The 276,274-nt window shown below is 46.4% G+C and overlaps 22 protein-coding genes across 40 annotated transcripts; 9 read left to right on the top strand and 13 right to left on the bottom strand.

Annotated features, from left to right (window-relative positions):
• The first annotated feature begins 7,092 nt into the window (after positions 1-7,092).
• On the top strand, positions 7,093-17,371 carry LOC131261167 (F-box only protein 11). 6 transcript variants are annotated; one of them, XM_058263102.1, is made up of 8 exons: positions 7,425-7,594; positions 7,754-8,035; positions 8,702-9,558; positions 12,510-14,876; positions 14,949-15,193; positions 15,290-15,470; positions 15,668-16,742; positions 16,815-17,371. In XM_058263102.1, exons 3-8 carry the CDS (start codon positions 9,468-9,470, stop codon positions 16,942-16,944), a joined length of 4,089 nt encoding a protein of 1,362 aa, XP_058119085.1. In that variant the 5' UTR covers positions 7,425-7,594; positions 7,754-8,035; positions 8,702-9,467; the 3' UTR covers positions 16,945-17,371. The 6 variants fall into 6 exon arrangements, with proteins under 6 accessions (XP_058119088.1, XP_058119087.1, XP_058119084.1 ...); XM_058263105.1 differs by lacking the exons at positions 7,425-7,594; positions 7,754-8,035 and adding an exon at positions 7,093-7,261; XM_058263104.1 differs by lacking the exons at positions 7,425-7,594; positions 7,754-8,035 and adding an exon at positions 7,093-7,270.
• Positions 17,372-23,347: 5,976 nt separating this feature from the next.
• On the bottom strand, positions 23,348-25,899 carry LOC131272327 (adipocyte plasma membrane-associated protein Hemomucin-like). Its single transcript, XM_058274065.1, has 2 exons — positions 25,440-25,899; positions 23,348-24,465 (listed from the first exon to the last, which is right to left on the bottom strand). The coding sequence occupies exons 1-2, from the start codon at positions 25,750-25,752 to the stop codon at positions 23,435-23,437; spliced, it is 1,344 nt and encodes a 447-aa protein (XP_058130048.1). The 5' UTR covers positions 25,753-25,899; the 3' UTR covers positions 23,348-23,434.
• A 2,293-nt stretch (positions 25,900-28,192) lies between these two features.
• Positions 28,193-31,077, top strand: LOC131272009 (endoplasmic reticulum metallopeptidase 1-like). Its single transcript, XM_058273615.1, is given in 3 exon segments — positions 28,193-29,623; positions 29,705-30,062; positions 30,065-31,077. Coding segments are annotated over 3 exon segments (2,622 nt in total). The 3' UTR covers positions 30,898-31,077.
• A 69-nt stretch (positions 31,078-31,146) lies between these two features.
• Positions 31,147-39,008, bottom strand: LOC131272042 (catenin alpha). 5 transcript variants are annotated; one of them, XM_058273658.1, is made up of 10 exons: positions 38,394-39,008; positions 37,334-38,232; positions 36,231-37,067; positions 35,454-35,526; positions 35,217-35,284; positions 34,959-35,140; positions 34,652-34,898; positions 34,367-34,483; positions 33,982-33,987; positions 31,147-33,214 (listed from the first exon to the last, which is right to left on the bottom strand). In XM_058273658.1, the coding sequence occupies exons 1-10, from the start codon at positions 38,545-38,547 to the stop codon at positions 33,050-33,052; spliced, it is 2,748 nt and encodes a 915-aa protein (XP_058129641.1). In that variant the 5' UTR covers positions 38,548-39,008; the 3' UTR covers positions 31,147-33,049. The 5 variants fall into 5 exon arrangements, with proteins under 5 accessions (XP_058129641.1, XP_058129637.1, XP_058129638.1 ...); XM_058273654.1 differs by lacking the exons at positions 33,982-33,987; positions 35,454-35,526 and adding an exon at positions 35,896-35,962; XM_058273655.1 differs by lacking the exons at positions 33,982-33,987; positions 35,454-35,526 and adding an exon at positions 35,896-35,962 and having other exon boundaries at positions 34,658-34,898.
• A 567-nt stretch (positions 39,009-39,575) lies between these two features.
• Positions 39,576-64,605, top strand: LOC131259654 (Y+L amino acid transporter 2). The gene is made up of 8 exons (XM_058261193.1): positions 39,576-39,613; positions 40,269-40,418; positions 56,828-56,872; positions 61,753-62,329; positions 62,473-62,823; positions 62,974-63,142; positions 63,428-63,628; positions 63,751-64,605. Exons 4-8 carry the CDS (start codon positions 61,857-61,859, stop codon positions 64,144-64,146), a joined length of 1,590 nt encoding a protein of 529 aa, XP_058117176.1. The 5' UTR covers positions 39,576-39,613; positions 40,269-40,418; positions 56,828-56,872; positions 61,753-61,856; the 3' UTR covers positions 64,147-64,605.
• Positions 64,606-99,132: 34,527 nt separating this feature from the next.
• LOC131259656 (protein roadkill) lies at positions 99,133-167,318 on the top strand. 5 transcript variants are annotated; one of them, XM_058261199.1, is made up of 8 exons: positions 142,494-142,578; positions 144,385-144,793; positions 144,920-145,073; positions 164,778-164,899; positions 166,093-166,372; positions 166,450-166,627; positions 166,704-167,025; positions 167,174-167,318. In XM_058261199.1, the coding sequence occupies exons 2-8, from the start codon at positions 144,750-144,752 to the stop codon at positions 167,316-167,318; spliced, it is 1,245 nt and encodes a 414-aa protein (XP_058117182.1). In that variant the 5' UTR covers positions 142,494-142,578; positions 144,385-144,749. The 5 variants fall into 5 exon arrangements, with proteins under 5 accessions (XP_058117183.1, XP_058117182.1, XP_058117179.1 ...); XM_058261196.1 differs by having other exon boundaries at positions 167,171-167,318; XM_058261198.1 differs by lacking the exon at positions 142,494-142,578 and adding an exon at positions 142,907-142,932 and having other exon boundaries at positions 167,171-167,318.
• A 6-nt stretch (positions 167,319-167,324) lies between these two features.
• On the top strand, positions 167,325-169,985 carry LOC131259655 (uncharacterized protein DDB_G0271670-like). Its single transcript, XM_058261195.1, has one exon. The coding sequence runs from the start codon at positions 167,325-167,327 to the stop codon at positions 168,663-168,665; it is 1,341 nt and encodes a 446-aa protein (XP_058117178.1). The 3' UTR covers positions 168,666-169,985.
• Positions 169,986-173,209: 3,224 nt separating this feature from the next.
• LOC131272046 (LIM and senescent cell antigen-like-containing domain protein 1) lies at positions 173,210-178,680 on the bottom strand. 2 transcript variants are annotated; one of them, XM_058273662.1, is made up of 6 exons: positions 178,343-178,680; positions 175,150-175,266; positions 174,708-175,013; positions 174,380-174,638; positions 174,164-174,305; positions 173,210-174,097 (listed from the first exon to the last, which is right to left on the bottom strand). In XM_058273662.1, exons 2-6 carry the CDS (start codon positions 175,251-175,253, stop codon positions 173,898-173,900), a joined length of 1,011 nt encoding a protein of 336 aa, XP_058129645.1. In that variant the 5' UTR covers positions 175,254-175,266; positions 178,343-178,680; the 3' UTR covers positions 173,210-173,897. The 2 variants fall into 2 exon arrangements, with proteins under 2 accessions (XP_058129645.1, XP_058129644.1); XM_058273661.1 differs by lacking the exon at positions 178,343-178,680 and adding an exon at positions 175,845-175,978.
• A 56-nt stretch (positions 178,681-178,736) lies between these two features.
• Positions 178,737-180,718, bottom strand: LOC131272047 (ATPase H(+)-transporting accessory protein 2). The gene is made up of 4 exons (XM_058273664.1): positions 180,592-180,718; positions 180,161-180,384; positions 179,574-180,089; positions 178,737-179,498 (listed from the first exon to the last, which is right to left on the bottom strand). Exons 1-4 carry the CDS (start codon positions 180,632-180,634, stop codon positions 179,310-179,312), a joined length of 972 nt encoding a protein of 323 aa, XP_058129647.1. The 5' UTR covers positions 180,635-180,718; the 3' UTR covers positions 178,737-179,309.
• Positions 180,719-182,262: 1,544 nt separating this feature from the next.
• Positions 182,263-197,746, bottom strand: LOC131260700 (protein RUFY3). 3 transcript variants are annotated; one of them, XM_058262496.1, is made up of 9 exons: positions 197,417-197,746; positions 197,090-197,318; positions 186,529-186,962; positions 186,212-186,462; positions 185,881-186,139; positions 185,671-185,811; positions 184,586-184,683; positions 182,988-183,204; positions 182,263-182,911 (listed from the first exon to the last, which is right to left on the bottom strand). In XM_058262496.1, the coding sequence occupies exons 2-9, from the start codon at positions 197,280-197,282 to the stop codon at positions 182,498-182,500; spliced, it is 2,007 nt and encodes a 668-aa protein (XP_058118479.1). In that variant the 5' UTR covers positions 197,283-197,318; positions 197,417-197,746; the 3' UTR covers positions 182,263-182,497. The 3 variants fall into 3 exon arrangements, with proteins under 3 accessions (XP_058118479.1, XP_058118478.1, XP_058118480.1); XM_058262495.1 differs by lacking the exons at positions 197,090-197,318; positions 197,417-197,746 and adding exons at positions 190,059-190,671; positions 191,664-191,802; XM_058262497.1 differs by having other exon boundaries at positions 197,090-197,746.
• Positions 193,712-196,973, top strand: LOC131259798 (endoplasmic reticulum metallopeptidase 1-like). The gene is made up of 4 exons (XM_058261388.1): positions 193,712-195,139; positions 195,642-196,169; positions 196,238-196,452; positions 196,520-196,973. The coding sequence occupies exons 1-4, from the start codon at positions 193,712-193,714 to the stop codon at positions 196,971-196,973; spliced, it is 2,625 nt and encodes an 874-aa protein (XP_058117371.1).
• A 537-nt stretch (positions 197,747-198,283) lies between the features above and the next one.
• LOC131261509 (CUE domain-containing protein 2) lies at positions 198,284-200,344 on the top strand. The gene is made up of 6 exons (XM_058263563.1): positions 198,284-198,432; positions 198,525-198,702; positions 198,783-198,930; positions 199,008-199,221; positions 199,283-199,452; positions 199,528-200,344. The coding sequence occupies exons 2-6, from the start codon at positions 198,537-198,539 to the stop codon at positions 199,718-199,720; spliced, it is 891 nt and encodes a 296-aa protein (XP_058119546.1). The 5' UTR covers positions 198,284-198,432; positions 198,525-198,536; the 3' UTR covers positions 199,721-200,344.
• A 2-nt stretch (positions 200,345-200,346) lies between these two features.
• LOC131261507 (V-type proton ATPase 116 kDa subunit a 1-like) lies at positions 200,347-204,091 on the bottom strand. Its single transcript, XM_058263562.1, has 7 exons — positions 204,010-204,091; positions 203,506-203,677; positions 202,910-203,434; positions 201,315-202,691; positions 201,033-201,225; positions 200,791-200,962; positions 200,347-200,721 (listed from the first exon to the last, which is right to left on the bottom strand). Exons 2-7 carry the CDS (start codon positions 203,620-203,622, stop codon positions 200,625-200,627), a joined length of 2,481 nt encoding a protein of 826 aa, XP_058119545.1. The 5' UTR covers positions 203,623-203,677; positions 204,010-204,091; the 3' UTR covers positions 200,347-200,624.
• A 1,694-nt stretch (positions 204,092-205,785) lies between these two features.
• LOC131271115 (V-type proton ATPase 116 kDa subunit a 1-like) lies at positions 205,786-209,415 on the bottom strand. Of its 3 annotated transcripts, none has more exons than XM_058272506.1 (7): positions 209,299-209,415; positions 208,874-209,215; positions 208,636-208,842; positions 207,814-207,896; positions 206,293-207,752; positions 206,040-206,211; positions 205,786-205,965 (listed from the first exon to the last, which is right to left on the bottom strand). In XM_058272506.1, exons 1-7 carry the CDS (start codon positions 209,413-209,415, stop codon positions 205,872-205,874), a joined length of 2,475 nt encoding a protein of 824 aa, XP_058128489.1. In that variant the 3' UTR covers positions 205,786-205,871. The 3 variants fall into 3 exon arrangements, with proteins under 3 accessions (XP_058128489.1, XP_058128493.1, XP_058128500.1); XM_058272510.1 differs by having other exon boundaries at positions 208,636-208,824; positions 208,877-209,215; XM_058272517.1 differs by having other exon boundaries at positions 208,919-209,215.
• A 1,214-nt stretch (positions 209,416-210,629) lies between these two features.
• LOC131258442 (methylthioribose-1-phosphate isomerase) lies at positions 210,630-212,327 on the bottom strand. The gene is made up of 5 exons (XM_058259762.1): positions 212,113-212,327; positions 211,816-212,051; positions 211,612-211,761; positions 211,497-211,549; positions 210,630-211,430 (listed from the first exon to the last, which is right to left on the bottom strand). The coding sequence occupies exons 1-5, from the start codon at positions 212,242-212,244 to the stop codon at positions 210,946-210,948; spliced, it is 1,056 nt and encodes a 351-aa protein (XP_058115745.1). The 5' UTR covers positions 212,245-212,327; the 3' UTR covers positions 210,630-210,945.
• A 2,395-nt stretch (positions 212,328-214,722) lies between these two features.
• LOC131258486 (uncharacterized) lies at positions 214,723-222,963 on the top strand. The gene is made up of 9 exons (XM_058259812.1): positions 214,723-214,797; positions 214,979-215,369; positions 215,598-215,787; positions 217,311-217,371; positions 218,758-218,887; positions 219,073-219,752; positions 219,975-220,271; positions 220,471-220,661; positions 220,759-222,963. The coding sequence occupies exons 1-9, from the start codon at positions 214,773-214,775 to the stop codon at positions 222,772-222,774; spliced, it is 3,981 nt and encodes a 1,326-aa protein (XP_058115795.1). The 5' UTR covers positions 214,723-214,772; the 3' UTR covers positions 222,775-222,963.
• Positions 222,964-232,650: 9,687 nt separating this feature from the next.
• LOC131271998 (cadherin-23) lies at positions 232,651-239,175 on the top strand. Its single transcript, XM_058273603.1, has 13 exons — positions 232,651-233,379; positions 233,473-233,608; positions 233,672-233,871; positions 233,934-235,598; positions 235,701-236,294; positions 236,358-236,515; positions 236,585-236,984; positions 237,049-237,531; positions 237,599-237,841; positions 237,906-238,228; positions 238,302-238,500; positions 238,565-238,760; positions 238,826-239,175. The coding sequence occupies exons 1-13, from the start codon at positions 232,651-232,653 to the stop codon at positions 239,173-239,175; spliced, it is 5,676 nt and encodes a 1,891-aa protein (XP_058129586.1).
• Positions 239,176-241,934: 2,759 nt separating this feature from the next.
• On the bottom strand, positions 241,935-254,124 carry LOC131271989 (tachykinin-like peptides receptor 99D). Its single transcript, XM_058273592.1, has 9 exons — positions 253,943-254,124; positions 249,257-249,417; positions 248,957-249,131; positions 244,857-245,057; positions 244,608-244,758; positions 243,520-243,716; positions 243,242-243,384; positions 243,010-243,081; positions 241,935-242,050 (listed from the first exon to the last, which is right to left on the bottom strand). The coding sequence occupies exons 1-9, from the start codon at positions 254,122-254,124 to the stop codon at positions 241,935-241,937; spliced, it is 1,398 nt and encodes a 465-aa protein (XP_058129575.1).
• A 13,926-nt stretch (positions 254,125-268,050) lies between these two features.
• Positions 268,051-269,962, bottom strand: LOC131259403 (homeobox protein goosecoid). The gene is made up of 3 exons (XM_058260884.1): positions 269,590-269,962; positions 268,731-269,017; positions 268,051-268,287 (listed from the first exon to the last, which is right to left on the bottom strand). Exons 1-3 carry the CDS (start codon positions 269,960-269,962, stop codon positions 268,051-268,053), a joined length of 897 nt encoding a protein of 298 aa, XP_058116867.1.
• Positions 269,963-270,510: 548 nt separating this feature from the next.
• LOC131259333 (uncharacterized) lies at positions 270,511-272,894 on the bottom strand. Its single transcript, XM_058260799.1, has 3 exons — positions 272,823-272,894; positions 271,595-272,203; positions 270,511-271,233 (listed from the first exon to the last, which is right to left on the bottom strand). The coding sequence occupies exons 1-3, from the start codon at positions 272,892-272,894 to the stop codon at positions 270,511-270,513; spliced, it is 1,404 nt and encodes a 467-aa protein (XP_058116782.1).
• A 1,003-nt stretch (positions 272,895-273,897) lies between these two features.
• LOC131272871 (small ribosomal subunit protein uS14) lies at positions 273,898-274,745 on the bottom strand. The gene is made up of 3 exons (XM_058274743.1): positions 274,603-274,745; positions 274,322-274,421; positions 273,898-274,036 (listed from the first exon to the last, which is right to left on the bottom strand). Exons 1-3 carry the CDS (start codon positions 274,662-274,664, stop codon positions 274,028-274,030), a joined length of 171 nt encoding a protein of 56 aa, XP_058130726.1. The 5' UTR covers positions 274,665-274,745; the 3' UTR covers positions 273,898-274,027.
• Positions 274,746-275,317: 572 nt separating this feature from the next.
• Positions 275,318-275,931, bottom strand: LOC131271978 (uncharacterized). Its single transcript, XM_058273579.1, has 2 exons — positions 275,920-275,931; positions 275,318-275,851 (listed from the first exon to the last, which is right to left on the bottom strand). Exons 1-2 carry the CDS (start codon positions 275,929-275,931, stop codon positions 275,318-275,320), a joined length of 546 nt encoding a protein of 181 aa, XP_058129562.1.
• Between the last annotated feature and the right edge of the window lie 343 nt (positions 275,932-276,274).

Genomic DNA, 276,274 nt, shown 5'->3' with positions numbered 1-276,274 from the left:
CGTAAATGGTGAAGCGAATCGAGAATCGTTGGATATGTAATATGAAACCAGCGCGAATGGTGGATATGAAATGAATATGACTAAAATGTAGATACAGTTAAACGAAAAGCTAATCATCAGTGTAAACCGTGAGAAAAGCAAAGCCAACAATGATGTAGAAAAAGGATCAGGACCGCAATGAACTACAAATTTCGGTAACTTTGTACTACATTTACCGTTAACACTTGCAATTCGATGCATTTTAAAACCCATCATTCCCATTACGGGACTGGCGCAGGGGAGATCGTATGCTGGGAGGATTGATCCTTAACTGATCGATTGCAAAGATCGCAATGATCGCAAAGAGAAAAAAACCGAAATCTCAACGTTATAAAAGCCCTGTGCTCGCGAGATGATGAAACAAAAGTGTTGCGCAAAGAAAAAGTAAAAAATGACCACGATGCTGGCAAGGTTGTGCAATAATTATCTTCCGCCTTGTGGCTATCGGTCCTAAATTACCCTTTCCCCCCCTTCTCTTAGTGCGGTGCGCTAATGTTAATTTATAAATCAAAACCGCTATTGATCTCGAATATATAAATAGTTATATATATACATTATTATACACACATTCTTTTTTTTTTAATGTGTATAATGATTTTGTTTTTGACGTCCCTGATATCTTTATTTCCTTCGATCATTTTCACAAGTCGAAGGACATTTGGATTGTAGCAGGAGTGAAACAAAAACAAAGAGCGTACGCCAACCATGACTTTTCCGCAACAGTCACTAGGTAAGGCCGCTTCGGTTTCATCATTCTCGTACACACGCGGTGCACACGTGAACGCGTGTCGAACAAAAGGGGCACATACGAGAATCTTAAAGCGAGGAAACATGAACATTCGCTAGACACAACATCGTTAAGCTGAATGTGCGGTCGCTTACAAGTAAAAGAAGTGACCGAAAGATGAAATTACAGGTATTCGAAGAAGTAGTAGCGAGTGAGGTGATAAAGCAAAAGCAACAAACAAAACAACAAAACGACATGCTAGGAAAAGAAGTATTTTTTATCTGATAAATATTATTAGTTTACGAGGAACAAAAACAAAACGAAACAACAAGTGTTACAGTAAAGGAGGAGTAGTAGACGAAAGGAGTTGAAGAAAGTAAAAAAATGTGATTAAATTTATTTAAAAAGAATAGTACAGAGAGAAAGCGATGAATCGAAACAAATGAAGCAAAGACGTGAAACAGTAGAAAAAGAGCGAATGCTGTGGCAAGGATGATTGAAACAAGAGACGTTGAACACAAGGTGTTATAGACGTGAATCGGATAGGGTTCGAAAGGATTGGGGTACGGCAGTTGTTGTGGCCGTTACCTACGTAGCCAGGATGAGAACAAGAGTATTGCACAGGTAAACGTGTTTTTCCCCCACCTCACACTCGGCATCCTGTTTTGGCTCGTTGTGGAATGGTGGTGAGGGGATCTGGATATCTCTGGATAAAACCAAGAAGATTGGATGGTGGAAAATTGATCCTTTTTACGCACAAGAGATCGGTTGACTCTTCCCTCCAACCAGGATTTGGGCGCACGCTTTGAGACAACCATTAACAGAGCTAGTGCATTCAAGCATTTTGCAATATGGGTGTGAAGGCATATTTGATTTTTCTAGCCTTCATTCTCTTTGTCGTTGCATTTCAGTTGATTAACATACACTTTTTTATTTATTACCCTTATATGTTACAACTGAAAATTAACGACTAGTTATGTATGCTTTGTTTTTTTATCTTATAAGGTGCAAAGGTCTATTGCACCTTCATCATTGAGTTGTTGAGCCCTTTCCAATTAAAAACAGAAAGTGAAGCAAATTCTGGACTGGTAAAAGAGGTACTGAATGCTAGAGAGGACAACACGCATGCAATTGGCACATAAAAAAACACATGGAACCGCAGCAAAAGAGGACCATGCTATCACGTTCCACGCACACTCATAGTATCACCCTGAACGGAAAAGCGGAAACCAACCCTCGTGGGGGCGACGCATACAACATCACCACCCCCGCCTTCTCGAAGACGACCCCCCGAGCAAAAGGATGGAATGCGGTGTTGCACCTCATTCCATCCCACACACACACACACACCAACAACCGCACAGACATTTTTCCATCTACCGTTAATTTTTGCTTCATTTCTTTTGGTATTGTTAAAATGATGCACATTAATTATGTTGAATAATTTTATAAATCCCACCTCTTGGAACGCCGTCTTATAGGCTTCCATGTTCTTTATTTTTGTAAATTGTTTTCCCATACCCTGCGTCGTCGACGTATGCCGCTCTCAGGTCTGTGTTTGGATTTTCATACGACCCGGCAAAAACGACGAACGATTTTAAACGAATTAAATTATTTATTGCAAAATATCTCCCCTTAAACGATAATTCATCCTTTTTCCTATTTCCTTCCCGCCCCCTAGATCCCTCTCATTTCCTGCCCAAAAGCAAGCGCCTTTCCCTACCATCATCCTTCCTCACAGGCGTCTCCATACACCTAGCGAAGTGAAACACTTGCAAAAGCGAAGCAAACAAAGATGTGATGCGATGTCATCAAGTAAAGAGAAATAGAGTGTGCCCGTGTGCCAACGCGTGTATGTGTTGTGAACAAAAAAGTGTAAAGAATCAGGAAGAGTAAAACGAAAGCGAATGTGTAAGGATAAAAGTTAGAGGCACCTAAAGGCTTGATCCACAGAGCGAGTGCGAGTTTTGAAGCCTTAGCAAGACGAGTAAAAACTGTTTAAAAAGTTTAATCAGAGGCCCGTCTGGGACAAACGAAAGCGGTAGCTGATGTAAAACAGACACCAAGAGCGCAATAGCTAAGAGGAAACCTTAACTGTAGGTTCACGAGATCGAGGTTTTGGCACAGGAAAAGCGCGCAGTCGAGCGAAAAGAAATGGAAGAGAAGCTAAAACAGTGGAACAGGCATAAACAACACACATACACCGTTTGTCGTAATTCTCGTTCGTTTCATCGTAGTAATTTCTTCTTTATTGTATATTTTTCTTCTATATATACTTTAATTTATATTTTAGTTATACTTTAAGGAAAACAGTCCTTTATCACGCTTTTCCACATTTTTATAAAGTTGCAATTGGAACGACTCGTTTGTGCAATCGTGTTCTACTTTCCTTAACTCTAGTCCTTTTTGACACTCGCAAAACGTTCGTAGAACTGTTGTTCGGTGATCGAAAGGGATTTCTCCATATATACATACACACCGCAATCCTTTTCTCCCCATATCCTCGTTTTGCTATAATTATCCTTTCACTTTTTAGTTGTTAAGAAATCAATCGTAGAATTTTAAGTATACGGTGGGGACCTGCGCGTGCTGCGATATTTCACTGCAACTTCACTGGCGGAAGTGCAAGCATAAAACCCATAGAAGAATTCCCAGTCACTCAAAACTCTACACCCATTGCATCGTCCCGATCTTTCTATCCCGACCGAGACTGAAGCATGACGCGATATCGTCCTCGAAAAAAAAACAAGCAAACCAGCAAACTACTAGAGTTAACAGACAGATAACAGATCAAAACACGCCTAAAAATTTCCAACTATAGTGTAATTGAAACTATTTTTAAACCTAACCCGTAAGGGCATAAGAAGATGATTGTGAATCGGTTGATTAAATTGGTTTAAGAACTTTATAATATGTTTTTTGTCCTTTGATAGTACACCCAACACAGATATCTTCTCTGCACATCGCATACATTCTAAATGCTTAGACAAGTCCCCCGCAACCCCCATCACTTCCTGTCTAAACTCCAAATCCTGCTCTTATGATAGAAAACACAGAATAGTATCCACTCGAAGGATCCATAATAAAACTACAGGATATATATATACTGAAAGGAAGATGGAAAAGCAAATGCACAGTTTAAAAGAAATATCCATTCGGTGAAAGGCCAATAAGTAAAGCGCGGTAGTAGGATGTTGTCACCAAATAAGAGTAGAAAGGGAAAACAAACTAAACGAACAGCCGAATTAAGGACAAAGACTAGCGAGTTGCAAATCAGCATTGCGTCGTCGAGAAATGCCGGAAGGCGGCGGCGGCGAGAGATTGTCCATCGATTTTGTGTATAATTTTATTCTATTCTAAGACGAGATCAGTTTGTTAAGATCCAAATCGACAAATGAGAAAATCAAGGTGGGGCGAAGGGAGGTGATGACTGTAGAGTGAAATAAGAAATGAACATAGTAAAGCTTGTAAAAGGCTGCAAGTAAGGAGCAGTTTTTGAATGAATGTATGTGAAACATTGTTTAAGGAATGAGGGAGGAAAACATGCAATTATAAGCAACATTTCGAGGTGTGGCAAGTGAACGAAAAAAAGAGTGAACCAAGCCATGCGAGAAGTGAAGAAAAAAATAAAATCATTGATTTATTTATAAAAAAAGTATCTTTTGAATTTTGTTTCGATTTTCACACATCAAGGAATTTTGTAACATGTGTGTCCGAAAAAAAAGTAATTTTAATTGTTATAAATGTTCGCAAAAAATATTAAATCGGTAAGTTTGTTCTGTTTGTAAATCGCATAAGAACGAAGGAAAGCATTGGTTTATTTGGTCGGATCGTGTTTTTCTTTCATTGTTAATATTTTAATCGCTCTTTTTCTGTTATCATTCGATAGATAACCCAGCTCACTATTAAATTATTCGGCGAAATAATGCTTTCCTACTCAACTTTGGCTACGGGCCTCGGCAACCATGCTTTCTCTTGTTCTTAAACATAGTTGCTAGGTACGGAGTAAGCTAGAGACAATTTAGAAAAAAAGTAAATTGTATCGCTAGTTGAATTAAATGAAATTTTCATTGATAAGATTGATGTTTTAACAAAAATGAAATATCATCAAAAAATAACCTCCATTTCGAAAACAAAACAAATGAAATCTCTTTAACTGAAGTTTTTAATTTGACAGTTGAAGACCAAATGTATAAGCATTGAGATAATTCAATGAAAATTGTTTATCTTCAATCCCACTTCCTAGCCAATAGTTAAAACTTCGGCTTTTTCTTTGTGATAACGCAGGAAAAATTGTGGGCATTCGAATATTCATTAAAATTTCCATTGATTTGTGCTATTTTTGGTTTTCATCAGTGCTGCCTGTTTCTTCTGCTATCCGTCGTACGTACGAAGTCGAATTCGAAGGCAACCCTTACCATCAAGGTTACTAAACACTAGACAGGTTGCGACAGAGCAGTTTTGCTCGGAACCATTTTGGATATCTTGTTTACAATTTGTCTGTCAAAATAACGGTGGTGTTGTGGTTTGCAGGAACGATGGAGATTATTTAGTTGCTCGCATGAAAATGCTTCTCTTTTAATCTTCTTTTGGTTTACTTGGACCATGGCCGTATAGGTTGTAATAAGCGTAAGATGTGAGAAACAACATTGCTCTAAATCGTAGAATCGGAGGAAGGACCCAATGTGTACAATGAGTTGATCTTGATTCATTTGTACGTCCCCAGTAAAAACCGTTTACGAAGTTGATCGAGGATTTAGCCCGGCTACAGGCACACCGGTACTCAATTGCAAACTACGATAGGGAAAATCAGGAACGCGTTTGCAATGTTGAACGATGGTAAGTTCGGCCTCATGACGGACATGCTCCATAGTAAACTCTCTCTACACCTGCCTTTGTGAATTGATACTCATGAAGTAGCTTATATGAGACGGTGTTCTAGATCAGTTACATGTGGCCTCTTCCCGCGACATGGATAGCCAGATAATTCGTAAAGGAAATTATCGATGGCAAAAAAAAAAGAGTCGATCAACCTTCAGATTAATGATAGCACAAAGCTGCGTGAGAAAGGTCGTACGCTAATGCCCCATTTAAAGACGTGCAGCAAAATAAAGGTAAAATGAAGCAACGGAGCTATTGGCGGAGTTTAGAAAAATGGGAAAATATCTGTATTCGTCGGTGATACGGCAATGAGCACTATACATTAACATTCTAGTCATTCACAACATTCACAGTCATTCTCAGACTAAGACATGGTTTTTGTTGTTACTACCGTAACAAACGGAACAATCTTGTAGAAGATGAAATTATTAGTATGAACCAACAAATTTAAATCAACTCAAAGATAGTGTTCAATAGATTTCGAGTTCTCTTAACACCTGCTCTCGTGGAACTGTGAATCTGTCCCTCCGCTAACTTTAATAATCTGGTTAAAGCCTTCTTTGATTGAAAATAGTATTATTGAAAAAAATCTTCGTTATTCCAATCCGACCGTAAACAAACCATTCCAACTTGTTTGTCAAATTTTTCTTTCATTTTTTTATCTCCAACCGGTAAAAATGTTCTATTTGTCGCAACCTGTCTAGTGTTAAGTAATCTTGCTTATACTCTTATTAGACAAGGAATGTATCTGTCATATTTTTCCAGAAGTTATCTGCCAAACGCTCTGGACAGATACATTCCTTCCTCAAAATCGGAATCAGGCATGACCGGTTCCGATTTTCTTTCGACTGGCATTTATATGTCAAAGTGGCGATTTGTTTACTTTTTGCTTTGTTGTTTGCAACGGATTTTGTTCGTTACTCTAGGATGAACAATACGCTAAATTCAAACATGAAAAGATCAAATAACTGCTAAACCCATTTTGTGGAACTTTGCGTTATTACACGAGCAGTCATCATTTATATGTCAAACGCCCTGCCAGAGCCTACTTTGACAGTAAAAGGATGGAAAAATATGACAGATACATTCCTTGTCTAATAAGGGTATTACCATACAAAAAACAATCGAAAATGTATGAAAAACAGGTTCTGTAATTGTAATCGTTCGTTAGACAACTGCCATAGACAACTGACAACAAGCAAAGGTAAAAAAGTCATAATTTATAATTTGGCGAGTCCTTTGTACTTTTTACTTTATGCATTCATGTCTAAGAACTTAAATGCATAACTATGTCGGTAAAATTAGGAGAATTTTACTCCTAAAATGATTACTGTACAAAGGTGTACAGGATTCAACGGTTCGCTTTGAAATGCAACTGTCAAAATGACCTGCAACTGTCAAACTAGCCTTTGGGATCTACCTTGGCTCACAGGCAGTGAAAATCTTTTGTGTTTGACTGCTTTCTGCCGAGAAGGAGTTGGCCGTGTGCGAAAAGTCTGTGAAAAATTATGCAATTTGCATCACGATTTTCGCACCGATCGCAGGCATAGAGTGCGGCAACGGGTGCCCGAAGATGTCGTGCGTGTGATTGCGATATCGTACGTGCTAGCGACGGTAATTTCCGTGCGTAAAATCAGTCGCAAACAGTGGTAGGATTTTTTTGTGTGTGTGGTATGTGTCTGGTGTTGGTAGAGTTGTTGCGGGTAGAAGGTAGGCTAGGTAGGCAGCGAGTATGCGCGGCGAGTTGTTAAAGAGTGTACAGGGTGAGGAAGTGAAACGGAAGGACACGGGCACGACCGGTGGGCCGAGCGAGAGCGAGCGATACGCAAAGAAACAAAAACGAGAAAGCATTCCATCGAGGGCTGCGTGAGCGAACGAGAAGTACACTCGAATGCTGGTGTTTTTGGAAAGGCACAACGGCACACAAGAACGGGGCAGCTTGCGCGAGTGAGTGAGTCGGAAAGGACAGATGTTCCCGTGCGCGCAACTGAGACACCTTTTTTGAACGAAAAGCATAGTAGCAAGAAAAGGAGTCTCCCAAGCGCATCGGCCGTCGGAACGGCAAGCTAAACTATTTCCCTTTTTATTACAACACTGCTGGCGTAGTGGTGCCGTGCGCCTTTGTGAGTGCGTGCGTGTGCGTATGCTTGTTTCTCCACGGAACACACGGGACAAAAATCCGTTCGCTTGCCAAAGGCCCAGTAAATGGTTGGTTTCGGTACTACGCTGCAAACCTTCCCGTTTTCGATTTTTGTGTTGTCGCAGTCGGCAGAAACAACCGAAGTTAGCTCGGTGAAAATGGGACTGTGAAGCAACCCAGTGCACTACGACCCGGAGCTGATGGAGCCCCAGGAGCACAAGCAACCGAAACCAGGAATGAACGGCACGGTACGGGTCAATGGTAGCGCGGAAGGAGAGAGAAGAAGAGGAAACAAAAAACAATAACTGCACATTCCTCTCGTGCTACTGCTAGCAGCAACAAACATCGTCGTGAGAATCAAGGATCAGCGGTGGTAGAAGCAGAGCGAGATGTTTTAAATATCAAAAAAATGGCCGCATCGCAGCAAACATTGTCGCTGCAAACGTCATCGCCGCTCAGTATGTTGAGAAGCCACAGTCTTCTTTGTTTGGCAAGGTGGTGAACGAACGCCTAAAGATTGTGCCGAAAACCCTCATTTTCAACCAAAGCCACCGTTCGTAAATCTCGCATCGGCCTTCTTTCTCTGCGAGCTCCAACAGTGTCATCATCGCAAACGGTGTGTACCCGAAGTACAAAGGATTGAATGGAAAGGTGTTTGCGTGAAAGGACATTTTCCCACTGTGGTGTATCTATTGTGTGAAAAGCTGTTTGTTTTCTTTTTCCCTTCGCGGGGCACGGACACGGTTTTGCTCCCGGTGGGACACACGAACACTGAAACGCTCGGGACTGCATCATCCGTGCGCGGAGTGGTAGACAGTGGTATATCCTTGCCCCGGTTCTGGCACATTTATCCTAGTCCAGTGTAAAGTTCGATCTGTTCAACGCTTTCTCTGTTGGTTGCGGTTTGTTTTCAGGTTTCCCGACTGTGTCAGTCCCCCTTGTCGAGGAGAGAGAGAGAGAGCATAACTGGGCCAAAAGATTGAGGAAGCTGCCTTAGTCCGGGAACACTACCCAACCCGGTGGAAAATGGTTTCCACCGCTGGAGCAACCATGCTATCGACCCTTCTTTGCAGTGCAAAAAGTAGTCAGATGAACCATCCCAACTAAGGTGATTCCGACACGGCGGTCATATATGTGTTTTTTGTGAGTGTGTCCTCTTACGTATGCCCTGGATTAGATGAGGATGGTGTCTCCAGTCGCTGCCGATCTGCCACTTGACAGTTCTCGCACAACCTAAACAGCATCAAAAGCAGCTAAAGGAAAAAAAACATACGCACATCCTTTGAAAACCGTTGACTGATTGTATCAAGGATCATATCGAGTGCTTCACCGGCACCAGAACCATCTCCCGAACGATATTGATTACGAAGTCCAACGGGAAGCTACTGGACCCCAAGGAATTCCCCAGAAAAATATACTGCACCGGACTTCGATTGCAGCATTAGAAGAATTGTAGGAAAGAAGGACAACTTTGGCTGATTCCGTGTTCCTAACGCATGCGGAATGCATAACAGATAGTGCAGTTTCGAAGAAACTTAATCCAACGAAGTCGGAGGGGGCCCGCTGTTGCTGTGGAGCTGATAACAGAAAAGAAGAGAATATTTTCGTCCCTTCCGGGTCTGCTTGTACGCCAGCGGTTGAATTTGGTGCCCCAAAGGAGTCAACAAACTACACAAGAAAATGCCCAGCGCTTCCTTCACGTCGTCTCGATCGTACGTCAGGCGGTCCCGGCGGAAGGGCAATCGAATTCCGCTGCCATCGAGAACATCCGGTAAGTAGCATTTTTTCCACGGCACGACAACCGGTTTGCAATCTGAATGAGCGATGCACGAATCCTGCCGATAGTCTTTATTATGCTTAACCATATGGCCAAAAATGATATGTTCTCTTTGTATTTCTACATGGCGTGCAACAAAGTAGCCGCCGAAGGAACTCAGAACGCATTGTCGTATGATGCTGTGCGAAGCTGGGCGCTTGAAAAACACAATGTTGATCCACATTTTATAACGAGCGCTCTTACTTTCTCTTGCATTTTTATTCCTTTCCGTCTGTTTCTGTCTCTATCCACTCGTTCAGTTCCAGCCCGAGTCTGCTCTCGGCTGGTGCTGTGTTGGTTCCCACTTCCGCAAAAATACCATCGCGGATTGCTGCCGCGGTCCATGTGAATTGCTTGCAATCCGCCGTCGTGGGCCAACAATTGTTTTATTTTCCTGTGCGTTTTTGTGTGTATGTGTATGTGTGGGTCTGTATGTATTTCCTTCTTTTCCAGTTCACCAACTATGTTGCCTTTTGTAATTATACTTTGGGCGGTGCTGCTTTATACTGCTTTTTTGCTAGCAACAGCACCCTGTTTGCAACTTTTCACTTTCCTTTTTCCCCCCTGGTCTTTTCCCTTGCCACACTTTGGATTAAAATTATTTTCCTCTACGACGGGTGGCAAGGAAATCTCGGGGGGAGCTCGGACCGAGATGAGATAACTTGATAGCTCCGAAAGGAGAGTGATTAAAATGTGCAAGGATATTGCAAGGATTGGACGCACAATCGTTTCTTTGCTTCCTTCTGCAAGAAATGTGAGAGTATTAGATTCACTGACCTGAAAGGTAAACAAATATAACTACAAAAAATGCACCATCAATAATATCCTTTATATATTCTTTTCCTTATGACGGTGAAGTCCCGTTTACCTGCGCCATGCAGGATCCGTCCTTTTTTTTCTATGGGAGCAATTTCGACCATCCGGGATAAAAGAAAGTCTGGTAATCGGGTTTTTTCTCAGCCATTATGCCTAGTTTTCGGGAAAATTTATTCAAATCATATAAGGTTGACGTGGCACTGCATTTTGTACTTTTATCAGGCCCAGAAGAAATCTCGTGGTTTTCTGATTATTGCACTTACCATTCTGGCATACCTTAAATTTGGATTACGGCTTTGGGTTTTAAATTCAATTAATCCTTTGTGCACAAACGATGCTCTAAGGAATAACGAAAGTGTATTTAATATCCATTTTGTGATGTTGTTTATGTTTTATCTGGAGTATTCTTTAAAATATAAAAGTATAATCATATTTACTTGATACAAAACTTCTCTGTATGACAGATATGATCTCATTTTTTTAAGTGTTGCTCCATTTAATATGAATATTATAGCCTGTTTTCCCCACACGTTTTCTTAAATATTACTTTTATTATTCCACCAACCGAGATTTATTTAATAGCTGACAACACCTCAAGGGCGTGAAGCGTGCCAGAGTGGGATGAAGGAAAGTACTAGTTTAAAAATATAGTTGCAGTGAAGAGGAATGAATTTATTTATATTCCCCCACCCAATACGGCAATAAGGTATGGCAAGGAATGGAATGTGTAACTCTTTTTGTTTGTAAAGTTGTCGAATTTTGCAAACCTCAAAAACAAGCTTGTTGATCAGCAGATAAATCATGCGTTATAAGAAAAAGGGCTACAGTGGATAAGGTTTATGTTAATTCGTGCCCGGAAACAGATGTATAATATATCTTGGTTTAATTACAAGTTTCCGCAAGGATAATTGCTGACAACAGCCAAGCGTGTTAGCGTTGTATGTATACGCTGACACAAAGGATTTGATCTGTTACTTTCTCGTTTCTCTGTACTGCGCGATAGTTCGTACCGCAGTCCGGAAACATTCCAGTGGAAAACAGAAAAAGGAAGGAAAACCAAAAAGGAGTACAATTTTGGCTGCCTCAATTTTTCCTGCATTGTTCGAAAAAGCGATCACCACCGCTTGGTTTGGGGGAAGGTGTCATTCGGTTCGACTGGCGCTTCCTCGAGGTGCATGCCCTTTCAGCAGACACTACGTACGGCTTGGGTGGTGCGTTGTAATTTCATTATTAATAGTTTCCGGACGGGGGCCTCGGGGTTTCGGAACACGCGGACTATCGTCGTTTCCCTTTTTCCATTTCCCCACGGCAAGTTCCGCGTCACTCGTGTTGTCTGTTCAATTCGAGGGGGAGGTGGCCCTTTTCCTCACTGGTATGTGTGTGATTGTGTGTGTGTGTGTGGGCGTGTGTGTATACGAAGAAGATCAAGAAGGACATCTTCATCTTCGAAGGGGAAACGCATTGCTGTGTAGTACCGAGTTTTGCTCCCGAAATAAATCCGTCTCGAGTTCGGTCTCTCCCGATCGTTCCGAGGGTAAATCGTTCCCGGACAGTGGGGGTTTCTCGTGTTCGGCTCGTCAGCAAAAACGTAGTTGAAACATATTCCGCCCGGCGGTACTGGCGCGGTGCGTTGCCGTTGTTGCATGTGCATCCTGCTAGGGAAGCACGCAAGATGATCACTTTCCTCCTTCGTTTTCCTTCGGCTGCAGTTACTTTGTAAGATCGCATGCTAGAGGGTGTTCCAAATTGAATGTCGATGACGGAGGGAAGATTTTTGCTTACAAAACATAATATCATTGATCAATTTTTTTTAATAATTTTGTATAAATAGCACCTTCAACAATGTAGGGTTCCATATTATACATTAATTTAAAATATTTTTATAATTTGTTTCCACATTCGTTTCCAAGCAATTGCATTCTTGATATGTTCAGTGATTATGAAAGTAACGCTCGTGGAAATAATAAAAATGAAATCTACATTTCATAAGAATGAAGTTAAACTTCATGATCACCTTGTGTTCCGTATTCCATATGAAAAACATAGATCACTAATATATTGCCTTGCGTCACTGTTTTCCCTCTCCACAGCACTCTGCGAACCACCGGGACAAAACATTCCAGCACCAAATGTCGGCGCAGCCCTATCTTCGAGTGGTGGCAGCGGAGGAGGAGGAGGAGGAGCGGGAGGCCCAGCTGTAACAGCTGCAGCACCTCCGGCAGCCGGGACGGGTCCCGCGACAACCGTCGTCAACACTACGCTCAACTCGAGCGCTGGTGCCACAAACAGCAGTAGTACCGGTTCGCCCGGTTCATCCAACTCTAACGCTCCCTCTACATCCACATCGTCCTCCGGCTCATCGTCCTCAGCATCGTCGTCTTCGTCGACGTCCTCAGCGCTTGGTTCCTCCTCGTCGACAACCCTTACCACTGGCTCCGGAACGTCTTCGATGGTCGGCGGCGCCGGTTCATCTTCTGGCCTACTGTCGTCCCCGCCACTGTCACATCTGAACTTTAGCAGCGGGTACACCGGTGTGACAGCAACCAACACCGGTGCCGGCAGTTCCGCCACGGGTGCGCCATCCTCCTCGACCACCACCACCTCTTCACAGTGTCTCTCTGCGATATCGGCATCACTGTACGCGCTCGGCGGAACCGGTGCAAGTAGCAGCACTTCCTCTTCATCCACCGGAACATCTTTCGGTGCCGGTGGTGCATCTTCCACTTCCGGATCTTCCTCCTCCGCGACGGCGGGACCCTCCGGATTTGGGCTGGGTGGTCCAGTTTCCTCGGTCACGCTTTCGGAGGTGAAACAGAGCTCCAACTCGCCATACGATCTGCGCAAGAAATCGCCCCTTACGGCGCACGATTCCGCGACCGGTGGATCGTGGCTCGCGGGGGACGCACGACCCGCCACAACGACTTCAACATCCTCCAGCTCCAGCGTTGCCAGTAATTCAACGGGAGGAGGAGGAGGAGGTTCCTCGTCGAGCGTCGGTGGTGTGTCATCCTCATCTTCTTCGACTGCTTCCGCGTCGTCCACTGCGACGCTCTCGACGTCCGCTGGTTCGGGCTCCTCGACCGGAGGAATGATGGGTCTCGGCTGTGGTCCACCGTCCTCCTCATCCTCCTCCTCCGCTTCTTCCTCGTCCGGTGGTGGAAACTGTGGTGCCACGGCGGGAGGAAGTAGCAGCAACGGTGGCAACAGTTTACTCCATCACCACCACCATCATCATCAATCATCGCACCAGTATCAATCGTCCGTTGGCTACGATCCGAATGCGGCCGCCTACATGCTTCCGGCCCGCAAGCGTCCCCGACGCACCTACTCGTCCAGCACCGAAGCGGGCACTTCGATGGCTGCAGCCACCATGCCCCAACAACCGACGGCAGCCGCCGCCGCCCTTCTGGCGGCAACTGGGGCCGCCTCCTCCTCGGCAGCCTCCTCTTCCGTCGCTTGTCGGCCGGCCGCGACTGCCGCCGTCGTATCGCTCACCTCCCCGGCCACTCCATCGCCACCCATGGCTGCGGCCTGCGCTGCGGCCGTCGCGGTTGCGGGCACCATGTGTATGCAATCGGCCGCCCACTACCTGCAGTACGAGATGCCGGACGAGGTGCTGTTGACGATCTTCTCCTACCTGTACGAGCAGGACCTCTGTCGGGTAGGGCTCGTCTGCAAGCGCTTCCAGACGATCGCGAACGACAAGGAGCTGTGGAAGCGGCTCTATCAGAACGTGTACGAATACGATCTACCGCTGTTCAACCCGGAACCGTGCCGGTTCGCGTTCGTCAAGCCGGACGAGTCGGAGTACGCCAACCCGTGGAAGGAAAGCTTCCGGCAGCTGTACCGGGGCATTCACGTGCGGCCCGGCTACCAGGATCGTCGGTACCAAGGGCGCACGCTGGCCTACTTCAACACGGTGCAGGCTGCGCTCGATTATGCGGACGAGAAAAACTCGGCCAACAGCAGCGCTGTGGCGGCGATATCCGGTGCCACGGGTAACAACAATGGGAATGCGGGGAACGGTGCGAGTGGGAACGGACTTAACAGCAATAGCGTCAGCGCCAACGCCAACAACGGTGGAGAAGATACCGGCGGAGGAGGTGGTGGTGGTGGTGGCGGTGCTGGAAACGGCGCGGATGTCGTACTCGCCGGAGGTAGCTTAATTTTCCTGCACAGCGGTACATACCGGGGCGAGTTCCTGGTGATCGATTCCGATGTTGCACTGATCGGAGCGGCCCCGGGAAACGTGGCCGAATCGATCATACTGGAGCGAGAGTCCGAGTCGACGGTAATGTTCGTCGAGGGGGCGAAGCATGCGTACGTGGGACACATGACGCTCAAGTTTTCACCGGACGTGACGTCGACGGTCCCGCACCATAAACACTACTGCCTAGAGGTGAGCGAAAACTGCAGCCCCACGGTTGATCATTGCATCATCAGGAGTACGTCTGTCGGTAAGTCAAAACATTGACGAAGATGTTTGTGCTTTAGTGCGAAGCCTTCATCATATCCCCTCTTGTTTACAGTCGGTGCGGCCGTTTGTGTAAGTGGCGTTGGTGCCAACCCGCTGATCAAGTACTGCGACATCAGCGACTGCGAGAACGTGGGACTGTACGTAACGGACTACGCGCAGGGTACGTACGAGCACAACGAGATCAGCCGGAACGCGCTGGCCGGCATTTGGGTGAAGAACTACGCTAGTCCAATCATGCGCGAAAATCACATCCACCACGGGCGTGACGTGGGCATCTTTACATTCGACAATGGCATGGTGAGTGTACAGAGAATGGGCTAATTCCTTGTCTCCCTGCGTGATAGCCTGTTACTTGAATAACCCATTGCTTTTCTTTCCGCTGCCACACTGTAGGGATATTTTGAGAAAAATGACATCCACAACAACCGAATAGCGGGCTTCGAGGTAAAGGCGGGTGCAAATCCGACCGTCGTAAAGTGTGAGATACACCATGGTCAAACGGGCGGCATCTATGTGCACGAGAATGGACTCGGGCAGTTTATAGAGAACAAAATTCATTCCAATAATTTTGCGGGTAAGTAAAGTCTAAGCGTCAGTAGAAATATTCAATGGACGCGGTAGTTTATTCAGAAGAATGTCAAGTTCTGGAAGGCTCTTTACGCGGGACTAAACATCTTCAAAGCATCTGAATAATAGTCTACGAGATGAAATATCACCCTTTTGAATTGGATAGTTCGAAATCCTGACCTACTTTGTTTGCCTTCTTTGTAGGTGTGTGGATTACATCGAATAGCAATCCCACAATCAGAAAGAACGAAATCTACAACGGCCACCAGGGAGGCGTATATATTTTCGGCGAGGGCCGCGGCCTCATCGAGCACAACAACATCTACGGCAATGCGCTGGCCGGCATCCAGATTCGCACGACAAGTGACCCGATCGTGCGGCACAACAAAATCCATCACGGTCAGCACGGTGGCATCTACGTGCACGAGAAGGGTCAGGGTTTGATCGAGGAGAACGAGGTGTACGCGAACACGCTGGCCGGTGTGTGGATTACGACCGGCAGTACGCCCGTTCTACGGCGGAATCGGATTCACTCGGGTAAGCAGGTCGGTGTGTACTTCTACGACAACGGTCACGGCAAGCTGGAGGACAACGACATCTTCAATCATCTGTACTCGGGCGTGCAGATACGAACCGGGAGCAATCCGGTGATCCGAGGTAACAAGATCTGGGGCGGTCAGAACGGTGGTGTGCTGGTGTACAACGGTGGGCTGGGGTTGCTCGAGCAGAATGAAATCTTCGACAACGCGATGGCGGGCGTGTGGATCAAGACGGACTCGAATCCGACGCTGCGAAGGAATAAGATCTACGACGGGCGTGATGGTGGTATCTGTATTTTCAATGGTGGCAAGGGTATCCTGGAGGAGAACGACATCTTCCGGAACACGCAGGCCGGCGTGCTCATCTCGACCCAAAGCCATCCGGTGCTGAAGCGGAATCGGATCTTCGACGGCTTGGCGGCTGGTGTCGAGATTACGAACAATGCGACCGCGACGCTCGAGTACAATCAAATCTTTAATAACAAGTTCGGAGGGTTGTGTCTCGCCAGCGGCGTCCAGCCGATCGTCGGCGGCAATAAGATCTTCAACAATCAGGACGAGGTGGAGAAGGCTGTCTCGGGCGGTCAGTGCCTGTACAAGATCTCGTCGTACACCTCCTTCCCGATGCACGATTTCTACCGCTGCCATACGTGCAATACCACCGACCGGAATGCCATCTGTGTGAATTGCATCAAAACGTGCCACTCCGGTCACGACGTGGAGTTCATCCGACATGATAGGTTTGTTAAAGCGCAGCACCGCGCCCTCCGAATCCTTGGCAGGCTTATCTCAATTCTACGTTCTCCTTTCAGATTCTTCTGCGATTGTGGTGCCGGTACGCTCACCAACCAGTGTCAGCTGCAGGGCGAACCGACGCAGGACACCGACACGCTGTACGACTCGGCGGCTCCAATGGAATCGCACACCCTGATGGTGAACTAGGATAAATAATCGCCGCATCCTTACATTTAGGCTCGTTAAGTTGTGTTGTTTTTTATGTTATAAATTTTCGTGGCCATGTCATGAGAGTACGAGAACGTAGAAGAACGCCGCCTGCCGCGCGCGTGATTCCACGGATTATACACACGGAACTGGTAACTTAATATTGCGGCAATCAATGCAATTAGTTTTCATTGTCGAAACCAGAAACTTCGTCAAACAAACAAGCACGCCAACCTTCTCTTGGTGGTGCAAGCGGGGAAGGGTAATGGAAACAAGACGGATATCTATGTAGGTTGAAAAGGGCAGAGGGAAGGCCATGCGGAAGGCGATAGTATTTTTACCTTGTAAGATGTAGTAATTTCAAAAGAAAATTAGAAGAACTATCCACTATCCCCCCCTCTATCCCAGGGGCCCTCTCGCGAGTGTATATGTGAGTGTGTGTGTGTCAGTGATGATGTTCGCGTGCGTGCTAATATCATGTATTTGTGCTTGTGGCCATTTTCATCGAGAGTGCGTAAATGCAATTGATGTTTAGAAAACCCTGGTTCGCGTAGAGTTCTTAAGTTAAGTCTAAGTAACCGTCTTCTAAAGTACACAGATACACACACACACATAAACACATTGTCATCGTGGCAGTTTTTAAAATCATGGCCCACTTGTCTTTACATCGTAAGCTTGTTTCTTGCGCTTGCTTGTCAGTGTAAGTGTTCGTGTGTGTATCTGGACCTGCGATTATCGTTGGTAATACCACGCGTGTTATTTGCAGTGCGATGCATACCCCAAGAATCTGTTATAGAAGCATGCATTATACTTGCATTGTTTTGCATCGTTTATGTCCTTTTGTTTCTGGCGATGAAAATGTCCCGTTCAAACACGCAGCAGAACTCAAAATGCTCCACAAGACCCCGCCATCCTTGCTGGTGGGGAAACATGTTCGAAGTGTTAACACTTTGCCGTCCGGTAACACCTTTTTCTTCTTCTTCTTCTTCTTGGGGTAAACGACCTTGTTGGTTGGCGTACCCGTTCAGGACTTACGAGACTTTTACCCTATGTGTACGTGGATAGTCAGTCCTCTCGTACAGGGGAGGATCCGGTCTTGGTTGGGATCCGAACCCACGCCATCGAGGTAGTGAGCCTCGGCACTCATGGGCCGATTTTCTAACCGGCGCTACCGGAATGGAATGTAAACAAACTTCACAGGGTGCGTGGGTATACACATACCGACCAACCCCGGACTCGTACAAACGCGCCGGTCGTTAAGTGTTATGACACCACGAATTTTGCGGACATCAAAGTGTTATCACGCAACAGATGTCTTGATGGCTGCGAAAGCACCAAAATGATATTAACTCCACTGGATTGGGCTTCATTTCTCCCAGCGTAGAACTAATGTGGGCCCAATATGTGCAGAAACACAAAAAAACATTTCCTCCAGAAGAACGTTTAACACAAGCCGAGCACTGATGTGAATAATTTTCGTCAGCAAATACAATATTGGCAGCTCCGCCTCATACAAAGCCTGATCGTGGTGATAAATTATACTTGAGTATCAAATCCTGGTACCCATTTTCTGATCACTGAAAGTGTTCATTGATCCTTGATGTGTGCGCATTTTCTTCTGAAATGATTCTATTCCCTTTTGTGAATTTTTTTTGACAAGAGAATCTCTGTGTTAATTTTCTTTACATTTATGTATGCATTTATTCATGCCTCTTAAACTATACGCCTTTCCTAAGCTAGTTTGATATATTTAAAAAAAACTGGACAATAGGTTTTAGTTTTGAGCATTCAAGTGCCAACTGGTTTGGGTTCAAAGTATGCTCAATAGCTAAGCCAACAATAAGCCCTCTTCGTGCAAAAATTCAGCATGATATATTGCTTTATTTTGTGGAGGTTCCTTTAGCAACCATCAACGATTCCTGGGACTTTGGCATAAGATTATTTTGTCCTGCTACGTTTTGGTTGTATAGTCCTTTGGGGAATGGAATCATGAGCTTTGTTAAGCCATTTATTTAAATATTAATTTCTTTTATTTTGCTACATACTCGGTTCCTTTCGTAGATAAATGCGCCACACATATGTCGCCGTGTCACAACATAACTTCAAATTTAATTCTCATAGTACAAACAACTTCAACAAAAACCCGGAACACACCAGGGCCCACCTTGGGGGTTTTAAAAAGTATATGGTGTGGGAACAAGGACGTGCGGGGCGGAATAGAGTGGCACTGGAAAACGGAGTGAAAAAAAAATTATCTGCGTCCCAGTGCATTTATCTGTGTTACTACAGGATCTATCGAATGATTCGTGATGTATTTCTTTTATTATTATTATTATTATTATTTTCTTATTATGTTACTAATCGCTTCGTTTTTCATGTTCCAAGTCCCCCCCCCCTGGCCACGCTGACCCCATCGATTGTCCCTTCCGTTTCTGTAGCCTTCCTCTCTGCTCTCGTACAAGCAATTTGCAAAAACAAAAATATATACAAAACACGAACGCAGGTCTGTTAAGTTAAGGCACCTGCAACTAAATAGAACGCTATTACTAATTGTGCAGGAAAAAGTAGACCGTAAGTCAATCTGCTCGGAAAACGGATGGTATTGAGGTTTTTCTTTTATCACTGTGTTATCATGATTTTACTTTAGGGATCTTTTATCATTTAGTCAAAAAAAAAGAAAAAAAAATACAAAAAAAACTCCAAGGTAGAATAAAACACTAAACTAAAAAAAATGAGAGATTTGTACGCCGAATATACGTGCGATAAGAAAAAGTAGGGTATGGGAGATACAAAAAAAAAACTTGCAGCAAGTCGGAACGAGGTATTGGATGTGCGTTGTATTTTAAGCGATAGTGCGAAGTGTTTTCGGTAGTGTATTTAAAACAGAAATTCCATTCGTTTAGCTTTAGTGTGCGATTTTCCGACCGGTCGCGGGGGGGGGGGGGGGGGGGGGGGGGGAGTGCCATCGGGGCACGCGTCCTCCCGCCTCGGGTGGGCTGATAAGAGTTAAATGATCTAACAAAACATGTAAATTATTATCATGCGTTTTTTAAATTAAATTTATAATTTAGTTTAGTTTAGTTTAGTTTAGCATCTCTCACATGCGCAACAGTCTGTTTAGAAAGGAATTATATTATTTATAGGGTTCGAATTCACATCGCTGTAACTTTATTCTGCCCCGTATCATGTATGATGTACGTATATAGTAGGTTTTTAAGGAAATGGAAACCATTCTTCCCACACACGTGGTGATCCACGTGCTCCGTCTCTCTACCGGTTGCCCCCCTTTTCTTCTCCTGCCAGCAGTATGAAAACGCACCAATCGGGAAGAATGTTTGTGTGAGTGTGCGTGCGTGTGTGTGTTTGTGTGGGTGAAGAAATGTTTTTGAAAACACTAAAAGATAAATGCTTATCAATTCATTTTTTTTTATATATGTGTACAACAACAAAAAACTGTGTTTTGTGTTTTAATTTAAACATTTTTATTTATTTTTTAATGATCTTCTTCTTGGCGTAACGACCTCTTGGTCATGCCTGCCCGTTTAAGGGCTTACGAGACTTGTTTCCCTGTTGTACGTGGATAGTCAGTCCTCTCGTACAGGGGAGGGTCTGGTCTCGGTTGGGATTCGAACCCACGAACCCATTTTTTAATGATATATTACGTTTATTTTTTGTTTGTTTCATTTTATTATTTTTGTATGCAGGCTTATCTCGGCCGAGGTGGGTATTTATCTGGAAGAGAAAAGGAATCGCTTAGAATAGCACTTGCACTGAAAGAAAATCATCATCACGATCAATGCTCCGAAGCACACTGGGGGCTGCGTAAGCAAGCAGTATTAGTAGTAACGTACGTATGTAGCAAACAATTCGAAGCTGCAAACATCTGAAAACCCCGACCTATGCGCAGTATACACGTATTAAATTATATGGGCTGACCGGCATGAGGCAAGGCACAACTAATAAGCAATTCTTTAAATCGGACTCATTCGATATAAAACTTAAAACAAACAAGGACGTATAAAAAGTCTAGTGTGTAAGTCTGCGATAGATTGGATGGAAGAAGTCCGCGAAAGTAAATACGCACCCGGAAATGTATACTCTTAGCGAACTGCTGAAAAAATAAGGATATGTGAATGGATAGAATGAAAAAAGTAACGGAAGGCAACGGAACACGATTTCATCACTTTCGGGAGTTAAACTAAAATAAGCCTATAAAGCAAAGCCATCAGAGCAGGCCTTAACGGACAAGGAGCATGCAGTTTTAGCACAAGGAAAGTGAAATAGGTTGGCTCAGTATGAGGAGCAGAAACATCTATCCTCCCATTTCGCTTTCTTCGAGAGATCGTTCGTTTCAAACACGTTGCAAAAAGATGTGTAATTTTAACTGACTACCGATCGCTTAGAAGAGTTGCTTAAAGATGAGTGTGTCTAGAAAGAGGAACGAAGAAAAATTATGATTCATTCAAGCACAAGAAATTGTGTGTGTGCTCAACTGCATGTTACACACATTAAAAAAAAAGTATAATAACACAAATTATTTATAGCATAAATGTTCTTTACCCGACGTAACCCAAAAATGGGGCGGTGGTTCATGTGTGTAGTGCAAAAAACACCCCTAAGAAAAAAATCAAATGAATTTACTTGTGAACTTTAGTAAATATTTTCATTTTTGGACCGGTTTGGAAAGCATTGAGTTATAGCGGCAATAGGAAATGTTTCACTTTATTTTGCTAGCTGGGGAATATTGTTTTTACCTTATTATGCGTTGTGCACATCTTGACTGAACCTAAACATTTGCATTTACGGTGAATAAGTATTACAGTTTTCTAATCCTTCTGCAATCGCACACGCTTCGGACGAAAACTCCGCCAAGTTGCGCCTCACGGCCCCGAAGTGTTCAGTTTGCAGAGTAACCAACACAATCAAATCTTAGCGGGAAAGCTAGTTTTACCATTTTGTACATAAAGACACGCTCGGGCAGTGTAACCCCTTTTCCTTTTCGGCCGCAAATGTTCGAGAACGAATTCAAGTCCTTTTGAGAGCAGCAACGGATGCACACCACAAATATTTAAAATGATAGCACTACAATTACTCTCCACTGTGTAGTAGCGGAAGACGGTTCGTAGTAAAAAAGGAAAACAGCAAAGTATTAAGTAAATGATGCAAACATTGGTCCACGCCGTCGAAATTGTCGTTCGAACTATGATTATTATTGTACCATTCTAATTATCCTCACTGTAAATGTATATGTGTTTGATTGATCGATCAAGTAACTAGGAAGCAGAGGAATAAAGGTGAAGGAAACAAATAAATTAACACGAAACTAGTACTAACTTGATTACGCATACTATTGACATTACTCAAAAAGCAAAGAATTGAACTCGTTTGAAAACCTTAAAGTAAAGTAAAAAAAAAAAGAAACTAATAATCAATCAATGAAGTCAAGTAGTAGAGATTGTATAGTGATGTGGTGATAAGAAAAAAAAGGAAGCAGATGACACATTATCGTTAAGAAACCAAACAGACGAATGAACCGTTTGCAAAAGCACACAATTCAAGTGATCGATGAGATTGAAAATTATATATCGAAAGAGCAATGCGAAAGTATTGCTAGCATAAATCAAGGGATCGGGAAACGATTGGAAACAACAAATAATTATTGGGAAAAACTATATTTCGATTGGAACGACATTGATTGGAAAAAGGAGAAAAAAAAACAACCGTTAAACCAAAAAGGAAGAAACATATTAGAAAAAGGGATACTTATAGTTACAAATCGTGCTATTTCATAAAAGTTATCCTCCGAATGAGACACTAACAATAATTTCTTATAAACAAAAAGGAAAGGAAGATGTAAGATCATGCGGAAATTTACCACTAACGCTAGTAAACTAAATAAGCGAGAACCGAGATAAAAAAAGAATACAATCTTTGAAGCGAGCGCAGAACAAGAAAACAACAAAAGTAGTTAAGCTTAACGAATAACAACAATTTAGCTAACGATATCGTACGATGATGGAAACGAAAACCTGGTCATGGTGAACCAAAACAAAATTGGAAATTGAGAAGACGTATGTGCGACGAGTGGAAGTTAGTATATGACAGACGACACATGATATGAATTTGAATTTGAGAAATTAGTCAAAAATGAAACATGAAGTGGACAATTTTCATTATGTGTGTGTGTGTGAACAAACAAGTGGCAACAACTAAGTGAAAAATCAACAAGTTCGAGTAAAAATAAAACTTAACAAGATGAGTGCGATAAGAAAAAGAGAAACAAGTGAACAACCTAATCGACACAGTAGAAAACATGGGATGGGAGAGAAGGATTCGAGGTCAACAAACTGATATTTATAAACTAAAAAAAGGAAAAATGGAGAAAAAAAAACAACTAAATAAATGTAAATTGTAGTTTTTGGAGTTTTATTTACTGAATCTTCTCACACGCTCATATTCGAGGAACAGTTCCTTTGCCAGGAGTGTTTTCCTACAACTCCTCCCGGGCCAACGTTGCCGGTGGTTTCTGTTCTGTCTTTGTCACCTTGGCCGGCTGTCCCTTTAGTGCGGCCAGCGTTTCCGGAGTTAATCGTACGCGTCCCAACCATCGGTTGACGGGCGATCCGAGCAGCAGATGATCCTTACCCTGGCGAACCGCCTGTGAGATGACGTGGCTGGACTTGTCGTCGTTGTGCAGGGCGAACACGATGTTGCCCTCCCAATCGATACGCAACACGGTACCCCGGTCCGGGAAGAGGCTGACCAGCCCTCCGAGGTGTCCAATGTGGTGCGTTGCCCACAGTGCGTAATCATTGCCGGCCAGATCGTACAGGAACCGGAAGGGTGCCTCGACCAGCACGAACAGTCGCACGATCAGTCGCCGAAGGTTCGGGAAGGGCGCGAGAATACCCACGAACGAGGGGTTGGCATCGTCGGAGGCAATCACCAGCGAGGCCCAGAAACCGGTGGCGTCCCCATTCAGATTGTCCACTGCACCGGGCAGGCCATCGATGAACACGTCGTGCGTTCCCGCCAGCGGTCCCTTCAGATGGTACCGTCGGATCAGCTGGCCACCCAGTTCCCCAACCAGCACGAAGCTTTCGTCCGGGCTGAGCACAACACCGTTGGCACCGTACACTTCGTCGATGAGCACACGGTTACGGCCGGTGGCACGGGAGTAGTGCAGCAGCCGACCGGACGGGTTGCACAGTAGCGCCTGGATCGCGTCCTCGAAGATAAAATCAGACGCCGTGTCGGACCAGTAGAAATCACCGTTCTTTGCAACCGCGACGGCGTTCGGGAGGTTTGGTTTACGGGTTGCCGGTGATTGTTTGCCATCCGTTCGACTCGTGCCATCCTCGACGATGGCGTCCGTTTTCGAGACAAGCAGCTTCCGCTCGCCGGTTTTGATGTGCACCTGCCAGATGCCGAGGTACGGGTCGGCCACGATCAGGTTGTTGCCCTTGGTATCGAAGTCAATGCCCAGTGGTCGCCCACAGAGCCGCTCGGAGTAAGTGCCAACTGGGGAAAGGGAGCAAATAAATGTATAAAAAGGGTGTCACTGCTTTGTATAGTGATTTTAACAATTTAAAAAAAAATTAATCTCAAGAGTATTTGTGAATGTTTCATATGTGAATTACGTTCGGGATGGTTTTAAAATATCGCAAAAATAAATCATCCTCAATTCGCTTGGTGCTTCACAAAAACAGATGGCAATGATGGGAGTGTGTTGCGAATTCTGCGGGAAGTGGAAACGAAACCAGAGCTCGTCAAGTTATAAATCCGACTGAGTATGGTCTACCGAAATATAATTGAACAGTAGTGAAGCGAATTGGTAACGTAGATGTATTGAACGTCCTTAAACCCAAAACCTTCGGAAGATCTCTGTAACACAAGAGAGATCGACATTAGCAATGCGATACGTAGCATGAACATGGAAGCTGAACACAGGCAGCTGCAATTGTTTTAGAAACGTTAAAGAAAACAGTTTGTAGCTTAAAATTTTAAATTAAAACATCGACTGTACGTTCTTTAAGTGCATGTGCTTTTGTTTGTGTTCTTAAACCAGTAATGAAGCATAAAGAAAAACTGAAATTCTGAATTTGTTTTCGGATAAAACATTCGGTTCAAATCGTTTTCCATTAAGCAGTTAGATCGTCCCCACAGTTAGAAGCTTGTCCGGTCCAGGTTAACGTAATTTACGAAGTCGTTATTACAATGATGAGGTAGGCATAATTTGGTTCGGCACAAAAAAAAGTGATGTAATGTGATCGCCATTGTTCATAACTCATACATGCACAAGATAGTTTTGGGTATTCGAAGAGAAGTCTACCGACAGGTTTTTCTCTCTTCCGCCGGAAAATAATATTCATTTTTTGTTCCAGTTCAAACACATCCCATTAGTAATCCGTTGCCAACCCCTGAGTAAATGCAAGCATGTCCAAAACAGTTGAAGTGCACCGGTTCCGGTTACTTGGCGTCGCTACCAGACTTACCACACTCGGGTCCCAGCTTGGCCACGGTGCGCACCGCGCCCAGCTCGTCCAGTTCCAGAATCTTTCCACCGTAAACCGTGACGTAGGTGAGATTACCCCGCACCAGCACACCCTCCGGCTGCAGCAGGCCACCCTCGTGCAACCGTTCGGCACCGTTGAGCAGCTGGTTCGGGGCCAGCACACCCGTCAGTGGGCGCACCGGTGGGATGCTGATCGGCCTGAACGGAAACACGGTCCGCGGGGGCAATCCCGGCAGGACGGCGATCAGCAGCAGCACCAGGGCGGTCTTCACAAGCTTTCCCCTGAAACCCATCACCCCCACTGGCTCGGCAGTTCCGTTGGTTGGTAAACACTTATGAACACAGTCCGATCACGAATCACGTCAGTACTCTCAGTCCGATAGACAATTGCGTTTCACGTCGCGAACTCGGTTTTATTCCAATCTTCACGCACGTCCGGCGGAAGGTGTGCGTACGCACGGTTCGAAAGCACAAAGCGTTCTACTTCGGACGGAATGTAATTATTATTTTTAAACCGTTTCCAGCTGCACTACGAACGGTGTGTGTGCGTCTGTCTGTGACTGTGAGGAGCACGCAGATGATTGTCGGTATCGGTTGTCGGATTTATTTCGAACGGATTACATCACCCCCGGAATCGCGGGGTGGTTGTGTACGGATAAATAATCGAACCGCACAAACCGGACAGAAATCGAACACACACTTGACCGTGCGCGAGGCGCGAGAAACGCAAATGGAAGTGGCACCGCTAGAATGACCTCTGTTGAGGTCTCTTTTCCTTCGCTAGCACTCCACGATCAACGATCAACGCACAGGCAACGCGGTACGTAATGGAGTTTCTTACATCGTTCCAACCGACAAAGCAACCCACCCCGTTTGAGGTAGATCAAACAACCCCTCCGTCTTGATCATCCAAGGAAGCGGTGGAAATGGAAGATCAACTGGAGAGAGAGTGTGCGTGCGAGTGTTTCCGCTAAAGGGATTCCATGTTGCATGCGTAGGCCGGAGAATGATGAAGAACGGTAGGGAGCCTCCGTAACGGCCGTTAATGCCTGCGTGACGATGGCCTGCGCTCTTGCCTTTTCTTATGTTTCGTGTTCTGGAGGGGATTGAAGATGACTTGCCGTGCCAAGTACCGGTTTTTTATACTCCATACCAAATATGCCCAATGGGACTCAAGTGCATCGATGTCTGCTTGGATTGGAGGAGTTTTTAAAGCTCCGCTAGACGCTTCATTCGAATCAACAGCTTTCAGCAGGAGCGGTACAGATTTACATGCTCGGATTTTGTTTTCTATTTTGGTTATAGTATAGAAAAAAAATGTAAAAGAATATTGGTTATAGTATACAAAAATGTAATATAGTCACATGTATTGGTACTAGAGGCAATGTAAGTGATAAGTAGTTTGTCCGCATTTTTCAGGTCATTTACGGATTGATTTTATCTGTGCTAAGGTGCTCGTTAGGAAGATAAAGAAAGATAAGCTAGGCGCTGTCATTCGTAATTGGAATAATAAAATAAAATGAAATGATAAACGTTTCCGGAAACGAGCCCCAGGGAGCAGCTGATTTTCTGGCACACTTATTGCGTCAGATAATGGTGTAGCGTTTACCTCCACCATACATTAGGCAAGTACTCGTTACGATGTCTTCAGCAGAACCGATCTGATTTTGGCAAGTCATTCTAATCCATTTGTTGCTTTGGTTAAATCCTCAATGTTCATCTATGATGAAAAACTTCTAGCAAATAGCAGAGCTGCTCTCGAGACGGATAGTCTTTCATAAGCAGTAGTTCGAACGTTTTGAACGAATCGAAAAACACGTGTTGAAAAAAATGTATTAATATTACATCAACATACACAATGAAAATGAATTGGCAAATGAAGTACTAGTGTATGTCAAAGACTGAACTGAATAATCGAATCGAATTTGAAGATAAATTTCTGATTGTCAGGCCCAGGCCGGTAAAATGAACCCGCCCTGTGGTTCTCAATACGTAAAGAATCTAATTAAATGTATCTCCATACCACAGCTAAAATGTATTCCAAACTTATTGTTAATTAACAAACACTAGTCGAAATCATGTGACTCAATCGAACGTAGTACTGAAGGTTTCTATCTTTTGTGGTCTAGATAATTGATTTGCTTCCCCTTCTAATCATAACTTTTTTGCTAATATCGTGTACAAATAGTAAATTAATTTATAATAATGCGGATTTTGTGAAACATGTTTCTTTTACATCGTATAAGGACTCCGTAGTACCTACATAAATAAGTTGAAAAAAATTAAATTGTATAAAATAAAAAGAAATCGAATGTAGCAGTTTTCAGGCAACGTGATTTGTTTGAATTTTGCGCGCTTGATCTTTGGACTCACTACGTTCCTTTGGGAACAGTTCCGATTTCTCAAAAGACCCACTATGAAAAGGTGCAGCAAGAACCCCCCCCTTCACGAAGAAATATTGGTAAACAAACTGCTGAGGCAAGCAGGAATATCAACATTAATCCAAGAAAGCAAGGCACCAATCCAGGGTACAGTGAATCTGAATGTATAGTTCATGTTGAAATCGATTATGGAGGACGTCTTGATGATTCAGCAAGAACCCTCCCCCTTCACGAAGAAATATTGGTAAACAAACTGCTGAGACAAGCAGGAATATCAACATTAATCCAAGAAAGCAAGGCACCAAACCAGTGTCCAGTGAATCTGAATGTATAGTGCATGTTATAATCGATTATGGAGGACGTCTTGATGATACAGGAACGCCGGACGAAAACCAAGGAAAACTACGATTCCAACATTCACCGGCTGCCCTGGTACGCCGGCTGGTTGCTGATCGCACTCGTGGCCGTTTGCAGTACCGTTAGCTACCAGACGCTCCTGCAACTTCCACCCGCGCTCAGCGAGGCCGACCTTGGCCAACACCCGTTCGCGTTCATCGGTGCCCGGGCCTGGGAAAGTCTCCGCCGGCTGGAAGCCCTTGGCCCACGGCCTACTGGGTCGCGGGCAAACGAGGTGTTGGCCGTGCAGGTGCTCGAGCAAGAGTTTTCCCTTATCAACGCGTCACGGCACACCGGGCAAGTGGTGCTTTACGACAAGCAGGTCGTTTCCGGTGCATTCGTACGCTGGGGTGCAAGCGTCTACCGGAGGGTGCAGAATTTGGTCGTGAAAATCGTCGGCGAAGACGGCGATCAGCATGCGTTGCTGTTGAACTGCCACTTTGACTCCGTACCCACCAGCCCTGGGGCGAGTGACGATGGAGGACAATGCGCGATGATGCTCGAACTGCTGCATGTTCTTTCCCGGGAACCAAGGAGACCCCGTCACTCGATCGTGTTCCTGTTTAATGGGGCCGAGGAAACGCCACTGCAAGCGTCCCACGGTTTCATCACGAACCACCGGTGGGCCGGGAATATTCGGGCGTTCATTAACCTCGAATCGGCCGGTTCGGGCGGGAAGGAATTTCTGTTCCAAAGCGGTCCTCAGCATCCGTGGTTGATCGAGGCGTACTCCCAGGCCGTTCGGCGACCGTTCGGGCAGGCGCTTGGGGAAGAGATTTTCCAGCTCGGTGTTATTCCGTCCGATACGGACTTTGGTATCTTTCGCGACTATGGCCACATTCCGGGGCTAGATTTTGCCCACATCTTCAACGGGTATCGCTACCACACGCAGTACGATTCGATCGAGTACCTTTCGCCGGCCGTGCTGCAGCGTACCGGTGACAACATGCTGGCGCTCGTACGTGTCCTGGCAAATGGGCACCACCTCGGGAACAGTGCAGCCCGTGCCGTAGGAAACACCGTTTTCTTTGACTTCCTAGGACTCTTCTTCGTGACGTATTCGGCCACCGAAGGTTCGGTATTCAATGTGATTGTATCAATCGGTGGGTTGGTCATTGGCTGTTGGAGCGTGCTGGCCGTCGTCGGATGGCGACACTTTCGTTTTGTAGCGTATGAAGTAGGCCACGGATTTGTGGCTACTTTGATCGGCTCGTTTGTTGCAGCGTTGGTAAATTTGGTCATCGTTCATCTGCTCGATCGTGTTCTGGATCGATCAATGGCGTGGTTTTCATCATCCTGGCTTGCTATCGGTCTGTACTGTATCCCGGCGATGGCCGTGCTGTTCATTTTCCATCGATTGCTCCATCCGCTGTGCAGACAAGCTAAGGTCTGTACTCGCACTAGTACAATATATTTTCAATTTTGCTCATGATGACTTATTTATCCACTATTTATGGGTTTCTTGCAGACGGTCCTATCTCTTACGCTGACGGTGCAAGCAAGCATAACGGGAGTGTTCCTTTTCTGGGCCATAATAACCGTTGGTGCCACTGTTGCGGGTTTCCGGTCCCCCTACGTCATTGCGATCCTTCTCACGCTTTCCTTATTCGGTACGTCGATCGTGGCGCTGTTGAAGCTGCAATCCTTCCCCACGGGCTATTGGTTGATCGTCTACCTGATCGTCCACACTTTGGCCCTTCTCTGGACGACGCAGTTTTATCATCTTACCATCAGCATGTTCATCCCAATCGCAGGTCGCGCACGTTCCGACGTAAATGGCGACCTGCGAATCGCACTCCTGGCAACAATTTGGACCGTTCTTGCCACTTGGTTCCGTTGATAAACTTGCTGAGAAAACCGTGCTACACGATCGGATTGCTTGCAGTGCTGTTTGTTGTTACATTTGTGCTGGCCACGGCGACGTCGATCGGGTTCCCGTATCGTGCCCCCGGTCCCGACCAAGCTCCCAAGGTTCAGCGCATCCATGTGCAGCACATCCGGCGTCGGTTCTTTGAACCCAATAGCACCGAAAGCGTGCGGCGAACTGATGCCGGATATATTTTTAACCTCTTGGATCGTCACAGTGAGCGAACGATACGGCAGGTATTGGCAACTCAACCGGACAGCGCGCCGTTAAAAACGACGTCCTTACCAGACTGCACGACCGAACTGTCCTGCGGTCTGCCTTGGGTGGCATTTAACAATCCCTCACTTTGGTCACCCCAAACGGACTCAAACCGACCGAACACACCGGAACCGGTACAGCTTTCCCTCGACTCCCGGGACGATGGAAATTTGACGATCCTGCTGTCAGGAAATTACGAGACGAATGTTCTTCTTCGCCCCCGACCGAACGTGACGCTCGCTGGATGGAATCTCACGCCGGGTTATCCATCGCCGGTAGGATTCGATCGTCACTTGACGTACCGTATTCGCATTAACCATGGACTTCCCTCCGACGAACCGTTCAAATTAGTACTGAAGCTGCAAACCAACGCACCCGTTGACGCCTATTTGTCACTGGTGGACATTAGCGTGACGACGAACTTCTGCGAATATCAGGAGCACTTTACCAAACGGTTTGCGACATTGGTCAGGTCGTTTCCCGACTGGACGGCCGCCGTGCCTTGCGTGGCTGTGGTAGACTTTTACAGATTTTGAAGTAAATTTAAGGATACTTCAGGTATGTAAACGTTGGGGTTTTCATTCGAATATATAAACTTTATGTTTTAGCTTGGACAGACCAAAAACGACATTAAAAATTTACCATACATTTAAGTACATTAAACGACTGTTTTCGCGAGCAAGACTGAATGTTGTGGAAGGCACAGTGAAAAACATTGAATCTCGACTATCTTCTGATAAAGCGTTTAAAATATAAAATAAACACAACATGAAACTGAATTAATTGCATCTACCAGTTTATTCAACTTCGATTGATTTTTCCCACAATACATTATAAACGTTTCCGCCGCTAGTTATCTTTTTAAACGTATCGACTAACACACACTCCTAGTAGCTGCGTTGCGGCGTGTCATGTACTTTTTTGTTTGTTTAATTAAGAGTGCTTTACTTCCAAACGGGGTGAGAAATTCCTCTATAGTTGGTTTGCTGCTCCCATGCATAAAGTGTTTCCATCTAAAAAGCTCAAATAGAAGTGGATAGATTTAAAATAATTTCGCAAACGAAACAGAGAAACGGGGAAAGGGAGCTGCTTCTTGATTTGTGCCTCACGTATCGTCCGCGGAGGACATTAACGAAAGGGTTTACTCTATGGAGGTCTTTCCTGTCTCTCGCCATTATCAACTGTTGAACACTTTCGTTTTTCTTCTTTCCTTGCGGCGTTAAAATCTTCTCTGGCCCACAATTCGGCCCACGTTTATTTAATGTGTGTATATATATATTATTACGTTTATGGTACGTTAGATGAATGTGTGTGTATATATATATATGGAAACTCTAGATCACTAAATCCCTAAACAACTACATTACAGTGAAGTCGGAGTGTAGATTAAATTGCGCTGAGGTGGCATGGTGTGTGAAGGGGGTGGTGGTGTAGTGGAAAGGATGGGAGGGCGATTTCCCGTTTTAATTCCGGAAGTGGAACTATTCGACAGCATCCCTACCCGCCTTCCTAGCACCCCACCTTTCCGTGGGTCTCCTTTTCAGGAAGCATAAGGAGTATAATTTCCAGTAAAATTATCCATCAACATCAGATTCAACACTTGTTCTGTTTTTTTTTTTGTAAGTCTCGTTCGGAATTCGTTAATAATTCGATGAGTACTATTTATATTATTCGGTAATAGTACACTATACCACTTCTCTGTTTATCAGCTTGAGCGTTTAGTTTGAGTTTTTCGATTCGATTCCAGTTATAAATCTTTCCTGTTTTCATTTTTAGTTTGGCTACTGCACACTCTATTTTCCTATATAAAATTGCGTTCTCCTCCCCCTTAACTCCATCATTTTCCAAACGGTATGGGTATTTTCTGCCCTAATTTAATAACTCATTTTTGGCCATTCACTTGCGCCCGACGCAACACAACACACCACGACAATCTTTTCGGGGTTTTTTTTTTCTAACCCACCCCCGTTTTCCCTGTGTGCAGATTCTATCATATATCATTTATGCATAGTTTTATAAAGGAGAAGAACAAAAAAATGGAAAAATGCAAAATACTGATAAAATACACATACTCTCCATATACTCTCCTATCACCAACAATAAAACGCATTGAAAGTGCTTCTTTCCCCTTTTTCCGGTGCAGTAACAATTAAAACATATGAAACGGACTATTGAACGCGTGTGTGTGTGTTGAGAACTAAATGGTAAAATTTAGCGGGCAATAAATAAAATTATGTAAAGATGCATCATGAATGTTTTAGAGGAAGCCAACGTCTCAAAATGTTGCCATGTTAAAGTCCGTTTCTCTAGAGAGTATCCGTGGTTTACACCACGCTTTTCGTTGAACAAAGTTTGATTAAGCATTCGTTTTAGGACCTTCCTTTTTAAATTAATTTTCAATCCCCTCAATGACACCGCAGCAGTATTCAAACATCCTTTTGACCAGTACAACTTTTCCTATCCAACTCTTTGTTCAAATCAGTGCGACCCTCCGTGAGCCGCTTCGTCATTTCTTTATGTTTGAGGATTTTTACTTTTAATTCGCTTATGTATAAAAAAGTAACTCTTCTCTCTTTGTCTTTTACGTGTTTTGTTTTGCTCGTAGTTTTTTTTTTATAATTGGAAATAAGTTAAAAAGTGACAGACCAAGCCTAACGGGCGCATCGAATGATTGGGGGTTGACCCCAATTAGACGGCATCCGTGGGGCTCTGAAACTCCGACAGTGCATGCACGGGATTCTGTGTCTTCTTCTGGGACGCTCGGCGAACCTTGGCGCGTACCTCTTCCGGTTTTTCCGGTCGCACCAGTGGCTTCTTTTCTGGTGCTTTCATCTTCCACACGACGATCGGTGACTGCGGGGAGTGGGGGGGAAGAATGCAAGGAAACGTTAATAAACATTTTTAATTTAAAACAAAGCGAGCCTCAGGAGAAAAACTATGAAGAACTATAACCACGGCTAAAATGATTACGAGAAAATGGTAGCAGATATGTTATTAGTATTGCTAGAAAAAGGAAAGAAAAGGGATGAAATGTTGGCTAATACGAATGATTAACGAGCTATATACACTAAGGCGGAAAGGATGTGTCATTCGTTTGTGTTTTGTGTCCGATCGTACTTCAGCTTCAACAATCAATAGAATATTTAAATGTATTTGAACAAATTCAAAACAATTTGTAGATGTGTTTTAAGAGTGCCCGAAGATTGTTTAATTGTTCGTGTTCCACTTTATAAGCGTGTTTTTTTTTGTGTTCTAGAAAGAGTCTATCTTTTTACAGGAAACAAAATACACTTGAAGAAATAGTGCAGATTCGATAAAAAAAATTAATGATGAATAAGAAAAAGTATTATCAAATATAAATGGCAAACCAGAGTATGAGCAACCAAAATCATGTAGAACAGTGAAGAAAATAACGATCATGATATGAAAGAGTAACATTGGCATGTCACAGAGAACTTTGTACATCATAAAATGGACCATTCTTCCGCCGGTTTTGGACATGGGTTCATGTAAGGTGTCGTCCAAGACGCAGAAGAGGTCCAAGGCAAATCAGAGAAAGAAAGAGTTTAACCGAACAATACGCTACAACACGAACGAACGCATTATGGTAGGGCACTTACGTAGTTCTGGTTGGGAAGACGCAAATGTTTGCACAGATAGAAACATCGCACCGAAGGACACATAATGCGTAGGGGTTATTTTTGGTTATTTTTCATAATATTAGCACGATGTTAGGTACAGGGGCAGGTTTGAAGGTAAAGAAGAGGGTGGGTTGAAGTGTGGGTTTTTTTTGGTTTCGGTGGAAGAACGATAAGAAAAGAGATTGTAGAAGAAAAAGTACAGGAAGAGAGAAATATGTGTTAATCGTGGGCGCTTTACAACTTGTCTACATTTAACGCTCATGTTAGCAGCTACAGTTATCGTGGGAACGACGAAATTCAATGGACTTATGTTGACAAAAACCGAGCCAATTCTCCAAACTCCATCCTTGAACCGTATACTTACCGAAACCGTGCCCTGTCGCGTGTACTTTGTCGACGCGACGTACGAGTACTTGACCGTGTAGACGACGGCGTTCATCAGATTCTTGGCCGCTTGAATCAGCGATGTCGCACTGTCCAGCTGTAAAGAGAACGTGGTGGTAGTGGGGAGGGGCAGCGGCAGCGTGGCACACGAAAAATATCCCAACACACACACACACACACGCGTAAAACGCCGAGCAATAAAAAAAAGAGAGGTCAAGGGTAGATTAGATCGTTCAACTAAAGAAAAATCGGAACATAATTTCACCATTACCCCTGACACGATCAGTTCACCACTTATGTTCTGCACGTCCGCCTTGACCTTGGAGGTGATTTGAATCTGATGGCAGTACAGGGCAATCCGCTGGAGGTACGCCAGCAGGTCCTTCTTGGTCGAGCTCTCCGGGCACTGGTCGGCGATCTCGCGTGTCAGCTTGTCCAGCTTCGTGCCGGCTTCGGAGATTTTCTTCGCCGCGTTAATGACGTCCATCGTCGTCTTCAGGGGGCCTCGTCCACTACAAAACGCGAGAAGGTAATCAATAATGGCCACCGGTTGACAACTAGAGTTAACCTACCGAGTAAAGTCCGTCATCTCCATCATGATCATGCACATGTGCTTAGCGAGATAGATGATATCGTTGCCGGTATCGTCCCACTTGGCCACCTCCGAGTCGAATGTAAGTTTCTCCCGACGGAACAGTTCCACCTGTTGCATGATCTTCTGTTTGTCCTCTTCGTTCATCTTTCGCATCGCTTCCTGTAGAGTGGAAGGTAGAAAGGGTAAGTACAAAGTGAACATCTCAAATACTGGTGAGAAAAGAAGTAGAACTTACTCTAGCGGTTGTAATGCCACTAATTTCAGGATACTCATCAATGGTTTGATCTCCGGTGTGTGCGCTTGCTGGAGGGTGGTGGAAGAATTTAAAATTAGCACCCATATACTACTTTATAGGTTCAAATTTCAAAACAAAATTCCCCATTTTAGTCATGCACTAGGTGTAAATAAAATCAAACTAATTCCTACAACATGAAAAACGTTAGGAAAACCTGCAAACGATTCCGATTCTTACATCTACTGCGCGTCTCGATGGTCATGTCCTCGACCGGCTCGAATTCCGTATCTGTATCCAGCTCGTCCGAACTCTGAAGCACATGTTTCATGCACAAACAAAGGCACACACACACACAAACACATGGTTGATGGACATAACACAACATTCACAGGATGGGATGAGACGATGCATTTGGCGGGTGGGAACGTACGATGTCGGGATAATATGTGGAAAACAAAAAAATACACGATTGAGTTAAATTATAACTGATTGATATAAAGGAGAGGTTTAATTTTGGAGGTAAGGGAAAATGATGCGAGAATGCTTTTCAATGGGAAACATGTAAACAAACGAACATAGCAGAACAAATTGGACTTCACATAACAATAAGTTACCACAAAAAATCTATCAAGTACCATTAGGTACTCTTATCCCCACATTTTAAGGACACTTTGCTTACATTTGCTTCTAGTTTCAAGTGTGTACTGCTCGTCCTCAATGTCTTCTGGATCCAAATCTTCTTCGTCCTTTTGGGGAATGTAAAACACATGGAAAATATTTGGAATATAATCTGATAGTTGGAAACGTTTTCCGTTTTTAAATATTTTTTAGAAGAGAAAAAGGCGCTTAAGAATGTTTTCGTTATTCGTTGTTTGTAAGCATTTATCATTCTTCTTTGGGATGTTTTGTTTGAAGGTATTTATCGTATTGAAATATCTAGCGATAAACATTAAAAATGGGAAAATGGGAGTGTGGGAAAAAAAGGAATGTTTTGCTGAACCTAAAGGCACTTACCCTATTCATCAGCACGGCACGACGAATCTCCCGCACACCATCGTACACGAGCCGCGAAGCGTCGATAAAATCGTTCTCGTCAACGTCCTTCGGTGAGTTCGAGGAGAGAGCATCCACCGCCACATCGACGCGCTGGGCAAACTTGGACATCACCTGCTCCCGGAGCACCTTGACCGCTTCCAGTACACGCTTGGTGTAAATGCACGGTTCGTAATTGTCCATCTCCGCCTCGACCACGTTGCAAACACGTGCCGATCGGCCCTGTATCGCGCCGGCAGTGTTGCGCAAGTCGAGCGCATCACCTTCCTGGAGCGCCAGCACACACTTGTTCACGTCCTCCAGGATGTGGTTCTCCGACACGGCCAGGAAGTCATCGATCGTCGTAATGTCGTCGACGGCTTCGGTCAGGATGCGCACCTGGTTCTCCCACGCCTGCCGATACGCTTCCATGTTCTCCTGGGCCACCTTGGAGTTGGGCCGTGCAGCGAGGATGAGGGCCGCGTTGATCACCTGCGGGCAGAGCGTCTCGATCTGATCGGCTGCGTAGCGTACCATCTTTACGCCGTCCTCATTGTTCGACATGCTGCACACAAGGTTTGCCACTTCGACCAACTTTTCTGCGTGCTTCGTAAAGATGTCGGCACGCTCGCGGACCACCTTTTCGTTGCCACTGCGGGCCGCTTCGATCAGATCCAGCAGTGGCATGTTTGTCTCCAGGAATGAATCCGACACGTGGTCGACAACGGCTTTGCGCAGCTGTCGGCGAAGATCTTTTGTTTTGCGATACATGTGGCCGATCGCGCGCTCCAACTCCGGGGTGCGATCCTTCGTTCCCATCTGCACAAAGATGAAACAATATTGAGGTAATTTGAAAAGTGTTTTAAATCAATATCAAATGAATCCAGGGCATGTGTTAGTGGGGCAGTACAAACATGTTCAGGGGCTACAATGTAAATATTTACTTCTTCAAGTTAGTTTGCCAGTCGATTTAAATGATTCATGCTATTTTATTTATTTTCCTATGAACGACCATACTGTAAGGTCAGTGCCAATGATTCATGCTTGCCGCAACGTGATTTAATAAAATTATTGTGAATACTTACGTTCGACATGTACTCGGAAAGTAGATCTTGCAGCGCCTGTCGCACCGCATTACACTCCCCGACAATTCGTTCACGGCGCTCGTCACGCGTGCAATCTGCATCTGCCATGAGGGCCGCCGCGCTGATGATACTCTCCAATCGCTCCTCCAGGGATGGGCGCGAGCGGACCTCATTGTAAGCCCTCGGGTCCATGATGATGCCCTCGTCAAAATCGTCCAGAGCTGCGGCAAGCTCCCCAGCACCAACATACACATCCTGTGGTTGGGAAGATTTGCCCTGCGCCACATCGCTGATCGTGTTGACTGCCTCACACACCTGCTTCAGAATGTGATCACGGTTCACCTTGGCCAGATCGAGCTCCGGATGGCGCACGTACACCTTCGACGCCGTCAGCAGCATGGTCGAGTGCTTCTTCAGCACGGCCCGAGCTGCGGCCAGATCGTCACGCAGCTGCGGATCCTTTAACTCTTGCTGACGCTTCGCAGCCTGCTTGATCAGCTCGTTCGCGTTTCGTCCAAACTGACGCATATTATTCATCAGCTCATCCTGCGAGGACGCATTCCGCAGCTTGTCCAAATCGTCCTCGACGACGTGCAGCGATTTGAGCAGCAAATGCACGTCGACCATGTCGGCCAGAATGAGCAGCCGGGTGACGGCCGACAGAAGATTCCGGGCGGCACGCACCATGTTGCCCCGCTTGAGCGAACTGCACGGATCCTCGGAAAATTCGCGGGCCGCAATGCTCATCGCCGACCCGGTCTTCCGGACCTCCTCCACGGCCGAAAGCATCTCCTGCGTGATGTCGGGATTCTCGTACGCGATCTGTTCGCCTCGTTCGATGAAGATGTCGGTCGCTTTCTCGACCGCCGCGACCAGTGCACTTGCGCGTTTCGATTTGCCTGCAAATAAAGCGATGGGAAATGTTTTAAAAGCCCATTCGGAGGGTTACAAAACCAAACCAGGGTTGAGGGTGTAGGGAGATGCCCGAATCGATCTACCCGGAAGGGGATTTCCGCACGAATGCACTCGAATCACCCCTCTTGTGGCAAGCGAAAAATACCTTTCTTCTTTTTGCTCGGTCCCTTCGTGCTGACGAGGGTGGTCACCTGAAGCACCAACGGCTCCAGCGTTTTCTCCACCGACATCGTACGAATCTCGAGATTTTTCGGATCCCACTTCAGGGCTACCTGCCCGAAGTTCGATAGCGTTTCCATCGCGATTGGAAGCGCCGCCTTTATCGGTCAATACTCGACGCCTCTTCTGATGCACTAACCACTGCTGCACTTTTCTGTATCTCTTCACGGGTGGGTTGAGTCTTTTGTTTGCTTCGGTGGCTTCCGCGTACGGAACGCAGCAGAATTCACATCGAATTAGTCACACAAAGTTCAGTACGTTTTGTGTCGCCCCCTTTAGCGTTTTACACACACATGCGCATCACCACGGTTGTTTCTTTTTTCCAGAGTACACATACATGCACAAGATGACCACTGGAGAACCAACTTTTCTATTGCGTTTTCTCGGGCAAATAATGCTTGCAAATGAAAACTAATGCAATTTTCAAGATCTATACGCTTTCGTTTACAAACTGCACACACTGATTGATATCAACGGGAGTGTTTGCATACATAAAATAACCACTTTTCTGTCCAGTTCTATCGGACTTAGGTGTGACGTTTCGCGTGCGATTCAGTACTGAGGTGCACTAGTTTATCAGGTGGGTTCGTCTCGAACAAATTGCATTGATTTCATCAGCTAAATAAAGCAAATTTTTGAAAATCGATCCTGATTAGTTTCTACGTTTACTGCTTTACGATTGTTGTCTTTTCGTAAGTAAAATGGTTCATTATAATGAAATCAAAACGACTTGTTCGGGATAAACCCACCTGATATGTTGATCCATCTTGGACTAGCATCCGTTTACACAAGCTAGCTGTGTACTTCGTTCAAACTACTTTTACGTTTATAAAATAAAGCTCTTCCATTTGAATTTGCACTGCGAACGCCGTGATGAATATTTTTCTACGGTTATCGGTTTCGTTTGTATTTTGTTGCACGTTAGTTAGCGAAGAAAATAAAAAAAGATAGATCTTTCCAAACCGCTGCAAATGAGCAATCAAACCCTGCGGGAACGTTCTACCTTACAGCAGCTGCCAAAGTTGTTGAGATTTTTGTAGGTCTGTCAAGCGGCGCCTGCAAAAAATCTGGGCCGCCTGAAAAAACGGCTCGGACACAAAAGAGACCTCATTTTTCGTGCATAATTCCTTCGTCATCGTGGCGGAGGTCCTTTTTGTTTGTTTTTTCAAGATGTTCTAAGAAAATTATCTGTCCAAATACACCAGGAACGGTGTTGTGTCGGTGCGGTGCGGTTTTTCTTTTTCGTTTGTGTGGTGTGTGGCAACCTTCGAAACGTTTGCGAAATCGAGCTCGAGAGCGCCGGTCAGAGAAATTGGCAAAGAAAACTATTTTTCTAATTTGTGTTCCCAGCGGAAACTACGCATTACTCACTCCTTCAAGTTCACTGCTCGTGTGTAGAGAAAATCGATTTTGAAATGTACGCCTACGAGCATCCCACGGCGCGTGTTGTCAAAGTGCATTTACCATGCTGAACTGCAACCGTGTATAGGCGGGGAGCATCGATTCCGTTGAAACATCACAGAATTCAAGCAAACTCGTCCCCGTTGGTCCGGTTTATGCGTGCGTATGTGCATGCCGGGGTGCGTCGAAGAAGGACCGAAACACGCTTCTGCTGTATTCCTTGGTCAGATGCGCACGAGAGCAGTTTAGTGCAAGAAGACGAGCCCGGCCGGCGATCCTGTAGGTGGTGCAAGTTTCTGTGGTTCCTGTATTGCTGACTCGACCAACAGTCTGGCCGCTGGACGCGCGTCAGTAGTTTTTCCCGGCTACACCCAAGCACATGTTAATTGGCGGTAGTTAGTTTGTTTCCATCGTGTTTTCAAAATTACATGCTCATTAAAGGGTCCCGAGGTTTGTTTCGTGGAAAATGTTGTAATCCGAAGGGGTTGTTTGCAGAGGAAATCATCCATACCTGCTAGTAACGAAGACCAAAGAGCACGAAGAAAACCAGGTAAGTGCTAACTAAACCAAAGGTTGCTATTCTAAGTTGTAATTATTTCTTTAAGGATGAGAACACATGCCAGTGCGTCTGGAATGTCGAACGTACGCGGTAAAGCGCACCATTTCATGTGCCTTGAAGCGGAGCGCACTCCCATCTTCCTTCACTCCCATCTGCTTTAAATGGACGACGGGAACACGATGGAAGAATTAAACCAGGAAACGGGTCGAGGGCGAACGCGCACCCCGGACATACAAATGCCGGCATTCTCTGCGCAAACATCGTCTGAAACGGGTGAATGAAACGTGATAAGCTCTGACACGTTGAAGCCACTGTAGGAAGTGAGACGTGCGCGATGGGGCATCCCATCGATAATAGCTACTGACCCGATCCGTCAAGGATTAGCGAAACCATATCACCAGCCCCTGTGGGTTGAAGAACGGTCGTGACATGCTGGTGCTACTGCGAAAACCTAACCTCACTACGCTCCAATGGATGGACATCGTGGTGTTGTGTGTCAATCCCACGAGCGGCGACAGAGAGAATATTGTCAGTCCTACCGGTCATGCGCCAACAGTCACGCTAGAGATGTAGCGCCCAGCGTACGGTTTTGTGCATGGTCTCACTGTATCGACATGCGGCCATCATCCGTTCTGATGCAATGTTTCTGTGTGTTGCTTGAGACACCGTTGTTTTGCCTCTAACAACTGTTTGTCTAATCTTTGAAGATATTTTTTACGAAGAAGCGTAAGGTGTCATGTAAAATCACTAGAATGCCTGATTAGAATTCTAGTAAAGTTGCGAATTCCATCATGCAACATTTCATAGGGATTTTTAGTTCCATCTATTTCTACTAAAAGCCATCATGGTAGACGTCACAAGGTGATTACTTCGATTAGTAATCTTCTGTTTCCAATGGATGATTAATGCTTCCTCCACATTGCGGTGGTGAAGCGGTATCAAATTGTTTGTGCTGACCTTATGTTACAATTAAAACACGGTAGCAAACTGGTTCGGCTGAAAATGCAATGCAATGCAAAGGCGATAAAAACAAGTGTAATAAAAACACTAAGTAGTTGTTGGGAAACATGCATTCTACCACACAAGTGCGTACTACAGGTTTCAGGTTTGCATGCACCGGAATTCCAGACCGGTTTTGGCTAGCATCAGGGGGTCGTTTCTCGTTTGAAATAATCCTTTGTGCGGGAAGATGCTTTGCAAAGATGCCCTACAGTTTTTTTGATGAAGTTGCTTGCAACCATGATTGTAATGTATTGCTTTTATTTTTAGAATCATAAATTCAGAATTTATTCCTGTTTTTATTTTAATTCCTTTGTGCAATCAGCTCACCACTGTAGCTTTTGAAATATGGTTTGGAAACATTTGCTTTGCTGATTTGTTTCCCGTGGAAAACTGGAAACATATACACCTGCACCGGTGGTACTAAACGTTGGTTTGCCTTCGAAAGTACCTACCAGTTAGTCAGGAAAAACAAACGAAGAAAAAAATTCATTTAGGTTCGATTTAGATTGCTGAGGTTTGCAGACACATGGACACATTCCCTTGGTACTGAAGTAAAAAAACACGTATCATCGATTGCATGTGTCACTCGATAAATTTCATGATTATAAAGACAGACCCTACCAATATGAAGCCAACGGGGTAGCAGGCGGTGGTCTTGACTTCCATTTTCTAAAATTGGGTCAGTCAGACCTCCACCGCCACGGCATCCCTGGAATGGGTGGAATTCTGAAATCCCCCAACATTTTTCCATATTAATCCACGCTCGAAACAGGTCACTCGAAGCTGGTCAAGCTTACGATCTAAACGCTTGTAACCGTTACAACAGATTAGTACTCCTCCGCTTCCTCTGTCAACTTTTCTATCCGTTACATGGCACCGTTGTTCGATTGACGGACACGTTTGACACGACGGGGTCACCGTCATCAACAGTTGCTCCACATTTCCATCATTCTTCGCAAAGGTTCGTTCTTTGGTGAGCGAACGTTGAGAAAGCATATAATGGTAATGAAATAATAATCAAGTTTTGCTACTTTTTGTACACCGTCTTTTTTAACGTTCCCCTCTGTGCTAAAGGGTATTATTTGATTGGGACTGATGACACGTGGTGCAGCGTGTATTTTAGAATAATATTCAGGGAAAAGATGAGAAGCAAGTGCAGAGGCAATCGACGCTTTCCGGAGCCAGTATGGTTGCGCTCTACCACGTCTTAGAGAAGCGGTATAATTATAGATTAAATTCAAGTTATGTTCTCAGCATAATTAGTCTGTGTTGCCGCACGAAAGATATCGCTAATTTGGTGAATCGGATGTCTCGGATGGACTATTTTTAGAACTAGAATTATAGCTAACTAAGAACCAGAGATTAGATAAGATTATTTTCTGGCATAATATGTTGAGGAAAATTTAAATTTTAGTTATTCCTGAATATGGTGTTTAGGAAGGTGTCTTCCTTTAATTTTTATTCGAATGTTAACAAAATAGTCGTGGAAAACCTTCGTGTTATTATCAGTTGCAAGATTGTTTGGGACATGTCTATAATGAACTAGTATCGCGAAATGTAAAGTTCTTTTTTTATTATTTCTCCAACTTTTACTCACATATTCCATGGCAAAGGACCTTGAGCGTTTCGAGTAGCTACCCGAAAACCCGATGGTCGACCTTCGGAGGATAGTGCTTGAGCGTTTCTATAGGTGCACATCTCAACGAGAACGCTCGTTCCAGAACGACCCCGCGCGAGAAATTGGGTCAAAAACTAAACAAGCAGCGCCAAGAAGCTCTACAAGGGCGGCGTCTCCCGGCGGAATAGCGATGTTTATGTATGTACGTAGCCGCTACGCCACTAATGATTGCTCTGGTATAAGCGCGCGGTCAGTAAGAACTTGGGACGATGTATGCCATCACGCGTCCTACATTTTGTTGCCGTGTTTTGCGTAGAGCTGCCACTTGAAACATAAAACCAGGATATATTCACCGCTGGCTCATCCGTCAATGAGTGGCAATATGTGACATTTCCGTTGGTTCCAATCTTGGTGCTTGGAACTACATTTCTACTATGTTCTAGAGGGTGTCAAAGGATCGTTGTCATTAGTTTCAGGCAGTTTGACCTAATAAGATGGAGCGGCGGAGTGGCTTATAAGTCTCTATATCCCCCATGTATATGAGGGAGAATGATGTTATTACAATTTGGAAAAGATTTGAAAAGAAAACAAGGTGAGTCACGATTGCGTTCAATGTTGCGCAATGTTTATTGAACCGAATGACAACGGTAGAAAATCAGCATCTTGTGTATATTTATGTACTCCAGATGTGCCAGCATTAGTAAGTAGCGTTAGTCCCCATCGTGTACCGATGCAGGAAATGGTACCACGCCATGGGCCCAGCTGGTAGTACTACAGACGGTCTTAAATCTCGCCGCTCAAAACCCAATTGTACCCACGCGGTGGCCACGAACGAAGAGGGAAGTATGTTGCATATTTCGATCAATCAATGTTGCAACATCGGGCACCCCCCGATGCAATGCGCGGTAGCCAGAGCAAGTGGTGCAGCGTTGTGCTAGCGCCCCCGGAGTGACGTAAAGTTAGTTGGTCTTGTTTTTATTTCGGTGCTGGCTACTGGCTGGCGCGAAAAAGATCAGGGCCTTTAATAGTAGGGCCTTTTTTTTGAGACTCCCGTACAGTGTGGTAGGTACCGTGGCACGTACAAGCATTATTGCATCAACAGCTGCTTGTTGTTGGCCGGTCGGCTTGTTGTAGATGTTTCGAAATCGACCTAAAATCGAGATCAAATCTTGGTGCATCTGGGCGGACCGTGGGGCCAATGGGTGGTGTGGTCGGTCAGTAAGTATGCAGGCTTCTGTTCGGTAGTAAGACGACGCCCGCAACGTGCCACCTACGCGCTGGGTAGGCTTCCGAAATACCGAGCATTGGGGCTTACAGAGGTTATCGGATATTGAAATCCTTGATTTAAATTCTTTTTGTTGTAAGCGAAAATGCTTGGATGAATGAGGCAAATTAGGACTAAAGTACAATTCCAGGCAAATAATTTAATTTGACTAATTTTAATTACCTTTCTCAGGTGGCCTGTGCATAATCCTGTATTGATTTTCCGCCTTGAAGTCAAGTCTTCGATTTCTTACGGTAGCCAAACACCAGATGCCAGATTCGAAACGGGGGCGGCAAAGAAAAGTACAGATTGAATTATTGTGCCACCGATAGCTTAATATTGCAGTTTGCGAGCAAATAGTACCCTACCCGCCGTTCACAGACAATGCCACTTTAGCAGACAGGCGAATTGCAACTGCACTCTCGGTGTCGGTTGGAGTTACAGTTTACCTATCTGACCAGAACACACACCCACCTGGGGGCCTTTTCCAATTGGCCTCATTTGATCGCGAGTGATTTTCTTCCTCCTCCGTCGCCGATTCGGGAGCCCTTTTGGATGCGAGTCGAAGGCGGCCAGCCGGGTTGACTGTTGGAAAACGTTCAACGAAAAAACCCCCGGCACATGGTGGTGAATGTATCTTGGTCCTGATTTCACCGCCCCTTCTAGAATTTCCCGAATGGTTTTTTGTTGCCTTTTCCAAGAATTGATTTGCCATTTGCCGGTCAATTGGTGTAACTACGTCGCAGCGGAGATCATGCACCCCCCCATTTGTTTGCTGGGTACATTCGGTGCCCTAAAACCCGGCTGATCGTTTCTCGAGATTCGGTTCGTCGGTTGGGCCAGTTGTGTTGTGCGCCCATTTTAGGGTTCGTCAATCAGGGCAGCATCTACGACGCCGATCACGATTACGATCTTGAAAGGTTTTGCATTGGCGAACCTAAGGTGTGGACTGACTTTTGCTTGTATCTCAATTTCGATCAAACATTTCATGACTCGCGAAAGGTCTCACATGAGCAAGCTTGTGCACGAAAGTGGACTGATTGATCCGATTTTGTGGTGTGGCTAAATGTCATTAGAGTTGCGTCCATTTCTAGGTGCATTCTTTGGGTGAAATCATTATGCAATATGTGAGATTGTGCGACTGCCAAATGTAAGATAAATCCAGTTGGATGCTGTAACTGTTATAGCAATTTTGCTGTAAAATGTAAGATTCAAAATAATATCAACGGTAACAACATTACCGCATTCGTATCGCTTCCACTTGCATTCAAATTATAATATCCTTTGCGGAAAAAGTCGTTGGAAGTGAATTTCATTTCAAAGACAGCCACATTGCTTCATGCTACTCAACCGACATGCTGGTAAAAGCATCATGTTACATCAGATTAACGTTTTCCCGAGTGACTTCCCACTGCACTCCGGCGGGGTCGCTTATGAAAAGCAAGGAATGCTCACGGAAATGGAAACGCTTTGTGTACGCGCGACGGTGGCATTTTCCCTCCGGGGGACGTTCGCCCTTTGTTGTGCGGGTGAAAAACAAATTACGTACGCTGACTCATTAAAAGTCGTGTGCTCGGTCGTTTCTCTTGCATTTTGCGCCACATTTGCGTCGGCCCCGTGGGGATGGCTTGTACGTTTCGGACGTCAGAGCACTCGTCAGTTGCAGCAAACGCCAACTGCTCGCGGAGTTGGTTGACGCCACCGTGGTGTGTCTGGCCTGGAAGGGCGATTATTGTCGTCATGAAGCTGGATGACGCACCCGGGATTGGAGTGATGTATCCTTTTTCCTGTTTTTAGTCATCGAGCCCACCTATTTTGAATGCAGTAGACAGTCTGTTGCCTTTGTTTGCAACGGTTAATAATAACATTAAGTAGGGTAACTATACCAATAGTGGTGCACTTAGTAATGTATCTAACAATATGATGTAATTTATAAATGTTACGAACACAGTATTTTACATATTTTTACCAATATTGATCAAAACACTACTTTTCTTCTGGAAAACATCTAGTTTCACCATAAACCATTAAAAATACAAGAAAAATGCATTATTGCATAGACCTCTCATAAACCAATGCATTTTGCAGTGATCATTTTGCAGTGATCATATTGCAGAGCCTTAAGGAAATCATGGCATACCTGATAAATTCTTAAGAAACCCAGCATATTAGTACAACCTGTTTGGAAAATATTAATTTTGGAGCCTTAATTTATTACGGAATGAGAAGGATTTTTACACAACACAAACACTCCGCAGAAGATCAAAGAACATTTCATAGTAGAACCAACATCTTCATTGTTTTTATTTCGTCGTAGAGCTAGAATTTTATTCCACTATATTGTATTTATTTCGTCATAGAGCTAGAATATTATTCCGCTATATTGTATTTATTTCGTCGTAGAGCTAGAATGTTATTCGACTACATCCACTATTGGTACTAGCACCACTATAGGAGCACTTACCCTACTAATACTTATTTTTGGCTAAATTTACTTTACGTAGAGAAGGTTTAGAAAATTTAATAGATTTTCCCCATTACTACTTTTTAATATATTCATTACCAAGATCCAATTTTATGCTTTTTTTAAATTGTGTTTCCCTAATTATGTATGTTTCTCATTCGATTTTTTTTCCAAAACTCATTTGTTTGTTGTCATATAAATTTACAAATTAATTTAATCGGTTTTTCTTCTTTTTCATTTCCCCGCTTAACAACTCGCCCCACAGTAGGTAAATTCCAATTCGTGGGTATTTGTCAAAAATTGTGCCAGCGGAGGTCATATGCAGCTTCTGTTTGTTTTGTTACGCGAGAGAAACGCAAACAGAGCGCGATGTATGCCGTCGACGTAAACTTTTTCGGCCACTAAGGGAGGGAAAGGATGGTTCCACCTGTTACGAGACTTGGGGCAAACCCAAGTAAAAAAAAACCAAAATGGTTCCCCTTCGCACCCAATCATCCGATGTCGGTTAATTAAGAGTTGGTGCCACTACTGCTACCGTCACTTCGTTGGCGAGTAATTTGATAGTGAAACTGTCAAATCGATTGGCCTCTCTGCGTAAGGTTACCCTTTTCCTCTGTCCCACCTGTTGCTACCTCTTTCCCAACTTGCGTAGCATAAGGATGCCTTCGTGAGACGTTCTCTTTCCGTCTTCCCTGCCAAACACTTGAGTTTGTGTGGTTTTTTTGGGGGGATGGCAGGAAGGACAAGATACCGAAAAAACATTCCCTCACCCCAATTACTAGGCCAGCCTCTGTCTGGTGTTTCGGTTCTCGACCCACCCTCCCCTCTCCCCCTACTATTTCCATACTTAAACTTAAAATTTTGGACACTCACTTCAGGCGCGACATAATTTAGCAATGACCCGCTGACGACGACCGCCACGACGACAGCGGCGTCCATGGTTAGTTAAATGGAGCTCGCGTGCCACGAAGCCCCTCTCTTTCTCCTCCTCCTCCCCAACCACCACCATCTGCTTCCCCAGTGACACCGGCTACAGCAACCTGTCGGAAACGAAGGCGATCGGTCAGTACCTCGGCGAACGCGACGAAAAATGTCAGAAGCCGCTGATGGCGACCGGCTGCTGCCGTTGCTGCCATTGAGGATGGAGACTAGGTCAATGATTTTTTAATTCAACCGTTCCTATTCGTTCTTCTCCACTCTCCGGTCGGCCTGTTTCTTTCTTTCCATCTTCTATTTTGGTTTCTTTTTATTGTGTTTTACTGATGCGGATGGTCTCATCTGTCTGGCGGCTAAATAGAAGTGATATGTCCAAGCGCTACGGATTCGTGTCATTGGCGTTACGAAAAGTTGAAGGAAAGGCGCGTGTAACGCATATCCATTTGACCCTGTGTGTTATATCGGACACGTGCGAGGGAGCGCTGCAGATTCCGGTATGTTCAGACCGAATCGATGTTGATCTCATCAAGGAAAAATATTTATTATTTACAAACACTCAAACAAAAGGGCAATAAATAACACTCCTTTCCAATGGCAGAGGTGGGTTTTGATCGGGTCAAAGTTTGAGACAAAGTAGTTTCACATCTTGCTCGATTTCTTTTCGTTCGTATTTTTTTAAACGATGAATAATATACGTTCGTCGGCTTGCAAAAAAAATAGATAAAACGGGCCAACCTCCCAGCGTGATCATTAATCTTCAACACCGTCCCAGCCTCGTAAGATGCTGCTCAAAAGCCCGTGAATCATGCAACACGAACGACCCCACCGTTGGGGTCCTTTTCTGGAGATGAACGCGTGTGCGAATCTGGCGACAAGTCAAAAGTGTGACACACGGGGTCGTAAAAGTTGATGGTTTGATGCGCGATTTTCAAGCGGTGGTTTAAAGATTTGGGCTCGATTTAAAACATGGCTACCACTTTTTTTTCCACTCTCCCTATCTTACCCAGCCGTTTATGATAATTAGCGTTCGTAATGGGTACCTTTTTTGGGTAACGACATGCTTCTGTGGGTGGTCCACTTTACGATCGGTGATCGCATGATAATCGGGACAATAACCGGTGCATGCAGTTACTCCAGATTCGGCATGGTGGATAAATGCAGTTGTTTGAGTTCGGTTTTTCCTGCCTTCGGCGTAAAGGTAATTTTTTTACGCGCCGGAACCGATAATCGTTAATTGGAACAATGTCATTAACCGTGACTTTTCGTCGTTTAAAGAGGTTGTTAAATCGACACAATCTACACAAAATTTGTTACTTCTTGGCGATAAATTTTGAATGGAAAGTAGATTTTATCAGTTTATTTAAAATGGAATCTAGTTCATTTTAATAGCTTCCTCCCGAGGTGACTCCTTAAAGGAGGACTCTCAACCGTAGTGGTTGAATTTTGATTGATATCGGTGCCTCTTCAAATGACCTTTCCCTTTCTGCGACGCATTTTGCTTTAAGGAACTTAAGCATGATCTGCAGCATCATCTCGGCCCTGGCCTGGAGTGTAGCACCTTGCTTTCAATCGGTCGTGTGTCACGGAACATGAACCAACAACCCGGCCTTTCCGGCCAAGCAGTGGTTCGACCGTCGTCGTGGTTCGTTGACCAGGGCCGTCTTCGGAAGCCGGAAAAGAACTTCGAAACTGTCACGTCAAGATCACACGTCATCAGCGCCGATGCTAAAACACCTTGAGAAACGGCATCGGAATCGGAACGAGCGAGACCCGCCTGTGCCACCGCCTACCACCAATGTCTCGTGCTTCCACACGGACACAAAACCATGAGTCTTAAAAAGCAACGAGTTCTTTACACTCCAACGCGACGGCCCACCTCAGAGGGATTTTTCAACTTCCGAACCGGTAGCAAAAGTCAATTGACAGCATCGGGGTGATATGGTTACAGCGTGTCCACTCCAGCCTGTCCCTCCCGCCGCCCGTTTACCTCTAATCTGTTGCAGATGGGTATGCGTTAAATATTCATTCCCTGCTCCCGCAAGCATCAATTATCGAAGCGACAAGAACAGAGATGTGGGTGAAGAAGAGAGTGTTCGCATGGATCAATAATTTATGGCCCGACATCGTGCCTGAATCTGGGATTATTTAGGTCAAGGCTTTTTTCGCGACCAAGCGTTTGTGGCTGCCATCCATCTGTTGTGCGCTATTAGAAGCATCCTTGGTAAACACATTTTGTATAAGATCATCCGCTTGAACAATGTGTATCACAATGTTGTCGAAAATTCATCCCCCAAAATCGATTTTAACTCAGTTTTCCTTTCTCTCCGCAGCTCGGTCGGAATGAATCTTCTGACCCAGTTTCCCTGGCAGTAACCCTTCACACTTTTGGGGTGAACGATAAACCAGTTTTTTTGTTGAGATTTGGGTTGAAGATTTCCGTCTATTCCGTCAAGTTAATATTTGGTTTGTAAATTGCTTGTTTTGTATGAATATATCTAGAATATCATGTTCTATTCATGCGTGGGCCTTATTACCATTTTAAAGTGAAGTAGATAAATATGCGGGTGAATATTTTACAAACACAACAACTAAGTTCTGCCTTCCATTCTTCAAATGACAAAACAAAATTGCCAAAAAAACGCAGAGATAAGTTCATCGATATTTGAACCCTAGAACCACCGTGTGTGTGTGTGTGTGCTTTCCCTTCGCGACGTTGTTGCGTGCGATACGATCGTTAACTCTACGGCAAGTTCGTCCTTGCGCGCCTTTTTCTCATTGCCCTAGTCACGGACTACCTCGAGGCCTCCTCCTGCCTGCGTCTGCCCCCTTCCCGCCGAGAAACACGCGCGCGCACGCCGCCCCGGTCCACCAAAACCGTGCTCCGCGCCCGGATACAGGTCAAGGTTTATCCGAGTGGACCGTAAATTGGTTGACATGCTAATGGTTGTTGCGTACGGCCGGGGAGCGCACGTGCTGCCCGATGTGCCGATTGTGTGTGTGTCAATGTTTATCATGTAACGTCGCTTCCTGTTTGAGTTGTGCTATTTTCCAGAGATGTTGTTTTCATAATTTATCTCTAGGAATTATGGTAAATAATATTAGAACTTGATGAACTTAATGTTGTTTTTTGGATACGGATAATCTGGAACTTAATTTTAAGTTTACCAAAAGGTTACAGAGATAAATCGAACCCCAACATACATATGGCATATTTCTCCACCACGCAAACTATTTCAGGCTGCCGCTGGCCGGCATTCCAACTCCGTTCGCCTTCAGCGTCACATTGAGCACACGCGGTGAAATCCTTGATCTGATGGAACCGCCGCAAAGTGGAACATATCGTACGACCCGAGCTCTGGTGTGTATGCATATGCAAACAATCAAATACATTTCCCATCGGTTGGCGCGCCTCCAAAACCACCCCCACAGTACCACGGCTCTCGTATGCCTTTGCTTGCGGTTGATGTGAGCTGTCCGCGTTCTTCCATCCATCTGGAACTGGTGCTACCCACTGCCACCGGTCGAAGTTAGTTCAACGGATTTTCATATGAGTGACGCCTTTGAGTGGAGCATGGTTCTAGCATCTGTGCACAACCGGATTCTAATGCGTTCGAAGGCCCCCTTGGCTGTCGTCTCGTTCCGCCACGGTGTTGTGTCCCACTGTGGGTAGGTTCATGGTTCGTTGAATCCACCTTCACGCCAGAAGCTCCGGTCTCTCTCCGGTGTGTTTTAGCAAAAACATGCTGGCTTTTATTACTCCGATACGATCAATACTGTGGTTGCATTATACCGGAGGGTATTCCTCTGTAATTTCTCGTGTCATAGAAGACGACGTCCATGCCAATCATAGCTCGTTACAGTTGCAGTACAACGCCTTGACATTTATGTCGAAACACAAACATGTACCCGGTAGCCGCCATTTCTCCGGGACTAATCTCACTCTCTGCCATCCGATTTGCACGGGTCACGAGAGATGAAAACGTTGTTTACCATCATGCCATGTTTAGCCCGTCCAAGAGTACCGGTAAAGTATTCACGAAAGAATGAGATAAGCACAGTACTAATACTGTGAAATTTCTTTCTCCACATCTATGTGTGCAGCTCCAGAAAGAAGTGGGGGTTCTCGTGAAAAATTCCTTCCCTCCACGAAACCCCCCCAAGGCGGGGAGGAAAATCCGCAAGTTAGTTGCATGACTTGACTCGAGCCGTTTTGGGTGCGGACTGAAGGAAAATCCTTCAGAAAAGTTCCACCCGGGTGTCCTTCCGTTCGGGGCACGCTTGCTCCACGGTTAGTACATAACAGGTCCCATGGTTGTGCCGAAACACAGTACATAGATGGTTGGGGTGTACCACCTTGTATTAACCGTGATGTTGGAAGCGAGGGATTCGTTGGGAGTTAGTAAGGAGAGAAATGGGTAACCTTCTGGTGAGGGGTTTGTTGCTTCAGCTCGGCGGAGCATAAACCAACGGTGGACGCACTGGTGGAGGCGCTTTTCAATTACTGCTCGTAGAACTGTGTGCAGCGGCCCTTATTTCCAGGTCAGGAGGATTTGTGGAACCTCAATCCTGACCGCTGAAGAAGGACGAAGAAAATAAGTCCAAATGAATGGCGGACTCGACTCGGTACGAATGCAGTCCCTCCGGAGAGTCACTCCGGGTATTTGCTCGAAGGTTGGAGCTCTCTTGATTGAAGTTCCTGGAACCTTCGGCTCGCACTGAATTCCCTCCCCCCTAGAGATGGGAGAGGACTCCTCGTGTTCCTCGTGGTGGTCGATGGGAAATAACAATTGCGGTGCACGAACCCTACTACCGTGACCGTGCTGGACTCCGCAAGCGACATGATGATGGCATTTTCAAATGACTATATAGTTCAGGGCTGCACCGGTAAGGTTTCCTCCGGTGTTCACCGTTGGCCGTTCGGTTGTATTTACGCGGACCAACACGAGTGGCGAGTGGACTAGGGGGTGGGGAGGAAAAAAGACCACCAGGTCGAGGTCATCTCCTCCAATGCTTAGAATGATGAGTGGAGGTGTTGCGGTGCGGACACACCGGGGAGAGGGGTATGCAAACGCGTGCGCTCGTGTGGCATCACCGGCCGGGCGGTATCGACACGTCCATCGAACTACCGTCGACCGGCGGGCCGTTACTTTTATTACCGCCAACTAGAGAGTAATGCACCTCGGGCTGGGTTTGGGTGGCTGGCGCGGGGAGGGGGGGTCTGACGTGTGCGCCCTCGCGAGGTGTCGGAGAACATTGTGTTAGGGCCGTAGGAGAATGGAACGCGCTTGGGGCCCTTGATGGATGCCCTTCGCGGCGGCGGCGGTGTGTTTGTGTACACAAACACAAAGTTTACCATTGGGAGGTTAAGGTGAACTATTGGTTTTAGCTCTCCTCGTGCCCCGTTGGGTACACCGTTCCCCAACTCCACTGCAGGTGTTGGCATGTGGACGTTGGCCAACGCAATTCGCCACCTTCCGTCCAGGTGGAGTGTGGAAGCATATTAGCATGAACTAATCTACATACTTTACCGGGTTTACCCTCGAGTACCTCGAGGTGGTGGTACGTGTTTGTATCGTTTGTCGCACGATTGCCATTTCGTTCAATAAGGTGACCTTGAGGAGCAGCTCTCGTCTTCTCTCTCTCTCTCTCTCTCTCTATTACCCGATAACGTGTCGTTGAGTACTCTTGTTGAAGAAAGTACTCGAGACACGTGTCATCGTAATCTCGCGACACGATATACCCTTGTATCTTGATAGGATTCTATGGTTGATACCTTTTGTGAGCTTTTGTTTTTCATCATTTCCCTCGCTGGTCGTTTTTCATGGTGGAGACATTTTGAACGGCAGCGGCACCAGATGTGCGAAATTTCCGCCGAAATCGGTTGTTGGAATATGGGATATCTGTCGGTACCGCGGAATCCGCCTCGGCGGTAAAATAAACATCCAGTCCTATTCGTTCTGCCATTATGAGGTTCTGGGAAATGTTTACCGAATTGCTCTGCGTTGGAAAAACGAGTTGGGAAATATCTGGCACGTGTGTATGATTGGTATGAGGGGAGTTTTTGGCTATGTGAGGTTCGTAAGAGTGCCTACAGTATTACCATCGTGCATCGAGGCAAATTATGGAAAGTGAGTTTTTATCAAAGGACCTGACCTAGAATGATGCCACGTGTGGAAAATACATAATAAATAGCATTATGGGTTTTCCATTCCTAGAACATCCTAATTTTGGCTATTTACAAGTTTCCGTATGTCAATTACTTTCTCATTTTCTTGGGATTCTGTGTTTGTTTTCCAGGTGTTTATACTCATGGCATTGTAAAAAGCACACATTTAAATCTTATATAAGTAAATTTAACTGAGGTTCACTATGTTTGAACAGCATTTATGGGAGCTTCCTCTTGTCACTGTCCAAGAGGTGGTACAACAGGTTTGGTGTAATTTTATCAAAAATGTAAATTCGTATATCTCGCAGAACTGACCTCTGAAACTCTGCCCCCCCCCCCCCCCCCCCCCCCCGAAGCTGGACTTGAACGCGCTTTCACTGGCGGCGAAGGGCCCACCATCGAGTGCACCGTTTCGTAATTAATCATTTCCGTGCGAATGGACCCCGAAATGATGGAAATAGCTTCATCCGCGTGGCAAGAGCCAACTGGACAAGAGCCGCAGCGCTGTCGGAGTTCTCGACCGAGCGAGCGCACTCTTCGTGCGCTTTTCGAGGCTTTGGACCTCGGACTCGGAATGGACAGTTAACTGAAAGTTTCCTGCCCTCGCCCTCAGTCGTCAGAACCGTGACACACATCTGTGCCAGTGTTGTCGCTCAGATTCGACCGTAACGAACACAAACTGACTCCGAAGGTCGTGTCCGTCGTGGTGTGTGGGGGTTGGGGTGCGCCTCCCATTGCTTGCCGGTGTCAACCGCATGAAAGTGTCCGCGGCCATGCTGATGAAAGCCGCCAGTTGGATGTGTATGTGTGTGTGTTTTCTTTTTGTTTTTTTCGGGTGGCTTACGTTTGGGCGTTAGGGTAGCTGAACAGAGCAGGTACCAGTGCTCGGCCTGGCTCCATAAAACTCCACGTTGAAAGCGCGTTCCTGATCGGCTGATAGCATCCCACCCAACTCCATCTCCCCAAAAGGGCAAGTTTTATCTCTCCGAGGAAGGAGGTGGTACGGTGCGATGAGCTCTCCACAAAGCCCGCTGCATCTGCATTTGACGGGTCGATTTGGGTCGTCACAACGCCGACAGCAGAGTGGCTACCCACATCCCCCTCCCGTGTTCATGCCGCCCGGTCTACCTCCAACACGGCAATGTCACTCACGGGGAACGAGGCTGACGTAAATCCGTTCCGTCGTGGCTACGGATGGATGGTCCTCCATCTGGCCGGTGTCTGCAAAGACCACAGGCTTCCAAACAGCCACACACTGACAGGGCGTTGAGTTTCCTGGTAGTTCCGGGCAGTGAACCAAACCGCAACGAGAGCCCTGCGTCGTCCTGGCTGTGCTTTACATTTTAATTATCTCCTCTGATCCTATCACACGGACTTTGATGATGCTATGCAGTAAGCAAATGCTTGTGACATACTCGCAGTAGCTGTAGAACGTAAAGACCTGTCTGGGTTTGAAAGTTTACCCAGATATCTGGAAATGTCATATCAATTCTCAGTAGTGGAATGTCCGCTCGGAAACAGCGAAACATTGCGGATCATTTTCACAGTAGAGCATCAACATGATTTTAATGGCTGAATTCCGTAACTCTAAAATCCAATAGTTCCAGTATTTGTAGAAACCTGTAGTACACTAATGTTTTGAAATGTATGGAGTGATTAGATAAGATAACTGATAATTCTGAGCAATAACAGAAGTCTTCATGCATAAAACATTAGAGAGTCTAGAGGGTTCAGTAGTTCCAGTTGAAGTTCACCATCTGGTATCGAATGTATGGCGTTTCTCACCGGCACGTGTCCTGGAAATATCTTCCTGATATTCCACCTCACAAAGCATACCTGTATCTGTAAGCTTTCATACCTTCCCGGAAACTCAATCTTCCTGTTGTTACGCTGTCGATACTTCTCCGCCCTCTCGTGTCGTGTCATCGTTATTGCAAACGAATGATTGTGGACTTTCTGGCAAGCGTAACTACCGTCCGTCCAACACATCTTCGTTCGCTGAATTGACACACGCTTACTTAGTAGTCAATCCTATCTGTCTATCCAAACAGGGTTGCGCGTCTAAGGGGAGATCCACTTGCGTACACCCCAGAAACGTGGTTCGCTCGACGGTGCATTTGTCCCTTATTGAAGCAACAATTTCAAGTGCTCTTTTGCCCTCCCCGGAGATGCATCTGGGATTGCATTAAAATAGCAAACTATCCGTGGTGGAACTCTTGCCTTCCGTGTTCACCTTTCGTCTCAGAACTCTCCGCCCAATGGCGATACCGACACGCGGCGGAACCGTTGTGATGGATATCGGAACAGCTGCTCATCGTTTGTTTTTGTCCCTCCCCGGAGCCGGCCGATCGAATGGGATCGGGTGGAACTCTGTCCCAGAGTTACGTTCGCAAGGTCATTACCGACGACACCGGGCGCCCATTACACTGTAACAAACTGCGCCGTTGTAACATTGTATCGTGGCAGTTTTATCAGAATGCAATGCCACAAGCACATGCACTCTATCTAATGCCTCCTCGTGGGGAGGAGTCTGGCCCGCGTGGTGTGTGAACTGCTCTCGAGTGCTCATGAGTGTTCCGGTCCAGATTGCTCGAATTTGCACAAATGACGCGGTCGAGTGTGCTTGGTTGGGCTGCATATTTACAGTTTGGTCGGTAAATGTCCCACCCAGTACTCACTTCTGAAACCGGTATGTCCGTAATTTTCTCTTCCATTAGGTACGCGATGATGCAATAGAGAAACACACAGCTGGAAATCATTTGCATTTGCCCAGTGTTCAAGTTTGAGATTTGCAAATGATGTAGAAAAGTGTTTATTATTAACAGATTTTAGATTGATTATGTTTGACTTTATTAAAGAGTTATTAGAACCTCTTCTTTTTCACATTTCCTAACTTAAAATATACAGAGACATTATTTTACTTTAACATTTGTTCTGTTTCCTTCCGCAGATACCGAAGATCAACTGGTAGCAGCCACACACAGAGTTGTTGCAGGTAAATGAGAGTGCACTCTAAGTTTTAACTACTTTTGGCGTCCTTTACCTAGTGCCAACTTGCTTAGTTCTTGTATTGGTAAGCAAGATAAATGACCGATTGAACGATCGCCCGGAAAATGACGATTTCATGATAGTTTTCCAGCTGTCGTGTGCGAACGTGTCTACCGGTGGTGCGGCCTTACCGGTAGGTGGGGGCCGCTTGCAATCTTGGCCCGCCGAGTCGTTAGCCGTGGCACTTGAAACGTGCCATATTGCCTGTCATAATTCAAATGATCGAAAGCCGACGACGAGGTTGCGGAGCATGTGCGGATGAATGCGGAGACCAGTCCGCCCCCACCACCCGGACACCTTGGTCCCATTTGACGTTTTCTTTCCGTGCCAAGACAATTGACAAGACCCTGGAGGTTGTCGCGCACAATAGTAGAATGTTCAAAGTTTATGCTATCATGCTAAACTTGAACTGAGGGAAACAAGACAAGACTCAAATGTTGTTTTATAGACGTAGTAATGTTCAATCGTCACTCATCAATCGAAACGGAAACAACATGTCTCTCGTTTGGGTTTTTTTTCTCATAATCCTTAAATTGTTAACTATCGTTTGACAATTTCTTCTTCAACTCATGTTCATGTAAATTGTGTGTTATGGTTTTATATGATTGTTTTGAGTTGTTTCCCTAAAATGTATAGTTTTTCTTTTTGTTCATTTTAATTTTGTTACACAGACAGTTACTTCGTTTTTTTGTTTCATACGGAGAGTCCTAAAGAATTTTTTAAATTTTGATTTGAGTCCGAATGAAATTAAGCGATACTTCATTGGGTGATCCAAATAAAAATGTTTAAGATCTTTACTCACACTTCCTCGTTGCCTCAAGCATTGACTAATTTATCACAATATTTCCCCACTTGAACCGTGTTTTTTGCTGCCTGCCCGGTTGGTTTATGTAACATTATCGGTGTCCCGTGGCGCACCGGAACAAATGGCTCCAATTTGTCCGCCAGCCGGGGCCGATTTCGATAATCCATTTTCAAAATCCCCGAGTGCCGAACTAAGAGAAAGAGAGAGAGATAGAGAGGAAGTGTTGGCTTTTAATTGCCATTCGTTTAACTTGGGTGGGGCACTTTCGGATAGTTTGCACGTGCTTATTATCGGTTTTCTCGTGCACCGAAACATGAGAAAGTGATGAAAAATATTGTCCAGATTGAATTGTACCGTGCGCCAAAGGCCCGAGAAAGGTGACTGGGAGAAACTGATTTATGCATTTATATCACCTCCCACTCAACCTCGATGGAGGAAAACCGATTTTCCCTTTGCCTGATGTTGTGTTGCGCCGAAAGCGAGATAGCTATAATGTTAAACATTGGCACATTCGACCGCATGACAAACGATGGTGGTCGTCGCCATTTCGTGCCCGGCGTAAGTAATGACCAGCCGGGAAAACGGCAGGAGAAAGGTGGCGTTCGCAAGGGTGAGATATGGCGGGTCCAACCCAGCGTGTGCCATTCGTCGCTAAAATGTGTGGCGGCGGCTTCCCGCTGCGCTCGCTGGTATTCCGATAAATCTCACTTACAGGAGCATTATAAATGCATGCAAATAAAATCAATGATAATGACTTCAGCAATTAAGTCAGCAATAAATAACTGCATCGTTGACACAGGGAAAAGGGAGGACGGTGAGGCCTCTGCCGGGATTCGATCGATTCGCTGTTCGGTGGAGAAAGGACATCCCGGTTTCGGTGCGTTCGTAGGACGAAGTGTAGCGCTAGGACTTCGGTGAAGCAAAATGCGTTAAATTATTGAGGGGAACGCTCTTTGGAATCACTCGTACGCCTTGTGGGAAGATGCACCGAGTCTAAGTGCGTTGTGGAATAATTTGGAAGGATCTCATCCAGGGTTTGCATCGAGGAATTCGAGCGTTCGGTTGGCGGGTTGGTTCTAGATTTATGTACAATTCGACACTCGGTTTTACCGCTCGTTTGCAATGCAAAGTATCATCGCCAGGCTATCGTGTCTTCGTTCGCCCTATCGCAGGTGCCGGAGGGAGAAAGTTTGGTGGTGCAAATCCGCGCCAAGGAGCGATGGCGTATAATCTCCCCGAAAGCCGTTCGGTTACGCTTAGCGATAAATCAATTAATTGCCGAGGCCCTAGAATGGTGCCAGAACGTCCGCTCTTATGCCTCGCATATTGGATTGGAGGCGGACGACCATGAAGTTATTCCTGTTGCAATCAAGCTTAGGTTACAGAGTAGTTCCGTCTATTTACCCGCTTTCCCTGCTGTTTTAGTTACAAATGATGGTGTGTTTATTTCCACTTGGTGTTTCGTGATGTCCGTGAATCAAGTCAAGGACCAGGTGTTGAGAGGATGCTGCTTCTCATTATCCAGGGATCTAGACTCCCGGCATTCCGCTCGTAAGAGAGAGCGAGGGGATAGAAGAATTTAAAAAAACCTCACCCGCGGGAGCAATGGGGGCCAGATTTGTAAGTGATTTCAAAAAAGGGGTCACGGAGAAAGCCTTGTCCTATTTTCGTGCTTCTGTCGTAGTTCTCAAGCACGTTGCTCGCGTTGGGGGTTCACGTATCGTGGTTCACGTCAAAACGGGTGGATAACCGGTAGCGAAGTTCTGAAAAAAAAACCACAGAATGATAACGGCATTTTTATCAAATGTTCAACCAAATATGTACCACATTTGGTCTTTATCAAATATTTTGTACAGTCCAAGTAAGAGGAACAGTTCTACATGGAGGAATGAACTTTTAAAAACCACCAACGAATTGTGCCTCATGTGACGTTCCGGTTCATTTATTTATAGACGTATTTGTTGTTGTTCTCGACACGTTCTAAATTAATCAATTGCGGTTGAGTGGTAGAGTTCCCACAAGAAGTGTAGGGGGACATTGTCCAACAGTCCCCAAAGGAATTAATTGACTCACTTGCGCTTTCGGAAGATGGTCAGAACTTGTTTTTTCTCTTTTTATCGAGTCCAAAACATTTTAACGAATCGTGGGATTCCATCGTTTGCCCTTATCAAAGGGAGTCATAGTGGACAAAAATTGTTCGGTAGTTTCTATCGGTTCCAGAAGTTTCTACTGATCCTCCGGGAGTTGGTGTTGAAAGAAGTTCCCATTCCCCAGTTAGTTGATGCAGTTTGTGGTTAACCGTTGACGCAACCATACGGCAACCCGTTTGGGGTGGGTGTCGTTTTTCGTTGTGTAACTTAGAAAGTGTTACAAGTAAGATAGTTCTCGCGATCACCGATCGCTTATCTCAGTTGTTCACCGTATCTGAAGCATACCAATCAATGGTTTCTAAATCTGGAAAGCGGCGCTGGTACGCAAAGTGGTCACGATCCACGCTGACTAATCGCGATCGCAACGAGAACCCACTTCAGCCTCTCGTAAGCGCGTCAAGCACTCCACTCCACTCTGGGACTTGCGCACGAGCTCCATCGTTAGCCACTGGGTGATAACCAAATTATCAGCTCGCTTGCCAAATTAGGCGGCAAATAGAAAATTGTGTACGATTCAACGAGAGGCGACCACAACCATTCTTTCCCGCATGGGAGGTCGCCATCGTATCATCTCCGGGCGGGAGTATGTTTGCCTAGAGTCGTCGTAAAGTGTTTTGTGTTTTTTGTTGGAATTCCGTCGCGATTTCGCCAATGTCTTTCGCCGGTAGTGTTTGTACGAAGGGTTGTGTCGACAAAAACGTACCGGTCATATTATCGCCAACGGGCGTGCGTAACGCTTCCGGATGAGACAGAGGTTCCCTGAGGTTCCCTCCTCCTCCTCCACCGGTGGAGAAGCAGCTCGTCCCTGACCGACTGACGAGTGTTTTTTCGGGCAGGGAAGGATTTTCCCGTCCGTCGATTAAACAGAAATCGGGCGGAAAGACAAACATCGTTGTGTTGCACTTTCGATTAACACCGTTAATGGCAAAGCTCAACACAACTCGGGTGTCTAGAGGGCGCCTACGGCGAGTGACACCGGTCCTTAGTGTGTCGCTGCAGTGCAACCTGTGTGTACGGTGGTACAATACGTTCCTTCATTTTTGGTGACTGTCTTCTTCGTCGACATCTTCTTAGTGTTTTCTGCGTCGGTAGCTACCAAAAAACCCGAAAAAAAGTACGTCTTGAGCAGAGGTTTTTGTATGGCATTTAATTTCGTGGTCACTTGTAGTCTTGTCAGTAGCCGGAACACGTGCTGATAAGACCGGGGCAGTGCAAGGACACACAGTTTTCTGCCCGCGGCTGGTGACAGAACAGAAGAGCTCTGTTCGCGGTTCACCGGCAAAGGTTGAGGGCACCGTCTCCCGTTCGGCATCGATTCAACGTTGGCACGCGCATACTACGTACACTCCCATTTCGCCGTCGTGTCGTGTGTGTGTGTGTCTGTTGGCCGTAAACAGGCAGCTGTCATCTAATTGTACGGCGTCTGGAGATAGTCAATTGGTGCGTTCGAGACGGAAGGAAGTCTTTAGTTCGTTTAACCTTTAGCCAAAGCACATCATGGGTATTAGGTTACGGTAGTAGTGTATTTTGGAGTTCTTCCAATTCATTTTTAAACCGTTAAACCTTCAGGTGAATATCGTAGTGGAAGGCAATTTGAATGAAGTGAATGTTTGTGATACCCCGACTGATACGCTTGCTCCCAAAAGGGGTCGATCATACCCATCCATTAAGGGTTTCATAGCGGAAGCGATCCCTAACCTAATTGTTCATGAACTTTACGGCAAAAACCCATTTGAAATTGGATGTCGCTATTTTTGAAAGAAGTATAAACACCCGCTTTCAAAAGTAGATCGTGTACGGTTGGTTGTGTTTACCACTTTTTATTTTTAATTATTTTCTTTTCCATTCCAACACCATCCCTCCTACCGAAAGAATCCCATCCACTGTAAACGAAAAGTCCAGATAGGTGTGTCCGTCTGTGTGTTTGTTGGTAGCAATCCTCCACTCCCGAGTTCCCCGACCCCTCACAGTACACGATGCCGTTGAAGCAACGAAACGCAGTTCTAGAGCTGCATTCACCGACGGAGGACCAACTGGTATCGCCCGGGAGTGGTTCGGTGGTGACCGAGTTCGGCTCGATCACTGAGGATGGCGCGGTGGTGGCGCCAAGGGGTGACGACGGTGAAGCTGGACCGCCGCGAACCGATCCGGATAAGGTGAAGATGAAGAAGTCGCTCGGGCTGCTCGAGGGTGTTGCCATCATCCTCGGTATCATTCTGGGCTCGGGGATCTTCATCTCACCGAAGGGTGTCCTGCAGGAGGTCGGCTCGGTGGGGACGTCGCTCGTGATCTGGGTCCTGTGTGGCGTGCTTTCGATGATCGGTGCCCTCTGCTACGCCGAGCTGGGAACGGCAATTCCCAAGTCTGGCGGTGACTATGCGTACATCTACGAGGCTTACGGGCCGCTGCCGGCGTTTCTCTACCTCTGGGATGCGACGGTGATCTTTGTGTAAGTGTGCGCGGATGATGTCGTCCACCAACTCTCGACGTTGTGCTAACCATGTTATTCCCTGTTCTTCTTCCGATGTTTTTGGGGGATTTGACATGCCGGTTGGGGCGTTCCTTCGGTTGGTCCGTAATGTAATGGTGCAGTCCGAGTACGAACGCGATCATGAGCCTCACGTTCGCGAGCTACGTGTTTCAGCCGCTGTTTGCCGCCGGCTGCTCCGTACCGACGATCGGGCTACAGCTCTTTGCCGCCGTCACCATCTGCGCCCTGACGTACATCAACGCGTACGATGTGCGTGTCACGACCAAGATGCAGAACGTGTTCATGTTCACCAAGATCGGCGCACTGGTGCTGGTGATTGTGGTCGGCGTCGTGTGGATGGCGGTGGCCGAGGGCGGCATGGACAACTTCGAGAACGCGTTCGACGGCACCGAAACCGATCCGGGCAAGATTTCGGTCGCATTCTACTCCGGTATCTTTTCGTACGCCGGCTGGTGAGTGTTACCTGTGTCCTCGCGAACTCCCGCAAGCTGCTGCATTCGCTTCTTCCTTGCCACTGCGTTGTACTGACCACTTGTCTCTCTTTCTCTCTCCCTCTCTTCTCATCTCTCTGCGTGCCCCCATAAACCATGTACACACCACAGGAACTACCTCAACTTTATGACCGAGGAATTGCGCGATCCGTACAAGAACCTTCCGAGGGCGATTTACATTTCGCTGCCCCTGGTGACGGCCATCTACGTGCTGGCCAATATGGCGTACGTGGCCGTCCTGACGCCACAGGCAATTTTGGCCTCCGATGCTATCGCCGTGGTAAGTTTTGTTTTGCATTTTGTTTTCTATAATTTTTTTTTTCTACCATATTTGTCAACTCTTGTTTTTTGTGATTTTGCTTCCTGCAAAACACGGCAGTTTGAATTAATGCATGCCTCGGAGAAGAGCCGGGACATTCCGGGATTTGCGGGATGGCCCGAGCTTCTTCAGCTTCACGGATAGATGGCGCCACAAGCATGTTTTGATTTGATCGATCTTTTTTTTTCATTCTCTCTTCCCTCTCCTTCGCTGTGCTCGGTGGTGTTTTCCGGCGTGTTCTTGTAGACGTTCGCCCAGCGCGCCATGGGTGTCGGTTCGTTCCTGATGCCCATCCTGGTCGCCATTGCCGCGTTTGGAGGGCTCTCGGTGCACATTATGACCTCGTCGCGCATGTGCTTCGTGGGCGCCCGTAACGGCCACATGCCCGAGATACTGTCCCATATCAATGTGAACCGCTTCACGCCGATGCCGTCGCTGGTGTTTCTGGTGAGCAGAACGTTCGTGGAGACCGCTTCTCCGGACATTCGGTCCTACGTCGTGCGCAACCCGTTGGCTTATCAATACCGTGTTTCGGCGGTTTTCTTTCTCCTCAAACCCTGTCATTGCAGTGCATATTGTCGCTGTTGTATCTGTTTATCAGCGACGTGTACGTGCTGATCACCTACAGCAGTATCGTGGAGTCGTTCTTCATCATGCTCTCGGTCAGTGCCGTCCTGTACTTCCGGTACACCCGGCCCGACATCCACCGGCCGATCCGGGTGCCGCTCTGGGTTCCGGTAGTGTTCGTCATCATCTGCGCCTTCTTGCTGGTCGTGCCATGCTACGTAGCGCCGTACGAGGTCGGTATGGGCGTCGCACTGACGCTGGCCGGCATCCCGTTCTACTACATTGGCGTCGCGTGGCAGAACAAACCGAAGGCGTTCACCGACTGGCTGGCGCGGGTCACGCAGTTCTGCCAGAAAATGTTCATGACCGCCAAGGAGGAGGTGGATGTGGATGAGTAGAGAAAGGGACAGATAGATCACCGGCGAGCGGCAGCCAGACTGTTGAAACGATCGACAATAGCGGGTTTCACGATTTTCACCTACATCATGACATTCTTTTAGTCTGTTTTCGTTTCGTCCTTTTGATTATGTTAACGTCGTAAAGGTTGTGTCCTCGAGAAAGTAATCTTAAATTGTAATGTAGTTCGGTTTCAAATCAACTCTTGCTTTTAGAATATCCTCCGAGATCTGGTTGAGTTACTTATAGAAATAGGTAGTACTTTTTAATTATTCTAAGGCTATATAATACTTTTACAAATGGACCTTTGGTTCTCGGATTCATCATCCCTCTGGAGCTCTCAGATTTTGTCAATCTCTCGTACCAGAAGCTCAACTAACAATCTCTTTTCAAGAACATTGCGAACGACAATAAACAGAATCATATTGAGCAACCTCTCTGAACGCAATAGAATGCATTTTGTGTAATTTTCCAATTTATAATTTTATTTTTATATGATTTCTACACAGATTTATTTACTGGGTTCTCGAAAAATGTGTGATCTTTTTTATATCTCAAATACAATACTGGTTGCTTCTTTGACTTCATCTTATTATTTAAGTTTATTATTTTCTACAATTTATTATTTTTCTATTGTAACACTTTTTCACGACTATTTAGAAGAAAATCAAACCTGGTAATACCCTAAACCACAAATTGTTTTGAACAATATATCTCTCAGTACTTTGGTTTATCAATTACTTAAAAAAAATTTCTATTCGTGAATATATTATGTTCACTAACGCAATACAAACGTACTAGTAAGAATTTCACTCCGTTTACTATCAAACACACATACCTATTGTGTGCTTTTTTGCCATGCCATGCCAAAACCATGAGAAATCGAATATACGAATTTAGTGAAGAGTTTATTATTGCTACTTATGATTCTCAGTACTTAGATTCTGCGTTTAATAACTCAGCCAGCCGAACTGTGCGGGTGGTAATTTAAAATCCATGATAAGACAAAGTAAGGTGTGCAGCTGGATAGTAGTTAAGTTAGTGTAACGTTTCGTTTGTTTTCAATGTGTTTCTGTTCCCTTGCGGTTTTTTTTAAATTTTTGTCGATCTACTTTCGCATTCATTAGTGAGGGACAATGTGAACAGGGCATCGGAATAATCTCACTTCGCCGAAAAAAAAAACAGCAATGCAAATTAGTGACCGAAGGAAACAAGAATGAGCAATTGGAAATAAATAGTATGCTAAGCATTTATCAAGACTTAAAAGGAGCCAAAATTGAGCGGAAAAGATATGTGACGGCCGGGCGAAGCAAGATTGGCCGTAACGTAGCGCGTTTTGACATCATTACGTTGCACTGAAATAAAGTACAGTAATAATTAAGGAAAGTACAATTGCATCAAGTTGGTTTTTTTTTCGTCACATTTAAGGTCACACTGATAATTCCTTCCCCCAAGATCCTGATTGCAGCCGTATGATTACGCGTCCCAAAAACGTGTTCGGGCGTTCAATTTCCGTTGAAAATGACAATCGACACACTCGCATCAGTTGGACGCGATGAGTTCGATCGATTACGAAAGTTACATCGCGCCCCCGGGCCGTGGCCGGCCAGTCCCGTCTCCTGGTTGCGCCGTCCTTCTTCTTGACATGGTCTATTAAAAGAACCTACGGGGTGTGTATGTGTGTGTCTCAGTTCACGATGCTTTTATGCTTGGTTTGGGGCCCTTCCAGTTCCTTAAACTCACGACACACGCGAATGGGTGGTGGGCGCGGGGTCGAGTCGACGAAAACGTTGCACCGTCGGTTGTTGGGTGTTGTGTTTTTCTTCTTCCTCCTACTCCTTCGCCTGCGTTGGACCTCGCTTCGCCTACTTCCTTGCCCTCCCTCCCGTGTGGTCGCCATGAAATTAACTCAACATTATGTATTGCATATCCGGCCATGATCCACATTGCCGATGGACGGTCTCTCAGTAGGTCAAACCGTTTTGAAAATACAATACAATATTTACGTTTTCTTTTCGGGGGGAGGACGGACTCTCTTGCTCGGTATCATTCTCTCCATCTTTTTTGACATACAAACACACAATAACATTCTTTCTCTCTCGCGTCTCTCTCCGGTCGGTCCTTTCCCTTTTGACTTTATGAAATCCGACCGGGAACCTTCCTGCCGAGCGATGATGAGGTTAAACTGGAACGTTTAGTGTTTTCGGGTGCGACTTAAGGGTGAAGTAACGATTGCATTGAGGAGCATTTCCTGTTTAGTCGCATTTTTTACCTATTTCAACAGTTCGTACAACAACAAAATAATTCTTCATTTAAGTCAACATTGTCACTAAACCGTTCAAGTTAACTCCACCACGCTGCACAACAACGCGCCCCAATGAGTCATCCTTGATCCATCGGCCCAATTATCTCATACCGTGAGGGTGCATACTTATGAGGCGGTAATATGGTTCCACGGCCACCCTAAGAATCATCGACCGCGAACCGACCGTAACTGCCAGCAAATGTCAAACGCTACACTAACGTACAAACTCGGACAAATTATCGAGCATTTGTTCTCAACGATTGACCGAAGGGCTTTAGCTAATTGTATCATGCTCTTTGGAACGACGATAATTATGGGTTCGATTGTTTTTGACGATTTTGTTGCTACGTTGTTTGTTACGTTTCTACTTCTTATTTCGATTTTGAGGACAGAGTGGAACATTGTTATGACAACAAGATAACCTCTTATTTATTTTATGTGCATATCACGAAAAATTTGCCAAGAACACTGAGTCACACATTCGGTATGGGTCAATTTGCTGTTTATGATTACATTTCTAACTAGGGCTCCTAGTTATAGCTACACCAATTGGATTCAAATGTCACGAAGGCGGTGGCCCTTAATTCCGTTGAAAACAGACTTCGTTTTCCGCTGGGTAGCGATTCTCGAATTCCATCCCGGCGGCCACCAATTGGTTCACTCTCATTGCAGACCACGAGGCCAGTGGTCGTGTACGGCTACTAAATGTCTTGTTTTGTCGAACACCGCTGGTGACGGAAGAAAAATAAAACCACAGCGAACCCGGGGGGCGCGGGAACACAAGAGAACTGTTGCATTTAACCCTTGTTTTTATTGCAAAGCATTCTTCAGCATGATCGTTTGCATCGCGACAATGTACCCCAAGTGGAGGCGAAAGAGGGTGGGTGTAGGTTGGGTGTCATTAAGCGAAAGAAGGAGAAGCAGCAGGCGTTTTAATAAGGTAATCTTTTAAGCGCAGGCAAGTCATTAACGAATCAAAGACTGCACGACATCGCGCGGGTGGCAATGATCTCCTTTTTTTGCGATCGTTGACTTCTTCACGTTACCCTGACTTTTGCACCATTGAGTATATCTGAGGTGTTTTCCTATAGGAGTTTTATGAGAATTAAGAGACGCACGGGTTTTAATCGACGCGTGTTTGAAGGTTGAGGGTGTTAATCGTTCTTTCGGATCCGGAAGAGTATACACAACAGTATAAAGCCTTCGATATCTATTCGTGTTGAAACACAAATGAAGTACTTAAAAGTTAATGGATGCAGGTTTTTATCTTTTATAGAAAAACTCTTCTCCAAGATTAACTGATGAGTTGACCTGAAAGAACACTTCCGGCTTCGTTCAACCGTCCTTGCACCTATGCTACCATCAATGTAACGTTCCGACGGTGTATGGAAAGCGTCACTTTATCTGTGGCTGTCGCAATGGAGCCGCTTCACCCGTCCAAGGAGGACTTGGACGGCGCGACCCTGGAAGCGATGGATATCACGCTTGCTCAGCATATGCGCACCAGCACCGCATGTTGCCGCAAAACATATCGGTGCCCTTCCTTCCCCGCTCGCCCCGCCCCGCCAGTGTCGTCGTTCAAAGGGAAATCGGGAGAAAAGAAAATGAGCAAAACAAAAAAAATATAAACGGCGAGGAAGTCCCAAACACCCGCGACGGATTGTCATGGCACGCACGAGAAGCAGTGGAGGGTTTTGGGGGGCAGTGGGGTGGGTGGCAAGAGAGGCTGGAAAATGAAACCAGGCCCAACCGTCGGCCCAGCGAGTCTCTCCGGGGCGACACAAGGGCACAAGAGAAAAAGATGGTCTCAAGGTGTGTGCTATATAAGGCGACCTACTTTTAACTATGCGTTGACGATTCTCGATCGCCTCGGTGAGCCATGAGGGAGGGGGGAGGGGAATTGGGGTGGGTTCTTCCAGTGAAGGTTTCTCGGAGTCGGAGGAGGAGGAGGAGAGAAGTGAGACGAGTGGCCGAAGGGAACGAGCCATGGCCCTTCGGAAGGGTGTAGCTGTGGGAACCCACGATGTGTGCGCAATGGTTTGTTGCAAAAGAGGCATCGAAGATCGAAAACCGAACGTCGAAAAGGGCGTAAAGGGTCGGGCTCGGGTTGATTGAGGTTCAATGAGGACAACTTTAGGGTGGGTATGAAAAACAAATACTTATTAAAAATGGCTGAACAAACAAATCAGTGTTTCTATACTGAGTATTCGTTCAAAGAGTTGGTAAGGTAAATTAATAACTAAATAAATAAAATAAGCTTCAAAGATCTTCAAGAAGATCGCGAAGAAGTGAAACAAACATCAGATTAATGCCGGGTGGATGGTTAATGAGCTTGCTCTTAGTTACTACACAAGAGAAAGAGAGAGCGAGAGAGAGAGACTATCAAAGCCTTTCTTTCCAAACCGTTTCCAAACGAGGCTCTTGTCAATCCCTCGGTTTACGGATAAAGCCTACGGCGGTCGGTAGCCACCGCCATTTTGGGTCACTGTAGATTGACACAAACAATTGAGCAGCAGCACCTCCCAAGGTTTCCTCCCTAATTATCTATTCAAGACACTTCAGCGCACCTCCTCCCCCCCCCCCCCCCCCCGGGCCTAGTTGCGATCACATCGAGATCGCACGTAGCTCAGTTTTTTCGCCTCAGATTCCCCAACTCTTCTCCAGCCCAGAGGAGGGAACTGAAGATGCTGTCACCGCAATTGCGCGATGGGCACGAAAAGGGTGTTGCAGCCGTGTTGTGTGTGCCACCTGCGTTGACCCTTGAACGCGGGACGGAAGACAACAAGACAGTCGATCGTGCCAGGGTACAGAAGCTGAGCGTTGGCGCGACCCTTTGGCTGAGATATTGGTTGTAAGGGAGACCTGTCCTCCAAAATGTTCCAAGGGGCAGCAATTACTGGGGGCCGTAAAGTGAGTGATCTCATCACCTGTAAGAGATACGGCGCAAGATGATGGCCGTTGTGAAGTAGATAGGATAAAAGAAGGGTGTTTATGTCTTTCAAGCTGGGATATCTGAGATGGTTAGGTATTAAACTAAGGATTTCTTTATGCTCTGCTGAGGATGATGGACTAATGGGTTTTAAAGCTAGGAGTTTGGGATACACATATGCAGAGTCAAATGTTTACTAACACCGATTCCTCACGAATGAAGGGACTGTCTATCTTTGGACGTGTGACAATAAGTTAAGCCCTTTATAGTCAAACAAACTGAAGACGGTATTTATATTGAAGAAGAAGGAAAATTGAATGTATTATTTAATCTTTTTTCTAATTTTTGCTTTCATGGTGAAAGAATAAAATTTACGCTTCTTTATGCTATCACTAAGTTATTTTCTACTCTATTTTTTCATTCTTGTTTGTTCTAATGTATTTTATTTGAAATGTTAGTTTGAAATTTAAAGTTTTGTTACACTCCAATTTGGTTGTCACTCTTTCTTAATAATCTGTCGTTGGGTTTCGATGCAAATTATTACTTAAATATGTTTTCTATCTTCTGTTACTGACATTGCGTCCATCTTGTTTCGTTTGTTTCTTTAATGTTCTTGTTTTTCAATAGTGTTTAACGAAAAATTAATAGTCATTCACGACTTTTAACCTTTTTGGTAATTTTCCTCTTTATTGTTCTCTCTTCGTTTTCATATTCGCCATGGGACACATTCTAATCCACCAAAAAACTGCTGGGTGGCAAAGGTTTCCGTTTCGCGGGTTTCGCCAAATGGTGCACGCGCAAGAAACGGAACACGCACTTTTTTTGTGTGTGCCTGTCTCGGTTTCGGGGTCGTTGCCGGTGGCCGGTCTCCGAATTGGGGTCGTTCCATCATGCGTTTCTCTTTTTCGCCAGCCCTGTGTCCCCGTCTACGCACGCTGTTCTGTTTTATTTTTCTACGAGGGCCAACCACGTGCGGGCACGTTCCGGTGGACGGAAGGAAAAATCGTCCCACCGGCGTCCCTGGCGTCTCTGTTTTAGTGTTTTATTTTCCGTCCTCTTCCGTACGCACACCGGCGGCCGCGTGTTCCGATTGTGATTGTCCGACAGTGCGCGGGTCATGGAGGAGCTGGAAATTGTGCGTGCGCCCGTAACAATGGGCTGGCGTTCGGCAAATCGGCGAAATCGCCACGACCGACGATGGGGAAGGCCGGGGGATTAGTTTATGCTACTGTGCGCGGGTTTTTATGTTACGAATGCATAACTAATGACCGTCGGCGGGGCCGGCCGCGTGGGGTTGGCGTTCTGCAACGCTGATTTCGAACGCCAAATTGGACGCTCTCCGCGGAGTGCGGAGACGTTCCTGCGGTGGCAACCGTCTTGCTACAATGCTACACTAACGCATCAACTGCTCATCTGTGTCGCCACAGCATGTGACGAAATGTGGTGGAGTGGCCAAACTCACCGACACCATCACCGAAACCAACCCGAGACCCCCGCACGTACCTTTGCCTTCCTTCGCTTCGAGGGGCCAGGTCGCGGAATCAGACCGGCATCGGTTTTTTCATTACTCTGCTCTCCGACCCCGCCTCCTTTCACTACTATCCCCGGCCGCCCGGTCCTCCTGCCTGCCGTCTTTCACTCGTGGTCCCATTAGCATCCGATTGTGTTTAGCTTTTAATTCGTTTATCGCATCAAACGAGGTTATGCTGCCTTTTTCCACCACCCCGGCGAGGTGACGGTTTCGCCTACGACTTTTTCGCTTCGCGGTTTCCTTTTCGAACAATGGATATTTGAACTTTGGGTTTGGCTGGCGAAGGACGCGAGGGCGGGCGTTCCGGCGAGCGGATCCGGCACCGGGAATAAATGTAAACGAAGCAACGGCAATTTCTTTGATGGGCGTCTTGAAAGTGGATTGGTGTGTTTGCTGCAGCAAATAACGACCGTTTTATATTGCTTAACTTCGTTCGGCCGTCCCCGCACGCCCTCGGTAAAAGTGGCTTTTTTGCTCGAGTTTCTCCACCGAAGCTAAAAGATGCGCTCTTGCGGACATGCGAGACTAACGCTTTGAGAGTTAGTAATTGTTGTGCTTGACGATGAGGTCTTAGCAAATCCAAAGGCCTTAATTAACAGATGTTTTAATCAATTAAGAACTATAATAATAAATCAATGCCAGACCAACCGAATTCCAAAGTCCGATGGTTAGATCAATGTACTTGCAATCTTCTCATTGAATTATGTATTGCTTAAGGCTTGCAGAAAGCCGTAGTCAGTGAGAATGAATTCTATGTCATAAAGCATAGTTGATCAAAGGTTTCAAAAACAAAATAATGTCATATACAGTTTTGACCGCGTTTTTACCTCTAATAAGAAGAAAAATTAAGTCACATCAGTTCAGAATTCAGTTCAGTTGAACATGTTGACTGCCATGGCTATCATTAGTTCTCAAAAGTTTTTGTCCCAGAAAATAAATAAAAACTATAGTAATATTTATTACAAATTCTTTGGGAAGCTAATTCTTTAGCTTTCAAAAACCGTCGGTTTAATAAATGTTATAAACAAATTTTACTAAAAACGATTGTATCAAAAAATGTGTTCCAAAAACGCTTAGCAGTCAACGCATCTTGACAAGCCTGTTGCATCATCTCTGGACCTTGTTATTCTCTCATTAAAGTATAAACATTTCTTGTTTTATCGAGAACATAGGCCCTCCGGATTGAATAAAAATTCCGAAAATTGACTGTAACAGGTGTTATTCTTACTCTCTTTTACACGTTCATAAGCGATACCATGGTCATAATAAGGGTGACTCATTGAAACCCCGACTTGTATCAACACACCTTCAAGTGAATGAAACACACATTTATCCTTCATAACGAGGAGGTCGTCGCCTGTTTTCCGTTGGTTTCGCATCCCGAAATACACACGCTGATAATTGTTTGAACAGCTTCCTCCGGCGGGCGAAGTGTTTGAATCGCCAGGGAGAACCGAACATGATGGCGATGACGATGCTGATGTCATGCCCCATTGCTGCCACCCTCCATTTTAAAGTGATAATGATGGACGCAGATTTCGCGTGGTCTAGTTGCGGCGGTGGTCACAAATGTGCCTTTGTGTTTGTACTTCTTTTGGTGGGGCGATTTGCAGAAGACCCCTTAGACACACCCTCTTTCTCTTCAGTCGGCTTAGTTCAGACGAAGCGAAAGCAATTTTTCAACTGACGTTTGTTTGAACATTTATACGCCGGCGGCAATCGTGAAAGTACGATATGCGAAAAGTGTAAATAAATAAACCAATTTGTACGATATTGCCGAGTGGTTCAATTGGGATTGAGTTTCGGAGGTCATCAACTTTCTCGTAGATGGAATTTCGACTTTAGATTTTACATTGTACCTGTTAAGAATATCGGAAAGTCTTAGCATTTTGGAAGGTATTTGTTGGTTTAAAAGATGTTTGTTTCTGTAAAGCTCGTAGCAGAGGCTTTTAGAATACAACATTGTGCAATCTTTCCTATTGAGTAAGTTTACCTTGAACTTAATTTTAAAATCGTATTAATTCACCGTAAAAGGACAACACTCAAGAGCAGCAAAAAGGAGCACAATGTGGGAACAACTAGTCCGTGAATGGTAAAGAACTAGTTCTCCCTTGTTTATTTTCGTTTCTTATCATTCTTTACTTTATTTTTCAACCTCATGTTGCAAACAGGCTATTATTGGTAATTTTAACTTTTCAACTTTCATCACTGTATGAAAATGAATAATATAAAAAATTATAACAAGATTATGTTATTCTTTTGACAAATTGTTTTCTTTCCCTTTATTAGGTTCGACAATGTTTCTTAAATATGTAATTTCCTTGCTTTGTTTTTTAATATTTGTACAGTCCTACATCCTTACTACATACAAGAATTTTTCCTACATGGAAAACCCCTGCGAAGGTTTCCTTTTAATGTTGCTGATGACGATGGGTGTGGACAGGGCCCGGAACGCCCGTGTTTGGAAAGCCGCCTGTCAAAGCATCAACATCATCAACTGGAACGGACAAGGAAGCGAAACCTCAATTCACAACCCAACACTTGCTGCCACCCTTTCATCCTCCTCGTTTCCCTTATCCCACCATGGTGGGCCTGTGACCGGTGGCCATTGTCGTTCGATCGCCAAGGGTGTCGGCCAGGGCGCAAAAGTGTGCCATGTTTGGTGAATAAATTATGTTCCGAAACAAACCTGGCCGCGCACACCGGAAGAAACGAAACGAAACCCGAGGGAAATGTAAAACAGTTACGAACAAAAACAAAAAAAAAACAACAACTCGTGACACACTCTCGCGTCTTCGGCGTCGTCTCGGTCTCGGTCTCGAACCATGTGCTTACAGCACGCGCTTTTTTTTCCTCCTGCGTACCAATTAACCGCACCTTACCGGTTTTTTTGTTGTGCTTCTCTCGCGTGCAATTTGGTGTTGGTCTTTTGGCGCCTTTGGCTTTCGTCGTGTGTTGACAAACGATGGCCGTGTACTTCCCGTTTCCGATTTTCACCTTTTCTCCGTTTATGCTGCAGCCAAAAACTGGTGCGACACGAAGTGGACGGTTTAAGAGACCGCAAACCCCGCTGGTTAGATGTTTCTCTCTTCTCGTTGCCGCATTGTCGATTTCTAATTACTCATTGTTGGTGGCGATTTTCTTCGGCATCATTCTAATCGACAGCGTTCTACTTTCCGAACAGTTAGTACCGCGCATTGTGCTGGAGCCTCCAGTTCCAGCCGATCGATATGGAGATGTCAAGGTGCATTCGAGTTCTCGCGATTCGAAAGTCCACCGTCACCGTTCCAAGGGACTTTCGGCTTGAGGCGTCGTTCGAAGGTACTATTACCGCCGTGCCCGGTTTGTTGCTGTTGGCGGTGTTTACCTTAATTTCGAGGTTAGGTGCACGCCAAAAGTGGCCCCGCCGGTAATTACCGCCCAAGCTTACGTCGGGCCTGCGCATGCACTTGAGGGGGTGAAAGAAGGGGAGGGCGGCGGCGAGAGGATGGTTTGCACTTCGCGCAATTATGCTTCACGCCTTCGCCACGGATTGTGACGGCTCTGGGCCCCCCACACACACACGTCGTTCAAGATCGACACGCTGTCGTCTCCACGCGCGCTCTGGTCCATTACGTCGATTGTGCGAAATATGTATTGCGAGGCAATGCCGATAGTTGCGTTCGGGGTGATGAAGTTGGCTCGGAAAAACGTGCGCCTTGTGTTGGAAATCTTCTTTGTATTTGCTCACACGTCGCCGAGTGTGCATATTTGCCGAGTGTGTAACCGTGAGTGTTGATGTTTGCTTTTCTAAGCTTAATTGCCATGTTTTCGCAAACGGTTTACAACTGCTTATTTGTTTCGTTTCACCCTTTTCACCTCTGAATATTTTTAAAAATCGCGGGTTTTTTAATTATTAGATTTTTTTTTTAATTTACCAAACAAACCTTGCAACTATAAACAACATTTTTCAATAATTTAATTGTTCAGATATTATATTACAAATTTTACCTTTTTTGTGACCTTTATGTAGTGGCTGCTATTTATGTTTTCATCAAATATTATTCGCGACGAACGAACGGCTTCTTCGGCTTTTTCGCTTAAGAAGCATCCATCCACAATTAGTTGTACTAATGCGACTGTAATAACGCCGTCATAAGTATCCATTTCGCTTTAATGGAGACCCTCCAGCGATGCCGGGAGCTGGGAGCGAAAATGTCAAGAACGGGATGAAGATGCTGGGAAAGAGTCATCAACGAGACAAACCACTCGCTGGATTATCTCCTCGGGGTTAATATTTCATTTAGTTTATCTCAAGAAATGGTTTAATTTTGTTTAGTACTGTAGAACTTTAATAAGTTAGGCCTTGGATAAAGGCATTTTAAAATATCGCACGACTAATTTTGTTATTAACCTTTAACCATTGTCCTGTTTCGGCCCCGTTGTTCATCCTTATCGTTTTCTTTGCGATTAGTCACCGGACAGTTTGAAACCGTGCCAAGAAGCTGCATTCTTACCAGCCAGTTTTTTGCCCACACGAAAAACCAACAACTTAAAACACGCAGCGCATAAGACGAGCAGATGGACGAACTCCGTTCGATTGGCTGCTAATTGAATGAGCCGAGCGACGGAGCATGATGGTGGTGTCATGTCAGCGGTTTGTCATAAAACGTGTTCTAAATACCTCACGGTTATGGTTTGACCCCGACAGATTTTGCTGTTGGCTTGCTCCCAAGGGTTCGCGTTTGCCGAGGATCGTCGGAGAAGAAGTTGGGGGGGAAGAATTAAAGAAAATCATCAGCAGAAAAAGAACACTTACAGCATAATGCGCATGATTTTTCACACCATCACCAATATGCAGCGTTGGGAGAAATTCAGTGTAAGAAATGTTTGAACAGAGTGTTGATCCAGTGGCTCGAATTTCATTTCAATTTTATGCTATGAAAAGAACATTGTGACTTGAGAGGCATAAAGAAGGATGTTTATGTTTGATGACACGGTGGCAGTAATAATTTCTTCCAAATTGAACATGTGCATATAGAATTGATGTTGTGCTGGAGAAAATAAATTATGGGAGAATAATAAAGATTAGAAACGTTACCATACGAGAATCACATCAAACAGATTAAGATTCTTGCCCCAACCACCAACAGTGTAGTGTTGGAAATAAAATAAATCAACCGATATAAAAATGGGTTAGAACATGTAACTGCTTGAAGTTTATTGCAAACACGAAATGGTCTCGGAGTGGTATGCGAAATTTTATTTAACCAGCGCAATTCAATATTTATTCGAGTGAGCACTTAACGCCAACCAGCAGGCTCCCCCTCCGAGGCGAACCCCGGCAAAGGGGCTCGCGAGCAGTGGAATTGCAAAAATGTCACTGCCTTAGCCCTCGGGCGGCTAAGTAGCAGCTGGGTAGTTTTATTACCTCCCCCCGAGCCGACCCTGCTCTCACGCCAGCTGGCAGGAGGCAGAAAAACGCATAAAACAAAGTCGCATGCAAGCGGCACACTCGGGCGGCTGAAGAGAGGCCCATTGGGGTTAATCGAACCCGACAGCAATAATGTTGCCGAACGCGCGGCGCACGGTGGCACTCGCCGATACGATGATGGTGGCCATAAAGTGCACTTTAACGACTCGATGCAGCGCAGTCGGTGCCATTTTCCATATGAGTCGTCAGCCCGCACCCGGGCCACCAGCCTAGCCTAGCTTCTTTGGGTCTGAGGCGCCAGTTCCACCGGATGAAACAGTTGAACTGGAGGGAATGTGCGGCGCCAGGCGTAAAGATTGTGGGAGAGCGAACTCACCCTCGTGGGTGTGCGATGTTTGATGCACCGCTTGTAACGCATGTGCGGCTGCGAGACATATTGAGATCAAGGAAATAAGTGACCGTCTTGGGTCCTCCGGTTTTCCTCGAGAGTCTGTGTCCATCTATGGAGCTCCAGCGTTCGCTATGTTTCGTTTTAAAGGCTACCGAAAAGGTCGCGCCCTCAAGCTTAAGTATCACATTTAAATTAGGCTACAAACCGCGTAGCCTAACTGCTTTTGACGAAAAGTCTCTGTTCTTCCTTTAAAGTCTCTGTTCTTCTTGTTGATCAATCATTTTCCATTCGGTGATTGGATTCATATTTCGCCATAATGCCTCCAAATGCTGAAAAGTAGGTGAGAAACCGATTCGCTGTGTCAACTTCCTAGCAACACTCCATTTCCTGTTGGACCAATTTCTAATCCTAACCTCGCCGACTAAAGCCACAGGAAATCCTCGTTTATCATCCACGGTCTGTCATCGTTCGCGAATGGAAAATGGGTCCGGCCCCACAGTACACCACCTTCAAAATGTACCGTTTAATACCATTCCAAACTGTTTCGGGGGAGGGAGTCAGCGTATTAAGTGGCTTATTTACCACAAACCGAGAGATTAATGTCTTCGTCAAATTCGATTCCGACTGTGCGATCGCCCTCGTTGGCACTTGGCGACCACCGGATCTTGGCCGTCAAATAATGCAATCCGTTCCATTGGTTTAGAAAAAAAGCAAATTGGGGTGTGTGTGTGTGTGTCGACTACGCACAACTAGACGGATTATTCAATGTCTCATCAATGCTATCCCGGGCGATAGAGAGAGAGACTGCCTCCTGAGCTCCACATCGGATAACTGGGTCAAATCTGCGAGCCGATGGTTGGCATCCCCAAACGTTAGAATCGCTCTTCACCGGTTTCTTTAGGTTTAGCGGGACTACGGAGAGACGACAGTGGAGGGTGCCGTCGCGCGGTCTGTCGCCTGGTATTGGTGTCGGATTCAACTCAGCGCCTGTCAAATATTTGCTTATTCATACAGCCGGGGGTCACGTACCGAACGGGTTTCGTAGACCCAACCTTTTTGAAGACCTGGTTGAAATTCAAACCTCGAGAAAACTTAAGTCACACTACAAAGCATGAAAAAGCAGGCAGGCAAACAATGGCAAGGTCCTCTGGTGGGGGTTTTTATCTTAAACAACAGACAGTTTCACCCTGCCCAGATGCCATCCTAATTTATGTGCGTCGTTTTTTTTATTTATGTAGGCTATCCCTAGTTGACACTAGGCTAACTGGTGTGGTCCGAATAGCAATTATAAAAATAACTGTATTGAGTGGTTTTCTCATATGGTAGGGTAGCGTAAACTTGAAAAACGTCAATGTCATTCACCCAATTAAAGCAAACTATCCCAAATCTCCTGTGCATGGTGGCTTGCAGTGATCAGTTTCCGTTCTGTGGCTCCTTTTGGCACAAATTGCCGTATCAGTTTGGTCACGTTCGATTTGGGAACCATGTACTAACTACATCATGTTGGCAACTAAGAGCAGCACCCAAGAAACAACAGTGTTTGAAAAAATGTATCTATAACATACCATGGGTCAGTCAAGATGCAAAACAGAAATTATTCGCAGTTCATTCATAAAAATTACTCGATTTTTAACTCAATAAATTCACCGCCATCTTTTTAACTATCAGAAAATACTAGTGTTGTGCTTAATGAATCTGATCGCGAGATTCATTCATATGAATCTTTCACCTAAGATTCATTCAGATGGATTCATGAATCTTTGCGGATTCGCATCTTCAAAGTTTAATGAATCTTTCGAAATCTTAATGAATCTTCATGAATCTTTCATGGATCTGTCACGAATCTTCCCGATTCCCTCATTGGCGTGGATAATGTGACCCAAAAAAAGGGGTCCCTCAACCCATATTTGGCTGGTGACTTTTCATCAGTTAGTCTGTCTTCAGGATTTATGAATATCTCATGAGGAAAGATTCATGAATCCCTTATAAGGCAGAGATTCACTCAGATTCATGAATCTGAATCAGATTTACACAACTCTAGAAAATACTATTACGACATTAAAAATCTGAAATTGTTAGTGCAGCAAAAAATTTATCCAAATATTTCTTTAGTTCATTCATACATTAAAAAATGTATAATTCAGTATTTTTTACTCTACCGATGCATTTTTCTCCACTTTACTCTACATATAGCGAGATCGTTCTCTTCTATAGCCTTATCTCGTTTCCTATAAATCGTTCATATGTGGAACTGGGGTTCTAGAGAGTCGTAAACATTTTGTTTAATTAATGCATTTTCTGAATTTCTAGTGGTTATAAAATGTAATATATTACCTTTGACCCATTCCGCGATGTAAATCACTCTAGTGTAGCCATCCCCCAACTGTCCGCTCGTATTATCATTCTTATCTTCCTTTTGCTTACGCATACGATCGATCGATTTCACCGGCAAAGTGTAAATAGGGAGCTCGGAGGATGACCGCTTTATATGGTCAGGTTTTCCCTGTCACTGTTGGGGTTGGCGTGAGGGCCCCCCCCTTGATGTACCAGCTGCTGTTTGATGTTCCATGATGCACGAAACGAGCGGCTCCATCGACGACGGTTGGTTATGTCATGGGGTGCCGAGCGGTTCAATATGACGGATTGAGCTCGTCGAGTCCAAACAGAGTTTGGTGGAAAGAGCTGTGAATGGTGAGCATCTCCCTCCAACTCACGCGCTTTACAAAACCATCCCGACAGTGGTTGGACCGGCGCATAAAATGTAGGACAAGTTGGCGGCAACCGAACCCAGCTGGGGACTCCGTCCCAGCTGCTGATCGAACATCACATCCGAGGGGCTTCACTGAGAGTGTCTCTCCGTTTCTTTCTCTGCTGATCCGATCCGTCGTCCTGATACCTAATCTCGGCTTGGGGGTCCAACTGCTGACCGATATTTGGGTCCACGTTCCACGGTTACGCTTCGGCCGGTACAGGTTGTAGTCGCGCTGTGTCAGCTGATCGACTTAAAGGGGTGTCCCAAGTAGGGAAGAAATTAGCCATCAGGTGTGAAACGGCGTAATCCACCGCAATCTGGCGGATCTCTAGCGCTTGCTGTCGCTGTCGCTGAATGGTCGGTTGTGTCGACGAGACGGTTACATGACGCGCCGGTTGCAGCAACTGTCGCACACAGCGGCGGTATGCGTGGCGGCCCGCCCCACGGGGAGACCCGACGCGGTTTTTTGGGCTGCCGTTCGTTTCGGCCACTTGCTTCGGCTGCACGCCGCAAGAAACGGCTATTCGATTCGCTGATGAATGGGGTGATGGAGTGCGACCGAGCGTTAGACACGGTCGTATTTGGGGTGTCTGAGTTATATATCTGTCAAAATGGAATAATCAAACAAAAGCCGGGGCACGGGAGGAGGCGCATGGCGAAACCCGGCCGCCAGTGTGACCTGCATTCGTAAATCGTTCGGCACGGCAGCGTAGTGTCGTGTCAATTCTCCTCGGCTGATAATTGTATAACGGAGGTCGATATCAGCCGCTGCACGACTGTAAAGGGCTTAGGTTAAGTCCTACAAACTGTGCCGTGTTCATGGTTCGCGGCTTACCTTCTCGATTTGCTAACGTGTCGAGAATGTCATGTCTCGGAGTAGTGGGTATCTCTGGTAGAGCAAATCGAAACGGTTTGAACGAGAAGTTGATCTTACACCAAACTCTCTCCTCCGAATGTTGCAGTTAGAAGTTTTCAAATTCTTGAGTTCCGCATGCTTCGAAATTATCACAAAAAAGTGGATAAGGATTTCTTCTTAAACCTTATCTACCTTTATAAATTTCATTCCAATTGTATTCGGGGCTTAACCACTTCCGGAAGTTTGTCAAGGTTTTGGTTATGATTACTTGTGATTAGGATCTTAGAACAAAATCTCTGTGTCTAAAGCTACTGATCAATTTTGGAAGTTTACTGAAATGATCCTCTAAACTCAATGAATGAATGTCTGACAGGGTTATGTCGCAATGCCATGATAAACGTCCTAGAAGCATGTTGCCTCGGTTGAACCTCATTACCAGATAATCGTGAATAACCACGATGCATAAAAGTGATGACACAGAACTTCCCACTTGAGTCGCGCACACATTTCGTGACTTCTGGCACACTTGGGTCGGTGTTGCATTCGCCGTCGTGCGTCGTCATCGCCATCGCGTACGCAATCCGCATTGGGAGAGCCTCATAACCTCAAAATCTCAATAAGTAGCAACGGCGCGAGAGCAAGCGAAAAAAAAGCGAAACATCTTAAATAACCACTTGCAAACCCATCGCACCAACGATACTACTCTCGCCGTCGCCGACGAAGTAATTCGAAGCGAAAGCCGCCCGACCCGCCAGACTCTTGCAATCCGCGGAAGGCGACGGGCATTAAAGGTTAGGCAGCACCGGCAGAAGAAGGCATCGGCTCGGTAGCCAGCGAGTCGCTGGGATGGGAAAAAGAATCCATGCAAAACATAAATAAACTGAAATAGTGTTTACGTTGTAGGGATGAAGGGGAAGGGGGAATACATTCCGCGCCCATGTCCTCCTCATTTGGGGGTAGTTTTCGGTTTATAAAATGCAGTGAAATCGCGCCGCGTCGACATCGCCGGACGCGTTATGAGGACGCGCTGTGCGATCGAAAGTTCGTCGAAAATGTCGAAACGGAAACTGGCGCAGCGCAGAAACGAGTGCGCTCACACGCGGTTTGGCGCTACTGGCGGGTACCAGCCCCCACTGGCGTGTACTATAAGTGACTGAGCAAGTAACCTGAGTAAGACAACAATCGAGAGAGATGGAGAGAGACCGAGTGAGATATTGCAAGAAGCCAAGTGGGTCTGCTTAAGAAAAAATCTGCGATCACCATCTTACTCTCCTTTTTGTCGATGCTCCATCCCGTTCACGCGCACCTTCTGGTTCGGGCCCCGTCTCTGTAGGGCACGGTCGGTCTCCGGTTCGTCTGGCGGTGGCCTAGATCAAGCCCCGCCACTAAGACGGTCGCCGGCGCGCGCGCGCGCGCGCACTCTCTTCTCGCGCCTGATTCATGAGTCGCGTCGTCGCCCGAACCGGGTGTCGATCTGGTTCACCCTTCGACGATTGGTCCGATTACGGGCGTCCAGAGTCCACGGAATCTTTGGGACTGATGCTGGGACGTCGGAAGAACGCAGGAACGCGGACCTGTTTCGTCTGAAGGGAGCCGGAGCTGCTACTACCGAACGCCCGATTGCACCTACAAGGGCGCCGACCGGTCGGGATGGCCTTTTAAAGATGGCATTTCACCCCGCTCCCCAAACCACCCTTCCTGCCCCCTCCGCGAGAGAGGTGAACGTTGTAGGAGACCTGCTTACAAATCTGGAACACAACGCCGCGATCCATTGCGTTCCCTCGCGGACCGAACGGGTGAGATTTCGTTGGCGCGCGGGAAAAACGGTCGACGGGCAACCCAACGAACCTTCCATCGGCCTCCATCGATCCCTCCCGACCCGTATTCCGACCGCCCCTCCCGCTTCCTTCGCTCGGGGTGGAATGTTAAGTCGACTGCACTCGAAAGAGGTCAAATGTAAAATTAGAATTCGTTCCCCGCGGGCAGGTCGGACGTCGAGCGATAACCGGTGATTGCGGGGATTGTCGGTGAATGTTTGTGTGTGTGTGTATGTGCGCGCTCGCGCCAAGGGCCGAAACTGGGTTGGGAGGGCGACGCCCGGATGTTGGCAGGAATCAATTTGGCCCGTTCTGCTATCGCTTTGGGGGAGCAAACTTCTTCCTCCCGTCGCGTTTGATTGAGGACAACTTGTGCAGCGACGGGAGAGTGATGGGAGGGGAGGTGGGGGAGGGAGGAAGTAGTGTAGAGGCCAGACTCGGTGGCAGGCGATCTGCAAACGGGAAACTTTCACAGAACCAACGCAGAACCGCACAAAAGGCAGTCATGATCCACTTCAGATGTTTCTTCCCATTTCAAGTTGGTTTGGGAAAATCCTCGACGGCTTTTATTTAATTTACCTTGTTGGTTAGCTTCAATGTTAAGGAAGTAACTTCGTTTCTTAAAATAATTTATTTCATTTTCGTTCATGTTTTATTTGAAGAGTAAATTCAGTGTCATAGTTTTAAATTTCTTTAGATACTGTAATACTTAAAAGTTTACTTTTGATTCTTTTTTTTCTAATAGAATAATAATTTAGATTCGGTTTGACCTATAGTTTTGTGTTAATTTTGCCTGCTTTATTAAATTGTTTGTTTATTTTATTCGTTACTTTTGAGGTTTGGTATTGTCTAAATAAAAATCATGACAAAAAAAAAATTGAAACAAGTTTCAATTGATTGCCGTTTTTCGTCAAATGTTTTTTAAGAAGACAAACTTCCGGGGCAGACCACACTCTGTGTGGCTGAAGTGAAAATGGGATTTGTGATTCATTTTCTTCTCCTCCTCTTCCGATCGTGCTTTCAATCAGGTTTGGGAAGCGAACGTCAGGGTTGACGTGTGGGTAGTGACCGGCTCATTGCTCATTGCTCAAGCGGCTTCGTTCACTTTCTTCCCGTCGCGTGCCGGCTCCACGATGCGTATGTAAATTTATGAAAATGATCACTAATGGTGGCACCGTCTTAATCTGGCTACCATCGTGCGTGTGTGTGCGTGTGTGTGTGTTGGTGGGGGCCAAGTAGAAAGCCTCTCCCGTAAGCAGGTCACGTCTAGCAGGGCCGGGTGCAATTTATCAAATCGTTTGTAAATTTTCGCCGTTGAAACCCAGAGCGTAGGAACGACCGATAAATTATGGGGCATGACGATGACGGTAACGCCGACGACGCCAGGGAGATTTTGTGGCCGCGTGCCGTTTCGTTCGCTGCCCTACGGGGATCGGTTTGCGAATTGTACCGACTGCATGGTTGCTTTTGCAATTCTTGTTTTTTGCCATTTTGTTAAATTAAGTAAGATATGCAATGGTAATTTTACGGTTTATTACATTAACTTCATATATTAATTGAAGAAAGAACGGGAACAAACAATTTGGCACACTACCCAAAATTTACATAAACATTAGCGTAAAACCCAATCAATGATGGCATACATTAAGTCCTTTCCTGTTATCTCAATAAGCGACCACTTTTTCACTTTTCTTATCACTTTCACTTAATAAAACCATGTAGAATTAATCAAAAACCTAGCTTCGCGCTTTTCTACCGTTTAGCATCATTTGGTGGCCTTTTTTTCTAGGTTAAACAAACCACTCAGAAATGAACCCGTGCCTCACATGACCCCATTGGCCTATATTTTGCGTTCGTGTTCTGTTTAATCACGCCCGCACGATCGGCAAATGTTATGGCTGCGAATTTTGGCCGGCATCCGTTCAGCTAATCCGGAAGCTTTTCCACCCAAGTGGCCCCATCGACTGGTTCGGACGGGGTGGATTAGTGTCGTAAAACTGCCATCGTTTCTTATAATTGGCCTGTGGAAATCGCTTCATCAGTTCCTGAAGGACAGCTTGGTTTCATGAATATCTGGGCGCGTGATGTTTTGTGGAAAAACTGAAAGCTGACCTTCGCGAGAAATCAGATACAAATGGAGGTAATCCTTGCGTTCATCCCTCGTTTCGAAGTTTAAAAAAAAAAATAGAAGAAGAAATGAGGTCGTGGCCGATAATCTTTCGCCAGTGCAAAGAACCTTTCCACGAACAGAATGGATGCAATGTCCTCGAGCCGGCCGGAAAGCAACGATGGGAACGAAGGACTTTTAAGGCGCGGAGGAGCAACATCGAAATGGGGAAAAAAAACCCACATCAGATGTGAAGTCCATTCTGCTTTCGAAGTTGCTGCCGCCACAACCGATAAGTAAAGTGGTTCGTAACGACTTCTCCAAGGCGTTCGGTTCGCAAGTGCACAAGCAAGCCCTTCAGGCAGTCAATTATAGGGCTCGGTCACCATCGCCGACGGACTTGTCGATGACGAATTGGCGGAACTCTTGAGGACGAACCGCGTGGTCGTTCGCCAAATTGCCTGGGAATCATCGAGAGCTCCGCATTGCATTGGGAAATCCTCGTTCGTCCTCGAAGGCTGCCCATTCGATTCCGCTGGCTGTGGGTTCATAGCGTGTGGGTTCGTCGGAGGCCCGGATTCTCTTCTTCTGCGAGACTTTGCGGATCGAATTTTGGACCGAGGGTGAGTGTATGCCAGCGCAGTGTGGATTCTGTGTCCTCATTCCTGTCCAGCACCCGTCGGGCACCCAATCATACACACACACGTAAGGCTCCGGGCACGCCGGCGTGGACGTGGCCCTGATCCGAATAAGGGAGGCTACACAGCCTCCGTTTTTACGTTTTTGCTTTTCTTCCCGTCCGTCTGCACAGATTTCTCCGCCGCTTCCCTAGGCCTTGCGGCTTGTGATACGCCGCGTATGCCAATGTTTGCCGACACACCGGTTCGTTTTTGTTTTCGGACCGCGAATTTATCCTCAACCTAGATTATGCGGACAGCAGCGGGGGCCGGCCCCTACGACAAAGAAAGGCCCGAGCGCGCGACAGAAGGTTTTCAGGAGGGCAAAACAAAAAACTGGGCCACCCTGTTCGCGGTAGCATCCTTTATTGGGTGAACTTCTGTCAGCTTAGGCTTGACAACTTGAGGGACCGAACCCCGGAGCGCAACGGTGGGCTTAAATCTGCCAAAGTTTTAATGGACACGTTTTCGGCGAGGCGCTTTATTTATGATCCTCGATGTACACGGCTTTCGGGCGAAGTGCGTGACATGAACTGCATAAATAAGTGGATCGATTTTTGTGAAGAATAAAAGTTAACTACTTTGTTCAATCTTGCTGATGTGTTGATTATGTTTCGTTAAAAAATAAAACAAACTAAAGAATATCGCCTTATTGATGATTTAAACCTGTTTTACTTTAGATTAAAACATTTCGCCTGGATTTTACTCTATAGGACAATTTATTTATGTGTCTTTTAACTTACAAGAGTGTTAAGTAACTCGGGTTCCGATTCATGAATCTCTAAATAAGAGATTTTTTGAAGGCTTTGAGTATGAGTTCTTTTATTAAAAATTTAATTAGAGATACATAAAGATCCATAAACGCTATTTGTTACTTGTCCTCAAAGTAGCATGAATCAATCCGATTGAATCTTGCTTGAAAGATTCACTTGAATCAATCTCCCCAAAAGATCCATCAGGCACATCTCTAATTTCATAACATTTGACCATTTGATTTCCCATAGTGTTCCGCCTTAGTATTTCCACGGATAAATATTCTATTCAAAAGGCATAGTTCTTACAGAATTCATTAGAGTAAAACATTAGTATCAGTTTAGACTGGTGAAAACTAGAGCAGTTCTTAGCTCCCTCCCATAAACGTGTGTCCATTTTCGGCGGTACATTGCGTTCGTGCGTCCGCCATAAAACCGAGCGGACAAAACGCTTTCAACACGCTCCACCAATTTAGCCTGTGGCTGAAGCATTGATGTTCGCTTTTATTGAATAACCCCCTTTGCTTGGTACGCGGCGCTGCTTTTTGCTCTGCCTCGATTCCACCTCGTTCACGATTGTAAAAAAAATCAGCAAGCGCCAACTTGCATGCACTCTTACGCTTGTTTGTCAATTTCTTCCTTCGCCTCGAAATTGCAGTTAATGAATGAAGGAAATGGTCCGCTCTCGACGCGGTGCTGGGGTTTCGCGATGCGGCACTTTCGAGCGGTTGCAGTTGAAGTTTTTCTTTGAGCCTGTTTTGTTTTGTGCTTTTGGAATAAATGCAAGCCGGCCGCGATCGTCCGAAAGTTATGCCGGTGGCGCACCAGCTGATCTCGATTTCGATATGTGCACCGAAGTCGAAGTCGCCAATTGGTGCGTGGCCGATCGGCGACCGATCAACAGTGCGATTGGAGTGATAAGTTTGTGGAGCTTCAAGTGAAGACCTAAAAAATATTCATCGATCAAAGATCGGTAAAAATGAGATGTTGATGCAAAGCTGTTTTCTGTTTCGCCATTGGTTTGACAGTTAGGTCGAAACGTGTAAACTTGTTCTGTGTGGGAGATCTCCGTAACAATATCTTAAATAATTGGAAAATTGGTCATCGGAAAATCTGGCTCACAGTGTTTCAGTTGTGTCCCAGCACCTTGCGGATATCGTAGATAAAAAATGTCTCGAGTAGTCTAAAGTGCTCCACGGTGCGAAATCATAGTAGCTGGTATTCGTTGTAGTTCAATTGAGTAATCTAAGCAGTCCTAGATTTTGATGATAAATTTGGTTATGAACCGTGCGGAACTATTTAACTTATTTTCTGATGATACTATTAATCGAAAACTGGGAATAGTGACAAATTTGCGCGAAACTATAATAAAACGTGCTCCACCTGAACTTCCACAAACTTTTCAATCCACTCAGCGGCCAAACTAATCTTGATCTGTTTACCGGCTCACTACCACGATCAGCACAGCCTACCGAACGACACTAAACGTGCCGTGAACGCAATGCAATCAGCGCTGCTGCAGCTGCACCACCTCACCTCGTGTGCATCTTCTTCGTCCTCTAGTGCCGCTTCCTTGCGCATTATGCTGCGTGCCAACGATCATGAACGCTTGCCTGCTTGCCTGACTGCTGTGTGCCTCCGTGTGTTAATTCGCCGGCGGTTGATTGCGAACACGGTTGCCTTTACCGTGCACACGCCCCTGGTCCCTGGTGGTGGTGGTGGTGATGGTGTTGGTTGGGGCTGCATTTTGCGGTCATTGCCTAGGCAGCGATTAATTCGACGTTATTGGATTATTAGGCTTCGGCGTCGATCTACTTGATCGCCAGCTGGCTCGCTGCTTGTGCAGTTGATAGCGCTATCCAAGACCAATTCCGAAAGCTAGCACACGCCATGTAACTAATTTGTGTTTTCTATTCCATTTTCTACTTTCAGGTAGGTGAGAGCCTCGTCTCCGGGTGTCGTCGTCTTGATCGTTGTGAAATGGTCAAGCGACAATCCGCACAGTGTGATGTAGGCATGCTTTCCCAACTGTTCAATAATTTAAGGGTAATTATAGACCAAGCAATTTTCACTTTGAAATTTAATATTTCATACGTTATCATTAGCTGCAAATTTGTGGACGATTTAGACATCAGAACTCAAATGCCGTTTTTGAGAAATAGCTGCATAGTCTGGTATATAACTTGTCAATAATTATAATCCATTTATCAAACACATATAGATTTGATAGGAAAATGTCTTCCGGTATTTAAGACCCTTGCACATGGTCAATCCATTAGTCCCCGTTTATGGTTATGTTGCTAACAACCCCTCGCATGAAAGTCGTCCTAATCGGTAGAAGGGCATCAAATCCTTCATTTCCGTCACCTGCAGGGCAAACCCATCAAACTCCTTCCCACGAGCGGCAGGAAAAGCAGCAGCAAAATGAGTTTTCCGACGTAACTCACACACGTCCGCCCTGAAGCCAGTACTCTGTCAACACCATGTGCGAAGGTGCAATTCTATTCCATCTTTCTCACTCCTCGGGAATGTCAAATCCAAAGCTCGGTAACCAACCAAAAACCCCACGGCATGTCCGTCTCTGGCAGACTGTAGTCACAAAAAGCAGGTACGGAAGTATGCACATAACCACTTTTTTTGTGTGTGTTTCCTTCCCCCAGGCACGTGTTTGACTGACGACACTGCTCGTCACGTTGCATGCTGCTACCGAATGGCAGACGATACTTTTGCCACCCGAACGATGCACCTATCAGAGCGCTGCTTTGGTCATTCGGTAATCATTTCACACTCCCGTCCGGGATCCGTATCGTCCTTTGGCCGGACACCGAATAATTTCGCCTCGCTTCGGTGAACTTTTCCAGCGCTAGCGAAGTGGAGATAATTTCTAGCAAGGGTTCAGGTTGAATCACCAACGCATCAACTCTAGGTACCGGGTTGGTCGGTCTATAGCAACATTCCAAACGGTGCCTTCCACGAGTGATGAAACATTTGGACTTATCGCAGAAATAAAATCGTGACTTCCTCTAGCAAGGGAGACCACTTTGTTAGATCCTGTTAGATCCTAACAGAAACGTTTTAAGTCTTCCTTTAAAATATCATTTATGACATACTATAAATTTGATGAAATTCTAAAACTAGTGTGAGTATAAACACGTACAGTTATCCCGCATTTTCATTTTGTCTCTACTGTTGAACAAATCGTCTACCTCTGACCGTGACTCTTATGTATCCACTTCCACAGGAGTCTGAGTTCCAAGGTTCCTTCCATCTACCACTGCCTCCTATAGCCACCGGCCATCGTTTGCACGTCGTACATAGTATGCTCGTTATACTTTGAGCAAAACCTGCCATCATGGTCGTTGCGAAAAGAACTTGAAGTCCAGGACACTGTGTGTTTTCAAACTACTTTGGTGTGTATTGCTCCCCTTGGGGGTATTTTTTTCCCCCTCGGTCGGAAGAACTCTCTACAAGAAGACCGAACTTTGTTACCGCAGCTGGCTTGGCTGCTAATATTCTGCAGCTCTTGGACGACGGAGCACACCGAGGTTCCAGCTAGCTCTGGATGGCAAGAATGGGCACCGGATTGATGGGAACATGGACCGGTGACGTTCCATTCCCGGGTAAATAGAGCGGAAATGAAACTACTCGGCGTTATCGTTTCGTTCTTTCGGGAGGTCGGGAGTATTTCCAGTTTCCCTTCCTCTAACTACCTTGTGTTGGTAGGGGTTTTTTTGCCTTATCCAACATTCAAATGTCTTTTATGGGGTAGGTTTTTTTTCCCCCCAACCTCCACTAGCCAATGCTTGAACCCATGGATCCAAGCTTTCATGGGGGGTAGGATTCTACCGAAGTCTAGCTCTGCCAGCACTGGATAAAGTTCCAGAAGGAAAGATTCAAGTGGAACCTGGAATATAACGTTGCCAAAGGATAGGAAGCAAGCGAGCGTACGGTCGGGACCTTCTCTATTCTGTGAAGCTGGACGGAAAGGACGTCCAATAGCTGACTAGCAACGAACACATCGTACATAAAGTCGGATGGAAACCGTCCTCTAAGGTACTTCTCGTTAAAGGAGAGAACTGGTACGACGAGACGGACCTTTGTATTCGAAGCTATACATAAGGGTATGTATTTTTCCGAACCCATAAAACCGTACTGAAACCATTTCGCATCAGAGTGAAAGAGTGGGACGCTTCGGACGCTACCGAAGGAAAAACTTTATCAGAATCTTGCCATACAGCAGATCCTAACAAGCTGCAGCACGTGACTCATCTCGCTGCCGGTCCGATATTTGCTAACAGGAAGTGACCTTTCCCGTGGAGCTTCCATTTTGGGGGAGATTTTTGAGCACAGCAAACTTTGGCTGCATCTGGCAGGTGCATTCTTTGATGCAATTTTTCTTTCGAACCCATTGTGTGTTCGGGTCAAATCAAACACTTGCACCAGCACCAACACCAGCTGAGCGAGAGATTGGAAAACCAGTTCAAACGTATTTTCGCCGGGGTCGCAGCACGGAACGTGGGCGCTATCGAGGGGAGGCGGGGTGCATCGAGCTGCATTGTCTTTAGTTGCAGAGCGTGAAATGTAGGGCGGGCCAGAAATATTGGCTAAAGACGGTTCGTGTTGAGGAAAAACAAAAGCAGAAAACGCGAAACCACGCGCACATTCAAAATGTAACTGCCGGCGGAAATGCAACGCGTTACTGAAACCCGGGCGGAAAACTCGGAAAAAGCGAACAAAGTAAACAATGAACAAGACTTCGTAAAGGAACTTCGTTGACGTTGAGCGGTTGAAGTAAAGGGTTTGGTGCGTTTATCAGTGTTGAGGAAGGTATGGGACGTGCCCTTTCTCCGTTGGAGCTCGAAGAACTCGATTATTAACAAAAGTCGGTAAGCGGGTAGAGTTCCAGGTGAAAGGTAATATGACGATCATCTTGTAAGGAGTAACAATTAGAGGATGATAGATGATAGCATTTAAAAATAAACTGGCATAATAAAATGCCTAACTTCTTCATATGAGAATGATAAATATCGCTTTCTACTCATTTATTTCTTCTTTGGTATAAAGGATTATAGAATGTATCATAGTTGTTTGTCATTTTTTTTAAATCGTTAAAACATCCAATGAATTTTCCACAGATTAATTTTTATCTACAAACGAAATAAAATCATAAGGACCTCTAAAAAATTCCAACCCTTGTCTGGAAAGGAAAATATTCTACTTTCCCTATCGTTCTGGTTTCCATCTATGCCACCACGTCTATGTTTGGATCGTGGCTTGAGCTTTTCCTAGCACATGAAACACGCACACACCTTCAAGCATGGTTTACTTTCACGCAACTGGAAAACTGTCTTCAATGTGGTCCGACAGCCAAATTGGATGTGTTTCTTCGGTTCGGTTTTGCTTTTTTTTATTTTGTACGAAACACTCCAACATGGGGCACAAGAAATTCCTTCTTAACTTGCCCACTCCTCTCAACATGTGGTTTATTTCTTGCCCAAACATTGCAAGCATAAACTATGCGTTCAAGTGGTTCGCCACCGTTGCCTTTCCTAGGAGGGCCCGTTCGGCTGCGGCTTGGCGGAAACTAGGTGTTGGACCCCCTTTTTTATGCTTTGTTTTATCTGCCCCATTGGGTGGTGGCGGTTTCTACACTTGTGTACGTGTGTGTGTGGTTATGGTTTTTTTTTGCCACAATATTTAATCCACCCCGGGCCGGGGCAAGCAACCGTGTTGTTGTTGCGCCAATGTGAACTACTTGTGTCGCGGCTGCTGTAGTGGTTTGGTGGTCTCGTGGCTGTGGTAGTAGGTCATGATGCAGCTCCGGCGTGTTTGCCACCTTCCGTCGCCAGTTGCTCCCACGGATGGCCCAATTAAGCGTGGCGTGCGTTATTAATTATTTCGTCACTAACGAGCGCAAGTTTCGTTTAACAGGAAAGAGGTGCGGATAATGGATTAAAATGGATGCACTGCTGCTTAATCACGTCGTGGGCGAGAACGGAGTGAACGAGCGTGACAGTGTTTTATTTTCTACATTTTCTGGTGCCAGAGAACACTCCCAGTTTTTTTCCGTTCGTCGTGAAGGTCCGTTGGACCACTTTTTGCTTATGGTTTTATGTTAAAAGTATGTCACTGACCCGGTGAAGTGGCTTGGATCTAGTATGTACTAGAAAGGAGCATTAATTTAATGTTTATGCGGTATCGAAAGGCACTTTCAGAGCAGAAGGTATCAGGAGTCACAAAATGATCACCTTCGGAAAAGACTCGAACTGAATCCTTTATAAATGGAAAATACATAGAACCTTCCCACAACCTCGCTGGTGAAAACTGCACCCATAATCATGACGGGGGAATACATAAGCGGAACATTTTCTTCCTCAGATTAACCGTTCTCATCCACTGGCCATGATCACGTGCACAAAAGCTTCATGGACGGCACGGAAAAGTAATTGGAAAATTACTACCGACCATAATGATGAACCGTACCGTGCCAAGGACATTGCTCAAGACGGCTTCCTCTTCCTTTCCCTGCGCTGGTGTGAAGCGATTAAACGAACCATCATGGGAACCACCACCATCCGGTTGAATGAAGGCAGTCCAGCAGACGGAACAGTTTTAACCAACTCACTGACGGCTGAGAGAAGAACGGAAAAGTAAAACGACCGCAACCTGTGGCACTGAGACAGGATGCGGAGTTGGTGTTACTTGATCATACCACGGTTCGGCAAACCAACTCGTCGCTTTTGTAGGACGATCTATATTTAGCCGGGAACCTTTGGGTCTACATTCGGAAAGTTCTTCCGTCATTGGTTTGCAAGTCCCTTTTCTTCCCATTGCTTTGCTTGTGTTGTGGTTACTGTTGCAATTGTCGTGGTCCTTCTTAGCACCAAAAGAGAAACCTACATACCGCAACACTTTGACTGACATCTCCCGAGCAGCTCAAGAGGAAGTTTGTGGTTACGAAGGTTCAAGCGCGTCCGTTTTGGGGTTTGAGTTTTTGTTTAAATCGAAATTTAAGATTTTCGGTCGCTTTTCTTACACTCGGAAGATATCAGGTTTCCGGAACAGATACCGTTACTTGCGTTTGCACGCGTTTGCATGATGGGAAAACCTCGAATAGTAAAGCTTGAAACAAGCTTCTACTATTCATTCATCGTTGCGAATGCAATCTGTTAGATGCAAATATTATTTTTTAGGCAAACGTTTGTCTTTATATTTGTAGCAATTTTCTATTCACGATATCCATTTAACTTTTCAAATATCGTCTAAAGGTTCTAAGGGCGGTGAGCAATAAATTCATCGCTTCCAACAAGCAAATGAAACATTCAAAACTATCATACTCCCACTTTCCTCCGGAAAACGGAAGAAAGGAAGCGACGAAAGCGAAACATCGTCACGTTGTCGTGCCGCTTCCAACGACGTATAAAATATGTACCTACAAACAGCATGATCCTTTGCAAGTGCAAAGACACGCCACCGGGCTCAGACGGGGTTATATGGTGCTGGTTCTTAATTTAATACGACACTGCCTCGACTGCCGAGGAGGCGATTCGAAGCACATAAATTTATGCTCACCCTCCTCCTCCCTACACTCTTGCCAGTGCTTTCCCTTCCAGTGGAGTTTTCTTACGTACGGGAAAGAATAAAAAGGGATACGAACACTGGTGTTATACGGTGGATACGAAGGAAGGAAACATTATTTTGCACGAGATGATGCTTCATCGGTCGACGTGGTTTGCATCTGAAAAGAGATTATTTCTGCTGCGTGTGCACGATGTACATGATCAACTTTTTCCTCCTGGTTCCACTTGCTCCTCATGTAGGGTAAATATGTGTATCGGAAAAAGGCACTTTCACACGCTTACCACGGTTTAAACACACCGAAAGATATGTCCTGTGTCGTGGAAGAAGTGCGAAGATGTGTTGCAAAATTTATGTTTGCAGTGCTTCTTAAGCCATGACCCTTATTATGATCCTTATAATTTTTTTAAAATTACAATAATGTACTCGTTGTTAGAATTATTGTACTATATTAATTTAAACACAGAAATCGTAAGTGAAAGAATACTGAAAGCTTAAGAAATCTATTATTTTTTCCGATTTCAAAATGAGAAGCACTGAAGGATATCTTTTCCAGTGTTAATACGAACCTATCCAGAAAAATAATCTCTTTTGTTGGAAAAGATTACGTGCTAATGGGAATTTATTCCTTCATGCATGTGTACCAAAAGCCCTATTTGTGCATACTATTAATGCACAATATTGATTTAATATTTCTTCATCCATTTTTACCAATTAAAAAATCAATCATTTAATTCCCACGGAAGGCAATTAACTGGGCGTTGAACATCGCCACCATGGAAAGTCGCTCCAGCGCCAGTTTGAACCCGTTTGACAATGTGTGCCCATTTCCGCGCCTTCTGTCACACACACACACCCGTTCGCAGCGGAAGCTCCCTTTCCCTCCCGGTCGGAGGAAAATTGGGAAAGGGAAAATGTGTGTCGAGTTCTTTCTCGCCCGTCGTCCCATCCGCATCACATTCGCGGGCATTAATCTATACGGTCGTCACCTCCACCATCACCATCGCCACACATAAGAGGACGCGGGCTGGTTTGAGGTGACCCTTCTTTGGTAAACTCTTTCTTTTTAAGCCGCCACCCTCATTTCAGCCGCGAGAAGACCTCATTTATCGTGTGCGCCCATTTTCTTTCGTACGAGATTTCTTTTCCACGCCAAGATTTCTCTCCACGGACACTTACACATACCCGCCTGCTGGTAAAGCTTGCGGTGTGTCGTCGGTGTAGCTCTATCTTTGCTTTTTTACTTTTATTTGACGTCTTTTTTCTTCTTCTTGCGAACGTTCAAGTGATTTGGGCGCGTGTGGAGAAAATGAAAATATGGAGATAGTGACACCTGGAGTTCTGTTTTGGTTGTGCTGCGTTTATTTGTTTTTTGTTTCGAAAACGAAAAGTCGCGTACATAAGTGTGGTCCGCATTAATGCACTCAACTTTCTTATGCACTTCGGCGAGCCATCTGCTCCACTCAACAACCTCCAAAAAATGCATATTTCTTACCATAAATTGAAATTGGTGTAGGACTTATCTTGCGTTTTGGACTTGGAGATCAACTTATAATACAATTTATAAAACAAATCGTTTGGAAATGTAAATTCAACAAACACTTAACACCTATCCTCCTTTCATAATAAACGTTGATTATGCTTTGTTTATGTTAATTATGTGATTTTTGTGAACACCACGGCTGAACTTTTTCAATCGACCCAAATTGGTTCACCTCTAATATCAATCGAAACATTTCTCACCGCGTAGGTGAGAGTGAAATGAGCGAAACGAGATGCTGCAGCGCTTTCACGAAATGATCTAGTTTGCTGATAACCTTGAGCGGTGGAAAGGATCCGGGAAATTGAATGGTTCGAACGAGCGCAAAGAGTGAAAATTGATCACAACTTTCCACGACGGCTCTCCAGCTCCGGTCCAGCGGTGAAGAAGTGAAGCCAGAAGGAAGGAGTCAATCCGTAATGGAAATGGATACACTGCGTGCCCCTTTTCGGCTCATTTCACTGGCGGCCCTCTCGGCAGGCAGTGAAAGAATAATTGCGCACCGTGCGATCTTGTCGATCGACTTTCCTCGTGCGCGAGAGAGCGAGATTGTGGCGAAACGTAAAATCATATTCGACGATGGTGGGGTGCGGAATGATGCTGAATTAAACGCCGCTTAGTGGCTGCAGCCCGTTTCACCATCACGCGCTTTAAATCGCCTATGCATGAGGTGGAATTTTCACTCACCTTTCTCTCTCACTGAATTCGTCATGGGGGGTGGTTTGGAGCAAAAAGGGGGCGGGAGAAAAAAACAATGATATTCTTAGCCCACCGATCGATCGATGGATCATTCGAATCGGGAGCAACTCTTCTCTGGCCGCTGCGTCGAGAGAAAACGGGGAAAGCGTCGACGAAAAGGCAGCTGACAAGCGGGACGGTGTTGCCATGGCAGCATCCTTCTGAGGCTTGTGAACACATGGCGGGGGGCCCCGTGAGCGTTCACTTCGGAGCGGATGAGATGTGAGCGAGATTGCGTGAGAGCGAGCGGGCGAGCGAGTGAGCGAGTGAGACGGATTTTGTGTGTGTTGGGGCGCTTGTGCGCGCGTGTCATCGGACAAGGTGGCCGTCAGTCGCCATTCGCTGCATGTACGGTAAAGAGGTGTGTGCTCGCAACCATTGTGACCGCGCGCGCTAGATTCACGTTTTTCGTGTCGCTATTTCCTTCCATAACAATAGCATTTGAGCGCCGCGTGGTTCGTGTGGCATTTTCCCCGTGGATCCCGTTTTTCCATCCCTCCCCCAGGGGGTATCCTTCACTGTCAAGGATCGTTGGTACAGTGTCTTGCCGTTTTTCCCGTCCACCACCGACTTCATCCCGTTCGTCCCTCAACCGATCGAAGGAGGTTTGGCATACTTCAAGGTTTTTTTTTTTGGGGTGCCATCGTAATTCTGTTCCGATTTCCTTCGCCGTTTCGTCGATTCGGTGCCAAAGTGCATTTTCCCTCCCTTTGCATCCGTCGATGACATTCGTGGTGTTTCGAAATCGATTTCCATTGGTGCATTTGTGTGTTCCCTTCGTGTTATTATTGTTGTTGTACGTGTACGTGTGTCTGTCTGTGACTGGAAGAAAGCAAACCCTACCCGCGTGTAGTGTGTAGGCACACTGTTTCCATCCATTTCCAGCTGGTACGGTGCGGCCTCAAGGCTTACCACTCTCCCTTGGAACCGTCCAAGGTTCGTACGTACACACGTGTGCCCTCCGAGCGTAGCGCAGGGAAACGGGGTCGGTCGTATTGTCGTCCATTGCCGGGCGCCGAAACCGAAGCCCGAACGTGCCTTGTGCACACCACCGTGTATTATATACTAACCTTGACTCGCTCTACTCGACGGCAGCGACGTCGACGGTGGCTGGTCGATTACTATAGTGAAGTATACTGGCGTGCCCTTTACGGCCCCGTGCCATTCGCTGGCTAGAGTGTACACTAGATTCTTTTTACTTGAGCCACGCGGCGCGCGGGTGTGTGTGTGTGTGTGTGTAGTTGCGCGAGCGTGCAATCGTGTCAAGTGCGCGTGAACGATCGATTGTGAACGCCATCTCGGATCCCCTTGTACTGTTGCAGCCAAAAAACAACGTGTACTATTTGCGGCTCCAGATTGCTTTGCGAGCACAGGTATGGAGATTGTGCAATGGCGACCATATCTGACAGAAAGTTAACACCACGTCCACACACCCTTAACAAATTGTAACGCAACTGGTAACTGATAACGGATTATCAGGTCGGTGTGAGAATTTCGAAACGAGCGCTTTTTGATGCAAAGGAGTCAGGACACCCACACTGAGTGAAGCTGTGAGCGGCCTCAAATTAAGGTTTGGCCATTTGATCTCCATCGTGTGGTTGTTGCACAATCGAGGCCAACATTAGTGTGTTCCCCCAACGTGTGCTCGTAATTAACATTGCACATCGCGTAGAGATCCGCCATCGCAGTGAACGATCTTCAATTTACTTACCTTTCACGAATTTAGGTGTACGAGAGCGAGAGGGTGAAGCCTCACCGTCTCTCACCATTTTTATCTGCAATCTTTCAATATGTTCTCATTCCATTCCACAAAATCTAGATCAGTCGCTTCGGAAGAGTGTGGCATCGTCCTTTGACATCGTATGTGCGTGCGTGTGTGCGTCGTTACGTGTGGTTTTCCGTCGTAGTCGTCCTCCTCCGTGTGCACTTAGCGAACAAGTGTCTTCGCTGTGTTTATACTGCGCGGTTGAGATGCCCATCGTGCGTCAGCTGTGAAGTACATGCGCATTCGATTTTGTATGTATTGTGTGTAGGGAAGGGGTTTGCGAGGCGGTCAGGAGTTGTGACCTCTCGCTTCCACTGAGCGTGTGAAGCAATAGTCATGTGTTTGTTGTGAAGCGAGTATTTGTAGCGTGTTGTTAGTTCCTTTCCCATCAAAATCAACAATAGCGTTTGGAATTGCTTTCGGAAGGGAAAGTGAAGTCTCCAATGAAGACTAGTGCAGAAGGGTGTCCGTCTGCGAAGTAGGAGGGAAGGTGGTTGTACAACAAAAAATTCGAGCCGTTCACCATCATTTTGGCTGAACGAGACTTCACCTGACTTGAAGCCGATCAATAGCTGCTGTGAATTTTGTTCATCCATCGAAAAAAGTGCTACCCAACGTAGTTTCAAATTAGAACCAACTAGCAAAAGCTGGCAAACGGAAGTCCTTGAAGGAAATGGGTGTTGGTGTTGTGAAAAACTAACTCACATCCCCCGCTCTTCGACCCCTTGCATTCCCGTTTGATCTGGATTCAATTTACGAGCCACGAGGAAAGCTCTCACCGGTGATATCGAACCGGGAGAAGTAGAGAGCGCTGCCGAAAGACGTGTGAAAGTCATCTGGGAAGGTGGGAAAATTGCCCAAACGGAAAAGAAAACCGTGAACCACACCGAAACCCGAAAAAGGTTACGCGAGGAAAGCAAAACAGAGGCAAAGAGTTATGTGAAAGTGAAGCAACTCTCAAATAAAAAGGCAGCTGCTGAGAAGCGAAAGGCAAAGGCCAGCCCTTCGTAGAGAAGAGAGTGTTGCAAGTGTGCTGTCACTTTGTGTAAGAGAGAGTGGTTGTGTGTGTGTCTATTGCCACGCACGTGTGGCTTAAAGAAAAAGAAGAAGAGAAGGGAGAGAAAGCTAGCTGAGAAGCCAAACAGCTCACAAGGAGAGAAACAAGCTTAGTGAAATCACGGAAAAGAAGTGAAAAAGAGAAAGAAACCCCGAGCGTTGAGCGCTTAACAGAGAGAGAGAGGGAGAGCAAAAGGAAAGTTGGTGAAAATAGAAACGAGAAAATTGCATTCCCCGCCCTTTGCTGCAGCATGCATCCGCATTGTTTGTTGTTGTGGGTGTGAAGCAAAATAACAAAACACAAGCCTAATCAAAATATCAACAATTGCGATAGTGAAAATTGGCCGCGGTGGTGTTTGCAGCGTGTGATCGACGTGCGGAGATAACTGTCGGAAAGTAAATTAAACGTGGAAAATTATTTTCACCTCCATCGACACTTTTCCGATGTTGTGGCACAAACACCGTTGCTCGGTCTTCGTCGTTGTCGCCGTTGCGTTTGTGAAGCGAAAGGTGGATTAAAAATTGCGATTTAAAGTGCGTCCAGGGGGTTCACGGCGACATCGCGCGAAAGTGGTTCGCTTCCGTGTTTGGCCGGAAAGTTTGCTTCCGTTCACCCCCTCACCCCCGTCCCATCCCCGGGGTCGGTGTCCAAAAAAAAAAGGTTGTTCGATCGAGATCACCCCGCGAAGGGTAAATCAATCAGCTCCGGTTCGAAAGCAGCCTCACGAAAGTGACCGTTCAAGTGGCCGTGTGGTGGTGACGAAGGTTGTGCAGTAGGGGGAGGGGTATCCATTTCCCTCCGATTTTTTTTCTTTTGGCACGGCGTACCAACAAAATCATTCACCGTGGATACCTTAGCATTGCCACTCGGTGGACTTTCTCATGTTAGGATGGCTCTGGCTAGGTAAGTTTTCGTTTCTGTTTTATTTATCCATTTAAAAGTAGAGTTTATCAGTCCTCGCGATGTCTACATTGCTTGATTAAAAAAAAAGGGGTCAGGGAAGAACTATTATGAAACGTAATAAGAAAGCGTCAGATGCAGTCGAACCAGATTGTTTTGAACTCATTTTTATCCTTATCAAAATACGACCGATTTAAATATGATCAGAACTTTCCCACACCATGTCAGATAGCCTCTTTTTCCTTGCCTTTGACCGCGACCTATCACCACCTCCGCTGCATCTCTCTGTTTGTTTTGCTTGAAATTACGTCTCCATAGTATTTTTGGACCATTCTTATCGCCTCCACCGCAAGAGTTCCATGAGCTGTCACGCTAGTGGTTGACCATATGACGTTGGTTTGTGGTGTTATCGTTCCGATAGTGGGACCTATTTTTTTTTCTTCTATTTTGCGTAACACAACAAAAACAAATGGTATGTCGTTGACATGATCCTATGAAACTCCACTGCTGGAAATTGATACGATCACCAGCCCATATATCTCCTTCAAGTCTCAGATGTTTTCCCTGGTGAATTCCTAATCCGACCATTAGTCAGGCAGACAATCAAGTATGCAACCGAAGCCAATGGAACACATTGCACCGGCAGCCTTGAGCATCTCGGGCGAAACAAAACCGGAACGACCCCTCAAACTCCCAGACGGTGCTGTCAGTGTCTTGTGTCTGGGAGGAGGGGGGACGCTAAAGGGGAGGAATTTTTAATCTAAGAAGAAAAATACCCCCGCAAACAAGCATTTGTTAATTCGACGAATGGCAAATGAAGATGCATATTTATGAATTCGTCCTCGAAACGACCGCCAACTCGCTGGTGTGGTGTTCTGGAATGCACTTTGACCGAATGGCATTTTGTGCATACCCCGCTCCGTCCTGTTGTCCGCCCGCGGCATTGCTTTCCATTCTGTCCGATTGTGAAAGCAAACAGTAAAAGTGAAACTGCACCCGGTACAAACTGGCTCGCCGGGCTCCATTTGAGGATGCAAAAATCTGAGACTGGTGAATTATCCGATCCAGCTATTTGCAAAGTTTCATTACACAGGGTGAATTGCCGCCGGGAGGAATCTCTTGCCGGAGGAAAAACGATGAGGAAGATCGAATTCCATTATTCATTAACCTGAAACAACTGCAATGCAACCCCGGAGTAGGGGGAGAGGAGAGTGAATTTGTATTCATGAATATTTACCCTAACCCCAACAAAACGTCAATGAGATTGCGGAACCAGATAAGGGTTCAGATAATGAATATGTTTTAGCGACTTCTGTGGAGCGTGCATTTATTTTATGTCGGGGAGATTTCACATTTGAAAATACATTTACAATTCTTCATAATACTAAGCAATAATCCGGATCTCTCTGGGCTGCACAGAACTAACAGTTTCTTAACGATTCTTCTTTGATTCAAACCCGGAACTGTGTGGAGGAAGACATGAGCATTCTCTAGAATAATTTCTTTATTTTTAGCACATTTGAATATAAGCAAATTCAACCAGAACTTTAAAAAAACCGTTAAAAAAGTAGAGAACTGTACCGTATGGATAATTATTTACCTAATCTTAAGTGTCATAAAATTTACGCTCATGAAACTTTTCTCATTGCCTTGGTAAGTGGCGTTTATAGATGGTGGTTTGAGGTTACAATTAATTTTACAAACGTTAACAATTAACGATAAGTGAAAGTTGAAATCGTTTAAATCGCCATTAAGAAGTGCATTTGTCCGCACGGTGGGCAGCACAATTATTTTTCGCAGGTTTGACAAACCCCCGTAGTTATACCTTTAAGTTATCAATCAATGTCGAGTTGAGTGATTGATATATGTAATTACCATTTGATCCGATTGATATTATTAAAATTCAAATGCCTCTTTTTTCATTTTTGTGTTTTACAATTATCTGTTTTCAGTTCAGTTCAGTTGTTGGTAACCAGAACCTAAAAGATGTTTTTATTTCTTCTATCGGAGGCAAAAAGAATTGTATGAAAACCTTATCGATAATGTATTCACAGCAGCACGCTTTCGCTGCCTCCCGCGGTATTGGACCTGTCGCCAAAAGATGACGTCAAATCATTGGCAAAGCGTTTAAACATACATTGACCACATCACCTGCCGTTGTGGCGTTGGTATCGATGGCCTCGAGGGGATGATGCTCACGGTTGGCGATGATGATGATGATGGTGATGGTGATGGTGGTGATGGTCGAGCAAACTCTCGAACCAGTGGCGCGTTGCCTTCGAGGCTGGCCAGCCAGGGGAAAGTGATGGGGCCCCCGGGGCTGGGCCCAATTGACCATGGACTTATTTCCTCGTTACAACTGCTGCCACTTCCACTTCCTCCCCTACCCCGCCGGTGGAGCGCCATCTGCGCCGGTGACACACTTTAGCCGGCATGACGGGGTCAATCCGACGGCGGCGGCGGTGGCGGGCGGGGGAAGGCTTTCGATCTGGTTTCGGAGCCGTCGGAGCGGCCGGTTTGTGGTCCGCGAACTCGGTTTTCAATCCCACTCGCACCTCCCTTTCCCTCGCTCACCGAACACTCCGAGGCGTCGGGGCAATATTAATAGTTCTTTTTTCCGCTGCGACCTCTTTTCCTTGCTCTCCTGTTGTTTGCTGGGTTTTCCTAGGCACTCGTTGGTTTCATTCTTTCACCCGTTGTTTCGCCTCCGCCGAGCTGCGTGTTAGTGTTTTTTTTGTTTTTCTTTGTACTAATTCACCGCCCGATGCCCTTTGCTTTCCACCAGCCGCCGTTGGCGTCATTTGTGAGGGGGCAGCATAATTAATTACCGACCAGCAAAGCAAAAAGCATACCCTCTCACTTTGCACCAAACAAACGGGCCGAAGTGGTCGGTCTGATTCATTTAAATTACCTGCCCTCCTACAACGCCGTGGCTTCCTCAATTTGTAGTTGGAGGTTCTTTCCTCGTTCAGCCGAATGCTCCATCATTATGACATTTATTTTAGTTTACTTCTTCCCCAGCCTTTTGGCGCCCTTCGACTCGAAGCACGTGTGAATGAAATGATTAAGACTTTTTTTGTCGATCCGATTCCTAAGAGAATTGCTATGCAAAATCGTAGAACAAAAGTGCCATTGATACCATTTGTAACATGATTCGATCGTAATTTATACACACGTTTGTTGATTTTAATTTTTTACTCGACTTCATCAGGGTGTTCGATTTGTGATTTGTTTTTTACGCCTTCCACTGTTACATTTGCTTTGGAAGAGAAAAAACTGGTCGTATCGAGCCGTTCACAATTTGATTCACGTCAATTTAGCACTTTTTTTGTATAGATCTGTCAAAGTCGAATGCTTGGATCTTTAACGTTATTCGGATCATTCGAGTGTTGATTGGCTTAATTGAGTTAATTTTGATACGCCACGATGTTGTGGTAATGTGTAATATAAAACACTTAAAGTGTTGGAAATAATCGATTGTTGTGTGCGTGTAGAAAAGTTAAAGTTGAGAACTTTTTGATATTTGAAACCGATTGCTTCAAAAAAATAAAACCGAAAAAACAACTCCCACATCAGACATTCTTACCGATCGATCGAAGATCATAAAGAATGTCAAACCGAGCGTCATACTTCTTTTTCGAGAACGAATAGGAAGAAACCGCTAAGGTTTCCTCACCATATTTGACCTTTGAAATGAACTTCCTTCAACGTTTGCATGGTTAAGGCGACAACATTTGGCGTTGAACTGAGTGGCGGAGCATGTGCCTTCGATTGCGGATGGTTTCACGACCACATTGGCAAAATAAGAAAAAAACCGAACCACTCGAAAACCACAGAACACTGTCGGTTGTGCCGCGCGAACCCGTCGCTTAGAAGACGATGACGCTTTGCGGTTTTGCTTACGTTAGAATCGACCTTGAAACTTATTGACAGATTACGTTAGTAGCTTCCCGTGAGACCGGTCGGCCGAAGGTGGCGTCGGTGGGGTGGCAGGCCAGAACGATGGAGCAGATTGTCGATGGGCGGAAGCGAGTCGCTTATATAGCGGTAGAATGTCATCCGTTGTCAAGCGTCCGTCCGAAGGTCAGTGGGTTTTGAGGCGATTTCTAAATGGCGTCAATTCTATTACGGTGTGGTCTGCGTCCATAAGCTTTGGGTTGTACTTCCTTGTAGGAGTTGGCCGGGAATGTAAGACACATGAGTATCAATTTTCTGTCAATTGCGTGTTGCTGTTATCATGTTCATCCTCAGGAAAATAAAAACCGTTTGGTGTCGGTATCTAACTCCCTAACTCCCGGACCAGGTTCGGAACGTCGGATGAGCAGTTCTCGGCTCTTACATAAACAATCACGTGTACGCGAGCACCGAGGCGGCACAACAACCCGCGCCAGCCCCAAAGTAAACAGCGCGTTTGTCGGTTGCTGTGCCTAGTAGAAGCGCTTCCGTCCGGAGTTCACCAGTTGCCAGATACCAGATACTGTTGGGTAATTCCGCCGTTCGGCTTCCCCGTGGCATGTTCAACAGCGTATGGCGGCGTACACGGGCTGTTTATTTTTTTCGCAAATTTTCTACTGATAACACATTTCCGTATCGGTCTGTTTAACTGGTAAACAGTTGGACACTTTGTTAAGTTCTAGCCTTTTGAAAATACGCCCGAGTGGTTATGTGTCATCACGCGGATGTCATCGGCTCTCGAGCGGATTTTTCGGGCTTGGGGTGAGTGACTTCCTTCTTCGGGTTTCAAGGTGAAACCGTCTACGTAGGAGGATACATTAAGATTGTTTTAAATTGATATTTTTCTGCGGTTCCCATTTTGCTCCCATGGCCTGCTTGTTAATCGTAAATCTTCCGCCTCCGTTTTGGCGGCGATGACATGTGCATGACACTGTAGTCCACTTAGCATGAACTCATCACCCCGACTAAATCATCTCTCCAAGCCAGCCAACCGTCAAGGTTACTAAGCCGACTTTAGGTGATCAAGATCGTCCTTTCCAAGCGGGCGTGCACTTTTAACGTCTACGGCGAAGGTTGCACAATCGTGCAACAATTTGCCACACGAGGTGCCAACCATATGGTTGCAATAAATCGACGACCTGTGCGCGACCTACAACACAATTATTATCAACCGCTCGCAGTGGTGGTGGGAGAGAGAGATTGCAAATTATCTGCAACTCTATGCACGAATGTGCACTGCGCCCTCAATTAGCTGTCGAACAAAGAAAGCAGGGATCTTGCTAATCATTACCATCTTCATCGCTTTATCAAAGTGTGTCGTTTAGTAAACTCTTCCTTCATGTTTTTGTTTGTCATCACACGAACCGAGTAGTCACTCCTTTCAGGTCCATCTAATCTTTTCCTCAAGCATGCAATTTTTACTTCTACGGATTTTCAATTGCAGTGAAACCTGTCAATAACTATAACGTGTTTATGGAAAGTAGACTCTAATTCTTTTCAGAACTTAAGTACTTTCAAGTACTTATGGTATCTAGTGTATATTTTCAGAAACTCTAATGGAGTTATGCGTGTTTTTATCACATTAAATAAACCTTTTTCAGACTAAGATAGATTTGAGTTATACTGAGTTCCTCTACTCGCGAAAGCATCTGACATCTTGGCAGACTCAGATGTACTAAGTTTCTCTGGTATAACTGTCCAAGAGAAGACTGTCCCAAAAAGCTGCCACCTCCACCACTAGCGGAGCAGTTCGGTACTGCTAAAATCTAGAGATTTTGTACGCGCAACCACGTCGATTTCCGAAAGTCCAACGGTGCGTTGCCTCGTCCGTCATGGAAAAGCCTGCCATGAACGCTAGACGTGAACTTTCACAACAACCCAGCCTCGGTGCGGGCCGCTTGACGCTTCAACACACGACGCTGGTGGTGGGATGACCTCGTTTTCGCGAGACCTCCTTCGCGACTCGATAAGAAACCGATCATCAGCATCACCCAGTCACCGGTCATCGGTCGTCTTGTCCACCTATCCTCGGCCGGTCGGCGAAGGTGAAAAGAAGAAAATACTTTCCAAGAAACGAAACCGAGGGTCGTCGCTTGGGTTTGTGAAAATAACCATCTTCTGTACCGTGAGGTTATGGTACGCTTCTTCTTGCCTTCCTTCGCCCGCGCTAAAGGATGCACATTTTCGATGCGCCCGCAAAAGAGAGCGGACGCATCGTAGCAGCTGCCGTGGAACCGACGCTTCAGGGCGAGCCTCTTGACTGACCGCCGCCTGTCGTCGCTTGGTTGCAGCTGTCTCTGCCCAATTGCTTCACCCCAAACAGCGGGTTCGAAAGGGTGGTTACCACAATATTCCGGCGGCGACCTCCTTTTGCGTTCGCGCACGCACACTCTCACTCTCGGTGCTGGCCCCAACGAACTCCTATGCGACCGGAGACCAGCTCCACGCTCGTTCCATCCCTTTCCCGCCCGGCGTCTTAATCCATGTCGCTCTTGCTTCTTCAGCTGCCGGCCTTAAAATTGGGGGGCTCTTAAAAACCGAAACTCGTGGGCAAAGATTAACGCAACGCCAGACAAGATGTACCGAGCCAGACAGGCCTCTCCCGCCCGGTGTGTTGCTGCGCCTATGTTGCGTTTGCATAGTGCCTTTTTGCTTTACGGTTGCTGCCGTTTGCTGCTTCTGTTTGTGGTTGGTTTTTTATTGTTGTTGTAGCCAGACACTCATTCCGTACGCAAGCTTTCATTTAACAACGTTTCGTCGGTGCTCCAGAAAAACGTGACCGGAGAAATCGAAACATCTGCCCCCCAAAGAGGCGACGGTTTCTTTCCTTTCTGTCTATATCGACAACTATTGCTGATCGTCTCGTCATCCGTTTTTATAGACAATACAATGAAGTATTCCATTTCTTTTTTAATTCCTTTGCAAGAACCTCAAAGTATTACATTGTTTCAAACAATCGGTAAATTTCTTGTAAACATCATCTCTTGGGAAATTTTTAATAAACTTTTCACCAAGCTTCATGCTATAGATTGTCTTTTCAACCTACTACCTTGTCACGTTGACTACCAAGCGGTTTTACCACACATTTTTAGTACAAACTTACCTTGTCAAAGAATTAATAAAACATATTACTATCATTTTTATGTTCCATTTTCATTTATTTATGGGTCAAAAACTTTTTAGAACTGAATTTTGCTGTCACCCACTTTTGGGTGACATGGCCGTCAACGTGTTAAGAAGAGTCATCTCAACAAACGTTACGCACCAGACTCGATGATTGTTCGGTAATGCTCCGTCGGTTGGAAAATGTCTTCAATTTTTCATTCCCATTACCCTTTTTTCGTTTTCATCGTACTGAAGGCGATGTCACGCGTCCCGTGAACGATAGTTTCCACAAAGAAGACAGTGCGCATACTTTTTGCAAGAGATTTGAAGCAAATGGAAAAACATTAGTAAATCGTTACGAATTGCTTGCGTAGAAATGGACAATAGAGTACATCATTAGTCAAAAGGCTGTCTCACAACGAGTTTGAAATGTTTCTCTACTGAAACAGACAGTTTGGGCCACATTTATTTTTAGTTACTTATTCAAAAACAATTCTTATCATTTATTTCATAAAAAATATTTATCAAAAATGATTGTACTAAAAGTTGTTCTAAAAACTCTTGGCAGTCAAAGTGTTGATAAATATTATAACCAATGTTTTACAAACATTATTGTACTAAAAGTGTACTAAAAGAGCATGACAGTCAGCGATACCAGCTTTTTAAAAAATCGTTGCATTTAATTTAACACGTTGCGTACCGCGTCACCCAAATATGGGTGACAGCAGTTTTAGTACAAACAAGTTTTTGACCCATAAATAAATGAAAATGCAACATAAAAATTATTTTAATATTTTATATAAATTTTTGGGAAGCTAAGTTTTTGCTTGGCCTTCGAAAACAATCGGTTTAACAAATATTATAAACTAATTGTAATTTGAAAAAATGTACTAAAAATTGTGCTAAAACGCTTGGTACGCAACGTGTTAAAATAAAACTCCTCTGTCGACGCAACATGACAAAACAATGCGCCCCCGTCCTTTTCCCTTGTGCAACATAAATTTATAAATATTAACCCCAATAACGCAACAGTTGGCGTGGAACCCCTTCTGCACTTTACCAGTGCGGTTGCAATCGGCGCTTGGGTTCATTTTCACTACGGTTTCATTTTCTTTTCGAAGCCGAGAATCGACCCCGCGCTCAACCAGTCCGGATCTCTAGGACTCGAACCAGTGTCGAACCGATTTGACCTACTCCGTAAGGTGTGAACATTGAAAATCTAATCGTTACATGCACGCTTTAGTATCTCCCTGTATCTGAAAATTGAATGGTTATAACACAAAACGAATGTGTTTCTGTACGTACTACAAGTGAAGTACTTCTTGGGGGTTCTGTACTAAAAGTGACTGAAATCTTCTCGACACGATCGTCGTATTTGTGATTCTGGTACAGTTGGTATTAAAAACGCAGCATAATTCGCCTTCACAATGCGATCGTGGTCACCCTTCCATTTTTCCACCCCTCTCCCACCTGCACGACGCCCTCTTGCATCCCCCCCACAAAGTATGTATTGGTTTCGTTCGCGGTTCGCTTTAATGCTCTCTCGCGCCCCGCAAAGTATGTCAATGAAAAAGCGCCGCGCGCGTGACAGCGTTCCCTTGCCACCCTTTCCTTCCTACTCGGCACAGCTCGCCCTCCACCCCACAGTTTTCATGTCACCCCCACCTGGGAAGGTACCATGTGCTTATGTGCAACGCTGGTGTCCCAACACACACCCACATGTGCTTCGTGGGGGGTGAGTTGTGTGAGTAGAATTGTGTGACGATCACTTGTGTTTGTGCGCGATTGTACCACACGCACATTGTGATCTTTCTCACGTTCACTTTCTCACCGCTCACGGCTCACGGTGACGTTCGGTGTGGTTCGGTGATTTCTCATCAATTTGTCTCACTTTTCTCTCTCTCCTTTCTCATTCGCTTCTCTTTAGCTCCCCCGTTTGATTTTCCCTCGGAGGCTGCTAGCCCCTCCCCCTGCCAACTTTCCATCCCTTTCCCCTTGCGTGGAATGTTGTTGATCTTCTCCGCAACCCCCCACCACCCCACCCACCTTTCATCCGATCACGTTGTTCGCGTGTTTGGAGGGCGTAAAAATGGGTGCACGTGTAGCTCCCCCTACCCTTTCCGTAATAAGATCAACACCAATAAGATCTCCCTTCCTTCCCCTGTTATTTTCTACTAACCCTTTTTCGCAACCAATGACGCGATCCGATCCGTTTCGTTTACGTGCACACTTTGACCCGCATTGGCGAGGCGAAGAAAATGTCAACGAGAAAGTACGGAAAATGCGTTGCCTTCGTCAGCTCCTCTCCGCATTGTGTTGGCAGATTTTTTTTTTTGTAATGAAATGGCCACGTTCCACGAACCGTGCCTGTCTTGATTAAAATCGGTTCGCTTGCCGTTTCGAAAATTCAGGCTAAGTGGTTCGTCCAATCAGACGGGAAGAAGAATGCAAAACAGGGTCAACCGTCTTGGGTTGTTTCCGAGGGGGCAGCTCGAATTGGATTCCCTGTTCGAGTAGAAGGAGGAGGAGAACGAGGAGCAGAGGGACAAATAGAACTCGGTAGCAGTGGATTTATTATAGCTTTAAATCGAGCTCGTCATGTAAAAGGCCCGGGAAGGGTAGTTCGGAGCGAGAAGCGAAGAAAGGTTCTAACGACGGGAGGTGATGATCTCATCCCCATTTCGCTTTAAACAGGGGCAGTCAGCTCCGATGTCGATATGGGTTTCGGTCAAACACTTGACGGTTGTTTAATGGCGTAATTCGAACGTTTGCGGTTTGTTGTACACAAATCCTTCACCGGTGGAATGATTGTTAAACAATTGCCCCAAATTCCCTACGGTGAATCTTTAAACGACTCACAAACGGATCAACTATCGTTTTCCATTCAAATGGTTCATATTTAGCAAGCCCGTTTTTTGCGACCAACACAACTTTAAACCAGGAAGCTTGAGTAAGAATGCAATTAGCGCAAACTAACGCGGACCAACCTTTAAGAGCCCCTGCAAGTGGGCTCGTAGGAAAATGTTGTTTTTTGAAAGTTGTTTTTCGAACTCATTTAGTGAGGCGCGTTTTTTAAAGAACTGCCCTCGTTTCTCACTCGGCGTTCCAGCCATGCCAGTGTTTGTTTGAGTGTTTTCAAAATCAAAAACAATCAATACTCCGGGTGAAAAGATTACTGTAACTTTTACTTTCCGTCACACCAAAGGAACGGGATGGAAAACATTTCCCGCACGTGGTGCGCCTGATGTCTTTGTTTGTGCTTTGCATGGAGCAAAACAAAGAAAGAAAAATAAACCCTCGCCGTCGAGGAATCAGGGCTAGTTGGAATCGAAATCCAGGTTAAGTTCGGGCTCGGCGGCCAACGCTGTTTCCTAAACTGTGCCCATTTTGCGCTCGGTGCGCTCGGAAAAAGCTTGAGTCATTCCATTTTCCACACACCTTCTCGCAGCCCCCGGATGGGGTGGGAAAATGCGTACGATTTGTGCTTGCGATTGAGCGGCCCGCAACCGACGTCAAGCTAGGCGAACGAATCGCGTCCTAAACGGGGCCACACTATCCAAAACATTCAACCTCCGCAAACAGGGTCACCAGCACCGGTGGACCGTTGGAATAAAAAGTCAGCTGGGGAGAGAGCAAACAACGAAACACACAAACATTGCCGTGGATTTAGACCGATCTGTTTCCTTTTGCTTAACGCGGAAGCGAAGAAACAAAGCAATAGAAGCAACTGAGAGTAAAATGCAATTGGAAAAATCATCATTGAATCATTGAAAAGCTTCCGGCGTGGTTTAGAAAACTTGTATAAATGACAAACTTTACTTGCCATAGTTTTGACACCTCAGTTGTTACACTCGTAATGATATATTAATAGAGTAAAAAAGTTGAATATAATAATATAAATAAACAAATAATTAGAAAATATGCTACAATCTTGCAACGAAATGAAGCAAAATCCGGCAAAATATAAACCAGAAAGAAAAGTATGTTAACCACGCTTTTTATATTGGTTTTTCGTTGAAGTCACTCTTATCATATATGGTTTGTGTTTTAGGAATTTAAGTAAAATATTTTTTGGTGATGTTTTAACATATGTTTGTTCAACTTCTGCCATGTAAATACACGTGTAATTTATCTTGCAAGCGCGTTCGTTCATACAGGCTGTACTTACACCAACCGATGGACCCACGCACGTAAAACATTCGGAGCGGAAACGTGACTGCAAATGGCGAGGTGTTGAGTTTCAATCCTCCGGAAAACCTTGGACAGATTAAAAATAGGTACCAGTTAAACAACTACCGACCCGATTACCGGTGGCCTTCCATCGCTCTCTCCATGGCATACGGACATACACACATACACAGCATGGAGATTTTCCGCATCGTTGAATCTCCCCCGTTTGATCTCCTCCGGAGTCCGGATTAGTAATGGCGATTATAATGATACCTGGTAGTACCGCCTGCGCCCCCGTGTTCCTCCTTCCTCTCCAACATTGTTCGCTGAGGTAACGAAAAACGTAAAATGAGGTTTTATTTGTAATGAACTAATCGAAAAAGAACCGTTTTTTTATAGTATGAAACTTGTTCTAACCGACCAAGCCGCCAGTAGCTCGGAACGGTAGCGGGTCGTAACATTTAATAAAGAAGAGAAAGGGAAAGGAAAACCACTCAGAGGCCAAGAGTCAGAGGCATAATAGGAAGGAATAAGTACGTTTTTGTAGTACTCGACCGTTGCAAGCTCCGCACAAGGACGAGGGATGTTCAGGTTGGGTGAACGGGTTTGGTTGTACTATAACACCTCATCTAATCTACCCAGTCCATAAGGTCACACCTCGATTGCTTCCTGCTCTCTTTCAACCAACTGGTTGGGCAAGAGCACCCCCTCAACCTGCCTTCTACCGCGAGAACAACACGCGCTGAAGGTCATTCTCATTTATCTCGGTACACTAATCGACGACGACCGCCATCCAGGGACCGTTAGTTGGTTGAAGCGATAAGCAGGTTTAGAACATGGACCGAGCGTGTGAGTAACATGGCATCCTATGCAGATTGCCTCTCAAATATACACCTTCTGTTCGATGTAGGCTGTAATTCCGAGATCATAGGCCGCTCGCTTGCCTTTCACTCGATCTCATCAAACACAACACCGTCGATTTGTACTAAACTTTAAAACTCGAAGAGGAACGATGGAGCTTCAACCGATACTGATTAGATCTGACCTTTGGGCATTCGACGATGGAGAGTTTACTATATAAATTAAAATCGAGAATGATTTGCAACTCTAATGAGCAGTTGCTCACTTCATCTGTGCTTGTCTGATTCTTCTGATGTAAATTAAATATCCACATCAATATTCGTTCTCGGCGCATGACGCTTGCAGTTGGAGTTTTTGTTGTATTTCTTCGTCATATTAGGTGTGTTAGAGGAAACGATTTCCGTCGATAAAAGTACCTCATACCTTGCTTTCCTGTCGTTATTGATGATTTTGAAAGCGTTCACCGACGAACTGCTTTTCGAATTGCTTTGTACTAAACTTTTGATCGTCCAAAATCGCGAGCACTGTTTCAAGTGTATCACATCCGCTTTCCAACCATTTTACTCGATTTAATGCACTTTATTCGCGCCATCTTCGTTATTTATTATCTTACGGAAGCACTTTTCCTTCGGGCGTTTTCCTCGCGTCGTCCCTTTTTCTGTCTCTCGCTAAATGTACAATGTTGATCCTACTACCAACAAACAGCACCAAAGAGGAAGCGAGAGAGAGCATAACGGCAAGACAAAACAAACGCCATCTTTGCCATCACCGCCATTCCGGTGGTTTAGAAGATGGCTGCAAAAATTTCGATTTTCTCCAGTTAACCTCGACTTTTCCTATCGATACCATTTCCGCACGACGGTGGAACAAACAAGAAAGCACTCCAGGGGGTGCTCTTACCGCACGCATAAACCATCAAACCGCGCGACGAAAACCTGGGCCGTGGAAAACCATACCATTCGCGAAAGATAAGCCCGGCGAAGAAAACGAAGCCTCAAGGCAACATCTCTCCTCCGAAGGGTCGAGATATCGAAACGCCACAAACAGGCGCACGTGGCGCAACCACTTTCCATGGATGGATCCCATCCATCAGCCTCGCATTTTCCGGGTGAATTTTCCCCACTGGAGACATTTTGACAACGGGCTTGTTCCTCCACAGTTTTCCACCATTCGATGAATTGTTTTTCCTTGCATCCCATCTTAATACCTTGCTGCGTCAGCGAACCTTACCGGGGGTTTCCTTTCCCTGTACTCGACTCTTTGGAATCTCTTTTAAGCGTCGCAACGGAACAGTGGCAAGTGTTGTCTGTTGTCGAAATGCGTGAATAAGATGGAGCACACCATCACTGGGACGTGTCACCATCTCGATCGATGCAGGGGAAGGAAACCGAAAGTGACAGATCGATTAATGTCTGTAAAAGCTAATCGGAATATTCGTAAATGGAGCGTTCAATGTTGTGTTCGTGAAATAAGCGGCTTTGGTGGATCCTTTGTATATCGTTTTATAAATAAGGGAAGGACATGATGACGTCTTTTTGGAGAAGTTTTAATTTTTTTCAGTGTAATTGAATGATGCCTTGTTTGTAGGAAAGAATTTGTTTTGTAGGTTTTTAGGCTTATGCGCCTTTAAAATATACATGTATATTTTAAGAAGAAAGGCAAAATAATATGGTTATCTACCTCAACCAAGAATACACGCTACATTTATTTGTGCGAAATGATGTAACAACTATTTTTTCCTGGAATTCATGCCCCATTTTGCAACTCGTTTACATCATCCCGATTCCCGTAAAGCTATACATCCAATCAGTCTGTTTACATGTTTGCGGATCTGCTCTCGGATCGATGAAGAAAAATTGTCTGGCGCTCAAAGCCAACCCGCGCTCCCCCTTGCGTTCCCTGGAAAATGTTTCCCTCACCGACGTGGAGCGGATGATAATATAAACGATTATCATTTCATCAAACGGTTCGGCTTCTGCAGCGGAAACGGTACTCTTCGCCGTAATGGCAGCAGCACCCCATAGTTCATACTTAACGTCCATTTCATTTGCCATCTCTGAAGGGGAAAGACGAAAAAAGGTACGAGTGTTTTTCCCCCCCACGAAAACGAGGAAAAATGGCAGCCATTTTGCTACGCTTTTCGGAATTTCGATGCTTACCTTTTGGGGGGATATTTAGGGGATATTTTGGGAACCGGCTAAGGAAGGATGATGCTAAGAAAAGGTTGAATTCCTAGAGTCCCCACCATCGGTGGAGGCAAAGTTTTTCCAATTTCTTTCCCCTCCTAGGTTCACCCCGCTCCACCGACGTTGAAAATCAATACCATTCCATCCTCTTTCTTCCCTTGTTGCGATGGTTACTTTATTATAGTCGAATATTCGGTGCGCAATCTTGGGTGGATCTTTCGCCGTGTTTCCCTCCTTTTCCCGCAGCACAACGAAGAAACTCCAGACTTCTCAACGCTTGCTCGGATCTTTTCGCTCCTTGCGTACGTTTTACGGGTTTTTCTCATCTCGTCTACGTCTTTTCATCGCCCAAGCATTTTTCTCCCCCATTGGTTTCGTGCTTCGGTAGAAACTGTCTGGATTGATTTCTTGGGCAACCGCCGGATTCGAGCCCCGCCGGAATCTTCCTGCCGAGAAGAGTGCTCTATTCCCGGAACGACGTGATTTGATTCCAATTTTGCCAGCAGGCCTTCGGGAAAAAAGGATCCTTAAAAAATGGGTCGTTTTTCGTCCTTTTTTCGTGTTTATGTTTGTCGTTTTGAGAGAATGGAAAATGTGGCGTGAATATAAGATTAGCTAAACAAACAATTTCTACAAGGGATGATGGAAAAGATTATCTTGATAAATTCACTCAAATTTTAGAATAGTCTTGTCATGAATAATACTTCATTGTACTATTTAGTACTAAAACCTAATCCGAAAAATTATCCGTTCATTGCGTTGGCTTTCGAAAGGACCCAAAGCCTACTAGTTAATTGAATTCATCATCTTGTTTGGAAAAATAATCTTTAATCTCCAATAAATAGCTCATTCACTTCCTTCTCAGCCGGTTTATTATTTCCGGGTTGCTTTCGCTTTCGCCGTTACTCCTTAATCCTCGCTGCGTAGTTCTAGAATTTCTCACCCCAATCTCGGCATAAACAACGTGTCTGTGAAAACGACATATTGCGCAACCCGTGGGGCATCCTTTCGGGAAAAAATTTACTTCTGCGCCCTAACACTCACCATCCTTTCGTTATAACCTCTCGGAAAAGGAATGGTACACACTGTTGCCGCCTATTGGAGTTTCGTTTTCACAGAGATAAAACCATCGGAACATTGAAAGCCTTGCCGCCTCGGTGGGGGTGGAAAATCTGTCCCTCTGTCTTTGCAGGCTTCCCCTCGGAGGCTTGGGTCGTCCTCACCAGCAAGCGAAGTTATACGAAGCATAAATCCGATTCTATCCAACAAAGCAACGGTACGAACGAACGAACGGACCATCGTTATGTATGATCTTTTTATTTCCTTTCCCGCCACTACTGGCCGGGGCCAAAGGGTCCTCTCGTGTGGCAGGACTTTGCTGGCCACGACTCACTCCTTTGATGTCCTCTCTCTCTCCTCCAACCCCTCTCCGCACAACATCATATCGTTGGCCTCGATTTGTCTCTTTGTTTCGTTTCGCCTCCGCCCTCGTAAACCGTATCCGAAAGAGAACGGATCCGAAAGAGGGCGGTAGTATTTCATATTGATCAACAGCGTGTGGCAGCAAACTTTCTTCCACTCACCACCACCCTTTCGGGCTTGCCTACACAACAGTCCTCGGCGTTCGGCCGAAAGAATCCCTTAATTGGAGCGCACGCGGCGAATGGGCGTTGAGCAGCAGGGTTCGGGGGAGCAGGAAACACGTACCAAGTCGATTAATTATGGACTATTGCTCAGGCAACACGGGCACCACTTCCTCTGGCTATCCTGCCACCAAGGATACGCTCATCTGCCACGCTTCGGCTGTCTCTACAGCACGCAAGGATATTTGTGCTCATCCGAAGACGACGACGCTTCGGGGCAAGACATGGATCACTGGAGTGTTCTAGTGTTGTTTTCCTCCGTTTTCCTGGGCTTGGCGGACTTCCACACAAAGCAATCTACGCTCTTGCACAGTGCAACTGCCGGGAGGAAAAAAAAGGGAAGCAGAAGCCTGCGAAGTAGTTGCGATACGTGTATACGATATTGTTTATTGTGACCATCGCTTGTGCCGTGTTTATGGGACTTTCGATAATCGAGAATGGCAGAAAATTGGATCCGGATTGGGGCTTACTCTATGCAGCATCACGTGCTACTTCTCGCCACAGGGGTTACCATTGGTGAAGACAACTAGTGGGACAAATTCAAATAAATATTAAACAATCTCCCTTGCGCAAGTTTGTCTTACCTGCAGTGGTTGTTGGGAGATTATTGTATAACAACCAGCTCAAGAACTAATGCAATCATTGTTGACTGTAAATTGCGTAAACTCGATCAAAGTTTTGGTTGAATCTTTTTAATAAAATAAGGTATTTGCAAAGTTTTTATCCTGTTTCCGTTGTCTGCACATCTCAGAATCCACTCCAGGGGAATCTCGTATGTCTAGTCAAACTCCAAAATTTTATTCCGAATAGATAACACTTCCTGAGCTAGTAAGGCACGATGGGAAGAAACACGGGACCACCCTTGGTTGGGAAACGAATGGAAAAGTGCTTCGAAATGCAAACGGTCGTTTCACGTCCCGTTTCGTCCCTTTTCGTTCGGGAGTTCCTCCAGCCTGATGTTGCGCTCAAATTTCATTGCCCAAAAACTCACACATTGACGAACAAAGGATCATTCACTCCTGTCGTTTTGTGGCGCGGGCGTGTGAGTTTTTCCTCCGTGAACCGGTTTTTGACGCAGTGGAGTTGCGTTGCATTCGCATCCGGTTGTCTCATATTCCCTGCCGGTCGGAAAAGACTACGGTGAAACGACGAGCAGGAATCTTCCAAACTGCAGGATAAAACCGACTTGCCTATTTGTGTTTGACTCCTAGTGACGGGTATGTGTGTTTTGTGTGTCTGGGAACATACCCAGGACAGATTCGGGGAGGTTCTTAGCGAAGCCACCCAGAAAGATCACACAATCCTTGGAGTCGGGGTACCGGAACGAAACAGGACAAGAACATCGAAGTCCTCCGGAAGCATCTTTTTGAGGACTTCGGTAACAAATTGCGAGTGAATAAGTGAAACGACCGATTTTGTGGCTCAGTTGTTTTTTTCCGACTAGATTGTGTATGGGAAAAGATAAAAACATGCAAACAAATAGACCGATCGGGAAGCCTAGGTTAGGTTTCCCTTTTGACATTAGAGAACCAAAGCTATCAGTGCAGACTCTTTGTCATTCTTATAAAGTCATTCAACTCCAACTTTTACAAATTCCATTGTTCGATACAAATTTCTTGAAAGGAAAGGTAAGCAAATTCCAAGATAATCAAAGCAAATATTTTACTTTTCCGAAATACCGAAGAAGAAAAGCTTTTTGTATTTTTTTACTAAATCTTCGCAATAACGCTGATTGAAGGTTTCGAAATACTTCGTGAAAGTGTTCCCATTTCAGTGAATTTATCGACCATTAGTGACCCCCGTTGCGCCACCTTAGGCTTACTACATCATTAAGGGCCCTAGCGCGACGCAATCCACCCAACACACCTGGCCGGGACAAGATTATACAACCGTTTTTCTCCCATTCCTCCGCGAAACGATTCGTTTGCCTATTAAGGTGATACGAATGCGTTACGGTTTCCGGACCGATAAACAACCGAGGCGGACCGAGAAGAAAATATCAATGCTCTGGGCACACAACGACCGATAGGGTTCGACAAATGAGTCATTAAAAACGACCCGAACGAACCCGCGGTGAGGAAAATGAGGCGATGGATCGAATAAATATGACCGCGAGCTCCGAAAGAAGGCCGGGCTGCCGTTTCGGGGCGCTCCCGAAAAGGGTTAACGCAAGGAAAATCGTTAGGCAAAACAAATCAAATCAATTGGGATGGCTTGTGGAGGCGCAAAATTAGCATAATCAATTAACGCAGTCAATTACCGTTAGTGTATCGCGCTGCGAGGGATGAAGATGAAGATTTTGGTGGAGAAAAACTTCTCTATCTTCTACCAAAGACACAGCGATTAGTTTTTCTATTTCAAAACCCACTTAAGCCTATACCACACGAGTCTCGGCTTTCTAACTGATTCCGTTTTTTCTTTTTTCCTCTCGTTTTAGGTAAGCAAACTAAATGGACGAAACACAGATGATGATGATGATGATCGCGGGATAGATATCGCAGTCGCATTCCCCAGGCTTCGTGAACTTTCTTCTTTACCACCGGCTAACGAAACGAAAATGTTAAAGGACCGTGGCACACTCTCGCCGACATGCAAGTGGTTGATTGATTGTTTGAAAGACCGAGAAAGCACGTCCGACCCGGGAGCAAACGGGGAGTCACTAAATCCGTTCCCGATACGATTCGGTTTGTCGCACGTAACACGACCGGCAAAGACTAATGATCATCCTGGCAGCAGAAGCGAAGCGGGGAAATCCTCTTGTCCTCTTTCGCTTCAGCTGACGAGAAAATCGAGCGACACAGCGGGGAACAGGGTTTGTTCCACCCTTCCCTCGCATTAGCGCGAAAAAGAAATCAATTGATTCGTTCGCCTTCGTGCTGTGCTACCAAATACCACCAACAACATGTGCAGCACGGGATACCTGGCCCACCACCTCCTCCTCCTCCCCCTCCCAGCTGTTCCTCCGAGATGCGCTAATCGTGTGCCATTTTCCACCACCGTTTTCCGCCCGGCCACGATCGATGCGGCATAAATTAAGCGCCTTAAACAGACGGCTTTACCTTTTTACACGCCACTTTCCAGCAACGGAACGAGCGAGGAGGATGTACTTTCAAATGAGGTTATGTTTGGCAACCGATTTTCCACCCCCTGAGAGGATGTCGATGTGGATGGGATTGAGTTTAGCTGTGTGGCTGCGTTTAGGTCAAGTGATTGCCTTCAAATGACCGACATAACAGGGGATGATTAATCAGGGATTATTTGTACGGAATGTCTTCAAGAACAGGAAAAGTCCGCGAGGGAAGGAAAGTTTGAATTCAAAACTGACCGATGGTTTTCTATCGCTAAGCGTTGTGGATTACTAAAAACATCTGAACAAGGATGTGATTTTACAGCTCTTGCCACCAAATAGTTTTTGTAAAACAGATGGTGTTGTCTCTAAGGCACCATGTTTTGAAATACTTCTGCATCTAATAAATCTAGTTTGTCTCGTAGTCATGCTGTTTATTCTCTAATAAAAATCAACTAAAAAACAAAGGTAACTGTAGTTTGATGAGGTTAGGATAAAGGATAAAGACACAAGCTAATGTTTGTCTAGCGGAATTATATTCTCTCTCCAGCTGGTCGAATGTTCAACAAACTTGTTTGAAACTCGTTTCGCGTAATGCCATAGGTTAAAAAGAAAAACAGCTTGTATTATTTATCTTATCGGCATCGATTCGAAGAAAGATTGTTTGCCATTTCGCACTGAAATTCGACACGCGAGCAAAAGTAGTTTGAATAATGTTATGATAACTGTCCGACCACCGTTCGCCGGGGCAGGAATAGAAGCGGCTGCTGAGCAAATAGAGGTTCGATAACTCGCGGCATTTCCTTTTTCTCCATCGCCGAGCTGCAAGAAAACCCGTAGACCAGAACTATTCTGGTTCCGGAGGCGAAACAAACCGCCCCCCAACACGGTGTGCTGTCTGTGCGCTTGGTTTTCCTTTTTGGCCATTCTCCTCCCGGTGCACGGTATAATAAATTTGCCCAAACAACATATCAACAGCGAGCGGCCACGAAGAAAACACACAACGCCCCGTCGTCACGCAAAGCAGCAGAGCGACCACGACGACGATGATCTTCCCTTTGCGGTGCCGTATCACACTCCGTCTGGCGAGACGATGCCGGGCGAGCGCGAGCAAGCGAGCTCCGTGCAACCTTGAGACGGATACACACACTCAAGAATCTGCTAAATCGATCTGCTCGAACGCGAACCCGTCTCTCCCGGCCCGGGGAAGAGGCCCATCGCCGATGCGCAGCCTTGAGTAGTGCGATTTTATTTATTCGCTGCTTCCTTCGTTTCGGGTGTTTCTTAGCGTTCGTTTGATACTGTTTGCATCATCTCCACTCAACCTGCCCGTCACAGGGCCTTGACGTCAGGCGGCTAGGAGTGTTAAGAAATTTGGCCAGCAGAAAAGAAAAAAAAACGCGTATCAAATAATCTGCCAACAAACACACAGACACATACCGCGTGAGTGCGAGGATGCAAACGGAAGCAAACCCGGAAAAAGAAGTCGCGCGGGTTGCGCCAAACCGTCTTCTTTATCAAAACGACGACGAAAAGTGGTGAATCTTCGCAATATCTTTTTCGCAAACAACATTTGTTGCGTTCTTCGCGGAATGGTGGTTGTTCTTCGCTGCTTTTCTCTGCGCTTCGTCTTCTTCGGTGGATTAGAGGGGCAGATTACTGACCGTCAAGTTCTAATGCCGGTCGGTCGTGTGGTTGTTGCTTATGTAAAATTATTCCGTTCACATCAGCAACACCCGAAATGAGCTCTCGCATCTTTATAGGGGGAATGACACGTACGTGAAAAAACGAGCTACCAAAAGCGAATCGAATCAAAATGATAACTTTTCGTAAAGATGTGGTCTGTGGAGTCGTAAATGTGCTGTTAAAAAAATTATCTTCTCTTTACGATACCTCAATTTGTTGATCACCATGTTGTGTTTGTATATTTCGGTCGTGTGTTTGTGGTTTTTGTCGATGGCAATATGTCTCCCAAATGGATTCCAAATGGATGGCAGTCAGATTGATTTATCACATTCGATGTCACATATTCCGATCGTGTGTGCTCTGCTCCAGCTCTTCCGGCTTTTATTTACTTGCGGGCGGCTGTTATTTTCAACAACGCGTGAAACAGTCTTCGTTGTAAAACGACTTCAAAAATATAGCCCCCATTCCACCTACACTTGTGCTGTAAAAAGATTCTATATACTTTTCCCGGGTCAAACGATGTCTTAACGACACCGCAACCATTTTTCCCATTCCGTACTCCGGTGGGAAAGGATCAACCGGTTCGGTTGTAATATCCATTTACTACCTCGAGGAAAATGAAACTCACCATCGCACCGTTTTCCAGCCGAATGGAGGCGAAGGGTAGAAAACTTTATTTTTCGCGAAAGAAAAAAACCGCCTCGTTGGTTTTTTTTATCTCCTCGTAACCCTTCGCTCTTCACTTTCAAATAAGAAAGTTTTCACTTCGTCAGCAGCAGCTGTAAAACATTGGTCGATAGTGGCTTTGCCATTCGTTCTTTTAACAGATTTTTTGTTTTTGGTAAGAATGGAGGTTTCTGAAGGGTACTTTAGTGGGTTTTGTTCTGTTTCGTGTTCGGGTGGTAACAGTAATATGTTCAGAAACAATCAGTTCGTCTTTCGAGGAACGGTTTAGTGCTACCAACTCGCAAGAGAAGTTTCAAAGGAGACCACCGTGAACTCCAAAGTATAAATCTGATAACTACCAATTTTCTCTTTGACTACACTATGTTGAAAATTGTCTCTCCTTCGAGCACATAGAAACACGTTTTTCCTAGCACTTTTCGTACATTGCTGTCCTTTCTGTTTTAAAATCTTTCCTTGCGACATTGCCCTCTCCCCGCACTGTTTCCCCGTCATCAGCCCGTTTTGTTTTCCTTTCCCATGCTCCTGGCTAGCAAAGAAGTTAAACCGATCGTTCGGATGTTTCCGAGAACCGTGCCCATTGCTTTTCCCGTACACCTTAAGCACACAACGTTCCGTGTCGTTTTTCCTGCCATTTATATAAAGCAATACACTCTCATCAACATCAACAGCGTGGAAGGGAAAGAGAAACGGCGAAGGAAAAGTTGGTTGGAAAACCCTTATCGTCCTTTTGGGAGGATTTACCGTTCAAGTGCTTCGCACCGGTTAGCGAACCGGGTTTCTCGTGGAGCGTGGAAAACTCCCTTCGCCCCGCGCTGCCGTTTTCCACCCCCTGTCGGCCAAAATGAAAATAGGGAAAATACAAGGTAGCAGGGAAAACCAACAAAGCTAGCAACGCCAGTTCAAGGATAAAACGAACGTCAGTCGTAGTCAGATGTTACACCGAATATTTCGTCCCATTCCCGGGTAAACGTGGGCAGCCTTTTCTCCCCCTTCTAGATGCTACTTCTCAGTAGGTACCTAATAGCAACCATATTTCCTTCGGGTCGGGTTTTCCACCACCCTCCGGACGCGTCTCCCATTGAGTATCGGCATTGGAAAAGTCGAAGCGCTTGGCTTTCCTTTTCGCAAGCGAAATAATACGTCGAGCCCAAACAAATCGTCCTATCTGCCGGGGTGATTTTCTTCCTCCCCCTCTGAACCTTGACAACCCTCGAAGCCCCCTTTTTTGGATCTCGGGCGACCGAAAAATTCCGCCCAATTTCTGCGATACGCCATCGCACGACGAAGCACGGAGTTTTCGAAGGAACTTTTCGCCGAAAGAACGACTCTGGTCCTCTTTTTTGTCGGCGCAGTTTTCTACAGAATTCCCGATTTAGGGATCCTTCCATTTCGTTTTTTTCGCTATATTTTCTTCCCTTGCAGGTGGAGGTGGTTTTTTTTAGCCTTTCCACCACAACTTGCTCCCTCTTTCCCCGGCTGCCACGTAGGGTGAGGTGATTTCTAGCCATTTATTTTCTTTTATCACGTTCCAAAACGGGTCCTTCCGTTTTTCCGCCGCATCATCCGGGTGCTTCAGGGTCGGGTTGCACAGGGCAAACTCGTTCCATGCTTTCTCCCCCCAACGCACGTTCGTTGTCCTTAAGCTTACGGGGTCTAATGGGGAAGTTTTTCATATCATCCCTCCTCCAACAACCACACTTCGACGATGACGACGACGAGTACGAATAGGACATGAGCGCCCTTCCAATGGCAATATGGAATCGTTCCCATGTCCTGGTCCTGTAGCACTGTTCCCTTTTCCCGCTCGGGAAGAGAAAGACCAAAGGCTGGTGTTGGTGTGCTTGAAGCAATCACATAAGTGGCCACCGGAACAGGAGTTGAACTGCGGAGAAGTTGGTCTAGCCAGTTTCGTTTCGTGTACATAATCGGTTATAGAAATTGTGTACGACATGAGCATTCGAACGGGTCCACGACTATTGCGAGGCAAACTCACTGAGGATTGGGTTTTCCAAACCCAGTTCCAACTGCTTTTGTCGAGGGATTTACTGATTGCCACGGCAAGATGGAGGAACTTGATGGGATTGTTGTTTTAAACATATTTCAAGTGTGTTTATTTTACAAAATAAGCGTCCAAATCCTTCATTTCCAAACCACTTCAAACCGGTGGCAATAAGTCCATTTAGAAAGTTAATTTGATTTGGTACGCAAAGCAAACTTTAAATTTAATTCCTTTCATTCAAATCAAACTGGACATGCAGCAAACACTGTAACACCCAAATGGACTGTTTATTTACAAAAGAAGATAAGCCCTATTTGCTAATCTTATAAAACAAGTTAAAATAAAATTTTATTATGAAAATAAAACAGAATTTCCTGCATCGTGATGAAAACAAGAAAAGAAAGTCCTCGACCACAGAAGCCTTCAGTTCAGAGCGAAATGTATTGTAAACGAACCTGGATTAAGTATTGGTTTTTACCAGGACGCCAGGAAACCCAACCTAGTCCGGCTTCCGAGGACTCTGAGACGTGACAAAGAACGGAAACGGATTCACAGCATCCAAGCAGTACAAAGTACGTTTTGGCTAAAGGTTAGATTTTTCCTGTTTGTCTCGACATCATCCTGTCCACCTCGCTTTTTTCCCCACTTTCCCCTGGCTGAACAAACTTTTCTTTTTCCCCAACTTTTCCATCGGCGTACGATGATGCCACACGAGTGCAAAGTGTCATCGGCGGGAGTTTCCACAGGAATTGCTCGTACCGCACACGTTCGGCAGAAGCCTGTGTGTAGCCATTTTTCGAGTCCACACTCCAAGGGTTCTATGTGCTTACAACCCGGCAGCCCGGTTCGTCTGGTGCGTTTCCACTTGTCAACCTCACCGATGCTGAGGACTAGGTCTTTCATTAGATACCGTTCTTTCGCTTCGTCACCACATTTCAGTTCTTTTGGAAAATCTCTAATGCTGCGGTGCAAAAGAGGGAGGGGGAGAGTTGCCCGTGTTGAAGTTTTCCCGCACCAAAAGGGTATTGCGCAAGCTTACCAGTGCAAAACCACTGCCACTCGTACAAATCAAGCTCTCGTACAGCGTTGCTGTACAAGAAGCAATGGAGTTTTCTTTTCTTCTACGTACTTCTTTTCCTTGCCCTCGTCGAGGTACGTTGGGGAAAACGTTCGAGCGTGGAAAATCCCGCACGAACTTTCGTGCCGATGGTCGGGCTTACCGCTACGCCGACAGGAGGAGGAGAATCGTGCAAGGTAATTGTATTTGTGCAGTTTTCCGACGATTCCCCGGTGTGTTTTAATATGGCAGCGTCAAACCAATAACATTACTGACCCTAAATTCACGGGAACTGCTGCTGGATTTTCTTTCCATTCTATTTTTCATCCCAGCCATCCAACTTCCAGCGCCAAGAGGACCTAGAGTTTTTTAACCTCGAACGCCACATACGCTAGCTTTGTGCCGGAAAAGTTCTGCTCGGGACCACAGCTGCCCAAAGAGTGGTTGCAATAAAAGAAGCATGAAATGAAGCTGCTTGTCTTTGGAGAGATTTTCTTTCCTTTATGTTTCCCATCGCTCCGAACCAGAAGAGCTGACTGCAAAATTGCATTTCGATATTGATTTTCCCGCTCGCCGCCTGCTTTGGTGCAGGTGCACTTTTCCAAACGGATCACCATTTGTGCCGGGTTAGATCATCCTTTAAACAAGGCACTTCTACCTGGCGTGGTACATAAGTGAATGAAATAGCATCGGGCATTTTTCCCAACAGTTTTTCACGGATCACGGCAGGTCTTTAACATTGACCAAATCGTTCGGATTTGGGATCATCATAAAATAATAATCCATTCTTGATGTGATCAGTTTCGTTTTTCGTTCATGTTATGCTCTTTGCATGTATGATCTTATGTGCTTGAAGTTTGATAAACAACTTGAAAAATTGGCGCATGTGACATCTGAATTTTTTTAAATCCGTGCAATTTCGTGGTGCTCCTCCAATTGGTTGACATTTATTTTCAAATACTTGACGTAAAGTGTTGTGCCATTCGCTTCTATTCTTGCGCCATTTTTCTAATCTAGTCAATTTGGAAATAAGTTCCATGCCTCTTTGATTACAAGGAAATACTTATTGGCAAATCTAAACTGTTCATTAGATGTGAATCACGCGGATTGTTTTGCGGTTGAATCATTTGTCAAGGCTAAGTACGTCTGTCAGTGGCAATATTTACGGATGGCAAATATTTATTCGTTCTAACTCTTCCCCATATACCGTGCCCCGCATGTTGAAAAAAGAGTTTTCCTCATCCACACGTAGGCGTTGGCGCGCTGACGATCGTTGAACGTTACGCCAGGTAGCGTTTGGTATGGGACGTGTTGCCAATAACAGGCTCTAGTATCCGCGTTCCCAACCAAATAGGCAAACAGATCAACATACGAACGCGTTTCCAACGAGGCCCCGAAACGTTCCGCTGCACACTGCGAGTGAGTGGGTGAGTGACCGCGTCCCGTCGATGCACCGCTTTGCAAGTGCATATACCGCATTGAGTGCATCCCACCAGAAGCTGTGCACAGCGCCACCTGTGGTGGTGTGGGTAACCTTGCGAATAAATTCAAGTTCAAATATTTATTTACGTTTCTAGCGGTACGCGGTACGTGGCAACGTACGGTGTGGATAGGTGCGGGGAGAGGGAAGGAGATGAGGTCCAATTGGAGGCCCACAATGGCCGCAGGTAATTGCAGTTGCTGCACGCGGACGGTTGTGTGCATGATGATGAGTTCGCTTCCGATACACGTTGCACTCGCTCGAAGGGGATCGGGTGCGTTTCTAAGTGCATTTCTTCTTTCGCTCGGAACACCAATAAACACGTCTCCTAGCGGCACTGACACATGTCGGCGGGGGCCGACCAATTCACCTGTTAAATCTATTCAATTCAGCCAATCACTTTACGGCAAGCGGAGGCAACACTTGGTATTCAATTCAAGAGCCGTTTAACAAGCGGAAGAATATTTGTTTCATTAGTAAGCTTCTTTTTAAACTTGCTTCTTCTCTCGACTGGCTCAACTCAACTCGAGTTGAGATATAACATTCCTTTGCTTTTCGAGAACGACCAAGCGCGACCAAAAAACATATAAAAATGGTATTTGAAAATAAAAAAAGTCCAACTCAACAGGGCGTCACGGACATACAATTGACCGCGATGATATTCGCAAAATAAAAAAAATAAAACAGAGCAGCGCTCAGCACAAAACGAAATGTCATGTCGCGGGGAGCATCAAATCAGCAAAATGGAAAATAAAAGACAACAACACTAAACCAACAAAAGCAAATACACATGACATTCGGTCTAACGGTCGCCGTCGCGGTCAACGCCGTCTCTCGAGAGCTCGAGTCGTTTCGGTTCTACGATTATCTAACTGTATCTCCTACACGACGCGCGCAGGTTGCTGCCCGAATGCCACACCAACCCAACCCCCACCTCAGGGTGAGCGGCTGCGATAGTACATACGACGGTCAAACGCTAACAACACCGCCTTGGGTGAGGAAGGAGACGGGAAAAGAAGTAAAAACTAAGTAAAACAACACGCAACACATAGATTCCGCGATTATGACTTTCAAACGGTGTCTCTCGCTGGACGACCGAGCAAAGAATGCCACCTCAGTTGTGTGTGTGTGTGTGTGTGTGTGTGTGTTTTTTTGCCTAGAGTCGCACTTCTCAAACGCACCTTCCGTTGACCTTGTAGCTTAACTCTGGTGGCGGAGGGGTTAGGAGGTTTCTGGGAGTGATCTGGGGGACTGGAAAGGGTGCTCCGATGGTTTGCGCGGTTCCGAAATGACCACGTGCGATAGTCGCGCCGTCGGGCGATAGATTGTTACTGCAATAAAATAATCGGGACCAAATTCACAACTTTTGGGTTTAACCCTTGAGTGACACTTGGATGAGAATATTTTTTTAAATGGTTCAATTTCATGTTATTTACTCCCAACTACGCTACTATATTTATTAAAACTAAGTATTGCTAGGAAATTCGTTTCCTTTTTGTATCTCAGAAGAGGATAATTTAAGTAAATAATACCTGTCCTAATGTAAAAAAAAAAATTGTGTAATTTAAATTGTAAATTAACAGTAATCTAGCTTTGAACTAACGGGTTAGTATTCTGTTGATAGATCTAAGTTAAACGAAAAAGAAGAAATTGTACGAAAACACTCTTTCTTGCGATAAGGCTAATTTTTAATAATTAAAAATGGACTTCTGCCAACAATCACGAAGCCATAATAAAAAGTTGAACAGTGATTTTACTTTTTACAAAGTGACAGAACCACGAAAAAACACTTCCTGCTATACAGAATAATTGTTATTGATTAAAAATTTAGTTTTTTCAACAGCCAGAAAGTCCTAATGGAAAAAGCTAAACAATGATTTGTGGTCATTACTTTCCTTAAAGAAGCAGAACCGTCACCAGGCGTAACTGATTAACCGCTTCGGTCACGGTTCAAGGTTGTCCGTGGTTCAAAATGCCAAAAACCTTTCGACGATGCGAGCCTTCATCCTTTAGCAATGAGTGCGGACGTACAAAAACAAAAAAAACTTGCCATACGGGGAGACCTTCAACTGTTTATGACGTTGACTGTGTGTCTCGCTCGCAACACAGCGAGTGCCTTCCACGGATTCTCACGCGTGGTCGTACTGGTCCACTTCTTCTTGCACCAGTTTACCTGCCTGTTTGAAATTCCGCGCGGTATGACCTCTCGCGCCCGCCAAGGGTTAATCAAGGGTCATCCCCTTGAGATTAGGTGTTGCTGTCAGTGGCCCGTCAGTGGTTTCTTTGCCTTTTCTCAATGCCGCTTGTGCACTTTCTGACCTCAAAACGACCGTCACCGCAAAAACCGGAAGATAAATGCGGTTTGGCGCCCGCCGTTTCCCTCCCTCCCCAGACCGGCCCCAAAAACGGTGGGGGAGCGTTGATGTGGTATGAGTTACGCGCTTTGCGATCGCAATCGCACCTCAGCAGAAACCGTCGTAGTTCGTGTGCAATCTCCCGGCCTCTCGGCTAGAGTTATTTTATAATCTACACTCATCGTGGCCACTACTCGCGGACACACACACACGCACAGGATGCTACGGCCCTAGCATGGCAGAAATAAACAAGCAAACAAATGCAAAACCTCCACGCCGACCCTCTGAGGCGCTCGGCAAAGCCGTGATGTTCCTGAACATGATCGTCTTCTCCCTCGACGAACTGCAACTGCTATTCCAAGCCGCCGGCGGCCAGCGCAGCAACTAAGTGGTGTTAATTACCATTTTATTTCCGCCCCGGCCCAACCGACCTGCACCGACGGAAGGAGAAGAAGGGCCCGGGACTGAGGGCGGGTGAGGTTAAGTACACGTGCCCGATCGGAACGGACCGCGGTCGCATTCGGGCGTAGCCATAGCGCCCTTCACCGGGCCCCATGCCTAGTTCGCCCTTCGCCTCTCCGCTCGCCCTCGAACCAGGTCGTTCGACAGTTACTTATGATGTACTAAAAGTGCATAAAATTACGCACATCATTAGCGCGAATGATTTCGTTCGCTCCGCTTCCGTCGGTCATTTATCTTGCTGATTGAAAAACGCCGGAATACACTTTGGCGAAAGTGTGTGTGTGTGTGTGCGTGTGTGCTCGTTTAGCCTAGGACAAATCGTTTTCTCAGGTCATCGAGTGTCACCTTGTAGGTTATGTTTGAGGAACCTTAGGAATTTCTTAGTCTCAGAATTGTCTCATGTCAGACTCCTGCCTCAACATGTGCCTTATGGGTTGAAATCCCTGTCGGACTATTGGTTCTTCAATAGTCTTTGGGTAAAGACGCTTAATATGCCCTAAATAATGGCAACGTTACGTCACGACAAATTTAGTTCTAATCTCAGAACTTTTGTTTTGGCCATATTTTGTTCCAATCTTTAGATTGTCCTCACATGTCTATTTGACTACTTTAAAATAGACGAACAACTACGTTCGAAATACTCTAACAACCGGCATAGTGTAAATTTTTATGGGACATAGACTAATTTTAGGTTTAGTAAGTGTGTTCAAGAGCTACTTAAGCCATTAAATAACCTTTCATATGCTTTTAAGTTAATATGGCTAATGGGCTTAATGGCTAGAGACATTAATATTTGTCGTTTTTGCTTGTCATCTCTTATGCGTTTACTGATCATCGGCCTCATTGTGTCGCGAATAAATCTGTGAAGCGTATCCAACTAGTTCCCGGAATTGTTTGCTAGTTAGTAGCAGTACCCACGGCTGGGCGAAAGTGATTAGTATCATAATTAACAACCGCGCCATAACCTCACAATAATATCGACCGTCCCCGGGGATCCTTTTTCCTAGGAAAGAGATTGCGTCAAATAGTCAGAAATACCACTACTCTGATGGCCGTCTGTGTACGCAACAACCTTGCCACGGCGTTCGGCGGACCAGCGGCCAAGGGTTGGGGTTAATTAATTGATGGATCGATTCCATTCCGAAGGCGAGTTGACAGTTCGGTTGATTGGCAAACGTTTCGGCTACACCGTTGTCGAGGTTCCGGTAAGTGTCCTTCCCCCGGCATTTTTCTTCATGCCTTACATGACGTTCGGTGTATAGGGTTTCCTCCTCCTGCGTTGGGTATGGGGGGGGGGGTCCCCACCGCTCACGTTATCCGTAACATCGTCAATTATTTGCACATCATATTATCAAACATGACTTCCATTTTCTCGCCCTCCCCTCTCCCCCTTTTTCGCTCTCTCTTCCGCTTAAATGCCATTTTCTCGACACCGTGAGAAGCCCCACCGAATGTCCCCACCCCGCCCCTGTTGCGTGCGTCGCGTACGAACGATGGTAGATTCGATAACGTTTATCAAATTACGTGCGCGCACTTTGGTAAAGACGTCGTACACACGGGGCCCGCCCAAGGTTCGCCCAAGGTTGTCACAGTTCATCGTGGACCGCGCGTGTACGACGATACCGCTCGGTGTTTTATTCCTACTTTTCGGTCTTTGACTCATATCATTTTGGGGCTTTCAGTTTCTTTTTCCTCGCGTCCCCCCGGGTGCGATTACCTCGGTGATACCTTTTTTTTGCAAACGTTTTCGTGCTGCAGCGGTGGCCAGTACACACGACGGCACATTTCGGTAGCGGCGATAAGATAAAGCGCTGGTGAATTGCGCCGCGTCGCGGCCATCTTGGAGCGGAATCGAGTGGGGAAGTTGTTCGATTAACCGGCGCGGGGCCCTGCCGCCCGGTGGAACGAAGCTGGAAGCCTCGGTCCCGCGGTGCCAAGGGTGCTGCACAAATGTTCGATGCTAATCGGTTCCGACTGAATTAATCGACGTGTGTATGACCATCATGCATGAGCTACGATTGCGGCTTCCGAGGTTTGTATGTTTGTAGGGCGAGAATTCACTCTTTGAAGACCAGTTGGAATTAATTGTTAATCTGTTTCTCCTTAATCTGGAATGACATGCAATGTGTGTACTTGAGTTTAAAACAATTTGTTAACTACTGAAAAGAATATTGATTCTAGAGAATCGTTACCAAACTCTCTGTACGAAAACTGTTAACGTCAGTAGGCCGTCTTTTATGTCCCGCAACAAAAGAGACTTCTATTTCCTCCCCCAACGGTCCTGGTTTAGCTCTCCACCGTGTGGGTCATGACTTTTACGCAAACAACACGAGGCGCAAACCAACAGCGCACACGAGCTCCGGGGGAAATTTGTTTTTCTTCTGCCGCAACCTTTGCCCTCTCTCGCCAACGGAAAACCCCGAACGGAGAATGGACGCCGCAAGACTTGACTTGGCAGTAATCTTGTTTGGGAGGGAAGCGGTTACAAAGTTTTCCAATCCCATTCGGAAAAGGTGGATGGTTTCGCAGACCGAACTGGTGGTGTTTTCCATTTGGTTGCTAGTGTTGTTTGTGTGCTTTTGTGTTGGTCGTCTTGCTCTCCAACTGCAAACCTTTCTTTTTTGGTTCGATTGAATGTTGCTTAAAGGTGATGGGATGGTATTGTTACCCAGCAGCTTTCCGCCATCCATCCGAGGGGAGGAAAATGGGAAAAACAATGCACGTCGTCTCTCCTCAAAGGTGCCAACGGTTGAGCTGACTTTCGCGCACGCCCGTGTTGTGTTGCGGAATAGATGTCGGGTCACGATTTTTCCCCATGCGCCACCCTCACCATCTGTGCCTGTGCTGGAGTTGATTTTTCCAGTGAAACTAAACCGACTGACTCTGCTCACGAGTTACTTATTGGTTGATGCATTTCTTTCAAATCGCCAAACGACTTGGTGAAAAGAAAAATCGTGTTGAATTTATTAAACCCTCCTCCTTTGCCGAAAGGTGGAACGGGTGTGGATGGACGTCAACCTTTGCATCATGACTTTGTTTAACAACCAGCCCCAAACAAATGAGTTCCCTGCAGCCGCCCAAAGTAGGGTAAAAAGGGTAAGAAATCGAATGCATTAAAATTCGCAAACGACGAGTGTGACAAAAGGTCAATTTCACGGCGATCGATTGATAAACGGTTGTGGAAAATTCGCAACCCGAGCTCTACTTTCCACCAGGCGTGACAGTGAAAGGCTGGCTCGAAAGGGCAGGGCGCACTTCTCTCGGGGTGGAAAATGGTGGAACTTTCTAAAATTCAAAAATAGGCAGAAGTCTCCCACCACTTACTTCAATTTGCCAACAGCTGGTGATGCTTTCACCTCTTCACCGTGTACATTTGATACATTGGCTAGAGCTGTCGTTGTTTAAGGAGTTCCTTAAGGTTTTTAAAGATTGCTTCAATACGACTAACTTAGACTCTTGGTATTATTGTCCCAAATCCATTTGTCAAATGAACAGACAGTACACTTTCATATTACCCAAAAAAAACGTTGCATTCCATTGGAAAAAACAATTTCCAACACCACTTCCTTCATTTCTGCTCGATTTCTTGGCAGCATTTCTGCGGTTCATGCGCGCGCGACAAATCGATACGTACGGGTCGTCGCCTGTGGCTTTTAAAAATAACTCACCCGTTGCAAAGTGGACGCCCTGAATGGATGCATTTTCCCGCCTCTCACATTCCCCCACGGCGCGATGCGATTGCATCTATCTTTTCCGCTTTTCCCCAACCTCCGTGTCGTTATTCATTTGCCGAATTACATGTGTTCCGAGTAATGGCCAGTTTTTGTTGCGGGAAGTTTTTCCTTCCGCTATTTTGGGTGAATTATGTTTGCTGAGGTGTCTTTCGAGAGGTCAGGGCTTTTTGCCCTCGTTGGGGAAACGATTTAGGAACAATTGTATGTTACAAATTGGTCCGTAAGTCCATTTGACTTTGCTTAAGTTGTTCCCAATCGTTCTTGGCTGATAAATTCTTGTGTACATTCGCTCGCTCTCGTTTTTCTCTTTCAACAAAAACATCTCTTTTCTATAAGATATTTTAAAAAAACCAATCGGGCTTCGGGCCAATAGTTTGAGCGTCACTGTGCCCCTGGCGAGACGACGCCGTCGCTTCCGCATCGGTAGTCACCAGAATCGTCGGCCGCCGTCGTTGGACGCGGTAAACTTGAAAAGGAAAATTGCCAAACCATCCCATCCCCGTTCCATCCCGTCGCGTATCCCTCACCTCCAAACCGTCCAAGATGCATGCAGATGGGACCAAAATGAAGGATTCGAACAAACACTCCGCACAAACCGCAGATGATGTGTCCCGTTTGGGTGGAATCTTTATCATCCCGGCCACCATCTCTTCGCTCGGTTCCCCCCGCGGTGGGGTGAAGAAAACTCAGCCAAGGGAGGTAATCGGAAACCGGAGGAAATGGCACAAGCAAATAAAGCAAGCAAACGTTCGTGAACCTCGGTCGGTCATGTCGTAAGTATGTCGCGCACGCAAACCGAATTGTAAATATTCAGCCCAAGCCAATTCGCTCGGCGTGGGAAAACGCGAGACTTGCGGTGGTGTGTGTACGAGTGTTTGTGTGCAGTGTGCATCGAGCAGTGCACCCGCAGCATCCGCAATTTTCCACCTTTTTTCTGTACGCTTTTTTGCTCTTGCGATAGGAGAAAGTTCGGGGAACCAGATCAACCCGGATCTCCTCGATGTCAACGGGATCGAGTGTAAAAGCGATCAATCTGGGCAGGCTACGCTTTGCGGTGTGATTTTCACAAATGGTTTTCTTATAGAAACCACCCGTTTGCTTTGATTTTAAAACCAAAGCACAATCAGTAAATATCATAATTTCATTCGAAAGGGAAGGTGTTCCGTTCGGTATACACCTTTCAAAGCGTCGCTCGTTCTCAAGGGTTAAAGATGACAAAAAAAATCTGACAATATGCGCAATCATTCATTTGTCTCCGATCGGACGCACACGAAGGAACGAACGAAGGAAAAACTCGCCGCCAGACAAGTAAACTAGAACACACGCTGATCATGACGGTGATGGCGTCTGAGAAAACGCGCGCCTGAGCGGCGATCTGCTCAGTTCAGCGATTCGGAGGCAATAAAAACGCAAGAAAGTCGGGGAAGATCGATCGATGGTCCGGAAAGAAACGTGTCAACCGGCATCCGCTCGAGTCACGATTTGAAAGTTACACCTCAACACGATCGTGTTGGCACTGGCGGCTCCAGATGAACCCATTTCGTTGGAGCTGATCTAGTTTACTGTTTATTTATTTAGCTTTTGTTTTGGAATCACATTTAATTGCATTTATTGATGTTGGGTTTAAAGTGCACGCTTATGTTGTTTGGTAGGAGTATTTTCAAGGGAACATCCCAGTTTGTTTCGATGCAAATTCACCAAATGGCAACCCGATTGAATAACCCGTCGAGATTGATTGGTGTCGTTTTCGCTGAAGGTGTTCACCGAGACGCTTTTCGGGGCCAACTTTACAGCTTTGACTTCACATTTGACATCATTTCTTCATTATCGTTCATTAGTTGTGCAGCGCGTATTATCCGCGTGACGGCCTTAAAAAGTTAACTCTTCGTCTATTTTCCCATTCGTTTGGCTTCTTATCGGTTTCTTTATCGCTTTTCCCAACATCTCAATCTCCCCTGCGTCTTCCCCTCTGTTAGTCTCGCTTGCGCACTTACCAGTTTCATCTCGTTCACCGTGTTTGCGTTTGCGTTAATATCTGCTCATGTGTGTGTGGTTGTTTGTGTGGCCCCATAAATGCAACCCGCCCCACCCCTCTCCCACCAGCAAGCACACACTCGCGCACGAAACGCTGGCCCAAAACGGCATTTGTTTTATCACTTCTATTAACGAAACTAGATCACCTACATAAACGGCCACCGCGAAAGGGTGCGCGATGGGAGCAATGGCAAATAAAATAAAATAAAAAGAAACAAACAGGGAGGGAAAAAGAAAAATATCACGACCCAACCCCCCCTTCCCCACCCTTTATCGGCGCACGCACCGGGAGAGAGCAATTTTCGAACGAAGGTGACGGAGATGAAGATGGCCTTCGTTTAACGCGCGTGTTGGTGGTGTGGCGTTAAGCAAGATCAAATAAATGTGTGCTATTTTTTATTAAATTTCTTTTTTTGCTGCTTTTATTATCACGTCAGAACGAGTTGAGCAAACAAAAAAAAATGCAAGAGATTGAGCGAGCGAGGGAGAGAAAGGGAGTAAAAGAAAAGTACCAATCATAAAACCGGGAAAACGTTACGCTATCGTGTAGGCCCACTTGCGTTTTTGCCGGTATTTGGCGGAAAAGCAACCCAACCCGGGGCGGGTAAGAAGAGCTAGACAAATCAACGTGTCTGAAAAATTGATGGTCACCAGTTGCGATGGTGGTTGGAGGGGTGGGATCTTTCCTTGAGATGCCTTCGCACGGCGGCCCAAAACGTTCGGAGCTGTGTGGTGGCCGAAATGTGGCCCGAAGGTCGGTCAAACGATTTGCGAGAAAGGCCACCACCCCAACCCGTGCCGGGCCTTCCGTGTGAAGACGCTCTCCAGCGCGCGCGAAGATTTCATCGAGATTCGGCAATCTTGGGGAGCGAAAAGAGACAAAAAAACAAGCCATCAAATAAACGAGCGTGGAGAAAATAGGTCGTGAGTCCGGCGGGCGAGGTTTGGTGGTGGCCGTGGCCGACAAGTGTGATGATTTCATTTGTATGATCTGTTTAATTTAAATTCTAAAAAGAAACCGATGACGAAAGCCTCACCGCGTCGTGCGCGATAACAACGCTGGCTTCGGACAAGTGACCCCAGTGTCTTACCCATGTGATTCAGCTGAGTTAAAGGCGACAAGAGAAAATACATTAATTGAATGTATTATATGTACAGCTTGATGTAACTCGGCATGGTGTCGGACTAACAAATGACAGATGAATTAAAGATTGGCAAGAGATCACCTCTCGGTCCATAGGAACGATTTCAGACATTAAGCCGTACACTGTAGGTGAAAACGCAAATCGATTTTTATTTTTCACCCACTGAAGCTGGTGAAAATATCACTCACCAATGTTAGCTGTTAGGCTGCCTTTCACTGTGCCTTTTCATATAAACCAGCCTCAAATACTATGCGTTGGAAAATGACTCAGCCAAGTAGGCACTGTTTCGCTTTCAACTGCAAAATACACTGCCGTTCGGTGAAATTCACCCGATCTACCTCCGATCCGTAGGGAGTGAAAGTCGGTGAAACCACCCCCATACGGAGTTCGTGTCACCACGTTTATTAAGTTCATTTTTTACCGATTTCATCTTTAATCTTTGTCTCTATTACATTACATCTTATGCATTTTCTAATTTATTTTTATCTTTCTTACTTTTCTCTTGTAGGTAAGACGAATCTTCTGGGTACTAGGAGAAGTTAAGTTTCGTAATGATTCATGGAATACAAAACCCTTATTATTTGTGAGTAATAAAACTATATTCGTCAGCATTCGAATCGTATTTTCGGAGGTTGCCCAACAAAGGCCGCCAGGTCCAACTCAAATTAGGTAGATCATAAACTGATCCATGCGCATTTCAATCATTTCGGGAAGACTGTGACTCCCAGTCTTCTGGATGCCGCTTTGAAATGGAAGATTTATGGAGTTGAAAATATATACTTTTTTTTAAACGAATTAGGAAGCAATCGGAACCCTTTCGTTGGTCGTTCGGTTCCTCGAAACGATTTTCCACGGCCCGAAATTAAATGCACAGGAGTCCAAGGCATCCGATCTTGCGCCGGGCCCTGTAGCTTACGGCGTTAAATGGTCTTCCATTCGTAGAAGTCGTGCCACCGCCGTCAAATCGGCATCGGTTTCAGCTCGGGTCCTTTCGTATCGAATCCATCACCGCGTCATCCATATCCCATTACGTCCCCCGGGGCCCCTTTCAGCCGCAGTCCAGGTGAAGGTCTTCCGTCCAGGGAAGACTCCGCAGGTACCTCGGGGTGGTCCGTCGAAGAGATGTTCAAAACTTTTACTACCGTGTACAGATATACATATATATATTTCTCTTGCTTCCATCCTTCGCTAGCGGTTCCGTCTGGTTGGTTAATTTTCCTACAGGATCATCTCCACTGAATGCATTCCATGTCCATGGTCATGTCTGTGTGTTTGTTGTTGTTCGTATCCTGAGATTGTCTACCCGGTACGAGGTGATTTTGTGGTTTGCGCATAGGCCATCTTTTTTCTTATTAGTGTTGTTACCTTCGGCTCTCATCCCAACTTTTGACTCTGTTGGCCTCAACAAAATCAGCAAGAGACCATTCATTTCGCTAATGGACTTCCTACGAATCCCCGAAAAATTGCCGGCTCAAGGTGCGAGCATTGCCAATTATTCGACAGTAAAATCTGCCCACCCCGGAGGTGGTGATAAACTTTTGAACGATTTTTCCGAAATGGGCAAGATTTTAATGCGTCTCTGTTGGCCATTGTGTGGAATGTTTGGACCGGACACGTCAAGGATAGTCGCCGATGGCTATCCGCCTACGGAGCTTCCATGGACTTGGATCATGTCGGACGGTTCTGGGTTCTTCGCTCTATTCCAGAATTCTTCGTAGATGGTTTTCGTGCATTCGTGCAAACGGTTCAAGCTTAGACCATGGCCGTAGGTGTCGCTCGAGGATCACCCAAGTTCCCCCCGGCGAGCGAGATGTTCCAGTGGCGATGCTGTCATCATTTACGAGACCCCCCCTGGTGGATCATCCCTAGACGCCACGATGGGTTGGATGGCTGTTCGCGCCACATCTGCCTTCTGAACCGCGTTGTCTTACCTCCTTCGCTTCCTTGCTACCCTTGGGTGCGTGTGCATCTTCTTAGGTCTCTGGTTCTCCAACTCTCGGCATCTCCCGGTGTGGTCGCCTTTAAGCTAGCGCAGCGAGCTCAGGTTCGTTCGATACACACCGTGACCGAATACCGTAACGCACTTAGCGCACTTCCAAGAGCGGGTGCGAATGAAACAGCAGGCCATGGACTACACGGGGATAGAGCGAGAAAGCTGCCTACAACTCCCGAGACGAAAGCGAGGATCGACATGTGTGATCGGAGGTTCTCAAGCGATATTGAATGTGTGCCCTTCTTGTGTGCCCTTCTCTCCGGTACAGCATCTCCGTGTGTGGCATGTGGAGTTTCGTCGCGGATGGTTCATCTGGCGGCCGTAATCTGGCGAACCCTCCGATCCCGCAACCCACACACGCAGCACGTGTCCTCTCGTCTTGCCCACCATCACAACCTTTTTTTGAAGATGATCCATGGCTACGCACACTCACCCAGAACCGGCTAAATCTGTCACAACTGGAGTTCCTTCTATCTCTCTTTACCACCCAATCCGCTTGGTTTCATGTTCCCGTCTTTCTTTTCTTTTCCGTCCCAGATGAATGCACTTTCTTCTGCCTGCAGCGTGGTGGAGGAACTTCGCCGTTTGCTTTGCTTGACTGACTGGTTCTACCCTTCGATTCTCATCTGGAGTCCTTCGATCCTTCGCTTCGCCTACACACACTCACAGTCGTCGGATCGTCTCGGGGGTAGAGATCGACATCCGGAGCCTTCTGCTCAGTAGTGCCGTGTTGGATATCGTGGGATCAACTCCTTGATTCGTGCACAGGATCCTACATCGTACGAGATCGTGCCAGAATGGTTGTTTTTGTGTAGAAGGTTATAAAACCTCTAATTATTTGTAGGTCTTTTAAGCTTTGATGAGAGTTTAAAGCCTTTAACCAAGTTAGGAGGTCCTATTACAGCCGTGTTCAATGAATGCGAAGTGTACAGCGCATACATATACCTGTGCTTTAGTTTGTTTATCATTTGTAAAGTGCTTTTGTTTGCTGCAAACGCTCTCTACTTTTATAATTAAAACACCTCAGTTTGGAGGTTTCACCTGCGACAACCATACTACGCACATGCGCTCGATCGTTGTGTCCGTGTGAGAAAGTTTGGTATGTTTCAAAGTGACCGTTAGTGCGCCAAGCGAACGTATACCTTACCAAATCCCAGGCCATGGTTAAACCACGAAGAAGCCCCCAGAAGTCTCCACGGAAATCCTCCAAAACCACCTGAGCCAAGTTCGAGCAATTGCCGTGTACGTGCCGGGGAGGTTTCCCTTCGAGGTTTCAGGTGTGATACTACCTTTTTTTTGTTGTTGTTGTGCGGACCATGTTTTGTCATGTGCGCCCCTTATGAGTGACTGCGTGTGATAAGAACAAACGAAGCCACCAAGTAGTGCAAGGGCCAAGAAGTGGTTAAACTTTGCCTTGGAGTGACGTAGAAGTACGAAAAAAAAGGAAGTAATCCCACGACAAGTGGGAGCTATTCACGTTAAAAAATAGGATGAAAAAAGTGCACACGTCCTCTTAGTACTTTTTGTCCTCCCCGAGCTGTGTTTACAAAACCCCTCCGAAGCGGGACGGTGTGTTTTTGGTTACTATTTGGACATACAAACCGTGTTCGCGAATGCAAATGGTGGCTTCGTGGTGGAAAAAATAACACTGAGTGTGGCCGAAAAACAGACTCACTCACACGGCGGTGTACATGCCTCAAGCTGGCGGTGTCATATTTCAACGGTATCAACGGGTGCGATTTTATCACCTTCAGGGAGCTCTGGAGTAGGCCGTCACAGGGTTATAACCGTGGACCGGTAACGGAGGACCAGGTTCATCGTGCCGAAACCATGGCTTCGGTGCAGGCAATGGACTTTCTTCTTGTGCATCCGTTCAGGTAAATACAAGCCATAAGTACGTTTAGTACAGGTAGCGATCAATAATGAAGAGATCTTCGAGTGATTACTTACTGAAACAAATTAACAAGTTCTGTCTCTGAACAAGACAGAAAGGTAAAACAAACGAATTCAAGGAATAAACTAAACAAAAGAGCCTAAGAAAATCTCTAAGACTCATAGCTGAAATACAAAGACATTGTAATGAAATTCTCATTTTCCTAATCCGCTAGGGAAATTTTTGCATAAACCTTCAATACTCGGAACCTCCTGTTCCTCTGTGCAATGTTTGAATGCATTTTTTTACTGCCTCATGTTTCTCCCCTTGCATTTTGTCTCCACAAAACAAAAAAGAGAACCCATGGGAGCGTATCGAAAACTCGCACACACCCACCACACGCAACAACAATGGAAGCAATCCTGCCGAATGCCGGATTTCTGCTGCTACCGGATACCGAAAAAGGACCTTTTTCTGCTGTTTGCTCCTCATCTTTCGGGCGGATTAATCTGCGTAGCCTGTCTGTCCGCAGCCGTGCATCACAATCGCACTGGAAAATCGGTTTTGAAGGACTTTTTCATTTCGTCGATCGACCTTCACTCGTCGCAGGACATTCCACTCCATCTCACCTCCCGACAAGGCAGGCTCTCTGTGTATCCCGGGGTACCGGTAATCCGCCCCTTGTTTTCTATCCCTCCCTGCATCCTCTGCATGGATCGGTCGGGTACATTTCGTCCACATCGACGTGAGCGTGTCCTTTGTCCGTAGTTTTCCCTTGGCGTCCCATGGTCCAGGTGTTCGGGACCGATGCATTCCGTTTCCGATGCGTTCGGGAGAATTTGGATTTTTGTCACCACATGCGCGCCGGTGTCGATAAATTGTTGGGGTGTGTGTACTTCAGGGATGGTCGGATTCGATGCTGGGAAATTGTTGGCCGACGCTTGGCTTATTCGAATCGTCATTCCTATCGATTGCCCCGCTTGAAACAAACTGGATTGATTTATTATTTTCGATGGATCTTCGAATGATAATCGTCGGAAAAGTTATCGTTCAATTGCTGTTCTGGATGGAAAACATGAGTTGTTATGACGCCTGACACTAAAACACATTTGCCTCGATTTTTACTCACAGTTTTACGGTAGAAAGTCCGAAAGAGAGATAGAGAGTATGGAATGATAGACTTTGCTCCGACGGTGTGTTTACCCTTCCAGGTTCGCAAGGGTCATTAAAGTTTATTTATTTTCCACGACACATGTACGACGAGTGTGCTAATGACGGTTTGCATCGTAATAGTTGATTTCAATCTCGTCAAAACTGATTTCATTGCACTTTAATGCCCATGTATAATATTCTAGGCAGGCAAGAAGGATCGCTTTTTACGAGTCGATTTAGGCAATGCATGGTAAACTAACCGGCCCCTTTTGGGGACCCTCACTCGCACCCTTTAAAGCCTATTTACTTTGCTCCTTAAACAACAGCACACGCCTAGGCATATAAACCGAAGGAAACCCCTACGGTTTTGGCAACGAGCAAAAATCGCTACGTTTGTGTTTTCCCTACCGGAGGCGTATAATTATGCCTATCCTGTTGTCGGGCCATCGGCAGAAGGGTTTTATTGTGCGTACCTCCAACCGGGAGAGGGTGTCCCTGAGCCGGAAAGTGTTGCTTTCCTATCGAAAACAACTTTCGGTGAAAGAAAAAGTCACCGCACGGTTCGAGTGTGGGCTTCAAGGGGTTGATTTTCCGAAGTCCGGAAGGGTACCACGTCACTGTTTCCCACGCACATGAAATCTTTGTCGTTTTTTTGTTGTTGTGTAAAACAGTTTATATAGAAAGGAGAGAGAATATTATTCGGTGCCATGATTGATATGGTTATATCTTCTTTCCATTGTCAACGGTTGAGCCTTCCCTATTGACTAAAATAAAATGCGTTGTATCCCACTGTATGTTCGACGCAGTTTGAAAAATAGTTGTGTGGGGACAGTTTTCCCTCCAGCGTGGTTAAAATTCGGCCAGGGGTTTCCTTCCGTGATGTCCTTCGCGCCAAAAAGGAGGGACATTAAGCAGAAGAAAAGGGTGACGTGTTTCTGCAGGGGGACAGTACAATCATTGGATGGCGAATGATTTCCCGGATAAACCCGGGAACCGAACGGAAATATGTGTATTGATGGCTAAAAGGGTAAATTACCATAACAAAACCTTCGGCCAGTAACGTCGACCGTCGATCTTTTCTTAAGCTCTCGACGGGATTTTTCACATCTGAAAGGGACAAATCTTAATGGCTTTTGGGGACGGGCTTCTGCGCGTCAAACCATTTTTAAATGGCTTCAAATATGTCCACAGTGTTTTGCTAAACGTCTTCAATATGTGAAAGATTGCATGGTGTCATAAATATTTAATATATATATTTTTAAGTCGAATAGTCTTTCATGGTGAGGAAATGTTCCTTCAAAGTAAACTTGAAAATGTCTCTACAAAGTCGCTAAACACAAAGGTTGATGTGAAAACAGTATTAAGCCAATAGAAAGGTTCTCAAAGCAACCGGATCGGCTGGAACGTCAAGGCTCTTGGCGAAGTTAAGAAATTTTGGAGAGATTTATGTTTCATTTATTGCTTTTCCGCCGAACGTATCCTCGGAGGAAAAGGATGTGTGTGGCGGGGGGAAATTTGGGATTTTATTTGCAAAACGTTCCAGCAGTTCCATTCCTCCCAACTCCCTTTGCTCTCTCCCATTCTCCTGCTCTGTTTGGGGGTCGAGAGAGTTCGCAATGTCCTTCGCGAGCAAAATGTCCTTCGGTATTATTTCAACGTTTCCACCTGCCTTCCACAAGAGTTTCAGTAAATACCCAAAAAATTCCACAGTGGACAGAAACACAGGACATTATTTTATTATTCAAATGTTTCCCCAAGATATCTCTTGCTTTGTTTATTGTTAAATGGGATAGTGAGTAAGAAAACAACTTGAACTAATCATTCAGCTATGCATTGGCCACATTTTCTTTTGCACAATCTTATCGAAATGGATTGTAAAATATTACACGAGGAATAGGTGTGTACAGTCACGTCACAATCAAGGTTTTGCGCTACAACTACCTCGACAAGGGCAACGACCCCGATAAAGCTATCAATTGTAACCAAGGCAAGATTTTGCTCACAGCTTCAACAATCAACACGGTCAACATCAACTAGTCTAATTACTGGCTGAAATAGACAAAAGGTGTAAATATTTCAAAATCGTTAAAATTTTATCAGTCATACCGGCGTCAGTTATTTACTAATTGAGATGTTTTGAAAGGACTTTGATAGTTCAATATTTTGTCTAAAGACTCCTTTTGGACTGAACTATCCGTAATGAATCTATTTTAGAATTATTTCATACCTTTGTTGAACTTCCCATTTCAAGGTTAACATTTTTTGTATGCGTCAACAGTATTGTGCTGCCGTCCGGTGACGCGGATGGAACATAAACATCTCAAATATACGAGAGAACGTTCTCCGTGCATTCGTTGCTCACTGTCCACCGTTCGGTTCTCTCGTTTCATTGATCCCATATGGTTCTCGCTCTCGAGAGCGCAGCGGAAATGCAAACTGCGTTGGAGCGAAAGCGACAGCTGGTGATGATTGCGTGACTCGTTGCTGCTTTCTCGCTTGCACGCATGCGAAGCTACCGATTTGAAGAGCGGACAGAGAGAACCGTTTGACGGGCGGCTCGAAGTTGCTTCTCGGAATATCTGCGGTCGTCAGTCGTTCAGTGTTCGTGAGAGCGTGCGTATCGTTCGACGGTCAGTGGTTGGAACAAAAAGGTTCACCATTCCCCGCTGCGTGTTCCAAGAAAGGTGGCTCTTTATTTCAATTTCCTGGTTACAACACACTTGCGGGGTGGAGAACGTAAAAGGCACAAACAACGGTGGCCTATTGCAGATCTAGTTCTATTCCCTGTCCCTGTGCTAAAAGTGTTTGGTGGCGATATCTCGCGAATAATCGATGCTTTGTCGTGGTGGTACTTTTGACAACACCTTAGTAGCCTGTTTGACAACGTGTGGTGATAATTGCGATGAGAAAAGTGTAACCAAACGATCGAAGTGTACCTCGGCCATTGCAGTGACATCGTTACAGCCATTTTGTGTTTGTTATATTCCTGATCCCTTTTCTCCGAGCCCTCGGACGAAGGGGGCTCGTGGCGTTTGCATGTGTGTGTGTGTCCGTGTGATTTCCCGTGACTGTGTGTTTTGCTTTTAGCTGGAAAAAGGATGAACAACCGTGCAAATTCGTCCCCCTATTATGGGCTCGATGATTATTCCTTTCCACGAACGAACTCTGTTTGTCCTGCCACCACCCCTGTTGTTGTCGTCCTGAAAACGGGACAATTCTCCCCTACGTTCTCATTATTAATTTATCATGTACAGATTCGTTGATGCATTGTTCCCATCAGCTTCATCCTCGTGTCAAATCTCGATTCGCTCGTCCGCTTGACAGTTGCGGGTGCTTTTTCGGGGGCAAAATTCTCCGAACAAATTGGTGAACCTTGAGAAAAGAAAAATCGTGGCGCTATGTGTAAAAAAAACGCATAAAACGTTATCATAATAATTGTAATTTACCATGCGCGTTTACACCGTGCGAGACAAGGAAAGTGGGGCGAGATGGCAACAACGTTATACTTCCTCCTCTCTCGCTTTCAGGGTTTCCTTCTCTCTCGCTCGAGCTTTTTCTGTCTCGTTCTATCATTGTACGTGTTTCCGCTAGCTCTTTCGCTCTAGTGGTACGAATTCCTTCCTTGATGTTCAGAAGAAAGTTACTTTCGGTCAGAAAAATGTGCAGATGGCAACCAGTTCATGTCAAAAAGAAAACAGAAGAGCCACAGTCGTAAAAATATCAAATAATTAGGATATTGTGCCCAATGAAACAAATCAACAATTGAAGGTTCTTTTAACTACGCAAATCTATTGGAATTGTTTGCACGGTCGTGCATAATGCATGTTTTCCAGCCATACTGACAAAAGGATTTGACTTTGTGCTCAAACTTTCAGCAGAAGTATCCTTTTATGTTTATAAATGCCGCAAATGACAGTGCTGTTTTTTCCTCCATGTTCGTTGAACACGACGAAAATTTTATTTATTTCAATCCAAGACTCCTCTGTGCCTGTGTCTCTACCCTTCGAAAGCGCATTCTCATCCCGTTTCCTGTGCACGGTTGATCCTTTTTGTGTATTTTCCATCTGGCAAGGCAATCGTTTGTCGATTGCTTTTATGTTTCATTTTCCCCCCAAACGAACGAAAAGCACAAAGTGACTGTGAAGGTGAGGTTATGGTGTGGTAGTGGTTGTGCAGGCAACGTCGAAGAAGTGGTTGCCGTAAGTTTTATGTGCAAAGGATACAACATTCTCAAGTGGATGCCTTTCAGTGGATGTGGTTCGTGAAGATAGGAAAGGCAGAAAAACTCTGTGAAACAACCTTTCAAACGATTTATCCTGTCGAAGTTGGTTCATAGTTTCGAATAGAAGGAAGGATTCGCTGTGGAAGTGTGTGCAATAGCTATCCTTTCTTATCCTTGATATTCAAAATCAACCATTTTCCATTTCCTTGCGATCCAAGCAGTGACGAGAATTGTTTAAATTATAAAATTCCATTTTTCTCCTTCTTAGTGCGAGCATTGGCGACTTTGTCGGTTTGTGGAATTAATTAGTGAACAAACACACCAGCAAAATTTTGCCATCATCACAGACAGCCATTTGCCGAGTGATAATTGAATGTAAAGATCATTCACAGTACCAGTTAGCAAACACCCGCTGTGTTGTGTAAAGTTCTCGTGTTCTTGGTTCTAATTGTCTGCTGTCAAATTGTGTCAAGCCTTGGACAAAATACTTGTCTAGAAGAGGAAACTCCGGGTGGGGAGGAGAAGAAGAAAGAAAAAAAACCCCGAAAGGTTTAGTGCACTTTAAGCGAAGGGGATTTTTCACATGTCGGGTTCGATTCCGGTTCCGGTGGTGTTGCTTGCGTTGCTGGTCAGATGACTTCCGAGGAGACAAACTGGCTTAGCTATTACACTGTGAGGTATACCACACCGCTCCAAGCCAATTGCATATAACTGAATAATTACTTCTTATTATTTGGAACTGAATTTCCACCATTGTTTCTTGCTCGTCTAAAATGTTGTTTTCTTTTCTCTCTCCTCACCAGATTGCCGGTAGTTAGTGACTGTCCGGCAGGTCAAACTGCTAGAGTTACATCAAACCTGCACTCTTCCAGTAGCACCATGGCAAACAGCAGAGTGCCCTCGCCCCCGCTGCCGGAAGTCAACACGCCGGTGGCGGAAAATTGGTGTTACACTCAGGTGAGTCGATGTCCGGAAGAGTAAAAACTTAAACGCCAAGGATTATCTAAAGGACCTTTAATTCCAATGCAATGATTGAGGGGATTTGAGCAATGTTTCTTGTAGTGCGGATTCGCAAACCGGGTGGTGGCTGTTGAATAAATAGCTATAGGAAATAGTCCATTGTGGTGGAATTGGACATGGCAACCCCTTCACAGAAAAGCAGAGACACTTCAGACGAGTGATGCCATCTGTCACCCTCCTCGTCATCGTCGTTCGCCATCTTATAACATATCCCTGTTCTTTCAACCTGTTTTTGGAGGTGAACATAAAACGACGCGTCTCGGACGGCGGCCGTTTATGCTTCGTTTCTTTTCTTTCCTTCACGCATTTCTAAACATTTCCCTTCTCTTTTATCTGTCTCTGCTCCGCCGCTTTCCTTCGTCATCGAGCTACACACACACACGGTGTCGCTGTCTCCTTCACGGCCAACACACACAGTAGCACACATTCAGAGCGCCGCAATCGTCTCGCGAACACACAATGCAACAGCGCCGTCGTCGAGCACGCCAAGCCCCGCCATCCCAGCCCATCATCTCCCCCATTCATCCATCCACCCGTCCGTCCATTCCTCGCCGATGGCCAAGTGGTGGTGTACGGTCGAGCGAAGAACGTTCAACTCTCGGCTGGCGGAAGAACCCTGAACGCAATCCAACCGGGGGCAAAAGCAAACAGCGCGCGAACGCGATGATGTGTGTGGCTGTGTGTATGTTTGTGTGTGGTTGTTGGGGGTCAACATTAAGCGAGGGGGAGATATAACAGAGAGACCCCCGCAGTTCAGTTGCCTTCAGAGTGAGCATTGTAGCATCGCATAAATTGATCATGATGGTCTTTCCTTCCTACCACCACCTCGTGCTCTGGGTCACCTGCTTTGGTCTCATTCCCTCTTACACACACACACATACATACTTTGGCTTATGTTATTCATAAAAGTCATTCGTGCAAGAACATGGAGATATGCTTCTTATTTCCTCGAGTCCTTCACACGCGGTACGTTTGGTTTTTCGATGTCCCCGATCAAAAATGGTTTGATTACGTACGAAGACTTGCTTATATTTTTGTATATTCACACATATAACCACCAGACCCACGCGGAATGACTAACTTCCCTACGCTAACGACGTGTAGGTGTTCCTTAACCTCCGACTAAACACCTTCGAGCGTTGACCCCTCCTGCTCGATGGCGTCAAGTATGTGCCGAGAACATATCCTCATTTCAGCGTTCGGCAGCCTTTCATTTTGCCCGCTACATGACGTTGTGTGTTCCCTTGAACACGCGTTGCCGGAACCAACTTCCTTCCATTTTCCGTGGAGCATACGTGTGATCTTCCCCCACTCACGGCCGCCGCCTATGTTGGTGGGTTCGTGATGGTAGACCGTGAACAATTTCACATCGATTATGACGGTTTTATGTTCTGTCGATTCCATCATTGGCCTTTAGGGATGGGATGTTCCAAACTGATGGTGATGGGTGTAATGATGCTTTTTGAAAGTAATGGCGAACAACACAAAGAACTCCCGTTTGTGGAAATGCTATTTACATATTAATGTGTCATTTACATATTAATGACTTCCATAACCAATCATGTTTCACGCAATACCGGTTCGATTTTAGATTATTGATTACCACCTTTTCCACATCAAAGATGGCTTACGATTAGAGCCCTTCTTTCCTTTGGTGTTCGTTTCGTTCTTTCACGCCTTGCCATGGTAACTAGTTTAGTAACCAAGTAGATCTAATGTCAAGGGGGAGCAAAAAGGATGGAAAGCATTTCCTAACATATTTCCACCAGCACTGGCCCTGTGCGTCGTCTTTTGACCACACATAAACTACAACAGCCCTGGGTCGGCTAGATAGTTGTCGAGGGGGGGTATTCTATTTGCAGAACATCTTCCTGCTCGCGTTTGTGCCCGCATTTCACGGGGTTTAGGTTTTCCACCGCGTTTTTGTAATAGGTGCGTGCGTTAGTTTCGGTCTATGCCAATGAACCTTTTATTTCCTCTCTTTTCCTTCTGATGGTGCGTGTTGGAAAAGCGCCTAGGGGAGGGAGGGACCTTCAGGGAACGTGCACTGGTCTGTGAACAATTTTCGACGAGTTGTTCTACCATAGCGTTCCTCAGAATCGGCGGGATGCTGTTTTGGCAGAATGACTAGAAGTAAGGATACCAACAACACGTGTGAGCTAATGGGGATTCCGTCTTACAAACCACGGCTAAGGCTCCGGTACACCACCCTAAATAAGTTCGCAATTGCTCTCTCAGCAGCGTACCGGCCGCGATCGTTGCAGATCACATCATTGGAATGGAACTCATGCTTCATGAATCGCGTGCAACGAACTCAACCCGGTCTGATGATCGGTCTTTTTTGTCTCTCCCTCTTTCCGGGGGAAGATCATTCATCCCAGACTCCTCCTCGTCATGGTTCGGTTCGGGACTGGCTTCCCGGTTGGCTTAATGCGTGTGTTACCATTCCCGACGCACGGCAATTGATGCTGTCATCATCATGCTGTTGCCTTTCAGCTGATCAACCATCGTTTCCAACCGGTTGATTCATAAACCCTCCTCTGCACAATTGTTCTCTGGATCCGGGAAACGTTGTACGGTTCGGGTTGCGGGTTTACTTTATGGACTAAAATCCATTAATATCATTATCAGCTCGATGGTGTAGCGCAATAATGGTACCTGACACGACCTGACGATTCGAGGTTCGATTCCGCAAGTAGGTAATTAATCACCTGAAAATTTTCTAATTTAAACGTGTTCGTAAAAATCCAAGGTTAAATTATTCTCTGCTTTTCGTATCAAACGTCTACTGAAAAAATCGTGTGTGTAGTGCCTTTTTGATTGAAAATAGCTTGTAACGTTGTGTCATCATGTGCACAATCACGCGACGACGTGCCCTCGAGAACACCACGCCACAACGTGTTTGTTCCCTCTTTTTTTTTTTGCTTGCCGCCTGCTGCAACCGGCTAAACCGAGGTGCGTACTACTGCTGCACTTTTTGCTGAACTGGGAAGAACTGCCGTGACACCGTAGAGCATCGGTTGGCAAAGTACTCTTATTCAAGGTAATTCGTTGAACTATTCCTCGATGGGGCGATGTTGTGTCGGTGGAGGTTGTTGGTGTGACCGTTGTGATCGTTGGACCCGATCGAGCTGAGTGCCGCCGAGCTTTGATACGCTTGAAAGATCAGGCAAAGGGCACTTTCCGCAATCGGGTTAGTCGAGGCAGGATCCCAAGGTTTCTTTTATAGAAATGGTTGACTTTTTCCCAGAGGAAGTTACATTTTCTTTGCACTAAATGGCAAAAGTCAATAAACCACGAAGGAAAAGCTAAAAAGATTGTTTGCAGTGACGTTTTACAGGTGATGATCTTTTTCGAAGTTTGAAGAACATGATGATTATTCTCATATAGCTTACTCACATACACATCCAATGTAGTGTGGCCTCTGTATTCTGGTGTACTTTTAGGCAGCATCCTTCCATTCGTCCGCTCATACTTTGGGAAAATAAAGTGACAAAATAAAACGGCCAAGAAGCGAATGCCTTTGGCCGGTGGTGGTTGTGCGCTGTCTGCATACAGTTCATTAACCCAACCGAACCGTCTCTCTCTCTCTCTCTCCCCCCCTCGATACATTCCTGACGAACCCGACCGACCATATCATAAGTTTTAGCATAGAATGGCACCGGAATGTGAGGGAAGCGAAAATTGGGGAGAAAACCAATGACTCTGGAATATGAAAGCGGGGAGGCGGCGTACGCGCAACAAGCAAGTGGAAGTGACTGGTGGTGAGATGTTGTCTGCCCGAGGAACGTGTTGTTTTTTTCCTCCCTTATTGCTCCACGCAAACCGCAATTCGGACGTCAGCAACCGATAGATATTCTGGTGCGTCTTCGGATCGTTTCGAAGACGGTGCTGGTTTGCCTCTGGCGTGAGAAAAGTATCCAAGCGAGGGAGCGAATGTGTTTGCACTTGCTGTTTCCGCTACCTTTTTGGAAGCGAGGAACAGTTCGCGGAGGTCTATGAACCAACGTTTTTTTGTTGGTGGGAGTTGGTTTTAGGGTGTGTTCCTACCCAGACAGAACTCTCCTCAGGTTGTCGTTTTCCTCGCTTGGTCGATCAAATTTCGATGGAGGAGTACGGCTAGTACTGGTTCTTAATCCACTTTTCAATATGTGGCTTGTTTGTAAAGTTGTTAAAAATGAAACGAGTCACCCGTGTGTGTGGGGGCCCACTTCCAAAAGGGTTGGAGGGTTTCCAATGCCTTCTGAAAAGTCCCTGGCCCGGGAATACAGGAGAAGAGAAGAAGGAACAACCCCGACCAGAGCTCATGGACATTGTGCTCTCCCGGACTCCCTTCGCATGCTTTTTCTTTGCTGTTTGCCTCTTGGGGCCACAAGACGTTTGACTCCTCAACAAGCTCCTCAAACGCCCCAGGAATGACTCAAGAAACAAAAAAAGAAAAAGGAAGACACCGAGAGAGGCAGAGAGAGCGAGAATGGAAAAGCGAAACAAGGAGAGAGAGAAAGTTGTGGAAGCGCGAGAGAGATCATCGCGGTCGTCACTTTCAAGGCCGAAAGGTTCTTGAACCACCACCGAGCAGCAGCAGCCAGCGCCATCGTCGTTCGTTCCTCGGCGGCTCGCGGATTCTCCTGCCATATCGGTGGAACGGTGGCCATCGTCGTCGACGTCAGGCGCACGATGGTGCTTCTTGGTGCCCCGGGACAACGCACCCGAGGAGGGACAATTTCGTGTTTCATTGGGCTTCCATTTTCTTTGGCGTGGCTCTCGCGTCCCTAGTCGAGGCAAGAAGATGGTGGCTTGCGAACGAAGGGAAATGATGTTGATGTTGCTCAGGTGTGATAAACTCCACTAAATGATGATGATGATGATGATGACGGTGGGGTCGACACGTTGGAGGTTGTTGTTCGTTGGCAAAACCGTCAATCGATATCCCTCAGTCAATGTCCCCGCGAAACGATTCCCTTTTGTGACCTGTTTTTTTTTGCGTTTGGTAGAACATCTAATGTGCAATGTAATCTATAATCATTTGTGGGAAAAACTTTGCCTCTTTTTACACGGTCGATTGCAAAGCTGCAAGAGGCTCCCGGACGTTTCCGGTGTGTCTTTTCCCTCCTGCCAGTGATTGATTAGCCTGTTTTGGGGCGATTATCAAGAATATTTCGTCTTTGTCGAACGCCACGACCTTCATTAAATAACGATTAGGGTGCAGGCAAAGGGGGGAAGGCTGATCGTGACGGGAGATTTCGCGATTTACATTTTTTAAGTGCTCCCGTTTTGTTAATGATTGTTTACTAAACGAGCACCGCAGAAAAAGTTCATAGAAAATCTTATAATTGTATAATCACCAATGCAAAGGAAATTGATCATATCGAAACGTTGAAAATCCCTTGAGCTTTTTCGTTTCGTTTGCCCGTGACTTTTTCCCACTCGCAACTAATGTTTCGTCTCGAAGGACATATTTCGCACTTCGATCGAAGGATTTGCTCAAAGACACACGGTCCACCCGCGGCGCACCCCCATCCTCTCGCCTCACGGTTATCGGATGATTGGTTGGTTTTCGCGTGAGCGTTTACGCGAATTTCCAACTTTTGTGCCGTGACGAATTTTCCCTCCGTCGACGAGAACCCCAGGAGAAGATGAAGAATCGAACGCGCGCGCGAAGGTGATTAACCGCCGGCCAAGCCGCGTCGAAGTCGTGGCGGAAGTCGCGAGGCATGGATGGGTTTTGAGTTGTCTGCGGTGTCTCTCTGCTGCTACACTTCTTGCCTTGAAGGAGTCGAATCACCCAAAAACTCGTGCGCCAGCTATAGAGACGACGGGACCTTGTCGAAAAAAAAATATACACACACACACATACAGACTATCGAATGAATAATCGGTTGTCCTTCGAACGAAAAAGCCGAAAAATAAACTCCATAATGCTTTTATATCTAGCTCTCCGAAGGCTTTTGTCTAGTCTGGCAATGGGGATTGGCTGGCAGAAGGGCAAGACAACGCCACAACACCAACACGAGCTGAGGAACACACCTTTAATACCGGAATCGTCTCCTTTGAATCTTCTTTTCATTTTGCGGCGTCTAGACGGAGGAAACGGAACACCCGAGGCTGGATAGCGAAATGAAGAATAAAGAATGTAATTAGGAAAAACGACCGTTAGGCGTCGAAAAGATGTCCAATAGACACGCTTGGTTGGTTTGATGTCTGGCCTGACTCATGTCTATGCAGATACATTATTGTGTGCACATGCCTCGAAGCTCGCCGTTTTACCGATACTCGTATGTCAGGATTTCGTTTTCGTTTGCTTGACAAATTATGAACTACTATTATACCCCGGCGAAGAAGCCTCTGAGGTGTGTGTGTCCTCAGTCCTCTACCGACGCCGGCAACCGTCGAAGGTTACTGCGGCAGGCATTATGTAATGGGCATCATGTCCTTCAACTTACTTTATCGATCCGTCCATGCTTTCCCTAACCCGAACGTCGTCCCCCATGTGGAAAACATGGTCGTAACTAAGTTGTGGTTGCATATTATTACTATCGATTTGCTCCCATTACTCCTAAACGGCTTTCAATATCTCCAGGAGTGTGTAAAATTGTAATAGAATTAGTCCATTGGACATCGACCTATGTTAAAGTCGGTGAGTTGTTATTACTCCACGTAAAGGGTGAAAAAGGTTCATTGCTCGTGAGGCCATTTCTCTCTCTTCATCTCCATCTTCCATTCCAGAAGTTCTATGAGTTCATGGAGCCAGACCGAGAAAAAGCCCCGAGACACGGAGTTCATGGCCACCGTTTTAGAGGCCGCTGTATATTGTTTCGGGGTCGATACGGAAAAAAGGCTTCTTTCCGTCGGGAAATTATTGGACCAAATAATTGAAGTGAAGAAAATGGAAAGCTGTTCTTTAACTCGAGCAACAGGATGTGGTAACCTCCTGATGAAGCCTCAAAAAAGCATCTTCCGTTTTTTGGTCAAGTTTTTGTGTGGATCACATGTGTTTCTCCTCGCATCACATATGGTGCGTACTGAGTTTGATGAGACTCATCCAACCTCTTGCGAAGTATGGCGAGTTACAGAATCACATTAGATGTTGAAGATACACAGGACAAACGTGAAAGAGTAATGTCATCAGGTTATTGACCATCGATATGGCGGGTGATGGAAAAAATATTCTTGACCAAACCAAGAAAAGAATCTTCAAGCGCAAAAGAAGTCGACCATGGATTGGGTGTTAAAGCAACAAACAGAAGAAAAAAGGTAAAAGAAAGTTCTTGCCATGCTGGACGGAAAAAAATGCTGGTATTTCGTACGTTGCTTGTGTTGTCCCCGCTAGTCTGTGGAAGTTCGAGCATTTCATTCGCCTCTCAGCGGGAGCACAACCAATCCCCCACAGCGTCGTCGACCTGTGTTGGCGTTTCCCTTCCACATGTTACCAAAGTGTCAAAATGAGGGGTTTTTTTTCCTCCAGATGGCCCCATCGGCGTCAATTTCTGGTTCTCACCTCACTTCTTTAACGTTTTCGTTGTACCATGCGTTGTTCTTGAAGGCGGCTGCCCAAAACCATCGGCGATGATGTCGGTGAACTCGAAATCGTCGGTCGGAATTATTCAAAGTAACAGCGTCAATATTATTGTGGTGGTGTGTCTTCATACAAAACAAGAAGATGGAAGTGTATCGCTGGAGAGATCGCAAGATTCTCTGTCGATGGCGCAAGTTCTTGTGCATTCCTTAGGGCAGAGTCGTCGAGTTCGTAAAAGCCAAGCAACGAAAACGCCTCTCCGATATCGCCTACACAACAACGACGCCTGACTGCGAAGAATAATAATCCTCCACTTGTGGAAGTTGGTAATCCTCTTTGCGACCATTTCTGCAATGTCAACTCTTGTTGGAAGGTCAACGGAAAGGTGACGTTTTCTGCTTAGACTTACTTTCTTATTGGAAAAAGTAGTCTCAAACATTCCTGCCTATAATTTATTGTATTTTCTGTCGTAAATGTTTAGCACACAATAACATCCATAGGCAGATCGGCGGCGGAGAAGCTCGTATTTTATTTTCCTATAAACTTATTAGTTTCCAACGCCCATTCTCATCAGCATCAGCCACCATCATCATTATCATCTCCGCTAATGGGTGTCTGGCGTTAGTCGGTCGAGAGCGGTTGACTTCTCGTGTGTGTGGATCGTGTGGTTGTTGTTGCTCCTCCTCATGCTGTTCGCTCGTTCGATTGTGGCTTTCGTGAACTGATATGAACCGCAACTGTAGGTGGGTTGAGGGTTGTTGCTGTAGTACTACTACCACCCTTGGGATGTGGTGCGCGAGTTCAAGGTCAGATAGTTCTGAGAGCGCTAACTCAAACACACACACACAATGTTTCTCTTTCTCTCTCTATATCTTGAATATGTGAGCCAGAGAAAGCTGTTATGAATGGAACTTGTGTTGCTTTAAATTGATTACCTTATTCATCGACGGGTGGTTGATAAATGTTTGAAAACACGGATGATGTTGTTTTCCTCGGGGTTTAGTTGTAGGAAGACCTAGAAAGTATTGTTTTCTTGGTTAATTCTCGATTGTGCTTTGAGTACAAAAACTATTCGACCGATGTTGATATCGACTCGATCAGTTTCAACAGTGCATTTCAAAAGTTGTAGACATGATTTATGGACTGTCTTATAACATACCGCATCGCGTATGTGTGGAGAGTGAACTGAATGGAAAAGCGTACCGTTTCCACCCGGACCGGTACGCGCTTTTGATGGTGGAAAATGTGGATGTCTGAGCGCACCTCTCGAATGGGCAACGAACTTTTCACACTCGACGGACACGCTGCTTTCCTCCACGTCCCCCAACAAAATATGGTGAGAGAGGGAGGGGGGACGATTATCTATATCCACAGCTTCTTCCGCAACGATCAGCTTCTCCTCCTCCTCCTCCACGATGTGTACCTTCTCCTTCGGTGCGCCCGGAGATGGTTCTAAGGCACATCGTCTGGGAAAGAAGAAGCGTGTTGTTGTGCACCGAGCAGGAGCCGTACAGGTCTTTGAAGGTCATCGATCTCTTGATTTATTTCTTCGCCTCGGCGTAAGGTGGTGAGAGGCAGTGAAAGGGTTCATTTGGAATACTTTTTCCACGCCCTCCCGTCCACTGCAAACGGGTGGTGCTGTGCGCTTCCAAGCCCAAGACGATCGCGCTAAGGGGGCCGCATCGAGGCGTGACCGAAAAGGAAGTGGCAAGTTTCATCTATCGCCCCGGTGCGAACGGTATGAATTTATTCTCCCGATCCTTCACCAGGGGGTCACCACGTTCGTTCACTTTTCTCTAATCCACCAACCTCCTGCCTCCTCCCTGTTCCTTTTTAGATTTTCCAACCCAATAGGGGGAGGAAGTATTAAACCTTGGAGGCACAAGAATAGACACAACGTGTAACATGCTCGGTGGCTTAAGTTTTTTCCTCCATTTTCTTCGCGAAACGATCACGTGCGATCTTGTGCAGAGAAAGGGTGAAGTGGAAGGGGAGGAAAATCTGCGCGATCAGAATACTTATAAGCCTTTTCCACAGCCGTGCAATGACCTGCCCGTCCGCGTCGGTACGTTGTGACGATTTTCTTTTACCTTTCTATGCGTGATTCTGTTCTTGTTCGCAAAGCCGATGACCGCTACTTCTAGCTTCCTTTTGGCTTCAGTTTTGATCAACAAGTGGATAAAAGATGTAAGAATCCATTACTTCGGTTGGTGAACTCATAGTTGATGATATATGTATTGCTTTCCATTATCAATTCATCTTTTCACCGTACGGTATATTATGACGATTGATACAGTTAAATATCAGAGAGAGTAACGCAAGAAACCCGTTTACGTCCTTCGATAAGATCGTTTCGATACTCGGGCACTTTTCCGGTACAAGTGTGATGGAAAATTCACGCCTCGAATCGATTACATTATGTTGCGAATCGATATATCATAAAAACTTTGACTGTTTCCGTTTCATTTGAGATGTTTATCAAGATTTTCTTTTTTGTGTATCGCCCTTTGTCGCAAACGATCGAACGAACGTCCGGAAGTGGTGTGTAGCATGCGATTTTCTTTGCTGTACACAGTGTTAAACAAGCCAAAGAAAACTCCACTCATGAAATTATGCTCCAAACAACATCGTTGTGTTGGGAAAAAAAGTGTGGCGGAGCGTTAAACATAAGTCCGCAAGTTCACTCCTGTGCGCTTTTTTTCGCTTGACGATCTTTCCTTCTCCTTCGATGGGGGGGAAGAAGCAAGAGCGGTATGCTATGTTGCCTCCAATTATGCTCCGGTTCCGGCCGATCTTGCATGGATGCCGTGTGCCGGTCGATGGTTGAGTTTTTCCTCTTCACTTACGCTTTTTTCCTCCCCATTTGCCTTCCTTCGCTTCGGCTTCGTTTACTTTCTAACGAAATTACGCCACAGGTAAAAGTGGTGTGTGCGATTACTGGTGGCGGTGGTGGTGGTGGGTATGGTGATGATGATGATGATGATGAAAAGCGCACCAAACGCTCACTCACCCCTCACCCCCTTCCTTAATAGAGAAGGGTTTTTTGGTTTCCCGCCCGAAGAAAGAGAGAGAGAGAAAATAAAACAAGACAACAAGAGATAATTAATCGACAGGGGCCTCCTTCCGGAAAAAAACGGGAAGGAGGTGGAAAGGGCGAAAGTTAAATTCCAGGCGTGCGTTTTCCCTTCGTATCAAAACGTGTGCGCGAATCCGGATTGGGTTTATTTCCGGTGTAATGGAACCAGGCCTAAGAAGAGGAAAAAGGAATCGGACAAGATAAAGTATGAACAGCAATGCAAGACACTATGCCTCTTTTTAAGGGTGGATTCCATTGGTCCACCTTTTCTCCTGTCACGGGGGGAACCAGATTATGCTCCAGAGGATCACTTTCCACCCTGTGGAAAAAGGCATCAAGTGTGTTGGGAGAAGGGAGAAAGAGAGTGCGCCCGTTTGCGTTTTTTGTTGTGTGTTATGTAAAAGAAAAAAGGAAAGTAACCTCGGATAGATTCATCAAAGCTTCCTTTCCGACCATTTCATGAGTCGCCGCGTTTCTTTTTTCCACCCTCCCTCCCCTTGTACGATGGTTGAGTGAAAAATATAAAAGGCGCACAAAGGTGTCATCCAAAACGAGTGACACAAAATGTGGGACAAAATTACAGACAAAATAGCAATTCGAAGCATGGATTATGCATGTTTGTGCCCTGGGGGAGAAAGTACAGATGGTGATAACTCTCACCCCCTCCCTGTTTGAATCGAGTGAGTTTTTGTATCCTCTGTGTGTGTGTGTGTTTCTGTGTAGGGGTTTTGTTTTCCTTTAAATGTTGTGTAAAAGGGTGAATGCATTCAACGACGACATTGAACAAATGAATGCAAAGCGAGCATCATCCCTCCATCCTCCATCCCACGCGTCGCATATTTTCTTCTTTGGTGGCGAAATTGTGAAAACCGTTTGCCTCGGTGAGGAAGGGAGAGAAAGGAAGGAAGTGAGACGAGCACGAGGGGGAAAGGGGAGGAAGGTATATGCAAAGATCCACCTCCGCCTCCACGTCCCATTGTGTGTGCTGCATATTACTGCATGATGCGTCAACATATGCGCGAGCATAAAAGCGCGTGAAAGTGAGCGAATCGGAAGCGAAACGAAAGTACGTAAAATGTTCGATAGCGCGAGTTTTGTTGGGGGGTAAATATGTAAACGTTTCTTTGCGGCGTGCCATTTTAGTTTCCATAGTATTTCCAAACCCCCCTATAGCCTTACGCCTTGATATTTTTTATGATGGAACAACATTTTTCCAATGCTTCTTTTTTGAATTCCGTTCTAAGCGTTCCAATGGTTCAACTACTTTCATACGTGTCTGTAACCCGGTGACTGCCATGTCACCCAAAAATGGGTGACAGCAGCAACTAGTTCTAAAAAGTTTTTGACCCGTGAATAAATGAAAATGCAACATAAAAATTATGGTTATATTAAAAATAAGTTATTTAGGAAGCTAAGTTTTTGCTTGGTCTTCGAAAACCATCGTTTTAACAAATATTATAAACACATTTTTATTAAAATGATTGTACTAAAAATTGTGCTAAAAACGCTTGGTACGCAACGTGTCCAGCCCACTTTTTTAATGTATCTAATGGTACGCTAAACCTACAGCGTATAATTCATAACCTTCCGGATGATATGGTTAGAATATAGAAACAATAAAAGGTTTTCACAAAGCTGTTATGATCGATAGAATACCCAATATATGTTTTTATTTCCGGCAAGTTGTCAAGAGTCTTATATGATCATTTTCTTCGCTTGTACTAAATTGTACTAAATTTAAATTGAGCTGAATCCACCCGATTCTTTCACGCTTTATGGTTGATGGTTCACTGGGTAGTGCGAGCCGATGGAAATTGGTGATGGACAACCCTTCCCCCTTTCCATCATTTCACTTCCTGAATGACGATAATGATGGCCCGGTAATGTAGGGACGTAAATTCTGTACGTCTGTGCCTTTCTCTTCAACTGCTCCGAGGGCCCGCAGTACTGCACAGTCGGTGTCGGCCATCGCACGACTCTCACTTTCATCCGAAAATGGGGGAATTAAGTGGAATCCCCAGCGACACTGCTGCTGGGCTGACGTTTGAACTGGTCGCCATGGGTCACCCACCATCACCACCACCCATCCACAGCATCTCGCCATCGCGTCGGTGATCAGTTCCTCTTGTGTGTTTATTTAAATCTGAAATAATCAAAAATAATCATCGTTCCCTTGCCGGCGCGCGGGGGGTTGATCACGGGGGCGGAGATAGTTCACTTACTTTCTTCCACCCTTTGTGTGTGTCTGTGTTTGTGTATAGTACAACATACACTCACTCGCGCTGCCCTGCAGCATTTCACTCGAATGATTTGTTCCGGTTTGTTGCCGCCATGCTGTTGCTGCTTCTGTAGCCCTCCATCTCTCTTTCTGCTTGCGTCCGTCCATCCGTCCGGTGGTATCCGTCATTGATCGGAGGGAAAATGAAGCCAAACGAGAGCGAAAGTGAATTGGAGACGAAGGAAAAAAAAAGATCCAACCCGAAGCCCCCAACACAAAACGAAACGGTTGGAAAAAATGGAAAAAAGTAAATGATGAAAAATGCGCAAACCTTCTCTCAAACACAACACCACATTCACTTTCTTCTTCGTCTTGGACTTTCAATTTTGGTGGAGTTGTGCTGTCGTCTGGGTCGATCCGTGGTGGCTCTCCCCTCTCGGAGATGATGATCTATGTTGCACTCCAAACCTTTCTACCGGGCGACACTTTGCCGCATGTAAATTAAACGGTGGAAACCCTTTCCCTTGGGTGGGGAAGATGTTAAACATTTCCATCGTTCAAAGTAGAGGGCATTCAATTTTCCACCCACATGCATTTCTTTTTTTGTCGTTAAGAAAGAAAACGCTTTCAGAGTGGGGAAACGAGGAAGTTGGTGCTTTGGTGTCGGAAAATTTCTTCACAGCTTTTAGTTTTGGAGATTGAAAGCCGTCAATGTGTGACATCGATTTCGTGTTACACAATATCGGGTTTCAACACTGCCTCGCGTTAGGTTCGATTAGAGAAAAAGGAAAAATCAAAACTGCAGCACCCTAATCAGTTACATAATACTAACCGAGTGTTCACTTCCGTTTCTTGTAGTCGATTTGTTATCCACTTTAAAATTCTCTTTTGTTAGGCTCATCTCGAGCCAAGAACAAATCGTCTAAGAAGTGTAAAACACCATACACACTTCGAATTATGTTCGCCAAGATCTTCCATTTGTTTTCCAAACCAAGTCCCACTCCCTGTGAAAAGGTGTTGGTGTTGCTTTGTACGATAATTACGCAAAGGGCTTCGGGAGCCTTAATAGGATTTTTATTTGCACCTGGTTGTTAATTTTCACACCATATGAGTGGAAGTGAAGCAGCCCATGCCGCCGGGGTATGTGTGTTGTTTCCCGCCTCGGAACAGAGCCCGCCGATAACTGTTGCTTGCGCGGTCCGTTTGATGTTTTTCCTCTCATATTTGCTTCGGTTTTTAACTCCACTCGTGGCATTTCAATTTAAACGTGTCTCAAACAAAGAATTGCCTTTCCAAAATATCGTTGATGGAAACCATTTTTAGGCTAGGTTCCATCGCATTATAGAATTTTATTTTGAGCACAGAGTTGTCAACTTTACACAATAGAAAAACAGATTTTTTATGTTTTGTGAAATGTTTAAATACCAGGATTTGTAAGAGTTATGTAAACATTTTTTATATTTCAATTGATTTTTGGTTTATCGATGTCTTGTTTCTTTATTGAAGGAGTGTGAGAGATCACTGGCAAGTGAGCCTTTTATTCCTTAACACGTTGACTGCCATGGCTATTATTTTTGATAGCTAGAAGTCATTAGTTCTAAAAAATGTTTGCCCCAGAAATGAATGAAAATACAATATAAAAATTATAGTAATATTTAATATCATTTCTTTGAAAAGCTAAGTCTTTGCTTAGCCCTCAAAATCCGTAGAATAATAAATGTTATAAACTCATTTTATTAAAAAAGAGTGTACTAAAAAAGTGTGCTAAAAACACTTGACAGTCAACGTGTTAATGATGATCCTTTTTTCATCTTTGGATTGGTACCTCTCGTGCGTTACTTATTCCGATCAGCATTAGTTTGCGGGCAATTAATAAATCCTTGCCTTTTTAATCAATCCATTCCATTTTCAAATCCTCCTCCTCCTCCTCCTCCTCCTTGACTTTTCGTGAGTCATAATATGGCGACACCAATTGAACGACTGGCTTTCCCCATTCGGCCCATGGTTCGTGTACTTTTTTTTTTGCAATTTGAAAGTGTACTTTATGATCCCGTCAAGCCGAGGAAGATTTTAATCATTCGTTTGTTTGTAAATCGATGATGCGAGGGTGGTGGTGATCTTTTTTTTACCACCCATTGCTTTAGTCGTCCCTTCTCCTCGAGGTGTTACTGTTACGATCGCGCTTTTCACTGCATTGATCACCAACCAGCGTTGGGAGAACGATCGTGAACGATCGAAACACGACCCTTTTGCGGAGCGTGAAACATAGCAGAAAAAAAGGCCTTAAAAATCGCCGGGCAACTGAGCCGGGCGATCATTCCCCACATCTCTCCCTCCCAATGGATTTGAGCGTAGGGCAAAACGGCGGGGTTGGAAGAAAGGAAGCGCAGTAGTGGCGCCGGCCTAAGAGAGCGCCATTTCCCCCGGAAACACGTTTTTAACCTTTTCTTTCCCTCTCTCCAGCTATCGGCGGCTGCATTTCTCCTCTTACGTAATAGTGGATGCCCCGTGCGCGTAAATGTGGCTGCTTTTGGTGTGAGGCAAGCGAAAGAAAGCAGACATTTAACTCTTTCCGTATTTTCGCTTCTTTTTTGTCTCCTGCGCTCCTCGTTCCTGGACGAAACAAACATTTCGTGGGTTTGGATGTGGAAGGGTCAGTTTGTTTTTTCCCTTTCCATCCTTTTTTTTCTGCGAAAGAGGCCAGTTTCTTTTCCATTTTCAGTGCCATACTAAGATGGTACAGCATGGGCTTACCCGAATCGTTTTTAAAATTTAGGTCGACTTCCATAATCTAAAATTTAGGCCGGAACCATTTCTTGTCTGAAGACATTCCGCGGGAAGAAATATTTCCTCTTTTCGTTACGTTTCGTCCAATGCAATTTCCATTACTTCTTACACAAAACAAAAAAATCCTTATTTCCCAAAAAAATTAGATGAAACCGATCGTGCTTAATCGACTTAAACTTTTCTGTCTGGGATATATTAGAGAGAGGGGCTACGTTTTCTCTTCCATCCGCCAAATTACCCAGTGGAAAAACAGAGGGATTTTCTCCTCCATCGCTCAGCCCACCCTTCTACACCTACCCTTGGAACCCTCTTCCTCCTCCTCGACCGGCATGTTGGTGAGGTAACAAGTGATGGCATTTGTTTGGTTTTGTGTTGTGGGGGTGCGTCGTGTGAAAGTAAAAGTTCACAATCGGCGTCGTACACTCACACATTCACACAAACCACATGTCTTTATATCTCTCACTCGTACTTTCTTTTGAGACTTTTTCTCTCCCTTTGTCCCCTCCTCCCCCTTCGCCTTGGTGGAAACCATTTTCCAACGGAGGGTGAAAGTGAAAGAGAGAAAACGAACGATACACAACAGTGGTCCGAGGAGAGGAGGAGAAGATCTGGTATGGGAAATTGGCGGAGGGGCGGACGATCGTATGCGGTAACACTCTGGGCGCTTGTGGTGCCGTGATGAAAGCAAAGCAATAGTAAAGACGACCCACACACACACACATACACACAGACGTACCGGTTGCTGGTGGTTTTTCGTGGTGGTGGAAGGGAGCGCTGTTGTGTTGCTCCTTCCAAAGACCACGAGACGACGCGCCTTGATTGCCTCAGGTAACGGCGTGTTGTGGAGCCTTCTTACAGCACCAACTCTCTCTCCGGAAAGCAACAGAGGGAAGCAACGAGGCGCCACCAGCCTAACCGGCCCGAGCCGAGGAAGGAGAGAGTCAGTCCAGTCGGAGGTCGCGCGAAAGAAAGGTGTCTGTCTCATCCTTTTCGTTGGTGGTTTGCGCGCGAGTAGAAAACCGCGGGCACGCGCGGTTTGCGCATGCTACGGATCTTTTGCGTGTGTTTCTGTGTGGCTGTGTGTGGTTGATCGAACATGCTCTCTCCTTGGGTTTGGCTGGCGCTGGACGGTTTCTGCGCGCTTAGTGAGTAAAGATCCGCGCAACGGTGCGCACGCGAGACACGGACCGGACGGTTGCTGCCAAGAGAAGGGCGCGCGTGTTTAGTTTTAATCCTGTCCTGTGAAAAATTGCACAACCGATGCGCATCCGGTGTGTGTGATCCCTGTTAAGTACCTGTGCCTTGTTTTTGGCTATACCACTCCCACCCCCCCGTGTACCGTGTTGAAAGCGTATCCATGAGTTTTGTGCATTTATAAATCGGTGTCAACCGCCAATCCTCTTGTCCTGTGATTGTTTTAAAATATTGCAACGTACTCCTAGTGTTGATTTTAATGATTCCACCAAGCAACGGTCTGCATGTGTTCATTTTTTAAACCATTAGAATAAGGCTACCAACCGTTACAGAGTCGTTACACCCGTTCGTTGTGTTCTTGCACCTGAATTGCCTACATCTAGGCGTTTGTGTGTGAAGTTTAAAGATAAAGCCCCGACCGTGTTCGTTTCTACGTTTTATCGCGTGAAGTAAAGTGGTGTATCCTTGTCCCCGCGTTGTGCGTTACCGTGTGCTTAATCCCAGGAGGAAAGGGAGTGAAAAAAGTGGCCACATAATCCGTACGAAATGGAAAGCAAGTGTGTGGAAACGGCGACCACAACCATGCGGACGAGAACGATCGCGATCGCGACGACGCCGGCCGCCGGCGGTGGTACCACGACCTCCTCGTTCATAGTGCCTCCCGCCTCCCCACCACCACCCCGTCGGCCGATCCTTACCGCCACGTATATGGCCACCACGACCATTCCCAAACCCGGTGAAACCATCGATCGAGGTGGAGGAGAAGGAGGAGGAGGAGGAGGAGGAAGAGAATCCGATCACCCGGAAGATTATCCTTGCTCCTCGACGGTGTCGCCTTCGTCCTCCTCTGCCATCTGCTCGCCGACACACATCAGTCACCACCAACAGCAGCACCATAATCTGCCCTCGAGTACGACGCCAGCGAAGGGCGCACTAGTTTCCGCAGTTCCTGCCATCAGCGGCGCGACCACCACCACCCCCGTTACCACCACCGTCGTGGGGACAGCCGACAGCGACCCGACCGAAACCGACGATGACCTCGAGGAGAGAAAATACGTGTTCAAAATGAAGCTTAACTACTGCAACATCTACCTGGTGACGACCAGCTATCGAAAGGAAAGGCCCTCCTCCCAAACCTTGTGCCATTTTCACTTTCCTTTTTCTTTTCTTCCATCGATGAGGGGCGTGGGGACGGGGATCCCTTTCCTATGGGGTTCGTGCGTGCGTGCGTGCCTTCCTTCAAAAGGTGTCTTGCTCTCCCAGAGCACGTGTTTATTTCTGTTATGTTACGACGCGCGTCGTTCAGGAGGCAGAAAAGAAAATCCTTTTTTTGGTATCTCCGAAGATCGCGGCTTAAAGTGGGTTTTTCTTCTTTCTCCTTCCTCCTGTGACTGTCATCACTTTCTTGGAGGGCGCCCTACGATGCCGCGCTACTCCGCCAATGCACTCTCTACTTTTACATAATCACCTAAACCGCCACCTTTTCCTTCGGAGGAGTCGCCCCTTGGACGCCGCTTCCCCTGCTTTCTTTGCACGACGATCGTGTTTTCTGTTGCCCGCTCCTCCCTCCGCACCACCGCGCATCATCCAGATTTTGCACGCTGGGAGATACCGCTGGAGATAATATGGCCATGGCGCGCACCCGTGTACTCTCTGACATTATTTCCGTCTGTCTCCGGGGGGGGGGGGTTCTTTTCTTCGTCTTCTTCGGCGCCTTCGCTGCCTCTCACCCACACGATCGATCACACGCGTGGCCTCCAAGACGAGCGTCGCGGGGTGGCCCCACTTTTCTTCCGTGAGTGAGTGAGCGAGTTTCTTTTTTCTCCACTCCTTTCGCTTTTTTTCTGGTATTATTTTCTGTTTGATTCGCGGGGCCGTCTGTAGACTTTCTTCGTTTTCTTACCGCTGGTCGCTGCTGCCACTGTTTGGGTGCACGTTTTCTCCATTTTTGCCTTTCCCGGCGAAGCTCTCGGCGTTTGTTGTGGTGGGGGAGATGTTGAAGAGCGGTGTGGGTGGGTTTGGGGTGGCATGACGAAGACGGGACGGCGGCGAGATCGGTCCAGACGGACGAATTAAAATATATATGGTGTGTTACCTAACAGCAGCAGCAACGCCACCAACACAAATGGCTTCTTCTGGCCACGGATCGGGTTGGAGAAATTGCGGCAAAAGAAACGAAAGCGGCCTGGGAAAGATAGGAAAGCAAAACAACAAAAAAAGAGAGATACACACGGCGGCGACGGCGGCGGGTGGCGTTCGGAAGTGTTGCATAGCGAAAATGCAAAATTATTTTCAACAAAACGAAAAAAAAACAAACTCGAAAAAACACATGGATTGGAATGGAAATATGAAACTTCCTTTCACGCCTTTTTGCCGCCCGCGTCCGGCCCATGCCAACGTCGTCGATTGCGACCACTGTGCGTTTGCTTCCTACTTTCTTTCCCGTGCGCTAAAACACTCTCTCTCTCAAACGGTGGCATATTTTTGTTTTTTTTTTGTGTAAAGAAGGAGAAGGGCGTTAAGTCGCGGAGTTACTTGTTGTGGGTGGATGGGTACGTGTTTTTTCCCGTTTCAAATGAAACTTTCCTTGGGATAAGGAAAAACTTTATTATTTTCCAGAAAGGAATTAAAAGTAAGCGGGCATGGTTAAATGTCATCATTGAACCTATTTTAAACTAATTAAACCAGATTTGAAGGCATTGCGTATTTGTCAGGGGCAAAACTGAATATCCTCGAATGTATTGTCTTCTCATTGCATTGGTTCTAAAGTTCCCTTTAAAAAAATATCCAAGTATCGTCCTTCGCACATTTTTAATAATATTTTTCTCCTTCTCCCCGTATCACCAACAGGTCAAAGTGGTCAAATTCAGCTACATGTGGACCATAAACAACTTCAGCTTCTGCCGGGAAGAGATGGGCGAAGTGCTGAAATCCTCCACATTCTCCGCAGGTGCTAATGACAAATTAAAATGGTGAGTTTATTGCGGAGTCGCAGATGCACATGTTTCCTTTATGATTATCTCCATTTCACACTCAATAAAGAATCGATTTTGTTTTGGATGGAAAGTGCACTCACTTGTCGGTTGATGCAAGTTTCCACCGATCCGTTAACACACCGGGGATGTGTTTCTCCGTGGGGTGCTCCTTTGAACATCTGTCTGTTCCGGTTATGTATCGCTTTCATCTCACCTTTTCGCCGAATGATATTCCATTTGGTGATTATGAAATCATCGATCCTTTTTATTTCCCGGCGATCGACATACACACACACACACACTCACAACTCATGCGAGGAAACGATATTGGCCATTGATCGATCGAACGGCACGAAACCACCGAAAAACCTGCATCCGTTTCCTTTACCACCTTGGGGAGGTTGTTTCTTGTTCGTATGAGCTTTCCTCAAATTGACCCCCGGTCAAATCCAGTCCTGGCTCCTCTAGCGCTCGCTACTTTTTGGGGGCTCGCTGCCTTGTTGTCCGTCCGTCTGTTGGGTGAATCGATCCTTTCACCGGGCCAAATTTCACCGGGCAGATCCGCAAAGAAAGTACGCCACACCAACCCGCGCGCTACGGCGCTCTCTTACGCTCTGCGAACCACATTTTGATTTCCGTGTAGAAAGTACAAAGGTTATGTGATGCCTTTTTTACCCGTTGTGCGCGCCCGTGTGTGCGCCGTGCCTGAAACCCTTGTGGTAGGATAATAAAAAGTTACAGAGGGTACAGTTACATTGTTTGCGGTGACCATTTTGGGGCAGATTTTTCGGTGGTAAATAATTGGTTATCCCCCATACGAATGCAGCGGGGACGGGGTGGACGTTTTCGTGGGCTGGTTCCTCCTACCTTCACTTTCCCGGTGGTTTCGTAAATTGAAACCCGTGTGAAGAGCTAAATTCATTGTTCGTTTTACCCATTGACTTTTGCGTATTTAAAAAATGCGCATGAATGCGAAACGAGAAATTGAGGAAACGTGAAGTGATTTCAATGAATCAGGAATCAGTTTTAGCATAAGCAAAACATACGAACGGACGAAAATCGCAAATCCTTCCATTATTCGTATTACCCCTGAATGTATGCAAAATAACACGCACTTATGGTCGGTTCCAATAATAAATCGATATCTAACAACATTTTCCCATTCCCTAACCATTTCTACTCTCCAACAGGTGCTTGCGCGTCAACCCAAAGGGTCTAGACGAGGAAAGCAAAGACTATCTCTCCCTCTACCTGCTTCTGGTGTCCTGCAACAAGTCGGAGGTGCGGGCAAAGTTCAAATTTTCCATCCTCAACGCCAAACGGGAGGAGACGAAGGCGATGGAGTCGCAGCGGGCGTACCGGTTTGTGCAGGGCAAGGACTGGGGCTTCAAGAAGTTCATCCGGCGGGACTTTCTGCTGGACGAGGCGAACGGGCTGCTGCCCGAGGACAAACTCACGATATTCTGCGAGGTAATTTAATTGTTGTGACGAAACTCGTTTTAATTTTTTTAACGCCCTGGATTTTTTGTTTGTTTGTTTTGCTACAGGTCAGCGTGGTGGCCGATAGTGTGAACATTTCCGGCCAAAGCAACATCATTCAATTCAAAGTGCCAGAATGCAAGCTGTCCGAGGATCTGGGGACGCTGTTCGACAACGAAAAGTTCAGCGACGTCACGCTGGCGGTCGGTGGTCGGGAGTTCCAGGTGCACAAAGCAATCCTAGCCGGTAAGTCGGTCATACATGTCACCTTCCTCGGATGGGTCATCTTATCCACCACCTTCCCCACCCCTTCTTCCCGCAGCACGCAGTCCTGTGTTTGCGGCAATGTTTGAGCACGAGATGGAGGAGCGAAAGCAGAACCGGGTCGCCATCACCGACGTGGACCACGAAGTATTAAAGGAGATGCTGCGGTTTATCTACACGGGGAAGGCGCCGAATCTGGACAAGATGGCGGACGACCTACTGGCGGCGGCGGACAAGTACGCCCTGGACAAGCTGAAGGTGATGTGCGAGGAAGCGCTCTGTGTTAATCTGTCGGTCGAAACGGCGGCCGAGACGCTGATCCTGGCCGATCTGCACAGTGCCGATCAGCTTAAGGCGCAAACGATAGACTTCATCAACACGTAAGTGGCATTTCGACTCGTTTGATAATTTTACCGTTCTCACGCAGAACAACGTGTTGCTACGTTATCCTTATCCGTTTCCTTTAACGCAATATTCAAATGTGTCTTTTTCTCTCTTGCTCCTACTTTTTCTTTCGCGCTTCAGCAGTCATGCGACCGACGTTGTGGAAACGGTCGGCTGGAAGAACATGGTGTCCACGCATCCGCACCTGCTGAACGAGGCGTACCGAGCACTCGCGACGCAACAGATACCACCGATCGGCCCACCGCGCAAACGGGTGAAGATGAGCTGAAATAAAATGTTGACATCCGTAAATGCCGTGATGTCAACATCGCCGTCACCACCGTCGTCGTCGTCACCAGCAGCAGCAGCAGTAGCAGCATTAGTAGTCCCAACCCCACTTCCCTCGCCCTACGCAACAACAACGACCCAACCACCGTCATCAGTATCGTCCTCGTCGTCCACGGCGGTTGCAGCAACATCGTCGTCGTCCTCAACAGCATCGGCAGCACCGGCACTTGCAGCAGCACTTCTACTGGCTGGCTCATCATCTCCATCGACTTTGCAGCAACAGGGAGGATCGCAAGACATCGCTACACCATCGTCGTCCCCTTCGTTGCCACTTGCGTTGTCCCTCTCGCCCTCACCACCGACCCTGGTACAATCGTCAACGGTGGCCGCGAGTGCTTCGTCGTCCCTGTTGATCAATCATCTCACGAGCAACAGTAAACCATCTTTATCATCATCTTCTTCGTCTTCGTCACTCGGTGGTAGTGTTCCGCAACAGCAGGAGTCGCCACCAAAAATAGCTGGAGAAAAGCAACACGAGTCCCCGCTGGTCGTGGTAGCCGCAGCAGCTGCAGCCGCCACTGGTAGTTCCCCGAGAAAGGCAAAGATAACTTTATCGTCCTCTCCGGCGCCACCCGCGAATGAAGTAGCCGCTTCCGTGGCCGCTGGTGGGCCGATCGTGAACGTAGTGAACGATATTGCAGCTGGACTGGCGAATGCAGTTGCCGCTGCCGTTGCCGATGCCGTCACCGTGGCCACGATTGGAAGGAATCTGAACCAGCAGCAGCAGCAGCAGCAGCAACATCGTCACCATCAACAACACGGCAGCAACAACAGCAACTCGTACTCGCAACTGCGCCAACAGCTGGAAATGGGAACCGCCGCCGTGGGTGGTGGAGGAAACGCTACCACCAATTCCGTAACGCCAAAGCATTGGCCCACCACCGGTGGAGGACAGCAAGCAGCCCAACAGCAGCAGCATAGTCATCTGAAGCTATTTCTCAACGGTGGAGTAGTAGGAGGAGGTAGTGCTGCCGGTGCTGGTGGGAACCCCGGTGGTTTCCAGAGGCAACAGCAGCCAACGGCAGCACAACATCATCACCACCATCACCATCATCACCATCACGTCCATGCCCAGCTCCGCCGGCAGATGTTGGCCTCGTCGTCCTCCTCCTCCTCCTCCGCTGTGTCATCCACTCCGACGTCGTCGTCATCATCCAGCGTCGTCGCTGTTGGAGGAAGTGCTGGCAACGAGCCCCACAACACCAACAACAACCAAAACGGAGGACGAATGATCATGCGTAACGGTGCATCCGCCGCGGGCGACGCAAACCACCCGAACCGTTGGTAGGGAGGGCGGAAGGGAGAGAGAGACGCACGATGCGAGTTTACCCGTGAACAATCATCATCGCCAAAGGGGAAGTTTTTTTGTTTTTGTTTTTCGATTCGATCTCGAAGTTCCACCACATGGCGATCCTTTCGAGCGTAGCAAATACCCACACACTCACGCACTCCTAGCTAGTTGGGAGAAAATGGTACACATTAGATAGGGTGTGGTGGATCTTCCGTCGTTGAGTATTGCTTGCTTGCTTCCCATCAACGATATCAAGAACAAGAAAGGAGAATCACGAAGAAGGACGTCGTTAGCATCTCAGCATCATCGTGTTTAATTACACATCATGTAACTCTAGTGGAACGTGTAGTAGTGGTAACAAAAAAGTAGTAGTTAGAAGTGTAGCAGCAGTACAAGAAGCTTCGGCTTCTTCTCTCCGTTCAATTTCATCCCCCATTGATCCGCAACTCGTTCAACACACACACAGCATCAGTAAAAACACTCAGTCATTCTATTTAGTGGAACCTGACCTCCCTTTAGACAACAGATTAGAGGCGAAAGATAGATCATCGATCGTCGTTGTTGTCGTTGTTGTTGTTGTTGTTGGTATGTTGTACGACAGGAAACATTCAACGAGAATTCCCCCCCGAAACTAAAAGGCGTCATCCTTTGCCGATTTGCCTCCCTCTACTCTCTCTCTTTCGCTCCCTCGTTCTCTCCCTCTCTCACTTTCTCTAAATGGTTTTTGATAAGCGTTCCTTACATTTGTTTTTGATTCTTATTTTTATAAATTTTTATGTTGTATCCGTTGCTTGGTCATCTAAAAGTTGATAAATGCACGCTGCTGCTTCTTGGATGTAAACAAAAAGAGTACGTGCAGAGAAAAGCAAGCGATGACCGTCTTGGTCGTTTTTTTTCCGTTTTCTTTGATGGCTCGTTCATTTCTTCCTTGATCGCAGCAAGCAAAGACACTCACTGCCCGTTCGGGTGAAGTGTTCAAGCGAGATAAAACGCATCAAACAGGAGCACCACAGAGAGAGGGGGAGAGAAAGAGAGATAGAGAGAAACCAATGCGTTAAACATAATTTATGCAATGTGATATTTTTTTTCGTCGTCTGTACGTGTTAGCTAATATTAATTAATTAGTAATATGACAAAGTGTGTGGAATTCGGTCGAGCGTAACTCGTGGGAAAGATGATGATGTTTTTAGATACGCAGGAATACGCAACGGTACGGAATATGAATATGCAGAATGAATGAAGCAAACAGGCGATAAAAAAAAAGGAAGGAAGCGGGGAGGATAATAATTGATAATCACAGGACAATTAGCAGCGAGCGATGACGAGGGGAGAGGAGAAATTACGGACGGAAATCGGAATGCGATACGGGGTGTGGAACAAAGAGTTTGAGTTAGAAGTGGTAGAATGGTAGAAAAGATCACCATAAAGATGATATGATGCGCAATGAAATGGCACGAAGTGCCGGAAAAGGGTTGTTGCGGGAGGGAGCATGCAAAATAGGAAAGGCCAATCTCAAATGAATGATTATTATAACCTGTTTAAAGGTCGATTCTTTGGATGGCCATAGGGGAAGTGAAAAGCATAAATAATAAGAAACAGTTCTGTAGGTTGGTGACACGACACGATTTGGTGGAAGAAAACATTTGGATATGGAACCGGAGGAAAATCTGTTGGAAAAGAAAAAAGTTTAGATCTATCAAAGATCTTTTTTCGATGATTTTTTTTTGTAGTTGGATATTGTTTTTCCACTTACATTTCTTTGGAAACTCTCTCTCTCTCCATCCTCTGGGTTCATTTAACAGAGGAATTTCAATTGTTTTGGCCGGTTCCTTGTTTAGTTGTTTGGATGTTTTTGCAAAGTTTCCTACATTCCTGAAAATGTGGTTTTGCTCATATCATTTTCTAAACATGTTTATCATTGAATTGATTATTTGGAAATGGGAGAGGAGAGAATTTTGTTTTTGTAAAGCCGGGAAAACTACCCGAAGGTGGAGGACACACCCGACCGATTGATGGATTGGCCGGTTGGTGGGGTAGTCCTAGCTCTTCTCGTGCGCTCCAAGAAGACGCGAAGAAGAAGTAAAAACTGGGAAAGGGGGAGATGGAATTCCTTGTGGGCACGAATCAACTTGTACATTTTCTGCGCGTCCCATTTTTTGATCCTCTTATTATTAATTTTTTTTTTTCGTTCTATTCATTACTTTTATTCATTAACGATTTTAGGGTTTAGTTGTTCATAGGAAGTTTTGCACGATACACACAGAACACAGAATTACACACAAACACGCACACCGACTCCGATGCGTGTCGGGTGTGTGTGTGTGCGTGTGGACATCGTTTTGTTCGTTTTTTGTTTTTAATTAAAACAACAACTTTATTGTACGAATGTGAGAAAAAAAGATATGAAATTGAAGGTAAAATAGAGTAGTAGTAATAGCATCAACAAACAAGAAAACGAGAAAATGATAATAAAAAAGTGTGAAATGAGGAAGAGAAGGTTGAACTCGCGGGGAGATGTAAAAGGAAGAAAAAACAAACGTTTTTGTTTTGTTTGTTTTCAATGTAATACACACAAATGAAATAAAGTAAAAACAAATGAAAAAAAAGGAAAACAATACATGTGCATGCATGATGAAGGTAAACTTATAGAGCGTTAAGGAAGCGGGAGTAGAGATGGAAAAGAAAAAACGGAGAAAATCGATGGAAATTCTGGGGTTTGCGGGTGGGTGTTTGTAGAGAGGTGTTTCGGGAAGAGAAAAATTTGGAAAGCGAGCCGCCCCCCCGAAAGGACATGCGACGCTCACTATCACTACCGGGCCGGGCAGTTTCCCTCCAAATGGATGGAAATAGATATCCCCGATGATGGGAGGATGTAGTAATGATAAACAATAAAACCAACTTTTTTCACGCTCAAATAGTACACAAAGACATGGTTATAATAAAACCGAGTGGTGAGCAAGTGAGCAAAATTTACCCAAAAAAATAATAATAAACTACGGCATACATTGAATATTTAAAACGAAAACGAAACAAACAACAAACCAGCAGTGAGAGAATAAAATACTACAGGCAATAAACACAGAAATAAGACAAATAGAATAGATGGACATCTCGACCCGGGCGCGGGTTTTTGATGGGGCCCGGGGAGCAAAACTGGAACGTCGAAAGGAATCCACTTCCTCCGAATGGTTCCCGGTTCTCGTTCCCTTTCTCTGTGTCATTTTGGTGCGTTTTTAAAAGTTGGATATTGGTAATCACGAAAGCGTTTGGAATGGCTCGGCAGGGAGTGTATGGGGATAGGAGGTGAGATGATGCTGCCTAAGAAAGGGTAGAGGGTAGGAAATCCCTTGGCGTTGCAAAATCGCAAAATGGCTCGCGACGGCACGGTTTCGTTGTACTTTTTTTAATTTTTCCTCGAAAACAATAAGAATTGAATCATACGAAACGTGCGTAGCTGAGCGTTAGCAACGGGGCAGCGCGCGCAGTTTGTAGTAGTGGTAAAAGCAAATGTGTAAAACGTAAGCAAAACAAATCTAAACAATGTCTAACGGGCAAGAAATAATTGAGAGTGTAAGGCCGAGAGGGAGGTAGCAGAAACAACAATGTATGCAAGAAAACCCAGAAATACGGAATGAATTACAAACAGATGAAGAAGAGGAAAAAAACACTAAACAACAACACAAAATACCACGCATGCAAAACACACTAAACAAACAGACACACACAGCCACACAAACAAAACAAAACAAACAAAAAATGATAAGGTAAATTTAGTACGATGGCTTCATATGTGATTATAAACGATTAAAAAAAAGTAACAAATAAAGTAAGAGAGCGTATGAACGGTGGTAAAAATAAATAAATGAGATAAAAATACGAAACGCGAGTGTTTATTTACTTTCCTATTGGTTTCTTGGGGATGTGTTCTACTTTGGTCTTTCGGCTTGTTTTTCTTGGTCGTCTGAATTTAAAAACAAATAGACAAAATATTGTAAAAGATGTAACAATTTCCCACTTTTTCGCTTGTTTCCCACATTTTCGCTTTTTGTCCGTGGAAATCTCGACACCAAATGTACCGAAATTCTGATTTCTGATACCAGGAGACAGGACCCTGGAAAGAGGTAGCACGTGCCGTGGCATCCCTTCGGGTATCAAAATTCTGCTGTAGATACCAGGAGAGCAGAACATACCAGGAGGTACAAGTCACCGAAAAACCGTTATGAAAAAGCACCGCTGACTAGACTGAATATATCCGAGATTCGTCGTTTGATACCAGTCGAGAAGAACCTGCCAGGAGGTAGCTCGTTGGATGTAGTAGCTTTCTCTTTCTTAACTACGGTAGAATGGCACCCCCGGGACTCTACTCGCTGATCCGATAAGCGCGAAGGGCTTTGGAGAGTACACCTCCTATCGGAACATGCGACCCTGGGACAGTTACACGAGACACCGAAGAACGGAGACGCATTTTCGGATGTCAATTGAAACGTTTCAACCGAGCCATTTTTCATTCGTGTGGTAAACCAATAAGCCGCTTTCTTGGGGTTATTAAAAACACATCAATTTATTACTCCATCGCTCTAAACATTGTTTCCGTGCTTAGTAAAATTTTTGTCATTTACTGAACGCAAATGATTTTAATAAAGACGTCACATTCAAAAAGAAAGAGTATAAAACGCTTCCATTCTATACGCCAATAATAGTACTAATGCTAGCTGTTTCTTGGTTTGTTAAAAATTATTCAATAATCAAAAATACTAACACACGAACACACAAACACACGACGGTGGTTAAGTTTTGTGCTAGAATTTTTTTCCATTACATTTGATAAATAAGCTGCACGAAGTATAATATAATCGAGCACCAAACGAGTGATTGGGGTGTTTGAGGTTTAAGTAATTCAATCTCTGGGCTTCAAAGGCAGTAAATGTAGGCACACTTTTCTGTCCGTTTCAATCGAACTCACTGACTGGGAATTTCGTTTTAAGACAGGCACTGTTTGTTTGTTAATGTCTAGTTATTAGTAAAATTATTATTAGTATGAGAACACGACACGTCCGGATGGAAAGAAACAATTCTCCACTTTCCTGACGTCCTATAGTGACATGTTTAGTTTAGATTACGATTAGTTCGTGCGTGATTCGATTCCATTGCTTTGCATTGTCCACTTGTAGTATGCTCTGTTTTGCTTGGCACAGATTTTAGTTTTGCACGGAACCGTACGGGGACACCTTACGGGACCGGCTTCTTGAGGGTGTTCTCGTGCGAAATGCGCAGACGGCGTCGCAGCTCGTTCGGGAACCGTTCGTAGCATTTCTTGCAGACCGGTTTCTCGTCGTACTCGAAAAATTTGGACTTCTGGTCGAGCTTCTGGTCGCAGATCGAGCACGAAAAGTGATGCACGCACCAGGCCTTGTTGAGGGCGGTGAAAACTGCCGAGGGGGGAAAAACGGAGTTTGTGAATTGTGTAGAAAAGATAATAAATTGCTAGAACTTACCATCCCCGGCGATGACCTGGTTGCAAACGAAGCACAAATTGCCGAAGAGTTGATGATAGTGCGTCTCGCAGTAGGCCATTCCGCGCTTCTCGTAGTGCCGATGGCCCAGGAACGGTTTCTCGCACTTGGCACAGACAAAGTGCTTTGTAAGGAAAACAATTAAGTTAGAAACTCATTCTCACACCCCATTCGATGGAAGATCGAAGATGAACGTACCTCCACGTGCCAGTGCTTTCCCAGGGCGGTAACAACCCGCTCCTCGATTGGACGCCGGCAAGCACCGCAAATCGGAATGCCCATCCGATCGTGACATCGCAGACAATACAGCTCATTCATGTCGTTGGCTGCGTAGCCCGTACGATTCTTCACCTCCCGCGCCGACGAGTCCAGCTCGGACCCGCACGAGGTACAGTTGAAATGATACCCGTGATAAACCTCTCCTCGGAAGCGAAGCGGTGCATCATCAATGATGCCACTGCGGAGAAGAAAAAATTAAAAACGTCGTAATCATGACGTCCCTTCCTGTTTGCCCTCGATAACTTACTGGCACTTGTTGCAAATGTGCTTCCCAAGTCCGACCTCTTTCTCCTTGCGGTTGCAATCGTGACAAAGCGCTCGGTTCTGGTTTCGGATGAAGCCCGAATCGGCCAACGGGATGGCGCACCGTTCGCACGTGAAACACTGCGGATGCCAGTTGGCCGCCATCGCTTTAATGACACGCCCGATGACGAAGTTATTGCACTTGTTGCAGCACGGCGCAAACAGGATGTGGAAGTCCTTCTCGCAGTACTTGCGCCCCTCGAACTCGTAAAAGATGCCATCTTGGAACTGGCGGAAGCACTGGGCGCAGCTAAAAGAAAAAAAAATATAATTATTCCATGAATACAAAATACCATTTTCGAACGAAAGCATTTGAACTTGATAAACAAATTAGATGGCAAAGCCTCCTTTGTTTTTAGTTCTTACATGATTCTTCTAGTACTTACACAAAGCATTGCGTATGCCAGAGTTGGCCGTTCGAGTTGACGATCCGTTCATGGGGCTCGAATCCCTCGTCGCACCGGGTGCAGTGCATGGTGCCGAGCGACATGTTGTTGCTCACTCTGAAATTGACGATGGAAATAAAAGGTTATTAAAAGGAACCCCGTACATATGGATTAAAATACGTAGTATGACATGGTAGACGATTAAAAATAGCGATATGATGTGGTAGACGGCTTTTCAAGGATGATATAATGGGAGTTAATATGGCACATAGAAAGCGTAGATTTTTCCTTCAATTGAACTGAAGATAACCGATGGGGAAAATGTGCCACTTCCTGGAGCACAGAACATGGAGGGCAGCACAGCATTACTATGAACATTGAATCAAGCCACCATTGCCATTTTAGCTATCAAAAACAGCGAACAGCAAGCTGATATGGTGAGGTGTGTCTTATTGGCGAAGCTGAGCCATCGATGAGATTTCAAGTGGCCTTTCAACAAACGCTACCAAAGAAATGCATGAATCAGAAACTGGAAAAAATGGGTCCATAAATAAACAACAGACGTGATTCGAATAGGACGCCGCAAACTATTCGACTAATGAGTCAAATTGACATCACCATCGCAACCACGTCATCGACGGCGCCTGCTCGCTCCGGTTTGGATAAAAAATGGGTTTTTCTTCCGATCCACTAACCCGGTCATCGTCTGCACGTTCGAGCGGCCAAACTGTTCCCACGACTCCATCCTTCGTCCCGGTGTAACCGGTGTGACCGGTGTGTTCGGTGCGGCCAACGTTAAGCCACCGGTGGCGGCGGGAAGATTCTGATAGGCACTTGGCTGCTGAACCGCGGCTGAACCGTTCTCTCTGCCACCGACGACGTTCTGGTACTGCTGCTGATGGTGGAGTCGCCCCGTCGTCGCTGTCGTCGGGTTACGCTGTTGCATCGGTGTGGAACTGCTATCGTAAGGATATTTATTCGTGGTGCGTTGGCTGCTTGTGTTGGTGAACATGGTGTGCGTTGTTGAAGTTGCTCTTATCGGCGAGCGAGGTTGCTGATAGTAACCCTCCACCAGTTGGGCCGCCTGCGGACGTTGTGGGTAGGAGACGTGCATGGGTTGCATCGGAGGCGGAAGTGTCGTCTGCTGAAGATGATGGTGCCTCTCGGTGGTAGTGTCACTACCAGAGGGCTTCATTTGCATTGCATAAGCGCCAGTGTTGGTCGGGGGGTAGTTGCCCTGGTTTGGACGATCTCCACCCATATCAGACATGGCGCCGGGACCCGTTCCGTTTCCTGCCTGCAGCAGATTCTCCTTCGACGTTGTGCGACGCTTGTAAAGGTTGGAATCTTCGAGTGGTTTCAGTTTAAGTGCACTCATCACGATCTCTTCGAAGGGTTGACCGTCAGGTGATTTGGCCTAGAAAAGTGGCAGCGCACTCGCTAATTTCCTGACGAGGCAAAATGAAACACTACACCACCGACGCGCTTAGAGGTACTTTCCACACTGGCCTGGCTGGGTTCTCCGGTTGCCTGGGATTCGCAGCTACTTTGCGACGTGTCAGCATGCGACGTAAAGCGGTTTTACCGCTTTCAGCCAGCCGCACATCAGGGGATTACTGTCCGTCGGTTGATAAAGAGAAGCCTTCGACACCGACAATGGCAATGGATGACCATCACACAGCGAGCGCTGGCTCGGCGATAAAATAAAAACTCAGTAGCCCGTCATCGCCCGTCGGTGGCGGATGTTATGGTGGTAACGTGGAACGAAGTTGAAAAAAGCGCCTATTACGAACGTCACGTAGCCGGTGGTGGTGGCATCACAAACTCGTTTGGCCGGGATTCGGGACGGGAGAAATTAACATTTGCTGCAGCGCCCAATGGAAGTCCTTCCATTTTGCCCCTTAGATCGATGCCAGGAGTCTGGCTGGCGCGGGATTCTGTCGTTAAAACGATCGATCAAGTTTTCCTAAAACGGGCACGTTGGACGATGGACTCTGGCATTCGTTGCTTCCCGTTCCCATGGAAGAGAAAGTACGGTAAATTCCGACGAACATTTGTGCCGTTTAAGGTAAAATCAACCGAACTAAGCGGGCCGAGTGTATCCGATAAGGAAAAGGCAGGAATCCTGTGTCAAGCAAGTCAGTGCTAACCTGTGTGTCCGCGTTTCAACAGAATCGACGTTTTTGGTAGTGATTTCTTTTTTCAGTTTACGGCAGCATTTAACAGGTTTGTTTTTCACCACTCTGCGGAACCGATAATAATACATCGGAAGGGACAAATGTAGGTTTGATGGAAGGAAACGAAGATGGACAAAACTCGTTTCCGTCAACTCGAGATGAGAAACAAGCAAATCGTACCGGGCAGTGCTCAGGTAAACGGCTTGGCGACAATACTTGTGAATTGTGCTAAGTGACTCTTCCCCGTGAAATGTGATAAGTAACTTTTGGAATAACATCATACAGGAATTGTTTCTGCTGCATTTTTTCAACAGACGTTAGATCAGAATAGAAGTTATGTGGTTACGCGATTAAGTATAGTTTAGATACAACATTTTACAAAGCGTTTCCGATCCGAAAAAGAGCGAGAAGTTTGCCCTGATAATTTTAGTAATCATTGAAACTAAATTCTATACAGTTACTTTATTTAGTGGTATTCAACATACCATAGCAAAGCTAATGATTTCGTGTTATAAAGTGAGAATGTTGAATGTGATCGGTTGTCAGTTTCGTTACGAGAATCCATGTTCCTCATTAGAATCCGAGATTAAAAGCAAGTGTTTTTTTTTTGTCAACTTGGATTATTTCATATTTGTCTGTTAGAACATTCAATTTACAGTGTTCCTGTGTACCCGATCTTTCAAGGGAAATTATCCCACGCGTTTTTGTAGCTTACCCTACGATTGGAGGCATGTTCTAAATACGGACTTAACGTGTATCTCTTGGCCAATAACTCCGAATATAGAACGCACAGGATCGTGGTCTTAACCAGCGCTTGATGGAAAATTACAAAAACGCAATCGTCAGTCAAGATCGAATCAGATTGCCTAGCATATTCGACTGTGTAAATGCATTAGACCTTGGAAGGTTGAGTAGGCCGATATGCTGTGCGCCAGTCTCAATTCCTCCACAAACCAACGGCGATGAGCTCATCGAGCACAGACGACTTTTTTCTCTACACATTGCTGAATACACACCTCTTGGCACCTGGATGGAAGAGCGGATGTTTATCTAGCAAAACGCCAGCGTTTTCGCCAATTCCACTGTTGTATTGATAAGGCAGTCGATAACGTCGGATATCACGCGCTCTTGCGACGCAAAATAAGGCACTTTCTTGCAATAAAACTTAAATAACAAAACGATACGCTAAGCAACAGTCGGGCGCTACTTTTTTGTTCCCCGTGGGAATGGCGAACGATCTGACAGCTGTTGTCAAAAACGTGTGTAAAAGTGTGCGTGTGGCGAGCCATCGCCGTTTGTACGTTCAGATGTGCCGTTAAAAATTTTGATGAATTTTATGAATAAATAAAATGTTTAACCGCAGATTACTCATTTCGTTCTTTCTTAATTCCATCCGAATCGCACGTCCAATAGATAACTTTGGAATGTTATCCTCCTTTATTTTCTACTCCTTACGAAACTCAAATAAACAACAAAGTTAAAACAAAGGGAAAATCGGTATGTGCTTTTTTTTCTCCTGCTGCTGCATTAAGTTCAATGGTTTGCTGATTTGCAGTCGATTTTCACTTGTGTGGAACCACCGGGGAATCAAATAGGGGACGACATCGTTGAAGGGTGGAGCGATGACGATGCGAAAGGGCACGCACTTAACGGTGGTATGGTCGCAACATTGCCAACGGGAAGCGTACATTGCACGACGATAACGGCGGTGTTTGGCGCAGGTCGGAAACCTCGTGATGGATATTTTACGACGAAAGAAAAGAATAGTCCTTTTTGGTGCCTTTCCCGATTATCGTATTCCAGCAGATGGGCAATCAGATCAGACGGTATGCAGTGGTAAGTTTGTTGAAATACTTCTTGCTATACATTGCGATTACGGTGCATATCCTTCTGATCGTTTGATGGTAAGTTTTACGGGCGGGAAAAATGGAATAATTTAACTATTTGCTGGAGCACCTTCACTTCACGTACGGTCTTAAGGATTTAGTTGTCCTTCTTCATCCTGGTGGAGGTCATGCGGTAGATGATGGAGTCACGACCCGGATCCATAGTACCGATCACGATCGAGATGGCGATCAGCGAGAATGCGAGCACAACGCTGAACCACAAAATGATGTTGAACATGACCGGATAGTTGCTGTTGTACTTCAGAGCCAGGTTCATTGGGTTATCCTACAAATGGAAAGCGAATTTGGCACATGGTTAGTCAAAATTGTCATGAGGAAATTAATTCTCAGTGTAGCTTACGTCTACTGTCTCCTGTTTCGGCGATGTAGCCTGACGCTTGGATCGTACAACTAGCTGTCCTTCGCTGGCCGTTACCAGTCCAATAATAACTGAACCATCGAAAGCCTTTTCGGCAGCAGTTTCCAAACTTTTGAGTGCATTGACGAACAGTTTCTTCGCCTCATCCAGGGCGGGTGCGCTGGACTCGTGGGCAGCCAGGATGGCTTCGAAAGAAACGCGCACGACGTGCACGGTCGGGATGCTGTCGGTCGACGTCACGAGCAGATCGCTCAGTCCGTTAATGAAGGCGATCTGACGCAGGAAGTCCGAATCGGCCTTGTTCGATTTGGGCTTAAGGTGCTGCGGCTTTACCTCATCATCATCCGGCTGAACCGTACCAAGTGGGGTCGTGAAGCTGTCCGACGATTCCTTCAGGTCGACCTCGAAGCTGACACTATGATGATCGGCCGACTTCTGGATCAGCTCGCTCAGCGCAACGGATCCGGTGTTTCCGATGAGATCGAAACTCTTGGCACCCTACAAGTAAACAGTAAAACGTACCCTCTTGTAGTCCAGCCAACTCCCGGATCGTCAAGCAGCCTTCTTACCTCAACCGGAAGGGAGTCCAATCCCTCCGCGACGACTACCACGGCACCATTGGCGGTGTTGAACGGATCCTTAATCACCATGCCGTCCCATTCCGAAGGGAAGCTAACCGAATAGCCAAGGGCGGCACCGAACACATCCGGAAGCGAATCCGAGTCCAGGCGACTGTTTCCACTGAACTCGACGGATTTCGGGGAAAACAGCACCGACAGTTGATCACAATTTGCTACGAATAAAGAGACATTTACAATGAATTCATCTGCTGTTTCCATACATTTCACCACCCCTTCTCTGAGCCAGAGACTGGCCAGATGTAATGTTTATATTGTCCATAACACAAACTCCCAGTTTGCCATGTTTGGTGAACTTTTCCAACACAAAAAGTCGGGTTTTCCAATAGCTTCGCACAAATTGTAACACAAGAAACACTTACCCGCAGCAAAGAGCGCAAATAACAGGGAAATCGCCCGTAACATCTTGTCGACCAGTGAAGTTATCTGTGCCGTCCACCGATTTTGCACTTGTGATCATATGACGAAAGGAATCTTTCAATTGATTTTTCGTACCACTTTCCGCAGTGTTCCTCACGTGACACATTGTGCAGGGCTGTAGAGGTGGGTAAATTCGACAAAAAATCGGAACCGCTTCCGAATGACTCCGCTAATATCGGAATGACTCCGTAAGGTAGGTGCAATACTCCGAGCTCGGAACCGTCCGGAGCCGTCCGGAACCGTCCGGGGCCGCTAGTCGGCAGTCGGAGCCGTCCGGAACCGTCCGGAACCGTCCGGAGCCGCTAGTCGGCAGCCGGAACCGACCGGAGCCGGAGCCGTCCGGAGCCGTCCGGAGCCGACCGGAGCCGTCCGGAACCGTCCGGAGCCGTCCGGAACCGTCCGAAACCGACCGGAGCCGGAGCCGTCCGGAGCCGTCCGGAGTCGTTTGGAGACGTCCGGAGCCGTCCAGAGCCGTCCGGAGCCGTCCGGAGCCGTTCGGAGCCGTCCGGAGCCGTCCGGAGCCGTTCGGAGCCGTCCGGAGCCGTTCGGAGCCATCCGGAGCCATCCGGAGCCGTCCTGAGCCGTCCTGAGCCGTTCGGAGCCGTCCGAAGCCGTTCGGTGCCGTCGGAAGACGTTCGGAGCCGTCCGAAGCCGTTCGGTGCCGGGCGGAATTGTGGGTTTTACTAAGCCGGAATCGGAGCCGATTTAAAGATGCTCGGAAGCGGTTCCGGGCGGTGGGTGCGGTTCCGAGAACCCATCACTACAGGGCTGCCATGTCATGCTCTAGAAAAGTGACAGCTTTTCCCAAATACAATTAACAGACAGGTCGGGTCAAAGCTGTTTTTTGCTCCGCCATTGTTGTGACAGTTGGTTAAAAAAGTGTTTTAAAAAAAAATCCAGCTTACTTGTGGGAGATCTCCGCCAAAATCTTCGCGAAATAGGTAGTTGGTAATTCTAGATCACAGTATCCATGGTCTTGCGGATAGAAACTGCTCTTCTGTGTGAAATCATGTGATATGGATCCTTTTGCTCGCTGTGATTTCCGAAATTAAGTGTGTTGGTCTGCCTTATACCCCGTTTTCCTCCAGAACATATTTCGAACGCCTCAACTCTTTGTTCTTTTGATGAAACATACCAAATTTGCAGTTTTACCCCACTTTCTTCGCTGTTCGTGAGAAGTAAACAAAATTTTAACCAACTGTCAAAAATTTTCCCACGGTTTTCGGCTCGTAACCAAGGTGTATAAATATAGAAGGTGACTTTATGTCGCTTTGGAAGGGGTGCCATATTTGAGAAGAGTTATGTCAAAAGCCCAATCCTTTTCCGATACCCCCCTTCAAAATCCATATGAATACCCCAGAAGTGTTATGTCAAGTCATGAAATGTCATTTTACACTGGACGACTTCACCTTCTAATTTATACACCTTGGCTCGTTACATGGTATGCTGCGACCTGTCTGTTAATTGTCTTTGGCTTTTTCCAAACGTCATTTCAAGGGCTGCCGCGATGTTTGGGAGACCGTATTCGAATCAACCGGTAATTATCGATGCACTAATAATTCTCTTTCGGCCATATGTTTGAAAACAGAAAGTAGAATATGCGGATATTTATTAAGCTTACACATACTTATGTTTATTAAAATAAATATTCTACCGAACATTTCCAGATTTATATATAAAACATTTGTCTAGTGTATCATAACTTCTGCTTCCATACACAACACCATTTTTCTCATTATAAGGCATTCCGGGTAGCTTGTTGAGTGATTGGAATCGGATTGATACCACCATTAAAAACCATTGCAAAACATACTGCACGCTTCGGCAGTTCAGAAACAACACACGCGCTCACTTCGTAGCTAGCTTTTCCCAACAGTGGTCACAAACGCGCACCGGTTTACTACCTCCTCCATTCGTCTCTGGCCGCTCGCTACTCGGCGGTAGGGTGGACACGTGCTCGGAGCAGCTGGCGCAAAATATTTTGCCACAATTCCGGCAGTGGTGTTTCCGACGGGTGATACTGAACTCCTTCTCACACCCGGTGCACTTCGAAACGCCCTTGTCCGGTGTCCACGCACCACCGCCAGGATCGTTGTCTTTCGTACCGTCGGGAGAATGATGGTTAACGTTCGCCTTTTCCTTCAGCTCGGAAATTTGAAGCTTACTAACGCTCAATTGAACACCAAGCTCTTCCAGCGTGCGTTGATCTTCCGCCCATTGGCTGCGTAGTTTCTCCAGCTCGACGTTTGCTTTTCCAAGTTGCTATTGAGGGCGAAACATAAACGGATCCCATTATATCTGTAACGTTACATTTAGGACGCACATTTCGCTCCATTACCTTTGAATCATCGGTTAGCTGCTTCACCTGCAACTGTAGCTCGCTGATGATCTCCTTGTGTTGCATTTCCTTGTCCTGCATTGCCGTGCGCCACTCGCGTTCGATGCGTAAATCGGCCTCGGCCCTGGCCGCCCTCTGCTCGCTGGCGACCACTTGCAGGGACAAGGCTTGCGACGAGTCTTGCAGCGCATTCAGGCTGGCGGTTTCTGAGCTATATCTAAATTAAATGAGGAAACGGGAGTGCTTTAATATCGACGCAAATTTATTATGAATAATCAAAAGGACTGAAATTGAAAGGGAGAAATCGTCTTCAATGAAGCTACTTTGTACCAGTTTGAATTGAGATCTTGACGTGTGAGTACTTCGTATCAGTTCCTCCTACTCGTATTATTTGAACGGCGATACTGCTAGTTTTAAGAATAACGATTATAATATTTCGTACACAGAATTATTTCCTTTACTATTATTAGAAGATAAGATTCTTCTTCCATTGCCATCGTATGTTTAATTAATTATCGCATATTTAAAACCTCCAACGCAGTATGGAATAGAAACTAAAGTTTATTCTAACTAGCTCTCAAATTTCTCTCTCTTTTATATGCAGGAAAGACCTTTTCTAGTCACCGCATTTATTGTATAAAATTTTATGAAAATTTCCAAATTATTGTTGCTTTATGATGATTCAAAAATCATTTGTAGATGAACATCATTTTATTTGCGTATCATTCTGTAATGTGGTATTGTCGTACTTACGTAAAACCAGTTCACAATATAGATATTGGAGTTTGAACATTATGAAAATTATAAAAGTAATCAAATTGGTGACTTTTAATCAACAATAAAGCAACATATCAGTGTATGGTAAATTTAATTAATTCAGTTAAATGTTAAATCATACGTATTAAAGTGCAGTTCAATCGTACTCTGATTGATATTTAAGATATCTGCATATTAGCAAACGAAATATAATAAAAGCAGATGCAATACAGTCGGTATAAGTATTGTTAAATATATCACTGATAAAACACATTAAAAGTTGAAATGTTTTCATTTTTTTATTGATTTGCTCATCTCAAGTCTATAATTTTATTTTTCCATACAGTCCCAACAATAAGGGGAAACATTTTTTTTATGTAATCATATAGTAAATGGCAATAAAAGCGCGCTGTAACCGTTCTGCCAGCGGTCGAATGTCAAGTAAATGTAAAAATATTTTGCACCGTTTTATTAGTACTACCGATTTGGTTTTCGTAGCTTCGTTTACATCGTTTTACCTGTTTGACATCACCTTTGCAATACAGTAGAACCGAACAATGCGAGAATCTAATACGGCTAATGTATCATAGTGCTATGGCGCTAAAGAGAATATGCTAGGAGATCATTTATCGCACGATCGAAGACGCTTGCCGATGTTCCGTCAGGGCATCGTAGTGTTATCTGGCTGTATATACTTTCTCGCTACACGGTCAAGAACTCAATTCAACGGATCGAAACAAAGTACACTTTTTACATAAATTTCTAAACAAGGTAATAAGGAGCAGGGGAGAAGGTGGGCTCGTGGGGGAATGATGCACGAAAGCAAAATGCATATGGCATACTTTTTTTCCAGCTGCGATATCGCACTCGCCATCGATTCACGCTGCGTCTCCATCCGTGACATTAGCTCAGTTTTGTGCTTCAACGACGCCTCGCACTCCTACAATTACAATTAGTGTGTATAAATAGTTGATTAATGAGGTTCCCTCATGTAACGTATGCAGCTTAATTCCCTGCGCGCGAAGGAGAAATAACGTCCCGTGAAATTAAGAACAAAACAAGGAACCCGCCTTATAGAGATGAGATACACTGTGAAGCTTTGCAAGATGGAACCTAAAATGCGAACGAAATAGTTTCGTCGGGGCCAAGAAACCGTCCCGCTTTGTGGGGAATGCTTGCAGATCACCCTCGTGAAGCGATAGCATCCCTGGTGCGTTCTGCGCTCAGTCAGTGAAGCGATGGTGCATCTTTTATTATTTGGTCTGCAGTTTGTCTTCGCTCGATGCGTCTGAGGCCGGAGCAGTCTCGCTTGTGGGATCTGCCAGGGCAACCTGAGGGGGTGACGATAATCGTTTCTGCAGCTGTTGCTGCTTAGCCGCGTCGTCCTGCGAAGATGCTGGGGCAAGCGCAACGGATCCTGCTCCTGAGCTACCGGCAACGCTCGGTGTCGTTCCAGCGGCCGAGGTGTTGGTTGCGGGCGTAGCCGTCGCCGCCGCCGACGCTGCCGTCGTTGCACCAACCGAGGGTGACTTTCTCAGCTTGTTCGCATTAAACGGTGGTATGGTGCCAATTTTGAGGTGCGGTTTTTTGTTCGGGGGACCGATCATAGTGGAACCGGCGCTACCCATCGGCGACGACACGCCGGAACTTCCGCCCATCGAGCTGATTGTGCTGATTTGCGAGTCCGTCATCGCTTCGGCCGCTCCTTTGCGCTCCAGATTGGACAGAATTCTGCCGATCTGCGACGCCTTGATCTGTAATCGGGTGACCATCTCACCCTTCTGGGTTAGTTCCACCTCACATTCCTACGCGAAGATAGACGTGTTAAGGATGAGATAGGACTTACCGTTCCTTAGATCCCAAATCAACTCAATCCCCATGGAATATCCCGCGTTACCCCTGGTTCCCCACTTCCCCGTTATATTACCTGCAGCTTACGGTACATGTCGAGGTTTATCGACTTGATGTCCTCCAGCTGGCGGCGCAGCGATACAATCGTGTCCTGCTTTTCGTGTATGTCTTTCTCCAGCAACTTCATGGCCATTTCTGTTTCTGCTTTTAGCGATACCTACACACAAGAAAACCCGTTTGAATCACGTGATCAATCGACGCGAGGTGACATTCTAAAGACACTAACTTGTAGATCCAACTCCTTCTCAATCTCCTGCCGCTTCTTGCGCTCTTCGGCGAGCGTTTCCGCCATCTCCGGATCGAACCGATCCAGCACGTTCGTTTTGTCCTCGATCGGGTGTCCGTGTTGGGATGCCCGCCGGAGCGCGGCATTTTCTGCCTGCAGCGCCATCAGACTATTCCGAGCGATTGCCAGATCTTCCTTCATCAGTGCGTTGGTTGTTGTGAGGGATTCCACCTTGGCCTGCAGGTTGCCGACGGTGGCGCTGGAGTAATATAAATCGGAACCATCCCATTAGCTTCTCGTATTTTGGGGATCTTTTTAGTGTCCTGCATACTTCAGATGTCGGTTCAACTCCTCGATGTAGTTCTTCTGGTCAAGCACGGCCGTCATGGCGCCGGTGGCACTGGCATCCACTCCACCCGCAATACCACCGTTGTTCTCCTCGTCCGGACTGTTGCGTGAGCTCGAGCGAAGGTACAGCGAAAAATCGATCACACCCTGCTGTGAGTCAAGATCCTCTTCCTTCACACACAGATTGCAGTCGATAACGTTCAGCCCCACCAGAATGCCTACGATGATGATGATCTAAAGGGAAAGTTGTAGTCGATCAGATCGGAACTCTCGGCAAGGCGGACAGGCAGACTCCCATACCTCATCACTGAGCATGAGCGCGTGCGGTTCGTAGTACTCCACCAGCGAGTCATCCCGGTGCTCGACCAACACCTGAAGGTAGTCGGCGAGCTTCTTCTGCATCAGAGCGAGTCGCAGCCATGCTCGGGCGCGGCCCATATGCGTCCGAACGGTCGGTAGGTCGCGCACCGAGGATGTGATATCGAACGCCTCCACGCAGTACCGCTCGACGCTCTGTAGAATGTCCCACAGTTCCTTCTTCGGGCCAAGGAGACCCTTCTTCGGCTTCAAACCATGTCGTAGGACGTGCTCGAGCACGATGAAGAAATGCTGCAGTGGCAGATGGTCCGAATCGAGCATCCGCCCAAACCGGAGCGACTGCTCCAGCAGCTCCTTCACAACGAGTTTGCAGATCTTCACCAGATTGCTCCGTTCGATCGACGCTGGATCGCGGGCTGCCGGTCGGAAGAGAAGAAGGAGCACAGAACGACACTATGAGATTGCCATTCTATCGACAAGCGACGAACATCGTAGTAGCCTCGTGAGGCGAAGTTCAAGTATACAGCTCTATTTGACATCGCACCAAGGGGGCTATTTCTGCAGTTGGTCCTAGTAGCCAAATTGAGCAGTATGTTTTCGAAATCAAGGGATGCTACGGTTGGAAAACGGAGTGAAATGGTACTCAACAGAACACCGCGACAAAAAAATGTTTCAAAACTATGGTGAAGTCGAAGTCGTGGAATAAGTCGCTCGTTTCATCGTTAGCAGCGATTGGCAGCTTCACTACCAATGGAAACCCTTTCCCCAATGTGTCTTGTTTTCGAATAATCGTGCTTCTACTAATAATCGTAAATGTGATAAATGCGGTGAGAGGAAATAGTGAGTCCGGATATCATACTTCTAGCAGTGAGGAATCTCAATCAGTTGCGGATCGGTTTGAACATTTTCCCGAACTTTTGCAAAGGACCTGTTTCACTGCGGACGATCTAACCGTAATAGAAGCCCAGCGTAACTTCCAGGTAAAGTATGCACGAAAAGTGTCACCATTCTACAATAAATTGCCTATCGTTTTAATTTTAACAGCGCGTATTACCAGAAAGAAAACTACGTTTCGAGCCAGTGAATGATGCTGCCGTCGAGAAACAGCTTTCCTTCTTCGACACTCTTGAAAAAGATACAGTGCAAGCGATCAAGGAAGAAACTCATTCCAAGGATCTGATCTATCTGGCCCTATCCAACACCGTTGGGCGATACCTTTACGCTTATTTTGTCCCGATCGTCAAGTATTCCTACTATGGTGGGTTCACAAGTTACTCGTCGGCAAACGAAGTAATCCGGGTGTTAAGGAAGTATCAACGGGTGCTTGGAACTCAAGGAGAACGAGGTGTTACCAACTGGAAGTTGGAAGAGCTCGATACGAAAACGTTTTACGAAAGAATTGAAAGGATTTCAAGTGATGATCTTCATAATGCAACGCACAACTGTCACGATACACAGGGACATCATTTGATACCCTCAATCGAGATGGATTTCGATACTAAAGATTTGCTCCTGATTTCTTTGCCTCGCCAACATAATGGTGCCCTCGCGTACAATCCTCGATCGAAAAATGCAAGTCGTGTCGTTCTCCGACATCACATTGATACCACAAAATGTCTCCAAAGTGAACAGGAACACCTGAAAACCTTCAATAAAGCTATTTCCGGATGGCTGTCGGACCACTTGGGGTATATTTTGGCGAATGAAACCACCCTGCTGTACCCAGCATTCGAGGGGGTTTTGCGGATTCTTAAAACCGTTGAAAACGGTGAAAATCTTCTACAGAAATCAACCTCAGACAAGAGCGAGAAAGAGAATGATTATGCTGATTTTAGTTTCCTTGAAGAGAATTCAGACGATGGCTTCGACAGAACTCAAAGAATGTCTGCGCTGCAGAAAGTATCCATTTGGGTTGGTTGCAGTCTGGCCGTGTTTTTGGCGGTATATGTCGTGTTCAAGATGAGACAAAATAGGAAAATAATATCAAACAACCGGTTCACCCATCGAAGAGAAAAGGTAGCCACAGATCGAGGCAGACGATCTGGTAAAAGACTACCTCGAAATGTCAGCGAGGAGGAGGAGGATACTTTGTTCGATCGACAGGAAATGGACAGAAGAGTGGAAGATGGTAAGTTTGCATAGGATAAAATGCTATTAGTTTTGGAGTTGCTTGTACATTGCATTTACAAAATATTTTTCAACCAGAATCAAGGAGATCCAGAAGTAAACGAAAGTCTTCCGTCGCTCGACTGCTACATCACATGCAACCAAAGCGATGGAGATCACGATCAAGAGACTATCAGCCTGCGCCAGTCGATGGATCGGATGAGGAAATGGTAATACCAGCAGCAAGATCCGGTCGAAAATCGCAAAGGGTCAACAATGAACCCCAACCGGGACCATCGAGAATTAACAATCAGAAGCTCCCAGAACGGTCGTGCAGCTGCATATCTTGCCTGGAACCATCCACAGAGGTTCTTGCCGCTCCAGCAAAAATTAGTTACGCGTTGAGCAAAGAGAACACAAGGACCTCCCATAGGAGGGAGTCCAAGGATGTTTATTCCTGTTAAGCGAACAGCAAGCATCAAGCATTTTAAGGAAAGATTCATCGCAACAATGAGGCGCAAGAAAGTCGCACAGTAGAATTGCTTTAAAGCATAACCCAACCACAAAATGCGATGGTAAAGCTGAGGCCTAACGTAAATGATAAGATTAAATAAAAATACCAAAAAGTAAAATGAATTTTACAATTTGCACTGGTGAAAGAGCAAGCACATTCTTGTGGAGGTCCTCGTAAAGAAAACGGTTCCAGCTTTGAAAAATCTTCTCTAAAGGTGCTACCGTTTCTTCGCAAGGACTCTTTGAACAATTTTGAGCGACAATAAGCACAGATCTGGGTGCAACTGATGCATTGCAAAGCGGAAACACAAAATGATAAAATCACACCAGGCGTAGAATGTTATTATGATCCCAATATTCACTTCCCAATGTGTACCAAATGCGACAAGGCTGTGGATGCCCGTCGCTGCATGTATCCGCTTCTGCGATCAGCGCATATCCGTGGCCAATGGCGAACGTGCCTATCACAACACTGCAAATCATAATCAACCAACAACGAGTACGAGTGTGTGGATTTTTCCAATACAAAGTGTGTCCTCAAATTGAGAGGAGATAAACATTTCTTAACGAAACATTGATCACATTGTATTGGAATGAGGAAGGTGGGCTTCAACTATCCTTAGACTGTAGCTGGTCACAACGCAATGCAAACAAGATTTATTATTTTAATGGTCAAATGGTTGTTACATTGTTTGAACGAGATCTGATTGTATTGCGTAGAGTATAACCATTCGTCTAAGCATAGTTCAGTAGGACGGGGAGGAAACAAAAACCAACAAAAGAAAATTATGAAGATAAAAAGAGGGATACATGCAAAAGGATGTAGGGATAGAAAGGTCACGTGGTCTAATGAGGTTTGAGTGTATACGATATTTAAAAAAAAAGGCACCTACAGTAGTAGTTAACCCAATCGCGCTCGATAATCTTCTCTTCGCATTTTACGTTCTCAATTATACCGAAATTATTGAGTGCGCTGCAATCACCGGCTGCTCCACCGCCGCCGACGCCGCCCATCGCATCGGCACCACCACCGGCGCCGCCGCCGCCTCCACCACCGTTCTGGGCGTCTTTGATATCGAGATCTTGCAGCTCCTTGAGGCAGAGCCACTCGCCGTCGACGGTGACGCGGAAGTTGCACAGGTAGATCGTGTCCTGGGCGGCGGTATCGCTGACGCCGCCGCGCAGCTGCGCCACCTGCCTCTGGAGGGCCCCGTCGCCCCCGGCGGGTATGGCCCGGGGCAGCGTGATCAGGGTGGTGCCGTGGTGTCCGTGCCCGAGCCCATCGCCGTTGCCGTTCTTACCGTTGATGCCTGCCGCACTTCCGGCCGGTCCGGTCGGTCCGAGCGTGCCGCTGGTGGCGTTGGTGCTGCCACCGCCGGTGCCGCCGTTTCCGCTGCTGCCGGCATTGGCGCTGGTGGTGGTGGTGGTGCTGGTGGAGGTGCCCCCGGTCACCGTCGTTTGATGGTGGTTGTTCGGCTGAGCGATGCCCAACGCACGCATCTTCCACTAGATAGGAAAAACCACCAGGAGGGTGGAAAATTGGCATCAGTTGGAAAGAGGCCGACAAAAAAAAGCACGGAAAGCCAGCTGCAACATCCTACCCGGAGGGAGTGTGTTCGTTGGGAGGAACAAAGTGCCAAGAAGGTTTGGCAAACTTGCAAGATTAAAAAGCTATTTTATTTTTTTAATATAAGATAGCTATAAAATTCCTAAATTGATTCTTTATTTTGCAGATGTATTACAAACAAGTCATCCGTAGCAAGACAAAATTAATATTTGATGGCCTAATTAAAACAATTCTTCGGCCTTTAGAGTATACCATATTGGAAATTATTTGGATTCGGGAAACTCAAGTACCATCTATAAAAAAAGTAAACATATAGCCATGCTTATTATTGTAGCTATCTCCCAAAATATGTCCTTAAATTTGCTTGACAACATTCCGCTTTTAGAAAATTGCGGATTTCTTGCTCTTGACCTTGTTAGTTTTCCAGGTGGTATTGATGCGAAAAAAGAATAAATTATGTTCCCATACCACCATATCGTGACCGTGGTGCTTTTACTATGTTTGCCCCCAGTTTGTCGCTAATGAATATTTCATTGCAAGAAAATAACAAACAAAGGATTTCATCGGTGGACATCGGAGTTGGCACGACTTGCAAACGAAAGGCGTCGTGAGGAAAAACAAAAGGAAAACCGTTTTTTTGCACAAAGCCGGGAAATGCGATGGGCGTGCTGGGGCACCACGGTTTGGAGCTGGCCGATCGATATGATCGACGTGCAAATCGTATCTTTCCCTGTTGACTCGAGCCATCCGTTTTGGACGGATATCACCGATGATCGATTGGGATGGAACGGAAATGGTTTGGCACAGTTTTGTTTTTCCCTTCTCAACGAAACACACGGACACACATAGACACACACTTCCGGGTCAAGGAGTCCAGCAGCGAGGGGCTTTCCTTCGTCTCGTTTGTGCCGGAAAAGGGCCGTCTACTTACGGGACGATTGTCGGTGCCTACGGGGTGACTCAGCAGCAACGTTTCCGTGTTTGGTGTGTTTGACGGTGGGTCTTACCCCAACCCAGCAGAATGGCAAATAAGAGAAACGACCGCACACTGTTTCGTGCGTTTTTTTAGGCTTCGCGAAATTTGTTCACATCAGCTCGATAAGTTTACTCCGTGGACAATCGTTTGGTGGAGAAGGCGTTTAAGCCTTTCGGACTTTCCCTTCGATAAGCTGGAGCTGGTTTACTACACGTTCGACTTTAAAGGAAAACGCAACGAAAACTGACTGTCGATACGGTCGGGTCGCCGCCGCGTTGGTCGAGTTATCGATTTTTCACACAAATCAGCCGCCCGAAAACGGAACCCACACAACACACGGCCGGACGAACGTCAATAGTGCCACAGGGAACGAACGGAATCCTGTGGAACCACCAAGTGGCTTGACATTTGCGTCGGCCAAACGTCGGGCGGCCTGAGACGGATGGTGTTTGTGTACACCAACGACGACCGTACCCGAGAAGGGTTCGCGAGCAAAGGGCGTGACATGCGCACTGGGAAACTTTCCCTGTGCGAACCGCGTCGGAGCACAGGACAGGATGACAGGTTTGTGTCGTCTTACGGGGTTTTGCACTTTCCTTTGCAGTTAACTGCGTCTTGGCCGGCAAACAACACTGCACGCAACCATCCAAGCAGGCAGAGGTTGTATTTTGCGCACCATCTGTTTACGAAGGTGCCGATGAGATCATAAAGTTCTACCCTGAGCGGGGTAAAGAAAATTCACTTAGCAGGGAAAGAAAAACGAAAAATTAGCACATGCCCCAGAAAGTACAAACACGATGAACAATAATATTGCTTTCAAAGGAAGGCACAAGCAAAGGCGTCTAGAAGTACGTCTCGTACTCTGCGAACAACCTGTTACGTTCTTCAACACGCCGGAACCAGAGTGGACTGCCCAATATAAAGGAAATTTCGTACAGATACATCAATGGTTAAAGATAAATAGCTAGTGGTAAAAGAAAAAGACTAACTCGAAAATGTTATCAGAGAAAGCTTTAAGATAGCTTGATCGATGAACCCTCGTTACATACTTGCTTTGGTAAACCAATGTAACTTCAAATCGAATGTCTTCAGCAAAACATGCAAAAGTCCTCTCTTTACAATTTATAATACTCTCAAATGATGAACACGCACAGCAGAAATACCGCTTATTGTTGTAGAAGCTAAGATGTATTATTTTCTTTAACTATTTACCAAGTTAGTTCAACTTGCACTGTTGAGTTTAATAAATTGATATTGTGTATAGTATAAATTGATCTACTTTATATTTTATATTATTCTATATGGAACAAACATTCGTCAGCAGGAAATGACAAGAACCGTCCCTTGGAGTCTAATGTACTTTTATTTTTTAGAAAGTAAAATTTCAATGATAATCATTATTCAATAACAGTCAAATTCTTTCAATTAGGTTCTCGGAACTCGGAATATAGCACTTTAGAAATTGTTAGTAGCAAACCGAAGACTCTGTGTTGTTTCTGTTGGGTGGGAAAATACAGAATACCAGCCGTTAACTCACTACAAAACAAACCATTGCATAATATTGTCACTTCAACGGCTGTCCCTCCGACGCGAGGATTTATTTTATTGCACACATGCTATCGTTGGCCGATGCACCCGACGCAAACAAAACCGTACACCTGTGAACGAATCCCTCCATGCGACTCAGCGTAAAGAGATCTTCCAACGTGGACCGTGGAAGGAACACGACGCGCACGACGGCCATTGGTCAGTGTACGGGGCGCACACGTCGACTTCGGAGCGTCGTTCGTTATCATCGATAAGAAAGAAGTATATCATGGCGCACCGGTGGTGGGCGATAAGAGGGCCAACCCCGAGGGTGTCAGATCGAGAACGTACAGCCCTGGGGGTAGTTCATCGTAAGCATTGGCTGTGAGGTTGTCGTGTTTTTCCGTCCGTTAGGTGCGGTGTAACGTGTGTGAGCTACTAAAAGGAAGCCCCATAACATTCAGGCGTAGTGCGATATGGCCCCGAAACGTGTCCGGTTTAAGGAGGACGAGGTGCGGGTGCAAAACCTGCACGAGCTGTCACCAGACTCGGTGTACGCGGCGGTTCTGCTCGTGCTCGGGTGTGGCCTGCTGGCGGGTTATCTGTCCACCCGGCTGCCCGCCGCCCTCACCGTGGCCGACTTGGAGCGCACGCCGAGCGCGTTCATTGCCGAGCGGGCGTGGGCGAGTTTGAAGACGCTGAACGACATCGGACCGAAGCCGGTGGGAAGTCAGGCGAACGAGGTGATGGCCCACGAGTTTCTGCTGAAGGAACTGGATGGGATCGTTGCCTCGGCGCACGCCAACCAGCGGATCGCGTTGGACCGGCAGACGGTGAGCGGCGCGTTCAGTACCTCGCTGCTAAACACGTCGTTGACGAGCGTCTACAGGAATGTGCAGAACGTGGTGGTGCGTTTGACGGGCGAGGAAGGAGATAAAGCGGCGCTGCTGGTCAACTGTCACTTTGACACGGTCGCAAGCAGTCCCGGAGCGAGCGATGATGCGGCCAGCTGTGCGGTGATGCTGGAGGTGTTGCGCGTTCTTTCGCGTCGTCCCGAGCGCACCAGACATCCGGTCGTGTTCCTATTCAACGGTGCCGAAGAGACGATGCTACAGGCGGCGCATGGTTTCATCACCCAACACCCTTGGGCGGACGATGTGCGCGCCTTTCTTAACCTCGAATCGTCCGGCTCGGGTGGCAAGGAGGTGCTGTTCCAGGCGGGACCACACCACCCGTGGCTGATCGATTTGTATGCCCGCGCCATCCGACACCCGTTCGCGCAAACGGTCGGGGAGGAAATCTTCCAGCTCGGGCTCATCCCCTCCAACACGGATTTTCGCATTTTCCGCGACTACGGCGAAGTGCCCGGCATGGACTTTGCCCACATTGCCAACGGATACCGGTACCACACGCGCTACGACTCGATGGACTTCCTGTCGCTCGAGGTCCTGCAGCGCACCGGGGATAACATTCTCTCCCTAACGCGCGCCCTTGCCGACAGCGACGAGTTGGCGGCCGAGGACCGTTCCACCGGGGGGACGGTGTTCTTCGACTTCCTAGGCCTCACCTTTGTGCACTACAGCGTTGCCGAGGGTCGGATCATTAACGCAACCGTGGCACTGCTCGCCCTTATTGTGCCCCTGATAGGGTTTGCACGCGGACGACGTTCGGTTGCCTACCGGGATTTCCTGCGAGAGGTTCTGTTCGGTCTGGTAGCTACGACTGTTGGTGCGATCTTCAGCATCATTGCCTGCACCACCATCGCGCGTCAGCTGGACTTTGTGGGGAAAACTATGACCTGGTACACGAACACCTATCTCATACTGGGGCTCTACTGCTGTCCGGCCCTGTTGGCACACTGCTTCGTGTACATGTTCCTCAACACCTTCTACAGCAACAGCAAGGTTGGTTAGAATGGTTTGATCATATTCTAATGAGATACTTTATGTGCTCCACCGCAACTCTTCCGATTTACAAGATATCAGCGAATCCAATCTATTTGAAATTCTTACCATGCCTTACTTCTTTCCCCAATACGTTTGTTACCACGTCATCCAAACATGGGTGACGGTATTATTCGTGTTAGACATAGTGTTTTTTACTATGCGAGATATGGATAGTTTTTAGATAGCTGATGCATAGTATGACTTACTGTTTTCTTACAATAACTGTGTTTATGACAGTATTTTTTGGTTGTAAGAAAAGATGGAAGACTCGTCCACTGAAGGTAAAATTTTGATACCTAAAAAACCAGTTTACTATAACGGTTTACCCATAACAATCAAAATGGTATTTATCAAAAACAGTTAGCTAAGGTTCGAATTAAAAAGATACAGTACAGAAACCCTTTCATTCCCACACCAAATAATCTAATTTCGTTATATTTTAACGCTTCAATACTTCCAGAGTGAGCTGACCCTTGGCCAGATGACGCAGGCTAGACTGGGAGGTGTGAACATTTTCTGGAGCATCATCGCACTCGCCTCCACCATGGCCGGTTATCGCAGCGGTTACATTCCGATGGTGCTGCTAGTATTTTCGCTCGCGTCTTCCACCGTGAACGCCATGCTAAACATGGGCCGCACACGGCGCGGCTGGATCACGGTCCATCTGGTATTTCAACTACCCGCGCTGCTCTGGTCCACCAACTTCTACCTTGTGCTGGTGCAACTGTTCGTCCCCATCACGGGTCGATTCGGGGGAGCGCGTAATCCCGAAGTGTTTATCTCGCTGCTGGCAGCGACCGGAACGCTGCTCTGTTGCAGCTTCCTGATACCGTTTATCGGCCAGCTACGCAGCACGATGAACTTTACGGCGAAGCTGTCGGCGGTGACGGTTCTAACAATCCTGGTGGCGTGCTTGAGCCCACTCGGTTTCCCATATCGGGACGAAAGTACCGGATCGGCACCCACCCCTCAGCGGCATTATGTTACGGTAAAAAATGAGCTGAACGACGATTTTCTCGCGGACCGACTTATGATATACTTTTTCTTTCGAAAAAGCACACATTCCGCGTGTTCCACGACGAATGGGGACTGTACAAGAGCTCCGACTCGGGCTACATGTTTGAGGAGATGGACCGTAACACCCGGCAGACGATCGAGGAGATTGTGGCTCCAGGAGAAACCCTCACGCCGGTGCGACAGCTCGAGTCCTGTTCGAAGGAGCTTTTCTGTGCCGCACCATTCTACTCGCTTTGGCATCAGATGCGGTTTAAGTGAGTCGTGCGATGGTGAACAAATGGTTCTCACCGGTTTGCTAACGCTTGTTTCCCTCTTTCCTAGCAACTACTGGCTGCCTGGTCCCGAGCCAGCCTTCGACAACATGGTCACGATGGCGTATCTCGGAACGGAGCAGCTAACCGAACACACGCAGCGGCTTACGTTCGCGATGGACGCCAGCATCCAGTCGTCCATCATAATCGGCCCAAAGGAAGGGGTCCGGTTAATTGGATGGTCTCTGTTGGATCATGTTCCACCGCCGGCAAAGTATGCTGGACGTGAGGGACACTTTGTTTTCATCACGCACGGCCTTCCGGGACCCACCTGGAACGTGACGATCGACGTACACCACGACGAACCGAAGGATAACGGTCAGCTGATGGACATCGTGGTGACGACCAAGTTCTGGGAGTACCATCACATGCATACGTCAGACTTCGAGGACTTACTAGCGCACTTTCCCCCATGGGCACACGCCATCCCCTCGGTGGCGGTAGTGAGCGTGTTTTCGCTCTAATTCGCCGGTCGATTCAATTATGTAAATCACGGCCAAACGGGACGATAAACATCCTTGAAAGCGTGGACGATTTGACAGCATTTAATGAGAATAAAAAAACGGGAAAACGGACTTACCGGGACGTTTCTTTGCACCCCCACCCCCATCGGCCTCGTTGCCCGTTGAGTAGGAGGCCAACGAGCAGTAGCTTTCCCGTCGCGTCGTCAGCCCCTCCCGGATCGACGCCAGGGACGGGGACTTGCTGATCGGTGTACCGACTTGTGAGTCATCTTCACTATGATTTCTTAGCAGAAGCCTGTCGGTGCTCATCTTCGAGGCATGGATGTTTGAATTTTACTTACAACACTGAATCAAACACACACAAACGGGAATGATTGGCGTAGATTGATATGAATTGCTAACCCAAAACACAACACTACGAGATGCACTCACGATTATCTTACCACAGCAACAACCATATAATTTAGATCACATTTATCACGTAGCACCAGATAATTGCTCTTAAATAATATAACAATCGAATATTTACGCACTGATATGATTACAAAGAATTAAAACAAGGAAACCACAATCACCCTCATCAAGGGTGATACTGCAGTACGATAAAATTATCCAACGAGCTTAAACCACCGAGCAGGAGCTCCACAAATGTTTAAGTTTCAGTATTACGTAAAACACACTTGTTTACTAAACGCACATGAGCTGTTAAACTTGTTGGATTTCACATTTGGTCAATTAATTTTGCGCACAGAATAAAGAAAAAATCCCTCGAAAGATTACTCTGCGATGCAGCTCGGCCCAGATATCATCGTAAATAAACAGACACTTGTCAGATTCAGTTGCAAACTTTGGGCGACAAAAAAAATGACATTCATAAGTTTTGAAAAACGGTTTACTATAAAAAGGAAATAAATTTTAACAGAACCACAAAAACGGAGAAGACATTAAATCAAAAAGATTGTTAAATTTTTTTATTTGTTATAAATGATGTCCTTAACATTATCGTGAAATAATATATGTAATGCTTATTGTTTTGCTATTAGAAATATTTCAAAAACGTAGAGTTTAACTTTTAACCTAGTTCGCTAGCGCATAACACATGCTTGTTAACAGATTTACATTAATTAAAAGAAAATTACATTAAAATATTAAGTAAAGAATTGTGTACATTTTCAAATTGGGATTGGGATTCGTTCGTTTCCGCAGGGAGTTTGTGAAAGCTCATCACTTCCCAAAAGACTAACTGGCAGCACTGGTTTTGTTTGGATGTTTGGGATTTAACAAAAAATAACAAATCTTGTCCGCAAGCAGAATCACCCAAACTGGTTCTGGAATTATCTGTGTAGTTACTGTTAGTTGCCCAAAATTTAAGGCTCGCTAAGTCGAAATCTCATAAACTATTCACAAACCAGTGATTTTTTGTCAAAAAGACGAATTCAATCGAATAAAAACAGAGGTGGTAAGAATTATTGATTTTTTCCCAGGCTATCGGTTTTTTCACCTGGAACATTGGATCGGCATTTGTTGTTTTTTTTTTGTGTGCTTTTGTAGAATTTTTAACAAATGACCAATATTGAGCAGCACCATGACGTGGTTAAGGAAAGTTTGTTTCAATTTATCCGGAAACATATTCCGAAAGCCGATCTTAACATAGTGGATGATATCGTCCTGTCATACGTAATCTCTATCCTTGAGGAAGCCTCTCAGGATCCTTGCTTTGATGTGGAAGGTAAGCAGAAGCTAGAAAGTGGGTGTTGGTTTTTTAAGTGAGGAAGAAATTACAATCGCTTTGTTCATAACGTACAATAGGTTTCATCGAAATGATGTCGGCGTACTTCAACGACTTTGCCAATATTGAACCGGAAACGGTGTGCACTTGGATTTTCGAGCTGGAAAACCAAATCTCCAACAAAAATCCGATTTCTTCTAGCACGGAATCGAACAACTTGTCGCTGAAGTAGGAACCATACGTTTTATACGTTGATAATTATTTCTTCGAGAAACATTAACAAAACGTTTTTATACACTTTACAGTTCGCTGTCCCTTGTGGATATGATACCCGAGGAAAAGCTACGCGGCCGCCATTCATCCGAAAGTGATCGTGAAGGAGTCGGTAACGATGTGCAGAAGAGAACGCATCATCTGTCCGACAGTGATGGAGGTTCGAACGAGGGCTGCAACTATGATCTCTTTGCTGAGCAGTGCGATGTACTACAGGAAATGTTCCCCGACAGTTCGTTCATTGAGGTAGGTGTTAATTTTTCCCGTTGGCGAGAAGTTGGTTGTAAAACTGCTAACCGCTCCTTAGGTGAAGCATTGCATTTTAATTGCCAACGGGGATGTCGATCGCGCAACACAAATACTGCTTCACCGCCAAGAAGCAGGACAAAGCCTGAAGGGACCTTCAAACAATATGCAGGCCAACAAACCGCTTCAGAAAGTCGATGAACATGAGCTTAAAAATCGAATTATCTCAAAGTAAGTCCCCACACATTGGTTAATGCTTTGAGTGGTCAAGTAAAACCAACACCGTTGTTTGCTTTTGACTTGCAGGTATTCATATGTCGATAAGGAAGACAACCGAGAGTATAAGCCAGTAGCCCCGAAAGTCGAACCGAAGAAGTTGATTCGCTATCGGGACAACAAGATCGTTTCGTTCAAGGGCGAACGGTACACGGAGGTGTCCCGCCGCGGCGGTGAGGAAGAGACTGAACTCAAAAAACCTAAGAAACCTATTTGTCCGTAACTAATGATACTCACCCTTACTCTAACTAGTTCATAGCGAAACGTTAAGAGCTTCGTTGAAGCTGTAGTCGAATATGAACACAATGTAACCGTTGCTGATGCCGGTGGGCAACAGCTGCCCAGCCCACGGCGATGACACGTTCCGGGCTGGCGGTCTGTTGCCCGCCGAAGACGGATCCCCCTTCCCTGTGAAAACGACAGTATGTCGGTCACCTTAAGACTTATAGTCATTCTTCTCGAAACAAAAATACATAAGCATACGCATAATAGATGGAAAAAAAGATCTGAACAATTCAGTAAACCAGTAGTAGTAACCAGAAATTCGGTAATTTCGAACTACCTAATTTCATCGTCTTTTATAATTGTACAAAATGTTCGTAATGTACGTTAGTCAGGAAATGGTAGGTTCTCCTGTACTTAAATTATATATACCGTAATAGTACCGATAGTAATAGTATATCTAGGTTTCTGACACGGATCATACGAAATATTTTAAGTCGGTCTTAATATTTAGTTCCTTTCTGCAAGAGAAACATTGCTGCTTCTACCTGCATTCCTTTTCCACTTTGTAAACCTAGGTAACCGAAATAAGTGTATAACAAAAGCTGAGAACAAATAATTATTGACAAAGCTAAACGTTCGCTTAAGTTGTTTTTCTTTGCGATCAAAGGTACGAGTCATCACAAACAAATTAAAACACAAACGACACCTGGTTTTGCTTGCAATTATACAGTGCATTTAGTGTTACCTTATTGCACTTCTACTTGGGGTGTTTTCATTGGATTTCAATTTACCACCGTTCGAGGAAATGATCCGTTGAAATCAAAAACCCATGAATACTACGGTGTTGCCGGAAAGGGTGAAGCCTTTCGTTGAAGCGAGATTGGGCCTTTTTCGAGTAAAAGTTACTCTGGGTCCTCATCATTGTCGATGATCACCTTGAAGGAGAAGGGCTGGAAACCGTATCCCAAACCTTCGTAGAACTTGCTCATGAACTCGACCCTGGCGTGAGAAAACGAAAGACGATTTTATTAGAATGATCCGTATCTAGTAGCATCACGCTGAGCTTACCAATGCAAACGCAAGGTGTGCAAAAATGCGGACAATCCTTCCATCATGACCAGAATGGCAAGGGTGAACAGGGCCCATGCACCGAACACGAAGTACAGCATAATCGCACCCTTGTAGCTATCCTGCTTCAATCCCATCGACAGCACCATGTTCCATAGCACTTCCGAGAGCTCTGCGGACAAAATTTAAACACGGTTGGATATAATACAGGAACCGGTTGGAATTCCGTTCCGTTTACTTACGGGCATGAGCAAGTGACAAAGCCCACAGGCGGAGGTACGAGGCAGTGTGGGAGACGGTACTCAGAACGTATTCGATGGTGTGGATTGCCTGATGGATGAAAATCTCTGCCATCGGTTCATCATCGTGCGGGTCGTGGGGTTTTGGGGCGTGATTTGCGCCCTGGTTGACATCACCGTTCGTTGGAATAGGGGTCTGGGAAAACAACAAAATTGAACAATTAAACATTCGCACACATTCGTAGAACGGCAGAACCCCTTGTGTTATATACTGAGAAGACTCACCGGAGAAGCTTTCTTTCTCTGGATCATCATGTAAAGCGGTTTACCAAGCAGCATCCAAGGGATACAGATAAGCGAAATGAACACAAACGTACGCTGCAGCTCGTTCTGACCCTCAAACATGAACTCGTTGCAACCGTGGAACGGTTCGCTGTTCTTGAACAGCATCATGTTGATGAACATGATCAGCACGGACGGCGCACAGCCGGGAGTGCGCGGCTGGAAATCGGTCTTGGCCGTGTAAGCAACCCACTTCATGAACATCATGAACACCATGTACGCGAACAGCAGCACCAGGAAGATAATTTGCGGCAAAAACTCCAGCACAATGCTGACGCGACGCTTGAAGAAGTTATAGTTGACCACACTCATGCACACACCGAAGATCATGTGCACCACACCGAAGATGATCGACAGCTTCATCTTGTACGAGTTCAGGAAGATGATCTTGTTGGACGCCATCTGCCAGATCGGATCCAACCCAACTGGGTAGATGTCGACGTTGTAGTCACTCGAGCCAGGATTCAGCGTGAGGTCCTTGTTGTGCATCACCGTCGAGACGTTATAATTGATGCTCCAGGCCGATCCGAATATGTTCATCGACTTCGAGAAGATATCGTTGTACACGAAGCCAGTGTACATGGAGAACAAGCCCATCAGCAGAATGATGTATCGACCGCCGAAGAAGATGTTCCAGATTTCGTTCGTTGACTTTTTCGCGCCCAGCTTCTTCTCCCCGGTAACCATCCACAGACCAAACAGTGTCATGATCAAACCGTGTCCAAGATCGCCAAACATGATGCCGAACAAGAATGGGAACGTGATGATCGTGTACAAGGCCGGATTGGCCTCACGGTACGACGCAATACCGTACGCATCGATCAGATTTTGGAAGCCGCGCGTAAACTTGTTCGTACGGTTGTACGTCGGCGGTGCTTCGTTCGTTTCGATCACGTTCAGGAACGACGGAATCGTGCTACCGACGGCCGCCGACCCATCCGAGAGGGCCTTCTGCACCTTCGGCAGGTCCGGGACCGGTACCCAGCACTCGCCAATCAGACACTTCTTCGTGACATCCATGTTGAACAGGTTCAGCGTGTGGTAGATCGCTTTCATCTTCTTCACCATGATGCGCCAGTTGAACAGCTCCTTGGCGACGGTCGCGAGCACGATCGAGCGGTGATCCTGCGTTTGGTTCAGTACCATCTTCAGATCCTCCAGACGCGTGCAGACACCCTTTACCATTTCCGTGCGTTCCGAGCCGGAGCTCGGGCACGGGTAGAGCGACACATGGTACCCGGTGCACACCTTCTTGATGCGAGCCTTCAGCTGTTCGCCTTGGAAGAACGCCACGAACACGGTTTTGAAGATCTCATTACCCTACGGAACGAGATAATGAAAAAGCAATTCAGATGCATGCATACACAAAGGAAGGGGGGAAGACTGGCTTCTATTTTCGTTGTCGCTAGTTGTTCAACTATTTTTATGTTTTAGGTGCAAGGTTACGATGACGAGATGTTTTTCCCATCATGCAATATGGTTGAGGAATGCAAGTTTTTCAGTCTTCAATTGTTTGAACGAAAGGCATGAATTCTTACCGTGGCCGGGTCCTCCAGTGGATCTTCCAGCTCCACTTGACGCAGGAAGATGTTACCACGTGAGATACGCCAGAGCATCCGTTCGAAACCCGGCATCTTCTCGCGCTGAATCACACCGGCCACGAAACCGAGCCGTCCTCGGCTTTGCGCCGCATTCGGATCCTCCGCAATCAGATTACCCTTGGTGGCATCGGCACTGACGTGCACCTCCTGTTCGAAGAAGAACGATTGCGTCCGCTCCAGCACATGCTTCAGCTCGGTCAGCTCGAGATAGTTCGACTTCAGATTGACCGCGTTCTGCGACAGCTCGAGAATTTCGTTTTCCGTCTTCTCCAGGCGCGTTTCAAGCTCGATGATTTCGCGCGGATTTGGTGCCCGCGGCCAATCGTCGACGGAGCACTCCGGGATCTGGACCGAGTCCTTCTTCACCTCGCCCTCGACGTAGCGCAGCTTGCGTTCCATCTCGTCGCAGCGGCGCACCTCGCTGACGAACTTCCGCTGAAACGCGTTCACGTCGGCGTTGAGCTGCAAAAAAGTGTGAGCAAGCGAAGCCGTTTTATTAGGCGGAAAGAACAACGCTTTCCTGGAATACTTACATCACGGAACTGGACAGCACCCGTTTCTCCCAGCTCCGAGACGGAGGTGTAGGCCGCCTCCGGCTGGATGAACATCTGGCATAAAGCCATCTCCTCGCTCCGGAACATCATCGCCATGGCTGGGTGGTTCTAGCGGATCGAAATCCGGATTTTCGAACAACACAAAACAGATCTGCAAGGGAAACGAAAAATGCAGAAGAATCAATGAACGAAAAAATACACGAAATAACTATAAAGTCACCGCCAGAACTAAACTTCTTCCAAAAATCACTGAACAACCGAGCTTTTGTGTAAACGCTCTTCGAAGCGATCGTTACCAGCAACGGTAGAACTCGTGATAGGCACCACGTGACTCGCGGATCGCAAATTTTATTCACTATCGCCGTTCGCTGTCGAGGTGCATGGGGACGACAGAAAGTGGGCAGAAAACTTTATTCAACCATAACCGTCATTTAACCAGAAAAACGTTCCACTTCCACTGAACTTAGTCGCCGACTTACTTACTTGTACGATCAAATGACCGTGATCGGCGGACGGATAAAGTTCAAGGATGAAAAAATAGCCTACAGCTAGTAGGCGAATGCTGTATTCCGGAAGAGTGCCACTGAACAACTGAGGGTCTACCAGTTTGGCGCGTTCACCTGATCCGACGATCTGTCTGCCCGTCCCCACCATCGTCTTCTACACGAACGGTTCGATACTTTTTCCATCGGCGCGGCTCGTATGGGATCGATGTTACTTTACCAGTAGATGTGGATTGGCTTCTAAACCGTTGAGCAAACAGTGCGAGCATTTATTTGTGCCCGTATCATATACGGTTCCACTGTGGAAGCAGGTCCATTAGGCCCTGGGGGCATACGTCATCGTTTGTTTACGATGGCTGACGATTCTAATGGCTGGCGTGGAATCGTTTCAAGTACATTATTTCAGGCTATCACTGTAACCTATTTCATCGAACGTGTATGTGGTGCGTGAGCCCGTTGCAATGGCTTACGGACAAACTGATCGTCGAACGTGATCACGTGGTAGTAGGTGAGCCGACGGCGTTCGATTGGTCGCTCCCGATATTTGTGACTACGGTGGATTTTTGTTCGTTTGCAGGCTTACACTAATTTTTATCGCAAACAACAGATGATCGTCATCATATCCGTCCCGATGATCTTACTTTAAAATACGTCTGGAAGTAACGAAAACCCCTGCATGCACACTTTCCACTGGGCCAGTTTCGAGCACAACGACACAGCACGCTTATCACTACGAGACAACGATCAACCACTGACTGAACCGTGTGCTCGAGAATAAGCGAGCCCCGGATCGAATACTATCACACCGTGCGCGGTTTGAACCGCCGTTTGGCGGAGACATGCGGGTCGCGAGACGCGACAGATTCGGCGATCGCGAGACGGGCTCGGCTGAGTCAGTGATCGCGCGGCGAACGAACGAAGGAAAGAGGAGCGTGCCGCCCCCTAGCGCGGTCGGAAGGTCATATGATCGAATGGAGCGGAACCTGAAGGCTTTTGCCGTACGGTTGGGCGTCGATATGATCTGTGGTGCCGGCATTGTGCTCAGGGTTGTAGTTCGCTCGATCAAATTGATCGCCGTGTGATGGTGAAGGTAGCGACGTCAGCAGTAAGAGCTCTCACAGGCGAAATGCATCCGCACACGCAATCTCATATGATGGCGTTCGTGCGGGTGTCTGCATCCGATGTACGGTTCCACGATGAACATGTTTAAGTAACAGAAACAGATGCTGCACCGCAACACATATGAAACTGGTGGCATCGGTTTACTCCAGCCGTTGATGGAAGAGTAAATATTTGTTTTCACATACCACATTTTTGTTATTTACATTGCACTATCATAGCCGACAAGAATATCATTTACAACCCCTTCAAAAATTGGCATTTTAAGCCGAAATTATGTTTCTTCTTTGAAGAGATCTGGTAAATCTTTGCCCCAGCGGAGCGCGATTTGTAATTTCCGAATCAAGGACATGATCGTACAATTTGCTTCAAGTCATCGTGTTATTTTTGTTTTTTTAAAGGGCGCACCATGATTGCATATCCATTAGTCTACTTTCAGGCGTTTTGAATTTTTGGATCAAATTCGATCACGTGAACGAATGCGACCGTTGAACATATTAGGCTTATCGGCGGAAGGTTTTTACGCTCCATTCTGCCCTTTACTGTGACTGCTTCCAAGTGCCATTTAAACTTGAACTGCCTTGATAAGAATGGTTCTCGGTAAGTAAAAAGTAATTTCTGGATTTTAATTGCACTCTATTCCAATGTTTATTCTTCGATTGGGTATCATCTACATTGAATGGGTTTTTTTTTCGCATGTACGCGTACGTTTGATAGCTGATCCTAAGCTTCCTCTTCCTCTTCAAGAATGGCCTTGAAGGAGAACGGCTTGAAGCCATGTCCCAAACCTTCGTAGAACTTGCTCATGAACTCGACCCTGTTCGGGAGAAAAAGGAAAAATTACCCGTGAGAACCTAGTTTAGAATGATCAAACACAACTTTGGATCATACCAGTGCAAACGGAGGGTGTGCAAGAAAGCGGACAACCCTTCCATGCCGACCAGGATGCCGATGGTGAGCACGGACCAGGGCCAGAACACCAACCAGATCATGATGGCACCGACGTATGAGTCGTTTTGCAGACCGATGTGGAAAACCATCGTGTACAACACCTCGGACAGTTCTAGGAAGAAACATTGAAATTGTTAGAAAATTTACTGGTTGCAGTAAAACAGTTGGACTACACTTAATCAGTTTAACTTACGGGCATGAGCCAACGACAGAGCCCACAAACGTAGGTACGACGCGGTGTGCGAGATCGTACTCAGAATGTACTCGATCGTGTGGATCGCTTGGTAGATGAAGATCTCACTCATGGGCTCATCGTCGTGCCCGTGGCCACCGTGGGAGGACTGGGGCGCAGGTTCGGCTACGTGGTCACCAGCCTTTCCTTTACGTTTGTACATGATGAAGAAGGGTTTGGCTAGCAGCAGCCACGGGATACAGATGAGTCCCAGGACGATGAAGATCACCTGCAGCGTATCCTGTCCCTCGAACATGAACTCCTTACAGGTTTCCAGAGGTTCCTGACTCTTGAACAGCATCATGTTGATAAACATGATCAGTACGGAGGGGGCGCAACCTGGTTTCAGGTGGTCTTCCTCAGTGACAGCCGTGTAATTGATCCACTTGAAGAACATCATGAAGCACATGTAGGCGAACAGCAGCACCAGGAACAACATTTGCGGAATAAACTCCAGTAGAATGTTCTCACGGCGGCGGAAGTGATTATGGTTGACCAGACTCATGCACACACCGAAGATCATGTGCACCACACCGAAGATGATCGACAGCTTCATCTTGAAGGAGTTGAGGAAAATAATCTTGTTCGTGGCCAACATCCACAGCGGATCCAGTCCATACCAGTAAACTGTCTCCGAGTAGTCCTCGGATGGGTTTAACTGCAATTCCTTGTTCTCCATAATGGTAGACGTGTTGTAGTTAATGCTCCAACCCGATCCGAAGATGTTCATCGTTTTGGAGAACACATCGTTGTAGACAAACCCGGTGTAAATGGAGAAGCATCCCATCAGCAGGATGATGTAACGACCACCGAAAAACAGTTGCCAGATTTCTTCCTTGTTCTTGTCAAGGGTCTTCTCCCAAAGCACCATCCAGAGACCGAGGATAAGTAGAATAAATCCGTGACCAAGATCGCCAAACATGATGGCAAACAGGAACGGGAACGTGATGATCGTGTACAGTGCAGGATTAGCCTCACGGTACGACGCAATACCGTACGCCTCGATCAGGTTCTGGAAGCCGCGCGTAAATTTGTTCGTCTTGTTATACGTCGGGGGCACTTCATTGGTTTCGATGATGTTCAGGAACGATGGAACGGCACTGCCGACAGCCGCCGAACCGTTGACGAGTGCAGTCTTCACATCCTGCAGACTGGTCGTCGGTACCCAGGCTTCACCGAAGAGACACTTCTTCGACACGTCCACATTGAACATGTTCAGCGTGTGATAGATGGCCTTCACCTTCTTCACGATAATTTCCCAGGTGGGCACCTCCTTCGCGACGTTCAGCAGAACACGCTGACGCTGATCCGACGTCTGGCCGAGCACCATCTTCAAGTCTTCGATGCGCGTACGGACACCACGGAGCATCTCCTCCCGTTCGTTCGACTCGTTCGGACACGGGTACAGCGAGGCATGGTATCTATGTGCAGGAAGGATAAATTAATAACTCACAAACCTTCCCGTCATTTTGGTGATCATACCCCGTGCACACTTTCTTAACGCGTGACTTCAGCTGTTCACCCTGGAAGAAGGCAACAAACACCAGCTTGTGGACGGAATCGCCCTGCAGAAGGAAAAGATAAAAGCAGTCAGTAAACAGATGTTAAGGCTCTGCAAACACAGATATGATGCGTGTGTGGAGGAAGAATGTCTTTGATGTTGATGCTTTCCATTTTTGTTATATCTGTAATTTGTAATAAGTGGGTTATTTTTTGTCTGAAGTAAATTTACGGTGACATAATTTGCCCGGCGTTGAATGCAGCCAGAATTTTTCTTATCAACGCGTACGTGTTTTGAATTTTAAAGAGATGTCCAGGTTGCGTAATCCGTTAGTTAAAAGATTAAAACAACAGCTATAATATAATAGAGTATCAGAAAAAAAACAACCAGTAATTGCCTATTTAAAAAAAGGAAAATATATCAAAACTTTAAGAATAGAAGACGGAATAAAATATTTGCGATATGGCTGCTCTTCCGGAATTGTGAGTGAATACCACCATGACCTTCCATACTCTCTTATAAAATGGTAGAAAATAACATAACTAAGAGAAAAGTAAAAGTTCACTTGCATGGTAGGTAAAACAAATCTACCTACGCCATCGCACCTCGTGACCTTATCGGTAACAACTGTACAACCAATCCAACCATGTGACCAATGATGCTCGGTGCCATTCAACGCTGTCGTCGTCTCGTTACGGGCTTGTGCAACGGGTTGACGTATGGCTCGAGATAAAAACAATTGCTTGTTCCCTATCGCCTTGCGAAGCACTGTCGTGTGACCACCCGCCTGACGTCCAACTTACCGTTTTGGGATCAACCAGCGTCTCCTCCAGGGTTGCCTGGCGCAGGAAAATGTTACCACGTGACACGCGCCACAGCATACGCTCGAAGCCGATGACACGCTCGCGGGAAATCACTCCGGCTACAAAACCGAGTGGTTTGCCCTCGTTGGCAGCTTCACCACCAGTCGCCTCGAGGTTCTGCACGTTCGACTTATCCGAGAAGAAAACCTATAGGCGAAGCCGAAAGAAAACGATACACTACCGACTCACGAGGATTAGACATTAGGGGATAAGTGATGCGTACTTGAGTTTTCTCCAGCACATTCTTCAGCTCGGTCAGTTCCATGAAGTTTTGCAACAGTGCATGGTTGTTCTCCGAAAGCTCCACGATTTCATTCTCGGTCTTCTCGAGCTGCGCCTCGAGGTCGATGATTTCGCGTGAGTTTGGCGTCCTCGGGATCTCCTCCGGCATATCGGGAATCGGGACCGAACCGTCCTTTGCGATCTCGCGCCGGATGTAGCCGATCTTGCGCTCCATCTCCTCGCAACGTCGAATCTCGCTGGTGTACTTCCGCTGGAACATGTTAATGTCCGCGTTCAGCTGGAAAGAAGACAAATATCGAGCATCGGGGTGATTGAAGGGATGGGCTTTTTGGTCTCCTAACTTCTTTTTGAGATACTTACGTCACGGAACTGCGCGACGCCTAGCTCGCCCAGCTCGGCCACCGATTGGTAGGCAGCTTCTGGTTGGATGAGCAGCTGCACCATGCTCATCTCCTCACTGCGAAACATCGCACCCATGGCTGCGGCAGGAACACGAGGAAGGAATCCTTCCTGCTACGTGAAACGAAACACTTGGCTCACCGGTCACGATCCGACGGGTGTCGGTGAAAGGTTGGATGTTCTACGAGCAGGAGACTTCTGCGACTGCACCGTGCCACTGTCGGACGGCTTATGCGGTACGTGCCGCCAACGTTCTCCCAATTGCCGTATTGTGATAGCGATATCTTCACTACTACACAGCTTGGACATCCAAGCCGTCTACAGTAGATGATAAGAGCGTCACGTGAGGTGAGGAACCATCACAAGGGACTCGAAGTCATGGAAGGCTTACATTACGACCCAACAATTAATGTTTCTACTATTTTGGTAAGGAATGCTACGTAGGTCGATGTTCACAAACGAATGTTCAATTTGAAGGACTGATTGTACAACTTTCTTGTAGTTTTCTGGAATCACGTGTTTGTTCTAGATCATCTTGATCTATTTTATGACCGGAATAAAATTGGCTTCATGTAGTGTAAATAATGAGAAAAAATGTAATGCTCAGATTAAATGAAAAAGAAAAACCTTATGTCGCGAACAAACCGGAAACAATAAACCTCTGACAAGACCTTCCATCTGACGTTCATTTTATCATTTTGCGAAGAAAATTATTCTATTCTTCTCCATAAATCTCTCACGCTGATTGGGTTCATCGTAGCGCTAATCCTCGGGTCGCGACTAACGCAGGCAAAGCCTGAGGCTTAGGGTAGATTGATCATTGAGGGGCTTTCGCTGGAATACTTGAGGCGACGATGGCTGGTACGATAACACCGAGCTGATAAGACTGTCCATCTCGCCCAACCAACACCCGTGTGACGCGCAACCCCTTGGGACAGTGACTATGGCAATGTAAGGTAGGCCATGCGTTTATCTCCAGCTGTTAACCGTTGCCCACAGAAGCCACCAACAGTCACGATTACAATGGAAAAATAACCCTCGATGCTTTCCTGTATAAATACTTCATACGTCGTCGGAGGCGTTATGTGATGTAGCAAACCTAGGGGAACACCTCGTTTGTTAATTAGCGTGTAGATAATGTCGGTCGTCGAAACGTTCTCTTGAAAGGTGCGATTGCAAGATTGAGTACGTGCATGTGAAAAAAACAGAGAACATGATATGGTCATTAGTGGAAAGCAATTAACAATTCATTACAAAATGCTTCGCCTCTTCACTTGAAATCATTCCGACAATAGAAAACAATGTTTATTTTAATTTATCAACTTGTGCGTTTAAAAATATTTTTAATAAGTATTTCGTTTTACTTTTTTATAATGATTATCCAAAAATTATTAAAAAAAAAGTTGGATCGTTTGAACTTTCACTGTGCATTACGGAAAACTGAGGTAGAGTAAAGTGGGGTTAAACGAATGTCCATATAATATGAACTTGAAAAATCTACTATTTTTGTTTTGCATTGTTGTTTGTTTAGATTTTTATCATTCACATGGAATATTGTCCAGAGTTATTGCACATTTGTTTACCAATCTATTCAGGAAGGAAGGCACACTATTTCGGTCTAACCTTTTCTGCCAGCTCGCTTGGCTTAAACACACCGACCTCGGTGATGATTCCCGTTATTAATTCTGCCGGTGTAACATCGAATGCCGGATTCCAGCAGCCGATTCCCGGAGCAGCAATTCGTAGCTCCCCAATATGAGTGAGCTCCCGTTCGGGACGTTCTTCGATTTTTATATGCGAACCATCCGCTATGGCCACATCGATCGAGGTAAACGGTGCCGCCACATAGAACGGTACCTGATGATGCTTTGCCACCACGGCCATTTGGTAGGTACCGATTTTGTTCGCTGTATCTCCGTTCGCCGCCACACGGTCCGCTCCGACGATAATGGCATCAATTTTTCGACTGTTTAGAAGGGCCGCGACCATACTGTCGGTGATCAGCGTAGCCGGAAGTTTATCATGTACAAGTTCGTAAGCGGTTAATCTAGCGCCTTGGTTGTATGGTCGTGTTTCCGTACAGAAAACGTGATCTAAAACCAACGATCAGGTAAGAAATTATTTATAATGTAATTATAGAACAATTTTTATAAACGCACCTAAAAGATTCCTTTCGTTCACACTTCTTATAACACCTAGAGCTGTGCCATACCTTAAGATAGAGGGAATAAATTTGTTAATAAATTATTGGCAATTCTTTAAAACTAGCATTACCCTGCGGTTGCCAATGATCCGGTGTTGCAGTGCGTCATTAATTTGAGTGGACGATCGATTCCTTTGAGCAACGCATTAGCGCCATTTTCCCCAATTGCACGGTTATCATTGATATCCTTTTGCAGCATCTTTTCTATGGAATCAATGACACTGAAAGAATGCTTAATTAAAGACAAAAATTACCGGCATGAATCTACAGCTTACCTCTTCTTCATGCCTTCAACATTCATGTCCTGATTGGCCAGCAGACTAGCGATAAGGGATTTCAGCTCATCTGCTGCCAGCTTTAGATTAACCGCGGTTGGTCGCGATGTAACGAGATACTGCAGCTGCTCTTCTATTTCGTTCTTCAGCGCTGCCTTCGAGTCGTACTGTTTGTCGTAGATTTCAACCACAAACGATAAGCATCCCACAATGGCTATGGCAGGTGCTCCTCTGACCTGTAAGGAAAGGGGTGCATTAGTAGTGCGCAAAGTGGTTAACTTCGGGTTCCCAAATGACCTGCATTTTATGTATCGCATTCCAACCATCCTTTACTCCAGCGATCGGAATGTACTTTGATTCGGCGGGTAGTAACAGTTGATCGAGAATTTCCAGCCGACCGGCTTTGTACTTGATAGCTTCGAGAGTCATTTTCCGATTCGATGGTGTATCCCACGACGAATAAATTCAACTAAATTCTAGAATAAACTACCGAGGGCTAACAACGAGCTGTGATAACCGGCAAATTTTCTTATCTGTGTTTACATTTCCTAGCATCGTTTGACAGTTTGCTATAAAAGTCGGTGTTTTGGAAGTTCAACCACGGTCCGTACACACAAGGTCTAATCATCGAGTTTTGCTGTTTGTTCGTTTTGATCAAATTGAGGCTTCGGAAGCTCGGTGATGTATGGATAAATATAGGATCATGTGTGCAGAACAACCAGTTAAATTTTTCCTTAAACCATTAGCAACATACGCAAAAAGTGAAGGGATACAGTATTGGTTGCGGAAAGAAGAAAAAATCAGAGTACGCAGCCATTTCTCATCCAAACTTTCAAAGGCGGTTAACAGAAAAACGGACGTTGCTATGCTTTTTATGTTCCGCTATAGTGTAGGGCGAAGGAATTGCTAAGGCAACGATCGAGAAAAATTTCAAATAGGAAAATATTTAAATTCATTGTCGATAATTTTAATACGAAACATAAAAGAGAAATACCGGAAGCAGTAAAACATTTGGTCTAAAACAACTCGTCGCTGTGATTTTAGTTCTCTATTATGCTCCGAGCGACCGCACTTCTACAAAACCATATGCGACGCATAAGCATAAATGCACGAACGCTTCCTCCTACCTTTCACCCATGCTCTTCCACCCGGAACCGAGTGTTTTGTTTTGAATGGCAACTCCTCCGTTTCATCCGGGATGCGCAACATGTGCGGCGGCCTTTCCTCCAGTGACTTATGCGTTCGCATACACGCTCGCGTTGACGAGTGTATGTGCGCTTCCGTAAGTGTGCACCAACGACGCTGCAAGCGCGGGCTGTTCGAGGAACGACGGGGCTGTTCCCTGCTTCTCGTCCCGTTCGTACCGCGCCGACAACATACCCCTTGGGGTGGCACGATGCGTGCGCATGTGTTCCACGGAACGCGATGCGCATGTCAATCGCAAAACACATATCGCACCACAACCGCCGAGCCAGAACGGGACGGCGAGCGACTAGGATGAATGAACGGTTTCGTTAAAAACCCACATTGAGCCAATGTGTTCGGTGTACAAAACTGTTCCCTATTCTTCAAAGCAACAGCATACGCGATCGTTTTGGGACGCGGGTTTGAGTGAGCGAAAAGGAAATACCAGCCGCCGCCGCCGCCGCTGCCGGCACGATGTAAACATTAAAGGGCGAGTACGGACGGTGGGCAGGGTGCCGTGGGGAAGAGAAGAATCAAGGATAGCCCTCGGGCGTAAGCTTGTGTCTGTGGCCCTCCGTATGTGGGTATTTGTACACGGGTATGTGAGAAGAAATGTCTCTTTTTTAACATGCGGGATGCGAGACGACGTTTAGTTTAGATTAGATAATTCGATCAGATGCTCGCCTCTGCGCTGGTTGTCCTCGGCGGGTTCCGTTCGTTTTTCTTTTTTTAAATTTTTCATTCTGTTCAAATTTGTATCGCCTCCTACGTCGCCTCCTCCTCATCGCCCTCTTCCCACTGCGGTGATCGTCGTGGTCGCTGTCGTTGCCGCGTTGTGGGCGCACAGTCGAGAGGAGACAGACCATCGGGAACGTCGTCGCGGTTTCGCGGAGACTGTGTGTAGTGCGTTTGTTTGAAAAATTGCCCCCCGTGTTTGGTGTACCCCAACCTGCATCCAGAACATCCAGAAACCCCCAGGAGCGAGAGAGAAAGCGAGAAAAAGAGAGGGTTAAGAAAACCCTTAAGTGAAAGAAGGTTGCGTGGGAGGATACCCACGATCGTGCGTCCTAAAATGAAACAATAATTTGTTGCCAATTTCTGTGTTGTTTGTTCATTGCTACGTGATTGTTGTTGGTTGTTAGTTTGATCGTCGTGTGTCAAAATTTCGACGCTTCCCCTTGGCGTCCTGTACGCTCATCGCAGGCGAACGACCTTCCGTTGATTTCGTCGATCGCGGGGTGTGTGGAAGTTAAAAAAAAGAATGGGTCGACCGGGAGAAACACGCAAATAAACAAGCGGCCATCGGGCGAGCAAACGCGATTGCGCGTCCACTCCATGCGTTTGTAAAAGTGCATCGCGTTCAAATCGATCGGCACAGATCAATAGAGAGATGCGGCGGTTCCGGAACCTTCCGTTTCTGCGCTTCCGTTCGCCGGCGTAATGTCTGCTATGGTGTGAGCGTACGTGTGTGTGTGTATAGTGTAGGGAGCAGTCGGTGCCATTGTGAAGGGAAAAGGCGCAACTGTGTCCTCGAGTGCATACGTGATCTTCGTGATAGATTCGTGCGGCGGTTGTTCGGAGTCGTTGTGCATTTGTTCCGAGGCCAGCTTGAATGGCAAACGGGAGATGCATCCGGCCGAAGAAAGTGCATCGGTGCAGTAAGTGCAATAACGACTAGTTGAATTCGATCGAGTGTAATTCGTATAAAGAAAGAAAAAGAGAATTAAATTCGAAAATCCAGCGAAAAAGATAAAACAAAAACTTGAGCAAGAATGGAACCAATTCCGCTGTGTTCGGGTAAGTTTTAAAACTGGTCGTCCGTTCGTATCTCCATTTGTATATTCATCTTATCCACATGGATGCGTCTGAGTTCATCTCTCTTGGTCGTCGTCGTTGTCGTCGACATGATTGTATGATTATTATCATCAAGCCCGATTTTTCAATTTATCCACCCGTGTGCCACCCCGCCCTCTTCTAGATAATCCGAACTACTTTAACGATGATTGTGCGGCCGTTGGAGGAACCGTGGCGGGAGGTGCGGTTGGTGGTGGCCAGGCGACGGAACAGAAGAAGCACCGGTTCTACCATCTGAAGCGTCTGGTGACCTACTCGAAGCTGAAGCGCTCGGCCACGATCGACGGCACGGTGGAGTACGTGGGCTCTCCTCCGCCGACGCGTCCCGCTTCCGCCTGTTCCATCTTTCGCTACCGAAGTCATAGCGCATCTTGCAGTGGACCGACCGCTGGCGGTAGTCTATCGCCGGAAGGGACCAAGGAGGGCCGAAAGCTGGAGGACAAACTGGCTGGAACCAGCCTGTCGTCGCCTTCGACGTTGCCAGCTTCGTTTTCTTTGGCCAACGCACCGTTTGTGTAAGTATTCAATCTTTGGCAAATCCGGAATGCCTGAGGAGAGGTGTTCCATACGGGATGGGGTGGGAGTCCAAAAATATAAGCTCCATTTCAGTAGAATTCCTCTATCCCGATCCCAGACCAGACGCAAGCTGAAATGAATCATTTTGTTCTGGCCATCCGCTTCACTGTTGCTCTAATTCCGGAACATCCGTTTTGTAAACATTTCCCTTGCAGTAACGCGCGAAGCAATGGCCGCTCCCCGGGCACGACGATGACGGAACGGCGGAGGCATTCCTTCGGGACGTCCACACATCAACGCCACCAACAACATCAGCATCAGCAGCAAAAGCAGCATCATCCCTCGTTGCAACACAACTCCGGCGAACACAATGGCGTCCGTGGTGTGCTGATGAAAAATGAAACTTCCATCGATGAGGTAAGTGTACGCCGCTTTCCACCGCCGCGTTGCCATCTCGTTCAATTTGTTTATTAATTACCAGGGAGGATAAAATTACAGAAAACTACATTCCCACCAAGTATGAGCGAAGAAGTCGCTGCGCGCACGCGTCAAGCCATTCACGCTGCGTGTAGAAAGTGGGGAGCCGTGAATGGATATTCATTAGACCAAGGGGGGGTTAGAGAAGAGGCGGGCAGGCAAATATATATACAAAACAAGTACCCTTATCCTTCCTCGCGTTGTTTCCGCTTTTCTTCGGTGGGGAGTTTTTCACCTCCGGGGGTTACTTCCGGACGCTTGATCCAAATTAGGTCACCCGTTCTGAACCCAGACGTTTCTGGGTAGTTTGTTTTTCTAACGGAATTTAGGAATATTTTTGATTGATAACCCTACACTCTGTAACAGTGTAAACGCATACTTCAACTTTACTACCGGTTCATCAAACCAGTTTAGTCTAGTGTTCAACTTAGGTGTATTTTATCAAGACCCGCATGGCGTTTGCATAAAGCTGTGACTGGACCTTTACACGTTAATACGCACACCAACCAACATCACCATATTTGTCTTACTGCTCAAACACGTTGGTTTTGAACATATGCGACATGATCCAAAATGATTCGATGGATGTGTGGCTGGAAAACCTATCGCTTAAACCGAAATAAATAAAACTTTTTCTTCCTCTTATTCTTGGTTTGCGAGGAGTGCAAGTTAACCTGGTGATGTAGACCTCTAAGGGGTTAAGGACCGGCAACTAAGGCCATATGTCCTAGGAATGTTGCAACAAAAACAAATAAAGTTTGATCAAATTATTTAACTCGATCCGGTCCAATCCAAAACATAGGGGGTTTGACCTTTAATCTGATGGGCTAGCATTCCGTGATTTGACTTATGAGTTGAGTTATCTCTTGTTTAAATTAGTTGACTATGATAATCAAGTAGACAGCGAGATAGGTATAAGTCAGTTTTCGATCCTGTAATTTGCTAGAAGAACATTAAAAAGCCAACAGTATGCAAATATGCTGCGGTTCATTCAACAATATTGGAAGGCTATGTAGGAAGCGATAGTGGGTCAGGTGCAGGACTATTTGGCTGCGTAACCGAACCGTCGTGGTGAACGCTTCGTCGCACCGTGGGAGGACGGGCGGACAAAGGATGAGGACGACGGACCCAAACGATCCGAGCCAAAGGGAACTGTCCGGACCTTACATGGAACATATATTTAAAGAGCAAGATGCTAGGAACAAGTGTGGTGCGAGGTGTGATAACGTCCAGAATCTGCCTTTGAAATGCCGGAAATCCGGCGACCACTATCTTCCGGACACGCAGATCGCTAAATGACAACGGGTGCATGGAATATCTTGACAAACATAATATTGTTATTTCAATGTCTTGATTCATGATTTGTAAAATTAATGTGCTTTTATGTAATAAAATGTAGGGAAAGGAAAAAAACACGAATAACAATTTTCTCTTGTTTCTCTATTTCTATTTCTCTTTACCAGGTACCTAACTCTCCGGCCCCACGTGCCCCCTGCCCGCCGGCTGGCAGCGGATTCGATTCCGGTAAGTGTCCTCCTTCTAAATATGGGTGTTTTATGGGCCAGCGAACTTACGTCCGAAACACGGGTGTGCACCTTATTCGGTGTTACCATCCATCCATCCATTCATTTGTGGTGTGTGCTTAGAACAAATGCTTTCCATAGGTATTAGCTAAGCTGCTCCAACCATCGTTTCTGCACACAGCACCGGCAACGGCGCTGATGCCATAAAAGCCATCAACCATCAACGAACGATCGCGCGTCGGTTCGCTTCCTCCCGTGTTGTGTGCGTCTTCCGAACCGTACGGGCAGGAAAGGAAACGCAAAGAAAGCAAATGTGCTGCGCTGCTTATGCTGTGCGTTGGGGGAGGGCACGAGAACAAACATCCCCACGACGGTGTGCACGTGTGTGCGCACAATGCCAAACGCAAGCAGCGTTTCGGTGCACCGGGGCAAGAGGAACGAAAAATATGTTTCCATACGCGAACATACGCCCGGCAAGCATTCTGCCCTCCCGCGCCCCCTTTCACTAGATCCGGTGGATTATGGAGACGGATTTTTTGATGTCTATTTCCGCATACACTTGGGTAAGAACGCGCCTTCCCCGAGCTCACGGCGGAACGCATCGTTCGCGCTTCGCACTATCATTCTCTCGTTCGCGTTCCGAAACTCACTTTCCACTTCCCAAACCCCCGACCGCTGAGCTTTCGTTTCACTCTCACTCTTCACTCGTTCTCATTGAATCTTAATCTTTGTAGAAAGATGGACTTTCCTTCCTGTTGCTTCTTTGGATCTTCCGTGCGCTGGTGTTTGTGTTTAAGGGTGTTTGGATTTTTCTTTTTCGGCACAGACGGAAGCACCCTATCGCCGGACGGCCGGGAACAAGGGACACCACGAGCGGTCTGTTGGCCGCGCATTCAAATGGCCTCGACCCGCGGCGAGGCGGGGCGGGTACTTTTCTTTATTTTGATCACGTTCGCTTCCAACCGATCGCGACGAGTCGCGGGAGCCGTGCGTTGGGTGCAGAGGTTCTACACACCGAAGCGACCGGAAAATAAACACATTAAAAACAAGAAGCCGATGAGGGCGAAGCAGGGATGATCATCAGCGCGATTCAGCGTCAGTGTTCGTCCGGCACGGCGACAAGTGATCGACGATCGTCGGTTGGGGTTGGGCTCTCTCTCGCTGTGGGATTTTTATTCCTTCCGAGTTGCACTTCCAGCCGGAGCCGTTCGAGGGAAGGGGGAAGGTGGTCTCGGGACGTTAGACGGGCGTAGGCTCGTACAGTCGCACAGTTGGCAGTGCACGATCAGTGAGCCTCGTCCCCGTGCGGTGTGCTGTTGGTGTGCAGTGAATCCTTGTCCGGTTTTCGTCCAACAACTGACACTAATCTAACGCTTGTCGACCGCAGGATTCTTGGTAGCCGCAATGGACGTGCTGTTCGTGACGGCGCGCCACAGCGAGCACGGCATGCTGTGGGTGAACCATCTGAAGCTGTGCTTCGACAAGATCACCAAACAACGCGGCCGACTTCCGTTCAAGTAAGTGTATGCCAGCAAGCGAGGATGTGCAAGGCAAAAAGGTGACAGTGAGTTATCGCAAACCCCGGCGACTGAACCGGTCTCCGGACATGGTCCAGATGGCTTTCGCTGGTTTGCTTTTCATTCTGCGTTATTTTGATTGTGCTCTTCTGCTCCTTCTGTTCTTTTTTCCCTCCGTGCGATAGGTTTCTTCACATCAAGTTGGACGAAGATGCCAGCAACCAGCAACCGGCGCAAGTGATTCAGCAGTGTGAATCGACCAAACTGCAGATCGTGATCGTTTGCCCGGCATTCCTGGGCCTCTCGGCACCGCTCGTGCACGCGAAGCTATCTCCTCTCCTCACCCCAACGCGCGTTCTCGGCATGCTGCTCGATGTGTCCGAGTGTGCGGTCAGCGATTTCGCCAAGTGCGCCCTCCCAGGCTACAACCGCTGGAGGACGTGTGCGGTGCGCGAGAAGGACACCGCATTCGTCAGCGAACTGCTCGGGATCGCCACCGACATCTTGGGCAAGGCGTTACGTCAGCAGACGGTCCTACAGCGAACACCATCCGGTTCCGAGCCAAAAACACCCACTTCACCGACGGCGCACGGATTACCGGTGACAGTGACGGGAAACAGCAACACCACCACCCCCACCACCATCACCACCAACACAAACACTTCCAGCTCGCACCGTTCCCACGAATCGTTCGTCCTGTTTCCACGCAAGGTGAAAGTGGGCCAAAGCAAGATACTGGCGATCCTCAACGAACCGCTCACCAAGGAGGACTGGATAAAGATCAAGGTGGAGAAGGCGGATCGGACGATCGAGATTACGAACATCAAGCGCCGCAACCCGTACACCATACAGTTCAGCGTGCCAGGTAAGTGCCGGCGCACGACCCCCGGGGGTTTACCTGGGTACGGTTTCCGTTTTACACACCTCCGGAGGGACAACAAGGAGAAGGATAAGAGAGACGATCGATCATCTCGGGACCAAGCCCGGAAGTGCCATATGGATAGATGAACAATAACACCTCTCAATCAGTCCCTTTCTTTTAACCATTCTTCTTAACCTTTTGTCCTTTCTTCTACCTACCTCCTAGAAATTTGTATGGAGATCTCGATGATGGTAAAGATACGGCTGGAGAAGAACAGTGTCGATCTCGGATGCCGGCCGCTCAAGTGCGAGAGCCAGATGCGCGAGCTCGAGCAGATCCTGACGTCGAAGGACGCCCCGATGGAGCTAATCTGCCAGTCGGTCGGTCTGTCGACGAACGACCGGGATAAGCTCGACCTGTTGCTGCTGAAAGCGTTCCTGCGAAACGTTCCGCCAAACTACAACCTGTTGAACTACGGCACCGGCGGAGGCGATATCGGCCAGGGCTGCCATCGTGATATCTGTAGGTATCGAATGAGGGTTTTGGTGGGAAAATTGTCGTTTTGCTGAACAGATGTTCAAAAATGGTACCATTCTCACCGGTTTCCATGGATTGTTTTTTTTTAAATGGGACTTCTATGAAGTTCGATGAGTGTGGGAAAATCGTTTTCTTCAAAATCTAATATCGCTTCTAATCTTTTACGTTTTCCCCGACCGCGTAGATCCTGAAGAGTATCCGACGTTGCTGCACTTTGCGGCCAAATGGGGTCTGGAGAGGTTGTGTATGCAGCTGATCGAATCTCCCGGAGGTGAGACGACTTGTGAGATGCGTAACATTAGCGGTAGGACGCCGTCGGATATCGCGGAAACGGCCGGCCACTACAAGATCGCCAGTGCGCTGAAAAACTTCTCGGTAAGTTTCGGTTCCGCCTCAACACCACGCCGACCTGATAGCTCGTCGTTTAACTTCCATGTGGCACGTGTTTGTTTTTCCCCTTTTTCCGCTGTAGCAAATGAACGAGTTTACCACGATGTATCACTACTTCAAGGGAGTCAGTGGAGCGTGTCCGGATGGGCAGGTGATGATTCAACCGAAGCAATTCAACCAACACGCTAGCAAGGGTACGGAAAAGGGAACCGGCGGGACAGTGCCGGCCACCCTTGCCACGCCAACCGTTCGGGCTCAGAATAAAACCGACGCCGAGAAGATACTGTCGCACGTGCACGCACTCAAGCAGGCCGAGGGTTACATCGATATGAGCTCCACGAATGGATGCGCCGTGGATCAGGTGGACCACGTGGCCGGAAATGCCATCGCCAACATCAACTATCTGGTGGACGTGCCGCTTGAGCCGGCGCCACTGCCCGTGCCCGCCGACGAGAAGGACGTTTGTGGTGAGAACAAGCACAACTTCGATGTAGCACCGGATCGGGCCGAGTCGGTGAAGGACATGGCGCTCTGTAATGGATCGACGATCCCCGGGAAGTTCGATATCTTCAGCAACGAGTGTTCGGACGTGCTGGAGAGTTGCGGTGAGGTGCAGTCGGACAGCGAGTATCTGTTTACGCCCTCGAACGTACCGTACACGCCACCGACGGGCCATACTCCGCCACCGGAACCGGCGGAGCCGATGAGCGACTACATGATCCAGCCCTCTAACATCCCGGTGCATCCGTACTGCAACGTGGCGGTGGGTGCGGATGGAACCGATACGATCGATGGCAACTCTCCGGAGCACGAGTATGAACAGGCCGGACCTGGAACGCGGGAACCTTCGCACGTCCGGTTAAGCTTCCGCAAGGAGGAACCGGCGTCGGAAGACACGTACGGCACGACGACGGCCGGGTTACCAAGGCGTCGCGAGGGAACAACCTCCTCCGGGACGTCGGAGCGCGGGGAAAGCGCTAGCGGTCGGACGGTCGATGACGAGCTGCTGGAGATCATCTCCGACTTCAAAAACAACGTGTTCTCGATTCAAGAGGTCGAACAGCTGGTGACGCTGTGGAAGAACCGGAACGACGTGCAACAGAGCTTCCGGGAAAAACAGGACCAGCTCCAGCGGATGCGCGAGCACTACGAACAGATCCAGAAGGAGCTGAAGGATAAACTGAAGCGCCCGACACCGTTCGAGCGGATGAAGAGTTTCTTCTCGCGCACGAAAACACCACCCGGTTCGGGTCAGGCATCATCGTCGTCGAGGGGGACTTCGAAATCGAAGGGTGGACGCTCGGGTGGTGCCGAGGGAGGCGATGGAAGTGGCGGTAGCAGTGCTGACGTTTGTGATGATATCAAGTTCTCGATGGGCGCGTCTGGGACGTCTTCTTACGCGACCGTGCGACCACAAAGTCTTTCTCTCAGTATGAACAGTATGGCCAGCGATCAGTCCGAGGCGGAGAGGAGTATCGCGAGTGGTTGCAGACCATATGGGAATGTTGCCGGCTTGGGAGAAAGGACACACCCGCTAGAAAGCTGTGAGCGACGCCTTTCGCACAGTAAGTCCTGGCCGAAGGGGACACCGGAGAACGAAAACTATATGATTCCACCATCACCAAGGCCGGTTAGTGAAGAACTACACGTGATGCGTGTCGGAGGCTCACGTCACAGCGGTACTAGTGCGACCGGCAGTGGCCTACATCGGTGCAGCAACAGCAGCAATAGTAGCTACTCCAGTGCAGCCAGCAGTAATGGTCGCGAATCGTCCTCCTCGACGACGTCTTCCTCGTCCTCGTCTTCCGTTTCATCTTCATCGTACCACGTGACTTCCCCGCCATCAGCCGAATCCCACTACATAATGTATCCCTCGAACGTACCAGTATTCAGTGGCTTCGAGTACATGAATGTGCCCGCATCGCACGCCAAGGATTCCACGCCCGAAGAAGCGAGGGGCGGTGGATCGTCGACGGCAGTTGCGGGACGCCCCAAGCTCGGCCGAACGCCAAGCGATTCCGGTACGCCACATCTCATCACCTTCCAGTCGATTCTGGAATGCAACGAAAGCGCCGACAGTGTCGATAGCGTCACATAACTCCACAAAGGCGGAAGAAGGAAAGAAACGAAGTCGTACAACGTGAGAGCGCTACGAAAGTATTTACACCCGAAGGACGAATGGTTCGGTTAGGGAAAAACCACCTACGTTCTGCGGTCGGTCGTCCGCTCCATGAGATGCTGCGACGTGAAACTAGCAAAATGTAGATCATCCACTGTCTGTTGTTTTATCTCCAAAGGTTAATGAAATGATACCAATTTCTCTCTATACACATTGTTTATGGAAATATCAATAAAGGAAAATGTATCGAAGACTAAGGCTAATGGTGTTTTGGATGGTGGGAGAAGCGGGGGATTAGGTGGAGATGGGAGCTTATAAGCTCGACCATGCATGATGTCGTCTGTCGTTGCCGGAAGACTTTTGGTTTTTGCGTTCTCATCTGGCGGAGGTTGGAGTTACTTATGGCATGAAATGAGCTGACTCCGATGATATGAATTCTACAGGTCTGTACGGTTTTTGACATCATGGAGTTCGAGCAAAAGAACATAAGGAAGGAAGCATTTCTGTTTAAAATTTCATCTAGTGTGGCCTTTTAAAAACGAAATATTAACTGTTTTCTAATTTCGGCAAAATGCAACTAAGGAAATAAGCGACCAATAAACTAGGGAAATTACAGCACAAAAGCATCTTAAAGTTCCAAAATCTGCTGACATAAGCTGTAATTTATTTAATTTCGGGCTTCACTTAATTTAGTTCAAGACAGATTTTACACCTTTGTTTAGTAAAAGAAACACCGGAAAACGCTTTGCGAAATGCCCTGTTTACACAATAAATCTCAACAATGGGTTCGAGATTTTGAAAGTGGGTGTAAATATTGATCGCTTCAACCATTCAACCGCACTTCCGGGAGGATTCTGTCGTCGGCATGGAAGATGTGGCACACGACCATGCGAGTGTAGCCGCACACGACTGCCGTGTATATCACGTTTTTGCACCAATAATAGCTCGTCGTGTGGCGCACCACCGCAAACCGGAGGGAAGTAAGCGCGCTCCGAGAAAGCTTAGCTAATATCCGTTTAATTGAAGATTGTCATGCGTCGTACGTACTGGCGTGGGTGCCGAGTGAGTGTTGTGCTGACGGAAGCGAAATCTGACTGGCGTGTCAGTCGCTGTAGCGGCGACAGGTTGATGGAGGTTCAACGGTTTCGGAAGGAGGTCGGCTAGGCTGGGCACCAGTCACGGTGCTGGGAGGAAGGAAATCAATTACTTTTAAAGTTGGTAGCAAGTGCAACCGTAGCGAAAGGGGGGAGGCGTCGAAGAACTTACGTGCGGGGGTACATAAACGTCTCCGATGATGGTGGTGCTGCATCTGAAGGAAATTAATTGGGAATTGAAATGTATGGCCGCATGGGAGTGCATGGAATCGATTTAGGGAATGCGTACAATGGACAATTAGCATTGTTGCTCGTGTGGATACAGATCGTACACTGGTGTTGTCAACGAGCAACAGGACATTTATAGCTCAGCAAACCATTCCGCACACCATCAGTCTTCTCCGATGTTGACAACGTTCCTTTTAGTTCAATCAATTCTAGTCAGGTAAACCAGCTTTAAACACCTTAATTTCTTCTACAGAGAAGAAGCAGGGATTCTATAAAAAACATTTATAAATGAAGATAATAATAAGAAAATATGTTGCAAACAAAAATAAGATAAACTGGAAATATCTTCTGGAAATAAACTTTCGGTAAAGGAAATGTCTCGCATTTATCAAAAAGAGATAAAATTCTTATGGAATGATAATAGACAATCATCAAGATGTTACAATAATATTTATATGTTTCAAAAGATTCAAAGTAATCCATGGCTTACTGAAAATAAAGAATATTTAATTACGAAAGTTTAGTAAATGGTTCACTTGTTTATTAGTAGCATTTTCATATCGTAAAATACTTCTACAAAACTGATTTTTCCACCTTCCATTAATTAATTATAAAATGGTTAAACTATAAAAAAAAACAATGGATTATAAAATGGATTAAAAATTCATACTAGTTTCATATAAATGAAATAAATACCGTTCTGTACCAACTACAGGTGTAGTACAGCATTGAAGTGAGCCAATTGAATGCGCCCCAATGATTCATCAAAAACGGCTTTTTATGCTGCTAACCAGGGCTGAAGAATCACTGCAGAATGATCCATTACAGTTGGTTCGGATGGGGGGACGTTGCATTCCAACGTGTTTGGTCCGTTTTCTAACGGACTTAACGGATCCCCATCGAATCAATCGAGTTCGCTAATAAACTTATTAAACCCATATATTTCGATTCCTCAGGCTGTGGGCGCAAAAAAAACGGGTCTGTTTAATTGAATCAACAGCAACAAAACTAAAAAAAAGAAACTTGGCAGACGACTTCAATCTTTCTCGTGTTCCACTTAAGAAGAAAACTGAACACGATAGTCGGGCGGTAAAGAAAAAAGCGAAAACGACACCGCGCGGAAATGAAGAGCCAAAGACAAACAGAATGTAGCTTTAATGAGGCAAGTGTGCCTTCGATGGATGGGCAGAGTTTTGGGCAGCCATTTGTAAGGCAGCAAACAAAACTTCCCAGGGAGAAGACCAAGAAAGGGGTGAAAAATCGCGCAGAAAACTTCTAACCCAAGCTGGGGGCAAGTCAATTAGCGTTGGCGGAAAGAATGGGGTCGACAAAGGGAGGGACGGGGCGCGATCAAAACGAGCAAGCAGACAGACAGACAAACAAACAAACAAACAAACAAACAAACAAACAAACAAACGAAACAGCCAACGGCACTTGGGTGCAAAGGGAAAACTTTTGCGCGGAAGTCTAAAGTAAACGCAAGTTGCACAAGCTGCAATGCAAAGGCGGACAAAATCCTAACTGGAACAGCCGGAGCCAAAGCCAGGGCGTTGGATTTCGTCGTCGTATTTACATGTTTATGTAACGGGGCGTGCAAAAATCGCCACCTTCTCGGGGGGAAGCGAAATGTGCGGCGTTGTGGCGTCGGTGGAAATAGGGCTCAACAGGTGGAAAGAGGTTTCCCTCCCGGGCCGAAAGTGTCGTGCTTAATCGTAACGACATAATTGTGCGATTGTGTCACGGGGGCTATGTTCCTGCGAGCAGAGAGTCTATTAACCCCGCCCCCTGTCGAGGGACAGTTTAAAAGCTCGCAGACACACGTGTGTATGTACCTACAACATCCGCTTTTCCCCATCTTCCCGCTCGGCGTGATGTTTGCTGCAGCATCCGAGGCGGTAGGCGGATTATCCAATTTGGAGTTGACCACCGTCCGGATCGATAGTGACCGTCGGACGTTCATTGCCATTCCCGAGCGAAAATTCTCCAGCGCCGGCCCACCGAAGCCACCCGAGGCAGGGGAAATCGGGGCCGGTTGCACGCTTTTGTCCGAAGTTGCCACCTCGGAACGGCTGGCATTGAATTAATTAGCATCCCAAATGCGATGAGCTCGGTTCAAGAACATCTGTCAACCGTTCGGTGGGGAAGTGGGTAGTGAGGAGGGTCGCCTGCCTGGGGGGTGATTTGCATTTTTGGCCAAAAACCGGCTTCCACCGGCGCGGATAGCGTGGTGGCGAGGGAAAGCCTCGGCTAGCCAGATAATTGCGTTTCTCGGGGATTAATTCCATTCCGACGGCGTATGAGTGTGTTTGTGTGCGTGTGATGGGACGTCGTTCTAAAAAGGGGGCGCAAACCATTGGATCCATATGGTGCCGGGGACCAGGACCAGGACCAGGACTCATCCCCAGGAATGCCACGGTCCGGCGATCCGACGCTCTTCCCGGACGCCGGGAAAAGCCGAACGGAATATTATCTTCCCTTTCCGATCGTTTTAATTTTTCCCGGCCGCTATGTTTTGCTATTTACGCTCGCCGTCCCGCTCTACGCACCCGCTTATGCTTATGTCTATGCTGCGAGCATATTTTGCTCCTGCAGACAGCGATAAGTGTGTGTGGGTGTGTGTATGTGTGTGGCTTAATTCATGCAGCGTGCCATTTGGTGGATGCCGATGCTGAGGCGTTACGCATTGTTGCTTCCGCTCGCTTTGCCCACGGCACCCTCACCGTCCTCCCCTTGCTTCCTCCCCTGCCCTGTCCTGTCCTTTGTTTTGGTCCCCATTGCATTGCTACACGCTCCAGCCTTTTATTTTTCCCAGCGCACACAACAACAAACCGGGGGCTCGCTGAGGGAAAACCCTTCGAGGGTCAGTGATCATTTGGATTCGGTGTTGGTCGACGCGACTGGAAGCTGTGTATCGCGGAAGATTTACTTACAACCCCCAACACATTATGAACTTGTCATTTACGATAAGCTAAAGTTATTATATGACCTAAACTGTTTCTAAACTTAAAAAAGAGCTTGACTACGCCTGTAATAAAATCGGCCAACGGCGGCTTGGACAGCAACCCTTCGGCGGCTTGGGTTCGAATACCAACCAAGACCCTACTGTCTTCGAGAGGTACGAAAGGACTGATTTTCCACGTACCAAAAGAGAAAGCAAGTCTATCGATTCTTAATTCGGGGTTGGCATGACCTTAACCAACCGATATTTTATATAAAAAATGAAAAAGAAGAAGAAGAAGAAGAAGAAGAAAAAAGAACAGTCTTAAACAAAAGTCACCCTACTGCACGAGAAATTTGAGGATAGAGTTGTGCAGATAAAATATTGAGCTTCCAATTATTTTTTTTTGAAGATTAAGCTTTTAAAATAAAGAACCAAAAAGTAACTTAGAGCATATTGGCTTTAACAATGCGACAACGCCTGTAGTACCACCACAAATAATAAATATTCATTTGCTGACTTCATTAGATGATCTTCTTACGTCACTCAGAACCCTCTGTCTAATTGATAGACTAAACTGTTCCCCCAAGGGTTAACTTGCGGCCGAGCGCGCCACAGTGGCTGCCGTTTCGTGCATCGTGGTGGCGTTTGGAAATGCGCGTTTGGGGGCAAAAATACTACAAACCACCCTCCGCTCGAAACCCCCGGGAGCCGGTCGCTCGGGAAATTGTGGCCCCCGTTTGGTGGCGCGAACCCGACCACGCTTCAGTTGAGCCTTTGGCGTCGAATCCGCCGGATGTGTGCTCCGACCAGTGGCGTGGTGCTCGTGGCCCTTTTTCCGAACCGAACGTGTGTCCTCTTTGTTGTGCAGCCTGCTTCTTCTGGGGTGGTGGTGATTTTTTCGGGAATCGCGTTCCGTACGGTTTGATGATTTTCCCCTCAAGGGTGCTTGTTTTTTAATTACCACTTCGCTTACATTGACCGAAAAAGGGTGGTTCTGTGCTGCTGCTGTTGTGATTCATCCATGTCACCGCCAGGCGACTCATCGCATCCGGTCGGTACCATTTCCGGGTGACATTTCGGTTCGGCGCGGATTGAAAACCGTTACCATCGCAACGGCTCACCGCAAAGCCCCTCGTAGTTACACTGCATGTGTGTGTGTGTGCGCCTTTGCGTGCTTGCAAAATCAGTGACCAAATAGTGTTGTGGCGGAAAAAAGAAAAATTCGCTAACGAACGAATCTGTTGTAGAAAATCAAACAGTGATCCGCTGGAGAACGCTGGGTCTCAGTTTTCCCACCCCACAACTGCACGCAAGCCAGCTCCCTAGGGGTGGCCTTCATTACGTTCTGGAAAATCTGTCCGCTTCGCCGAAGCGTTCGCTCTTCCGTGGCGTGGCGCTCGCGAGGCCAACTCCCTTCGGATCGGCAAGTGTTCCTGTTTGCTCACCGACTGGCAACCTGCTGAATCGAATCTTTCCGCCGGTCACACTCGACTGTGCACATGCGGGTGTGCCTAAGGGCGGAACTGCCGGAACCCGGGTGGCCGGGTGCAACTGTCAGAATGAAGCAGAGAACGGCGTGAAGACTGCCTCTCTAACGAGCGGACATTGTCTTTGGCTGCAGACGTGTGTTACTCGGTTGCTGCCCGGTGGATACGTGAGTTCGTTTGCCCCGCGTGTTCTGGAGACATGAGTGTCACCAATTACTGGAGCTAAATGAATTATGCTTCTGCCTGGAAAATAAAAATGGTAAAAAGTGTAGCAAACACAGTGTGAACGACATGTGTCCGAAGTTTGGAGTGGAATGGAAAAATCGAAATTTAAATGTTCCACTGCACGCCGAGATGAAGCAACCATCAACAGTGTAATAGTGAGATAATAAAAAGTAAGCGTAAGGGCGATCCATAGACATGGAAGTGCATTCCGACTGCTCGTAGAAAGGCGGAACGAAAGTGCTGTTCAGTTGAAAATACACAAAAAAGGGCCGCTGCATCAACAGACGAGCTTGTTGAGCACGACCTTTTCTGTTTGCTCCCCGGTGGATGTTCACGGCCAGCCCATTCGCAGCGTGTCGAATGCCGGCAGATAACGACGATAAACGGCGAGGAAGATCCGGCGTTTCACACCATTCACCGAGAGCGTTTTCTTCGGTGCTGCAAAAACCACCCGTCGCCTCGTCGACTCGCCCCGTCCGTGCTCCCAGAGTCGGTAAAATTGGTTTTGATAAGGCCGCGTTCCGGCACCTCCGGTGTTATGACTTTCACCACCCACCAACGCTGGGTGGTGGTTTGGCGTTAAAAAGTACACCCGTCCACCATACCCTTCCGATGGGTATGCAAAACGCCACCGACGTGGAGGAAAAACCCGCCAGGGATGTGCAACTAATGGAAGTGCTAGTGGAAAGTGAAAATAATAACACCGCGAAACATCAACAATACGGCAGGCGTTTCCAAGCTGTCGGAAGCAGGTCGGATCGGCAGGAATAACGCGATCCTCGCCGGGAACGCGGTGGAGGTGAAATAGTTTGCGCGAAAAGTCCCACAAAAGACTCGATGGTGCAATCGGGCTGGTGATAAATTAGGTAAGTGGATGCGATTATCTTTGTTCCGAGCGCCGGAAGCAGCCGTCCTGTTCGGTGCTTAATAGGATTAGCTTAAATTATTCGTTCGCAGCGAGATGAAATGCAATTTGATTTTATATTTCCCCCTGGAAGACGCACATTTCCTGGCCGTCAACCAATCAACGGAGATTATCTTCTACTGAAGCCGACGAAATTAATCGTATTTTTCGATTTGAGGGAAAATCATCTGGATGATGGGAACTTCAATGAGAGGTTGGGAGATTCAAGCTTCCTGCACTAAGATTAATCCTTGTAGTAAAATGCATATTCACTTTGCTAATTTAAGCCAAAGCGAGATTATTCCAGCGTATCATATATTTAATTCGAATGAAGAGACTTCCCTATGCCTCTTTGACCCCTCGAAATTTGTGTGTTTCAAAAACAGACATCTCACAGGGGTCCACGACTCCGGTCGTGTCGACAGTGACGGAACGCAAAATTTCCCACAGCACGCACCGACCCCTCGAGGTGAGGTAGCGCGACTGTCCGGTGTAGCGTTTCCATTTTCCCACGCATTTTCATCATCACCATCAAACGGAGGGGAGGGTTTGCTGCGTGCTTGTGGTCGGTGAGTCGGCGAACTGCATATCGCATAATGCACCGTCACCAACCACTACCACCACCACCACCAGTAACTGGAAACGAGTCGGCCATAAAGACCACCGTCTTCGGGTCAGTCGTGTAATGCTCGAGCATGTAAACAGCATGTCGTTGGGTCGCACCGTTTTCCCTTTCCTTTTTTCTCATTCACCACCGCCCGCCTCCCGGTGGTGCATTTCGTCATCAGCGCCCGCCGTGAAAAGCTCGCCGGGTGGAAATTACGTACCGACATGGCACCGAAACTGCCACCGACTTGCGGTTTGCCGTTGGTTGATGTTTTTAACGTTGTTGCTTTTCTTCTGTTTCGGTGGAAATTGGAGCAACTGGACACAGTGGAATTAAGCCGTCGGCAGTTGAGAATGGGATTAAGATGGGTTACGTGTGCGATTGTAGATCGGTGGCGATCGGGTCGTTGGATGGTAGATAATTTTCTATAATTGATGAGTTTTCGTGTGCGACTTGACTGGGCGCTAGCTGGGACGCAATTGCAATGACCTTTTTTTAAACCAATTCTCGCTAGATGATTTAATATGTAAGCTTTAATAGTTTCATTGTACTCAAATGATTTGAAGATGGAAGCATCTAATAACGTTAAGATGAATTATCAAATTGATGTTCCGTTCGCTTTATGAAATTATTTTATTCAAAGATATTTGATAAAAATCATGAGAGATTTTAAACTTCTATTTTTTCTTCATAATTCTATTGATAAAAAGTCGGTCTAACATAATGATAATTTACAATTAGAATATAAATAACTTAGTTGATCAATATGAAAAGAAACTATTCAGAGGCTTCATGCTCGCTTGAAAACATCCACGATCTTGAGTTTCCCAACCGTTTCTATGCTATCTATGCTATGCCATAGTTTTAGCAAGCAAATAATTTATTTTATTTCTATCTTTAGGAAATGAAAGGCTATAAATTTGGCAAATGCTTCGCAACTAAAGTGTGAATCGAATGTTTGACCATATGTACAAATTAATTAAGACCCTGTATAATACGTGTGATTCTAAAGAAGAGTGTTTTAAGTGTTTTAACAACGATTTACAAAGAAGTGTAACTGTAACTTACCTCAACATAGCTTTATTTTAATAATAATTAGCATTATAATACATTATTATTACCAGTTATAAATAGCATGGAATGAGCAATTTCCACGCCCACTGAAGCTTGCATATTAAACGGTAAAATACCGGGACGAACAAATTCACTCGTTTGTTGGGATTAAATGGTTTTCTTATGCAAACACGCATCTTAATACGACCCAGCTTCGTAAGAGGCCAAGGTGCTAGCGGTGGCCAGAAGATGTCTCAACCAATACAAACTGTGTGGGAAAAATGTTGCTTTGCCAGACCCGCCACCCCACATGCCAGCGAACGAGTTTTTTTTTTTCACATGGCTTTTGGAAGAACGCAGGAGTGTATAGTGTATTTCACGTAAGTAGACAATTACGGTGGAAAGGCTCTTTCGATTCTTATCAACCGTACTCCGGCCAGATACGCGTTGTACACTTTTTTTTCCATTTTCCACAGCCCCAATCCGCAGCGACCGTGAAGGGTAAGGCATACATATTTTTCTACGCCTTGTGCGTTCGGTTCTTCGGCAAAACACTCCCGGAGTCAATTGTCCGTGGCCGCCGGCGAACGTCAGCCCGTGGCGTGCGGGCGATGAAGATTTATTTATCCGGATAAGCGAACGTGAACTTTAACTGATCTTGAGCTAAATTTCTCCGGACGGGATGGGACGGGTGGTGGTGGGAATGGAGTGTTGGCAAACTGGGAGAGCTTTTCCGAGTCAGCCACACGGAAAGAACGCACGGTGATGGTACGCGGAAAATTGGCCATGGGAGATGAAAAGTCAACCACCAAGGCATTAAGGTGTATCGTGTTTCATGTGCTATTTTCACATTGCGGTAAAAGGATGGTTGCCAACCATTTTTATCCCAGCTCTCTACCACAGACCTGTTTTGTGGCGTACTTTGCGGTGCTGTCGCACGTGGGGATTCATTTTACGGAGAATCAATTAGCGAATCCTTTTCAGCGTAGGACAGCCGGGGGTTAATGTTACGTTCAGTAACGGTGTAATGTTTATTATTGCAGGGTCCTTTTTGTTCACCTAAACCACAAATAACTACAATGATAGCTTAATGTCATTTGTGATGAAATTGTGGGTTGTGGGAGCCGCTTTGACTCGTTTGTAACACATATTTGATTAATGAACCAATTCAATGCATAAATTGAAAAAGGGTTTTAACTGAATCATAAAAGCCTTCGTTATTTTAGTTTGGTTACTTTCTGCTCAAATTTGATTTCAGATAGAAGTACTTACGAGACGATTTTGCATGAGCCTAGTCGAATCTAAAAATACCAAAAATGTGCAAAAATCACTCTTCAAACCCTTCGAAAAACGAGATTTTCTCAAGAACGACTAATCGACTCAAATGGGATCTCTGGGTTCTGCTAATACTTTGCTGGTGCGTCGGACTTGCGACGGCCAACCGGGCGCCCGTGTTCCTCATCGATGACCACGCGGAAATCGTCATACGGCTTAAGGAGTTCCCGGAGACGCCGGTTGGGACGCTCATATATCGGTTACGGGGCTACGACGCCGACGGTGATCCGCTAACGTTCGGCGTGCAGAAGAGCGCCGACAGTCACATCATCCGGCTGACGCAGAACAAGTCCACCGAGGCGTACGTCTTTCTCAACCACGAGCTCGACCGGGAGGCCCGGGACGAGTATACGCTGATCCTTACCCTCACCGATGGTCGGCTCGGCGAGGGAAACTTTGTGACGCAGAGCTTCCTGCTGCTGGTGGAGGATATCAACGATAACGAGCCGATCTTCCGGCCATTTGCGTCGGTGCTGGAGGTACCGGAGGACAGCCCACCGGGTATCCTCACCACACTGGAGGCGGTCGATCGAGACGAGGGAGCCTATGGGCAGGTGGTTTACTACATCCAAGGTCCACGGGAGGAAGACAATGTGTTCTCGGTTGCTACGGTCAACGGGAAGGGCGTGGTGCGGTTGGCAAGGGGACTGGACTACGAGAGGCAGCATTTCTACCACATCAATGTGTTGGCGGTCGACCGGGCGATTCAGGTAGGTGAAGTCTTATACTTTACGTTTATGAAGGACTCGCAGCTCTAGAAGTATAACTCCCTTTAACAATATCGTATCACCTACTTTCCTTAGGGTCGAATCAACACTGGAACGGCAGCTTTACTCGTGAGAGTGAAAGATGTCGAAGATCAGCCACCGGAGTTTCTCGTGACGCAGCCGGTAGTAAGAATCGCTGAGGACGCTCCCGTTGGGTCGGAAGTTTTGCGAGGTAAGAAATGGAAAGCAAAGTCCTATGACAGAATGGATTGACCCTACCCTGAATTCGTTCTAGTGAAAGCGGTAGATGGCGATCGGGGAATCAATAATCGCATCCGCTACGGCATAGCGAACAACGCTAGTGAGCTTTTTGAAATTGATCGATACAAGGGCTCCCTCAGGACGCGTCAGAAGCTCGACCGAGAGGACCCAGGAAATCCGATCAATGGAGCGTTTATCCTGGAAGTGGTCGCCACGGAGGAAAGCAAACTGAAGGTGAGGACAATCGGTGGATTTTGGGAAGGGATCGAAGTTAATTTATCTACTCTGCTTACTAGCCACCACCGTCGGCCACGATGGAGATCACGGTGATTGTGACGGATGTGAACGACGAAGTGCCTCGGTTCCGGAGCGAATCGTACGAGTGCGAAATAGGAGAGAACGCACAAGAGAATACGCTGGCCACGTTCCTCGAGGGGAGCATGAACGAAGTGTTCGATTACGATCAGGGCAAGAACGGTACGTTCCGGCTTTCGTTGCAACCGCCAAGCGATATCTTCGAGGTGATCCCAAAGAAAGCCATCAACGAGGCTACGTTCGGTATCCGAGTGCGCAAGTCGGCACTGCTAGACTACGAGCGACTGCGTCAGGTAAACCTAACTCTGGTGGCTAGCGAGGTGGAGATGGGTGGCCGTAGCAGCACGGCCCAGCTGCGTATCCTCATACGCGACCAGAACGATAACTTCCCCGAGTTCAGTCGGCCAGTGTACGAGGTGAATGTGCCAGAGAACGTAACGACGGGCACGGTGTTGGTGCGGGTCGAGGCCACCGACATCGATTCAGGCGAATTCGGAACGGAAGGCATCCGGTACACGAACCTAACCGGAGGCATAGCGTCCTCTCTGAAGCTGGATTCTCAAACAGGCACCATCACATTCGCCTCGACTCGAGAGGATCCACCAACGTTCGACCGGGAAATCGTACCGGTACATTACCTCTCGGTGGAGGCGCGGGACAACGGTGGTCGGGGCAACCGGAACACGGTGCAGCTGGTACTGAACCTGCTCGATGTCAACGACCATGCACCAGTTTTCGTCCAAAAGCAGTACGAGGTGAGACTACGGGAGAACGCATTCGAGTTCGAGTCGCCTATCGCCGTCGAAGCGCGCGATCTGGACCAAGAAGGCACTCCCAATAGCGCCATAGAGTACCGTTTACTCGGGAGTGTCCACTCGGAGCACTTCCTTGTGGATCGGCGTACTGGGAGGCTTTCGGTACGAGAAGCGGTTGACTTCGAACGACTCGAGGGTGGTCAGTCCGATACGCGTCCTATTGCGCTCACGGTAGAAGCCCGGGACGGCGGAGAGCCACAGATGAGTGCGCAGGTTACGGTGACGGTGTTCGTACAGGACGTTAACGATCATGCGCCCGTGTTCTTGGAGGCGCAGTACTCCCTCACCGTGCCAGAGGACACACCAGCTAATCTGCCTATCTTACGCGTTGTGGCAATGGATTCGGACGGCTCCTTTCCGAACAACCTGGTCAGCTATCGCATCCAACAGGGTGCGGATGGAAGGTTTGTGATCGGCTCTGAGACGGGAGAAATCTCCGTGGCCAGCGGAGCCTCTCTTGATCCGAACCTGCTCAGTCCGGATGAAATGAACGATGGATCGAACTTTGTACTGGAAGTAATCGCAACCGATGGAGGAAACGGTGATCAACAGCTGCAGGGTTCGTGTTTGGTCAACGTAACCGTCACCGATGTCAATAACAAGCCGCCTTACTTCATCGGTCCCACGTCAGTCGCTATTCGTGAAAACACACCCGTCGGCACTGAAGTGTATCGATTGCTGGCCGCAGATCCGGATGAAGGGGCCATGCTTAGGTACTACATCGATCGCAGTCAATCCGAGGGTAAGACGGAGGAAGGCGCTCTGGTGAAATTGGACGATTATGATTTTGTGGCGGCATTCGTCCTCAACGAAACCAACGGCTTACTTAAGGTAAGACATTCCAGCAGCCCTTTTAAATGCTCTTATCAATTCAAGTTTATTTACTCACCAACCTTGTCAACTTTTCCAATCCTTCTTTCCAACCAAATAAAGATAGCGAAGCTGCTGGATCGTGAGAAAATTTCGGATATCAAACTAGCGTGCGTGGTGGAGGACGTTGCGGCCGAACGGGGTGATCAGATGGCAACCACCGTGCTCCGGGTGACGATCCTCGACGAGAACGACAACAATCCCAAGTTCCGCAAACCGTTCTACAAACACTCGATCGCCGAGAACAGCCAGTTCGGGGTGCCGGTGTGTACGGTGGTAGCGGAGGATGCCGACCTCAACAAGACCATCCGGTACAACTTGGAGGGAGAGCCGGCGGTATTGGAGCTGCTGCACGTGGACGAGCAGACGGGCGAGCTGGTGGTGCGCAATCGGATTGATCACGAGGAGTTCGGTTGGCTCAACTTCTCGGTGCGCGCGGTTGATTCTGGCGTTCCACCTCGGGCTTCGTTTGTTGAGGTGTTCGTCCAGGTGTTGGACGAGAATGATAACAATCCTTATTTCGTGGATGGTATCAGTGATTTCTACGTGGCGGAGAATGCTTCCATAGGGACTGAAATAGCGGTCATCCTCGCGAAGGACTTGGATTCGGGGGATTTTGGGCGTATAACGTATATATTGGATCGGATAAGTTCGAAGGTAAGAAATTGCGGAACAAGGCGTCTTTCAAATGTGATTAGCTTTATGTACCTTGTTTGGCAGGAAAAGTTCAACATCGATCCGGAGAAGGGTGTCTTACGGGTTGCAGGTCCGCTGGATCGAGAAGATACCGATGAGTACATGATGGCGGTTGAAGCTTGGGATAATTACCCCTACGGATATCTGAATGGGGAGAGTCGTAATGCGTTTAAGCACATACTGTAAGGAATTTGACTGAATCTTGATACCAGAATATACTCTTACTCATGTATCTTAAATTGTCTTCTTAGAGTCCACGTGACGGACGTAAACGATAATGTACCGGTGCTGCAGAAGCCAACGGGATGCAGCATGGTCACAGAGTACCACAACATCAACGAGCCGATTGTGAAGCTTCGAGCGACGGATGCGGATGACCCGGTCGATGGAAATGGCCAGGTCAGTTTCGACATCAATGATGCCTCGGGGATCTTCTATATCCAGCAAAGTGCGGCTCATTCCGCGGAAGTGTATGCCCGTGGCCCACTGAAGAACTTATACGGCAACTATACGCTCGAGGTTCTAGTGAGTGACCTCGGCGCCGTACCGAATACGGTTCGTGATACGGTGGAAATCTGCGTGACCGACTTCAATGACCATCCTCCGGTGTTTGTGGTTCCGAATGGGAATGCAACGGTGAAGGTGTTTGAGGTAAGAGTCGTTGTTGTTTTCATAATATTTCGAGGGGACTGATGACTCCTTTTGTTCCTCACAGAACATAACGATCGGCAAGCCCTTCTTCCAAGTGCACGCCTACGATGAAGATGTGGGAGAAAACGCCATCGTTCGCTACCGGCTGAAGATGGACTCGGCGGGAAATTATCGAATGTTTGCTATCGACAAGGACACCGGGGAAATCAGTGTGGCTTCGCCGTTGGATCGCGAGCTGCAGAACGTCTACGACTTGCGAATCGAGGCATACGATCAAGGTGTTCCGACGCCACTAAGCAGTAGCGTTGATCTGATGGTTTACGTTCGGGATGTCAATGACAATCAGCCACAGTTCTTGTTGAAGGAAATTAGCCTCAATTTTACCGAACATACGACAACCGGGGTGGAACGGATACGTCTACCGGATACCGTCGATCATGACTATCTGGATCCACTCGAGGGACCATCATCGACGGTTTGCTACTACATTGTCCAGGGCAACGAAGATGGACACTTCATGCTGGATCCTTTCTCACATGATTTAACGGTACAGTTGTAACCTAACCTAGCCTTCACCCTCATACCGTACTCATGTATCGTTTGGTATATTTTAGGTTGGGAAAGAACTAGACCGTGAGATGAAATCTCGCTACAAACTCCACATCAAGGCGTCGGAAGATTGTACGAATTTGAATACGACCTCACATTCGGTACCCATCGGTAACGGGGGAAACTTGCTCAAGGTGACCATCTACGTGAACGATATCAATGACAACTCGCCGATGTTTGAGTCGCAAATCTTCACGGGAGGAATCTCCACCTCATCGCAGTTCGGTTCGACGATCCTACAACTGAAGGTAAAAATGATTTTGTCGACTCAAACCTACTTTAGGACTGAATTTTTTTTGGAACTTCTTTCAGGCCAATGATGCTGACGATGGGCCTAACGGGCTTGTGCGATACTATCGGCATGGGGAAATTCGAAAAACTCTTGCCGAAGGCCTCGACGAACTTCGGACCGATCCGTTCCTGGTGGACATCGAAACAGGCAAGGTGCTGCTTAACTTCTTCCCTCAGAAATCCATGCGCGGATATTTTGATTTCTCCGTTACGGCCAACGATTCCTACGGGTGCCACGATCGGGCGCACGTGTTCATCTACCTCATACGGGAGGATCAACGGGTGAAGTTTATCCTTCGCCAGCGACCTTCGGAGATACGGCACAATATCAACAGCTTTCGAGAGTATGCTACAATCGCGTTGTTTTCCAGCACAATATAATATGGAAGTTAATGTGGGTTCTTTTAATTGTTTTAGAATCCTAAGCAATGTTAGCGGTTGTATTGTCAACATTGACGACATTCGGTTGCACGAAAACCCGGACGGTTCCGTCGATCGTACGAAAAGCGACATGTTCATGCATCTGGTCGACCAGAAGAACAACTCCGTCCTAGAAGTTCACCAGGTCCTACAGCTTCTGGATAAGCATGTCGAGAAGCTGGATAGACTTTTCAAGGTAATACCGGTTTGTAAAATCTCGAAAGGAATGTGCGAATGCATTAGTTTGTTGTCTTTTGCAGGAGTTTAACGTCCTCGATACACAAGCCTCGGAGCTTATACAGACTGCCGAGATGGATGAGCTTTCCGTGAACATCGTTTGGCTGTTTGTGACGAACCTTATCCTAGGCTCGCTACTAATCGTTGTGATAGGCGTTTCGGTGTCGTCACGGTTATCCTACCGGAGGCGATTGCGCGCAGCCAAGATAGCCGCTTACGGTAAGCATCGCAAGCTCTTAACGTATCGAAAGAGGTGCTAAAGGTCTATCTACTCACTTCATTAGGCACCTCGGGGCCAAGTCGGATGTATCAGGAAGTGCTTGGTGCGGTTCCGAACACTAACAAGCACAGTTTGAAGGGAAGCAACCCTATATGGATCAGTGACAACGATGGCGATTGGCCGCGGGATGAATTCGATAAATGTAAGGACGCGATTGACGCGCAATACGAGCGATCGCTGAGCTCCGGGTTCTTTATCGACAACTGCCAGCTGCAGTACGAGGGACGCCGGGGAGTTGCAGCCGGTGGAAATGGAGGACCGGAGGCGAACAACGCGGCCAACTACCGGATTAAGAAGGGGAACGATGAGTCGACGCTGTGCGTGGCAAGAAATTTGGAAACTACGGAGTTGTAAATAGGAACCGTTGTACATTTTGGTGTAAAATAAAATGAATAACAAAAAATACTTTTCTGGTGTTTGCTACAGGATTTCGTTGCTTTCTATAATTTTCATAAATATTCCAATATTTTTAACAAATTAAGCGAAAAAAAAATTTCTTCTAAACCACTTTAAATGATGGAGTACCGAACAAAAATTCAATTCCAACAAGTGTCGAGCGCCAAGAACAAATATTGATACAAATATTTAATTTATACCAGTAGAATCAGACCCAAATCTTTATCGGTGTGAATGTTTTAAAATGAGCTATCCATCGTTCACGTCAGCACCCAAAAGGTCAGATTCAATGAGTGCCGGTTGAAGCTCCATAGTTTCGTGTGAGGCGTAGTTAAGTGTTAGGTGTGATTAAGTGAAAGGCAAACAGTTCCTTTGCGATCGGCCTATTTACTCGGGGATTACTGCTAAAATGCACAAACGCTGTATATTTGAGGGGCACTCCGTGTAGGACGCCAAGGCACCCAAACGCTCGGACAATGTCCTAAATCCGCTTATATCTTAAACCAGCTAACGGATGGCGGTCATCGGAGATTAGTGTACCGAGATAGATGAGAATCACCTTCAGTGCGTGTTGCTCTTGCGGATGGTGATGGGTTGATGAGTAGTTGGTTGAAAGAAAGCAGGAAGCAATAGTGGTGCATTCAATCTTAAGTTGCCTTTAATACTTACGTCTTGTGTAAAAACGAGTTGGAAGTCGAAAAGTTCACTGCAAAGTCACCCCGAAAGAATGCAGTTTAAGGACAGGAAAGAATGAAAGAAACGCCCTTTTTCGTACATGCATCGATATACCGACAGCTAAAACAAAAAGTTGTTTATTTCTCATTTTCTCGTCTGGTACCAGCTCCATTCCTTTCTGTTCGTTCCACTTCTGCCCGGTTTTAATTTGTGGCATGACTCACAGCTCTTGGTCCAGCCCAGTCTCCTCCCCACCACTCGAAAACATTATCCTTTCACAAGAAAACAGCTAAAGCTTATTCCGTAACGCTTAACGATTTAAATTGGTCCTTTGACTCCCGTGTGTCTATTGTTTATGGCTTAGCGTCGGCCAGGGGGCAAAGGGCAGCACATCCTCCTAGACGGACTCCTAAACCACAAACTCTCTCCCCTCCGAAACCCCGTCCCCAGACACCGTTTCGCACTTATCGTGATTAATGGAGTCAAATCTAAATCTTCGTCGATGAAAATCGGGGCCCCCGATTTACGAGCCGTTTAATAACGGCCACGACGGTTTTGGGGTTTTCCTCCGATGCCGAACGATGGTTCTTGCCCACTCGAGTGTACCGGATTTTCCTCCTCTGCCTCCTTCCACAACAACGCCATTCACAGCCTCATCCTGCCACATCCTTTTCAACCGATACATAGCGATTATCGGCCGGGTTTATCTCCCTTTCGGTGGACCGAGAAATGATGGCGCTAGAGATAGATACACTAGACCCCGCGCCGGCCCATTCCTTTGCCATAAATAAGCGCAACTGGGCTGTTAATCAGCTTAGCATTAACCTGACCATTTCTCTGTTTTAACCAACCGGCTCTCCTGGAGGCCGTTAAGGGTTTGATCCGTTTACGGGTTGAGTTTCCCCCCGATAGCGATCTGAGTTATACTCGACGGAACAAACGAATATGTATTACGTGTAGATGCTACCTGGTTTACTGCTAGTGATGCGGTTATTATGGTTTAGGCTGCTTGTCACGTCTGTGGCCCTTGTTTCTGTTTTATTATATTAAATCGATGCCATCACACTCCAGTCATTCGTATCTCCATTCTTCATCATATATTTAATAGATTACACGATGAACTTGGAGCTATGGGAACAATTTCTCTATACTTTTCTTCTCCTAAATATCCCCGACCTCCATATGCCATCATTTTCCTGTCCAATTTGACCGATTACCCGAAAAACCCAACCACACTGCGTGCAACATGGATGAGTAAGCTTTAACAAATCATACCTTTAACCATCACGTGACAAGCAGCCCTTATAGACAAAGACGGGTTGGATAGTGAAATTGTACACAGTTTAGTAAAAGTTTTTCGCAGCCCGCGGGCAGGACAGATATCCGACCGTACGCGTTACAGCACTTTACTGTTTTATCGTGGTTTTCGGTCGGCAAAATTCTTCCGCATCGATGAACCAGATGGCAAGCGCAGAACAGTGTCGGGTTGCACGCCTGCACGGGGGCCCGAAGCTGCCTCCTCCTCCGTTTTCGGTAGAAAGCTTCCACCTGGAAGGGAAATTAATTTACGAGCTCAAACCAGCTAGCTGCTGCTGCTGCTCCTCCTCCATCAACTGACGAGCGACCTGTCCAACCCGTGCCGAGGGATGATGGAGCTGTCTTTCGCAGCGTAACCCCTATTTTCTTTCTTTTCCGTTTCCACCGAGCGGGTAATCCTTGCCCACCTCGAAATAAGATTCGGTTTCGTTCCAGCTGGCGCAACACCTCCATCTCGATCCTGATGGGAGGATATGGCGGGGATGAAAGTTCTACGGAACACCTGTTCCTCGGCGTCAGTCGAAGCGGTAGCTCTCAAGTTCGTTGCACAGCAAAGTTTCACCGACGTCGACGGTTTTGTGTATTTACAGTTGCAAACCACTGCCTTCTGGGGCCGCTCGCGAGAGGTTAATCCGTCCGTCTCTGCTGCCCCGGTTGGGTGGTGGTTAGTGAAGTCTTCGGTTCCCACGGGCACGGGCCAAACCGGGCGCCATCATCGTCATCGGCTAATCCTTCGCGGATGGCCTGGAAGGCTGCAGGACCTCCTCGGATGGCACGGAGCACATGCTCGTGGTCTGATTCAGGCGACTCGCCGGCATCGTGTTCACCCGTCTCATATGCCCTGCGAAGATGATAACAAGGAAAAGCGGGGTATTACAGGAACATTTGTTCGTGGGAACGGTATGGAGGGGGGACTTAAATACATAAATCGATTAATGCTGGCATCAGGATGGCGAAATCATCAGAATGGTTGTATTTCGGAGTATTTTGATGGTGCTGTGATCCAATTACTTTTTTAATCATGTTTATCCCAAGTATTTTGAAGGTTTACTGCTTTCAACAGAGATTTTCAACCTTTTTTTGTAGCATGAAGGTACATTTACGGTAACAAGATGGGGATGAAACGATGGAATCAGTATTTGAAAAATCCTAAATAATAATTCCTTATTTTCTTATATCCCACATGAAATGGTAAACGTTACTGGTGCTTTTGTGCCGATCTTGATTTCCCAGTTCATTTGAAACATGCATGCTAACATATTTTGAAAGAGTACATTTATCATCATTAATGATGCCCTTTTCTATGATAATAAATTGTTCACGTGTTCGACATAATGTAACTTCAAGTTCTCTCGAAACATCAAAACTAAACACAATAGTAAACAAATTTTGGACAGGTGAGATCCAAGCAAACCAGCTGAACAAACAAAGAACCCGAGAACTGTCTAAGTTCTTGGTAAAAGTTTCACAAGCTACCTGTAATAACCAGAAGAAGGTAAAGGATTCTCTCAACAGTTCTTCGGGAGTTTCACAATGTCCATACGAACCCTACGGCAGACAAAGGCAATTAGAAGGGTTTAGGAAATGGATTCTCGAGGAAAACCTGGTGAAACGCTTGCATCACACTCGCACACCGGGGGGAAAAGGTGAGATCAGTTTAATTATAGAACAACTTAACTTGACACCTTTCGCCCGGAGATTATGTAATAAAAAAAGGGCTTTCCGGTTTGGTCGCTGGCAGCAACTTTGCCCTTGGACAAGTTTTCCCTTCCTGGGTTTTCTCTCCACCCACCGACTTACCCGTTTGCCACTTCCGCTGACCGCTAGGAGACCCACCGGTGGTACCATTGTAAAGGAATGAACGTTCGGTATCTGAAAGTGAAGGGAAAGAAAAAAGGAACAAGCGCCGGATCGAATGTATGCGGTATGCATCCGGCATAATCCGATGCAAGTTAGTTTTCCATTTAGTGTTTGCGGGCTGGGAGGTGGGGGGGAAAGGAGAGAAGCGCGGACGCTGGGATCGAGTTCGCACCGTTTCTTACTATTCGCAAATGGTCCGGCGAGCCGGAGCACGAGTACCGGGACGTACCGGTTCGCCGGTGGCTGCTGGTGTTGTCCGGGAGCACGCGCACGAACGGGCAGCACCGGAAGAACTGCTGGAAACCCCGGCGAAACCTATCCGGGCGGAAGGCAAACAGCAAACAAACAAAAAAAAAAAAAAAAACAGGGCGCCCGACGCCAAATGGTAAAGAAAATTAGTTTCGAATGAACAACGAAGTCGGAACCACCGGGCAGCCGTAGAGTTTTTACCTCGAGTTCATCCAGCAGTAGATGATGGGATTGTACATGGAGTTGCTCATCGCCAGCCAGTAGATGCCGAGGTACACCTCCTGGATGTAGTGTTTCTTCGTCAGCTCCGGATAGTACGACGTGATGATGAAGTAGGTATGAAACGGAAGCCAGCAAACGGCGAAGATTATCACCACAATCATCATCATTTTAACGACCTATTTTCGGAGCACCGGACCGGCCGACCGGGAGCGGGGACGGCAATGGGACGAAACGAAATAAAATACGACAGTTAGATTCGCTAATGGCTAATGAGCTAACCGTGTGCTCCCATTACGGCGCCAACGTGGACCACTTGAGGGACGCCCGCTTTCAAGCCATCGTTCCGGGAAGGTTGTTAAATTGTTACCACCGGCGAGAGAAAGTCCTGCCCCTGCCACGTGCCACGTCAAACTGTGACGTTCCCGTGTGCCACAAAAGTTAATTCAAATGGCAAGGATCATTTTGATGAAAAGTTCAATCATTAGAGTCTGTCCTGCATTTCCGATTGGTACACTCATTGCTATGATTTTAGAACCATCGAAAATCATTTGTCTAATGAACAGATAAAAGAAAATTATGACATCCTTATAAAGAGAAATACTTTTCTATCATTAAGAAAGAGCTAGCAACCAATTAAAATGTATAAAATCATACCAAAATGTGTCCTTCAAGCTAGATGTGACAGAATGCCTCGTAAACGCTATCGCAATTAACATTTAGAACAAGACTGTAAGACTGTTGAGAAAGAAACACCAGATTCTATGAACTGATTTTCAGTTATAATGAAATAATGTCGATATTTCTCTGCGGTGCTCTTTTTATTCCCCCGAGGGTAACTCTCGAGCTTCCTTTTACAGAAACCTGAACTCCTTCGAAAAGGAAAAACGATACTACCGGCTTGGGGGGGGAGGGAAAACTTTGTCCATCGCCGATGTTGGTATTCGAAACACGAGCTTGCTGGTGAAACAGGAGCCCCAGAAACTGTTCCCTTTCGCTCGAGCATACTTCATTCAATTTTCCCCGGGTATCGGGGGAGTTTTTCCTCCGATTGGTTGCTCGATGCTTACCCGCCGTTTGCTTTTGATGTTGTCGAGCTGCCGCTGGGTGCACTCGCCGATGCTCTTGGAGCCCCACAGCTCCAGCCCCACCCGGGCGTACGTGTACGTCATCGAACCGATCGGCAGGAAGTAGGTTAGAAACATGAACACGATGTTGTACCTGCACGGGCGCCGGGATGAAAAGGAATGCTCTTGACTCTCTGGTGGTGGTGGGGGATAGGGGGGGGGGGGGGGGGGGGTTTCTTCTGCGATACTTACCACCACTCCTGCACCGAGTGGTTCGAGGGGCCGTCCGGCCACTCGGCGTAGCACAGGATATGGCCGCTGACGGGGTAGGTCGTGAAAAAGAGCAGCATCGGGCTGGAGATGATCGTGCCGACGATCCAGATGGCGGCCGCTACGCAAAGCGTCGCCTTCTTGCCCATGCGAGGCTTCAGCGGGCTCATGATGGCCACGTACCTGTCAAGGGCGGAAAGGGAGAAGCGAACGCGGGGCAGGTAAGTTCCATGAAACCGACTTCAAACAGCACTCTCTTCACGCAACTACATAATCCACGGTCGAGCTGTCGGGCGGTTCTCGTGCAACCGACTGCCACTTTCAGCGCCAGGAAGACCGCAGTAAATTAATACAATTTCATTACAGCTCGAACAGTTTCGTGAATTATTAAATCTGCGCTCGGGAAGGATCCCAGCTGCCTCGCATGCCAGAGGGGACCATTTCGGGGATTTTTCCGCACTGCAACGCGAATTTGCTCAGCACTTTTTCTGCCCTCTCCTTTATTTGCTCTACCGTTTCTACATTTCCCGGCCAGTGTTTGCCATTCGCCGGCAACCGTCAACACCGACGAGGATGCACCGCTGTTTAAACCTCCGACTGCGTCGGCGACTTCATCTAATTGTTCTAATTAAATATTCATCAGCCCGAGTGCTGGGCCCGACGCACGAGCGCCCGACGTCGCTATCGTCCGCAAACCGAGCCAACGGCAAAAGTTGCCAGGCACTCCGACCCGCCCTGTCGGACGTCGGAGTCCCGCCGTCCCGGGGCCAAAAACGCTTTTGAATAATTTATTACTTAAGCATAGTTTTTTAAGGGGCGACGGAAGCAAATGGGTAAACTGGTAAACGGGCGGTACCGATCTCGTTTGTGCGAGATGAGAGTTTCCCCAGCCGCGCTCATGGCGTTGAGCGGAAAACTTAGAACCGGAAACGCGGCCGCCCATCCCGGCCCCGAACCAGGAAGGTGGCCACGTGGCCTCATGGTAATTTATTTCGAGTACCCTTCGTTATTATTATGACCTTTAATGCCGGCACGGGTTTTGGCGAGACGCGCGATAAAGATAAGATTTATGAAAATGGCGAAAATAGCGAGGATTTGAAGGAATTAATGCCGACCGGGAGGGTGGCTGGGTTAAGTTTTTGGGGGCAAGCGGCGCTGGTTTGGAATTTATTTACCATCACCCAGGACACTCGCCGGGGGATGCTTCAGTTTAAATCCAATTATGTAATGCTTTGGTTATTAGGAACATGATTACATATGTTTCGGATCATTGCAGTTTAATAGATTATAACGAGGCATAACACTTAAGCTTTACTTTCCTCCATTTCAATGGAATTGAGCCCAATATGATGGTCTTCTCAAGTTGAAGGCTTCAATGTGGTTTTAGCTTCTGCTTTTGTGAGATGCGATGTTATTTTAATCGATCTACTATCGATTAGATAAATTTGATTAGGCAACGAGTCATATTGGATCGCTGTTTATGCTACGTTTCTTCTTCTTGGCGTAACGACCTCTTGGTCATGCCTGCCCGTTAAGGGCTTACGAGACTTGTTTCCCTATTGTACGTGAATAGTCAGTCCTCTCGTACAGGGGAGGGTCAGATCTCGGTTGGGATTCGAACCCACGCCGTCGAGGTGGTGAGCCCCGGCGCTCATGGGCCGATTTTCTAACCGATGCTACGTTTAATGTGTTTGATTTTTTATTTTGCAAGCTGATCTAATTTTACAACGTTCTATAGTTGATATACCTTGTTAAGTTCTGTTCAATTTTTATGATAGTTAAGCCAACCGAGTTTCAAGTTCACATGGTAAAATTAAAATTTGTACAGCCATTCTCTGCAATACCCAAATAATATATATTTTAAACAGCTTTAAATAATCCACATAATAATAAAGGATGGGTTTGTTTGCCGGTTACTTTTACAACACAGGAAAAAGTAGAAAAGATAAGAACCGCTTGTTGAGAAAGTGTTTTTGCTGCTTCTAAAAAATTTAAAGAAGGAAGTATTTTTACTATTTTGTTAATAAAAAGAAAAGCTTATTAGAAGTGGCTATGTAGTCTGCTAATTAATCTAGTTCAATATATGTTCATCGGTCATTTACAGTTATTTAAAAGTATCAAAATATTAGATAGAATTTAAAGAACTTTTTTAACGTGTACTAGAGATATATTGACTTGATACTAGTTTTGTGTCTTAGTATACAGGGGAAATATCTAACGAAAAAACGTTATTTCTGTTACTCAGGCCTATATAACGCTTGATAAATAATAATCAATCAACCACACCACACCAACAGTATGTATTTTTTCTAGTACTCTATTAACGAAATGCTCCACGCGGAAACATAATCAAATTACAACAAACCACACTGTTTGCAAATTTGTTCTACTAACTCGAGATGATGGATAGGGGATACCTATGTGTGAAATAAATATCAAAAGCTTTCCGTAATAATGAAACCCTATAAATCCGCTCTATCGGGCGGGAAATCTAGCAGGAGATAGATCCGGTGTAGTCCAGATTGTTTACCCACACGCTAAGCTGCAAACGATGGTCCCCTCGGTTCCCTCCCGGTGGAACGGGTAAAACAATTACCCGACACATATCCGCACGTCGAAAACAGTAAAAAAAAAAGGGAAAATGCGGAAGCAAAAGTCCTCATAAACATGTGACATGGTTGATTATGGCTCGGCGGAAGCGCGCCGTAATCGCTCGTCGGCCATTTAAATCGTTAGACTAATCACCGTATCGTCGCGGGCGGCAAGCGAGCGGCGGACTTCGTAATCCGAATCATAAAATAAGGCCCAGTAACAAAATAAGGAAAAAAAGGGCGAGAAGAGGAAAAACAGCCGGTAGCAAAAACGAAAACAACAACAGTGCGTCGTGGGGAACCAACAAGCCGATTCGGGCAGCCGGATGAGAGGCCGGTATGAAATATGCGAGGCAATAGATCGCCCGCTCAAATAAACCCCCAATAAGTGCTAAGCACACCCGAACAATCGCACACTGGCTACACATTTACAGATTGGCCTGCCGTGCGTGGCCGAGGGGGAGGGAGTAGAAGGGACGAAGGACATGCGGATTGTTTACTGACATCCCCGAGGCAACACGCGGATGAGATGGAGACCAAGCTGGGGCAAAAAAAAATAAGTAAATGCCGTCCTGATGATGGCTCTATATCGAGCGCTTTTCCTCGTGCGGAGGGCAAAACGAAAGTAACAAAAATAAAAAGCAAGCGAAAGCCAGAAATCTCGCTTACCGCTCACCGATGCATGAATGGGACGAAGCGATATATGAAGCGCGAAGGGCCGGAAGCCCGGCGTGCGCCATTTTTCCGACGAATATGCAAAATCGCTTTTAAAGCTCGACTTAAAGCACTTAACCGCCCCGATCCCGCCCCGGCCGGCACTCACGCCTCGTTCCTTCCTTTCACGGGGTGGAGAGACAGAGGATGGGAGGAGTTCCGGGTTGGTAACGGGCCATTACCATGGCGGCTGGGGTTGGCCCTTTGGGAGGAGGTGGATTTCCCTGGCCAAACGGAGTCGGAGCGGATAAACAGTCGTCCTCGTCATCGCAGTCGTTGTCACAGTCGTCGTTATGTTGTCCTCGTCCTCGGCTAGGCCAAGGCAGGGGGGAGGAGTGGAGCGGATGAAGGTTCGGTTCGGGGTGCCGGTTCCGTTGTTGTTCGTCGGTTCGTTTGTGCGTTTGTTTTCTCGTTTGCAAACATACGGCCGGTCGGTCGTTCGCTCGAGCGTTCTGGTGTCACGGTTGGTCGGAGAACATTTGCACACGAAGGACATTCGTCACCGGGACGGAATTGATGGAGCGGCAGGCCACGCCGAATGTAGCAACGGGGGCGACGGTGGTGGTAAACTCCACCATCAGCGAAGAGTAATGAAGATAAAATGATGAAGTCAAGCGAAACGGCAACCACCGGGGAGGATGATGGTATTGGATTGTTTTGCAAAAATTAAATGAAATAAAAATCGGATCCTTTTGGCAGGCGAAGGAAAAACACTCCCGGACAAAATGGACACACATATAAATAACTCTCCCGCCCTCCTCATCCTCCTGTACCCACCTATCTATCGCGATGGCCATCAGCGTGAACACGGAAGCGCAAATGCTGAGGATGGCAACGAACTGTGATATCTTGCAGTACATCGTCCCGAAGGGCCAGTCCAGGTACAGCATGTACGTGTAGCTGAAGGTGACGTTCAGCGTGGACACCATCGCATCCGCTATCGATAAATTAACTGTGGAAAAAGAAGGAAAAGGGTAGAAAAATGAATAGTCACGTTGGAGTGCGTTGTTTTTTTTCGCGTTGTTTCTTTCAGCCGAGCTCCCGCTTCCGGTTCCTCGGGCCGATCAATTTACATACCCAGGAAGTAGTTGGTTACCGTGCGCATCCGCTTGTGGGACAGGACGATCCACACCACGATCAGATTACCGACGGTGGCCGTGATGACGATGCCCGCGAACAGAACGTTCCACATGATGAGCCGCCAGAGCGGCAATATCGAGAAGAAGTCCATTATTTGCCTGCGGTGGGAGGAAAAGGGGGAAAATTAGTAGAGCCCTCGTGCACGGGACGAGAATGGTTTCTGATCGACGAACGTCAATGGTTGAGAACTAACGTTAATGCTTGGTTACATGTGGCCTTACAAACGGGAAAGTGCTTTTTCCAGCCGGAAAAACGCAATTTAATTTTTTGTTGATTACTTTGTTACATTACATGGTCCATAACAAAATTTAGACCACTCCGGGTTTAAAAAACAAAAAACTCTTATTTGCACCATCCGTAACGAAACTCGTTTCCGGGCAACTCAACACAATTGAATTACTTTGCGGTGGAAAAACACACCAAACCATATCGTTTCCAAATCGCGATGGAAATCAGCGTTACGCACCAAAACAAAACTTCTGTCTATAAACAGAAAATGCGTTTTTCGTGTATTTTTGTGTGCGTGTGTTTGCTTCCGAAATTAAACAGCCTGGAAAGGGAGAATCGATTGCCATTCCAGCCGAAACGAAAAAAAGAAAACCCTTAACCAACATTCCCACAACGTCGCCCAAACTGGGTGACTGTGGCTTTTTCCCCCTCTTCTCATATGCCCTTGAGGCATAGAATTTGTAAACCAAATACTTCCAATGGCTGTGCTGTGCCATGTCGTGCTACCAGACGTGGTGCTTGACGTTCCAGCACCATACGATCGGCCCCCCCGGTCGGGAAAAGAGCTTTTGAAGAGGATTTCTTCCGACCAAACAAAATACCAAAACAAAAGGGGGAAAATTGCCAGTGAGAATGGAGGCGGGAATAGGTATCTATTTCTAGCGGTTTGTTTTTCATGTCGCTGCCTGTCTAGGAAAAGCAATTCGAAGCCAGGTTTTCCGCTCAAGGACCTCGCTGTTTCGAAAACAAAACCCCTTTCGAATATTTGCCGATGCGAATCGCGGGCGCCTAAATGTATGCAAACCGCCACGCAGTGCAGTTTCAATTTTGAACGATTATTCATTTCGGCGCTGATGGAAAACTTACACCGCGGAATGAAAAACAAAAATGGCGCAAAAAGAAACCAGCATGCCCATTTCTATCCATATTAGTTTGCCCCTTCAGACGTGGAGCGAAGTGATATATCAGCTCGGTTTTTCAGCTTTGCGGAGGAATGCATTTTGTTTCGGATTGCAGGAAAAGCTGCCAGCAACAGCCCAATCCCGATTGGTTGGGGCCGTGGCGAGGGGAAGAACAGAGATAGGTACCACTTTCGGGGTTTTGGTCGACCCGTTTCGGGAGCGATTGTTGTTGTGGCGATTAATTACGCTACATTAATTGCACCCGAACCCGGAGAAAGTATTCCGGGTGGTACGCTGTAATTGAATAAATGCCGTACATACACACTCACGCATGCTCGTGCGTTCTTATCCCTTGTTGACGGGGCCCGATTGGAGTCAGAGACCGCAATCAAACCCACTCGAACCAGCAACTCGAGCTTGGCCCTCCCTGAAACTCGCTCCGTATCTCCGTGTCCGTAGCACACATAACAACTGACCAATTATTTCGAGCAGCGTGCATGCGTGTGTGTGTGTGTGTGTGTGTCTGCATGCTCACAATCTTTCCCAAGCGCACATGTAGTCAGTAGCAATGTAGTATGTTCCCGGATGCCGAAACCCCGTGCCGATTGGGAGGAAATGGATGGGAGGTCTTCCGGCGGGTACCATTTAGTAGCATCATTTCGCAAATGGATAATCGCAATTGAAATAGTTTACAGTGTTGCCTCTGCCGTACATTGTTCATTGGCTGCAATTGGAAGCACTCTCGAAGCTGCTGGTACAGACAGCATCCCAGGGAGCTGCTCGAATTGTGCAAATGTAGAGCACTTTAGAGCGTATGCTCGCTACCTGTCGGGAGGTTAGAGGTTTACTTGGGGCACATACGTTGCACATTTCGACCATTCCAACCGGGTGCCGGCACCCTTCCCGTTGCCACGTGCCGTGTGAAATTCCCATATGCACACCGCTTCACCCACCTTTCGTCGGGTTGGGGGGTTTGCAACATGGCTTGCATTCGAAACACCGTAGCAGAAACTCGTGTTTTGATGTTTTTCTTCGCCTCGGTGATCCCGCCAGTGAATGGCACAATGAAGGTGCCACCCTCTGGCCCCAGTGGAACACTTCACCCATCATCGTCGTCGTCACTTGCAAGAACAATGGCCGGCCACCTTTCTTTCAACCCCGGATCCCGATGGAGGCGCCTGGTGCCCCGTACTATGCAACTGGCTGCGTACTTCCTTTTGGGCTCGCTTGCGAAAGGTGCCTTTTGTTTGTCCCTTCCTTTCAACGCACGTGTTTGTGTTTGTGTGTGTGTGTGTGTGTGTGTGTGTGTGTGTGTGTACGTGAATTCACTGCGGAAGTTGGCAACGGGAAGGACCGGCAAATGCTACGATGGCGTCTTCTTCTCCACGGGAAGGAAGGAATTTCCTTGAAACATGCCTTACATTGCAATGCAGTGGCGCAACGGTAGCAGCCAGCAGAATGGACTCGGCACAAGTTTGCACACACAAACACACATACGCATACACACGGGTACGATACACTCAAACCCTGTCCTTCGGGAGCATTGCAATGTGCCGCAGTGTTGAAAGTCGTTGAAATTCGAGAGCAACTATGCATCGTCCGGAACCGGAAGTGCCCGGATGTTTTCTAAATATGCAAACGGAACCCCACCACGGTCGTTCTCACGACGCTTGTGTTCGCTTTCCTACCGTTTGGGTGCGCAATGTATTCCTCCCGCTCTCTCCCTGGCCTTTTTTTTATATCACACCGTCAGTCAACCGTCCTTTATCGGCTCGGTTCTAGTATCGTTTGAGGAATCGGCACTGGTAAGAATTCAGCCAGGGATTCTCCTCTACCGGGACGTGGGCTGCAAGAAGGAACACTGCTAATCTAATCCATAGCACTTTCACAAAGCAGAAGCCTAGCAGCCGCCCTCCGCAAAACAAGGGAGTTCCTGTTCGTCCCGAGTCCTATTTTTTCCCCCAACGTTCGTGCGCTCGGAAGCCTCTAGCTCCAGCCCAATCTTGACCGTCGGCAGAAAAAAGGTCCGTTCATTACAATGGGGAATGGGCCTTGGCAAGGGGGATGGGGGTTTCGGCATGGTTTTAAAGGAATGGCTAAGCAAATGAATGTTTCGCTCCGCCCTTCCCGGAGATGATGCTGCAGGCGTCAGTTTTATAACCGTAACTAAACTAACATCTGGCAGGGCGGGTACAAAGGCAGCACGTCAAGCGAGTGGTGTTTGCTGCCGAGGAAAGTGTATTTATAATCAGCCTCATCTGGAAGCCAGATAAAGTAGACATGATGAATATATTAGTGCCAGAGATGTTTGATGCAACACAACATTATACCACACTAAAATGTGACCTAAGCCTTTACAAATGTGTGTTGAAACATCAAAAACCATGGGGTAGGCAAGTTTGAGGGACAAGTTTAATAAAATAACACAAAAAGCTCAAAAAAGTTACATAAAAAAGTAGATTTCTGTTTACTTTCCCGTGTAATATTTACTTTTCCAAAGTTGAGGGCCTTTGTTTTTCGTAGAATATAGAACCAGTTTTGGTGGCTGGTTTTAACACAAAGCATTTTTGTTCCATTTGATGATTTAAATGGTATCTAACCTATCTTTTGGTATTCTAAGCATATTGATTGTTTTAAACGAAATTTCCCCAATGTTTCAATCTTGGCAGCACAAAATTATTGGATTTGATGCATTTATAAAAGTACCTAAATTCTAAAGACCTTTTCTTCCAACACGAAAAATTGAATATGAAAGTCTGTTAAAATGTTGAGGAAGAAAACATGGAAAACTTTAGATCTTTAAATAAAAAGACAAGCCTTAAAACTCGTAAGGTAGCTTTTCTGTAGTATGTGACATTCTATTTTTCATTTAGAGTTCATTGTCATTTTTGTGATGCACAAGAAATGCTTTTAAGTTAATCGTTTCAGCTATCTTGGTGCATCAGAGGAGAAAACCTTGAAATGAATTGCAAAAGCGCATGGTTTCGTCTGATGCTGGGAGAGTTCTTTTTGCGCTTCGCTGCTCAAGTGGACTTTACACACAGCGTTTCATTATCGTGCCTAGCCTGGCCCAAATGTTAATCTTCTCCCTTGTCATATTTATCTCATCTGATCTCGTCGGAAAGATGGCACAAGAAAGAAGTGCTTCTCGAGAGGAGAGCTCTACACGTACACGTATCATCTGTCTGTTTATGTTTTCCGACCCCGGACTAGGCTCTATGTTGTTTCAGCCAGCGTATTCTGCAGCCGAAGGAAAATCCCTCGGACCCGAGGTCAGTTCCAACCCGGTGGGCGGTGCTTGGGACAATGTGAATCCCGGGGGGGCCAGTCTTTTCGCAACAATTAACGAAAGTGCTCCGAAAGTCCACCTCAGAACGCTCGTCCTTTCCGCTCGCTCACCGAACCAACCGTTTCATTTGCCGTCTTAATCGTTTGCTTCTCATACATTTTTGTGTTCTTGTCATTTTTTTCACGGACGAGAGGAAATACTTACAGGGTTTCGGTGGTGCTGTTCGGCCTGGGTGGCCCCGGGAGCGTCGAGAGGCCACTGTTGAGCCAGTTGCCGCCGGTGGTCACCTCCAGCTCGGAGCTACTGCTCCACCCCAGCTCCGACATGGCACTGGATCCGTTGGAAGCGCAGCAGGTTGAACCGGGCAACGTTTTGCCACCGTCCATCACCGTTCCCAGCAACTCCGTTCGGAAGCGCTCCGTACGAAAAGGTGGTTTATGAGCTCTCGCGCCGGGGCTTTTATTTTATTTCTGCAGAAGCAAGTCCTCGCTCCTGAAACGACAAGCATCGGAACAACGATGGTTGGTGAAGGGATTTCGGGTGTTTTATGCATGCTCAGCTCGTAATACAAGCGTCGCAAACCCGGAACCAGGGGGTCGAGATTAAGGATGTTAAGTGAAACTAACCGAACGATAACGCTGATTATGAAGCCAAGGGTTAAAAGCCCGGGGACGTCCCGTAGTTTGCAATTAGAAAACCAAGCGAGGGATATAGGGGAGGGAAAATAGACCTTTCGGAGGCCGGTGTGTCATGTGTGTCATTAAAAGTTGAACACCAATTTGCGATGGTGGTGTGATGGCGAACCGAAAATGCTCACCGAGCCCGAGCGGGCTTAAACGGGCCGGCAACAAATTGCTTGTAAAACAGGGCACGATATTTCCGGCTGTATGTCATTATTGCGCCAGCATCAGGCTGCTACATTTTTCACCTCCCCTCGCCCTCCCCCCCAAGCCACCTCTTCCCACCACCACGGAAGGAAAGGGAAAAAGTTTGCCCGGATTACGGCCTGTGCCAAATTGTCGCCAGGGTCGGGCCCCAAAAACTCGAACGAAAATGAAGTGAAATATTAACACGAAGCAATAAAATGGACGCTCGCCCTTTTTCTCGAGGCCACCTTTAATCGTCCGTTTTTGAGGAGGTTACTGTGTGTGTGTGTGTGTGTGAGGGAGTATGTGTCGGTGGAAAGCTGTCGTTCACAATTTATGACACCGAGCGCCGGCGAGATGTGAGTACGACCGTAAAAACAATTATGAATCCGACCGGAAAGCATAAACGAGGTACGCTCGACCGTGGATAGGAGTAAAGCGCCATGCGAAAAGAATTTTCTTCCAGTGACCGGGCACCACGACACATCTACCATGTCCGGACCATAGACGGGAGACAAGTGTGACGGAAAATCAAATTTACTCAACGGACTCAATTCATTAGTTTTGTCCTCGGCTTCCTGTTGCTGCCAATTTGTAAATGTGCACCGAAACGTCAAACACGTACGTGTGGGTATGTGTGTCGTTCGGAGTTTCTTTCGCCCCCCTCCTCTCCGCCCCACCGATCGGAACGTCCGAACCCAAAAATTTGCTCGCCGTCACACAGATTGTTTTTCCGGGTTGTGGTGGTCGTGCTTTTCTTTCTCTCCAGTTTTTTTTTCTCTCCCCCACAACTTCCTTCCTTCCACTTTTATTTGCAGCAAATCGAATTCAATTCGGTTCGGAGGCAATTTTCTAGACAGGTCATATGTAACACAATTTGTTATTTGTTTGGCAGCCCACCACTTTCGATTTCGCTTCAATCAAGTCGAGGTTTTCCACATCCTTTCCCCAACAACTTTCCCCGGGTGGGGTGGGAAAATCGGGGCGACATGTCAGGACAGAAGACCGCCGGACAAAGTACCAACCAACAGAAAAAAAGATGAAATCGGGCACCCGATAAGAAAACACTTCTTTCACCCTCCAGAAGCGAGCGGCGGGTTCCTTCCCATTTGATTTCCTTGTGGCTCATAAACCGGGTCAGCGGGAAAAATCGTCGTCTGGGCCGTGGGTTCGAGAAAAATTGTTGCTGTCCGGGGCAAAAGTTTAAGAATTCCGCAAAAGGGTAGCGCCTCTAGGAATTGGCTGACGGGACAGGGATAGTTGGCGGGTGTGAGTGTGCGTGAGTGTGTGTGAGGGTTCGGTGAAAGTTGGCAAGCAATTCAATATCTCCCTCACTTCAGCGTGACCGAAGGCGTGGGTATCAAAAGTCAGCGACAAGGCGCCACCGCGTGAACATGGGCTGGCATGTCGCAAAAGGGAGGGCCGGTGTGTGTGTGTGTGCGCGTGTTCGTCGACACATCCTTTCTTCCTCCTCTACCGAGGTGGTGTCAGTGTCCCGTGCCAGTAAACCCTTGCCATATGGACGCGCGTCAGTCGATACAGGGCTGTCATTTGGATGAAAATTTATGCGATCTAATGGCATAGAAAAAGGAATAGATCGAATAGACTCGTCGGGCAAGGGGTTGTTGGGACATGGGGAGGGGGAAGGGGGATGTAAAGCAGACCGGAAGCGGTCGAAACACCGCACCTCACCGTCGAGCGAGGGGCCGCTTCGACGGAGCGCGAAGACAAATCGCTCCTGACGTCACATGCCCGTGCCCTGGGTTGTGGCGAGGAAGAGGGAAGGAGGGATGGGGTGTCGGTGCGCCAGGCACCCCCAAACAAAAGCCTCCCGAAAAACCCGATGACGATGATTGATTGATATCGATTCGGGCCGACGATCGTGCGGTCTTTCATTTCCCGACAGGGCGTCCAACGGGGAAGGGAGGGTGCGACGGGTAAGGAGGCTTAGTTTACTCGGGATCTTACGGACGAGTAACGGACCCCGCCCCTCCTCCGGCGAGAAGGCTCCGCTTATCGTAAATCTCATTCCAATTCAGTGGGGGTGGCGGAAAATGCAAAATGGGAAAATTTATCTAACCACGAGCCGCGCCACAAACGCGCCATGGATTCCGGGGTGCTGGCGTGCAACAACACCATCACCATTTGGTTTATCTTCCCGTGTGTCTGTCGGTGTATTTCCCACAAGGAGGCTCGGAAGGAGCAATAAAAAAGGCTCGTGCAAGGAAATAACAGAAAGAAAATACCACCACCACAAAACGATACCAAAAACGAGGAGTTTATCGAAAAGCAATAAAATAAATGCACAAGAAACAACGACAAAACGAAAAAAAAAACACATTCACAGACCCATCCGTTTGAGTTTATCTAGTTTTGCTCTCAATTAGTGGTTTGTGGCGCTGTGGGTTGGCCCCTTTTTTGCCGCCAGGATCCACACCAGGAGGTTCCCGGGGACCACAAACGGACGAATAAATAACGAAACGAACGAAAGGGAAAAGCCCCCCGTTTTTTGTCGGTGCCAACCATAATCCTGCACCGAGGAACACATTTGTAACCAGGCTTCGGCTTTTGTTGCAACCATCCGCCTTTGCCAAACAATCCGTCGGTCGAACCAACTCCCTCTGGGGATAAGGGGCGGAGCACGGCCTTCTTTTCCCTCCCCCCGGGTGGGGGGGTGGTATATTCTATTTACGCGATTGGGTTTTTCTTGTGGCTTCGGGTCGTTCGGGATGATGTATTAGTATTTTAATACGGGCGCAGGAGCGAACTGTTGTCCCGGAAAAGCCTAGCAACTAAAAGTCACCTTACCCAGCGGCAGGGACGATTATTTGGGAAAATTAGGACCGGAAAGTTAATGGATGGTTTTGGAGTGACCCTTTGGGCGCTCCTCCCCGGGGGGAGTTGCCGCCTAATGCCAACAGGTATGATTAAAGTCGACCATAAATAAACTGGACTCGTTAATCACATCAAGTTTAGTGATACTGTAGGACAACTGCAAAGTTCTCATAATGTTATTCTTTCTAACGATCTTTACGGCTTCAAACTTTCGTACTTAGGAAAGTGAGTTCTTTCAGTCATCAGATGAACTGAGAACGTTGAAGTTAAAAGTTTTGGTAATACTGTCTACTTTGAACCATTCCACTGTCAATCAGCATATGGATGGCAACAGAGCAACAGAAGTTTAGATCAAAAGAGTTTCCAAATGAAAGCTCCAATATGGAAGTCGATCATGCCAATATCAGCAACATTTTCTTCGAAGGCAGCTTAAGGCCATTGGAGGTAAAAGCACAGTTTGTTCTAATAAAGTTGACGAACATCTTGAGGTGAACGATCAGGAGGAAAAAAGTTACATTTCAAAACAGCCAACCATGCTACAAAGTAAACGTTGTAGTTGAACAATATTAGAAATTTAATTTAATTTAAAGTAATTCTTTCAATCAACTTTGGAAGTAAGAAACGCTTCATTCGCTTAATGTTGGACTATATCATCTAAAAGATCGCGGTTGGAGGTGCTCCAAAAGGCAAAAGGCAAAAGGCAAATTGTGATAGTGACGCACAGTTTTCTTATTCCTACTTTTCGTAGTCAGATTTTGCATGAATTATGCAACACTTCATTTATAACGAAAGTGAAAAACAGGAAAAAATCAATACGAGACCGAAATCTTTATTTAAGACATTGAAAATAGTTTTTTGAACCAATAAATTATCATATACGAAAACTATATGCATTAAATGATGATTGGAAATGTAATGTAATGGCAGCAATCAAAATGAAAACAAAGTGGAGGTTATTTTCCCGTTTTTAACAACATAATTTAGAGGCACGAGAGATCGATTCCAATTTTCGCTTAGGAGGTGCGTATTGAAGCAAGTTGCAAGCAGTTTATCCATTGTGCAAATTTTTTGTTTAAATTACAGTTAAAAACAGATAAAAAAAATAATCATACGCCAAATAAGCTTGATCCTTTATGCGGAATGCTTCGTTATCCAACCGTCGACTGTACAATCATTACACCAACACTGTTCCCATTGGAAGGCGCACCTTCTTTGTCTAAGGCGGTCAGGTATGTTTGCTGGAACCAATGCTTGGCCCACAGTGAACAGGGTGCTAAGATCAGGGTGCAAATATGGAAATGATTCCTCATTTCCAGCAGGACTCGAGAGGGTCGAGTAGACGCAGGACTCAGCTGGATCCCCACAACGGTAGGTGGGAGAAGGGTAGGGGGGAAAGATTGCAAGGTTTTTCTCATCTCCTCAGATTGGCTCTACTTACACTAACAGCCACGCAGCCTGCTTGACTCAGCATACGGCCACAGACAAGGATTATGCTTTCACAGTCAGATTTAATGCTCGATTACGGTCACAGAGTAACGTTTGTTCTTTTGGCTTATGGGGACGCTGGTGGTAGTTGGTGGCGATGGTGGAGGAGCACAATAAATCACCCCTAATAGGACACGGACACTGAGACCGCTGGTGGGTCGAGTCCGCCCGAGGATGCCGTCGGAGGATATGTCCACATGCTGTCGTTGTTCAACTTTTGCGAACTCACTTTGTGGCGTAGACTTTTGTTCGTTCGGTGAAAAAGGATCGGTGACACTAACACACACACACAGAGACACAGCCACACAAGCTGGCCGCCGTCGTATAATCTATAGCACCATACAATAATAATATTCACACATGTTGCGTTAGTACAGCTTCACTTTCACTTGACACCAGGGCGACACTAAACAGCGAATGGGCAACCGCTTCGACCTGCGGCACACTATTCACCCCATCCTCCGCTACACTCCAAGCCCCCATTTTCCTTCCCACCTCCCCCCAGCACCAGCGATCGGCCATAACGATGGGCCCTAATGAAATGATAAAGGAGACAAATATCCTTCTCTCCGACACCTTTCCCTGGAGCGAGCGACGGGTGGCCGCAGGGTGACGCGGGTTCCTTTGCGATGATGGACGACGACGGCTTGCCAAACCCCCCCACCGTCCGCTTTCCACCCGGTGAAGGAGGGGTGCGAATATCGTTGCGCACAAGTGTGCGGAAAAAGCTTTCCACCCGGCGGAAGGGAAAGGGATGTTTCCTTGTTCACACGGCGCCTACTTGTTCGCGGACCTCGACGCTTGTTCCCATTCAGACGTCAACCTGCCTTTCAGGAGCCGAACCGAGCCGGGCAGCGAAGAAAAGCAACCGGGGCAACGGCTTTGTGCCTTCGTTCGTGTGCCCCCCAGCAGCAGCACGCTTTTCCATGCCACTTTTCTTCTGCTTTTTCCGCTTCGGGCGAGCGGTATCTTTTTTCTGTCGTCTCACGCTTTTCTGCAAACGCTTCCCCCGACAATCATATCACAAGAACCTTCTTCGCGCTTCGTTTTTTTCTTCTCACCCCCGTCGGTTTTTGTTCCCTCGTTATGCTTCGGGCTTTTTTTCCCCCCGCTGTTCTATGGGCTGTTTCCGGCTTCACATCTTGTTTGACGGAAGTGTTTAACGCCAGTCGGCCTGCTAGATGCACCTTCACCGTCAGCGTGGATGCTGCCGGATGCTGCCGGGAACACTTCGCTCCGAACAAGCCACGACAAACGAACGAACGAACGAACGAACGAACGAACAGATCTGGCGTTAGAACAACGACGTGTGCGCGCGCGCCACGTGTACGTCTTGTAAACTCGACGGCAGAAACAACACTGACGGACTCCAGACTCGGAACGTTCCACGCTGAGTGCAAGCTGGCGTTCGAAGCACTCATCTCAACGCAAGATCCGATCCGAGATGGGTCGTATGTTTTATTTTCTATTTGTCCGCACTAGAGCGCGCTGGCAAACGCGAAACCGTTTGTAAACAAATAAAAATTGCGCGAGATGTCCGTCCACGTTGCTTAGAAGGCATGCTGGTTCCATGAGAGGGTGTGCCGGGGTAGAAATGCGTGGTAATTAATCGCATTGCGAGCGTATAGTAACACCTTCCTTGCACCCCTTCCCCAAACAGAACCCCCTGGTATCGTTTCCCTCGCGACGTTCGGTGTCGGTCTGTAAACACTTACTCATCACATTTATCAATTACGCCCGTAATGGTCTCGAAAACGGCCGGGAAGGGAAGGTCAAGGGTGGATGGTTTTGAACCTTCTCGCTCTCGGCCGAACGACAACACTCCACCACGGTGTCCACTGGACAATGGACAGGGGCTGGCAAAAGTCATCAATAGTATCGCGGTATTATCTTGCGATCGAAGAACGAACGGGAAGCAAACTTTGTAGTGCAATTATCTATAGACACACCAACTCCTCGTGCAGTAGACACACTCACACGGCACTCACGCGACTATTTCTTCGGCGTGCCCTCGGGACGGACCGAACTGGCGAAAGTACGCAGCCAATTCGCGAATTTGAGAACCTCGGATTTTGGCGAGTATTCGGGCAGGTTAGGCGGGAAATCAGTACAACGGAGCTGGAGAACGAAGGAAACATGAGCTACAGGAATTACATCTACGATGGAGGCTGACTACGGGCTGCTGGTGGCCGCGGTAGTAAGTACTTCCGATGAGTCGCCGGCCTACGCCAGCTTGGTTCTGTCACTTGGCCCGGCTGCACGCTCGCTTGCGACTTGGCCAATATCTGCAAGCTTCGATGCTTTCTGGCCTTTGTTCGCGTGTATGAGATGCGGTTTCGGGACCATTCCCTCCTCCCCACCGGCTTCTGGTGCGTCCCTCGTAGGCTGCATTCGGACGGGCACGTCAGGAGCATTCACACGCCAGTTGACGAGGCCATTACCGTGATGCCGCTAAGAAGTGATGGTACGCCTTTGATGGTACGCCTTCCCCACGTTCACGGTTCGCGGCATGAGCATAATGGGATTTTTGTTCGAAATGGGATACGGCGCATAGGGAGGGAAAAAAAGTAACCAAAAAAAAGATAGTACAAAAAGGAAACTATAACCAAATTGCAGCCCGAAGACGATGGAAACGGAACCGAAGCCTTTATCGGGCATGCGTGTCCTTTGTTGTATCGGTATATGGATGGGTTGGCCGGAGTGTCTCCATCGGAGTGTCGATTCTGCCCGACGGTCCAGTACAGTTCAACTGGTGGAACGGGGGGAAACCAGTGGGGCCGGAGACAAACTTTTCACCCGTCATACCATGTCAACTGTAAAGCGATTAAATCGTCTCGGTCTCGAGACGTGAATCAAAGCGTAGGCGTGCGAAATTCCTTTACGAACCGGTCGGTTGAGTCGGCACTGTGGGGATTTGCGTTGTCTACTGTGGCATATGATGGCATTAATTAGATACTCCAGCAGTACGGCTGTTGCGGTGACTCGCTCGGTTGTGACACCGGTTTTCATATCCAAACTTGAGGCGAAACTAGCCAAAGACATTCGGTTAGCATAAGCTAATTTTAATTAACGACAACGACGAGCTGCGGAAACCCTTTCGTAAATACCGTTCACAAAACTAATTATGTTGCCTTTCGACATGTGAAGGATGGGAAACCGTACCGGTCAGATGAGGGCCACTTGAAACATTACATCCTCTTGGCTCTCCTTGAGGTCGTTTGAATTATACACTGACAGAGAAATGTGTTGGTTTCTTGTCATTGGCTCATTGATTAGTTTCATTCGTTTTGATCTCAAGGTCTCCCCGTTGGTATTTCAGATTGATTATAATCCGAGCATCACAAACAGCAATTTACTAATTTTAGATACTATACCGTTGGCCTTTCTGCAAATTGATATAGTTATTTCACCAATGGACTATCTTATTCACTTTGAATTCCTTTGTTCAGCTGATTTATATCTTTTTCTTCAAAAATTTATTTATTATTCTTCATAGCATTTCTTCGCTTACATTACTTATCTCTTGCGAACACGAATGTAATCCTGAGAAATACCAAGCAAATCCACCATAACCGTAGCTATCGCAAGTAGGCCACATTGTCTCGACGTTCCATATGCTACTGTGATCACGACGTACGGCTCAAAGGTTCGATGCGTTCGTGAAATTATAAATGGCCCCCTCTGTTTCTGTCTTGTTCTTCAACTTCCCGTTTAGTTTTCGTTCCGGGTTGCGTGTTCGGAATGGTCGTTTTGTTTGAAGTTTTCTAATTTTCGCAACAACTTTCCCAGATTTCCACAACCACCGGCTATGCTCCTCTATTTCACCACTCGACGCTTTCCATCGCTTCGCAATCCGTTCGCGGGGCATTCTGTTTATTTTCCTTGCTCCCTCCCCTCGCCCCACTTCATTTCCGCGGAGCGTGGTTCAACCCTCCCGTGTCGAGCGTGCGTTTCTAAACCCGTTTTATTCTTTCTGTGTTAGCGAGTTTAATACTTTGCGAAACTCCAGAAACGCGATTGCCTTGAAGAGATAGTGAGAACGCGTGTGTGCGTGTGTGGATCCCGGGGAACGGCAGGTTGGCCGGAAAGGAGGAAAGGAGCACTCTTGGACACAAACCACAACCCTTGTTGAAAACTTTTCCTGAACACAGAACTAAAAAAAAAAATTTTCCTCCTTGTGTCCCGGGTTGAGCGGGGGATGAAGCACGTGAACGGCATTCCCGAACATGATATGCGGCGACGGCTTTGCAAATGCTGGGAGGTGTGTGAAGTTTTCGACCGATATCCGATCCAATACCGGCGTCGAAACCCGACCACGGTCCGGAACTGCCGATCCGTTTCGGCCGGCGGGCATCCGGAACTCTTTGACGGAAAACTTTGGCGTTGTTACTGCGGGTTTCTGTTTTCCTTCCCCCTTTGTATGTGTGTGTGTTTTATTCTAAAGGTTTTCTTTAAAAAACGAGAAGCAGCGCACGAAAGAGAGACGATTCTGACAGCTTCTAGGCGGGAAAATGGATGAGCTTTCCCGCTGTGGGGCGAGTCGCACGCGCGCGCGCGATTTCCACCGGTTCCGCAAATATGAGGTAATGTTTGACCATGGCCTAACCCTTTCTGGTCGTGCGTTTCCCAGCCGCAGACGGTCGGGGCTCATTTTCGGGTCGGCGATGGTTTTTGGTTGTCCATTTTTTTGTTTGGTTTTGACCAGTCGCAAGCCGCCCCGTGGGGCAAACAGATCGTATCCATTTATTTTTAGGTCCGAGAGACCGAGTTTTTGCGGAGGATACTCTGAGCGGAGGGCTTGCGGTGCACCACAGGAACACCCCGGCCCGTTAAGCCCTCGCATTAACTCCAGCCAATCCCCCATAGATTGAAACCGAAAACCCGACGACGACCACACTCAATCCGGTGGCCCGAAGGTCGGTGTGGTCCACATGAGAGCATAAGTACCGCCAGCAGAACTGCCGGCTCCCCGAAGTCACTGCGAACGACTGTTATGGGCAATTTATGTCAATACAAGTTGATCCCACACGGTAATGGCTGTTCGTATGAGTCTCTGTGTTTGCGTTCACATTCCGAGTTGAGGTTAAGGGAAGCTGCCGAACAGACCGATGCAGTATTTGGTCATGTAATGGGGAGAATCTCGGTGAAGTTCTGAGAACTTGTTCTTTACTTCCTCGATACTTCCCCATGAAACCAGCTCGAGTGACAAGTTTTTCAAAGGCAGTGGGAGTGAGACAATAGGAAGACAAGTTTTTATGGCACTTATCTGAGATTCACCATTAGCTTAACCCTTCGGACCATAAGGGTACCAATGGTCGTATGGTCAATCTACTCGCTAGCCCATGACATTAACGGTAATTGGTTCGAATTCCTTTTCGTCCAGGCGTACAGTTTTTCATTAAACTCTCCCTCAATATGACTGTCAACAAGTTGTCTTTTGGGAATGCACCAGACCAAGAGAAATTGAAATTTATTAAGAACTTAGAAAACATGAGCTACTCATAGGTCATTCGATGTACCAAATCATGATTATATTATTTTGAACTCGGGCTTTGTAAAACTAGCCTTTTTAATAAAAAATCAATCATGTTGAGTAAAGTCTAAAGCAGGATTCAGAGATTTGTCCCCAATCATAAACCACTGATTTTATGACATCAGACGAGATTCTCGGTATAATGAATGCTATCCTTCGGAAATTGTGAATGTTTTCTTTACACAAAAAAATTTTCCTTAAAAAGCTATAACTTTTCAAATCACATTGATTTATGTTTGCGATGTTACATTGATGTATTTAAAAATGACTCCCAAAGTTTGAATATAGGTTATCCCTTAAACATTATTCAAAATTCTCGTAAACTCTCAGCGTTAATCCATGTTCCTGATGTAATTATTATCTATCCTAATTCCCAACCCACCCCCCAACCCCCACCCCTCCACCAAACCTCCGTTCATTCAAGTGACATAATAATCCACGTCTAATGCCCGATGAACTTGAACTCAGGTTTTGTGTGTTCGATAAAGCCAACAATAACCGTGCATGCAGGAGGATTAGGGTGGGTGGGTGGTAAACAAGCGCGAGGTGAGGAAAAAACCGATCAACATACATTAAAATTTTTGGGGAGTTGGCTGGTTTTCGGTGCGCCAGAACACGGCGGGTTTTAACGAAACGGTTAGACATCGTAAGCCGCCGGAAGATTGTTTGATGAAGTTTAATGGATGGCAAAGAAAAATATCTTCCGCTCCCGCCTGCCTCCCCACGTAGGCTGTTTATTTGGGACTTTGTGCACGCTGGAGCGGAGTTCGGATTATGTGTAATGTGTTTTCTTTTACTTTCTTCTTTTCCATATTATTGCCCTCCCCTCGTCGTTCGATCAAACTCTTCTCACGCAACGGTCGGATATTTTCAAACATATTTATCGACATTCAATCATCGTACCGAAATCGGCTCCGATCGATGATGCTGATGGTGATGATGGACCGGCCCCAGGACCTTGGGACGGAAGTGGAGGAGACCTACCTCAGCACCCCCACCCCGCCCCACCGCACATTCCATCCATAAATATACACATTTAGCGGGCGACCTCAGGCGGGAAAAGGTTTTTCCCGCGAGATCGAGCGATCGGTGGCGCCCGGTTTGCGAAAAGTCGTTCCAGGAAATTGAATTTTCGCACCGGGGATAACAACGTTTGGCTCGTTCGGCATTTCATTATCACACCTCGTCCCACAACACCCGGGCGGAATGTGCCGCCTGAACTTAAAACGCCGTTGTTATTTGACGCCGCGTGGTTGCAAGTGGATTGGATATAAATCAACTCGGGCGAAAATAACATCGGGAAAAATTGTAAAGTTAGGAAGGACCACGAGAAATCGAACGAAAAGTCGCAGAGGATGAGGGAATTTGTCAAGGGAACATCAAATTAAATACCATCGCAAAGGAAGGTTGAAGAATTCTTCTACCAAACTCGAGGCGCAACGATTCCCGGCCTTTCGGGGAAACCTTCCTTCGGGCTGGGGGGCGAGAAAAGCTTCTAGCTGGGGCGGGAAAAACCTATCAGCAAGCTCTCAAAACCATTGGGCGCTCACGTGATTTGGGACGCCGCGCCTCATTAAATATTGACTGGGTTCTGACAAGAGCCGTTTTCCGAGAACGGTTCTTGTTCTGTTTGATTGTCCGTTTTCCCCCCATTGTGTTCTGGCTGGACGGACAGGATGAAGGATGCCGATTGGCCGACCGTTGCGTTACTAACCTGTTGTTGATTGTTTCTGGCGTTTTGTGCGGAAAGCGTCAATCGACTTTTCAACGGAAGTAAAGGAAATTCGCACTCTCAAATTTGAAACAAAAAGGTGTAAATCATCTGCTTCACAGTTGCTATGAGTAGATCGTTGTAGGTGGCTTTTATTATAATTTCACATTTTGATTTCACAATACAATAGAGTAGTAGATACTGTTTCGGATATTACTGAAGTATCATTGCCATTAGGACAAGTGGTGTGTTGGTTGTATCCTATCCTTAAATCAAAGGAAAAACTAGTGGTTAAATAGTTTCACACACACACACAAAATATGAACATTCATACATACACACAGTGGAATGGTCAAGAGTATGGTACAATAGTTGGAGTGCGTTAGGTTTTCCGTGCACTTTCCGGAAGTGATGCCGACGATTCACGACTTTTTACAATCGCACGAGGTTCTAATTAAAATCAAACACGGAGGGCCCCTGGTATATCCCCATGGAAATGGGAATTATTGCACTTTATGTTTCCCTCCCGCAGCTGGTTTTCATAGGGGAAAAAGAATATTTTATGGGTTTCGGGAGGGAAACGTGCCCTCTCAACAGTTTGGTAGAAAAAAAAACGGGTGACTGGAAAACGGCAACTCGGGTGTTTAAAGTTAAACGATCACATATTCCCTACTTTATGGCTTGACGTTTTCGATTAGTTTATGATGCGTAAGGTTTGGTTTGATTTGAAAAACGTGTGCGACAATATCGTTGCGTATCACGTTTCTTTCCGATCGAGACGTGCTCGGAGTCAATCCAGACTGACCGGAGAAACGGCTTGTTTCATAGGTCTGCTCTTGTGATTCTGATAACTTTACGAGCTAAACATTCTAAATGGTGTATTAAGTGTTTCCCTGGTCGCTTTCTAGTACGTTGCTTTGCTGGTAAAGGATAGTTAATTTTCTGCTCGAAAACTATTTTAATACATTAGCACTCCTTGTAGAAACTTATATAAAGAATAATAAATTATTCCTGACAGTATGACTGAATCATGATACTATTGAAGAAGTACAAAATGAGTGTACAATAAATTATGCTTCGAATTCACATGACCAGAAATGAAACAATTGAAATGGAAAACCATTGTTAAATTCTCTTGCATAAACTGTTTTCAGATGAAGTTCCTCAAGCATTGTTGAAGTCCCTAGAACAGATTATTCATTTTTTACATCATAAGAGAGTAAAAATGAGACAGAGTAAAAAAAACTATAGAGAACTTCTTTACTTATTGTTTAATTCGGTCGTGCTGTCGCACGGACAAATGAATCAAGGGAAAAGTAAACTGTTAAAAGGAGAAGAACTTACACGGGGAGAACAACTTACTTACAAATAAAAAAATAAAAATTAAAAAATGAACATGAAATAACCATAGTAGAGAGACTTAAGTTTTGGTACCATACTTTTCCATTCTTCTGGTTTCCCTTACCCCTACTAACTAAGCACCCTAATGATACGCTTGACTTACTTCTTGCGATATACGCTAACTTACGATACTATGAATAGATTTGGCTGCAGTTGGGATTTCGTGGAATTTTCCTACCAGAAATGAGAAAGTCAATGCAAAACTTTTCCCGTTTAGATGTGGTTCATTTCCCTTCGCTATCGTTCGCAAGCAGCCAAGCAAACATCAAAACATCGATGCACTAATATACAGGAATGCATTTAGAAGGACGATTTACGAGTAGCATATCGTTCCCATTGCTTCGCTTTCCGATGTCGTTCGAGTTCACCGCATGGACGTTTAATGATATACCTTATGCTAAAGCAGCTTACCTTACCTTACTCTTACCCTCTCCTTGACCATTCGAGCCACAAACATCAGCGGGGGAGGAGGCTCAGCTTATCATACCACCTCGACGTCCGAGGCGTCGCTATTGCTGTTGCTCAGCTCGTCGCACTTCGGCAGCAGCTTGGAGTCCTTGGCGAAGATGCCCGTCTGCAGCTGGCGTAGCTTCTCCTGCGTCGACACCGGGATGTTGATAAGTTTCCTAATCTTATTATTAATTTCGTAGTTGGAGAACTGCTCCTGCTCCTCGCGCTTCTGCTTTCGCCACTTGGCGCGCCGGTTCTTGAACCAAACCTACCGACGGCGGGCAACGGGGTTTGGCCAGTTTTGGGACATTCCGGAACCGAACCGGGAAGAAGAAGAGGAAAAAGAACAAGAAAACGGTGCGGACAAATTGCCAAGTTAATAATTGCGGGGCGAGTTTCACCTCCGGCCAATTATGGAGCCCAACCGAAAGTAATTTAGCGTTCGATATCGTCCGTGCCTTCAGCCTTTCCAAAGTTGGTCGAACGGTGGTGATGCCGGAAATTAAAATGGTAAACGTGAACAATGGAGCCATGGCGGCATTCCCAACCCCCAGCTGGAATTCAACAGGTTGCAAATAGACATAGCGATATTTCGGTCGCCAGACAACGATCAACTTCCTGCTTCTGGTTCTAGTAAGCATGAACTTTCCGTCACCACTCGGAAGGTTTGCCCCGGAGCGATTGGAAATTGGTGTCTGGCACCGAACTCACCTCGACCCGCTCCTCCTTCAGGTCCACCTTGATTGCCAGCTTTTCCCGCAGCAGCACGTCCGGGTAGTGCGTCTTGTCGAACGTGGCCTCCAGCTGCTCGAGCTGCTCCTCGGTGAAGATCGTCCGGTGGCGGCGCTTCCGCTTGATGTGCGAGTCCGCGTTCAGGAAGGGATAGCGTGGCCGGAAGCTGCCGTTTCCGCACGCCACCAGTCCGACCTGCTGGTGCAGATGGGCCGCGAACAGGTCCTGCGGCTGCAGATAGCTGTGGCAGGACGATGGATAGGCTACTGGTGGGGGAGGAAAGGAAAGAAACAAGTAGGCCATAATGAAAGCTTTTCGAAAGGAATTTAGAATCTGATCTGATCTGATAGAAAAACACAAGGAATGGTAATTAAACATGAGCTCTTCGTGTTGCTAGAGGGATAACACGAGTAGATAAACCTATTTAAAGTTTGTTGCTAATAATAGAAAAAAATGTAAACTTAAGGGTGTTGAACAGTAAAAACATAAGACAATTCCAAAACGTAAAAACTATTTTCAAAGACTGTACACCACTAATTATAATCCGTTCTTATCTAATTCCGTTATGTATGTCTTGTTGTTTACTTTACTGGATCACTTCAAAGCTTAACCTGTTTAGTTGTAAGAATTAAACCGCATAGAACTTTATTGGAAGTACTCTTGAAACATAAAAAAATATATTTATTTATTTGAGAGAAGAACAGAATATTTACTCAGATCTCTCAATAACATAAAACGGCCTTATGTCCTTAGCTTCCTACGATCAATTTTACCGAGTCTGAGATATTAAAGAAATCAGGATCCTGCCCAGACCAGTTCTACTTCAAATGTTACTCACTTCCAAGAATGTTCGTTGAGAGCATGCTCGACTCGGAGGACGTTGGCAGGTGGAACGTTCCGGCCGCGGTGCAACGCAGGTAGCTCGAGAGGCTCTGCTTGGTGTGGTGTTCCAGTTCGTAGGGACCAGCATCGAGCCGTTGCGGGACCGGCGATAGGAGCTTCTCGTTCAGGGCACCACCCGACTTACTGTCGAGACCATCCTGGTTCAAACCGAGAATACTTTCGATCGTAAAGACGGACGCAAACGAGGGTCGTGTGTCACCGGGCAGGCTGGTTGGGGTCCCGTTGGAGTCCGGATCTTTGGTGGTCTGTTCCTTGTAGCACTTCGGTTCACCGCTGCTCGTCCCACCGAGCCGCTCGTTGCCAAACATTGCCAGCGCTTTAGATACAGTTTGCACACCGAGTGCGATGAGTCCTGCTGGAACGTTGACGGAACCCTGATCAGCAACGGTACCTCTCTTGCAGGTGGGTCCTACCTTTCGTCCAGCTTGCAGAAAACACACCGAAATCAGAATCTACTCGTGGGGAAACACAAGCATACGCTTTCTGCCCAGAAATCCCTAAAATCCTTCGCTAACACACCGTGCGCCTTCGTTGTGCTGTTGGGGAGGAAAATTTTTACACGAATGTTTTAATCCTACCGCTTTCTCCGCTTACAACCGAGGGCAAAGCAAAGGGAGCGCGTTTGATTATTTGAATGCCCGTGCTTGCGTTTGACAGCCGGGCGAAAACGGTGAGCGGTTGGATTAACTGGCAGGCAACGTGGTGCATATGATGCACGTAAGTATTGCCATTCGCCCCGTTCTGGTTGTTCGGATGAAACAGATTCTTCTACAACCGACGAGGGATGATTGCTTCACGGTTTCGATTTGATTTATTGACTTTCAACACAACGGAGAAACAGTACACAAGAGCGCGCTTAAATGGCGTGCATTTTGATCAGTAAATCGCAAACCTTCTCCTCACGTGACCCTACATCACCACGGCGGTACGTCACACCGGTCTGGTTGTAAACGATGTTGCGAATGTTCCAGATCAGCTGGTCGACACAGATTTTCTCCGGCGGTTGAACCTCAATCGGTTCCGTCTCTTCCGGCCCCGCCTCGACGGCATCACCGTAACCCATCGGGTACGGTTCCCAGTCGGAGAGAACCTTCCGCATCCAGTGCTTCTTGCTGACGGTGTTCCGTGTCGACCGGGTGCCGAAGATGTTGATCGCCTTGCAGAAAATATACCCGAGTTTGGCGTAGAACACCTCCTGGCCATCGGTGGCGATGTACATGTGGTTGATCGCCATCACCGACTTGCAGTACTTTTCGATTTCGTTCATCAGATGCGTACCGATGCCTCGACCCCTGTAGCGATAGTCAACGACGACCGATTCGACATAGGCGGATGTGTCGTCCGCTGGCACCGGAGATACTTTGGCGTGTCCAAGCACTACGATTTCACCATCGATGAGCTGCGTTAGGACGAACGTGATCGGCAGGGTATCGGTGGACGTCTCGAAGCTCCAGAACCGGGCCATCCGAGAGCGTGGCCACTCGGTATTGATCAACCGGACGCACTGCTCCTTCAGCTCGGGGTATCGATGGATCGGTACGACAAAGTATGGCTCATTGGATGTTGGCGGAGGGGGGCCCTTAAGGGAAGGACAAGCATCTTTTATATGAGAACTATAACGACGTTATTGCGTTAAATCTATTATAATTGTTTTAGTTTAAGTATTTTTAGAAATTTGACTTGAATAATTTACCGTAATGCAAGTTACATCAAAATCCCATTACAAAAGATTTAACAAAATGTTACATGGCAGGAATTAGTTTATTAATTAATGTTTTAATTTTGTTTAACTAGAGTTAGTTGGTTAGAATACGATGATGTCTCATAAGCCCTTAACGGGCAGGCATGACCAAAAGGGTCGTTACGGCAAGAAGAAGAATTAGTTAAAGATTTAGACAGTAGATTATTCATATTCACATTCATATGCAATTGTTACGTACATCATAAGCGACTCGTTTCTTGGTGTAATTATAATAATCCTGGTACGTGTCGTCGTCCTCCTCTTCGTTGTAATAGTAATAGTAGTAACAATTCTGTCGCTGGTTGTACAGATCCTCCTCGGACGACGCGTACTGCTGCTCGATCCATTCACGTGGGCTTCCGGCGAGGATAAACTTAGAGACACCCTTTGGCGGTTCGATGGCCCACTCGAGCAGCTCACGGTAAGAGAGATTGCGCGTGAACGTGTACCGAAACTTACCCCGGAACACGTTCTGATCGCGCAGTGACACGAAAATGTGCTCGATGTTCAGGTAGTAGCAATAGTCCTGCGTCACGATCACCTCCAGTAGGCAGCGCTTGGCACAGGATGGAATGCGCGAGATGGAGCAGAGGGCGAGCACTTGGACGCGGTCAGTCCATCCGCTGGCCAGCGTCAGGCTGGTGGGCATTTCCTCGCAACATTCGAGGGATTTCAACTGATCGCCCCGGACACGCTTCCATTCCCGGTTGATCTGTTTATTGCACGCCTTATACCATCGGTCCTTGTTGTGGATCGGTATGACGAAGTAGTGTTTGTCGAAGTGTTCGAAATCGATTCTGTAAGGAGACTGTTGTGTGGAATTGATAAATCTAATATCGAAAAGAAAATTATTGTATATTTTTAAAGTGGCGCAATAACTTCCAACCGGGTTCTGAACCAAGGACAAAACTCTCACAACTGACAAACACGTGTTGCTAAACGTCACGACAAGAAGTCGCACATGTTTATTGACGCTAGTATCTGATCCGTTTAAAAAGAGAAAGCATTCCGAAACCACTTTTCTCAGCTTCATCCCCAGAACCAAGAAGGGAAAACAATTCGATTTCGTAACATTTGGCACGCTGGCTTCAAAACGCCGTTTGAACTTTCCAACACGAAACACACTTGAAACAGCTGACTCGAATCAATCATCAGCTGACCACCACGCCACGCCAGTGCCCTGTGTCCCGCAGCACTTGAACTCTTTGTTTCTTTTCGAGGAATTTTTAGCGTTCCCTTTCTTCGAGCACAATTAAATGTGCCCTTGCGGCCATTTCACTTTTGAAAAAAATATACAACTGGAGCACGCCGAAACTCTGGTTTGTTTATCCTTCAAGCCTCACACTATGGTCCCGTTTTTTTTTTGGGATTTCCTTCCCGCGAAGATTTACGCTCGGCGAACCAACTGTGCACCCGCAATTTATTACCTTCCACTGTTTACATCTCCTACCGCTGGTCGTTGAGGTAACTTTTCGCGAGCGCTTCCGCTGGTACAACATTCCGATCGTAAGGCGAATGATCGACTAATCGATCAGCTGTTGCAAATCGCCACCGAGCGACCCAGGAAGCTTATTTTTAAGGCGGTCAGCGTGACACTAACAGCTGCTGCCGTTTTCGGTGAGGGAAAGGTGGATGGTTAGAGCAAACTTTTGGCTGGCGGCCAACTGACATTGAAAGTCGTTGGTGGATACCGCGTGCACGAATTATATTGCATCATACTATTTTACGATGGTACTTGTTTGCAAAAACATACTGAAATGAAGAGTGAAACCGGTCTTAGGATGTGTAGAAACTGAAATTAAAGTTAATTTATTAGCAGCGATTTCGTAAGTACGACCTGGTAGACATTGAGATGCTTATCTGCTAACATGCGGCAAAGTGAGTGCAGCTCAAGTTTCTCCTCGTATCGCGTGTTTTAATGCTGCTGTGGAACCATTTTCATCCATTGGGTGTGAGTTGTGTTCAAATTGTTTCTCTAATTGAATCGTTGCCAACGGATGGCGTCTGGTACGCATTTGTGAGTGCAAGTGACGACGATGACGACGACAATGGGACCGGTATAAATTAATTGAATGTCTGTTGACGGTCACACAACAGTCGACTAATTATTGACTTGGACTACCCCCGAGCGGCTCCGATGCGATTTATTGGATCGAACGCGGGGCGAAAGTAAATAAACATGACCTAGAAGCGATGAAAGCATTACGACCCGTCAGCTGTAAAAACATGGTTTTCCTCTCGTCAATCGTTCTTAAATTAGCCGAGAAGAGCGTATATTCCAATCGAAGGCCATCCCTTAATTATTAGGGAGAAGGGGAGATGGACAAACAGGACCATTGTTTGTTTTGGTGCTTCCTTTATGGCGCGCCAAATGGGAAGTCTTCTCCAGGAGTACTTCCACCGAAACGAGCTGAAAAGAGTGATTCTTTCTTCCGTGAACATTTCACTTTGTCGAAGCACAGGCAATTCTTTCGATTCCTTGCCATCCAAGAACTCTAGAAGTTGTTGTTTGAGGGTGTGTGGTTTCACATTATTTATTTGCCGATAACGTCCTCCTACAAGTTACTGCCGACGAATAAGAAACATTCCTTGATGCCGAACAGGAGGAATTTTCGGGATAATATTCGCGAATTTAATCCAGCTGGAAAGAAAAGAAAGCAGATATGTGGGTTAGTTTCATTTTTTTCATGGCGCGGTATGGTTTGGCTGAAGCAAGGACAGTGAAAGCCAGATAGATTGTCTTCAACATGATAAGTGTTTTGCACAATCAGCAAATCAATCCAATACATCGTGCGTTCAACATAACCATGCAATGTATCGTGTGGATTAATGGTTATGTTGCTAAATTGTACATTCCCGCAAATGATGTCAACAATTCTGGTCACACACACTCCGGAACCAACATAACGCACACTGCGATGCTTACCTTCCTGAAGCCAATATCCTTAGCGTACTCGCGGAAGCACTGGCGGCAAATGTTCAGTCCGTACTTTCGGATCAATCCGTGGTTGTTGGAGCAGGCACGGCTGAAAGAACCCAAAGGAAATCGTAAGTATTTCATTCCTCACACTCGGCAAAACATTTACACCCGGGGCAGCTTCAAAATGGCGAAACCGAAAGTACACGTGCACAAGTGCGGCATGCTACGGATCGCCGTTTTCCGACCGGCCAGCAGGAATTTCGGTATTCTAACACCGCCACACTCACCAGAAACGCGATCCCTGTCCGTATTTACGTGGATGAGAGTACCACAAGTTGGCGAAACCCATTTTTTCGGTTAAAAACTGCACGCAAAACGCACGAACGTGTTTCTCACGGAAAACCTGAAGGCAAAAGAGATGGTAGCTTCCACCAGTTGTCAGAATGATGACATTTGTCAACATGACAGCTGTCGAGAATGGATCAAACGCAAAGGAGCCAAGATATTTGATCAATTTAGGTTACAAATTAAACTTCAGGCCATTAACCATTGATGGGATTATTTTAAAATATTTTTGCAAAACTTTCAACAATTTTAAATTATAGAAAAGATCACAAATTCTCTATTTTATTTGGTGCTCGGTTCCGTTTTTGCGTTCCTGGGTCCGGACTTGTTCAGCAGGTTTGAAAGGAAGTGAACAGATGTCAAATTGCTGAATACGCTGCGTATATGACTTGCACTTGGGGTATTGACCGATTATGGACGTCCGTTTTGGGATATTTCAAATTATACGCACATGTTGCAAATATAAAAGCATTTATTTGAGTTTCCTTTTAAAATGGTTAAACGCAAGGCGAAGGTTTAGCGCATAATTTACGTTCGAATATAAATATGGAGTGCGTCAAGCAAATGTTGCTCATATTTTCGTTGATTCCAAGCGGCTGGACCCAACAACACGATTGAAGATTGAAGTGAACAACTGCCATTCGTGCTCTGCACTGCTCAGTAATGCCAGTTGCGGTGAGTTTTCTCGTTTTGCATAATATGCTTGTACACGGTGACCGGTACCGGGAAGGGCTTCGGGACGGGCACTTCAAACTTCTTCAGCACCTCCACCGGAAACGGTTTCTCCACCTCGATCGGGTACGGCTTCTCCACGGTGTACGGGACGGGCTTCTCGATCACCTTCGGGATCACCTTGTAGATCGGGATCTTGATGGGTTGCTCCACGTTCACCTGCAGCGGGTAGGGTTGGGGAATGTACACCTTCACGTAGTGCGGTACGGCTATCGGCACCGGATGTGGCACGGGGACGCCGACCTTCTGGAACACTGGCACGGGCACGGTTTTGGACTTTTCCGACACGCTCGAGTGCACCGGCGAACCCGAGTGGGCCGCCTCCTTGAGGTGTTGAAGAATTTCCTGGTACCGTTCGTCGAGCTCTTCCGAGTCGCCGTAGATGTACTTGCTGTTCGCGGTGACCGTATTTACCTGCAGGAACGCCACGAGCAGCACCATCATCGATGTACAACATAACTGAAATAACGTTGGATACAGAAACTTTTACCACGAATTCTTTTGATGAGAAAACTTGCACAACTCACTAAAGGGCTCATGTTTTCAAATTCACTGTTAAGATCAATTTGCAAGCACTAGAAATCACTGTTCACCTAAGCATGAATAGAGCGGCAATGAACAGCTCCTTGGAGCGAACGTCACTTTTTATATATCCACCACCATTCCAAGCGCGAACGAAGGGATCCGGGTATCGAAATCGGTTTTTCTTTCATTTCCACGATCGCCCCCCCTTGGCCGACGGTGTCCGATAATGACCACCGTTTGGCTTCGTTCATTTGCAGGGCTGGTAGTGCATCTGATTGCGGAAAAAGGGCAACAACACACCAACACAACCTGCCCGAGGTGCACCAACACCTGTCCCTGGCCGGGTTGTAAATGGTG

This window comes from Anopheles coustani, chromosome 3 (assembly GCF_943734705.1).
Source record: "Anopheles coustani chromosome 3, idAnoCousDA_361_x.2, whole genome shotgun sequence".
In the NCBI taxonomy this organism is placed as follows: domain Eukaryota; kingdom Metazoa; phylum Arthropoda; class Insecta; order Diptera; family Culicidae; genus Anopheles; species Anopheles coustani.
The sequence above is the reverse complement of the archived record's forward strand: the minus strand, read 5'-3'. Positions and strand labels throughout refer to the sequence as shown.

Coding starts and splice junctions, on each gene's coding strand:
- LOC131258442 (XM_058259762.1), bottom strand. CDS start 212,244: ATGACTCTCGAAGCTATCAAGTACAAAGCCGGTCGGCTGGAAATTCTC. Junction 211,762..211,815: donor GTTGAAGGCATGAAGAAGAG/GTAAGCTGTAGA, acceptor GCATTCTTTCAG/TGTCATTGATTCCATAGAAA. Junction 211,550..211,611: donor GGATCATTGGCAACCGCAGG/GTAATGCTAGTT, acceptor CTCTATCTTAAG/GTATGGCACAGCTCTAGGTG.
- LOC131271989 (XM_058273592.1), bottom strand. CDS start 254,124: ATGGACGGTGGCAAAACGTTGCCCGGTTCAACCTGCTGCGCTTCCAAC. Junction 243,717..244,607: donor ACATCAAAAGCAAACGGCGG/GTAAGCATCGAG, acceptor CTCCGAAAATAG/GTCGTTAAAATGATGATGAT. Junction 243,082..243,241: donor TTTGCGAATAGTAAGAAACG/GTGCGAACTCGA, acceptor CTTCACTTTCAG/ATACCGAACGTTCATTCCTT.
- LOC131272047 (XM_058273664.1), bottom strand. CDS start 180,634: ATGTTACGGGCGATTTCCCTGTTATTTGCGCTCTTTGCTGCGG. Junction 180,090..180,160: donor TGGACTCCCTTCCGGTTGAG/GTAAGAAGGCTG, acceptor GTTTACTTGTAG/GGTGCCAAGAGTTTCGATCT. Junction 179,499..179,573: donor CGAAACAGGAGACAGTAGAC/GTAAGCTACACT, acceptor TTCCATTTGTAG/GATAACCCAATGAACCTGGC.
- LOC131261507 (XM_058263562.1), bottom strand. CDS start 203,622: ATGGCGATGATGTTCCGGAGCGAGGAGATGGCTTTATGCCAGATGTTC. Junction 202,692..202,909: donor CACTGGAGGACCCGGCCACG/GTAAGAATTCAT, acceptor CTCGTTCCGTAG/GGTAATGAGATCTTCAAAAC. Junction 201,226..201,314: donor AGAGAAAGAAAGCTTCTCCG/GTGAGTCTTCTC, acceptor TTGTTTTCCCAG/ACCCCTATTCCAACGAACGG.
- LOC131272871 (XM_058274743.1), bottom strand. CDS start 274,664: ATGGGTTTCGCCAACTTGTGGTACTCTCATCCACGTAAATACGGACAG. Junction 274,422..274,602: donor GGACAGGGATCGCGTTTCTG/GTGAGTGTGGCG, acceptor GGGTTCTTTCAG/CCGTGCCTGCTCCAACAACC.
- LOC131272042 (XM_058273658.1), bottom strand. CDS start 38,547: ATGGAAACGCTATCGAACTTCGGGCAGGTAGCCCTGAAGTGGGATCCG. Junction 35,285..35,453: donor CATCGAGACGCGCAGTAGAT/GTAAGAATCGGA, acceptor ACCACCCTCCAG/CAAGCGCACACACCGGAGAT. Junction 34,899..34,958: donor GAGATGACGGACTTTACTCG/GTAGGTTAACTC, acceptor CGCGTTTTGTAG/TGGACGAGGCCCCCTGAAGA.
- LOC131261167 (XM_058263105.1), top strand. CDS start 9,468: ATGCCCAGCGCTTCCTTCACGTCGTCTCGATCGTACGTCAGGCGGTCC. Junction 9,559..12,509: donor GCTGCCATCGAGAACATCCG/GTAAGTAGCATT, acceptor CCCTCTCCACAG/CACTCTGCGAACCACCGGGA. Junction 16,743..16,814: donor GAGTTCATCCGACATGATAG/GTTTGTTAAAGC, acceptor TTCTCCTTTCAG/ATTCTTCTGCGATTGTGGTG.
- LOC131271998 (XM_058273603.1), top strand. CDS start 232,651: ATGTGCAAAAATCACTCTTCAAACCCTTCGAAAAACGAGATTTTCTCA. Junction 236,516..236,584: donor AATGCGTTTAAGCACATACT/GTAAGGAATTTG, acceptor TTGTCTTCTTAG/AGTCCACGTGACGGACGTAA. Junction 237,842..237,905: donor CGACGATCCTACAACTGAAG/GTAAAAATGATT, acceptor AACTTCTTTCAG/GCCAATGATGCTGACGATGG.
- LOC131259655 (XM_058261195.1), top strand. CDS start 167,325: ATGTTGACATCCGTAAATGCCGTGATGTCAACATCGCCGTCACCACCG.
- LOC131271115 (XM_058272506.1), bottom strand. CDS start 209,415: ATGGGTGCGATGTTTCGCAGTGAGGAGATGAGCATGGTGCAGCTGCTC. Junction 206,212..206,292: donor TCTGTCGTTGGCTCATGCCC/GTAAGTTAAACT, acceptor GTTTCTTCCTAG/AACTGTCCGAGGTGTTGTAC. Junction 205,966..206,039: donor CACACCCTCCGTTTGCACTG/GTATGATCCAAA, acceptor TCTCCCGAACAG/GGTCGAGTTCATGAGCAAGT.
- LOC131259333 (XM_058260799.1), bottom strand. CDS start 272,894: ATGTTGTACCAGCGGAAGCGCTCGCGAAAAGTTACCTCAACGACCAGC. Junction 272,204..272,822: donor GGAGATGTAAACAGTGGAAG/GTAATAAATTGC, acceptor TCCACACAACAG/TCTCCTTACAGAATCGATTT. Junction 271,234..271,594: donor AGAAACGAGTCGCTTATGAT/GTACGTAACAAT, acceptor CCTTCCCTTAAG/GGCCCCCCTCCGCCAACATC.
- LOC131259403 (XM_058260884.1), bottom strand. CDS start 269,962: ATGTTTGGCAACGAGCGGCTCGGTGGGACGAGCAGCGGTGAACCGAAG. Junction 269,018..269,589: donor CTCAACGAACATTCTTGGAA/GTGAGTAACATT, acceptor CTCCCCCACCAG/TAGCCTATCCATCGTCCTGC. Junction 268,288..268,730: donor TGAAGGAGGAGCGGGTCGAG/GTGAGTTCGGTG, acceptor CGCCGTCGGTAG/GTTTGGTTCAAGAACCGGCG.
- LOC131259656 (XM_058261196.1), top strand. CDS start 144,750: ATGACTTCCGAGGAGACAAACTGGCTTAGCTATTACACTGTGAG. Junction 145,074..164,777: donor AAAATTGGTGTTACACTCAG/GTGAGTCGATGT, acceptor TATCACCAACAG/GTCAAAGTGGTCAAATTCAG. Junction 166,628..166,703: donor GCACAAAGCAATCCTAGCCG/GTAAGTCGGTCA, acceptor TTCTTCCCGCAG/CACGCAGTCCTGTGTTTGCG.
- LOC131272327 (XM_058274065.1), bottom strand. CDS start 25,752: ATGGGTTTCAGGGGAAAGCTTGTGAAGACCGCCCTGGTGCTGCTGCTG. Junction 24,466..25,439: donor CAAGCTGGGACCCGAGTGTG/GTAAGTCTGGTA, acceptor CCCTTTCCCCAG/TTGGCACTTACTCCGAGCGG.
- LOC131272046 (XM_058273661.1), bottom strand. CDS start 175,894: ATGGAGTCGTGGGAACAGTTTGGCCGCTCGAACGTGCAGACGATGACC. Junction 175,267..175,844: donor AACGTGCAGACGATGACCGG/GTTAGTGGATCG, acceptor CGTCAATTTCAG/AGTGAGCAACAACATGTCGC. Junction 174,639..174,707: donor CACATTTGCAACAAGTGCCA/GTAAGTTATCGA, acceptor TCTTCTCCGCAG/TGGCATCATTGATGATGCAC.
- LOC131258486 (XM_058259812.1), top strand. CDS start 214,773: ATGGAACCAATTCCGCTGTGTTCGG. Junction 215,370..215,597: donor TTGGCCAACGCACCGTTTGT/GTAAGTATTCAA, acceptor TAACGCGCGAAG/CAATGGCCGCTCCCCGGGCA. Junction 218,888..219,072: donor CGCGGCCGACTTCCGTTCAA/GTAAGTGTATGC, acceptor TCCGTGCGATAG/GTTTCTTCACATCAAGTTGG.
- LOC131261509 (XM_058263563.1), top strand. CDS start 198,537: ATGACCAATATTGAGCAGCACCATGACGTGGTTAAGGAAAGTTTGTTT. Junction 198,703..198,782: donor TCCTTGCTTTGATGTGGAAG/GTAAGCAGAAGC, acceptor AACGTACAATAG/GTTTCATCGAAATGATGTCG. Junction 198,931..199,007: donor TCGAACAACTTGTCGCTGAA/GTAGGAACCATA, acceptor TACACTTTACAG/TTCGCTGTCCCTTGTGGATA.
- LOC131259798 (XM_058261388.1), top strand. CDS start 193,712: ATGGCCCCGAAACGTGTCCGGTTTAAGGAGGACGAGGTGCGGGTGCAA. Junction 195,140..195,641: donor CCTTCTACAGCAACAGCAAG/GTTGGTTAGAAT, acceptor CAATACTTCCAG/AGTGAGCTGACCCTTGGCCA. Junction 196,453..196,519: donor TGGCATCAGATGCGGTTTAA/GTGAGTCGTGCG, acceptor CCTCTTTCCTAG/CAACTACTGGCTGCCTGGTC.
- LOC131260700 (XM_058262495.1), bottom strand. CDS start 190,665: ATGCGTGCGTTGGGCATCGCTCAGCCGAACAACCACCATCAAACGACG. Junction 186,463..186,528: donor CGCTCATGCTCAGTGATGAG/GTATGGGAGTCT, acceptor CTTTCCCTTTAG/ATCATCATCATCGTAGGCAT. Junction 186,140..186,211: donor GAGTTGAACCGACATCTGAA/GTATGCAGGACA, acceptor ATATTACTCCAG/CGCCACCGTCGGCAACCTGC.
- LOC131259654 (XM_058261193.1), top strand. CDS start 61,857: ATGCCGTTGAAGCAACGAAACGCAGTTCTAGAGCTGCATTCACCGACG. Junction 62,330..62,472: donor GATGCGACGGTGATCTTTGT/GTAAGTGTGCGC, acceptor GTAATGGTGCAG/TCCGAGTACGAACGCGATCA. Junction 63,143..63,427: donor CCTCCGATGCTATCGCCGTG/GTAAGTTTTGTT, acceptor GTGTTCTTGTAG/ACGTTCGCCCAGCGCGCCAT.